Source organism: Psittacula echo, assembly GCF_963264785.1.
Source record: "Psittacula echo genome assembly, chromosome: Z".
NCBI classification, from domain to species: domain Eukaryota; kingdom Metazoa; phylum Chordata; class Aves; order Psittaciformes; family Psittacidae; genus Psittacula; species Psittacula echo.
Window position 1 is genome coordinate 97,287,799 of NC_137742.1, and position 288,358 is coordinate 97,576,156.

The 288,358-nt window shown below is 37.4% G+C and overlaps 1 protein-coding gene across 1 annotated transcript; it reads left to right on the forward strand.

Moving 5' to 3' along the window:
• Positions 1-72,179: 72,179 nt before the first annotated feature.
• Positions 72,180-206,492, forward strand: CDH8 (cadherin 8; the record flags this gene model as incomplete). The annotated part of the gene is made up of 11 exons (XM_080636559.1): positions 72,180-73,122; positions 113,201-113,495; positions 130,495-130,614; positions 145,882-146,049; positions 149,885-150,072; positions 152,882-153,135; positions 158,115-158,251; positions 174,115-174,236; positions 180,929-181,046; positions 204,677-204,928; positions 205,999-206,492. Exons 1-11 carry the CDS (start codon positions 72,871-72,873, stop codon positions 206,490-206,492), a joined length of 2,400 nt encoding a protein of 799 aa, XP_080492685.1. The 5' UTR covers positions 72,180-72,870.
• Positions 206,493-288,358: the final 81,866 nt, after the last annotated feature.

Genomic DNA, 288,358 nt, shown 5'->3' on the forward strand with positions numbered 1-288,358 from the left:
GGTACGAGATCTGCAACAGGCAGATACCATGAGCTGAAGGGACAGGGATGTGACAGGGAAGGAGTGCTGAGCATGGAGGAGTGCAGATTGCTTCTCAGATTCATTGTTAGAGAACCATGGGCTGCAGGGAAGAAGGCATCTTGGTCATACAACATAGTGGTTAAGTGTCTTCTGTTCTCCATTCATAACAGTGTCAGTATTTTCAGAAAACAGTCCTAGGATCCAGGACTAATCCCCAGGTATTGCTTGTGCTGTCTAGGCAACAGGAAGCTTTTTTAATATGCAAAACACCCAATCTTTACCATCCCCCCCCAAAACAACTGTGGGGAGAGGGGATGCGTAGCTACTTCCATTGCAAGACGGTGTATAAGAAAAGGGGGTGGGTGGGTGTATTATTGCAGATTTTTTCAATTGCTTAAGTTCTATGTCCCACTTTAACTATTAATGATCTCTATGCAAATGCTCGATATGGTACTGTAATTCCTAAGATGCAAATGGTAGCCTAAAGGAACAGATTTCATAAAATACTGAGAAATTGTTCTGCATTATATTCAGAGGAATACTATGTAATGGAAGCAGTACTTTAGAAATCATGTGCTTTCATCTCAAGATGGAGAAATGTTAAGAGATCTCTGTTGTCTAAAATATTTAATGCTTGAGAATTCCATATGTATTCTTCTGGATCTTGTCATAAATATTGTGTCTAATCTGCCATAGAAATGTTGCAACTTGAACTGTAGTAAATGAATAGTATTGTCTGAATTCTGTAAATAGATTGGATTAAAAAAATGGTTAGATTATGGCTTTGTCTGAAGTTGAGAAAAAGGACAGCTTCTTATTGAGATAGCTGTTTTAACTGCATAGTCCTTTGGAGATAAAGCATCAATAACTTTCTCCTAATCTTAGTTGAGCTTAATCAAACACCTTACTTATCAGACTTAGCTGCTCTCAGGTAAAAGCCTCCTTATCTTGCATTCACAGGATTTTATAGAAACTTAGTTAACATCAAAAAGCACAGATTTTGAGCATGACAAAGTCACCTCTACTCTGCAGAATATAAGCAATCACAATGTTCACATCCACAAAAAGTAGTGAAATCTGAAATTTTGTGAGGTTCCAGACACAATTGGTAGAATTTTTTTATTAATCATGATAATGGCTGAGAGTTTTGTTCTTTGGGGCTTAACATGAATGTTTCTGAGCCAAGTAGCACCAGGTTACATGTGCATACCAGACTGAATTATTTTTGCTTAAAAAAAACCCAAATTAATCCTAAAAGGTGGCAAAAGACTTGAATTTTCATTGTTTAAGGATTATTTTCATAATAACTCAATATACTAGTAGATGATACTGCAGGCCCTAAGTTCCCAAATAAAGCTATACATAGAAAGCTGACTGTTAATTTTGCTTCTTTAATGCATTGTATTTCTGAATTTTTACCTACTGTACATGCCAGCATATGAAGCAGAGGAGGGCTGCCTTAGTATCCAGTTCTGCTAATTTAGTTTAGAACAGTGTCACGTTTTTCTGTGAGTAAATAACCAGAGAAGATCCAGAGCAAGGATTTTGTTTGCTAAATGGTAAAGTGGATATGAAAGGACAGATGTAATCCAGAAAGGGAATTGACTTGGCACTGATGTAACGTAATAAGGATGATATGAAAGTCTAAGGAAAATGTTTCATTTCAAAAGATAAAAAGCATTATGAAGATTTCAAAGACCTAGAGTGCTACTGGACTGTATTTGGTGAAAGAAGACTGTGAAACATTAAGCATTTGAAATGTTTTGTTCATATGGGCATTCATTTGAAATTGTTGTTGATTTTTATTATGCAGTTCATGTTAATGGATATTTGACTGTAAGGTTGATTATTAATGAAGGATGAATAAAATCTATGCTTAATGTTATGCCATAGCATGTCACCTTGAAACTTTCATTGTAAAAATTCAGTAGGGCCAGACTTGATAAGTATTTCAATTTAAAGCCATAAGATGCACGAAGTAACACTGGTGACAGGCCCCAAGACAACTTAATAAGAATTCATGCTACCATTAGAGTGAGTGACTGAACTGTTGCACCCTTTCATGAACTTTTATTATAAAAAAAAGGCAACCACCAAAACCAAAACTAACAAAACAACAACAAAACCAAACCACCAACCAAAGAAAGAAATAAACCAACCCCAAACAGGATCTTAGGATGAATTTTTTCAGAACTGAAGAAGACTACTTTATTCCCTTTCCACCCTTTCCACAATCCCAAACCACAGACCTCAGTAGCTCTTGTCAGTAACCCAGCACTCAGTATTGCTTTCAAAAGCGTTCATGTGAAATGGGACCCCAAGAGACTCTAGAGTGGGAATCCAGCCATGTCTAGGATTGCAAGTGGTGTAGATTGATGGAAGCAGAGCTGTAGAACAAAATAGTTGTTTTTAGGGAACCTGTCATCTACCATATGTGTTTTTATGGTTTTTTCATTAGCTGTCATGTGCTCTAGGGAAATAAATATACATTTCCAGTTGGAATGCCACACTGCCACACTGTGGTTATTTGGAATATAGATCATATGCAAGAAACTTATCTGTGGACCCTCTAAAACCATAGTACAGATCTTTGGTCCTTGTTAATCTCTTACTCAGATGAGACAGATTTGTCCTGTGCTTATGTATGATACCTATGCAAAGTATCAGCATGTCTCCTTTCTTTTTCTTTTATGTTTCACTGAATCCAGCACTTCATGAAAATTTCATATTCTGGTAACTTGCTCAGAGGTAAGCAGAGGGGAGGATTATGAGAACCAACATAAATTCAGTAGTCTTCATTTGTTGTTTTCAGTTTTTTCCAAAGCAAACTGAATTTCCATATCCAGTTGCTGTAGTCAGACTTCAGGTATAACCTGTATATTTAAGATAATCTAATATTCATTAAAAACATTGCTCATTTTTTAATATTAATTTAGAAGTTCATTCTTATAAAAATATTTTCTTATAAAAACTTTTATCTTATAAAAATATAGGGCCTTTGATGGATTCCCTATGAGGATACCTGTGGAACTGCTCCTCTTCAGAAGTCCCTTTCTGATCCCGTTTGTCTTTCCACTCAATGTGCTTGTGAAATTAAAACCCTCAACATAACCAAAGAAACAAGCCAGGGGGAAGACAAACCACTGTTTTAAAGCTGCTGCTTTAAGTATCTGTGGCCCAAGCCAGAGATTATTCAGCCTGTGCCTGTTAAACAGAACATGAGCGACAGTGTTGTCTCAAGGGAATGCTCCAGCATGGTTCCTTGAGCATCGCCCTGTCTCTGACATAGCTTCATGTTGTGGTCAGCCCCATTCTAGCTTGGTGTGGTGGGATCAGCCATGATCAACCACATTGAGTGTGGTGTCCTTTGATCCAGGGCTGTGGTTTTGCCGTATGAGGATGTTTTTCAGTACATGGTTAGTAAATGAGAAAACCTGATCACATCTGATCCAAAATAAAACAAAAGGAGCAGACTTTCCAAACATACCCTTTAGTGAGGGTACTGTAACTAGTTTTTTACCTTTTTGAATCTGGGAGCAGTTCTCTCACATGTCCAAACTGCTGGTTTATCCCATCAGCAAGAAAAGTAACACTCAAGCAGTCCTCAGTCTATTCAGTTCCTCAATCTATTCTGTACCTCAAACCTGGTTTCTTAAGTTGCGACTCAGAAGCCAGGGAAAGCAAGTGCAGATCATTACGTTGTTGCATTATTTAGTTCTGTCTTACTAGCTAGCGATGCTACTCACACAAATTTCAAATATTTTGAATGCTGGCAATTTGCAGATGCCTAAAGGCATAGAGAATAAAAGAAATGTAATCAGGGATATACAGTGGCTATAACAGAGATAGAAAGAGAATTAGTTCTTATTCACTCCTCTACTTTAAAGCATTAGAATAGATTCTTTAATGATGTCAGGTCCCAATATTTCTATAGGAATTTAGGACATCAATTTAAATGCTAAAACTCATTGGAAATTTAAATATTTTTTTAACAAACAGAGGAATTTTCCCTTGTGACATGGGATACTACTGGAATCTTCAGAATTGTGACATATGACCCAAAGACAGGTTAAAAAACTTGAGTGCAACTAAGATTATAGAAATCTTCTCATAGTTATAATTACAGTTCAGTGTTGTCTTTTCCATTCCTCACTACCAGCAGCACATATGTGACTTGGCATTTGAACTGCATGCATTGTTCACATTATCACATTAATAAGGTCAGTGCAGCTGAGGTAGAATGAACTATTTCACAGCTTTTTCCCTTCTCTGCTCCAGCATGTGTCTTAACAAAGGCTCCACAGGTCACTCTGTTGGTTTCTCTGAGCTTTCTTCCACCAGATGGTTAGGTTGCAAGTGTGAGGTCTCAGATTCTTCTTCTTTTTTTTTAGTTCCTTTGGTATCTCTTTAATTCTGAAGAGTTTGTTAAATCTGAGTGCAGCATGTATAATTTTCTCATTAAATCAATGGACAAGGTCATTATATGTTAAAAGGAGGAAATAACTACTTCACACATTTTATCTTCACAAAATGTAAGCTGAGCAATTCTGTATTGACCTCTCAATATCATTCAAAATTAAATTCCATATACACTTTGCTAATATCTTACATTCTGATGCTGCTATGATGTTAGAACAGCTTTTAGACAAAAATATAAACTGTTTCCTTCTAACTGGTTGATTGCATTTGCTTGTCACTGTCTTTTTTTCTGTTTGTTTGCCTATATTTAATTTTTAATTTAATGCAGATACGTTTTCACTATATTGGTCATAGAAACATCAGGTGGTTTCTAATTGCAATGAAAACTGCTATGAACTTTGCATATACTACTATCTCCAGAAATACAGGCCTTGATATGCTTAGGAGTAACAAGTGGAAGGACACACATTGTTAAATACTATAGAAAAGAAATTAATATAGATTTGTAGTCATGAAATGAATTGGTCTCTCTCAGTGGCAGGAAATTATTTCTGCAGGGTGTAATTCAGAACACAAAAGAACATTGCCACAAACGAGCTGTAAAGATATAGAACAGTAACAGATAAGCCCCTAGAGTACACATATTTACGAGAGGAAAATTGGAGTGATTTGAGAATGAAGAAATGGAATAATAACTCTAAGGGCTGCAGTGTTCACATCTGTGAATACATTTAATTGCTTTATTGCAATGCTTAAATGTGGTGCGTGACAAATAAAAATCTGTAAGATGCTTTCTTATTAGGGTTTCACCAGAAGCCTTAAGATGGAGGCATTTATTTTCACTAGTAGCAATGTTCTGTGTGAGCTAATAATTTATAAAAATGCATGGATGCTATGCAAAGGCAGTCAGGCACTTTGAGGAAAGCTTTCTCTTGCTCTGTTTTCAGAACCTAGCACACCTGGATTTTATTATTTACTGTGGTATTGGGAAACAGCAGAGCACAGATAAATATCCACTGGATGGGGCAGAGATGACTGTTACTTAAAACTTTGTGCCTAAAAATGTAACACTGAGGCCAGAATCTCAGTTTTGACTGAGACCTCATCTGATGACGATGAAGTTAGAGGTGGGTCTGAAGGTGTTTCATCTTAATGCAGATTGTCTTTGAAAGTTTCAAACAAAAGATTTGTGCAGGAGGAGAGCAAAACTTTGCCAAGATTGAGGACAAATATTAAACAGCAATAGCAGGACACTCAGAAGCCAAGGGGTCTCTTCTGACATGTGGGAGTGCCCTGCTCAGTCAGTTCTGCTCTATTAAAGATTAATATCCTGACCTTCTTATTTTACTAGTCTAGGATTTCTCCATGTCTTTCTGGTTTTGACCAGAGACCTTTTCCAGTGTGTTGCAGAAGTTGGTCTATTCTCAGTCTTTTGTCTATTGTGACTAAAAATAATTCAGTTGAACTAGTCAAGAATTTGGCTGTTTCAAATATAGACAGATGGGCTGACTTGCCAAACTAGAAAGAGCATAATGAAATGGTTTCAGTTTGAAGTTGAGTTCATCCCTTTGCTTTTAAGATAAGAAATTCCTGAACTGAGAAAGCAGATACAACTTCCACTTTAAGAAAGGACATGAAGGAAAGGTCAAAACAATTTAGAAGAGATTTGTCTCTTCAAATAAAGCAAGTAGTTATGTTGTTTTAAAAAAGAAAATGAAATCTTCATTGTGGAGGATTTATTCATGTAAAACAGATTAAAATATGCATTCATAATATGTAAATATAGAGTCAATTAACATTAAGCTTTTTTTTACAGTAGAAGTGATTGTAACCTGCCAGTGTCCTCTGGGACGACTTTGAAACTGAAATGCTGCTTCTCTATAGTCCCAGTTAACAAAAATCAATAAACAGTAAACATAGAGCAGTCTGTTGCCAAGTGAGCAATGTCTGAATAGGACAGTTTAATTTTCAACAGATGTGCAGAATTCACCAGGAACAGACAGGCTCAGGAGTCCACAAAACCTGCATGTGTTCCAAGGCCAATTCCAGTAGGCAACAGAAAGAATAAAATTCAGAAAGAGGATTAAAATCTATGTTTAGAGTGACTGCTCTCTGGTTTGCCTCAAATTTAGTCAGTTACACTTGTATGAAGTCAATATGAAGAAGTTATAAGACCAGAGTCACTTATTTCCACTTTCAGTTTGATCTTTTCTTTGATCCTTGAAAGGTTCCATCAAAACAGGATAGTTTGAATCTGTCAGGAGGCCTGTTGGTAAAGAAGGTCATGGAGTGTCAATTTAGGAAAAGTGACATCTTTTCCTGCAAGTGACTCTGCTAGGAGTCTGAGAAAGGGGTGGGGAGGCAAGAGGCCAAGTTCTTACTAGCTTTTGCCATTGATGCAAATCTCTGTGAAACTGATGTTGTCAGGAATACTCAAGTCATAATAAGAAGATAATGTTATTGATACATAAGACTATACAAGTAGATGTTTAAATTTTTACCCCTTGAACAGTTGGAGTAATTTTGATAACTAAATATTTGATAACTAAATTATACCATGTAATACAGACATATAAGGGGCCATGTTTTGCTTCCATTTCTAGAATTCAGCCTTTTTTAAGTCTCCTTATATGAAAACATATAACAGAGTTCTGACAATTTTTACATGAGGTCTGCTTATATACAATGTTCTGTTTATAATCTCTAATTTTAATTTTTTATACGATCCTTAACCTTTAATTGTGTTAATCCAAGTTGCAAGTAGTTTGCGTGTTTCTGATGGTGCAGAAGTTAGCTCAGCTAAGTACAAAACTCCTTAAATAAAGTAGATTGAGGGCTTTGTGCATTTACTATGTTCAGCATTTGAAAGCAGTTTCTGCTGAAAGTCTGTCTACTTAAAATTCAAGCACTCTGCAACTAAGGAACTCCAAAAAGAGGTAATGAACCGTAAATTATTGCCGTTAGATATTTAATACTCAATCAGTATGTGCTCTCTCATGCATATCCCAGTGGCATTGCATTTATTCTGACAGTGTGGTACTGGTTCAATTACTTTGCTCATTTACAATAAAAGATTAATGAAAAGAGGTATATTTTAGTTCACAGATTAATTGCATCCCTTACTTTCCCTACTCTAGAAATATTCAACCCATAATCCTGATAGCTTTTCTGTCAACAAGTACATGGAAAATTAATAGACTTTCTTCTGCTGGAATCCTCAGTAGGCTTGCAGATACAAACATCCAGGGAAAAGCTGACTGAGACTTGGCTTTCTGGTATGGAGGAATTAATTTACCTTCTCTCCCTTGCTCTTTCTCCTTCCTTCACTCTCTAATCCACTCTGGTGATGCTTTAAATTAGCCAGAATAAAACCACTTGTGCAGTAAGAGTTTGAAACCAGCACATTCTTTGTCTTACGTAGTCTAACTAATACATGTTGTATATTTCCCTGTTGATGTGTGGCCAAAGGCAGCTAATCATTGTGATGGTGGATGGACATCTCAAGCACTTTCTAGGGTGTTACTGCCTTATAAAATTTAACAGCCTTTATAGTTGCAGATACTTGCTCAAGTTACTAATAAAACTTATTTTTGATCTTGTTATGAATGTAGTTGATACTTGTTTAACATTGCAAAGGTTCTCCAATAGTTTAAGACTGAATAACCTCTTGGGCATGTTTTTTTTTTTTGAGTTTTCACTCCACTATGTGAAGATGATGGGAAAATCAACAAAAAAGGCAACATTTGGTTTAGGCACCAGAACAGATGTATGCTTAACTATGTATAGTACACGCACTATACCAAACTTGTTTGCCTTTCCATGGTTATATAGTAAAGGCTGTTAGAACCAGCTTTGAAAATGCTTCCTGAATATCCTGGTCTAAATCTATTGTAAAATATACAACAACTAGGTTAAATTCTGTAACCAGCTCAAGCTCAAAATGTGTTTGTATGTATTATGATCCTTTTTAATCTGTACTATTTTACATCGTATTTAAGGCTCATCATTAATTCAGGGTGAACCCTTCTCACTTACAGTAAAATTAAAGCTGAACTGGTTTATGATTGGGTGGTACAATTTATGGGGTAGTTTAGGCTAAGGTGAATCAAGAAGCATGACTTCAGGGAGTCATAAGTCCTCTGTGGTCATTACACAGCCACATTGTCTCCTGGGGGCTGAACAAAGAAATGGGTAAAATTTTCAGACGTGGATTGTTGGTATCTTAATGAGGACTTTGCAGGCCTGTTTAGTCCATCTGGAGCAGGGCCTGTGCCTCTTTATTCAAGACTTTGTCTTGCTACCATTGGACAGTATAAGGAATTCTGAGCTCTTAGCTGGAAAAAGAGAGCATAAATCCAAAAACATATGTACAAGTTATGAAGAACTAAGATTATCATGGCTTGACTTCATGAACGAAGATTTGGGAAGGGCTTTACTCACGCTTACTACAAGCGCACTGATGACTAAAAAGGCCAATGTGGGATAGGCAAATCTGGTTGCAAAAAGTACAGTGAAAGGTCTCTTTGGGTGGTACAGGCAGGGCACAATTCTTTCTACGTTTTTCTTTTCTCCTCGAGACTAATTCTGTGTGTGCTCTCAAAGGAGACTAACATTTTACAATATTGCTTAATGCACTGTGCTCTGACTGTATGAAGCTGCTGTTCATGTTCCTCATCTTATCAGGCATGGACAATCCTGAAAATTACTTTACTGGGGAAAGAAAATGTTCTTTGACTGCTTTTTAGAATAAACTGGAATTACTCCTTCTTTCATTTTAATGAGAGCTGAATGGCTGGTAGCTACCTCTGATTTAGAAAACTGCAGCAAAACACTACTGTTGCATAGAATTATTTTCTGTGTGAAAATTGTATTTTAAAACTAAATGATTTAGGTTATTTCACTTCTGTCTATCACTACTTTTTCTTTGAATACTGGATGATTCTGTATTTAATTTCTGATCTTTCTACTAGCTGATTTTTTAATTTAATAATACAATAATATACGTTAGAGTTCCCTGTAATTACTTGGAAGATATGACTTCTTTTTGTGTAAGTTATATGTCTATAATTAAAAGAAGATCTGGCATACATATCTCCACTTAATAATACTCATGATAATAAAAAATGTGTAGATTTTAATAAGAAACAACTTTTTCAATTTGCTTTTATTGAATTCTGTATAAATTGACACAAAACCATTTCCCTTCTATTGCACAGTATTTTTTAAGGAGAAAATCTGACAGACAGCTTTTACTTCTGCATAGTAAACCCTGATTTGAGCACTTTTGCAGAATGCCACTCAGAGCTGCACCCTGCCATTGGGTTTCTCTACAGAACATGGTGCTGCATCCTAAAACAGAAACTGTGGTTTTGCCCAATTCAAAACTTATAATGCTGAAGAATCACTTGTTGCTTAATCCTTATAGACACCAGGGCTGCTCAGGTAGCTCAAATTCTGACTTTCAGCCTTTTGTACATAGGTGGAATTTTAGATGTTTGCTCTCAGTGTTGCACTCTCCACAGCCTGAGATCAGCTGGTAGCCTGAGAGTAAGATGAAAGCAGATGGGTTTAAATCTCCTGTGGCAGAGAGAAGACCTGAGGTAAGGATTTAGCTACTGATTCCAGCGTGACACTGCAAGAAGAGAGCAAGACTATAAAGTGATTATAGCAGCTTCTTTTTTTCTATGGCACTGCTCATTTTCTTGACCGATCCTTTGGAAATATCTTTTTGCCTTTGAGGCTGTAGGACAGTCTGAGATGAATGTGCTGATGAAGGTCTTTTTTGAGGGCTTCTACAGTATGAATTGGTGATCATATTACCCATACCAATATCTTTCAGGGATACTACAGTTCATTTGGCTGTTATTGCTCTTTCCATACTTATTTTGGGAAGTGATATGACTGCAGTGCTTAGAGCACATATTAATCTTGAAAGTAACTGTTAACACTTGCACTTTTTGTTTTTCTGCTGGGTCTTTCTCAGTCTGATTGCCTAGCTTGTAGTTAATATTCTACATGAATATTTGTACCTCTATGTTGTGTTTCATACATAGAAGGATTTGGTGGTATACAATTTGAAAATGGAATTATTCTTTAAGCAGTGCTCTTGCAGAGACACCCCTAAAAATAAAATGCACCAATTCATCAATGGTCTTGCATATTCATACAGAATTCAGTCTTATTGCACCCTACATTCTGAACCAAATAATTCAGTGTGATATCAAAAGATGAGAGCAAAGGAAACTTGAGGGGAAAAATGGTATATTCTAAAATTTGATTTGACAGTCTTGTTTCATTTCCTCTGCACTCTCTCTTCTGCCCTCCATCAGAGACCACATCTTAAATCCTAATAATTTAACTCTTTGAGACTCTTCTAAGATCTGCTGTAAAACTACATTCTTTCTTCATCTTCAGTCTTAACTAGCTCATAATCTAAAATTTTGGATGGATAATTTTCCACAGCACTCACTGAAAAATAAATCAAAGCATCTGTCTCCTTAGCAGTTGATTTTCTTTCTGTTGTATTCAGGGCAGGACCAACAGAAGGAGGAAAGAGCATTGATCTCCTTTCTTCCACTTGGCTGAGTAAGAGGTCTGGTGATGTTTGGTTCTAGGACCTAATTAAAAAGTTCAAGGAAATCAAAAGTCAGTTTATTTCAGAAAGCTTTGAATATGGCTTGTAGTGGATAATTAGACATCTATTTTTTGTGTATGTATGTAAATACTAAAACCAGGAAGATGTCTGTATGGGATCAGCTTCTTTAGTTAAAAGTTTGCTTATACAGATATTGATTTTTAGCTTGGCAAAAAACACAAGCAAAAACAAGGCAAAGAGCCAAATTATGATGAAACTTGGGGAGAAAAATAATTACAGCAGAGCACTTCACATCAAACAAGTGAAAAGTAATGTGGCATAAGAAACATGGACTGACATGTTGAATTCTTTTAATGATCTGGAATGCTGACTCGGACTATAAAGGCTTCCTAACTTTTTTCTTTTGGAGGGAAAAGGAAATAACCCAATTACTAAAAAACAAAATAAAATATTTCATGCAATTCTGCTCATCCTTTAAGAAAGTAAGATGAGATTAACTTTAGTGATTTTACTTCATAACTAAATTTTATTTAAGCTTAGTATTTTAAGTAACTTTATTAATACAGAAAATCATTTAATTATTAAAACAGAAAACAATCCCTGAATTAATAGTTATGAAGGGTGTTTCTAAGTGTATTCTCAGAACTGTTGTCCTTTAACAATGTCTTTTTTACCCTAGAGCCAAACGGGGAGAGTAGGAAAGGAAGAGACACTTGAATGTATCTACATCAAGTATACTCTGATACTGTCCTAAGTTATAGAATCATAGAATAGTTAGGGTTGGAAAGGACCTTAAGATCATCTAGATCCAATCCTCCTTCCATGGGCAGAGACACCTCACAATAAACCATGTCACCCAAGGCTCTGTCCAACCTGGCCTTGAACACCGCCAGGGATGGAGCATTCACAGCCTCCCTGGGAAACCTATTCCAGTGCCTCACCACCCCAACAGTAAAGAATTTCTTCCTTATATCCAACCTAAACTTCCCCTGTTTAAGTTTGAACCTGTTACCCCTTGTGCTGTCACTACAGTCCCTGATGAAGAGTCCGTCTCCAGCATTCTTGTAGGCCCCCTTCAGATACTGGAAGGCTTCTATGAGGTCTCCACTCAGCCCTCTTCTCCAGGCTGAACAGCCCCGACTTTCTCAGCCTGTCATCATATGGGAGGTGCTGCAGTCCCCTGATCATCCTCGTGGCCCTCCTCTGGACTTGCTCCAACAGTTCCATGTCCTTTTTATGTTGAGGACACCAAAACTGCACACAATACTCTAAGTGAGGTCTCAGGAGAGCAGAGGAGAGGGGCAGGATCACCTCCTTCGACCTGCTGGTCATGCTCCTCTTGATGCAGCCCAGGATACAGTTGGCTTTCTGGGCTGCGAGCACACACTGAAACTGGCTCATGTTCATTTTCTCATTGACCAACACCTCCAAGTCCTTCTCCGCAGGGCTGCTCTGAATCTCTTCTTTGCCCAACCTGTAGCCGTGCCTGGGATTGCTCCGACCCAGCTGTAGGACTTTGCACTTGGCATGGTTAAACTTCATAAGGTTGGCATCAGCCCACCTCACAAGCGTGTCGAGGTCCCTCTGGATGGCATCCCTTCCCTCCAGCGTATCAACAGAACCACACAGCTTGGTGTCATCGGCAAACTTGCTGAGGGCGCACTCAATCCCACTGTCCATGTCACCGACAAAGATGTTGAAGAAGACCGGTCCCAACACCGATCCCTGGGGGACACCACTCATTACTGATCTCCAGCCAGACATCAAGCCATTGACCACAACTCTTTGTGTGCGGCCATCCAGCCAGTTCTTTATCCACCGAGTGGTCCATCTATCAAATTGATGTTTCTCCAATTTAGAGACCTCCCTACCCTGATACTGCTTAACTTCATTACAATAAAAAGACTGTATAAAGGGTTTTTACGATGGAGGGAACTGGATCCTTGGGAAATTCAGTTGGCCTCTACATACTATGGCTCAAGAGGGAAGAGCAGTCATAGTTTGAGTTTTAAAGTTTAAAATTACTTAAGCATTATAAATCATAAAGGGGCAAGGGAAAGGACTAAAAGCTTAAAATGATGTAGCTTGGGTATCTTGCTCCAAAATCATACTGCAGTGCTTCCATGGTTGAGACCTCAGATTTCTCAAAATTGCTCTTATACGGACTTTATCTACTTCTTTATCCACTTCTAGGTTTATTTTTTTTTTTTTTTTTTGGAGGAGGAGGATTGTGTGGTTTTTTTTTTTTTTTTGCTACTGGATTTTATCCTCCAAAAGCAGTGAAGGATGGTAAGTGATTAGTATTGGGAAAATTCAAGGAAGCTTCATTAAGTTGATTCTCTTTTGTACATTTGCAAACAAAGCATCTGAATCTCCATATTTCCAGAGATTTTTATCATGTTCAATTCAATCTCTTTCTGAGGAAACAATGGAGTTTCTTTACATGCATCTTCTGCATCTAAAATGCTACTGGCAAAAAATATATACTGATAATCATGATATTCCACTGTATTTTGTGCATTATATTTTAATAGTAAAACTGTGGGAAAATATAATTCTAAAAAACTTACCAAAAAAAAATTAAGTTTTAGTAAACAATACTGGTATTGGTTGAGAGAGTTGGCTATATTGCTAAAACAAAGATCCCCAAACAAGTCTTACTGATAGCTGTCTTTAAAAAATTATAATCAGCTGAGAAAGGTGATAAGAGAGAAACCGTTTTTGCCTTTTATCACAAACTATTTTGTTTTTAAGTCTATTTGATTATGTGAACGTAGATAAACATCTTTTATTAGCTGAACTTTCTGAGATTAAACAACAGCTAACAATTATATTTATCCTGTTGGGATAGCTTGTTCTCTATAGCAGCAATTCTTTGCACACATATTTAATGTCATCTAAAAAGTTGTCATTAACTAGAGGGGAAAAATAGTTAACTAGGCCTACAAGTACAGATTAAGCATTCTTAAAGAACTAACTCACCTATTGCAGAAGAAGGGAGATGTAGGTAGTTTCTTCTTCCCTCATGATAAAGAGGACAGCATATTTTAAGGGAAAACAATACAGATGGTGACATGGTACTCCTAAGCCAGAAAAAGATCATAAGCCTTCAGAGTACTATTGAGACTCCAGTGGTTCCAAGATTTATGACTAATTTTATAAATAACATATATTCACTAAATTTATTAAACTTCTTGCTATTAGAAAAGTGAGAAACAAGTTGAAAGAAAACACTGCACAATCTGAATATTTTAACTTTCCCACGTAATGTCAATCATACTAAGGAAATGCATCTCTGTTGGAGTCTTGAGTTCTTGTTCCATCGTGCAGCAGCTGCAATTATTAGTATGCCATGCATCTGCCACAAAACCACCATAGGTTCAGGCTTGAATTAAAAAGTAAATTAATAATGAAAAGCAGAAAAGAGTGTGTAACTGAGCCATCTGAGGTAAGAGTGGCAAAAATTAGTTGCAGTCAAAATTGGTTGCAGTTAGCTAATATAGATGATTACTTTCATTAGTCAACTAGATTTAGAGCATGAACCTTCTACATGTTATTTAAAACAAACACCCTCAAAGATGAAAAAGGTATTCTGGTATTAATGCAGCTCTGCTGTTAACCTTTGAAAATACTTGTCTGTTAAAGGTGTGATAATACCTGGATCCTTTGGGTTCTAGAAGTTAAATATTAGACTTCAAAGTGAGACGTGCATGAATATATCCTTATCTGGGAAGGAAAAGGAGATTGATGGTAGTCAGACTCCACTTATGAAGCATGGGATAGATCAGTCTCAAGTAGAAAAGAGAAGGTGAGGTGATGATTTCAAGGGTAAGTAAGTAGCCATCATCACCCTATGAGGAGGTATTATATCAGTTTGTTTCTTGCAGAAGTAGAAAACATCAAAATATATGAAAATTCTAAAAGCAGTTACTTGTAGCATGCTTTACTATCACTCTTGAACTATGCCATGTCTCAGAGTCCAAATGCTCAGACTCAAATGCTTCTTTGGGGGCAATTTTCTCATGAATGTAGCTATCGATGTGATCAGTAGTTCAGCTGTAGTCAATAGTTTATTCTTGGAATAAAGTAAAGGAAAAAGTAGCTAGGGCAATCCTTTTATAAAGGTGTCTTACATGAGTCCCCTTGCAGTTAAGGCAAATGTTGCTGTTACAGAACTGACTTGAACAGAGCTTAATTTTAAAAAACAAAAAATAATAAATGAAACAGTTTACTGTAAACCCATAGGTCGTGGGGCATTTGTTAAAATATTGTTAAAACTGGTTCTGATGGGTGAACAGGAAGATAAGGTAAAATTCCTGGAGCTTCTATATTTCTTTTTTCTGTTCATTTTTTTGTCAGACCATAATTTAATATCCAGTTTTTAAATAAACTTCAAGTCTTCCCATTGGAGGCAGTCCTCCACGAACTTCTCCAGCATGAGAATTTCCCACAGGTTACCACTCTTGACTAATGGCTCTAGTGTGGGTCCCTTCCACAGAATGCAGTCCTTCAGAAAGCAGCCTGTTCCAGTGAGGGATTACCACATGGTCACAGCCTCCTTTGGGCATCCTCCTGCTCTGGGGTCCTCTTTGGGCTTCAGGTGAATATCTGCATCACCATGGGCCTCCATGGGCTGCAGCGGCATGGCCCGCCTCATCATGGACTGCAGCATGGGCTGCAGGGGAAGCTGTGCCGGTGCCTGAAGCAGCTTTTCCCTTCCTTCTGTGCTGACTTTAGTGTCTGCAGAGCTGTTCCTATCATGTATTCTCACTCCTCTCTCCAGCTCAGGTTCCCCCATCCCTCACACCTCTCTCAAATGTGGTGTCCCAGAGGCACTACCACCACTGCAGATAGGCTGGTCTTGGCCAGCAGTGGGTCCATCTTAGAGTTGGATGACATCGACCCTATTGGACATAAAGGAAGCTTCTGGCAGCTTCTCACAGAAGCCAGCCCTGTAGCTCCCTGCTACCAAAACCTGGCCCTGCAAACCCAATACACTTGACAACTTTTACAGGTTTTTTAATAAAAAAAAAAAACAAGCAACATAACTTAAAGTAAAACCACATTCATTTGCTTTGTGGCTTTGAGCGATAGTTAACCGCTGAAGATTCAAGAAAATGGTCCTACTTTGAAGGATGAGAATAAAAGCATCCAGGAGGTGTAGTGGTTTCCTCTTAAAAAAAGGCAGGGGGGAATAAAGAGAAGAGCCTTGATTGAGGGGAGTTGGGTTGTAGTTGTAGAATGGGTGATGTGCTTTTGACAGAGGCATCAGTTGGACATAGCTGTCAGATTTGGACCTGGAGAAAAAAAAAAATTATGTGAAAGCTAATGGCATTATTGACAAGCTTGTCAACTGTATTTGGGATTAAGACTTGGTGTGAATACAACTGAAATGACCAGTTGGTGCATTTGCAACCCCTGAAGCTGTTGGGTTTATCCTCTTCCAAACTCTCCTAGTGATTTGTGTTCTCTGAATTGTTTTTCTTTGCAATCTTTATCTCTCTCTAGGGTTCTGTTCAGAACAGAAAATTAAAGAGTGGAAAAAAGAAACTGAACCATTTCACAAGAAATTTATTTCAGATATCAATTTAGGAGACTCATTATCCCAGCATGAGGAAAATACAGTAGAATCCTAAAAGCCAACACAATACAAATGCAGTGAGTATTCTCAGTGATTGAATTGACAATATCATAATTTTTCAGTTCAGATTGATAAAGATCTTAATTCATTTCACTATAATAGAATGTATTAAATAAATATTAACTGCTAATAAGTAACCTGCTACTGAAAAAGCAAGGAATATAGTACATGAGATTTGTTCAGTCTGGAAGAATTTATTAGGTTAATGGGTAATTTGGAATGGTATGACCAATGCAGGGCAGAAGTTTCAGTAGCAAAAAGGTTAAAAGTGCTTGTAAGAATTTTCCAAGCAAGTCAAGTTACAAAACGAAAACACATAGAGTGCTGAGTCAGTGGAGAGGGGCAGTTCTAGTTCTCAATCTATTTCTTTAAGACTGGAGCAAGCAAACTGAAAAGGCAGTTTCAGCATTGTCAGTGTTATTAACATTGTTTTCTTGATAGCAGCAGTTTTAATCTTTGCTGATGGATTCCTTCTTTCTTAAATGCAAAGCTGTCTTGTAAAGGGATTCAACTGAGCTGGTCAAAACCTGTAAAAAACAGTAATTTTGAACATTTTTTGATTTGATATAAAAATCAATAACACTTCAGACACTGCATTTTGATATGTGCTCATCTCTGTAGTCTTTCTCAGATTTTGACTCAGTAGGAGATATTTGTGCTGTGAGGGGCAATTCATGCAGTAAATTTTGGTGTCTGTCCTGGGTTCAGCAGTAGCAGTCATTTTTCCTCCTTCTTAGTAGCTGTTGCAGCACTGTGGTTTTGACTTTCAGCCTGGGAACAGGGCTGATAACACCGATGTTTAGACTGACCAAGGACTTTGTGAGTCTCATGCTCTGCCAGGGAGGAGGAGAAGGTGGGAGGAAGCAGGGACAGGACACCTGACCCAAACTAGCCAAAGAGGTATTCCATACCACAGCACGTCATGCCCAGGATGTAGAACTGGGGGCCCGGAAGGGCTGGATCATGGCAGGGTGGGGGTGAGGTACCTGTCGGTGAGTGGTTGTATTCTCTTGCTTGTTATTTCCTTTATCATTATTATATTGGTGGTAGCAGTAGTGATTTGTGTTATACCTTAGTTATTAAACTGTTCTTATCTCAACCAGTGGGAGCTGCATTCTTTTGATTCTCCTCCCCGTCCCTCCAGAAGCGGAGGGAAGAAAGGTGGGGGGGGAAGTGGACTTCGTGGTTCTGATTTACAGCCTGGGCTTAAACCACGACAGTGTCTTGAAATTAATTGCATTTTTCAACCAGTGTTGTCAGTCTAACCTTTGTTCTGCCCATTATTGCAGGAATAATAAATTTGATTTAGAAAGGTAAAGTGATAATTAGTGCATCAAATTATTCTTAGACAGCAATTTGAAATGTGTGTTTTATGTTCTAGCAATTATGAGATGATATGGATAATGCCATTGGCCTGACCAGTAGTACACTCACCAGAATGTTTTTCCTGCTGAGTTAACAGAATTAAACTTTGTCTGCTAACCCATGGTGAATTAACAGAACAAGTGATAAAAATACTCTTTGCTGTTACTGGAGTTCAGAGGATGTCTGCTACAAGAAAATCACGTTGCAATTGTTCAAATCCATCCAGTCTGGTAAGGGATACCTTCTTAATGAAACTGTAAAAGGAAGACACCTGGGAACTGTGCAGCACCCACACGTCATGAAAGCCATCATAGATGACCTTTCCAGCAGATCAAGGATAACTCTGGTTTGGGCTCTCTTTGGGTAATTCAGTGAAGTACATCTAGTTGCAATGTTGACTGTTAGTAAAAGGGAAATATTGATGAAAGTAGTCTCTCACTTGTCCAGATGTCCTAGAATCTGAGTATAATATAAGACTCACTAGTACCAGGCCAAGCAGGACAAACCTGCAGCTTGTGGCACAGTGTGCTGAATGTTACTGCAATAATAATATATAAAAGAGTTCCCACAAATAGCTTGTGCTATTTTTGAAAGCTACCTACAAAGGGTATTGTTTCTTGCATCAATGTAGAATTACAGTAGTTATTTGCAACAGGCTGTATTTCACTTGACACATTCACACTTGTAATAACAGACCACCCTTTGCCAGAGGGAGAGGGGACAACCAGTGTATGAGCTGGACATGGTAGAATTTAGGTAGAGTACAGCTTATAAAATTTAGAGGTGGAGGATAAATTTTTTGGACTTGCTTTCAGCAGCAGCATTTAATTGATAGGAAATACTCAACAGTTTGGCTATTTTCACAACCGAACTCAGCCTTGGTACCAGCTGTCTTCTGTGCGGCTGGTGTCTTTGCCTGCTTTTAAATTCACCCTTTTCTATTGGGGGTCTCTAGTCAGCAAAGAAAAATATCTTCATCTCTCAGTTCTACAGCTTCTCTGCCACAACTGCATATGCATGTGATTACTGCTGTAAACCCTTTCTTGTCACTTATCCTGACTAATAGCACAAACCCATGGATACGTACTGTTTCCTGAATGGTATCATCTACAACTAAAATTTCAGGCTTCTAGTGAACAAAGAGTGCTTGTTCACTCAGAGTTTACCATAGTGCTCTAAAGGCTGCATCCATGTAACTGTTTTCTTAAACTTTGGTTTTGACTGACATTTTTAGCCCATGAATGGCCTAGAGGGTATAGACTAGGTATGTGATCAACACAGAAAGCAAACTGTAGAAATGCAAGCTGATGTCATATAGAACTGACAAAGTAGACACAAAGTGTATGCCCTTACTTCATTCAATATGGAAAAGAACAGATTAGCTTAATCCTTTATCTAGATGAAAAATATGTTATAATTAGCAATGTTAGCTACTTGCCAGAGTCACTTTGAACCACTCAAAGACCTTGTAAACTTCTACTAAATGGAGCTGTTGAAATATGCTTGACCAGACTTCCTGTAATTGATTTGCATTTGTACTACCAATGCATTCAAGGAAAGTTATTGAGTCCTTCTGTGCCTCTTTATCCATTCATTAAAACGGTGTCCATAGAAAGTGTTTTCCAGTGCTAATTCTGCATTTTACGTGAATATATTTTTATAAAGTTATTAAAATGACTTTTTATGTGAATGTTATACTAGTTGAATTTAAAAAGTTTTCTACTTGAGAACAGCATGGTGAAGAAAACAAAAGTCTATGTTACAATGCACCAGACTTGATTTTTTTCTTTACAGTACAGTATGCATTAAGCACATGAAGAAGACTTATCCCAGATTAAGTGTTTTAGCAAGTGAGATGTGGTTCTGTATGTGACATAAATTTTAGAAAACTTACTGTTGTGTCAGTACTGTTGCAAAATTAAGCACATAATTTCAATTGAGTTTCCACGTAATGATGACTTCAACAGTAATTTACTAAGTTTAATTAAAATACCTCCTAGCTAATCTTTGGACATTATCCCTTTAATTATAAAAGGTGCCTGTTGCATTAATAGCCTCGGAGACTGTCTTATTTGCTTTAAAATGTAGGTGCATGTACAATTAAATTTTTGGCATGTTTCACTATGTTCTGGGTAGGATCAGTCACCATTATGCATTACGAGGCTTAGAGAGCTGTGATAATGAACTGAATTTGTGCTGAAAACCTCTACTTCAAGGGAGCATTAAAGCTCATTAATTTCATTAGCTGAATCTATCTTTTTCAACATAATTTTGAAGAAATCTTGCAACACCATGTAAGAGTACCATGGCACTGCAGAATGGACCAATTTGTTTAATAACTGTGACTTCACAGCAAATAAACATTTTCACATGATTAGTCTAATGGTATGCTAAGACAGGATTTTCTTTCAAAGTTTAGCATTTTCTCTTTTGCATATTTCTTAACTGCATTCAGTGGTGACACATTATATTACACATCATTAGGAACTAGTAGAGTCTCAAAAAATGACATTGCTTGGTACAGAACAAGTGAAGCTAGCAGTTATGCAGAAAAGGCTGAAGGCTTAAGCAAAGTAAATTGTAATCTAGGATGGGAGGACACATCAATTTGATGTCTCAAGAGGCTGGAGCTGACTGCTTCCAGCTCCCGTTCAACTTCCAGCTCAAATCTTGTCCTGCTCTTGAAACTCCTTCAAGCCGCAGCTGTTTCTTTACCACAATTGCAACTTGGGAAAAAGCCAATATTTGGGACTGCTTCTCTGGTTGTAATGTTAACCTAACAAATGTAAACCCTACAAGTAAACACAACTCTTTACTTTTAGAGAAGTCCCATATTTGCTTCTGTATTTAAGGAATAATTTAAATAAAGATTTGATCTTTAAAATGACCATAATTCTTCATAAAATGAGACTCATTCCCTAGCTTTTGTTAATCTGGAGTAAGAACCTCCTTTGCAGTCTGAGTTATGGGTTGGTTACTACTTGCTCATTCTGCCTGCTACGTCTCCTGTTTGGTACTGTCCTTTTGCAGAGATGTTCTTTTTTTTTTTTTTCCATCATCATTATTCTTTCTTAGTAGTCAGAAGATAAAATAAGGAATTCAGGGGAGCCTTGATGTTACAACTGTTTCTAAAACAAGATAAAAGTTTGGTTTGCAATTAGGAAAAACAAGTTTAAAGCATGATTCCAAACATAAAGAACTTTCCTTTCAAATAATGACAATATATTTTCTCACTTAAAAGTATAGGTGTTATTACTTCTGTCTCAAGAAAACAGCTGAAAAAGTTATGGTAGTGCAACTACAGCATACATTATTATTTTCCTTAGTGTTGATTGTTCCCAAGCTCTCATTCATTCTATGTGCAGCACAGCATCAGTTAGTGAAAGGGCAAAGATCTCAACACATGTAAGAAACAGTCAACACTGCGATCAGTGAGGAAAGACTTCATACAAAGCTCAAATGACAACTGCTGGTGTTTACTCAGAAGACTATTCTCATTTTTTTTTTTCCCCTTCCCTAATTGTTATCATGTGATATGAAGTGTTTTGTCTAAGTCTTGTCTCCTGGATGAGAAGGGAGCACATTTTACTGTCTTTTCATGTAACTGAATTGTTTAACAGTTTTTATTGAGGGTTCTTTTCATTGGATTTTTCTCTCTCTTATTCTCCCTAAAAGCTATAGCTGGTTGATTTGTCTGCTCTAAATCAGAACACAGCATCTTCCCCGATTTATGCAGTGAAAAGGAATCCTCAACCAGTAAGCAGTTGTTGTTAATTAGTATTGCAGTGCCTTAAAGAAGAGTTGTTGAGTCTTTTAATTTTGCAAAGTTGATTTTATTTTCATGTCCCTGCAGACTGCTTTCTCCATGAAGTTTAGTAATGTTAATGATAAAGTAATTTGCAATTACTGTGATACAACTCTGGTTAAGACAAGCTAAAAGGAGAATTCAGCTCACAACTAGTGATCCTCTTGTTATTTAGTAGTTGCTTTTATTAATGTGATTTAGTTGAAGGGTATCTATGTGATGCTTTGGCGTAGTAGTTCAGATGTTTACCTAAAATTAAATCACTCACCTGGATTTTCTGACACAGACAGTATTTCAGCGTAGTGAAATTGTGTGCTGGGTTCTCTGCTTCAGTTAACTTGATTTGTCCTTACTGGAGTTGGAAAATTTATTACTTCTGCTGCTTCCAAAGTGACTTTCAGGTCCTAGTATTTTCCAAGCAAATGCTCATCAAAGTCCTGATCAGTTTTGAATAGGAACTCAGCAGAAGAGAGATCATGTGCCAATTGACTCCCTGGTGGCTTTTTTAACTTTGTTTTTGCAGCAGCGTAATACTCCTTCCATTACAATGTTTCCAATTCCAGAATTTTTGTTATTAATAGGCTATACTTTGAGGGGAAAAAGGTGAAAATACAAGGCAGCATATACTATATTTGCATTTTTTTAATGTGCAAACCTGTTTCAAGCTGCAAAATTAAACGACAGGTTTTCAGAATCCTGTAGGTACTTGCAGAAGTAACATTGTCTGTACTTACTGTCATAGGAGACCACATAGAAGTCACTGAAGAAAGAAAATGGAGGTTTTGTCAGTCTTATTGTAAGGTGTTGCTAACATCCCTATCCATGATTATACTGTTTGTCAGACAATGCTGGCATTAAAATTGTAGTTACAAGGTATCCTGATAACTTGCTAGTTGCTCTCTCTCTAATGAAAGGTTATGTATTAGGTCCTACTTTTGATGTTTTCAGTATTATCTATTTAAACTATTAGCACATAAGTCAGTGATATTTGTATAAAAAGTGAAAGAGTTCATGCCATTTTAAGCAATTGTAGGTTTTTGTCTGTTCCTGATAAGACTGTTCTGTGATAGTCATCTTACTTTTAGTATTTCCAGAGGTTTTGGCTTTCCAAATATCAATCATGTAGCAGAAGTTCTTACATCAAACTTACATAGCTGAAGAGTCACTAGTTGTTTCAAACATGTAAGGGCCAATTTTATGAGCCAAGTTAAGCCGTGAAGGAGAACAACAGTGTGGTGTCAGCTTTGGCTTTGCTGTACTCTTATTGCTGATAGACCAGCTGGCCTTCCTGAGCTGGGGAGGAGGAGATGAAGTCTCTGAAAAGAGGCAGCAATGTAGTAAAAGAAAGATCAAAATGAGTTGTCATCATTCACCACGCTGTTCCAGGATTGAACTGTTACACTTTCAAGTATAAGGACTTGGGAAATGTTAAGTACATTGTAGTTCAACAGTAACTCAATTTTTAGAAATACTTATTTAAAAAAATAAATAAAAATAAAAATAGTAATACCAGCTGCTCAGAGGAAGCATCGTAATAATCCTTTGTTTTACTTGTAGTCTGAGAATTTAAAAGAACTGGTTTTTAAGAGCATTATTAGGTGAATATCATGCAATTTGGTGCTCTTCATTAAATGTTGTTAGATGTTAGGGCAGCTTATATTGATGATTATTTAGTTAATTAACCAAGACTTTCATTTTGGAGTAGATTGATGCTCAATAATCAGTAGCAAACATTGTGATTTGAAACCTGATGTTTTCTGTTAAGGTTCTGTACAGTTGTTTCTTCAAAACTAACAAATATAGAGAAAAGCAAAAAGCTGAACCAAGGTTAGTTCTCAGAGTACTAATAAGTACATATTTAAATAGCTTGTATGACTTTTCCTGTCAACATAACTTTACTACCGAATTGGATATCGAACCTATCACCACAGAGCTGCATAGCTGCCAGATGCTGGATCCTGTGCTACTCGGAACATGGTGCAGTCTGTACTGGAACAAGGAGTTCACAAGGCCTGTTTGTTGAAAAGCTATCCTTGGAGCCTTGGCAAAGGTTAAGATAAAGGCATTGTCTCATGTCTTTTTAAAAATAATTAAAAAAAAAGAGATATTTTCCTTTGACTTCCAATTATATATGGTTCTGAAGAAACTGCCTCGGTATTTTCATAACTTAGGAATATTTTACAGAGTACGTTTTAGAATGAGTCAGTGTTTGTGTTTTTTTTTCCTTCATAAACAATCCTGCTGTTGCCATAAAAAAAAAAAAAAAAAAAAAAGAAGGCAAATATGTGGGTGATTTTCTGGCAAAGAACGGCCATGTGCCCAGATCAGCAAGTGCCTACGTGGAGTTTGACATGAACCAAGGAACAACAAATGGTGAAGGAGGATGGGAGCGAGGCACTGGGAGTGAGAATCCCAGCAAGCTAAGAAGGAGCTGGAATTTACTGAGTTGCTAAATTGAGGACTGTTGGAAAACTTTGAAGGTCAGGTTCTCACACCTGTGCTTAAACAATTATATGTTAGTTGTTAAGGGCCTCACAGATATGTATCTAATCACAATGTGCCAAGTTAGTGAAAACAACTTTAAGAAATAGTATATAAAGAGTTAGTTTTCTAGAATAAATGGCTTTGTCTGATCACATTGATCTCCGACTGAGTCCATTTCCGCAACAAATGGCGCCTGAACAGGGACTTTTTCACATTGAAAACGAAGAACAGGGTGCCGCGGGGAAGTCAATCTGGCATGACCGGGATTCATCCGGCAGGACCGGAATGCTATGGAGCCTTTGAGCCCGGGAGGCAAAAGCCTCAGAACGCTACGGAGCCTTTGAGCCCGGGAGGCAGAAGCCTCGGAATGGAACGGAGCCTTTGAGCCCGAGAGACACTACAGTGGAATTCAGGTGAGCAGCCGAGTGTTTGGAAGAGGATTAAAATGGGTACTCAATTGAGTAAAAAAAAGGCAGCAATATTTAAGCTCTTCCAGCATATCCCCTTTACGAGAGGGATGGAGTATGATGACTCTATGTTAAAAAAGTTGTTGCTCTGGAGTACAGAGAAAAACTTAATCAAGGGGGTTGGCGAAGCCTTTGAGCTTGGGACTTGGGAAAAGATCGGGGCACGCCTGTGGGACGAAATTACCCTTGGGTCTAAAGAAGCAAAATCTCTAGCTACCCTGTGGCAGTTACTAAAAGAAACTATACCCACGATGAAGGTTGAGCAACAAGTATTAAAGTCAGCTTTTGCGGCTTTTTCTGACTCGCCGTCACAAAAACCATGGGGCACCTGCTGCTGTGAGTCCGACACCTGACACTGTACTTAAGGGGGAACTGCCTGCCGCTTCAAGCGCAAAACATCTGGTTCAAAAGCTTGTGCGCCCTAGAGTGCGAATGTTTGAGGATCCAGCGCATCCTCCCTATCCTGTGCCGACAACGCCTTCACCGGAGGCAGCAATAACTAATGATCGGGATTTTGAAAAGGATGATGGACCGCCAAAACGGCCAAACTAGAATACTTTTCGTGCCGCTACCGCCCCTGAGCCCAACCCCCAAATTCCCCCGCCTACCCCTCACGTCGGCCCGCCCGCCCCTCACGTCGACGACGGCCCGCCCGCTCCTCACGCTGCCATCACAGCCGCCGCAGCGCCTGACGGCCGCTTTTACACTGCCGCCGCCCCTCCACCGCCTGATGCAGAAGACTGGGAACATCCAGAGGAGGACACTGAGACTCCGAATTTATACCCACCTGTACCATGTACACCATCGTTAGAACTGCCCCAACCAGGGCCAAAAACTGACCAGGCCTGGGGGCAGTGGACTAAGCTTTTAGATGAAAAATCACAGGACCTACGAGAACAATTGAAGCGAATTGAAGCAAAGAGAGAGGGGCACGAATCAGAAAAGTTAAACAAGGTTAATCCTTTTGCTACGCCCTTGCCACCGCCTTTGAAGCCCCCTCTGCAAGCTAACCCTAGTGCCTTGAGATGGCGAGGTCTTATTCAAGACGCAGTCATAGACGGCACTGTTCTACCAATTGATATCCCTGCTGCATTTCCAGTCATTACAAATGTTCAGGGACAAACCCAATGGACTCCTATGGAGTGGAAAATCATAAAGGAACTTAAGGGAGCAATTTGTCAATATGGGTTGTCTTCTCCGTATACACAACAAACGTTAACTGCCTTGTTTTGTAGTATGGTCTTAACTCCCAATGATTGTCTTAAGGTAGCTTCAGTCCTGTTAACTCCTTCGCAGCTATTACATTTTAAAAGTGGATTTGAGGAGCTTGCTGAAAGAGCTGCTGATGATAATGTGGGTCGCAACCCTAACGATTCCTTACATGGTGTTACATATGAAATGCTAACAGGGAAGGGACAATTACCCTGATGCAGTACAGGCTCGTATGAGAACCGAGGTGTTACAGCAAGCGCAGCAATTGGCCTTAGCTGCTTTAAAAGCTGTGCCAGAAGCAGGAAAACCTAATCCCTCCTATACGTCGATAAAACAGGGAATTACTGAGCCATATATGCAATTTATTGATAGATTGATAGCAGCTATTGAAAAGAATATTGATTTGGCACCTAATGCTAAAGAATCTGTGCTTATGTCCTTGGCCATGGAAAATGCTAACCCAGCTTGTAAGTGTATTTTACAGGTTTTACCGAAATCTGCTGGCTTGCAGGAAATGATGGACACTTGTTCTAAGGTGAGCACGGCCGAGGAAAAGGCAGAATACATGGCTACTGCCTTTGCCGCTGCTGTCAAACCTCTGTTACAGCAAGGTCGAGGTGATCGAGGGGGTATGAAGGGCGTGAGATGTTTTAATTGTAGGCAAATGGGACATCATAGAAAACAATGTAGAGTAAAGAAAACTAAGTCAGCAGGTGGTGCTTCAGGTTTTACAGGTGATTGTACTAGATGCGACAAACATGGCCATAGGGCAACTGAATGTCACTCGAAGTATAAGAAAGATGGAACTCCATTGGGAAACTTGAATGTGAGCATGATACCACCCCACGCGATGACACAAAATCAGAGTGTTTGGACTGCGTCCCCTCTGCTACAGCAGGGAGTGCCGGAGTGGACATGGCAACAGCAATAGATTTTACCATAACTGATACCTCTCCAAACTGGCAAAAGTAGGTTTAGTGATTGCACCTGAAAAGGTATAGCATAATGCCCCATGGAGATACCTGGGGTGGATTATTTCTGGAACTGAAGTTAGGCCCCAGAAGATGAAGATTACTACGGAGATAAGAACCTTGTCAGACATGCAGAAATTGATAGGTGACATTCAGTGGATCTGTTCCTTATGTGGAATTACTAATGATTTGGTGGAACTAATGCCTCTTTTGAAGAGCAAACCACAGACAGAGGAAAAGAGAACTCTGTCAAAAATCCAGCATGAGGCCCTAGCCCATATTATGGCTAAAATATCTACTTCTTATGCTTCCCAATGGAACCCAGATTTATCTATAACTTTGTTTGTTGTAAACAATCAGTATTATCCGTTTAGTCTGTTGTCACAATGGAATCCGCAGAAAAAGAATCCCTTGTGTATATTGGAATGGATCTTCTTACCTTATCGGTTGCGCAAAACTGTTACTACACGATTGGAAGCCCTTGCCCTTTTAATTAAGCAAGGTCATGAACGTTGTCAAGAAATTCTAGGTAGTGATCCATCACAAATTTGCTTACCCCTTACCAACATATGGTTGGAGTGAGCACAGCAGTCCAGCACTGTTTTTCAAACTGTCTTAGTAGATTTTGTTGGCCAAGTTAGCATACATTTTCCGCCACATAACTTGTTTACCATGCTAAAAAACAACCAATATGAAGATGTTACCTTTTACTCCGACAGACCTGTTTCAGGTATAACTGTTTTTACAGATGCTAGCAGAAATAATCACATAGCCGGATACATTTTGAAAACAGAAGATGGTTGGAAGAAACAGAAAATACCTGGTCACTCTACAGATTTCTTACAAACGTTTGAACTAAGTGTTATTGTTGTGGTATTTCAGCGATGGCCTGATACTCTGCTTAACATTGTGATTCTTTGTATGTCATAGGAATTGTTCAACGTCTAGAGAGGGCAATTTTACAGGAGGTTATTAATTGCAGGTTATAGACTTTGTTGAAAACTCTGTTACATCTTGTAAATAATCATAACTGTAAATATTTCATTATGCATATTTGCAGTCACTTGGGCCTCCCAGGGAGCCTTAGTGATGGTACTGACAAAGCGGATAAATTAGTTGCTCCAGCTTGGGCAGGACCACTGGTAGATATTTCTCAAAAAGCCCGAGCATTTCATGCCTTCTTTCACCAATCAGCAAAAATGTTAGTTCGCCAGTTTGGCTTGTCCCTGACAGGCATTGTACAGTCTTGTCCTGATTGTCAGGGCCAGACAATAGGCATAGGCCTTGGAGTCAATCCTCGAGGTCTCCAGCCTCTCCAGCTTTGGCAGATGGATGTAACCCCTGTATCATCTTTTGAAAAAATCGAAGTATGTCCATGTTACTATCGACACCTTTTCGCACTTTGTTTGGGCTACCCCTCTGGCTGGCGAAACTGCACGCCACGTAATCATGCATTTGCATGGCTGTTTCACAGTTATGGGAGTACCTTTACAGCTTAAAACAGATAATGCACCTAACTATACTTCTTCAACACTGTCTAAATTTTTAAATAACTGGGGCATTGCTCATATCACTAGTATTCCTCATTCTCCTACATGTCAGGCTATTATTGAATGTACGCATCAGACCTTGAAACAATTGTTAGAAAAACAAAAAACGGGGGAAGAAGGGCTTACCCCGACAGCAAGAATACAGAAAGCTGTGTATGTTATGAACTTTTTGCGATTTGTAGGAGACTCTAGTGACCCTCCTGCTGTAATACATGGTCAAGCGTTAGGGTCAGGTTATGTGAATAAGACTCAGGGTATACTGGTCCAGTATAAGGATCTGGAAACTGGTACCTGGAAGGGTCCTGTGGAAGTAAAACTAACTGGTAGAGGATATAGGTGTGTAATCACAGACTCTGGTCCGTGGTGGGTACCGGCTCGATGGGTGAAACCTTGGAAGGAGCCAGTGTTACCAAAAGAAGCCAGAACACCCTCATTGCTGGCGAATGAATTGGCTGGATGACGAGACACGAGCCAGGTTTCACGCCTAGAATTTTTGAAGGACAGTTTAAGCTGCAGAGACGGGTATTGAAGCAGAAGAAACAGATACACATTATTCAATTTGAATGTTCAAAGCCCTTACTGGTGCCATACAAATGGCAGATTCCTCCTGAGCATTGGGAGGGGACTAAGCGAAGGTGTGCCAAGCGATCTGCTTAGAAGCATGAAGATAGACATAGTCATGAGAGTAAATAGATTATTCTTTCTTTCAATATTCATGCTTATGTTTCAGATAGCTAATACTGCTTAAGGCTAATGCTTATGTAGATCTTTTAGAAAAGGTAGTTAATTATACGCAAGTGAAAAACTGTTGGATGTGTGAAAATGTAGAGCAATTTAATGCACCATTATTAGGAATCCTTTTAAGTAATTGGACAAGTCTTAACCCTTGTAGGCTTTTGAACACGTTATATGAGTACCGTTGTGGACTGTGGACTTGGGACCCCCTATACAACTCGTTTGATAGTCTCTCTGTGATCCACATGTACTAGAAGATGGCAAATATAAGTATATCCATGTTTCTATCAACCCTTGGAGACTTTTATGGATATTGCTGACCACTTCTTCCGATGTAGGCTGGCCACCTGCATCGGAATGAGTGTGCATTTTGGTCAGTGTAAAAGCCTAAGGCTCATGCGATGTGGGGGAGGCAGAGCCTCTGCGGGGACACCTGCTAAAGTTGAGCCTGCCACCTCACACTGTGATGATGCTTCTTGGAGCTGATTTTTTGATTGTCTTCACAGGGTCCTTATGACATGTTCCGTATGAGGGACCGTATAGTGGGAATAATGATTGTCTGGTTTTTGTATTTCAAATATTGTAATTGTATGGAGTTTGATTGTGGGATCCCATGCATGTATGTGTGTGTGTGTTGAGGGCAGACAGTGTTCTGTGTATGGGTTCGTGTAAAAGTTTTTAATGGGTAGCAGATTAACGTTTTGGGCAAGAAAGGGTTAATGCAAAAGTGTGGTTGCTAGCAGGTATTTATGGCTGCTGCTAAGCAGGCAGGCAGCTGTAACTTCACATTCCTTTTCCATCAGAATGCCTTTGAATCACTTTAACCCAACTCCTTCTCAAGAGCTTATAGCCTGGGATAGGGGGTATGTTTGTGTCCTCCTACCTACAGGTCCATAGCAGCTGCCTGCAAAGTTTGCAAAGCCTTGCCATGAGCTGGACAGACAAGTGGAGGAACCCAATGCCTCAGCTATAGGAGCTGACAGTGAATACCCTGAGCAGAATGAGATAGAGGAAGAGAAAAATGAATGATTGCAGGACATCACTTGGGGGCAACTGAAAAGTAACAACTTGAATATGTGTGCTTGTAATGTAGCTATTATTAAAGGCTGTGGTTTTGTGTATAAAACCACCTGTATTTACTAGCCAGTTGCTAATGAGAAACTATACCTTGTATTGTGTGGATTTGTTACTTGTAAAAGATGTTAGAGCATGCAAATTTGCAGCAGCTGCTAGAAAATGCTAAGACAAAAGCTAGAAAGATTCTAATATGATGGTAGTGTTATAATGCAGGTAATGGAACAAATTAAGAGGGTGGGAGAACTCCACTGGTAAGAAAGTTCTTTGGCTGGTTTCTCACTGCCATCAGCATTTTCAATATGCTGTTGTAACCTGTAATAGTTACTCTGGTAATGTAAATCTGTGTATGCTTTGCCACAATACCAACTTGTTACTGGATGAAGCAGGTGAAACTCTGCATTGACAACGAGGTACAAGAACTGAGGTTGACCAAATGCCTGCTGCCACAGTCAAGGGCAAGACTGGGTTGGCCTCTGTGTTTGCCACCAAGAACCTTTAGCTCTGCTGTTGGCTGCAACCCAGCAGGCATGGAGCGATGGGGACACATGCCATGTCAGACCTTGATGTGAGGGGATGGCCTCCCCTGTTATCAAAGAGCCATCCAGGAGAAAAAGGGCAGACCCAGCAGCCTGTGATTGACCTATGTTGAAGAAATATGGAAGCATGCTAAGATCTTACACATGGTGTATGAGGATGGGCAAGCCTTTTGGCTGGACAATTTATTAGGTGAATGGGGACTGACAGGTTGGCTGGTTGCTTTAGTAAAAGGTGGACTAATGGTGTTTATTGTCATTTTAACGATTTTGATTTTGTTGCTGTGTATTTTTAATGTATCCAACGAATGATTATGAGTGCTACAAAGTGTGTTTGGCTTGTATTAAAAGAAAAAGGGGGAGATGTGGATGATTTTCTGGCAAAGAACGGCCATGTACCCAGATCAGCAAGTGCCTACGTGGAGTTTGACATGAACCAAGGAACAACAAATGATGAAGGAGGATGGGAGCGAGGCACTGGGAGTGAGAATCCCAGCAAGCTAAGAAGGAGCTGGAATTTACTGAGTTGCTAAATTGAGGACTGTTGGAAAACTTTGAAGGTCAGGTTCTCACACCTGTGCTTAAACAATTATATGTTAGTTGTTAAGGGCCTCACAGATATGTGTCTAATCACAATGTGCCAAGTTAGTGAAAACAACTTTAAGAAATAGTATATAAAGAGTTAGTTTTCTAGAATAAATGGCTTTGTCTGATCACATTGATCTCCGACTGAGTCCATTTCCACAACACAAATATTGTCACTGAAGGCTTTGTTAATAACAGATAGCATCAGTTGGATAGCACAGCATTGTGCTGTGTTCCTGAGCAGTATTTGTGGGATAAAGTCCTAAAGCAGAAAAAGCAAACACTGGATACTGGAGGGACATGCCATGGGAAGTGACATGGGGACACTGGATGCTTAAAATTAGGTAGGTTCTTAGGAGAGAGAAAACAAATAATAAGGCAACAAAACAGAAGCTGAGGGCACTTGATTAGGAAAAGTAGCGTGAGGAGATTTCAATGTTATCCTGAGCTCAGATATCACAGAACCACTTTGACAATATCGTGTTATGTTCTTTTTAATTAGCTATCTGACCTGATCACTTTATTTCTTCCAAAACTCCAGCAAAGCATCTAAAATTATTTGCACTCAACTATTCTGAGTTGTATAAATATTTGATGACATGAAGTCCTGTGAACATGGCTGTAATTACAAATTGTAATGCTAATTCTTGGTATCAATAATGCCTTTGGATTATTATAGCATTATATACTTCACTCCCAGAGAATAATAACAATATTAACACAGCACTGACACTTGGCAGAACTGCTTTGCCAGCCTATGTTCACTTGGCAATTGGAATTGCAAAGAAGCATAGAAAGCACACATTTCTGGCTGTAGTTCTGCTTCCAAGAGTGGCAGAAAGAATTTGGCACTTAATGATATGCAAAGTGTTGCTTCTATTTGATTGTAGTATACTATACATGCCTTGGAGTGTGACTTAAAGTAATTTGACAACTGGAATAACAGGCATTTGGGAAGAAATTAATTTCATATGAAGGCAAATCACAGACACTACACTTCTTCATAAAATTCTTGCCTTACCATGCTATATGAAGTTGGATATCAAGCTAGCAAGATGATGATGTAGTGAGCAAATCACTCAGTTCAGATTGGATGAGATCCACTTGACAAAATTGCATGATCAGTGAATTGTGAATGCTGCAGCTAGCCTGCTCTACAGACCCATGGCAAAGATCAGATGGTTGGGATTTTCTTACATTTCTCTGAGTATCAGTTTGGACTCTTGCATGCTGGTTCTGCACTACTCCATGGCCACCCATCACTGCCTGCTTCCTCTATTTTATTAACTTCAAGAAGGAGACTTATCAGTTCAACAGAAAAGTGAATTTGGTTTTAGAGTCCACTTGCTTCTCAGCTATTTTGCTGCTAGACTTGCAAAATTGAATAATTGTCAACAACTGTTGTCCATCCATACTGGAAACACAGCTGAAGCTGCTGGTGTGTTTAAGTAGTTCACAGTGAATCTGGAAAGATAAGAGGAAAAAAAAAAAAAAAAAAGTAGTAGCAGACTTTCTTACTTCTCTCAATTTATGTCATTCCTCACACCAGAGATGGATCTGGAGAGCTAAAGGTTTACATTTCAGCTTGCACCACTTCATACCTGAATGGAAGCTAGAGGCTGGGGTTTAGAACTGTCAGATTTTTTTTCCTTTCCAGTCTACCTCAAACTAGTCTGACTTATTTTTATGCCAGTAAAAAAATTAGGAGAAAATTGGAAGTGGTATGGTTTGTTGTAGGAGAGCTTGGATAGAGGTCACTGGCTTGAGAGACTTAAAGCACTGTCCTTAATGTTTTCATCAGTGTGGTTATTCTGTATTTAGGTGAATATATCTGTGTTTGGCTTTGACACTCTTAGCACTAATTAAGACAGAACCCCAAATTTCCCTTTACATAGCATATGTAAATCCCAGTTCTTCATCTTTCATATTCCAGAAGATTATTATAAGAGCTTTGAGATTTTTGAAGTATAACTCTGAGGTTGAAAATTATTTTAAGAATAGAAAATATTTGCACTTCTTTAGCAGCTTTCATCCAAGAAATTAAAGTGCTTTACCAGCCGTAATAAAGCAAGCCACATAACACAGTTGTGAAGTAAGAAAGAGATATAACTAATTCCCTTCTTGCTGTGAGAAAAATGATGTAGCAAAAATTGCAAAATCAAACCTTCTGAGGAAAGACAAACTAATTTTTTTCCACTACATATATTTTCAATCCTTTCTCTGTATTCATGTACCTTACTGTGTAGTTCTAAATGATTATATAGAATACCTTTCTGTGAGATGCATATACATCCTTACTGAATGCATAATAACCATATAAAATAGGGTAGAAATATTTGGAGAAATCAATATAACCCAGCCTTCAATCAGTGTACTTTACAATTCCTTGACATGTTATATCTTTAAAAGTGAACTATACAGTATAAATGTTGCATAATGACTTCTACATGTGGAGATAATTTTACCCTTGCACAGGAAAAAACTAATCAATTGTCAATTTAATATTCTCTTTAAACTGAATCTTAGGGAGTTACATCCTATTTCCGTGTCCCATAATAGCTACCATTTATCTCGCATTGCAGTGATTTTTATGTTAGGATTTCTTGCTTAAAAAAAAAATAAAAAAAAATAAAAAAACCCTCCAAAAACTTTTTAAATCAAGTAAGAAATGAAGAATTAAGACTGAGAGTCATACCTTCTTACCATTGCTGTGTTACTTTTCGGACTCGAACATGTCTGACAGTGCAATCTGACAAATGCAGTGGGAGATGGCTGTTACGTCCTATTCTGAATTTTGTGACAGTTGCCATTTTTGGTGAATATTAATTAAATGCTGTGTGACACCTCTCCCAAAACGTTAGAATTCAATGGCATAGTGAAATTCATTGTAGAACATGCCAATGCTCATTTGAGACCTGTTTATCATATCCCTTCAGTTAAATAAAAAAGAGTATTTAGGAAGTGTTTTAGGTGAAATTATAGGTTAGTGTTCTATTTATCCTTAAAATGCTGTTCTATTTCAGTTGTGGTGGCCAACAAATCTGATATTTTAGGGGTTTTTCCCCACTTTAGTTCTTAAAGTTCTTTGTGTATCAGTAAGTGATCCTTTTTCTGTATTTTAGCAACTAATCTCTGATCAAAGGAATATAAAAACCTAAACATCAAAGGTGCTTCTTAGGGGTTTACAAATCTTTGCTTTCTTCTGCATCACAGAACATGGGTGCCAGTTTTGAGGATACTGCATTTTATCTCTGGGAGTGGAGTGAAGGGGGAGAGTCTTCAGTCACTTAAACAGTATTAGATCTACTGGTAATTTTCATCTTTGTATATTATATTAGCTTTTCCATTTCTTCAGCAGAGCCATCTGGACGATAGGCTGCAATAAGGAGTTCACTGAATATAATTATAATAATTCAGACAAAAAAAAAAAAGTGTTATTTCACCAAAAATTAATGTTGTTAAAAATTCTAGTATGACTTTCAATTACCAAAAAAAAAAGCAGCAGAATTGACTAGACTAGAAGCATGTCAAAACAAGTGCAGCAGAGAAATCCATAAAAAGGGGAAACTAACAAAAAAGTCATATAAACATCAGGGGCTGAATGTTATCTTCCCTATTACCGGCAGTGACTGAACAAGTTAGTGTCCGTGGTTTTGTAACAAAATTTTGCAGGATATTTCTTTTTTTGTTTTGTTTGGTTTGGTTTGGTTTTGGTTTGTTGGGTTTTTTTTGTTTTTTTGTTAACTTAGTGTGTAGATGTTTTAGATGATTATGCGCATTACTGTTCCTTTATGGGAAAATCAGAACATAGAGAGGTACAAGTAATGTTTATCAAAATTGTAGGCATGGAGGAGCATGGCAACAGTGTGTGACTGTGTTTGTGCATGTCATTTGATGTGTGTGTGGAGAAAAAAGTAATGGGATCCTTAAGACTGATTATTATTATTCCTATTAATGAGAAAGCCAAGTGTTTGTCAGGAGAAAGCAGCCTCTTTCTTTGCTCACTTTCCACTGGACACAAGCCAGCATGTCTTTTTCCGCTCTGCTCCTGTTATTAACTATTGCTCGTCCTTGTAATAATTACTCTTCCTCTATCACCCTATCCACAGACTTCCATTTCTTCTCCTTCTTTCTTTCCAGCAAGAGATTCTTCCTAGTGTTGCAGATATTGGGGTTTTGGGGTTTTTTTTTTAACTTATTCTGAATTTGCCAACTTGGTCTTTTGAATTTTTGTTTCCTCCTGCTCTCTTACAATAATACTGTGTGACGGACCTCTTTGCAAAGACATAAGAAAGTGAAATTTACTCATGTTTTGGAGCAGTTTGGTGTCTGTGTGTTTCCAGCTAGGAAGTATATTGGTATTGACTCCACAAGTAATAATAAACTCCATTCAAGAGAACACTGGCTTAAACCAGAATTGTGACAAATCATGTGGAAGAACAAATAATAAAGGAGGCATAATGATCCATGGCTGGAAACAGGATCTGTAGCCAAAATATACTCAGTGGGGACATATGACAGACCACAGATTCCTTATATATTATATAAAGATTATATACCATGTTTCTGAATGAAATTGTAGATTGACCCAACTGTGCCAGGTACAAATTTTTAGGAGATCTGTGGAGTCTCTGTAAGTATCCAGTATAATGGCACAGAATTCATCATGAACAGCTATACCTTGAAAGTGATGTTAAAACCCCATTGATCTATATGGGAACTCAGCTGGATTAGCTCCAACTGCTTTTGAAAGTCCTACTGGTTTTCCCTATGCTTTGATTTATCCAGTCTATTCTAAAGTGCAATTTCAATCTCTAATGGATGTCATCGGCATTTTCAAATGAGGCACCTTTTGAAATGTGGGAATAGCTTTGAGAATAATTCCTGGTAAAGTAAATATTGAGTGTTAGCTTTTTGTTGTTCCTGTGCAGAAAAATACAGTTTTGCTTGGGGTCGATAAGAGATTGAAAAGTGTGGTTAATAATAAAAGCTGAAGTGGGAGTTACTTTAATGGGATGTCATGTGTAAGCCTATAAAATAAACAGTAATTATCACATTTGAGAAACTATTCTGTTAGAATTCATATTGCTCTTGACAGCTTCATCTGTACATCAAGCCTTTCTGGATTACGCACTTTCTTGTTCTTAATGAGCAAACAAATGAAACAGAAATTCTTACCCTGATAGAGGGTGTTGATTTCAACAAAACCCAAACAAAAATAGATAAAAGAGAGCCAGGATAACAGACTGCAGGATTATTTCTTGCTAATGCATTTTGCTGTTGCAAAACAAGAAGAAAAACAGAGCTATAGTTTTATTATTTATGCTTTTCCTCCACCTTCTATAGAGTACATTTTGAAGGAGATAGATTTTTATATATCACGTAGTCCAAATCAGGGTTTTTTAGCAGTAGTGAATTCAGAATAAAACTGCACATTATGTTCATGAATCCATAAACTTTGGTATATTAAAGTGGGAGGAGATAGTGAACATTCATGGTGGTTTTTATTCTTGTTTTCTCTCTATATCACACACACCATTTAAAGAAAATTCCAGCAGTATTTGTCCTTTGAGGGAAGTTGTTTGGGTTTTTTTTCATATAATTTAGTATATTATTAGAACTGGAGATTTTTTATTTTTTCTTTAATGCTCACAGCAAATATATCCAAGTAAGCTTGCAGTTTTTTTGAACTCCCCCCCACGAAAGGGCAGGACAATCTCAGTTTCCTGCATGGTCAGAATAACTGGTGAAGAGGAAGCAGCATCATTGCATTCCAAAATCTGTTTATCATCCTGTTTCAACACAAAATTATGTTAAATTAATGACAGAAACATGCTAGCAATTGTGAGGTTGGTACTGCCTTCAAGTGTTGCTAAGATGCTGTGTGTCACTCTAGTCGCAAGTGTGTGTGTGAGCCTCTGACAAGGCCTGGAGTCGCTTTGGCAGCACTTAGGTAACAGCAGAATTGCAAAAGACTACTTGCAATTCCCTGGCAATCTCATTACAGCCCGAAGCTTAGCTGCAGCAGAGATCGTTTTTGGATAAGGATGATGTTTGAGCTCCATTTCCAATGCAAACCGGGAAAGTGAGAGGCGTTTCATTTAAGCAGCCAGGGAAGACGCACCAGTAGGCTGGGCTATAGCACCATTCCAAGTGCAGTACCTCAGCTATTCGTTTTCCACCATGGTACTGGCTGTCAGCCTCCAATTTGAGAGAGTGAATTACAGTCAGATGTCCATGCACCTGGGAATATGGCACTGCGTGTTGATCATACTCCGGAGGGAGGGGACCAGGGCCAAGCAGTGCAGATGGTAGGGGGGGGTGTAAAAACCCCAGTTACATATTGCTGGTGCAGTATTTGAGCAATAGGTCTCTATGGGGAAGAGCCATATCTGAAGCTTGTATTCAACTGGATGGAAGCTAGGGAATTTATGTTCAGTTGTGCTTTGCTATTCAGTGAGCAATCAGTAGCTGACTGTCTTTAGTGCCTGAGCACCGGTAACTAGTCTGATTTTCCTGCTGGCCCTGCTGCAGATGTCCTGTGCTGGAATGTGGTCCCCAGATTCCCAGCTGTGCTTCACACTGTGAAGAGTTTTAACCTATTTGATGGTGCCTGTATAAAGCATTCTTTTTGTTGTTATGAAGGTCACCTTTGTGATGATGATGTGAAAGAAAAACATGGTAAAGCTAGTGCAGGATACACATAACGAATAAATAACTGGAGGAGACTGATGCAGTGCGGAAGCCTGGAAAGAGCAACAATGCAGGGCCAAAAAACCTTTCTAAATATATTAACAGATTTTTTTTTTCTTGTCACCCTCCTGATCATATTCCAAGCTTTTTAATTATATAGAGAGCTAAATACAAAGGCAGAAATGTTGAGAAAATACGGGGGACAACATTACTGTGTTTTTGAAAGGATAAAATTAGACAACAGAATGAATGCTAACCTGTTATACCTGATTTCTGCTGTCTTGAGTCAAAGTCCCACTCTGTTAGCCTTAGAAAATCTTCATGAATGCAGAATTCTCACCCAATTGTGGAGTGGGAGGAGCCTGTAGTTTATGTTCATTTTGTCCTAGTTCATTGTTGCACATAAGTCTGCATTTAGACAGCCTCTGCAAAACCTTCTGTAAAAATAGTTGAGATAAATCAGTGGTGGCAGAAGACAGCACAGTACTAAACCCACTAAACCCTAATAATTAAAAATATCTTGGCTAGTCTAAACCATATGTTATGCAGTCAAGCTTGTGCATTCTTTTTACAGGTTTTGTTCTGGCTCCAGTCTACAGCCAACTGGATCACAAAATGGGGAAACTGGTATCAGCAACAGCAAATATTGCATTAAAGGTTAGGATAGACTTACATTTGAGCCATGCAATTACATGGATGTATAAGAATTTGACTGTTAAAATATATGTGCTTAAAAAACAAACACATAACTCTTCCCCTGCCTTAAAGTATGGATTTGTTCTAACAGAGATAAATTGTTATCCTTAATGTACTGAATGCTCAATGGGTGATCTTCCTTCAAGACTCAAAATAACAACAAAAAAGAACAATTTTTGGTTCTCCCATGCCAGTGTTGTTCAGTGTCTTAGAACAGCCAGTTTCCTGCTGAGATCCACCTTCTGATAGAGAGATAGTGATAAGCCTAATTGCAGTGAGACGCTTACTTCAAAAATGTCTCTTTTGTTTCAGCTCTTCCCAAATCATGTAAACAACTTCACATGATATTTACCATCATTAACTCACTACATTTATTTTCAGTTACTGTATTGACTATTCTTTGCTTCAGTCTTTATAAAAAGCGATGATCATCCCGTATGTGGTGGTGCTATAGTTCTGTAGTAACTCTTACCAGAACTCAGAAACATACAGAAGTTAGCTTGCATTTAAAGTACAGGTGCTAGGTTTTGCCTTTAAAAATTAACATTCATAGATGTAAGTCTTATTTACCAATATCCTGCTGTGATGAGAATCACATTAATACACTACATAGCTTCAACTAAGCTAGATTTCCATTTTGTAATTATATTTTTTCCACTTGAGTTTTTCTGTCCCTTATTGAGAAAATGCTTTGTATTAAACAAAGAAGTTCAAAAAGCCACAAACTGATCTGGATTTGTGGTGAATAATTTCTAGTAATTTTTATGTATATTAATGTTAAATCATGTTCTTGGTTTCCATAAATGACCCAAATAACATGACAAACTTCCACATTTTAAACAGCCCTAGGTTGTGATAAGCAAAATAGATTGATATGAGATGAACAAATGAATACTGATGACACATAATATAAGCCTTGATCAAAAGTTGTGAACATGTCACGTGGTCTGCCAAAAATGGATTATTTTCTTAAAGTTTGAAATACAGCTGAGGTACATGCTGACCATTATTCAAAGCCTTTAATTTATAACGTTGATGCTGTAAAGCAACTGATAATCCTAGGTTTTAATTTCCCACAGAATTGGACATAATTGTAGAATGTTTTATATAATATCCAACCCCTCCAACCCCTCAGATCAGAGAACAGAACTTATATTCCTCTCAGCCTAAATTGTCTAATCTGATATAGATTGATAATAATCCATTACGTAAAACTGGAATCTTCTTAGACCTGTGGTATTTGGTTGAATCCTTGATGTTCATACTTTCAAAAACTCTATATGCGCTTTCATGTCCTACCATTGTTTAAAAATGATACTAGTCTGCATAATTTTACTCTGACTTCATCATACTTATGCTCTTTATTCACTCTATTGTGATATCTCTCTGGTGGGTTGTACAGAAATCAGACTTGTTGATGCTACCATCTTTTTCTGCCAGTATATAGTAAAACATAGTACATAGAATAAATATGACTGTCATCTAATACAGATAACTGTTTAGCTAAGCATATTTTTGGTATAACTTTTTACGTTTGTGTACTTCTGTTTTCTGTTGCAAGGAATAATAATAAAGTACCAGTGGGTAAAATCTCTCCTGCAAAAAAGACTTTGTGTCTTCCATCATATCCTCACACCAACAAAGCTTGATTTCATCAGGCAAAAGCTTTCCAGCAACCAGGCAATCTTGCAAAACCATACAGTGTTCAACAGGACTCACTGAACCACAGCAAGTATCCAACTTCCCAGCTGTCGACTGAGTAACTGCCCTTTGATCTGTTGTGTTCTGCAGACAGCTACCCATGAGGCGGCTTGGATCTGAGGTCAGGGATCTTGCTCCGTGTTAGATTATTGTGGAGATGAAATCCTAATGAAATCATTAAGTCACTGGCAAAGGACCAATTAGACATCATAAGAAGACAACTGGCAAAGGGTTCTTCCTGGCCAAAGGAAGAGGTGAGGTCCCCAAGGCATGCCTCTACAGGCCCGTAAGGGTGCCTGAGCAGCTGAATGAAATTTATATTCTTTGGGACTTCACAATATGTTAATTTTACTCAGCTGCACATACGTTTCCAGAAACAACGAATTTCCAAAGCTATTTTTTTTTTATTATTATCTTATTGTAAAAAATATCTCTGGAAAAACATTTTAAACTTGACTCTGCCTTATCTCAAAGCAGCTTGTGCTTTCTGCTGGTTTACAGAAAATTTTTCATTTCCTTCCTGAGTTGCTTGTTTTGGGGGTTGTTTTTTCTTAACACTTTAAACATAGAAAACATGCTAAGGATAATTAACAAAAAGTGTCATCATAATAGTGCCATTGCCTTTATATTACTTGAATCAAACCAAGTATTCTAGAAAGTAGAATGTTTTTCTATTTAATATTTATTTTAGTTGGATTAACAGTATACAAGAAACTAACTTCATGGAGTAAGAAAGAAGAGGTTATGTCTATTTGTAAGTAAAAGCTAATGTTTTGCATTTTAACAGGGAAGGAAATGAACAGTGGCACTAAAAACACATCTGCCAGAGCAGAGCCTAGTGGCAAAAGCTACCTCTTGTTAGTGTAATGACAGCATCCAGATGTCACACAGTTAGGGGCATTTGCTAAAATCTTTTTGAAGTAGGAACACCTGTGACCGTCAAAAGTGATAAATATTAGATAATAAAATGCATTCCTGGTAGGTGTACTATGTACCCGACATAGCCACTGATAGAGTAATCAAATTCCTTTCACCTTCCTTCAAAACACTTGCTTCTCTTTGTTTATTCCTATCTATACAGTATTTCTCCCTTGGCTGAATCTTTGAGGGCCTCTTCATTTACTTCTTTCTTTTTGCAGCTATTTTCGTATATAATGTACACTATTGCATGGTTTCCCATTTACTTTCCTGGTTTTCTTATTTTTAGACTGATACTCTTCAGGTCTGAAAATTTAATGTCTGGAACTTTAAATTTAGTTAACCACAGGGAATTAAGGATGCATCCTTCTGTACAATTGCACTTCTGCTTGGGGTCTGCTGGGTGTTGCCTCCTTAAAATTAAGGAAATTGCATGCAATTAACATGTTGCCATGAGCTATGTTTAAGCATAAACATTTGAAATAGCATTATGTGGTCTTTGTTTTCCTCACTTTCAGTGAATCTGGAGTTTTAGGGTTTTGAGGAAACAATCCATGGCATGTTTGAGTTCTTCATTCGTTTGAACTCAGAATATTGAAAAGTGGTGGAGGGGAGAAGGAAGGGGGAAATTCTAACCAAAACCAAATAGAATTGAAATTCATTTGTTTGTTTTGCAATGGATCATAAAATCCTGACCTCTTGTTATCCTTCCTTCTGGAAAGTTGACTGATGCTATTCCTAGCTTGAATATGGTTTGCTTCCTCTGTACAATTTTGAAGCTGCTGGCAACTCCTTTGGCTCCCAAAACAACAAAGAGGGTAGAAAACATTATCTTATCGCCATGGAATATGAATGTTGCCTTCTGTAACTGCACTGCTTTCAAACCTACCTTTGTGCATTTTCAATTCCAAAGGCTATTAAGATACCCTCTGAGTACCTGTGTTTAAATGGAAATGGATGCAATTCTGCATTTTAGGGGGATGTAAATGATTACACTTTTAGGTGTTGAATAAAAATGAAATTACAGTCCTTGCTGTATCAGGATCCACTGTTTCTATTTGATGCATCAATAGTGACCTCTGGGGCTGCTGTTCTGCTTCTCAAGGGGATTTTGTCTCTGCAATTTTGGCTGGACTCCAGCTTTGGATGACAATTTCAAGGTTGCAGTTTGTTTTTTTTTTTTTTTTTTTTTTTTTTTATCCAGAGACAGGGGAGATCAATCCTAATCTATAGAGAGGCTGGATTTTAAATGCCAGACTGCCAGAGGCTTGACCCTCAGAAGTGCTGAGCACTTTATGCTTGTAGGCTACCATGTGGCATTCTGCACCTTACAGAGTCAGATGTACCATTTCTATTCTCTACTTCGTGCTGAGAAGTGAATTATTCTCTTACTTTTCCTTCTTACCAGAGGATTTTCTTCCAATTTATATTGATGTCATTGAACTCTAGCTTTCCAATTAAAGTGGATAGTGGCATTCATCAAATTCTCTTCATTGTCGAAGGTAATATTTGCAATTTACTGATTGTTTTTCTTTCTTCCTTAGATTTTTTCTGCTAGTATTTTCTGTTCTTGCAATCTGCGATCCTTTGTTTTCCATGTGAGGTCAGAAATACTAGAAACCAGGCTACCTGAATGACTGGCTCAGAGCATCGTTTTTTAGGAACTAACCTTTGGTCTTTGATAGACCTGAATAATAGAAGGCACTATCTCATTTAGTGTTGTCAACAATAGCAAAGAGAAACATAGGAAGACTGTTTAAATTCTTTGTACTTCACATTCATCCTGAACATGGTTTCTTAATGGTCAATTAAGCAGAAGTATCCTCCACCTCCCTGATGCTCAGTGACCTTTAACAGCACCAGAAGGAAGCTCAGTACTGGTGCGGTAGGTAGATGTCAGCAGACTGCAGAACTTGAGTGGGAATATCCAAGCACAGCACTTCTCTGGGATGACTGAAATCCTATTTTTGGAGAAGATAACATCATAACTTTCTAATTTTCCTTTCTATCTTTTTCTTCATAACAAATTGACAAGCCTAGAGACTGAAGTTGTCTATTCATAGAATAGGTTCTGCGTGGGCAGCAACACTGATTGATTCTCATGTTGTCCTGCTGGTGTTTCTCGAACCTGACCTCAAGCAGCTGCTTCTGAGACTGAGTTCAGCCAGCAGTGCAGTCCTTTTTCTCTCTGAAATGAGTGATGCTCAGTGCTAGTGTAAAAATGGTTCTGCATTGTAAACTATTCTCTACTATAAACTGCACTGATCACTAACCAGCTGAGTTGTCGCTTTCTGTTCTGAACAGCCATCCTACTCCAGCCAATTCTTTTCTTCTGCCTCCAACCTTTTGTGCTCTTAATCACAGCTTACACTTCAGATGGCATAATTAAAATCTTAAAGCAGAGTATGAGTCTTCTCTTAAGCAAAATTATTTCAAGTATTAGTATTATGGTAAAACAGATAAGAAAATGTGGAACTGGTTTGCAAGTTATTTAAGGTATGCTTGCTACAGACAGCAGATTATAACACAGGTTAAGAAAAAGATGTGCCACAAATTAATCTTTTAAATTTACCTTTTTCAAATAATTTCCCTAAATCTTTTTTTCAGTGTTGACGTTAGTATCATCTCCATGGGTTATATATGAAAGATAACATTTTCTGATAATGAAGAACCATAGAATTAAAGAATGGTTTGGGTTGGAAAGGACTTTAAGATTATCTAGTTCTATACCCTCTGCCATGGGCAGGGACACCTCACACTAGACCATGTTGCCCAAGGCTCTGTCCAACCTGGCCTTGAACACTGCCAGGGATAGAGCATTTACCACTTCTTTGGGCAACCTGTGCCAGTGCCTCACCACCCTCACAGTAAAGAACTGTTCATTTCCTCACTCGCTAACAGTCCCCCACTCTTCCTCACGGCTGCTCTGAATCACTTCTCCACCCAACCTGCAGCTGTGCCTGGAATTGCCCTGATCCAGGTGTAGAACCTTGCACTTGGCTTGGTTGAACTTCATAAGGCTGGCACTAGCCCACCTCACAAGCGTGTCAAGGTCCCTTTGGATCCTACCCCTTGCCTCCAGCGTATCAACAGAACCACACAGCTTGGTGTCATTGGCAAACTTGCTGAGGGCGCACTCAATCCCACTGTCCATGTCACCGACAAAGATGTTGAACAAGATCGGTCCCAACACCGATCCTTGAGGGAGACCACTTGTTACTGGTCTCCAACTGGATACTGAGCAACTCTCTGCATGTGGCCATCCAGACAATTATCCATCAGGTGGTCCACCCATGAAATTGATGTCTCTCCAGTTTAAAGACAAGTATGTCATGTGGGACAGTGCTGAAGACTTTGCGCAAGTCCAGGTAGATGACATAAACTGCTTTGCCCCTATCCATCAGTTCTGTAGCCCCATCATAGACCAAATTGGTCAGGCAGGATTTCCACTTAGTGGCTGTCACCAGCCACCTCATTGTTTTCATGTATCTTAGCATGCTTTCCAGGAGAATCTGCTTCAAGATGTTGCCAGGCACAGAGGTGAGACTGACTGGTCTGTAATTCCCTCGGTCATCCATTTTCCCCTTCTTGAAAATGGGGGTTATATTTCTCTTTTTCCAGTCATCAGGAACTTCACCTAACTGCCATGATTTTTCAAATATGATAGACAGTAGCTTAGCAACTTCATTCATCTTTCACACAATTGACAAACCTCCTGGATTGCTTGTGCTGGGCTGTACCCTCCCTCCAACAGATACTAGGGTAGTTGAAGTCCCCCATAATGGCAAGGGCCTGCGAGTCAAACAATTACCAGAAATGCTACTTCTGAGCATTTATAAAATAATTTTGGGGGCCTTGCAGCAAGTATGCAAGAGAACGTGCACAAAGAGAATGATTCTGCTGTCCCTGCTCTTGCTTGTGTGGAATCCCATTCATCAACTCTGAAAATGAATAGCAATAAAGAATATCCAGAACCAAGACAGGATAATATCTAAACATTTCCTGCAGGAATAAAGAAATTTTAAAGGGTATTACTATCTCAACTTTAATGATATGATACTTTATATTAATTTAAAATCCTCAAATTCAAAATATTCATGTGGCCTTTGCTCTCAGCCTACACAAACTTGCTAAGACAGTACCTTTCTAGGCTAGAAAGAGCCATCAGTCAGTGGTGCACAATACATATCAAAGACATCACAGTTCTAAAAGCACCATTACTACCAGTACAGAATAGAGTGCACTTCAGCTTTTGATACCTCAGCTGAAAGAAATCCACACAGCAAATTGCATTTTGCCTAGCTAAGAAAGAAGAAGGGATGCAGGCACTCCTAAGATTTCTCAAGGATGAGCACAATTTACATTTGTTCTGATGGTGTTACTTGAGTTTATATTTGCTTATGGATCACTCCAGTTATTCCTTTAGGAAATAAAGCATTATACTGTCAGTCTTCAAAAATATGTATTGTTAACATTAGCTTTGCTTTGCATTAAACACTTAAATTATATATGAGACAGCTAAGGGTAAGGGTGTGCAGTGAACTGTGCCGTGGAGACTAGAAGTCTGTCTGAAGGCACTTTAAAGAGAGCTTTGTGTGATGACCATACACCTGTCCAAACATATCTGGGCTGAGCTATAAAGCAGATGATAGCTGTCTTGTTCTCATTGACACCAGTCTTTTCAGAAGAGATCTTATAATGTATTGAGCATTCATAAACCTGTATAGCCTAAGCAGTCTGTATAAGCACATGTGCACACTGATCCCTACATGCGCACACATGGTAGGTACATCACTTACAAGGTTAGCACTTTCAAGGAAGCAGCACTTGGGGCATGCTGCTGAGAACTATCTGCTGAAAAGGGAAGACAAAACTACAATGGGATGGTATCTTTAGTCTGAAGGTTCCAGCATTTCTGCTTCTGCTGGCAGTATCTTCGCATCTTTTGTCAAGATAATGGCAGTGGAGCCTTTTAGACCATACCTGCTACTGTATATCACTGAAACCCACACCCAGGTGACATTATAGTGGTGAGTCAGCTGATAAGCAGTTGCCAGGGAATTTTCATCATTCAGTTAACTATGCCAATTTGTACATGTGCCTAGGAAGACTGCTTTAGCTTATGCTGTAATAGTGGTCCAAATGGACCGTAGTATACATTTTATTCCTTATTTGTTCCACAGATTAAGCTTTTCATTTGTAAGCAAAAGCGTCACTTTTCACTTTCCTGAACATTGTCAGTTATAAATGGATGCCTTATTTGTGGAAACTGTAAGGCAAAGTAAAACATAACACTAGTGGAAGCTCACATGTTATTTCTGCTGCCTCCCAAGCCTCAGTTAAATGAAGTGGTAGGATATGACACTGCTGGGAAACTTTCCCTTTTTTGTTTATATATAACTATTTCAAATAATGTCATACATTATTTCCAGGAGATTGCTTATTAGGCAGGTGCTGAAGTGAAAGCTCAGTACTTGTTTGCTTTGTAGCATTGTTTTACTTGTGACTGAAAAGAATACTGTAACAATGGGACTGGCAGCGAAACATAATGGAACATGTGTTTACCCCCGTTTATACTTGCAGCATCACACGTGTTAATTAGTAGACTATATCTCCAGCGCACTCTTACCTGCAGTATGTAAATAAATGTTACCTGGTTTTAGATGAGTCGTCCAATGTGAACAAGCAAACCAGACTTAGTTCAATCTTTTTGATAATTCTGAAGAATACTGTTTCACTAAGATTTTATTCATATGATTCTTTAATATTCTGCACAGTATTTGCACTGCATAATGGCAGTACTCCTGCCAGGAACCCTATGCATCTGTCTACCAGCAAATAACATTTCTGTAATTACAATATGGGTGATGACGGATAGATGAGTGGGAAATGATGAGGGATAGTGGGAAGACAATCATAGTAACAAAACATACAATCTATAGAAGAAAAGTCAAAAGAATATTACAAATATAAACAAGAACTTGCAAGGATTAAATCATAAGTATTACTATGGTAAACAGAAGGAATAGTTTAACGGGAAAAAGCAGAAGAGCTATACAGATAGGGTCTCACACTTGTGTGCTTGTAAATGAAGAGAATTTCTACTAAAGCATCATTAAATTGTAGCCTCTGATAAATATGAAATGCTGATGAGTTAGATTTGATTTGTTAGTGTTTACCACTTGATTTTAATCAGCGTTTCTGTGAGTGCATGTAATGCAGTTTTTCAATGGAAAGCTGAGACGTGCACGCTACCCAGGTTTGTGGTTTATATGTACAGCCAAGGCAGAAAGAACAACTGGAGTGTACTGGAGAGATGCAAGTGATATTTTGAAGTGCCATAACTATAGGGAGACATTAACAGCTTTGGAGGTGTGCTGAAGAGACAATTTTTTTTTTTTTTCCTGGCAGAACTATAACCTTGTTGTGTGTTGTGGCATTTGGTGTGGTTCACAGTCTTGTTGCTGTAACTCTTACCTGGATTTCACTTTGTTGAATAATAGTAAAAGCCTAGAAAGAATAAGCTTAGATAGATCAATGTGAGGAAAAGAATTTGTGACACTGACACAGGGATGATGGTGTGGATTGTATTCCTTGGAAGGCTTATACCATCCAATTCTTTACAGGCAAACTGATGTGTTCTCTTGTTTGCAAGGTGTTGACTTCCCTGAGGATTTCATGATAGTTTCCAGCTGTTGATTTTGCATCTCTGTTCTGTCACTGATGGCAAGGGAGGACTAATCAGTGCAAGCTAGAAGCTGATCCTTGAACACACTGTGATCTGTACCATTTTTGATAGGGTTAGATGTGAAACAGAATGCTAGAAACATGGTGATAAGCTTTATTTGTGCTAGCTTAACTTAGTTCATTAGCACAGATAGAGCCTAGGTAGTCCTAGAAAGAGAAAGAATAAGTGAAGAAAAATGTTTAGCAAAGATCCAGCCCCTCACCAGTCCATCCAGGCAGGGAGTTGAGGCTTGTAGAAATGCAGGCTATTCTGTCCTGAAAGCTGACCTTGAGTTGAAGAGGTAACATATGGCTCCCTTCTCACTTCTTCTACAATTGCATGGCCATCAAAAAAAATAAAAAAAGCTCTGCTGGGTTTTTGTTCATATCTTAAAGGCATTTTACTAAAGTAATAGATTAAAAAGAAATATGTTAAATAAAAACATTTATTAGAGGACATAATTTAAAATATTTAATGATATAATTAAGTCTTATTAATGTAATGGTCTTTATTTTTCAGCTTAAAAATTCACAAGGTTAATTTCCCTTTCATCTTTATTATGTAATGTTTGCCACAATTATTTGTTATATATTCATATAAATATTTGATGAATATTAGATATTTCAATTTAAAGAAAAAATGGGTCATCTTTTACCACAGCATTACTCCAGTGTTAAGATGGAATTTGTAAAATTAGCACAGTAGTGAACCAGTCCTTACTATTCTCTCAGTTATGCCATAATTGGCTTATTTGGCACGAGTAACTCACGGTGAGCTCTGCCTTTTGCTATTGTCTCTTTACTTCAGAGAGCTTTCAGAGAAGCTGAGGATCAACAAGTAACAGAACTATTAGCCACATCATTTTCATGTTGTTTCCTGTGGGCGTCATTATGTCCAGTATCTCAGTCTCAGATACTTACTTGATTTTACTACTGTTTGAAAATAAATGCCACCTATCAAAGTTCTTGAATGTAGAATACGTATTTCAGGAGGTATTTACTGGATTCACTAAATTACTGGCATTAAAACTAGGTTTTTTTCAGTAAAATTATTATTCTTCTACATACTCTGGGTTTTTTAGCTACTTATTGAAAAAGTACTTCAGCATTAAGTCCTGGGGATTTAAATGATTTATGTTCTCCTTCATTAGCAATGTTTGTTACAAATGCACCAGAAGCACATTTTAAGGGAAATGGATGTTTTATTTTACCTCAGCATTACCTCTTCTTTAATTATTATTATTTATTATTTTTAGTCAAGATCAGTCTGCCAAACTACGATGTCAGCAGTTGCTGAAAAAAATCACTTTATGGGCAATATCTTGACTTACCTTCTTAATTAAATAAAGAAGCAAACCAGAAATCTCTGGAGAAAAGTACTTTGAAATAAGCATAAACTCCTAATCTGTCACTGCATTCAAAGTGGAAAAGCAAATATGATTTGGACTAGCAGCCCAAATTTCAGCTTCTGTTGCTATTAGATTTGGGTTATGGGGTATGCAAAACTATCTTTTTGGGGGTTTCTTCAGGTGGTATACGCTGAAACCTTAGTCTTTCTTTGTGCTACTTTTCCTTCTGCTTCTATTAGTAACCACAGCTCCCTTCAGCACCTTTTAGCTCATTTACCTGCTATCACTGTCACTTCCATGTGCTATGAAGACCTGGTATAAGCTTACAAGAATTCTTGTTCAGAACAGAAGTAACAGAATGCTGTCGATTTTTAAGTTACCCCTTTTATGGCAAGGAAATATCCTTGCCAGTGAATGGCTTTTTCCTTTATGTTATACTAGTGCCCGTAGCAGGTATATTTTGCTACTGCTATAATAGTATTTCACCCATATCACTGCACTGTAATGATGACAGCTGAACACTGTCCAGATAAGTTTACTCAAATATGATGGGGATGAACAGAGTCTGTTTTCCCAAAGGGGCTATTCATCAGGGACTGTAGTGACAGGACAAGGGGTAATGAGTTCAAACTTAAACAGGGGAAGTTTAGTTTGGATATAAGAAAGAAATTCTTTACTGAGAGGGTGGTGAGGCACTGGAATGGGTTGCCCAGGGAGGTTGTGAATGCTCCATCCTTGGCGGTGTTCAAGGCCAGGTTGGATGAGGCCTTGGGTGACATGGTTTAGTGTGGGGTGTCCCTGCCTGTGGCAGGGGGGCTGGAACTAGATGATCTCAAGGTCCTTTCCAACTCTAACTATTCTATGATTCTATGATTATATGATTCTATGCTAACACGTACATTAGACCTGTACTTCAATGTATGAGAGAGTTTTTTCTGGTATTGTTTTTGCAGTAAATCTAGTTGTCGCCATCACATTGCCTAGGTTCAGTGTGGCTATTTAGATAGATGAAAATAGGCCATTAAGTGTCAGAAAACTGTGTATTGGTGTATTGTGATGTTTGGCTTTCTATTCTATAAGCTTTACATGAATGCCAAAACTGTGTTAGAAAACAATGTTCTCCATGGACTGTGTGAGGAATTAAGTTACAAAAAATAATGTTCAAAAGAGCCAACACACTAAGCAGGGAAAAGTCTAAGATAGCAAACGGGAAACAACTGTGTTGGCTTCTCTCACCGCTTCGCTTGGAAACCACAACCCCACAACCACAGCCCTAGCTCAGATATAGCGATGATGACTCTTCCCACTTAGAAGAAGTTCTACTATTTTTACAACTCATAAAAAATTAAAGTTTATCACCCTGTAGCATATCCCTAGTATATGTAAGCATTTTATCTCTCCTGAGATCCACTCATCCCTCTTAGCTCTGGTAGAAGTCCATAATAATATCTTTTTATTTAGAGTATGCTTAAGCTTGCTATCATTATGGAATTTAATGGTAAATCCTGTTTAAAAGTGAGTACTTGTCTCTGAAATCAGGCAACAGTGAAGTGAGGATGCGAAAAACTCTTCAGTGGTTCCCCCAAAAACTAACTCATTTGGTAGTGGGTAACTCAAATGTTAACTCTGCTTTTTAAATATAAGGAAGCATTTGCTGATATTTCTAATTTTTTGTTCTCAGAGCTGCACTTGGTAATTTTACCTGTCCAGACTATTATTCTCCAATATCCTCTCTCTTCCTGTCCTTGCTTTCTTCTTTATCTGTTTTCAGGCAGCCTTCTTCTGCCCTGCTGATGTGGTAGTTAAACAGCTATGACTGCTTGGCTGCACACATTGCCTCCTGCAGCCAAAAAGCAGCATTGTACAGAACTTCCTATCACTGACAGACATGACACAACTTGTCCAGCCAAGTAACGTTAGAATTCTGACCAAGGACATCAGCGTAATGGAAGGACAGATTAATCTTCCTGTTAAGGACAGATGAGAACACACAGAACTTGTTACATCTATGCCTCAGTAATTTTTTTACTTTTGTTAATATGGCATTACTTATTTTCTAAAATGGTAATAAAAAGCACTTTTATTATGGCCTTATTCAATCACTTGCTGACAAAGATGGCATATGGATGCCTGTATCAGAGTACTTCCATTTTTCAGAAACTGGTGTGTATTTTTAGAGGGTGTTTATATTTGCCTTGAATAGCTAAAAATCACTTTCAACGCTAGAATTATCAGCAGAGTCCAGCACTTTGAAAAATAATTTAAAAGAACCCAAAACAATCTACAACAAAACTCTAGAAGGGTAATAAGAGGTTTTGTTGTTAGATCTTGGTCTAGGGTCGTGTTTTGCTGATGAATATGTTAATTTCCTCTTGCAGACAGACAAAACTGTTGTTTTGATTCTGATAACACTGCAAACTGTATCTCAACAACATTTGCAGAATGTTTGGAAGAATTATTGGGCTTTATTCAACTAATACCTCTGAGAATAAAAACTTGACAACAAAGCGGGTGATTTGATTTTACATTGAGAAGATTATTTTTATCCTCACAATTAATGCGTGAACGTTGAACTTCTCTTTCCTCTCAGAAAAGCAATGTTACACATTACTTTGGGATTTAGAAGTGTGGCTGTTAGGAAAAAGGAAAAAAAAATATTTTAACCTGCTTAATTACTGCACACTAGAGGGCACTTGAGGTAGAGCAAACAATATTTGCACAGCTACTGAAACCGATCTGGTTACCTATATTCACAAGGCATACTGAAAACTGGAAGCAAAAGATTAACTTTTCAAATTGTATCCAGAACATTAATGTACAAAATAAAGGTTGATTGCCTTGCTTGATATAATGTTCTTTTGTCTATATCTTAATGTTTGAGGTACAAAAGAAATATTTGGTGATTTTTCTAATAGTCAACCTAACAGCAACTAATCAAAACCGCAAACAGTACCCAAGGAATAATAAAACCTGAAAATGTGTCATTTTTTTTATGCATTCAGTAATGTCATTGGTGCATATAGTACACAAATTAGCAGTTGGGGTTTTTATATTTTAAAATCTCTGGAGAGGGAAGTGGGCTTAAAACCAGTTATGCTTTATTTTACTAAATAGAGTAATTCGGGGACAGGGAAAGTATTTGCTAAGGGCCCGAAAGCCCATTGCTGCTGTTCAGTTAAACCTTTGTTTCTGTTCGACAGTGCATGAGCTGGAAAGGGAATTTGCATGATTATAAGAATGTGTTTAAAGTAGAAGTAACTTAGTCAAAATCAATGCATTTATTTCTTCCCATGTACCCAGTAACAAAGGGAAAGACTTTGATTAGATGTCTCTCATAGAAGGCCAGACTGGAAAGCAAATATTTTTAGATGATTAAGAATCTTTTTTGTCACTTATGGATGCTATTGCTTTATGGTCTGTTCTCTCTTCAGTGGGGTTTTCAAGCTTTCTGTTCCAGTGTTGGAGACTGATTTTTAACTGATTTTGAATATGTAGTAAAAAACCAACCAACCAAAAACAACCAGAAAAACCAAACAAACAAACAAACCCCCCCCCCCCAAAACCTCATATAGACATACAAAAAAACCTACCCACAAAAAAAAAAAAAAACTAAGGAAAAAAAAAACAAACAAAAACAACCTACCCCAAACCAGATACCTTTATCTCATGGCACATTTGTATCACTTCCTCTGTTTTAATATATAGTATCAGTTGTAAGCACTATATAATGGAACTTTTTCAAGTTACAGATATCTTCACTGACTTCCCAAACACAGGGGATCATTATTTTTCATGATAACCAACTTGTGATAACTGTACACAAGCAGGTTTTAAAGGTTGCAAGATGGTGATGAGGGCCTATGTTCTAAAGGTAATTATGTCTCTCCATTGGCATAGTGAACTGACTGATAGAAGCACATTTTTATTCAGAAATGTTCAGGACTTGTCTTAAGTCTTTTGTTTCTTTCTTTATGGAATGTTGAATTCTAGCCTGTCAAATTAAATTGAATTCTGGAATAATTCCTCACATAACTTCAGAAAAAAGTGCAAACTAGGGACAGCATTTGGATATTGCCTGAGAAAACAGCACTGAATTTTTTTAAAGCGTTAGTAGAATTACAGTAGGTTACACTACTGTTCTGCAAACTTGCTTTAGTAACTTTCAGATGAGTTATTTTATATTATTATTACTTTGAAGTAGCATGTTAGTGGTAGTTTTTGTAAGGAGAAGTAGCTTGCAGTAAAGTCATTTATCTTGATCAAGTAATTCACATTGGACTCATTAACCTCAGATAATTTTGGATCAGGCTCTGTATTGTTTATTAAAAACTGATACTGATACTTTGAGGGAAATATCTCATTACTAAGAGATCTGATGGAATAAAACTTGAATATGAGGAATTAACACAGTGGTTTCCTTTCCAGGTTTGCATCCTTTCATTCTCCTCCCCACCCCTTTCAAATTCTTGACTTGTGCATTGTTATTTAAATGAGATGATGATGAACATTTACATTACCAGCAGCACATGTGAAGCAGTGTTGTGATTGAGTTGCCCCGAAAGAGCTCATTTCAAGTCACTTGTATTGAATATTTTTGAGCAGGAAGGTCTAAATTCTGTCTTCAGAAAACAGTTTACTGCACTGCTTTGCAATGCTGAGGAAGAAAGAAATTACATGATAATCAACAAGTGTTTTCACAAAAATATAAAAGGGTGAAAAGATACTTGAATTCTATTATGCCACATTTGTAGATGATAGACAGGTATTTCCTATGTATATGAATGAGAACTCACATTGGGGTTTTAATTCTTCTCACTCATAAAAGTAAAGTAATCTGGAAAAAAATACCTCAAGTTCTCTTCCAAGCGGAAGTTAATTTTCCACCTTTATCAGTCATAACCAGTCAACACCCAAAAAAGCCAACAAACAAAATCCTACAAAAGGAAATCCAACTAGCCCAAATAAAACCAAACCAGAAACTAAAAATCCCTACAACAAAAAGATGAAAACCCCACAACAAACCCCAAGCAAACCCCCCCAAAAAACACACAAAACCCAATCCTCATTCACCACAAAGCAAGCCATTTTGTGAAGCCTCTTTTTTTTTTTTTTTTTCTTTCCTGATACAAGGATTTAATTATTAAAAATTTAATTCTAGTTTGATCCAGGATGCACTCTGCCACCCACATTTTGCAGATTTTTTTTTTTTGATTCTTTACAGTTATGTTACTAAAAATCTGTATCCCATTTCAATTGGAGTCAGAGCTGCTTTTTGCTTAAAAAAAAGAGATTACCATTTAGGAGAATACAGGAAGTATCTTCCTCATAATATGTATTTAAGAGGAAACAATTTTTTGGCCAGCATATACTCATCAGGGCCGTGTGTGTATATATATATATATGTTTCACAATGATAACACTAAATCATTTAATCTGGATAGGATGCAGGAAGTTGTAAATGTTCCTTTGCTATTCCAAGATTATTTTAAAACTAAATATCCATACACTTCTTCCTGCCAAGACTTACACCATCGTCTGAAAAGTTTTCCAGCAGGGGAATCCATGGATGACATAATCCATTTTAACAAGACACCTGCCACCCTTTCCTACAATAACTTAAGGATGAAAGAGCCTAGCATTTGCCCCAGTAATTTCCAACTACAAGAAAGGCCACTTAGAACAAATGGTGAAAGTCAAAGGTTCTAAGCTGTACTACAAGGTACAACTTCCATTGTTAGCTTTCTTCCTGCACACAACTGCACTGACCATTTTAAGCATAAACACAAGGGATCTAACCCATTCTTATTAGAGAAATTTTGTTCTTGGTTGTTTCTATCAGTTATTTTTAATAGAAATGAAAAGAAGACTTGAACTACTCTTTCTGGAACCTTAAAGAAATATTTGAAAACCGTCGTTAATTACCAGGAGTAAAGTCAGGATGAACATCCTCATGTTTCCTTGTGACAGCATCTATGTTCTCAGTGTGTTGTTCAGCTGGTGGAAGGATGGAAGAGAAAAATACCCTTTGCCTGAGTGGAACCCCAGGTGAAGGGAAGCCACATTTCTGATGTTATATATTGCTCTGCAAAGTGTTTTGTATTTCCCTCAAGGCTCTCTGCCTGCTTCAGGTAAGTATTGTGTATTTTATATCCATCCTTCTCCAAGGAATCATCCCATGCTCACGGCTTGGAAAGTAAACGTTTGGGCTGTGGGAAGCAAAAGAAAGAGGTATTTCTTCATTGCCATATGTTGAATTCTGGGTGTATTTTGCTACATTCTGATGAGTTTGAGACTTTTCAGAATGACTATTTGTGCAAGAAACTGCATTTAGTTAAAGAGAAGCATATAAGAGCTCAAAATGCATGTGTCTCATTCACTGTCTTATGTGCATGCACGTACACATAATAGCTGCAAAATAACAATCACAAAACTAAATTAGATAGTATTGTTACTACATGGAAGAATATTAGGGTCCACTTTCTGTAATCCTAGATAGATCTTCAGCAATCTAGTCATCATATTTTTTGCTTAAGGTTAAAAGATTTTCAGATTATATAAATGAGTTTCAGATGGCTGGTCATTTAAGAATAAAGTTAAGAAACAAACCTGATTTAATAATACAGAACCACATTGACTGCTCATCTTAAACATAGTATAATACTGGTCAAGGGAAGTTGGAGAACGAGGATGGGTCTGAGTGCACTTAACCTTCCAGCTATACTAGTTCAGTGTTGAATCAGTTCTCCATTTTAAGAGTCAGTTTGTACCTGACCATGTCTATACCTTGTGCTCCTGGCACAATACGAACCCCTTCTCTGTTGGTAAACATTAAACTTGGGGGGAAAATATAGGTGGCAGTAACAGAGCTAAAAGTATGTAATCATTAAATACAATACATTTAATATGCTAATAGATAATGCGTGCAGCACAAAAAGGAAGAGAGCTTACAAACGCAGCTGCTAAGGAAGATGGGCCAAGGGATGGTTTGACCTCTAGCACGGTGCTGGCTGCTGGCACTGCCGTCAGCCCTGCCTGTGCCATAACTGCGCAAGGGATGAGCAGCCCTCGGCTCTTTAAAGTCAAAGGCAGTGGAGGATACTCAACGCCCCGGGTCCCTTAGCCCCTTCCCGGTACTTCCCAAGCTGGGGTTGTGCAGGATGTCCGTCGCAAAAAAGATCTGGAAACGGGGCGCTGGTCAACAACTTACTGTACCACGGGTGCCCTTCAGCCATCTCTTGCTGCGTGGAGGTCTTGGCTCTGCTCTGCGTTTAGGCTGGTTCAGGCTCCTGGTTACAATTTCATTGCCACCCGTGGCTTTAAACCAGTACCGGCGAAAATTTAGATGCCTGCGTTTCTGTGCGGTTGGTTTGGAAAAGGGTTTCTAAGGGATGTCCGCGGAGCGTCCGGGCGCCGCTCCCGCAGCGCCTATCGCGGACACGAGCAGCCGCCTCCTGGCCCTCCGCAGCCCTCCCAGGGTCCTGCCTCCTCCCGGAGCCGTGTCCCCGGATCCTGACCCGCGGTTCCCGTCTCCCTGCGCCCTCGGCCTCCGCTTCGCGGCAGGCATCGCCTCAGAGGGCCGGGGCGGGGGGGGGGAGCTCCTCCTTTCCCCCTCCCTCAGCCCCCCAACTGCTCTGGGCACGTCCCGGCCCCGGCGGTACTTCCCCGCTGGCCCCCGCGCACAGAGCCCATCCCTTCCGCGCTCTCTTCCCTCCTGTCCTGAGGGGACACCCCGGCGCGGAGCGGCGCCGCGGCCTGCGGAAAAGTTGTGTGCTCGGCGGGGGGAAGGCGGGGTGTCGGGGCGAGGAGGAGAGGGAGGAGAGGGAGGGGGGAAGAACCGCCACCCAAAACTGCTTGCATGAATTTGCGAGCGCTAGACCTGCCTCCGAGATCAGCCCAATAAGAGCTGTCAGGGGAGGCTCCCCGCTCACTTTTCCACATCGCTTCACAGTTACATTTGGCAGGCAGACGCGCCGGAGCGCTCAGACCCCGGAATTAGTGGATCTATTTGGAATATCCCCGCTCTCCTGGAGTCGTGCTGCTGGCGCTGGCGTGTGCAAGGGTAGAAATTAACAACTGCACTTCAGCGTGCAGGCACAGAAAGCGGAGAAGCTCCGTGAGCAGCATCTCCTCCAGCACCAGCTGCTTCGGAGAGCTTGCAAAGAAAACCTGGAGAATCCTGCGTGTTCACGGGGACTGGCTAATGTGTTTTTACCTCGCCCTTCCCATCCGTGCATGAAGTGGCTGTCAGCGAGCGGTTCCCTCGGTCCTTAAGAGAGTGAGTATTCGTTTTATGGATATTATTTATGTCTCGCTGGCAGAGGGCTGTCTCTCTGTAGATTTCTTTTTGACTTTGTGTTCTCGCAAGGTGCACTGTGCGAGTGCCTTCCTCGTTAATAGGTATGGCATTAAGCTGAACTGTAGTGGCTTATTAAGTGAGACGTTTGGAATTCCTGATAATGGAAATGTCATGGGATGCTAGTTAGGTTTTCTTATTTATTTATTCCTGTGGGAGGAGGAGTGGTGGCGGTGAGGCTGTTTCGCCTGTTTTGTTTTTTGGGGGTGTCATGTTTGTGGTTTTTTTCCTTCTTCCCCTCACCTCTTCTTAAAGGATCAGAGGGACTTTGGACCACAGAGGATTGCTTCCAAGGCTGGAGAACCCATTTTTCTCCTTGTTTTCTTATTTAGTACAATAAGTCTCAGGGCTATTTCACTGTGCTGAATAGACGCAGGGCTGCATTCATGCATTGAAATAGATTGCAGTTTTCGTGCTGAGAATAAAAATCACCCACCAGCCAGATATGTAAATGAAGGAGGAGGAGGCTGGAAGAACCATGAGGGGGGAAAATGCCCCTCATTTATCACCACTTTCCCTCTCCTTAAAGCCTTACATCCCAGAGGTAAATAAATAAATACGAATGGTGTGATAGCTTCCTTTCCTACTTTCATAGAGGAAAGCATCCCAGAAATACTGCTTTTCCTCTTGAAAGCTGAGATGGGAATGAATCTTTAGCTGTAACTAGACAGGAGTCATCTCTGTCTCACAAGTTTTTTCCCTTCCCTTTCTTTGGTTGACTAAACAGATAATGCACCCAGCTGAAACTTTAGAGAGGGAGAAAGCCCCTTAGCTCCAATCACTCGTTAGGTGCATTGCTGCCGAGGATCCCAGGGAAGAAATGCAGGAGTCTGTCAACCCCTAAAGCTGGCTGTTCCACTAAACACTTCATCTTCTGTTTGAGGAAAGCAGAGAAGTAACGCATCCTTACATTCTGCTTGTCTACAGTATCTGCTGCGTAGCAGCATCCCAATTGGGAGCCGCGAGCTGTCAGACAGCATCCCTGCTAGACAGTATCAGACCTGTGCACGGTGCTTGGCTGTGGAGCCTGAGAGGCAGTGCAAAGCTTCAGCACAGAAAGCCTGTGGCAGTTTCTATGTGGATATTATACAAGAGATTAATTCAATTCCTGATTTAGACCCTGCCTACCACCATGAAGGTGACACTACTTAACATAGGCAGAAATTCCTTTGAGGTTCATTGCTGTTCAGTCATGTCTTGAATCTGTCTCATTTCCAACAGTTTGCATTTAGTACCAGACTAAATAGAGTGGAATCAATCCAACCTGGCACATAACGGTGTTACACAAACCTGCTCATGTTGCCAATAGGTATCAAACTCTATACCCTTGCTTCTCCCTCCTTCTTCCTGTCTTTCAGAGAGGCACAAACACACTCTGTTTTGTGCAAATGAATCTATCTTTCCTTCCTCTGAAAGTAAGAATAAATACTTGTACAACTTTCATACAGGCGAGCAGTTCTAAACAGCCAACTTGATCACATAAACGTCTCACCACTTGTGTCTGTGTATCACAGCCAGGTGTTTTTTTGAGGGTGCTGGTTGTAAGAAATCAAATAACATTAGCTGTTTATTGTTTCAAATCTATCACGTTAGTGCTAAATAGAAGGGAAGCTAACAGCTGCTCACTTCAGTTTCAATTAAAGAATGGAGCTGATAACTACCAAAGCTAGAGATAAAGAATCCTCTTAACTTCATTCATCCTTTTTTGGAAATTCTTCAAGAGTTTCTGTGCAATAAGGATAAAGAGAGATATGCAGTACTTTTGTATTAGTGATATTCCTCGTCTGTGTTCAATACCAGACTGTTACAGACAAGGAGAGATTTCACAATAGGCTTCTAAGTAAATACTAGTAAATAATAAATACGTTCAGAAGACTGAAGAATTACCCTAGCATATATGTTACCTGACGTAAAATGATATAGCATCTAAAGGAATTATTTTGCATACCTGTGAAATTATCAAATTTCACACCCATAAAATGTGATAACATCAAAACTCAAAAGCTCTCTGTAGTGTCACCTCCCAGCTCAATTGTATCAATGTTTGTGACAGAAAACCCTGGGAAGGAAAGTGATGATTCTATGATCTTCTGGTCTCATGATCTTCTGGTCTCAGTTTTTCATCCATTCAGGCTTATTGTTCTACCTTGTTGCATTCAGAATGAGCAGGGCTTTCTGCTAGCTTCCTCCTAGGCTTGTTATCTATTAACTTTTCCTGCTTTTTGGAAAACTTGCCTCCTGACTCTAAAGAGCTTTGATTTCCATGCTTGGTTCTAAGTTGAGAACCTGAAACCTTGAGTGTCCTCAGAGACTGAAATATTTCATGTAAGTTATATAGGTGAGCAATTTGTTAAGTTAGCAGGCTGCTAGCCAAGAAACTAACTTTGGACATTTTCTTCAATATTGAAAAATCAAGAAGAAGTATGTGTGCCTGCTTAACAAATGCAGCTGGTTTTAATAAATATTGCTGTATTGGACATCTTACTCCTTTTACACCTTTTATTAAAATAAGTTTTCATCTTTGAGATGAGATAGAATCCTCCTTAGACAATGTCACTCAGTGCTTTTTCAGTATACTTCACTCATTCTTCTCAGGTCCTGCTACAAAACTGTGTTGTAAAGGGGAAAGTGGTCTCACAATCAGATTTAAATTCATTTTCTTTGTCATTTGTAATCTTCAGAATTTTTCCAATAATGTTGCACCTTTACCAAATAAACTAATTTGTTCCTGGACACTAATTTTCATCACCGTTAACGTATGCTACATCATCTTCTCTAGAAAAAATGCACCTGTATTTCCTTCTTCAGAATATATAACTGCTATGAGTAAGAGTGCACCATCAGCCATGGATATAAATTTAGGTCTATTACCCCTGGAATTACTTCCAGATTTTTCTTTATTTCGTCTCTCAGCTGCAGATTTCATCTTTTAAAATCTCCAGTTTGGAAGTCTTAAGTGCCCTACAGACTTTAGCTGGGACTTTTTCAGCCACTTATTGGATGTAGGTGCCTGGAAGCCACTCACTTGACCCTTGATACATACAGATTATTTAATTTTAAAAACTTGAGAGACCTTAAAGGGGAGAAAATACTGACCTCAGAGTTTATGAACAAGAAGGAAACATCAACGCGTCCTTTCGGGTCTTGGTGCTGCGTATCTCTAAGAGGTGATTATGCATACTCTGTGAAAGAAAGCAACTGCTCATGCTACGTACTATAAACAGGTATTTTCATAGCACATCCAACAACCATAAGGTACCATATCCCGTTAGCAGTATTCCTTTTTCATTATGTTTTCCATTTCAATATTATTAGAGCCTAACCTTTTGGATAAACTATTAGTACTGACAATTGCATGCTTGAAGTATGCACTATAGTGGTATCATAGCAGTCTTTCAACTATAAGCTTAAAATAATACAAACTAAATTCCTTCAGTGGGAAGGAAATGCTAGGCATTTTGAGCACATTTTAAGCATCATCACTACCATAAGATCACATCAATAGAATAAATTAGATGATGGAAACTAACATTTTTCTTAGTGTTGTTGCCATAGAAAAGATGTCTCACTTCATAGCTTTCGGAACTTAACTATTTGAGCAGTAGATAGACATAGAACAAAATAAAGTCCAGTTTGAGATTTCAAATGTGTATGTGTGTGTATATGCATATATATTTATTTTCTTTTTCCCCCACATCAGAAAGACCTCTTTTTTCTGGAGTCTGTTCAGCACGTTTCTCATTTTGTCAACCAAGTAAATAATGTCAACACAGTGGTATTTCAACTCTCTTAATAAAATTTTGTTCCCAAAAAGCATTGAGTACTGGTGGTGTCTTGAAATGATAAGTGCAAGATGAAAAGAACCAACAGTTCAGTTGCTAACAGAGTTGAAAACGTCTGACTCCAGGCTGGCTTCTATCTCTCTTGAGTCATAAAAGTAGCCTTTGTCTATGAGTTGCAATGATAATAACGATAGAATTGTTTTTCCATGGTGTTGATTATGATGTGTCTAGTGAAAATCATTTGAAATTGAGAATGATCAGCCCTTTGGCTTGGATTTGAAATTAGTAATGTCAACCAGTCCTAGATCTGACTAATTGAAACCCTCCATGGAAAGTGTCTTCTGTACCCTATGATCCCTGAGTCATGGGCAAGCTCAGAAAGGTATTTTTCAGTGTCTCTGGCTCAGGTTTTTGCAGCTGCATATGGGAATTCAAAACATGTTGAAAGCAGTCAGTCTTGGCAGACATTAGATCACAGTTTCAACTTTATAATTAGGTGTTCATGTGGTCAAAGTAGCTTATTCCTGGGAAGTGATGCTCAGTCTAATTTGAGGAACTCAGCTAACCATTTAAACCCATTTCCTTTGTAGTCACTGATCATCATAATCATACACATGCATGTATTTTATATTTTCATGGGGTTTTAATATATATATGAAAATCACTTCTCAAAGCCCTTGAATGCTTACGCAAATTGACTGTATGCATTCAGAGGTAGTGCAGTTAATTAGTTGAGTTCTGCAACTGAGCAACACTTTAGATGTGAACCTTTCATGGATTAAACATGACAGCTATGATTGCTTTTTAAGTAAGAGGTCATCAGAACTTAATGTTCCTGATGTTTAGATTGAATTTTGTATTCTGTTCTTTCTATTCTTTGACTTTATTGTTTGTGCATTTCAAAAAGTCAGACTAAAAAATAACAAATTAGTGAAAACACCCACCAAAACAACAACCGCAACCTGACAACGGCAAAAGAAATAAGTTGTTGGAGGACCCTCATACTTTTCAAACTAATTTAAGTTAATGGGAAAACTGCCATCCAATTCAATGATGCAAAATTAGAGACCTCCGCTATTAATTTCATATATTTCAGCAAAAACTATTCGAGTAGGTTTACTGCATCGGTACTGTGTGTAGTTAGAAAAGTCTAGTTATGTTCGTGTTTTTGCTTTTTAAAGATTTTCTCTGTACACACACATTTATGCATATGCCTGGAAAATTTACATATTGTATGCATATTGTATGTTTATATACGTGTATTTTGCTATATCATGATAACCAATCATAATTTTATATTCTTAGTTTAAAAAGAATACATGTCACTTTGGAGTTTTTCCTTAATTATTAGGTTTTGTTTAATTATGTAGAGAATAACCAATATTCTCTAAAGAAAACCAATGAAAATGAAAGCTCTGTTGTGTATATATGTATATATATATATAAAAAAGACTGAAAAAGAAGCCCAGAAAGCAAGATATTTGTGTTCTCCATTAATATTTAAACATTTTTTCAGCTAGTACAGGATAAGCACATTCCAGCTGCTGAAACTCTCATGATAAACGATGCCCTAGGCAGAGCATGGTTAACACCTAATTCTCAGTCACAGGCCAATCTGTTTGCCTTTTTATGAGCTCCCTTCCTGTTGTGCACAACTTGCCTTCATTTTCCCCCACCACTCCCCCTTCTGCTCTCCTTAAGAGTGATATAAGTCTTCAAATTATGTTATACACCCTCATAAAAATGAGCATTGATTTTGGAGATGACGTTGGCATAAGCTGAAGCTGTTAAATCTATATGTAATGCTGTTCTGTATTAGTCAACAGAAAATCACTTTAATCAGTGGACTGTAGAGGCTAAAAATTACTCAATTCATGTCTTACTATAGAATGAAAACAGTGCAGATGCAACTAGTTTTGTCATGTTTAAATTTCTGGACCACCTTGGTGGTTCAAATGGAATTTGACTTTGTTCCTTCTCTCTTTTGAGCCTGCCTCATGAGTTTCTCAGCACAATGGCGTGAGATGAAGCTATGTTTTGACACACATCAGTGGAGTATCAGACTCCAACAAACCCAAAACCAAATCTTTCTTTCTTTCCTAAATATAAGAGATTGAAAGGGAAGTTTGTAAATACCTTTTGGTTTATGGTAGATTTAAATAGCTATATTGTTGTTTTGATGCCTATTCTTTTGGTATCAGCCGTTGTGAAAAAGAAAACAAAAAACAACAAAACCCCAAACAAACAAACAAAAGTAATCCACAAAACCAACCCCAAATCCAGCCCTAAAATGTTGTAGATACTGATTTCACTGGAGAGGAAATGCAATCAAACAAGTCCTATTCCTTCAGTTGTGAACTATGGAGCACATACTGCCTCTTTGTCCTGTATCTGTACAGGTGTAGCAAACAGTTGGACTCATGACTGGAATTCCTGAGCATTACTACATAATGCAAGTAATAATAAAGTAGAAAAAATAGTTTGGAAGTGCTGACAACACACATGGTGGGTTTTTTTAAATGTATTCTGCTCCTATAAAGTAGTGAACACTTCTGGAAAGTCTGACAGCTTTTTATGTGAGCGTCAGCCTTAGCAGCTTTAAAGTTGACCCATGTTAATTTTACTATAGAAGAGTAATAAAAATATCTGCCACCAGAAAGTCTGTTGATTCCAATAGAAGTTAAATAACAAGTTGACATCACATGGCCAGGATACTCGTTAGATTTTTAGGAAAAAGGATTTACTGAAATAAAATATTTGCCAAAAAAGTATAAATAAGATTTAGGTAATCACTAACATAAAATAGACTTTGTAGAAAGGATAAAGTATCATGTTAAGTGATTACAGAATAATGGACAATTTGTAACAATCTGTTACTTTGGTTAAAGAAGATGTATTTCAATGTGATGTACATGTCATTTTCTCTTTATCCCAAAGCATTAGTCAAATTGTGTAATGACCTATATCCTGCAGCAGCCTCATCTCTACTAAAGAGCACCAGTCATGGTATTTTCTAGTTAAAGCAAAGAGTAAGGAAACTAAGGAAGAGGAATTTATCTTAGAAAAGCTTTTCTATCCCTTCCTTTGCACTGCTTCTGGAGCAGACCTCAAAAAATGAAGTAACCTGCTTTTGCTAATAATTATAATAGATAAACAAATCCCCTAATAAATTTAAAAGCCTAAATACTGAAGAAACTGTTGCATTTCTGTATCTGTATGTGTGTTTCTGCATGTGTGTGTTTCCTTAATGTAAGAGTATGCATTCATTCAGGTGTATCCCTCGTGCAAAGACTGACGAACACTGTGCTTAAAACAGTCCCTTCTCATTTGACACTGGCTTAAGAACTCAACCTAAAGAAGTGTTCAGATGTCTTTAACTATAATGAGCAGTGATGCATGACTAAGCTTAAAAAATAAAGTAGCATCTTTGCACACTGAATTGCTCTGTGTGTGTTTGTATAGGATAGGACATTTAAGACAAAAAGAAACAAGAAGATGCTGTCTGTTTGATACCATTGTTGCTGAAAGAAGTAATTCTTTAGATAACTGTCTTTGATCCTCCAAGCAGCCATGAGCAAATTGCCACACATAATATATCAAAATAAACTTGGACAATTGATTTTCAATTGGTTTTCACTAAATATTGGCAGGATCCTCTCCTACACATCTCAGACGGCAATTCTTCAGGTGTACCTCACGCTGTTGCTGAAGCAGAGTTAGCATAACATTTTCGATCTCATTTTTCTTCCTTTGAAATTTCAGGTGCTTGGCCAAAGGAAAGGATGTGTGGGTAATGGTCTCCTATGTTACAGTTAACTCCAGGTGACATAACAGTCCCTTCACCACTGTTAGTTGGTGAAGTTTAGAGCAGCTGTAACGCATAATTATGATTTGGGGCAATTCCTAGATCATGTGTGGCCCAGAGCCTGGTTGCTGGCTCACTGCTTTTTTCAGCCCTTCTCCACTATGCAGTGGTGTGTGCTGCTTGATTGTGGTCAGGATCACCAGGAGTTCCTGATGCAGACTGTTCTCAGAACAGCGCATCTGACTGCTGCCGGGCTGCAGCTGGGACACTGGGAGGTTTCCATCCTGAAAACCGGACAGCATCAATGAGCAGAGCTGTGTCAGATTGCTATGGTTTTATACTAGGAGTCCATACGTTTTATTTAAGTAGTTTCACTGTCCTTAATTGCGTGTTTGCTCCTCTTCCCCAGAAGTTATCCTCCACTCAGTTTTGTTGATTCAACTCTTTGTCTGATTGCTTTCTAAAGCACATAGTCAAACTTCATCTGCTCTTTGCAGGCACAGCTGTTTTCAAAACTTTCTGTTGTTGTCCTGTATTTTATGGGCTCTTTAGTTGTGCAATGATCTGGGTTATAAACTGGAAGGAAAAGACTTCTTGAAATGGGGTTTTGTTGCAATTTTGTCTTGCAGTGTTGCCTTGCAAATAGCATGACTGCAGGGGCAGTAAACTGCAATGAAGAAAGGAATGGGAGTGGAGAAAAATTATTGGAAATGCAGCTGGCATGTTGTGGGGGCGGCAGGGGGGGAAAGAACCTCTTACATTAAAATTGCTGTTGGTGGAAAATAACACGAGCAATGGGCTAACCCAGCTCTGTCAAAATGATTTGGTTTTAGAACACCTTACTATTAAAAGCGTTTAAGTTAACAAGATCATTTTGACAGAACTGGGTTAGGGAGTGAATACACATAGTTATGCTGGCAGATAAAAGAAGCAGTAAAGTCTAGCCAGGGCATGCAAGTGGTGCTTTGCAATGGGCATTGTAAGGATGATCTTAGCTACTGCCATAGCAGCATGTCTGGCCCTCTTCAGCTTGCAGTAAGGTGGAGAATTGTTTTTTAATTTTAATTTTTGGGAAGTCTGTAATCTTTACACAAAAGAATAATCCACTGAAGAATAATAGTTATTATTTGTAGCAAGAAGTACTCATTCCTTTGCAGCAGAAACACAAGAATGCTGCCCTATCCAAGGTGATTTAAAATGAAGTTCATGTGCAATATGGAGACGTACCGGAAACAGGATGAGTATGTAGCAAAGTTATGAGGGCAAGGGTGATGTGTTTTATTTGTTGGTTATGTTGTCTTGATAGGTCTATTCCGATGGACTTTGGTTTTGTTCTGCTTTAATGGCAAATTAAAATCCTTACCACAGTTCTTTCCTGGGTAAGAATTATTCTTAAAAGTGAGACTGAAGTGCTAAGGCCATATATTTTTACTATTGAAAACTTAAGGCTCTATTCTGCTGCCAAAAGAGGATCAATGAAGGAAAGATAATTGTGCTTTTCACAGTGAGAAGGCTTTGCATCATGTTGCTACTACTGATGGAAAAGGAGCCTATCTGAATCCTTGAGAAATGGAACTAGGAAGCATAAGTGGGAATATAGCCAATACCTGTAGTAGTAAAAGAGCTTATGGAACAGGGAAAACAGAAAACAAAAACAAAAAAAAAAAAAGAAAATAGAAAATAAAAAACAAACCAAAAAAAACAAAAGGGATAGAAATGACCAGAGGTTAAGAAAACAAAACAAAACAAAACAAAACAAAAAAACCCAAACAAAAAACCAAACAAACAAAAAAACCCACAACCGAAAAACAAAACCAACAGACAAAACAAAAACCAAGGAATTTTTTTGGATGTTAAGAAAGGAAATACTAAAAGATACCAAATGCCTATACCTGTGCACAGGCTGTCAAAATGTATCCCAAATTTGCAGAGCTATTGACAGGGGAAATACAATAACTGATCATGAACTGTGGGAAACCTGTGATAGTGTAAGGAGAAACTCATTGTTACTTAATTAATTTCAGATAAAGGAGAAGGAAAGTTTTGTCAAGGACATCTGATTAACCTTCCTATTTTATTCTCCTAACCTGTGTTAAAACTGTTACCCACAGCTCTATTTTTCAGGAATAAAGATCCCTATTTCTGGCAGAAATTAAATTAAATCCATTCATCTGGACACGAAAGCCAGCCTGGGTCAGGTGGAATTTCGGGGCTCTGAAGGAAGCATGTAAAATGCACAGCCTGTCTGCCTGCTGTCGCACAGCTCTAGTTGGAACTCTCTAGGTGATGAGCTAATGAACGCCTCTCATCAATTATTTGAGGGTGCTTGTATTGCAATGCAGATTTCCATATCTTGAATTAGCATCAAACATAGAAATTATGCATAAGGTATCTAAAACACTTTTACTAGAACTCCATTGCTTTGATATGTTGTTTACCTCCTCATAGCGGGGCACTCTGATATCAGTCTTCTGAATGTGTGCTGAAGGGGTCATTTAATAGACAAAATAGATCCTGAGAGTTCTACCAAAACCCCATGCTTTAGGCAAAGGTCACCAACTTTTGACTGGCATCTTTAATGTAACTTATTTAAATAAGCCAGTACTTTAAGGGTTCTTTTGTCATAAAACCAGTTGTTTAGGAACTGATAAAATCCACCCTTGTGAAATAATGAGGTCAAAGGGCTTAGGTGTTGCATAGCATCACTGAGAATGATAAGGTTATACAGAATGAAGTAAAGAAAAGACTTCGTTCTAATTCTTATGACAAACCTCCATGTCACTTGTGTGAAGAAACACTAGAGTGGCTTTAAAATCTTTTAAACTAAGATCATGGTGCAAATTAATGCACTAGCATTGTAATAAGGTGTTTTGTTTGACCAGATACTGTAGTTTGAAATCTAAAAATAAATTGTTTTTTTAAAAGTTTTTTATGATCTTATTTTGCTTCTTTTTCAATGAGACATTTACATATTAAACTGGCTTTATTAACTTTATTAATTTTTTTACAAATCTTCTGTATTCCAGTGTTGACATTTTAAAGCTACAAGATGATTCTAGAATAATTATAGTGAAATTAGTTACATGGGAGATGCTAACCATCATAAAGCTTTGTACTACTTATATTCAAAATGAAAACTGTCATAGTTAAGTATATCTACTATACCTATCTACTGACATACCTGGCTCTAACTTTATGCAGACAATAAACTCATACAAGTAACCTAGATAGAGTTTAGTTCCAAAAGAGGTTGCAGTGTGTCTTACATGAATTTCTGGTGTTGGTATGCTAATTATGAACTAGTGTTAGGTTATAAACTTCTACTTCACTGTAATCACTTTCCATGTTGTACTCGTATAAAATTTATGCACTCTATGCCCTAGAGTACGAGTAGTGATCTAAGATGCCCATTTCTGTTAATAGAATAATATTTTTCTAAAGCTATATCAGCACATACACCAAGTGGAAAAGAAACCACTCAGCTTTATCTATATTTCTGTATGGTTGTGCATGGAGAACCAAATTTATGAATATGAGAGAGTTATTTAAATCCCTGCTACCTGACTTTGTGTCACATTTTCTTTCATCTATTTGCTAAGTTAAAGAAATTCTTTATATTTTAACTATCACTTTCTTTTTTCAGGGATGAATGAAGAACTAAAGCTGTTTTGTAAGCTGTTTTGGTGCGTTAGAGTTATATCTATATTTGCATATATCATACACTATCCAGGGAAACCACTTGGAAGAACAAGGAAGTTTTCTTAAAGAAAACAATCCAGAGCCATTTGAACTCATGGAAATTTAAAGCAAAACATTATGCTTTTATAAACACCAACAGAATCTTTATGAAGGTGAAAATACACTCTCTAAGGACCGTGTGCTTGTCAACTTTGGTTGCTTAGTATAAGGAATTTCTGTCATCACTGGTATAATTTTGCTGTCATTCCATACTCACCATTTTGTAGATCCTAACATAAGAAGGGAAGGTGTTTCTGTGCCTCACCTGCTAGTGTTCCTTGATTGCTAGATCTCTCTTTACTTATGGCTTTTTAATATTGTTACAATAGCCTTCAGTATTCAGTAGACATATCAGTTTCTCCTACGCAGCTAATCCAGAAGATTATAATTTAACTGCCAGGCATTTCTTGATTTTCATAGTAGCCAACAGGAAAATTGCAGGACTAAGTATTTAATAATGCCTTCCATCAGCTCCCAACCACATGGGTGGTATTCTGCTCCCATGAATGGAGAAGAAAATTCATTTCCGAATTTGGTAAAAAAATTTGAGAATGGTACTATCTCCATATATTACACAGAGTAAATGCCACAATTCACTGGTAGAGTAGTGAATCCCAAATGAGATTCTTTCTCAAATGAATCTCAAAAGACTCCAGCAGGCTAGATTGAAATGTGGATAAAATTATCCAGCTCTACTGTTACACACTGATCATATTCCCCTGCAGTACACCATTACATGCAAAAGCTCCATCAGATTTTTTCTTTACCTTGCACTGCCTAACACCTGCCTAACTTCCTCTTGGTACTTAAGAATCTTGCAGTTTTGTGTGCATTGAGCTTGTGTAACTGTACTCTTCACTGGGCTATTTCGTTGATTTAGGTTTAATGACATGGTGTGTGCATAACTAATGTTTTCAGTGGGCTTTTGACTGCCTTAAGGTGTTTCTGAATAGGGAGCTACTGTGAGGATGGTCCAGTCACAGTGAATATTATGCATTAGTGCTATTAGATAGGACCTAAATTTGATTGGAGTAAGTGAAGAGTAACAAGCAGGAAGTCTGGGGGTGGAACTGAGGAGGGATGCCCTGAAATGAACTTATTGCTTGCAAAATCTTCAGAGTGGCAGTCTGAAAAACAAATATCCTGTTCTTTCTTCAAATAAAAAATGTTTCTGTGAGCATCGTATTGTTATATCTCATTTATTTAATCTCTTTCAGAAGGCAGCCTGTGTAGATTAATTAAGAATTGTTTTCAGAAAGCCTCTTGATTATGAAAAGAAGTGCTTTATTATTATTTGGTTCTGAGAATAAAAAGTAGTATACCAATTGTACTGGAAGAGTAAGAAAGTCAGTAATAGCCCACATGGGTTCTTTTTAAGGCTTTCTTGCACAAAGGTGTGATGTACTATTCTGTTTTTGGTTGGCTTCTATTTCTCTTTGTATATAAAAACTGAAAACTCAGCAACAGAAAAGGACTTTCAAGTTGGGTTTTCAGTTTATGCCCCCAGTTTTGAATTTAATCCTGGATACTGTTTGAAGATGATGTCTATTACTCTATTTTACAATGATTCTATTTTTCCTGTGTTTCAATTCTTGCTTCAGTGAAAAAATCAGAAGAATTTATCCTCTGGTAGACATATGCAACCACAAGCCCACTCAACATGTACACAAGGATCCCATACAAACACACTTAACTGATTTCACTGAAAGTTTGGCTGCTACTTTGTTTTTATACCTTCTACCACCAAATGTGCTACACAAAATCTATCTTTTTGATATGTGCCAGAAAGCAGCAGCAGCCTCTGTTTAATTCCCTAAACCAGAGAGTTTCAGAGAGTGACTTGACAGACCCGTCCCATCAAAAATTAGACTATTTGCTCCTCCTTTTCGCTTTTCTGTGATTGAGAGGAAGCCAAGAGATTGAAGGCCTCTCGCTTCCTTTGCATTTTCCCTCAGATTTCATTGCAAGAGCATACTGTATTCTTCCCATCTCAGCTGGCAATGAGGCCTATAAGCCACTGTTACTTCTGCAGTGGATATTCACCTCATTCTTGATGCATTGTCAAAGCACCGCACTATTAGCTTGCCATTCGTCCATGCTACTTGAGATACTGAGTTTTAGTTTGATAACAGCTCTTCTCTTCTTTTAACAAGACAAGTTTCTCACAGTTTAAGAATTTCATGCAACAGATTTCACGGTTGCTTTGGCAATTACTGAAGTTTAAAACAAAAAAGAACTTTTTACATTGTTCGCTTTTAAAATTGCAGCTGACTTTTACTGGTGTTGTTCATGTTTTCAGATATTTTCTGCCATGAGTGTAGATGAAACAACAACAAAAAACCCCACCCATTCCCTCCCCCAAAAAAAAACCCTAACCTACCCAAGATTTTCATGGACATGCATCACAACGAACTCATTTCACAGTGGAAAAAGAACAAGCTAAGACTCGGTAGTAAGCTTAAGAGTAGACATTTCTACCTATCTTGCATATAGTGGTTTCTCATGAGATTGGATGTGAATCAGTCAAAGAAAATGCATCAGGAACCTTTCTACGTAAGCCCAGCCTCATTAGAGTAGCTGTAATGCAGCCTTTCTCACTGGGCTTTGTCCTATCTATCTTTCTAAGTGATCCATGGCTGCATTTCAGGTTTGCCAATCGCTGTGGTATTAGCAAGCCCTACTACGTTAACTTGTTTGTCCATTTAAAGGAATATTTACTTTAAGATGAAACCTGATATGCCTTTCTAATATATGAAAGGGTGAGTGGGGAAGGAAAGACAAAATGCCTCCAAGTGCCCATCAAGGAAAATATCTGGGAAGTAGAATCTGTGTTTTCTCTGAGAGAGGAATGCTCAGAGTCCTGTAAGGCAGATGTGCATAAATAAGCTTACTTAGCTTCTGGTAGTGGTCTGTTTTGGGGAATCACAGTGGACTTCCCACTCCTGCTCCTCTGCTGGGCTGTGAAGGTTTTGCTGAGCTGTGTGCTGCTGCAGCGAGGTGATTACTAGTATGAGAATGTACTGCTGAAGCCGTGTCTGCTTACAGGAATTAATTAATTTTTGTTGTGGAGGAAAGGACAATAAGTCTGAATGCAAAACCATTATTGTGTTTAACTTTTATTATTTTACACACTAAGTGTTTATAGTTGACTACATAGAAAAATACAGGCAAGAAGACCAGGAGCCTCTTCAGAATCTAAGACAAACTGCAATTAAAATGTTTTCCTGAGTGTATGTAATCCTTCGTCTGGGTCTCCTTTCACTATTTCAGGCAAGGAAAGAGTTCACAGGATCACTTAGATTATTTTTTAACTAATTTAATATGCACTAACTTTATGTACTACAAATTTAAAACCTAATACTTTTTTTTTTTTTTGTGATGTAGAAGTAATTCTTTTCTGAGCTCTGGAGTCATTGATTTGACTTTTTTCTTTTTTTTTGTTTTTCTCTTCCAGAATTCTTTAATGACTGAAAAACTCAATGGGTCATGTTTTTATAATCTAAGCTATTTTTACGTTGACTGTGCTGTAAACACATGGAGGAGCTGTAAGTAAATGTTCTGTACTGCATGATGAATTGGATTGCTACAGTCTGGAAGAGAGCAAAATAATAATTTCATTTCTGTGGTGATTTGCGTAGCTTGTGGTACAATGCCAGAAAGACTAATGGAAATGCTTATGGATACATGGACTCCATTAATAATATTATGGATTACTGTCCTTCCTTCCATTTATATGGCTCCAATGAATCAGTCTCAAGTAATACCAAGTGGATCCAGTACAGGACTAAAAAGGCTAAATGAAGAACAAAGAGTTTTGAACCGTTCCAAGAGAGGCTGGGTTTGGAATCAAATGTTTGTGTTAGAAGAATTTTCTGGACCTGAACCAATACTAGTTGGCCGGGTAAGGCAAGATTTGGTTTGTTTTTTTTTCCTCTGAGTATGTAAATGTCTAGCATGTGAAGGTCTTCATCCATTTGCACTCCTCTAAAAATTAAAATCTGAGGTGCTCTGTCACTCTGAATTTTTTGTCTGCACATATCTGCACTTATATGCTTTAAATTTACCTCAGTTTAAGGATATGGTTTCCTGGTTGCAAACCTCCTATTTACAAAAAAAAAAAAAAAAAAAGAAAGCATATTCCATTTGTAAAATATACATAAGTATGTATACATCTTACTTTAATATCAATAGCCACCACTCTTCTCTGTCAGCTGAAGATTTTCACCAAAGCAGCTTGTCTTATTCATTCATTCAAAAAGGTTGTTACACCTATAGGTCATTTTCTGTCAGCAGCCTGATCAAACAGAGGTTATTTATGCTCTGAAAATTTAAAACAAAGCAAAAACAAAACCAAACAAACAAAAAGGGAAGTGTGGTATATACAGCAAATTACAAAGTACTAGTTTTTAGCGAGGTCCTGATATGCATACACATGAAATAACATTGTTGCCACAGATTTTGTAATGTTTTTCAAAGGTAGGAAGATAACACAAGGAAAATTATCATGTTTTTCTGTGTGTCCTTGCCTGTTGCCTTAAATCTGTGACCGATTCTGCATCTTAGGTTATTCTGCAGCTCAGTGTATTAACCCCAGTCAGTGAATCAGACTTGTACTTTAACTAAAGAGAGATTATGGGCCATCTGCAGTCATCAGGAATGACTTTATCTTTAAAATTGTTCTTAGAAAAGAATTATCTGTCTCTAAATGCATCTTTGGCCTATAGTGAGCAGTTATAAATACCTTTACTCTTTATCTCTAATGTTCAGTTCCCTTTGAATAACCAGGTACATTATTGTCATATTACCCAGCTACCGAAATAGAGTAAAAAAAAAAAATAATAAATCTAGAGAACAGAAATTCTGAGTATTGGTTAAATTCATGATAATTTTTGAAATGTTGTGGATAAATGAATGGTATGATATAGGGACTGTCAATATATGTCAATCTATTATTGAAGAGAATACTCATAAAGTGCATGCCTAAATTTTCCCTTGTGTAACCACTTTCCAGTAGAAACTTAGGGTCAGAAGAGGTAATGAGCTTTATCTCCAGTGACTTTTCAGTGCTGTCTTAATTTATATTTGTATCAGGAATTATATATGTGATCTTACTTGTTTGTCTGTTGTTAATAACACACTTCCATTGCAGAGAGACAGCGGCGATATGCTTATCTCAGACCTTAAAATGTTTTATCCAACCCATTCTTTTTAGAATATATTGGTCAAGCTTTTAAAATTATTTTGAGTTGCTTTTGAGTAGCTGGGAGAATCCTGAGTTTATTCTTTCTAGGACTTTGATTGTCAGGGTGTATCCAAGTCTTAATATTTCTGCAATATTAGCTTTTTTTGGTGGATATAATATCCTGAATTGTTCAAGTCATTATGAATAGAAGCAGGTGGGTTAAACTAAGCCAAACCAATAAAGACATTATCCTATCTTCTGCTGGCATTTTGAATAGAATTAGCTACTCTAAAATGCTGTGACAATCTATTTGTTGAGACTGCTGCATAATTTAAACACTGCATGATATGGATGGAAATGAGCAAAAAGTGAAATTTGCTCCCATAGGGAGAAATCCGTGGTTTATTCATTAAAATGACTTAAAGTATTCTTTTAATTCCTGGCTGTACTTTTTCACTCTCTACAGAAAAATAATCCTTATTTCTGACTTATTTTTCTTTCCTAAGGTTTACAAGTACTGTGCGTGCTTTCAAACTCTGCTGTAGTCAGTGGTAACAGAAGTATTCCACATTTTTCAGAGCTGCTCTTAATGATTCCTGACTGTAAAGCAGCAACTCCCTCAATTTTAGTTCTTGGCAGTCCTTTTCCCAAAAATTTAAAGGTGTATCAAATGTCACAAGTAAAATGTTTTCCTCCATGAAGTTGGGCTGTGGTTTGTCCTCTGTCACCATCATTGAATTCTTAGCCACTGCAATTTAAAAATAATTTTCTTCTCAGAACTCACGGTAGATTTGCTCTTACCTAGTTCCTCCTCAATTGTTTTTTGCTTATACTCTTCCTCCAACCTTTCAGTTTTGCCCTCCGCAGAGGATTTGCACACTTGGGCTATCTTCTTCATTCTATGATTTACTTTATGAACTGTTTTTCTGCCCTATGATTGTGGTTTTGGGTTTTTTTAATTTGTTTGGGGTATTTTTCCTTTTTTTGTCAGACTTTGAATGAAGAGCACTTTGTAAAATATGATGTAGTGAATTAACATAGGAACAATCTTGAATCAAATCTAATTATGTTGGTTTTGTTTGCCTTTTTGTCTCTTTCTACAGTATTGTAGAGTGTACGTGGTATTGTTCATAGTCACACATGATTTGTACAAATATGTAATCAGATGCTGTAGTAGTAAATTAAAAAATAAGTTTTTTTCACAAACAGATGTAATATACACATAAGCAGAATTTGATGTACGTGCTCAACCGTACATTTAAAGCCTACTGAAATTTCAGTTCTTAAGAACAGCTGAAATGTTTTTCATGTCAGTGGGTGGAAAGGCATGGGGTAGAAACACTAGATTCTAATGGAATTGAAATATGTGCCAGCAAAATAAAGCTAAAATTTGAGATTAATTATAATAAATACAAACAGAATACAAATCACTTTCTAATTAAAGCCTGAATATAGAGTCCATGCATTCATTCTGTTAGTTAAAAGGATCTCATACCAAAGTTATTGAAGTACAGAGAGTTTAGCAAGACAAGATTTACAGGAATACATAGCATCTTTTATCAGGCTGCTCAGTTTTTCCAGGAGAAACAGCTTCTAGGTATAAAGACCTTTCTTCTGAATTTTAAGTGTTGCGATAAAACTGCACACTCTACAGAGGTACTTACTCATTCCTGTTCTGCATGAATATGTATTAATAAATGCATTCCCAATGTATTTGCTCTAATAAATGAAAGAATCCGGAGTGAGACTAATAGGAAGATTTAATGTGACTGCTTTCTTAAAGCATGGCAGTTTTCTTCAATGACTTGAGTAAAAGGCAGGAGAGAATCCTTTGCTTTCGTTCTTGAACTTCTTACAGCGAGTTCCAACGATGTGCACTTTTAATGTCAAATCTTATTGAATTTGTGAGGAGCTTTACTGGAGTTCACACATCTGTAAAAAAGTCTATGAATACTCTTAGGGTGATTTCTGAATTTATAAGATTTATCTATAAAATGCTAGAAACATTCTAGCTTTTCTATTTTTTTTTTGTCTGTAATAATATTCAATTTATTTTGATACATGGTATTGTAATAAATTCCACATTGTTTTAGTCTGTACATGCGTATATGCAATTTGAGAAACCTATAAAGTAGCCTTTTTCATGTTCATGTGACATACTTCAAATGAGTTTGGTTTTGTTCACAGCAACATAATATGGAAAGATAGATTAACAAATACCTTTTCATACCTCGTTTCTTTTATTGTGTTTTTTTTTTCTTTTTCTTCATCCATAGGAAGACATACTTTGCAGAGCTACTGTGACTTTAGAAGACCACATATATTGCATATTGCTGCCAGCAGTTTCCAGATCTCTCAGTGGCTGACAACCTCATTCAACTGTAGAGTGATATGTCTTGTGACACTGCATGCTGTCCCTGTGGACTTGATTAGTTAGATAGAACTTTTACTTGATATACACTGCTGCATTTCCTCAGACTCTCCTGTATGCATTTACAGCACCATGGCAGATGTGCTGTGAAATCTGTGGTGTAGCAAATGCCACTGTTCTTTCACAGGAAACAGCCACCGAATTCACAATGAAATAGATAATAGAGTTAAAAGGCATTAAGAAAACAGGGTTTAGGTAGACAATTACAGCTTTTGGTTTATGGAATATCTGTGATTTTTAAATGGGATCAGACCTGGTTTAATGGAAGTTTTGAGGCAAAAACCTGGAATAGTTAACATCTTAACAGTTGTTTGTAAGCATCATGTATGGAGAGAACAAAATCACAGAATCACAGAATGGTTTGGGTTGGAAGGGAACGTAGAGATCATGTAGTTCCAACACCTTCCACTAGACCAGATTACTCCAAGCCCTGTTCAACCTGGCCTTGAACACTGCCAGGGATGGGGCAGCCACAGCTTCTCTGGGCAACTTTTGCCAGTGCCTCACCACTCTCACAGGGAAGAACTTTCTAATATCTAGTCTAAACCTTCCCTCGGTCAGTTTAAAGCAATTCTTCGTTGTCCTGTCACTACAGAGCCTTGTCAAAAGCCTGTCTCCAGCTTTCCCGTTGGCCCTTTTAGGTACTGAAAGTTGCTCTATGGTCTCCCTGGAGCCCATGAAGTTCTGCTCCTTCACACTTGAAGTTCTGCCAGGAATGGTGGATGACACACATGTGGGGCTGACATCCAGCTCCTCCATTAACCACCGTTCCCTCATGTCCCCCTCCTGCTTTCCCACTGATCCCCGCTCACATGGGGCTTGAAACAGTAGATGAAGATCTCACCAACCATGCAGACCAGCTCCTCCACATCCTCATTGAGCTCCGTCAGCCACCTTGCCCTGCAGTGGCCACCATCGGTGGGACCACCATCAGTTGGTCCCCATGGCCACCACTGGTAGGTGAAGGTGAAAAAAAGGTTTTTTGGGTTGGGGTTTTTGTTTTGTTTTCTTTTCTTTTTTGGGTTGTTTTTTATATTCCCTTACTTACTAATACATAAATCACCAACTAGGCCCAGGCATAGAACATCACTAATGGTCAGTCAGATTGGTGCTCTGGGGCAGTACTCCCCAGTTTCTCCCAAAACCTTTCCCAAGCTTTTTTTGAATTTACCTGTTTCCAGTCCTAAAATAATATGTTGCATATTTTGCATACAGTCTCCATGATGAAAGGTTTGAAAATGGGCATGCCAGGGAAGACCAGCACCTGTGTGAGAAGCAGAGCTGCTGTGCCACATCTATGGCATGTGGTAGGTAGCCAGGACAGGGAAGGAAACAAACCAAACTGAGTTACTGAGACTCAGAAAGAGCATGGCTGGCTCACCTCTTTAGTATAAGGGAGTCTCAGATAGCCATTTTTTATCTGTGATCGGGGAGTTTTTCTGCCTTGATTCTGACTTATGTGGTATGTGTCTTTTCACTCTGTTAAATGCAGTGGTTTTTTTGTATGGCTTGTAGGATGAGGGGTTAGGCAACTTTCGCTTTTTTAGAGCAATGGAGATTTTTTTTCCCTTGATGTATACAGCTTAGGTTCAAGCCTTTAGAGGAGAAATAGTTTTCCTGCAGGAGGAGCAGTAGAGAGGCCTCATGTTTTCACAGTTAAGTGCTTCAGGCTGCGCCACTGTAAAAACCAAACCTGGAAATGAAGATAGCACTTATAAATAGCTTCAAGCTGTATGTTCTACGTTATACATGCTTTATGCAATTTTTGATTTCCTTGCCAACATACATTTTGTCTTTTAACAAGGAAATGGTAAATTCTTACTTGTTTAAAAATTATAAATAGTTCTGTTGAAGTGCAAGTGATACATATATGCAAAGTAAACAAGGTTTTAATTAAACAAGTTCTTTCCGTATGTTTTCCTTTTTATTCCTGCATTAAGTTTGTGATTATCCTGGCTGCCTGAAAATACTGTTATTCTCAAGTGATAACAGAAATATATATAACTCAGTCTTTCATTACTTTGGGGATGAATTACACACTGTTTCTCTGAATGGAAGAAATCATCATGAAATATAGGTGTAATGCAGCACTAGCATAAGTTTCCTAGGGCTATGTTAATGACTTGACAAAGTTTTCACAGCTAGAACAAGAGAAATCAGACCACCGTATTATATAGATTATTCTCTTTTCCTTCTAATACACACTTGTATGTTCTGATATCTGTGATTTAAATACATGCCATAAAATATTCAATATCTAAAATGTTGCAAAGTCAACATTACTTTCTGAGCCCTAGATTTTTGTTGTTGTTTTGCAATCATAATTATACACTAATTTGCCTACTTATGTTTAATAAACTCCCAGAAGCTGAAATGTATCATTTATTTTGCTACTGTATTCTTTCTGGAAAATATTAATTCTCCCTGCCTTTTGTATGCTTCTAAGTGAGAAGAAATGACTGCATACTTCATAAAATGCTCCAGTTTATGTGGTCTAAATCAGCTTTGTAGGCAGGAATATAAGTAGCTCTGAGAAAAACTCTTAATTAAAAGTTGCTGAAAAGACAATAAACATAGTATACAATATTTTATAGAAGCCTGATAAAAGTAGTGGGTTTTAAACAAATAATCATGAGTCTTCACAAATTTCATGTGTTTCTTTTTAACTAAGTACAAGTTCCAACAAATTTATTCATGAATGTACAAATTTAAGCAAGGACAGTTTGACTGAAATGAACCAACAATGCTTAAATTTTCTAATATAGTGTATAAATAATTTTGTTGATTTCTCTAAGCGTTAGCAAATAGGATGTATTTTCAGACTCTAAAATCTTATTTCTACATCTTTCTGGGAGCATCATGGGGTGAGGTTTAGCGCTTTCCTGCTCCTTCATCTCCAGTCTGGGCGCATGACTTAAACACAGTTTAAGTAGAGTCAGAACTTGAAACACTTTTATGTCAGCTAATACAAGTGGGCTGGTAATAACCTCAAAGAGGCATTTTGTCAGATGCCTTCGCTTATTTCTGCCTCACACTACTAAAGCAAGAGAGTAAAAAAGGGGCATGTACCACTATGGGCCACCAGTGTTACTTTAGCATTGCACACTTAAATTTCCTTGTCATGTTCTTCCAAAGCCACAAAGGTTTCTAATCTTCTGGGAAAAAAAAAAATAAATAAAAAAAAAATAAAGGTGCTTATACTGAGATTTTTTTGTGTTTGTGAAGAGTTAGAAGCTTGTGTGCTGTTGTTCAATACACTGATCTAAACACTTTATCTTTCCCACAATAAATTGAAATGTTTTCCAACTATGCATGCAAAATGCTGAAGTGACAGTATGAAAAATTAAGTGGTGCCTTCCATATGATGTTCTGCAGATGCTCTATGATTGTTTCATCTTTCCAACATTGCTCTAGGAAATTATTTTCAATTTCTACCTGTAGGGCCCACCTCTGGTGCTGTCAGGATGCTTCCGTTCCAGTTGTCAATTTAACTACCAATTAGTGCCAATTGTGATGGTGGTTTTCGCTAAAAGTTTGTCCTTTCTGCACTTGACAAACATATTTCCCATAGGCCAGTGGAAAGCTCTCATAGAGTAGTAACTTCCCAAAAGCAACAGAGCATGATGCCTTTCAACCAGTAATGTCTAAGGCTGTATTTATTGTTTTCAGATCCTGATACAATATTCCTCAGTTTGCCAAAGATTTGTGAAATTAAAACCTTAAAAATAATTTGGCATTAAGATCAGAGGTGCTTTGGGGCTAATTCCTTTGGTGTCTGCAAGCTGCCAGTAAGAGCTCTGGAGCTGAAGTGAGTGATAGATACTGCATGAAGTGAATTACATCTGAGAAGGATTGGCTTTTTAGCTGGTGGACGGCTCTTTAGTTTTAGGATGTAATAAATACACATCCGCAGTAATTACAAGAAAAATTAGTTTGCATGTGGAAACAATGAGAAAGAGTTTGCATAAATTTTGTTTCTTGAAAGTTCTGTTTAAAAGTTGTTTACTGTTATTGTTGCTGCAATTAGTATTTTAGTGTTTAAAGGTAACTACGATTTGAAAGCAATGTGTGGGGCATATGGCATTGAAAAAAAATGTAGATAATTTTCCTAAAGGTATTTAAATTAATATTTATGTATCTGAGTAGCCTTTTGGTGATCCCCGAGGAACACCTGTGGTGATATAGAGTAATGCGTAACTTTTCTTTTTTCTGAGGACTCTTCATTAGTGTAAAGATTCCTCACCCATAATTTCTTTCAAAGCCTTTATTTTACAGCAGTAATGCCAGCAGCAGAGAAAAAGTAAGTGTAGCTCTCCCAAGAGACTATCATGAGTGCTGCTTCTGAATTAACTGGAGGAATCATTAAGAGCAACCTAAGAAATTCTTTTTCTTATTCCAGGGTCTGAGCTCAGTAACTGCTGTGCACCCAGCCCCTGATGAATAGGTTTGTGTTTCGGCTTAATATGCTGCATGTTGCTGCTAGATTGCACCTCAACGAGGAAGAGTGTAGCTAAATAAAAGAGGAGAGGATCACTGGAGGCAAGGAGACCAATTGTAGGTAGAACCAGCAAAAGATATTTCTTAGTAGTTCAGAGTGCTCTACTCACCCGCTGGTTTAAACCCAGACACCATATTATCTAATTTTCTTTTCGCATGCTGAAAGAACTGCTTACATTGAATAGGGGTATTGTAAACAAGTAAGAAAAGGTGGATTTTAGTATATGCAAAGCTGGTGATGGACATCCACGCAGGAAGCACACAGGGGATAGAGGAATTGAAACAAACTATAGCTCTTCTATCACATTATTTGCTAAGGTAACAATCTGCAAGCATCATAGAATCATAGAATAATTAAGATCATCTAGTTCCAGCCCCCCTGCCATGGGCAGAAACACCTCACATTAAACCATGTCACCCAAGGCTCCGTCTAACCTGGCCTTGAATGCCACCAGGGATGGAGCATTCACAACCTCCCTGGGCAACCCATTCCAGTGCCTCACCACCCCAACAGTAAAGAACTTCCTCCTTATATCCAATACAAGCTTCCCTGTTTAAGTTTTAACCCGTTACCCCTTGTCTTATCACTGCAGTCCCTAATGAATAGTCCCTCCCCAGCATCCCTATAGCTCCCTTCAGATACTGGAAGGCTGCTATGAGGTCTCCACGCAGCCTTCTCTTCTCCAGGATGAACAGCCCCAACTTTCTCAGCCTATCTTCATACGGGAGGTGTTCCCTGATCATCCTCGTGGCCTCCTCTGGACTTGTTCCAACAGTTCCATGTCCTTTTTATGTTGAGGACACCAGAATTGCACAAAATACTCCAAGTGAGGTCTCAGGAGAGCAGAGTAGAGGGGCAGGATCACCTCCTTCGACCTGCTGGTCATGCTCCTTTTGATGCAGCCCAGGATACAGTTGGCTTTCTGGGCTGCAAGCGCACACTGAAGCCAGCTCATGTTAAGTTTCTCATCAACCAACACCCCCAAGTCCTTCTCTGCAGGGTTGCTCTGAATCTCTTCTCTGCCCAACCTGTAGCTGTGCCTGGGATTGTTCCAACCCAGCTGTAGGACCTTGCACTTGGCATGGTTAAACTTCATAAGGTTGGTATTGGCTCACCTCACAAGCGTGTCGAGGTCCCTCTGGATGGCATCCCTTCTCTCCAGCATATCAACCAAACCACACAGCTTGGTGTCATCAGCAAACTTGCTGAGGGCGCACTCAATCCCACAGTCCATGTCACCAACTGAGATGTTGAAGAAGACCAGTCCCAACACCTATCCCTGAGGGACACCACTCATTACCGATCTCCAGCTGGACATTGAGCCATTGACCACAACTCTTTGTGTGCAGCCATCCAGCCATTTCTTTATCCACCAAGTGGTCCACCCATCAAATTGATGTCTCTCCAATTCAGAGACAAGGATGTTGTGTGGGACAGTGTCGAACGCTTTACACAAGTCCAGGTAGATGATGTCAACTGCTTTGCCCATGTTCATCAGTTCCATAGCCCATCATTGAAGGCCACCAAATTGGTCAGGCAGAATTTCCCTTTATTGAAGCCATGCTGGCTGTCACCAAGCACCTGGTTCCTTTTCATGTGCCTTAGCATGCCTTCCAGGAGAATCTGCTGCAAGATTTTGCCAGGCACAGAGGTGAGACTGACTGGTCTGTAATTCCCCGGGTCATCCATTTTCCCCTTCTTGAAAATGGGGGTTATATTTCCCTTTTTCCAGTCGTCGGGATCTTCACCTGACTGCCATGATTTTTCAAATATGAGGGAGGCCAAATATGAAGAGGCCAAAGTCTGCTCTCCTGAAGTCCAGGGTAGTGAGATTGTTGAATGCTCTTCTCACTGTCCTGAGGATCTTGAATTCGACCATCTCGTGATTGCTGCATCCAAGGCTGCCCTGGAGTGTTACACTTCCAACCAGCCCCTCCCTGTTGGTGAGCACGAGGTCAAGCACGGCACCTCTCCTTGTCGGCTCCTCTATTGCTTGCAGAAGGAAGTTGTCTTCCACACAATCAAGGAACCTCCTGGATTGCTTGTGCTGGGCCGTACCATCCCTCCAACAGATATCAGGGTTGTTGAAGTCCCCCATGAGAACAAGTGCCTGCAAGAGTGAGGCTGTTCCTGTCTGTCTATAGAGCGCTTCATCCACAGAATTCTCTTGATCAGGCGCTCTGTAACAGTTCCCCACAGTAATGTTCCCCCATAGCTGTTATCCCTTTAACCCTGACCCACAAACTCTCTGTTGACTGCTCACCTGTCCCCAGACAGAGTTCCGTACTCTCCAGCCTATCCCTAACATAAATAGCAACTCCCCCTCCCTGCCGGCCAGGCCTGCCTTTTCTAAAGAGCCTGTAACCTCCTATTCCAACACTCCAGTCGTAGGAGCCATCCCACCATATTTCTGTGATACTGGTTATATCATATCCTCATAAATGTGCACACATTTCTAATTCCTCTTGTTTGTTCCCCGTTCTAGAGGCATTTGTATGGAGGCATCTGAGCCAAGCTCCGAATGAAGCCAGCTCATTGGCTAGAGTGGCTGAAATATCTCTGCATTGCTCCAAGCATTTATTGTAGGTGCTGGCAACTGACTGGGTGTGTTGAGATGGAATGATGCCCTCCTCCCCCAACACATCTAGTTTAAAGCATCCCTGATCAGTCCGGCAAACGTCCTACCAAAACCGCTCTTCCCCTTCTTTGTCAGAGCAGCTCCACCAGCCTCCAGTAGTCCTGGCCTCCCAAATCGAGTCCCATGTTCTAAATACCCACACCCCTGTCTATGGCACCACTGTTCTAACCATTAATTAACCTGGCAAATCCGCCTAGCCTTTTTATGATCCTCTTCTTTATCCTGGAGAATTGATGAAAAGACAATCTGAGCTCCAGAGCCCCATCCCACCTCTTCCAGGCTCCTGTAGTCCTTCTTAATGTTCTCTGGTCAACTGCTGTCTATATCTAGCACCCACATGGATGACTGGAAGTGGGTAATAGTCCGTGGGACTTACTAGACCAGTCAGCCTCTCTGCAACATCCCTGATATGAGCCCCTGGTATGCAACACACCTCCGTTGAGACTGGGTCAGGGCAACAGATGAGTGCCTCTGTACCTTTCAAAGTAGAGTCCCCTACTACTATGACCCATCGCTTTTTCCTGGTGGCACCAGTAGTAATCCTCTTTACTGGTGCATCATCTGGTTGTTCATGTGGCAAAGTGTGTGTTTCAAAGATCATTAAGATCTATGACGTGTTGCATACCCAACCTAAGGAATTAGGCTATTAAAGTGAATGGAAAAAAAAAACCACCTTAATTTTTAATTAATTGTGGATGATCTGCGGCATAACTAATGCAACGTGATCATTTATATTAAAGCACCATGCATAAGACTCAGAATCTGATATTCCTTAACTCAAATAGCTTAATGAAAATGTATCATATTTTTACAGAACAAGTTTTCTAAATACAGTTTAGAAAACTGACATACTTGCTATTCCCTTTTAATTTTTTTTTTAAATGTCTGTTTTGCAAGCAACCTGTTCTCTAATTATTATGCCGTCTAAAGCATTTAATATATACCATTGTCACACTTTGTGATTCCTATTGTTGTCTTGTCATACACACAAGAAGATACAATGTCCAGGAGCAAAATATTTTTATTTCTTTCTTCATGCAAAATCATCTGAAACAAGACTTAATGCCAATGCAGGATTTAAAATTCGGTTGTTTATTTCTGATAATTAATGGGTCTTGTTTATTTTGTTGGATGTCCCACATACTTGTTTAAATATTTGGTTACATGAGGGCATGTGGTCCTCTAAATACACAAGGACTTTTTATTGATTTTTCATATGAATAAACAGAATTTACTTAAGTAATCTAAAGAATATACCAGGATTTTCCTTGGCATGAAAAGATTCACAGACCAAATTGAGATTTAAGCCATAGGGTTTTCTTAAGGGAATCTGAGTGTGGACTCTTATGTGAATTTTTAAAACATTGCACATACACTTAAAGCATACATGGAGGGCATTTTTATAAACTGGACTATAGCAAATGGGGAATGGTACAGCAAGTAAATGTGAAAGCTGTTAATGCTGCAATTTGTATTAGGAAGCCTTAGCTAAAATTTTTATATGTTTTTTCTTGAGTAGGAGAAAATTCCTGCCTCAAAGCTCTTTCTGTCTAAATGGGATATGCAGACTACAACTGAGAAAGAAAATAGAGATACAGAAAGATGGTGTGGGCAGAGAAGTAATTTTCAATTGCACAATTATGTCTCCAGCCCATGGCATTTCCAGGGGAAAACCTTTCTGATTCTCTGTTAATTTCTGTAGGCAGTGTTGTCTCCCACTAGCCAGCAATGGTATTGCAAAGCAAAAAGACCAAATACTATCGTGAAAGCTAAGAAATGATGTGATTGCTTGTCAAGTGCATGGGACATTCTCTAAGAGTTGTCTTGTGCAATTTATTAATATCTTAAATGTGATGTAATAAGATCTATGTACACTTAAATATGTTGAAAATAAGGCTTATTGACATGGTGGAGTTATCATACCTCAAAAATAAAGACAGAAAATGAAAAATACTTTAAATTGTTGGGCAGAATTAGGCTTCTCATGCTGTGTAGAAGGCAACTGCACTGATCATCTTATTAAGTAATCATTTTGTAGTTCTAAATTCTGTCACTTCAGAAGACCACCTGCTAGTTACTGCAAATTACCGATAAGCAAAGGAATGCTAGGAATTGAGCTCTATATATGCATAAATAAATATTTGGATTTTAAGGGATTTTTTTGTGAGTAAATATTTCTATCTAAATAAAATGCATTCTGCAGACATACAGTAATAGAAAATTCTCAATGGGACAAAGGCTTTTGGATAATAAAGCAAAATTTTGCTCTACTAGTCAGGCTGGAGGCCCGCTCTGAGACAATAAGTTCACTGCAGTACTTTGACAAAGTAACTGACCTCAGGAGTCTCTTTTCTTGATGACCTTCCTGCTGTAATAACCATGATACAGCCTTCAGGCACTCATGTCTTTCACTGTCCCTGTGAGAAACAATCAAATCAGATCTCTCAGGACCATTTGTTTGAGAATTCTCAGGGAGACCAATAATCCTGTATTAGTTAATCCTTAATTTATTCTTTTCTCAGCCACCTAATTGATAAATCTCTTGTCCTTATTATGTCCTGTGATATATGCTGTTACAGAGCCTGAATCTCTTGCTTTGTGAAGCTGTATGCTTTGCAATACTGCGATTAGTTGATAAAAATAATTTTGAGAGGTCCAGCCTTCCAGATACTTTGACTAGCTTCAGATTGAATAGGTCAACTTCATTCTAAATTTGGTAAGTAAGGTCACTAGGCATCAAGTCTGTCTTAATGTAAAGCCTTATATACAGTGTCTGGTGGAAACAGGGAGATGAAAGAAAAAGTAATGACTATACTGAGATAAAAGCTGTTCTGTGTGTGTTGTGCGTCTACACAGGTTGGTAGATATACCTAGGAGAATATTAAATGGATTCCTGTGAAGAAAAGGGGAGCACCATAATCAGTAGGGCGTGTGTTTCGTTAGTGAAGCTGTTGCTCTTTCTGGAATTAAGTGTAGGAGCATAAGAAAGCCGTAGCACTCAGCTTGCTCTCTGTCTGCATTGACCCTTGTAATGTTCGTGTTCTGTATCATTCTTTTAGAAATACTCTTAACCTTCTCTGTAGTGACTGTACCTTCACACTTGATGCTGCAGTATTGTGAGCTGAAACTGGGGAGGGAGGAATGCACCAAAGGTGATTTTCTGTGGCATATCAGGTTGTGCTTTGCATCAGGAAAATTGTTGTAGCTGCTCAAAACCCCCCTTTTTCTTTTTTTTTCTTATAATCTTCTCTATTGATCACACCTTTATTGAAATACTGTATGTCAAAGCTCAAATATTCTTTGGTAGGGCTTCTCAGAAATAAGTGAGTTATCATTTATTTTATGGAGAATCAAAGAGTGATAATAAGACATACTTTAATCTCTAAAAGTCAGAGTCTTTTGTCACTCTGTACACTGCCAATCTGACATTAGTCTGGATTCTTTCAAAAGTGCAGCTTGATCATTAGGAATACGTGAAATGAAATAATTTAAAAGAGGAAACCTTCATCCTATGTATTTCTAAATCTCTATTATTTTCAATTGGCGATATGAAAAAATTCTTGTTAAGCTTGTTTTGAGAGGCATGAAGTGGTTTGGGTGTTAAATAAAAGCTGATATGGTTTCATTTATAGGAATTAATCGTGGGCCATGTAAATAGGAAATGTATTTTTGTATATAATGTATCACAGCAAAATTGTGGAAAGGTTTGTCCTTGGTACTGTTCTGGCCTTATTACAAAGAGCAGGAAGAACAGTCAATAACCACTTATTAATGTTTTTCTCTCTCCTTTATTGTAGCTTTAGGTACATTAAGCTCTCAGTAATTATCTCATTCATAATCCTCTGTAACAAGTAATATTTTCTGCATCTTGTGAAGCATAATTGGAAAATATTTTCTTTGGATGTACACTATTTCTATTCCCTCTTTAATATAACTTTACCCCAGAGTATCTTGCCTAGGAAAAAATGAGCAAGCATAATTTTGTACAGGTAATCAAATCTCTCAAATGTTGGCACATTTTCCTTTATCTCCATGGGACCGAAAGCTAACCTTCAAATAGACCTAGGCATTAAAAGAGAGAATTTCAGCACACAATTAGAAATCAAATAAGCTTGTACAAGGCAACTTGAACAGAAGTGCTGTTCTGAGTTGTTAGTACTGTATTTTCCTGCAGGACATTCCATTTGATTAATACGGAACTGCAGGGGAATATATATATATTAGTCTAAGCATACGGATATGTGTCTTGATTTGTGTATATACAGGTACTTCTAGTGTTTAAATATGGGCTTATAGCAGGAGTTTACTGCCTTTCTAAATAATTATTTTTATTCCACTTAGGACTCAAACCCACATCTTGATATAGGTTTTATCTTATTACGTTGAGCAAAATAAATGTAGAGGATAGGAGGAAACAGAAAGAAATCAACATGTCTTTAGAATCAACTTGGTTGCAGTACACTATAGAACATTTAATTTATTACAGACCTTCTGACATAAAACATGCCAAAGTGGGAGACAACAAATGCCATACAGAATCTCAGACATAAAACTAAGGACTGGTTTCAGGCAGAGAAGACACTTTCAAGGCTAGGGTATGGTAGGCCTACAGTGAAACCTTTCTGACTCTATTTTCGTTGTGGAATTGAACATTCTTATTTCTATTTTCATTCATTTTGGTATCAAGGGCTCTTGTGAATACAGAACCCAGGGAAAGATTATAGTGAAAGATATGACTCTCCAGCTGAAAACAATTTAAAAGAATCCTGGTAGTGTGTAACCCAGGAAGATAGCTGCCATTTTGACAATGTTTATTTTAAAGGAGACACTGTTTCTCTCAGTGAATATACTTTTTGTGTTTTCCTGTTCTCATTTAAAAGTTTGGCTTGACATTAGTTGTATATTGAAATGCAATGGTAGGCTTATGTTGGTAATAAAAAATTTTATGGTGTGAATATGCTTATTCTCCAAGACCAAATTTTGAATTAAATTCCATTTTCAGTTAAGCATATGATTCCATATACGTACTATCACATGTAAAGACTGGTAATTGAGGTCTGAATTTGGGGTTTTTCTATTCTGGGGCCGAGATTTTTCTATTTTGCATTGCTATATACACTGAGTTCTTCCAGTTATAACACTTGAGTTCTAAGATAATTTACTAGTGAGTTGTTGTCTTAATTTTCTGTGAAAATGTTTTTAAAAATGGAAAAATAGAAATAGAAAAAGAACAATGCCCTCAGTACAGAAGTACAAAAGTTACATTTTTAACCTGAGTTAAAACAGCAGTGGAAATGAGATGTCTTGTCTGATAGTTTTGATAATATATTTTCTTTATTTGCCAATAGAAATCCTCAGGTCACCTGTCATGAGAAACTCGGATCATCTGAACATGAGGAAGAACTTCTTTATTGTGAGGGTAACTGAGCATTGGAATAGGTTGCCTGGAGAGGTTGTGGAGTCTTCTCTTGTAATATTCAAGAGCATAGGACATAGTTCTGAGCAGTGTGCTCTAGATGACCCTGCTTTAGCAGAGAGTTTGGACTATATGACCTCTGGTAGTCCCTTCCAGCCTCAACCCTTCTGGGATTCTTTCTCTGCTTAGAGAAAGTACCTCTCAGTATGGATCCTTTCCTGTGTTAGGCTCAGTCCTAACAGCTCAGGCCAGTATTCCTCCCTCAGAAGAGAAAGGGCCTTAATTCAGGAGGGTCCTGGTAGCCTGAGGTGAGTCTGTTCTTAAAGTTCTTCCTGTTGCACAAGAAAAATAAACACTAGTGGGGAAAATGAAGAACAGGCTTAAAGAGAAATGGTATAATCTAAGGGAAGGGAATAATGAGACGTGAAATCTACTGTTCAGTGTTCTGGTCTTGGAGGGGAGGGTTTTCAAATACCTGCCTAATTATATAAGTAAAATGTGAGATGAGGAAATTGTCAGTGTGTTTTCTGAAAGTTAGCTGCGTAATTCTAGAAATCAGGCCCTCTGTGAGAGGATGTGACTATTTTTACATACAAGTGACGTGGAAGGCTGAAATATGCAAACCGACAGCTGTCAGCTTTTCCACAAATCTGGAAAAAGTTGTTTCAGGGCTAGAGAGAGAGTTTAGATATGGTTGCCTAAAGGTGGCAGATTTCTAAGTCTGTTTGTGAATCAAAGCAGCCATCTGCTAATGTCCATATTAATGCTAGAAATTGGAACTGAAATGGACCTGGTAGCTAATTGACACAAGAGCTGCTTCTGTGTAGGGGAGATGACCTCTAACATTCGTTATTTCCTCACAGTGTTCTTTGAACTAAACTTCAGTCTATTTTCTGAATAGCTGCTTTCAATATTATTCAGTGTTTTCGTTGTTCTTGTGAAGAATATGTACTCTGAACATATCTGCAAATCAGGCAATGAAGGTAAAGGAATGCATATTGTGTGTTTTGTAAAGTCTTAGGGTTGGATAATGTGTTCAGTTTTAAAAATATGATTTAAAAATAATGAAATGTATTACCTTAGTAGTACAGGCACTGTAAAAGCCACAGCAGGAAAGTCAGAGGTGCGCCATGCTCACTTACTTGTGTCAGAACATATGCCATGCCATCTTTCTGAAGAGCTGCTTCATGAACTAGTGCAAGCTTATTGCATTATTTGCTGATAAAGAAATAGTCCTATACATCTTTCCAGTTGTATTATGCTTCCACAAACTTCACTTCAATATATTTGACATTTTTATTGTATTTGAATCTTTTTGTCTTGTGAAAGTGTCCTTTACACATTATATTCATTATTCATGAGGTCATCTTCAAAAGGTTCAAGAATTTAGTGGCAGTACTTCTACTCTAAGAATATGCAACCTTTTTTTCTCATACTTATTTTTCTCCCTCTCTATATTCTTTCACGATAAGGAAACTCAAGTTTGAGAGATGTAAAAAAAAGATAAAAATCCTTTACTATTTATTTCCAATTTGTCCCAAATACAGCACATCTGTGTTGATTTCATGTTCAATATTGTCATAAAGACCAATTAGGAAGTGGGAAAGAAAGGACTGGAGGAATAGCAAAATGAAAGATTTCAAAGGAATTAATTTTTATTTTTATTAAAATATATTTTCGCAAGTTTTTCCAGCTGTTCACTGTTACTTAAGATATTAGTCAAACTCACAAATTTATGAAACTTCTACTGCTGGAAATAGGAATTTCTGAAAATAAGATTTTTTCTAAAGTTAAAAGAATAGTATTAGAGATAAATATAGGCTATGTAGTTTTTTATTTATTTTGCTTGAAAAGGTCCATTGTTCTTGAAATACTCTGAGGTCAGTGGAGCATTAACACACACATTTTATCACAAAGTACTCTTACATAGCCATGTTTGTCCATAGCAAGGAATTTGCAGCTTCTCCATTTCACTTTGAATTCATATTAATTCATTACATTGAGCTCATGTGGCATACAAATGTGAAGCTCTTCACTGAAAAACTGTGAATATATACTCAGAAATAGGCAGTTGTATGTACTCTGAGATGAGAGAGTCACTCTTAGTATCTATATTGTCTTTTCAAGCAGCAATAGAAGAAACTCTGTAATAATAACTGAACACTTGTGACTAGCAAACACCTCCTGCAGTTCAGAACTGGAATATGAATGGACACCATGGGAGGCTGGCCCATTTCTGATGAAAACAGTTTTTAACAGCATGAATTTATGAATCTAGTCAGTGCAAATGAGAGTTTATTATGCTGAGAGTCTAAAAATGATGTTTCATTTATTAAATTAATACAAAAATTGTATTCAGATACTGCTGGAGATTTTTGTTAGACCTTCCTGAATTTCAGAGCTAAGGCTGGAACCATTGACTTGGATTATGGGAGGTAATAGTGAAAACAGGACAAGCTGCCAGACCTCGCCGTTCTTTGCTTGATTGAAATGAATGTGTTTGGAACAGCACCTGTCACAGTTTTCCAATCTGTGCACTAGAGAAAATTATGCTTGCCCATTTTGAAAATACTGGGTTTGTTTAATGAAAGCTTTTCATAATTATTTTGCCCTAGAAAAAAGCTTCTGCCCTTTTAAGACCCTTCTTCTGTAACATGGGTCAGCTACAACTAATTGCTGCAGGACTGGAAGCAGTGGCATCTGTTGTAGTAGAATCGGAAGTGACTTCAAATTTACACTAATAGTGTAGAAATAATAACATAAAATTCAGGCAAATTTGATACCTAGTCACACATAACTCTGAGGCTTATTGCCAGGTTTTGATATCTAGTCTGCCAGCAGTACTGTGGACTGCCCAGCTCATTCAAACCATATGCCTTGAGCAAACAATCAGCAAAGTGTGTTAAAAGCTCTGAAAAGTACCACATTAACCATACGTCAACCAGCTGCATGCACTGCCCTATTAATTTGGATAAAAGCTTACCACTTCAAAACTGATTTTTTTTTACTTTTGTTTTGAAAAATATGGCTGAAATATAATCTGTGCATCTGCAGGTTTATAGTGACAATTTTATACTATTGGCAAAATATAATTGAAATTCTGTTTAAACTTTTAAAGTTTCCCTAGAGACAGGAGAGTCCATTGCAAGTTTTTCTGTAGCTTAATAAGAAACAGTCATTCATAGAGCACCCCAAAGCACCTCTTCATACTCTTCAAAAAAGTCTTGGTCAGAGTAGTGTTCATTCTTGTACGATAAGCAATATAAAAAATGTATGCATTGTTTTTCCTTCTTTGGTTGGATTTGGCTGATGCTCACCCTGGTTGAGTCACTATCCTGCAGCTATTTGCAAAAGCAAGTGAAGAATTCACTGATAATAATAAACATGTAAGCTGTGTATATGTGTATGACTTTTTGCTTCCATGAAGTACTGCTTTGTCACTACACTTCTAAACATTTTTTCTTTTTTTCATGAATCCTGATTAAAATGGAATCTTTGGTATTTACATTTATGTAGCTATGGATCATTAGTATCTGCATATTAAAACAAAGGCTGAATATGAAAATAAGGAGATAGCACTGTCATTGTGACTGGTAGGAAATCATACTTTGTCAGCTATAATAATATTTCAAAGTCCAGAATAGTATTATTTAGATTCAATTTTGTAATGTTTAAAATGAAAGAGCAATGCATATTAATACAAATTTTAGCAGTATCTCTGAGCTACAATGGCATACTTTGCTGCAAGCAGTCTAAATAAAAAAGGTAGCAAGTTTATTGTGAATGAAACATGTTCACTGCTGCTTCTTACCCACATAGTCTTCTACTCTCATCCTCTGAAATACATTGTCAAGAGAAATCAGGGTTGTAACTGATAGCCCAGAATAGCAGAGCAGCCTACTGGGGTTAGTTGCCTGTTCTTCACAGTGCTTACTGCTAGACCAAAGTGAGGCATAATAAGGCAAGTAAATTTCATCTGCATTCTATCAGTCAAACTAATATGGTACCATTAGTTATATCACTTTGCAATGTTAGAAAAAAAATTTTTATATATTAGGATAGTAGAAAACCCAACTGATTTTTATTGTGTTATTTATTTGACTGGTGCAAGTTCTCGCAGCAAATACTAACAAATTGCGAAAACTGAGATCCACTGAGCAGTGCTCAAAGTATACACAACAGGTATAACATACCATTGTTCATTCTTTCTTTCATCACTTCACAGATCTCTAATGACTTTATAACATAGTTTATTGATTCAGCTTCAAGTTTCCTTTTACTTTAAATTCCAGATTGTTTCAGACAGAATATATCTTGAATTAGTGCAAGATCTAACGCAGATCACTGTTCTATACAGATAAAACTCTAAGTGCTAAAGTTCCTTCTCATTTGTGTAGCAGTCTTGGGTAGTTGCTGTCCTCCAAACTCTGGTCGCCAGTATTAACAATGTCAAACACAAAGTTTAAGCCAATGGCATAGTCTTAGAGCTTTACACTTGCTACTTGTGGTAGAAGTGGCTGAAAGTCAAAAGGCATTTTGCCAGTTCCTGACTGTGGCTATGAAGTCTTAGGACTTTGGATCTGCAGGACATAATAACTGATATAAATACGTGTTTATGAAGTTCACTTTTCAAAGGTGGGGATGTGGCTCCCTGCAGAAGTATTCCTCCAGTGTTAAACTGGTACTACAGTGGATGAGAGCCAACAGGCTCTAAACTTGTTTTAAAAACCTGACTCTGGAAAGCTTTTCAGAGAATACATCTGTATTTCTAATTTGCACCTTGAAGGATGAAACTGACTGGAGAGTTGGTGAGAATGAATAAATTGATTCACAGTGGGTTGACAACTCCCTGTGTCTCACTTTCTGTGAAACATCTGTGGGTGATGCCACCACAAAATTTGACTGCTGGCTTGCAAGCTGGTCTACTAGAAATACATGATTAAAAACCTGTTACTCAGATATATGCAACCGAATTCACAGCACTTTTTTCCAGATTACTTTGTGTAACTTTGAATGAGTGATAAGGGGACTGGAGCAGAGCAAAGAAAGACCTGTTTCTTCAAGAAATGTCATCTCTGCTCTGCTGACTCTCAGAAGTGGAAGTGGAATAATGCAGCAGAAAATCAAGCCTAGAATTGAAAATAATAATTTATTAAGACAGTATTTTTCTTTTTAAAAGTAATTTTCTTGTGATTTTTTTTATAATGCTTTAGAGAGAAAAATAAGGAAGATGACTAATAGGTTTTAGCAAATATTACAGGGTGAAATTTCTAGCAGCCAAATCATTAGATGCATTCATTTGTAAATATCAGTGATGGAGATGACAAGTTACATAGATCACAATTCTTCTCTTCTTGTCATGAGGAGTAGTAATTTATTATTATTTCAGTAATCACACAGCACAGCACAGAATTTAGATTCCCCCAAAAAAAGGTGCACAGTGTTTATGAATGTCCTAGCATTTTATTATAAGATTATGAACTCAGAACAAATCATCAATTTCCAAAGTACAGTGTGTGTATCCTGAACACAGCTGTTGCGTGAAATAGACAGACATACTTCTCAGGGCTCTTGCACAGACAGGTCTTAATTATAGATTACATATAATCTTAGATATAAATTAACTAAGGATTTTCTAAATTTGTTTCTATTATAGATAAAGTATGCTCACTTTCAAGCCACTTTAGTCTATGATGAAGGTGCCGAATATAGTCAGATATTGAGCACACTTCATAATTAGAACTAAACTCTTTGTCTTTCTTTTATCCAAAGAATTGTGCAATTTGTACAAAGATGAAATGAGACAAGAGATTCCTATGTTCTGGCAGCCTACACTTGGTGCTGAAGAAAGAATGAATTAAATATATGAAATTCCTAGCCACCATCTTTTTACAAAGGAAAATATAAAACTATGTAATTATACAATATGGGCATTTAAATTCATTCAGCCCTTGTAGAATCTGCCTGTGGCTTTTTTTTCCCCAAACAAACATTATTGCAGCTTTATTATAAGGAACAATTTGCTGTATCACAGCTGGCCATCAGTGAGGCATTGTAGACTTAATTCCATAGATGGCCTTCAGTGAGGCATTATCGGATTCATTCTTAGCTGAACAGTTCCAGGACACACGCTTAGTAAAACAATGAGGAGCAGTTTATGTGTATTTGTGTGTGAGCACACGCTGTAAGTTTATTTTTCAGGCCAAAGGGAAGGACTATTAACCACAAACTCTAGAGCCTCGGATTTTATAATTAGAAATCAATTGGGCAAAGCTTAGTTTTGTGTATATGACCTCTTCCAATGACTGTATCCCAGAGTGGTTTTCTCCTGAAATTATTTGCTTAACAATTTTAACATCTAATCTATTTGCAAAATCAGTTTGAAATACTAAATTACCTGTATGCCGCATAGAAAAAAGTTTAACCAACATGGAATTACCTGAGTACTTTTTTTTTTTTTTTTTTGTAATTTACATTTTAATCTTATTGTTTATTTGTTTTAATTAAAAACTTTGACAAACCATGTTGGCACTGAAGAATTTGCAGAATTACATTGACTTTGGTAAGGGCACAACAGGGCCAATTACGTTTGAAGTTCATATTGTCAATTTGTGTCCACAAGGAGGGTAAAATGCAGCTGGGCTATATTATGACAGACGGATTGCTAAAAGACATTTACTCAACTGATTCAACCAGTATGGTGGTGTGGATTCATTTCTGTCCTGATTGCCCTGGTATTTGGGAATCCTCAGGTGGCAAACTTGTAGCATTTCCTATTCCATTTGTTTCCTGGTATTATGCACACAGCTTTTTAGCTCTCTACGAGGAAAGTATCCAATCAATGTATTTAATTCCAATGACCTTCAACTTCGGGGGGGGGAATTGGTCCCAACAATCTGTTTTTTTCCCTGGAAAGTTAACTATAATTTGTAGTAGCCCACATTCCATATTTCTTCTGAGTTCCTAGTATAGAGGAGACTGAATGCAGGGTAATGCCACTGTTGCTGTTTTTCCTGTATGTACAGGGCCTGATCTTAGCCAAATGTAAAACAAGGTAATGTATAACACACAACAGCCTTCTCTTCTGGTTGAATTTATATTGGAAATTGAAAGCTCTTTCCATGTAAAAGGGGAAATTTCTAATTAATAACTCAGTAAAATTCTTTGCGATTTTTAAGTTCATAATAAAGAATTTATTATGGTGGTAACAACTTATATTCTGGTGGAGCAAGAACCAAGAAATAATACTACAGGTTTGGGGGTTTGGTTTTTTTTTTTGTTTTGTTTTGTTTTGTTTTGGGTTTTTTTTTGCATTAAGTCTCATTATCTGTGCAAGTTTATTATTTACTACCTCACAGTAATACTGTTTTAAAGTGTGCAAGAATATATGAGATTTGTGGCATAATAGGACTGAATTGAATTGGATCTAAATAATTGCAGATGTAGCTGGTTTCATCTTTATCAGCTTATCTAACATTGTGCACTTAAAGGCACCTGTCATTTCAAAGCACAGGCACTGCTTAATTGAACAGAGCTAAACTATGATTGCACTTCTTAGCCTTTCAAAAATAATGCTAACTTAATTCAAACTCCTGTACTACAGAACCTGAAGGAGTTCAGATATGCATCAAGTAAAAATTCCTTTCCATTTTTTATAATATAAGGAGACACCAAAAAAAAAAAAAAAAGAAAGAAAAATATATTAAGGCTCTTAAGTTTTAATTTATTTTCCTCAAATTTTTCTTTTTCATGTGAACAAATATAATTTGAGTTCTTCCCCCGTTCACTTACTTGAAATAAGTCACTAAAATATCAAGCAGAATTTAGCATCACAGAGCACCTTTGTCAATACAGGCATTTGGGGAGATTCTTAGAATGCTGGAGTAATTGTAACATTAGATTTCTCTTCAGCATAGGGATAGACAAAAATTTGCTACTACGTAGCATAATGAGAAATCTAAGTACACTTTTGCATTTGAAATTATGGGAGCATCTACTAGTGCAGCATAGATAAAAACAGCAGGTTTTTTACATTGGGTTTTGTTTTATTTCTATCTCCATTTTTGATAGTTTGTAAATAAGCTAGACATCATGGTGCATTCAGAAGAGAGTTGTATTCTTTCTTTTGACTGCGGTTTCTGGAAGAGTGAAAATATGAACTGCATCACAAATACATCATTTCAAAATAGCCTCAAAAATTAGGATTGGAGATAGCCAAAAGCCAGAACAAACTCAGCTTAATTCATTTGCTAGTAAAATATACTCAAAGCAATAACACAAAAAGCTATGCACAGGAACGATTGGGTTTGCATGGTGAAACTTGTGTTCCAAAATTTTTTGGCTAAGTTAGGATCTGTGAAATATGAGCAGGAAGAAATTATTAGGAAAAGACTGTTACTGGATAATGCAGCAGGATATTCCCTTATGCACAGTATCCCAAATAATGTGAAGAAAAGGCATGCAAGGAAAAGGGAAGAAAGCAAAACCTGGAAGATTAGTTTGAACATCTGAGATTTTGGAACTGTGGGATGAACTTATCACTTCTCTGTCTCTGAATACTGCCGGTTGTGCTAGTGGCAGGGGTTGATTGTGTCTGTCCATTTCAGAGGTAAATTTCTGCAGTGCCTTGCCTCCATGTTCCTCTGGACCATGACAGCATGTATGTGAGTAATAAAGCATGTTTACTGGGGTAAAACTACCTAATGCTGGGGAATTCTGTGACTGGGAATAAGGGAGCTTATTTAGGAGAACATAGGACGTGGATGTTTATCACTCTGTGATATAGTTCAATGACTTTCATTACAAAAAAAAAGTTTGAATAATTTAAAGGTCTTTCTACATCCTAAACAAGTTAAGAAGTACTCTCAGCAGGTTCTGTAAATGTGGATTTCACTCCAGTCTTAACTCATCCTGCTGTGATTGCTTATTCAAATCGTGCAGGCAGCTGCCAAGTCATAGATGTGATGTCCTTTATCACAGAAGCAGAATACATAAATTTGTTTGTTAACAGATACTAATCAGAGATATCTTGATCTGTATAATTCTAGAGCACAGTCTTAAGATCTGATTTTAGAGATATATTAATATGTACTGGATGAGTGATTACAATGGTTGCTTAGCTTCTGTTAATTTGAAGTCTTTAAAGCATTCAATAAAATGAGTGTTTGCTGTCCGCCCCTGAGTGAAATGCCAATTCTTGTTTAGAAGATTATAAAGTTAAGAAGAAAGTCCAATAATTGTCTCCAGCAGGCTCATTTGCATTATTTTTTCATAGTAATTACATGAACAATAGGGATTCTATACCTAAGAGCAAAATACATGTTGATCTGTATATGCTGAAATACAATCACAGCAAATATGTTTTAATTATGTTTGTGTTGGTGCAGAAGTAAAGGCAAGGCAGAAAGCTGTTCTAATATCTACAGAATGAGTATGAGTCATAGCATAAAAAACCACTAAAACATTAAAATAAAGCTGTTTGCAATAAGAAAAAAAAATTACAATAAACAAAGGGAATGAAATGGCTTTATTTTTGTTGGAAGTAAAGGTTTAATTGCAGGATTTGTGTAGGCAGCAGGAATGGTTTTGCTTTTAAAGCAAATAAAAGTTTAATTCTCTTAGAACTTCAGTGCTGTATCTGTGATGAGTAACAGATTTTCATTTCAGGTGCAGTTTTGAAACGCTGGGGAGAAAGGATACTTTTATGTCACTCCAAATATAAATTTTTGGAATATCAATAAATGTTTTGGGGTAGGCATAATATTTTTATTATATGAAAAAAAAAACCCTGATATGATAACAAATGAAATTAGTTTAAAAAGAAGCATTTTATTTGCATTTCAAACATATTAAAAAGTTAATTACTTTAAAAGAATGAAGTTAATGCATATATAGACACAAAAAGCTTTTGAATATAAAATGTAAAATGTAAAATGAAGCACTCTGGTCTAGAAACTTTCAGAAAAAAAAAATAGTACACTGGCCTTTTCCCAAACCTGTATTTGTTTCCTAAATAATTTTTCAATAATATGCAGGTGAGTGCTTGAAGTGAGTGTCACTAAAACATTATTCATTTACAAAAAATTATTGGTGAAAAAATATATGCAGCTGTGTGTACTGCTTAGTGATGTCAAGCAGCTGTCTCTAGGACCTTCAACTACTCTGTTCTGATTGTTGGGCCTCTCTGTTTCTGTGACTGCTTCCCCACCAGCAGAAAGGGAAGAAAAATTAATTTTTGCTTGGCAATGGTGTGGCTCATTCACTTACTGTGGTGATACGATTGTGGAGTAATGCGCATGATGTCCATGTATTAATGTTTAGATGAAGATAACATTACCTTGATTGCAGGAAGACAAATAAAAGATTATCTTGAGTTTGTGCAAAGCTCTGAGTGAATTGCTGATACTGAGGGTATGTGATAACTCTCAGCATTGCACCCTAGGGCTGAATGACGCGGCCAGTTTGATGATGACTCTCTTTGCTTGGGCTATCAATATAAAGTGTGACTTCTAGAAGAGAATCTGGCCAGAAGAGAGATTTAACCACAGGGAGGGAGAAGAAATGAGCTTGGCAGTAAGATTCTAGACAGAATAAATAAGGTTTGGGTGTATTCTTAACAAAGAAATACACTCACTATTGAATATAATGAGATCCAAATCAGGTATTACTTCTGAGTGGAAAGAAAAATAAACCCAACAACCAACCAACTAAACAAACTCGAAGGCTTTCTATTGATCTTGTCTTTTATATCCATTCATTTAGCTATGGTCTGCAGTCAAGGGAGCCATTGAAATTTATGTTATCTTTACAAACAACTTGTGGCCCACCTTCTAGGAATGTAATTTCTCTTATTCTCCTGGATTTTAACTAGCTGCTGTTCTAACTTTTCCTTGTGCATATTTCTTGGAAGAACTTCTTCCCATCAAGCAACACCCCATCTCATTTATGGTGAGGGACTGTTTCTCCAGTATTTCTCCACACAGGATTAAAAAATCACTTATTGCCAAATCTCTTGCAGACAAGAACATGAAAAGAAAAGAAAAAAACATTTACCAAATGTAAAACTCTCCAGGTAACCCTTGAAATGAATATTATCGAAGTGTACATAGATTACTGGGGGGTTTTCCTCTTTGCTTTAGGTATTTGGAAGGCTGTGGTTTGTTTGTCTTTTACAAAAAACAAACAAACAAACAAAAAAGCCCCAACCATCTTGTAATCAATAAACTGGCATCTGGACGTTAAATTTTCTCAGCTTCATTTTCAATGGTAACATTTAAATTGCCTAACATTCATGTAACTTTTTTCCTACATGTTTTTTAGGAGCCATATGCTTGGTAGTTACTTCCTTTTGTTTCTTCCCACTTTCCCATTTGTTTACTTTAGGTTTTTCTATTTCTTGGTTGTTTTCATCCTCCAAACTGGCTGATGTTTGGGTTTTGACTTTCACTACCACTATCGCATTGGAACTGTATCTCAGCAGATAGAAGAATGCTGAAATATGAGGATTAATTTTCTTGTGACAATATATCATACTTTAGATGGAGGCTTTTTACAGTCTTTTTGCATCTTCTCTATTATTCATCACCTAATCTGCATAACCTCATTCCTTTTTATTGGCAAAGGACAGATGTCAGACTTCTAATTATTTAACTCTTATACTGAAGTTCTTTTGTAAGCTATCAAGACTTGGTATGCTATATATTATACAATTTTGCTACTATCTTCTATTCTTTTTTACAAATATACATTATGTTCTGGTCTAGAGAATGGTTGGAATTCATGTAACGTTCATCTAAATTCTTACAATTGAACTGAGTAGAGACTGGCCATACTGGCAAACAGCATACAAAGGTTTGAAGTTACCTGCCAACTCCAAGAAGTCCATGGTATATGCAGATCAAGAAGCAGAACTCGATTGTGAAATGGTTATTTCTAGCAATACTTTTGCACACTACACTCTCTCTGAATGTGACTCGTATGTAAGAGACTGTTGATGACCTATTTGTAACAGCTGATAAACCTAAGAATTTTCCAGCTTTTCTGATTTCTTTCACAGACTTGAAACTGTTTGTGAAACCTGCATATCAATAATATATGAAAAAAAAACCAAACCAACAAACCATCAGAAAATATAGCTCACTCAGGGACTCTGCTTTTCTGATGAATTTCTATCATATTATAGGAAATGTGTCGCAGTCCCACAAAATTGCTGTGTTTTCTGTTAGCCAGGATAAGATTGCTTGGGGTTTGTTCTGGTTAGAAAGGCAGGATTATATTCAGCTAATTATTTTTTTTCTTAAAAATAATGTCTGAGCCTGCCCTACCACTGTCATTCTGTGTCGTACAGAAAAAGAGGAGACTGGAGAACCCATGGGGTTTTCCCCATTTAGCCACCTTGCTAACACTGATGCTGATCAGAAGCAGTTACGACACCAGACTGGAGAAAATTAGGCATTCTTATCCTGTGGGCTTTTGAGAAAAGCTGCCAATTGGTGGGGTTGGCATAGCTGAAATGGGGAGCTATGGTCCAGCTGATAAACACATTCAAACTCAGAAACTGAAGCTGGTCAGTAGTGAGATATTTAATATGGCTTTGATTTCCAGTATGGTGGAAAAAAAGATTGGGCTTAGTCATGTTGTGATTGTGGGTTTTGACCAAATTTGTCAAAAAGAGTTAACATCTGATAAGCTAAGATACTGTTAGGTTTTGTGTCAGAATATCTATAGCAGAACTGAGCAACAGTGCTTTTATCCTGCTAATATTTTGTTGAAGAACATCGTCCAGCAGATTATCTTTTCAGTTAACTTTGCCATCAATGTCCATTTACATACCCAGTGATCCCATCTCCATAGGCAAACAAAATATTCCATCTCCTGTATCCTGAGTAAATGTGAAAAGGCAGATTTACTGACTTGATGAATAATCTCAAATATTTTACTCCAGGGTCTTGCTATTTTCAACACTTTATTATCTCACAGTCAGACAATTGTTAATCTCATTATTTAGTTTCCATGGAAGTCTGCTACACCTGATCTGTTATTATCAGAAAAGTGTAAAAAAATGTAAGCTACTGGTAAATTGGACTATAAATTACGGAGTCATAATATGAATTAACAGCTAGATGTCAGTTGTGATTTTTTGTTTTCCTTTTTGGGGTGTGTCTTTGGTTCTATGTCTTTGCAGCTCTATGTATGTTGCAAAAAAGAGTTTTGTGCAGTGTCCCTTGAAATTTGAAACAGAGACTCCTGGGTCATACATCAGATCCTAAAACCATTTACATTAAAAAAATATTTTAAAAATAATCATCTTAGGACTAGAAATCTTTGGAGAATTCAGCCTCATTTTTTTCTGAGTTTGAGATGTACTGAATCCATAAGTGGTAATTGTAGAAATTAGCCAATGTCTTAGAAACTAATTTCTAAAATTATGTTTTCTGGGTTCGTTCTTCTTTGTCCCTTTTTCAGAAAAAGGCAAGAGGAAAAAGAGCCACTTGATATTTCACCATAAGCAGAGGACAATGAAGTAAGCTCAATGCAGGTTGCACCCTACAGTGTAACAAAGCTGTTGTGTCAACAAGGACCTCTATGTGTTATTGTAATACAAGTAATTAATAATCATTATTTATAGATGAGTACTGCAGAGCTCTGCAGTTGTCAGCTGCCCAGGTAGTCAGCCGTCATTTAGTTATCTCAGTAGACTTCTTTCAGATAAAGGGTAGGAATGTACATAAATACCTGGATTTTGTGTTGTTCTTGTATCTAGGCTATCATTTGGATCATTTAGAAACTGCAGTTCTCAATGTGGTACCTCTTTCTCATATTTTTAAAGTTGAGTTTTGTTTGTTTGTTTGCTTGCTTGCTTTTTTTCTGAGCCCTTCCAAATATGTACCTGAACTTGTTTTATTAAAGAAACTTCATCAGAGTCCTTGAGGGTCTTCAAAGATCTCCCTTATGCATATTTCCCTCCTTCGCTGTTCCTTTCATGGCCATTATGTTCCCTAGTGGGCAACCTAATTATCAGTTCTTTGAAAGAGGAAGAATACTTGTATCATTTGAAAAGAGGTCCTGACAAATCATAGTGTTTCTTTGCCTCCTACCTTCAGTCTAGTATGTATTGTGCATCTTCTCTGCTACTCACAGTCCTAAAAGATAGAATTCAGGATAGCTGGTCACAGAAGAATGTCCCATTAGAGAAATGCAAAGAACAGCTGAATGGGGAGAGGACCATATGGGGTTTTGGCTGTTCCGTGCTCACAGAGTGATAGGAGCACTACCAAGCTTGTGTGGGTAGAAAAAAATGACAATGATTCAACCATCATTAAATTAGTGCAGATGTCTCCTGCAGCCTCCCACAGTAGTCTTCACCGTGAACTCAGACGATTTGGATAAAGGTCTAGACTAAATCATTTCGAAGTCTGTATGGATTCTGGCTGTTTGGAGATTGACATATGTTACACACTTGCAGCTTTTGTGATACTGATTTGTATACAATTTGTCTGTAATCATGCTGAGACAGAGTTTCTCTTTTGATGGAACATTGACCCCATATTTTGGATGTTTGAAATCACAGGTATGTTAGGTGTTTACAGCAAATGACTCCAAACAGTGCCCACACCTATAATCACAGTACTGCTGGTTTACCCTCTTTGGAAACAGGTTATCTGATGTGCCAAAAAAGGTAATGATTTTCACTGAAATTCTAGTCTCCATATGTGCTGAGAGGGGGGGCTGCAGGACTCAATACAAGTAGCTGGAGAATCAAAGCTAATACATTACTAAGTATCAGACCCTGCTGGAGTGAGCACAGTTGCTTATTTCTGCATATTTAATATTGTCTCTGTGTAATGGTTTGTGTTCTCCTCTCCTCTGTCAATTCTTCCAGAAAAGCATTATCAAAGGCAGAAGCTATGATCTATCTCTAGTGGTCTAAAAAATATCTCAAATTTAATGGTGTTGCAAATTGATCGCATTACGAGAGACATAACCATTGCAAGTTGGTTTGTAAGAAATTCACAGGAATGCATGACTTAGTGGAAATGCATGGGAAATTACATTAGGAAGCTTTGAAAGCCACAAAAGTGATGTGGCAAATAATTTCTTGTGAAACTGCATGAAATCATAATAACTAGTTTCAACCAGGTTCTTCTGAATAACAATTCTGCACGAGTTATCCCTAATAAACATCTAACTGCAAAAAAATGGGGGAAAATAATAAAATTATTCTCATGGTGTATCTGTTTATTCTGATGTGTGACATTCTGATGTTACTATGTAACTGCAAATATAGTGACTCTGAAGAACTAATGTTTTGTTTGACATCTCATGAGGAATTACTTTGTATCGTTTCCTAGTTACAATTGTTTTCGCATTCCAAGTAACTTCAAAAATTTTTTTAGTAAGAAAAAATTTATACTGTACCCATGTGCACAGTTCACAGGTTAGTGTAAGTACACTTAAAGTAAATTACATTATCACATGTAAGCAGATAGTTTATAAGATAATCAACATGTAGGTACTCAGAATTTAATTTTGCAGTTCTCTATTTCACTCAGTTACCTTCTTAACAGTTTTCAATTTTAGCCCAAAGCTGGCTGCATAGCTGATGTTTATATTTCTGCTCTGTAGATGTGTTTGACAGCCAATTGCTAGAAAAGAGCTTTCTATTTGCACTGCCAGCTTTACACATTATGTGGTTTTAGATAGTAGTTACTGCTTTATGTTCAGACACTGAAGTATGCTAAGCAGTCATCTTCAGTTTGAAAAATTGCCCTAAGAAAAAGGTATTTTAATGCTTTAAGGTTTGTTTTATGAGATATTATTCAATAACAAAATGCATTCTGCATGGGTTTGAAATTCTTTTGTTAAGAAGTAAAACAGCTTAAATTTATAATCACTGGGATCCTCCTAATCATTATGAGCAAAGCATGATCAGAAGCCAGGGTGGTGAAAGCAGAGCCTTGAAGAATTGTAAGATCATGACAACTTAAATAAATAAATAGAAATATGCTGTCATCTTTGACCACACTGGTCTATTGTACTTTTTTCTGCCTTCACTGATCTAAGCTATAGCTTGTTTAATTTTGATAGATTTTTGTAAGCAACCTTCAAATTACTGCTGAGAGTATGTAGTGATTAACTTTTTTATTCCTATTCTGCAATCCTAACAGTATGTATTGTAAGATATTACTCTGACATTCACTGGAGAAAATAATCTGAAAAACACAAAGAGGTCTTAGTGCTCAAGTGCAATGTACTCTGTGCCTGAGAATGAAACTTGACAAGTTATAATAAGCTTTTAAAGAGGAAAGAAAAAAGTACAGCTCAACCAACATGGAAGAAAAGCTCAGAACACTCTGAATAAGGTGATGATAATTATTAAAGGAACAGAAGAGAAGGATGTCGTACATACATTTGAACTGCTGGCTAGCTCTTTCAATAGGAAATTCCCGTGGCTTATGTTTTTTTACAGACTTACCCATCTTCTGTTTGTATAGAGGAAGGAGCATCAAGACAGACTCTGCTGGCAGTTGAAACTGACAGCCAAAAGGGAACAGTCTTCTCAAGTCATGTTTGGAGACTTCACACAATCTTACAGGTAGTAGAAACTACAATGTAGTTTGTGTCCAAGGCTGACAAGATGGAGGAGGGAGCAAACGGCTTTACTATTATTTCACTGAGTTGGGAAAACACTGACAAGTGCAGGAGACACTGTTAATTATACTGCCTGAAGCACTGGAATTGTTAATATAAGTGCTTGAACCCAAACAGTAAGAGATGACAGACAGATACTTTTTCTTCCTAAAAAGATACAGAAGAGGGAATATGTTTTGCAGGACTAAAACTGCATGCAATTTTTGAGTCTCTCTATACCCAGCTTCCAGGTGTGCTGTGGTGAACCACAGTACAGTATAAAGGAAATAATGGAGAAGCAAATGAGATGGGAAAGAATTCCTCTTTGTCAGTATGACACAGTTTCATTGCATATTTCTAAGTATCAGAAACATTTAGGTTAAAAATTCAAGGCCTTTTCATGGGAGCGGTGTCTGCTGGAGCACGAGAAAGGAACAGCACTCTGGGTTCAGAAATAGTTACATGAACTACAAGCTAGGCACGAAGCCAACTACAAAAAGGTGCCAGCCATCTGAGGCCACTTGACACAGGACACTTGGGCATTAAATAGCTACGGAAAGCGGTGACTAAAGGTGGCAATCCAAGCTGTGGTGGGACACAGGTTGTATGTGGTGGGGTTGTTCTCAGGACAGAAGGGAAGACAGATGGTATTCCCAAATGGAAAAGGCCAAGGCCAGAACTAGGAAAACAGAAAGGTTTAGCTGTCATCTGGCTTAACATAAGGATTCAGAAGAAGCAAGGTATATAAGAAATATATAAAGAAAAAACAACCGAAGACCATGCTTTGGAATGAAGATAGCAGACAGTAGAAACATACTACCTTGTCTTTGTTTCCATCACAACCACTGAAGGTGAACTTGGGATTGCGGGTTTGGGGAAGACTGCATCTGAGGGAAACTTTACGTTGAGGGGCATGGTTTCCTCCCTCTTAGGGAGTTCTGCTGGAGGGGGGAACAGCTTCCTGGAAACTGTCAATAATTACAATAAAAAATAAATAAATAAATAAAAAATAAATAAATAAAACTAAAAAAATGACAATTCTAATTAAAAATTAATATTGTGGTTAACTGGAGATAAATGTGTACAGCTGTTTCTGAATGGTATGGGTAGTCTTATGGTCTGGATGATTTTTCTTAATGGGGCTCTTTGTGAGACTTTATGTGGGTTTCTCTCTCTCTCTGTTCCTCCCATCTGTAAGAACACGTATAGCTATGTTTTTTTCTCCAAAGGCATTGAGTGAAAATAAATATTAAAAAACATTAATTCAGCCTGGTGGGGCAGGTGATACGTGACACTTAAACAAAGGATCGGTGTTGCTTCAACCAGAAAGGTCTTAGAGCAGATTCAGTCACATTCCTGAGCTTTTCTTTTGCGTTGGTCATGATCAGTGAATTAAAGCAGATTGTTAGATCTAAATCTTGTCTCTGGATTTTAAACAACAGTTCACTCTGGTGTATTATAAGATGATACCAAAAGGTAGGCAACGAAAAGCAGTTTGTGCACAGTTGCAGTATGAATATAAACAGAGACAAAATTAGCAAATCAAATAGAATAAAAAAGCAGTAGCAAAGAATAAACAGAAACATAAAAGAAGCCATCTGGAATCAAAGATACTCAAATAACATGGTAGGAAACTGAGGCAGACAAAAGAAGAGATTACAGTCTTAAATGAAAGTGTTAGGGGTATCATTGCTTTAATTCTCTTTGAATATGGTTATGAAGCTGCAGCTGAGAAGTGTGAGCAGTAATGTCTTCTGACAGTTACTCCAAAGGCTTCAAGTTACATGATTCTCATAATTTAAATGAAACCTTTGTCATCCATGGACATGTCTGTTTCCTTTCTAAAAGTGTTCCAAGTACTGACATTATGTCAGGTAAATCAAGTCTGTGCCCCAATTATTATTCTGAATAATAATGCAGAATATTTGTTTTTCCTCTTCCCTATTGTGCAGCTATAATTTCCATTACTGAAGATGGGATCAGCCTATCCATGGAGAAAATGAAAGATTCCATTAAATTTAAATTACCTTCACTTTATTAATTCTGCATTGTGTTCGAATGAATCTATAATAGTTTAATTATGAATTATTTTAAAACTGTGGGTTGTCAATAAAAGTGCTCATTGTCTACCATGTGTCAGAGCACATCAACAATACACAAAAACCTTCTGTAACACCTAATGATGTTGATATTTTTAGAAAAAAAATCTCTGCAATATCACATACAGAAAGGAGCACACGATGAGTAAGATACGTTACAGTTTTGAAAGCACTGATATATATAAATGATTGGAAAGTCACCAAAATCCTTCCGTACTTTCACAGAATGATCTAAAGCTTCTTAGAATCCAGCAGTTTTGGAAAAGAGTCATGAAAGATGAAAATTCTGAAAATGAAATGGGGTCTGCCTCGTAAATGAGGAATTTTATTGCAAGGCATAGGTAGGCAAAAAATGGAAGAACCTGAAGCATCAGAATAGTGTTGATGTGTTATGCGTGTATCTGTGTAACATCAGGTGAAAATCAGTGATGCACAAGTTAATCCCTTAAAAAACATTTCAGAGTTATGAAGGAGAAGAATTATGTAAATTTTAAAATGAAGTTTTAAGGGCAGATTATGCCTTTTCCCTTGAAGCAAGTAAGGGGTAATTCCCTTGTAATTACATGAGGATGAATTAATTACTTTCTAATAAACTCAAATAAAAACTTGACTACATAATGCCACCTCCTCTTTTCTTAATTAAAAATGTCCAGGAGTATTTTCATAATATGCAGATTTCCTCTTCTTGTGAATTATTGATATATTTATGCTTTTTTGCTAATACGAGGAAACTGGGGTTACAAAACCTCCGTTCGGTGATGCATCACATACAGGCTGCTGTGTATGAAGTTGTGCATCAACACCATACCTGGAGAGAACTGGAACTGCCCCATCTTACTACAAAGGCCAGTCAAAACCTTTCTGCTAATTTGGGGTAGGGAATAGGTGCATTATGTATTTTCCTGATGGTGAACACATGGCTTCAACATGAAATCGATTGTGCTGAGCAAGCCGTTGTTTTAACTACATGGATTGGCCAGGTAGCTGACTGAGGGCAGGTTAGACAGTTTCCACAGAAGAGACTCATAAATCTCCAACCTAGCTTGGAGCTTCCAGCCTTTGTTCATACATTAAGTCCTTTGCTGCCACATACTTATGAACCACATACTTCTTAAGAAAATGTGGTTAAATATATTATAAGTATCTATGGAATAGGAGAATTTAATATCAGTAACATGCTTATGTATTTGCATTTGCATTTGTATTTAGCACTTTTACATACACAGAACATAGAGGCTCTTTGAATACGTTTCATCTCCGCAATTTCTCTTGCATTGATTGTAATTATGCATATTTGTAATGTATGTACGTGGGAGACTATAAATATATGTTATTTATTTAAGTAGCGTGTTGGCAATAGTTTCAGATATGCATGCATTATTAGTGAAAATAACGTTAGTTTTGTGGAAGTACACTGGGTACTGTGTGTGCTGTTACCATTAATACTTGCTTCATTGATTATCATCTGTATTGTAACATAGAATAGCAAAAAAAATTAATAATTATTAGAAACTGCAGTTTTCTGAGGGTTCATTTTGAATGAAGGTCATTTTTAGGGACAGGCCTGTGGTGAGGCTACATGGGAGACATTAATTGGGTATTAATATAAGGCATCTGCATCACCATTAAAGCCAAACCCTTTCATTGCCATAAATTCAGGCATTAATTGTGTTGCATCTGCTACTTTAAGGGAGAGAGATGTGTGAATTCATAGGCCAACACGCAAGAAAGTGATGGCGGAAGACTCTTTTACTTCCTTTGAAGTCTGATTAACTGAATCTCACATAAAGGAAGTGAGTTTGACTCACTCTAAACCTGATCAGGTTTTCCGGTAAACATGGTTTTCTATTTGTTTTGGGATGTTGTCTGGTAGTGGAACATAGCAGTGAGCTATAGATGTCTCCATTTTTAAATAGCAATTCTTGCTACATTTCTCAGTACTGCTCTGAAAAATAAGAGCTTGGCCTCCAAGCATAGGCTCAACAAGTAAAGCTACAGGTGTGGAAAGCAGTTTCACATTTACAACATTTGGGAGGCTTTTTCAGCAGAAACTGATATTCATTTATCATATTCATTATGCTTCTCTATCATTCACCTAGACCCTATATAATTATGTGTTTAATGATCTTTAACCTTCACATGAACACAGCTTGCTGAAGCTTGACAATTGCTGCAAATTATCATTCACATCTGCTAGAAGAGAGGAAATACTACTTGGAAAAAAATACTGTGCTTTCTGGCTTAGAATTTCCCTTCAGGTCTGTAATTTAACTTTGTAAGTAGATGATGATTTAATCCTAAATCCAAACAATGAAATTATTTTGAAAAAGTGGCTTTTTCATAAGTCATTTATTACAATATTTTGATAGTAAGGTGTAAGAATTTCAAAACCTGGAAGGATATTTTAATTGGTCGGCCTGAATGCTCACTATAGAAATCACGTGATTCTAGTAAATGCCATATTGTGGTTTGGGTGTTTTGTTTGGGTTTTTTTTATGTTTGGGGTTTTTTTTTTAATTTTTATTTTTAATTAAAAATGAAAAAACATTATGATCCACTAATCATACTCAGTTTCAACTTTAAGATTAGAAAATGCTTCTAGTTCTGCTACTTTTGTTTAATCTTTAGTCCTTCATTTTACAGTGTTTCAAATAGCAATACCTATTTCTTTTGATGCAAAAGACTTTAACTTAGTAGAGGAAACAATTAATTGTAGTTATAGATTTTTTTCATTATTATATATTATTATATATTATAGTTTTTCGGGTGAACAGAGATGATCCAAATTCCTTTGCTGAGTTGTGTGTGCCTAGACAGTGTTATGATATTATACCACACTATACCATTCAGCTGTGAATACTGACAAAATCTTCATATTCAATGTTAATAATGTATAGATTTTATTTAGGGATCGAACAGACACTTAAAGTATAAACAACCTGTTTAAAATGCAAACAGATCCTAGATTGGTTTTGACAGCTTTTGGGACCCTGAAAATAATTTTTTGTGTTCCTAATACCTACATTGAGTATAATCCTATTCATAAGGACAATAATCTTTAAGGCAAAAAAATTTGTGGTAACATATTAACATGTCTTATCAATTGGACAAAACTGTAGTGCCAACCAGCTGGAGAGTGCTGTTAACTTTAATTAACATAGCATAAATTACGCTGATTGTTCTCAAGTAAAAGCTGATGGAAACTACAAAAAGAAAAATAGAGGTTTTGAAAAAGGGCTCTGCAGTCACTTTATGTGTATGTTTGTGTAGGTTGTCTAGGGAGAGTGAACTGCATTGAGTCATTCATATTTACAGACAGTTGAAGTGCTTTTAAAAAGTTGTTAAAACAGTGGTGTGGCAATAGCTGGTGTGGTAATAATGTGTGGCCCAGCAAAACACAGGAGATGAAGTTACACCTCTTGTACTCAGTGGGAGTTCAGCTGTTACTGCAGAGGAGAGAATACAATGGTGGCCCAAGTTTTGTATGTATAATAAACCAGATCAAATGGAAAATCAGACCTAACTGCCGTTTGCTGCGCTCATTGCAACAATTCAAGATTCCTTTTTGGTAAGGTGCTGTTATTGAGTTTTCTAAGCTTTTATTCCTAACAGCTAATTTGAAGATATAACTGTATGTGACCACTTATCTTCTGAAGAACCTGCAGAGCCTACTTGTGGCATGATATAAAAATCTACTTGTAGCTCGGCTGTAGCCAGTGTTACAAGACTTTTTTTCCACACCTATTTTAATATCCTAATGCAGGTTCTTATATCAAATGACAATGTTGTCCGGCCCTAGCAACCACTGCTATCAATTGAAGAGCAAAACGCATAACCAGCAACAATTTTTGTTGAGCTGTCTGCAGAAAAATGAGCAAACAGGAATAAGTAGTAATAGTAGTTGCTGTAAGTCATGTTGCAGCTTGCTTAAGCAGGTTGATCTATTTCCTTCAGCCTATCTTTTGTGAGGCAGAAATATATAATAATAAATGCAAATTAAATTTTAATGACATATTATTCACTTCTAACTGTTCATATTGTTTGTTTGATGTAATAGTAAATAGAATTTAAAACATTATTACTGTATATTTATTGTCCAGTGTTTTTGAAAGTGTTGACACTAATACATATGGTTCAGCAATTGGTGTGCCTGTTCTTGCAAATGAGAAGTTTTTTAATATAATCTGATACTTAGTACTTGGCTCTGAGCCTATAAAAAAGTCCATAGTAGTCCTTTGTCTCCAGTGTTCTTCAGTTCAGGCTGTTAAGTAACAACAACAACAACAAAAAAAAAACAAAAACAAAAACAAAAACAAAAACAAACAAACAAAAAAAAAAAAAAAAACAAAAAAAAAAACAATCAGAGAAGAAATACCTACTTTTCCTGTCCTGTTTCAGATTATTATAATCCTATCTTGGTTTTTTGAAAGGCCAAGTTCAATCTAAATATATTTTTTTTCTAATGAGGCATTGAGGAGAAAGGAAAGATATGTCTAGGATTCTTCTTAGATTTCTGGAAACTTGCTTTAGCAATACTTTCAGGGGAAATACTTTCATAGTCATGATCTTAGAACTTTTTAAGTTCTGCTAACAGCTGAGTTATGATACAGTTCTAAATTTCGGTGAATGCTGTCTGTTACAGCATTTGCATAGCTGCCAGTGTTCAGCCATTTTCAATCACCTGAAAACAAGCTGAAAGCAATAAATAAAAATAAGAAACTAGATTGAAATATGTATTATTGTTAATCCTTCATTTACCCTTTGATCTAATAGGTTAAGGACATTTTGTGCTGTTCATTTTGGCTCATAATAGTTTTGAAGACATTTACATTTTAGAACAGCGATTTAAAATATATATAACAGCTGCTTTTTAAATAGAAAGTCTAATTATCCCTATGATTACATTCACTTTTGATTAGTATGCATACAAATTCCCACTCTCCTTGTGTATTCAAGCTGTGATCTGGATCACTTGTGCTAAGATAAAAATACAAAAGAATAGCTTGAGAAAATATATGGTTAGACCAGTACAAAAATATTTCAGAATATAATTTTTTTCTCTAAAATGCTTTGTTTTCCCTTTTAGTTACACACAGACCTGGATCCTGGCAGCAGCGAAATCAAGTATATTCTGTCAGGAGATGGAGCTGGAACAATCTTTGTGATCAATGACAAGACTGGAGACATTCATGCAATGAAAAGGCTTGACCGTGAGGAAAAAGCTGAATACACTCTAACAGCTCAAGCAGTCGACAGGGACACAAACCAACCTCTCGAGCCTCCCTCAGAATTCATTATTAAGGTTCAAGACATCAATGACAATGCCCCAGAGTTTGCTGATGGTCCATATCATGCCACGGTTCCAGAAATGTCTGTTGTAGGTATGTATGTCTAAACATTGACTAACTTTGTTTACTCACAGTTTAAACTATGCCAGAATGCCATTGAGTTGTTGATGAATAGTAAGATATTTATTATGTTGTTAGCATTAATTTGCATATTTTCAAATCTCTTCTTGGCCAAAGCTTTCATCTGCAGCACAATAGTAGAGTCCCTTAGTAGTAAGAAAATGACTAACAGATGTATTAATGTGTCTTTCTTTGTTCAACAACACTTTAATGGGCTAAATTTATATTCCTTTTATGATGCTGTATTGTTGTTGAGAAGGATTTATCAAGATTTGCTCCAACATGACACTCTAATCCTACTGATATTTTGTTGATGCTTAATTATGTGTTTATGTATTTTCATACACTGTTGTAACACTTGCTGTATGTTGACATTTTTTTTCTCTAAGTGCAACTGTAATCAGCCAAAAACATTGACATGAAAGATTCTGTGTCTGGGAATTGATGGTTAGACTCCAGAGTGGACTTAACCAATTAGCAATGAGATTTGCATAGAAGATGGAAGGGGAAAACAGAGAAAGCTGTGGGAAAAGATGGTGAAAAGGGAAATTAACTGGGTGAAAGCAGAGAAAAAGAAAGGAGTAAGAAATAATCTTCTTAATACATTTTACTTATACTTACTCATTTTGCTGGATTAGTGTGAATCTATTTCTTCATGGATTAATATAGTAGACTTTTTTTTTCCTACATAGTTTGTCTCTTTTTCTGAAATTGCAGATGTTTAAGTTTGTACTTAAGAGAGGTACACATTTATGCACTGAGGTCCTCAGTCCCTATTGACACATACATGTCAAGTGCAGGCATTCTTTAGCTGTCAACTAAAGCAAAGGGGAAGTAAACCCATCAAACCAAAAGACTCAATTTCAGGGTAATATAAGAATTCAATATAGTCAAAGACATCAAAATCTGGCCATGAAATGCAGAGTAAATTCTAATGTTTTCTAGTACTAAGTTGAGGATAATGTGCTTTTCAGCAAGTTGTCTGCGTCTGTTAAAGAAAGATAACTGAAGGAGTGCCAGGGCACTTTGTAAAATAAAGCAGCATCCTATCAAAAAGTTTCAAAACCATCATTCTGTTTTTCTAGTTAAAAACAGGAGGAATGGGAGGAGCCAGAACCATCGTCTCTCTCACATTAGGTAGAGTGAGCTATAACAAGTCATTTTCAAATGTAGGCACAGTGTGCTGGCTACACAGTGATAACCAAGGCTTCAATTTTTATCAACAATTCTCCAAGAGATTTTTGTATCTTGGTTGCATTGAATTGCTTGTGTCGAAACTGATATATGAGTTTTCAAGCCTGCATGTCAGTTCTTTTACCAAAACATAGGCTTAATTTGTGAAGTTTCTTCTAATTATACAGCAACAAAAGCATAATATGGACCTGCTTTCAGAAGATATTTCTGCTAAGCTGTAGGCAAGAAAATGGCTTAATTAAATAAAATAAATAAATTAAAAAAATGGGAATAGAAGGAGGAAGGAAAATTTAAGGCAATTAATCCTTCTATGAATTGGATTTGTCTGGTATTCTAGGAAAGAAAAAATGAGGATACTTGCAGACAAGAAAAGATGGTTTCTGATCACAGAAGCTATTACAAAAATAACTTATATCTGTATATGTGAACAATATTTGTAATCCCTAGTAGGAACATGGCCCCTATCCAAGGAGGATTCACTGCAAAGAAGATGAGGAATAAAACAAAACCAAAAACTTTGACAGGAAACTAGACCAGATGAATAAACATCTAGTTAATGAGTGAGGTTTAAAAGATCTCATAAGATCTTTTAATGAGAGCAGGGAAATAAAAGGTAAAACATTAATGAAAAAGGGAAAGTGAAACAATTGAGAAAAGTGTTAGGGTGAAAGAGGGGAAAAATGTAAAGAAAAATCATGCAAGATTAATTAAAATGTAAAACTTTATCTGGGAAAACTTTATAGTAGGAGATTGTGGAAGAAGTGACCAACATCTAGACGTAGATGTCAGTTTAAGGAATAATGAAACGGGCTGGCTTTCGGAGGATACTCTTTCACCTACTTTCCCTAGAGTGAGGGAAAAGGGTGAAGAGAAACAGTTGTTCACTGAACTGCCTCTGAAAAAACGTATTTCCACATTTTTGTGTATTCCTAAACTGCAGGAAAGAGTTTGGTCCAAAATGGGTTTATTCTAACACCACAAATACAGGTAAAAATTTATTACGGATCATCATGGAGGCCTATCATTTATTGCCTTTATTACTGAAACTATGCAAGTTTTGCACATTTATCGTTTGTGATCCTTGAACATTGCATGTTTGGGGGTTTTTATGTGACATTCCAGTATAGGTTGGGGAACGACCTGTTAGAGAGTAGTGTAGGGGAGAGGGACCTGGGGGTCCTAGTGGACAGCAGGATGACCATGAGCCAACACTGTGCCCTTGTGGCCAGGAAGGCCAATGGCATCCTGGGGTGTATTAGAAGGGGGGTGGTCAGTAGGTCGAGAGAGGTCCTCCTTCCCCTCTACTCTGCCCTGGTGAGACCGCATCTGGAATATTGTGTCCAGTTCTGGGCCCCTCAGTTCAAGAAGGACAGGGACCTGCTGGAGAGAGTCCAGCGCAGGGCGACAAAGATGATTAAGGGAGTGGAGCATCTCCCTTATGAGGAAAGGCTGAGGGAGCTGGGTCTCTATAGTTTGGAGAAGAGGAGACTGCGGGGGGACCTTATTAGTGTATATAAATATATAAAGGGGGAGTGTCATGAGGATGGAGCCAGGCTCTTCTCAATGGCAAACTATGATAAGACAAGGGGTAATGGGTATAAACTGGAACACAAGAGGTTCCACTTAAACTTGAGAAGAAACTTCTTCTCAGTGAGGGTGACAGAACACTGGAACAGGCTGCCCAGGGAGGTTGTGGAGTCTCCTTCTTTGGAGACATTCAAAACCCGCCTGGACACATTCCTGTGTAACCTTATCTAGGTGTTCCTGCTCTGGCAGGGGGATTGGACTAGATGATCTCTTGAGGTCCCTTCCAATCTCTAACATACTGTGATACTGTGATACATTCTTAGGGGTTCATGTTTTCAAGCTGTTTCTCTAAAGAAGCACAAACCTGCACACCTTTTGTTGGAAAACAAAGCCTAATTCTCATCTGCCGCTGCAAAATTTAGAGTATGTTTGCCATTGCATAACACAGATCATGAGTGAGCAGCATACACAGTCCAATCTGCAGCTTAATCCCTGATGGAACCAGATTTCAAGGCTGGAAGGTTGAAGATGAGAATGTAACCCCTTCAATAATGTTGCTGTTGCTATTTTCTTCTGCCTTTCTTTCTTAACCCACAGGTAGCACCATTGAGAGCTGTACTAAATGGTTGTCCATAGAGTATTTTATCTTACTTGAAATTTTGTTAAAATGACTTTCAACTTCTCTGCAATGTTTATGAGAAAACTGTCTCCTTTCAGAATTCAAGGATTTTCTTCTTTTTTTTCTTTTTTTTTTCCACACTGAATATTTCACTTCTATTATCCACTTACTTAATTTCCCTTAAAGAGATCTCCGCCCACTGCTAATTTCAGCCTTGACGTTTCTACAACACAGTCATTACTAGGCAGTGTTCTTATTCAAGATAAAGCAAAATTCTGTTAAACCCCTTTCCTCAAAATGCAATTCTGACTCCTGAAACAGAAGAGGAACTCACATGCTCTATATATAGTACTTATGTAATGAGGATGCAGTACAAGGCATTTTATTTTTGGACCTCTGTGTAAAGCAATGCATAAAATACAGATGAACACATTAACCTTTCATTGTTCTGTAATGTGATGTTGAGGTTCTAACACAATGCAGTTTTTCTGCTAGGTGCAATAAATACTGGTCTTCTGTTCCTTGGTAGAAGAGATGTATTATATGAACATCAGTGTTATTTTTGCATAGCTATCTATAACATGAATGCTACACTATGGTGGATGTGAAAACTGAATGTACATTCAAACTCTCTGTATGTGGTATGTATGAATGAGTGTGTGTGTGCCAGTATATGGAATTACCACACATACAAGGCCACAGTTGAGCCTGTTTGGGTTTTATGTTATGTATCAGTGATATCTAGAAAATCCTGCTTCCATAATAAAACAAAAGAAAGGGATTAGCATGACTTTCCTCCCACTGCTTGGTGCAAAGACGATTAGTATTGCACTGTGTTATCTCCTGTAGGAATGATGCTCACTTTTCAGCTGTCTTTACCGCACACACACCCACACGCATACTGAGTGCTGTGTATCGTCACTGTGTTGAATTATTTTGAAATCATTTATTTCTCTCTTTGAGGAACGAGAGGAGCACATTCTAGAAAAAGTTTTGAGAACTAAATAGAATTTTCCCTCATTTCATCCTTCTGTTCCTTTATTATTTTTTACATAATTCCTATATAATCTACCATAGTAAGCCCTGTTCCTTAACTCCAAAATGATGAATTTGCTTGTAAGAGCTAATAGTGTATATGGAGAATATATTCTTTGCTGAAACTGAGCACTCTACTCTTTTAATTCTGATACTAGTTTTCTTAAGGAGTTAAAGATCAAAAAGTGAAATCTGTGGAATCACTTCATTTTAACAGTGTTCCATTTCACAAATAGGAAATAATTCAATTTGCCTGTAAATCTTGCTTAATTACTTTTAGATTTAAAGGGACACACTGGGAATGAAACCCCGTTAAAACCTTTCAAAAAGAGATTCAGCTAAGCTTCTGGAAGGAAGCTTCTTTTTTTTTTCCTCCCATTTGTCTGTGGGCTCTGTATACATGCCTGCAGTGAAGATAGCGTATTATGTAAATGAATGAGCAATCTTAGAAGATCCACAAGGGTAATTGGAACTGGTCCTGTAGCTTATTTAAAGAAAAGAAAAGAAATCCAAAACCATCATGCAACCTCCCTCGAGTATGTTCTGTTTCTGTGTTACCTTCTCAGCTACACACAGATCCATGAATTCCCTGGAAGCATGCTGCAGAGGTGATAATGGGAGCAAAAGTGGATATTGTCTCCCTTAAGTTTCAGGATCTTTTTTTCAGAAGAGAATGAGGGGTGAAATTTCTTGATTCCTTTCTTAGTGAAGCCAAGAGTGTTTAGACAGCTAGTGACATGTTCAAAGACAGAAGATGACAGAAGTAGAGTGACAAATGTGTTGGTGAAATAAAAAAGGACACAGATGGAAAAAGAACAAAAGCCATAAGGGAAGAGAATTCTTTTATAGTTTGCCTGAATTAAGGTAAACAGACAAACTTTAATAATCTTGAAATATTAAGAATTCCCCTGAGGGTCATAAAAAAATCCATCTTAGAATACATACAGTGGAATTCAGTCTGCAGTTGCTCTAGAAATGCTTTTGGCTTTAGCACTTGAAAATATTAGTGATGTGAAAAAGTTTAGAATAATATTTTTGTCCTTAAATGCTTTCATGAAAATTATTTATCAGGGGGAAAAAGGTCTTTATTAGAAAATATTCAGGCTTTCATTTGAGTCAGAATATCAATTTCCAGTTTTGGCAGAAGCACATATACTTTGCAGTGTTTTCCAAAGCTTACCCTTGATTACACCATAGTAAATAAGAAACCATTCAATTCCTCCCAGAAGCAGAACAGAGTTATTCAGTATGGCCATGTATAGTAGAAGCACACTGCACAGAGTGTAGCTTTTATTTCTAGTTCTCTCAAAGGTATTAGTTCTTTTCCTGTTACAAATTGTTTGCAAAAGGACAAAATCTGCTTAATATGAAATGAACATGCAATGTCTGATATGAGTAGTAATAAAATAACTTGATAAATCATAAAGTTGCGATAAAAACCTGACCTGAAATGTTATCAAAATCAACCACACTGTCTTGCTGGGTCTTTTTTCCTATGTATTCATTGATTTTTAAGACACTGAGCATGACTGTTAAATCAATGATAGTTTGTCACGAAACTGTAGAGTAAAAGGACTATATTACTGGGGGTCAACTACAAATTAGCCCAAATGAAAGATGTAAGGAGAGTGCAAAAGCTAAGGAAAAACCTAGCAGATGTTGTAAAATATGGCAACAATGTAGCAGCTGTTAGAAAATGTGTATCTTCATGTTGTCTTGTTCCTCTACTTCTTCATCTTGTGCATAATCAAGTTCACTGTGGTACTGAACAGTGTTTTACGTGAGAGATTTATTTAGCGAATGTGCATTTGTTTAAAATCTCCTGTACATTCTGCATGACAGACACACAGTTCCAAAAGCAGTTGTAAGTAACCTTAAGTAATTCCTTAGAATATATTCAAAACCAAGACAGTCTTCTCCTTAAATTGACTTGTTATTGAGCCTTGAATAAACTTTTTTCTGACTGTGTGCTACTATTTTTGTACTTTCTATTTCTCATGAGGTCTGATTGAAAATGTCTTTATATATTGTTCTTAAGTGACCATTATGGGCTCTTGGACAACAGATAAAGTTATGATATTGCTCCTTAGAGGTTTATAATCTGACCTTGTGATTGCACAGACCTGTATTGTCCTATGTGTACTTAGCTAGTTCATTGACTTTACACAAAATTGTTAAAAACAGTGGCATTGCTTAAAACACTTTCTACCAGTGGTAGGAAGTAGTTGAATGTTCAGGTTCTGAAGACACTGCCTGATTCTTAGAAATAAACCCGAAATTATCTGTGCAAAGTGTAGAGGTATTAGAGTGCAGTGGTTTCTTAGACACAAACTGACATTTTTTCCCTCCATTAACTGTCACCAATTTGTCGCAAGTTTTCCATTTTTTGCACACATGCGTCCCCTTTGCACAAATGAAAACTCTGCAAATGGCACATAGCAAAGGTAAACTCCTCAGGAAAAAGCTGTTTGGACCAGACTTGAAGTCATAGTTCCTTACAGAGTTCATATAGAGGAATGCATCTTCCTATGATGGGAGGAGGACACACAGACAGGCATAGCTGTATGTTGATCATATGAGGGCAAAGCAGAGTAAATTTTGGCAGTCTTAGGTGCATGCTTCTCTAGTCCCATGTAATCTACAAGAATCTGTGCTACTATCATTTTTCCAGATGATTCTTGTCTTGTAGAAACAAACATCTTGTTCTTGTTGCAGGTATTCTGCTTCTGAAATTCTTTGTGGTTGCTTTCTCTTGTACATATCAAACAGATAATTTTATTTATGTTCTGTAACTACATGAAAATAAGTCTTTGACTCAGGTTTACAAAACATTATTTTTTGATTGCAAGTTTAAATCTATTCTTGGCAGGATTTTTCACAATTTTTCCAAATTTCTAATTAAAAAGGTGTTTCAAACAGTGATAAGGTGTTTATTTTGCAGGCTTTGAAAGCATGCTATTTCATTTTTCCAAACAGCTAGGCTTGTGACATGAGCCCATTTGCTGACCAGTTAATGATGCCTAAGTGGAAAACAGACAGATGAGAAGAAGTAGACCAGTAGAGTGACAGACTGAGTCTCTATGAAATGCCACAGGACTGGAACATACTTTGTCTTTTTTCAGTTCTAGGAAATGCAGACAAGTTCTCACCACAAGGTGGGAAGTTCTAGGTCAGAAAATTTCATTCAGTGTGTTAATATTGTCACAGAAATTTTTTACTAGTAGAACTTATATCACTCTGTTAACACAAAAGTTTAGCTTTAGAGCAGTGGGGACCAATACTCCTTAAAATCTATTAATTCATATGGCCTGTGTAAGACATCTCGTTGATGGACACACTTGACATTTGGGGAAATCAGATTCAGAAACAACTCAGAATACATTTTTTTTCTGGCACTGGTCATTCCGCACCCTGCCCTGAATTGGTAAGTCTGTCTTTGTTTAGTTGCTGAATCTACAGCACTTAATGTTTCTTCATGAATACAGATAAGCAGTTGCCTGTGGAGCTGATGTGAAAGCCATATTGACATGAATCAGCTGGTAGAGTACTGCTGGGCAGCTGATTCAACTGTACCCTTTCCCTGGGGCTCAAAAGGTCTCTGCTGCCATATGCTTGCTCCACAGTGGCCTGAGGGGGCAATATTTCAGAGTCTGTTTTTGCAGCCTTTATGGTTGCTGGCATTGTAGGCTTCACTTTACCAAACAAAACAAGCAGAGGATCAAAGCTGCAAGATTATGCCAGCCGTTTTCTGCTTTCACAACAGCAAGTTATAAATGAAAGAGTTTCTGCAATAAACAGCTAGGGCTACTTTATGATTTATGTATATTTTTATGCAATATACTTGAGCATAACCTGAAACTTCCATTGAAATCAACAAGCCCTACGGTACTGGGTTTTTTTCCTGCTTGGAAATATAGTCTACAGTGATCATCCAATTTTACTGTCTTTGCCTGGGGACCTCGCAAAGTGAATGCTGATGAAATAGTCAATTGATTAGAGACAAGCAGTCTTTCAAAAAGTCCTGAACAAAGGCACAGCTATTTCCCACATCTCTCACAAATATCAATTAATATTCTATAGTGAGGGTGATATTTGAAGGGAAAAAAAAAAAAAAAAAAAAAAAACAAACCAAAAAACCACAACAACAAAACAACAAAGCAAAAAAAACAAAAGCATTAAAAGAAAACATAATTCTTTAAGCCAAACATAAAATATATTTTACCCTTCTACTATTGCCTGTGATGTTGCAGACTGTATTCTAATCCTAACAGTCACCCAGGGGAATTTATAAAGGAATACCTGCAGGCTTTCTAATGGAACCATCTTATAAGTTGTAGCAAGAAAGAACTGCCAACCTTAAAACTGAAAAGTCAGTGTCCTTACTTATTAGATTCATGCAAGCTAAATCTAAGCAGTAGGTAACATCAGCATGGGTAATTGCCAAAGAGTTATCTGTATCACTAGCTGTGAATATATATTTCTGATGTAAAACATATTTTTTTCCAAAATATCATGTTAAAAAAGCAGCATCAGAGTTCTAAAACAATCAATGTATACACAAAAAATTGTAAAATATGCAACTTATTAGATTTCACAGTCACACTTTCTACAGTCCTCATTATACAGCTGTAAAATGCTGAAGGCTGCCAGCTTGCTCCATTGTCTGTGAGCTGTACAGAAGGCATTTTTCTCCTATGCATAGCAAGCACCTTTTGTACTTCTGCAGTTACACATTTGCATACAATATATTTTTTCCCATTTCTCTCACATAATAAAAAGTCCTTAAAATGATGCATGAGAAATCTAAAAACATTGTGTGTTACACATGGTAGGATATTCAGCTGTTCAGAGATTTTGACTAACACACATAATGCATGCTATTAACATTTTTTAAAGATTTCATTAGCTTTCTAAACTATCTACCCTAAAAATTGCATTAAAATATATGTAGCACTTGAAAGAAACAACTTGGATACCTCTTCTGCTTATGGACCTAATGACTCAGTATATCAGATGTATATGGTGGAAACAGGAAAGGGTTTCTTGCGTTTTCTTGCGTGGTACTAAATAATATTTTGTAGTGGTTATTTCCTACTGTTGATCAAGCTGCTTCTGTTGAATTCTTTCAGATCCCTTTATTAAGCCTGATTTTTCTGGTGTTAAAACTTTTGGTTTAGACTATCAAGCCTTTGGGGCAGCATCTGCCATTTCCTGTAGGTCTGTAGAATAACTGGATTCTGAAATTATTTTTGCTGTGCATTTCAGTGACATTATATGTGACTACTTACATAAAACAAACAGGTAACGCTTTGTTGCTCTAAGCTTTTAGTTGTATAAAACTGAGTATGAAATATATCAATTGTAGTTTATTTCAGAAAATATATACAATTGTCTATATAAGTGCACATAGCTGTTTGTATGTATACAGATATATATATATGGAAATTCATGTAAATGAAAACAAAAGTCTTGCAAGATCTGTACTTGTCCTGCATGTTGGTGAGTCAGCTTACATGCTTGAAGTTCCTGGACTGTAAGTATTGTAGACTGGTGGAACCTGTTTTTCAGTACATATACAGAAGGAAGTAGTCATACAATTGAAGTTCAGGCATTCATGCTAGCTGGCTGATTTAATTTGTATTCTTCTCTGGTCAACCAGGAAGGAAGGGTCTCATGAGAAGGACAAATCTGTCTTCCTCTCTTAGACAGAGCACAAAGCAAGTGCACCTAGGTACCGAACTTAGCCAGTTGAGCCTAAAACTGAGTTGTATAAATAACCCTCTTTTCATTCTTCCTTACCTTAATCATCATAAACAAGATCATGACAGCATCACAGTATTTCACTACTTAGAGTCAAATAAATTACAGCTGGGAAAGACAAATTACCCCATTAGTTAATCTTCCTGTCTTTCTAGGGTTTTCCCTTAGAATACATTATCTAGCATCCTGTGCAATAGAGCGAGCTCTTCAGGGAGGAGGATTCTGTTATTTCCCTTGGGGACCTATTCCTCCTTGTACAATTTCTCATTGTAGGGAAGCTTTTGTTGTTTTTCTCTTTGCAGAAGATTAAATGAAGTCTTGTATCTATGTATTTGTATGGCTCTCATCACCCACATATCAGTGTTACATCTGTAAAGTACACACATTTTTTTTCTCATTTCTCCCTCTGTGAGTGGCTGTACTCAGGTTTCTACTGTATATACAAAATACATGCTGACCTTCCTGTCTTTTTAGCATGGCAAGCATAAGTTGCCCATTTTTCCTTTAGTGAACCGTTCTGGCCCATATCTCTTAACATTTACCACTGCTTAGGATGTCATCTTCCACCTCCATTGTTTCTTCATCACTGAAAGGAGGCCACTGGACACTTAAAAGCCAAATACCTCCTATTTCCAAATACATACCTATTTCTCACATGCTTTTCTTTAAGTGCAGGAAGATTCCATGAAAAACTTATGCAAGATATCTGTTGTCTCTCTGTTCTCAAAGCAGTCCTTAAAACTTGTCTATGATGTCTATGTGCTGTAGGCACTGTCAAGTAGGTGTGCTAACCAAATGGCCACTAACCACTGTCTGTTGCCTGCATTGCTTCCCAGGATGATTTGCATTTTCTTGTCATCTGCATTTGCCCTTCCTGGTGCTCAGCTCTTGAAGTCCTTGCGGACTTGCGTTATAAGACCTGATCTACCTGCTGGTCTTTTAGAGAAATAAATTAGCTATTAATAATAATAAAAATACATTCGAGTACTGATGTAGAAGGTAGGAGCGAAATAAGGTATGATCTGCAAAAAAACCCTCAAAACACCCATGCAACATATCCACATATATATGTGTGTATATCTGCATAGACACCAAGCTATGCAATTTACAATACCAGTGATAATATTTTATGTGTGTATTTTGCATATGATAACAAGTTCTGAAGTGCATTACACAGATTTCTATTGCACATACATTTTCTTTATTTGGTTGGTGAAATCTCTAATTCACAGATCTTGTGTTTAGAAATGGTCTCATATAGAATAATACAGGGTAATAAGACTTAAAACTGTGTTTTTGTATTAAAAAAAAAGAACAATGAAAAACAAATAAGAATAAGTTTCTTCAGCTTTGAGGTAGCAATAATTTACATGTCAAGAAGTTATACAGGTTTTTATGAGATTATTGCAGTTTTATTCAATAAAAAATTGTTACCATGACAACTGTCATACTACCTGTGAGATTATAGCAAAGAAGGACAGAGAAGAAAAGACTTCATTTTGGAAAGAATGCTTATCTGACCTGCTGAATACAAGCAATGCTTTGCTTTGACCACTGCTGACTGCACAGCTACTATCAACCAAATTCAAAATCCAGCTAGAGATTTTGAAGCACAGTGATCCTCTTAGAAAAACAAAACAGTTAGTAAATAATGGTAGGTCTTTTTTTATGCAAATGTACCCTTAATGCCCTGTCACATTGGTAATCAGATCTTCTGAATGAAACAGAGATTTCAGCCTGTCAGGATTTGGGAAGAGTAGAAGACAGAGTGAAGGAGACCAAAAAGGGCATCAGAGAAGCAAAGAATGCTTCCTAGATGTTCGCGGAAAAATGAGAACACATAGTCCCGCTAGGTTGCATTATGATCACATTTTTTGTTTTTACCAGCCATTACAATATTTCAACAAAATGGTTGCTTCATTGAATATGGATTGATGTAAATTTCTAGCACCAACAAACTGTGCGTTACCTTTTCTAGAACATGCAAGTTGGTTTGGGGTTTTTTTTCCTGTATGAGCATTCCACTGCTACACCAAAAAAATTTGCTTTCCTACTCCCTGTGGCAGCATATATATTTTTCTTTCTGACTAATGTGCAGAATCTGTACCTTGACTTGCACATAAAAATACCAGCAAAACAACAGAAGTGCATTAGCTAAGCACACACATCTTATTTTTATGATGGCTTTTAATCTTATTTTACCAGCAAACAGAGGCTTTCTTACCTAACCATATAAAAATACTTCTATTGTTAATTACATTTCTGATTGCTAGCCTGTTGCAAAGAGAAACTATGAAACCTGACACTAACAGTAAAACAATCAGCAATGGTTAATGGCTAAATCACATTAGAAGTGTTCATTAATTAAAATCTGTTGAATCTCTTTGCACTCCGTATTTAATCACAGGGTTATTATCATTGCAAAAGTATACCTCAGAAAGAAATGCAGGAAGTTTTTCAATTGAACATCTTAAAATTTGCCTCATCTCTTTAAAAAATGGGTTTGTTTCATATAAGGTAATATTAGATGCATAAAGTAAAAAAGAAACAGTGACTATGTTGTTGGGTCAGATTATATAAACCTGCTATATTATTGTAATTAGGACAACAGTGACTTGGCCTATAATAGTGGCTTTCTTGTAAAAATGGCACCATTTCAAATTTATAGTCTCTAGCTAAATGAGTTTGTTGTAGCATTAACAAAGAAACAAATGCAAGCCAAATGCAGTCAAAATTAAACACAAACAGAAGCCACAGTTGTTTGTTTGCTGGGTAGAGCCCAGAACGTTGGTTTTCAAAGAGCATTTATTTAATAAATGCTCTTCCCTGCATTCTTACTGCTTTTTCAATGCAAAAATTTTATCTTTAAATCTTTAAGCACATTATGCATGTAAAAATATTTATGTGCATGTAGTTTATAACTGCAGTGTGTGTAGTGGAGTAAAATCCTACTTAAATATTGATAATCCAAAGCTCTAGACTGCAGCACAGAGAACTCTGCTGTGTTTGGGAGATTGCCTAAGTAACAGCCATGGTGGCTGTGAGTTTCTTTTTTCTGCATTGTTTTTCACCCTCGAGAATCTCTCAGTTCTCCAAATCTTTCATTCCTGATTAGTTGAAAAGGGTTCTGTCACTTGTCTAGGTGGGATAGGTTGCTACATCTTCTGGACACTTAGCATCCTGCAGTGGAACCAGAGCAGCACTGGTGCAGCAATATCATCTGCAGGTGCAGAGGGGACAGAGTTCACTTCTTTATATACTTCGTATTGCCAGTGTGAACATATTATTGAGGCACATTTCACCAAGAAGATTTGATTCAAGGCATAAAACCAGAAAAAATCCAAATTAAAGGTGATAGAATTTAAACTGTGCAAAGCTTGACTAGTTTCAATAGTGGAAGTGATGTCTGTAATTTTTATTTTGTGATTGCTTGCATCTTTCATAAACAATTTTCATCAATAAGATAGTTGGGAGCAAATTATGGAATTTGACAGACCTTCTCAGAACTGTGTTATGATGGTCAGAAATGAAGTGCTGAGTGGCAGAGACTGGAAGTGTAAGAAATTGATTTCTGGGAGCTGAGAGAGTATTTTATTTTTCCGTTCCCTTCATTACTTTTATTAGGTGAGATTACAGTCACACTTCAAGTGACCTGTAAGGGAAAGAAAAAGAAGGGTATGCCATTTCCCCCTTTTTTGTATATAAACAGGGAATTGGAATACTGACTACTACATATGTATTTTTAATGTATGTGTAAATTTCAGATAAACTTGGGTCTTCAAAAAGTGATATTTTTTATCACCAGAAAAAAGTCTTGAGAGCTGAGCATCAGGATTGGAAGCAATGTTAAACACTGTTTGACTCTTTTTATTAAGGTGTATTCAACTTTAATGTCTAACAAACACGTGGGCTAAATGATGCATTTATCAAAGAATCAGCATACCTATTTGAGTTTTGAAATCTTGAAATAAATATCTATAGAAGTCTTCAGTAATTCTCAAGTGAAATAAGAAAAGAATAGACATTATATATCAAATCTTTCTAAACAAGCAGTGTAATTATTTCTGAAGTCCTTTGAAATGAGATCCAGCTAGACAAATCAAACAAAATCTCACAAAAGTCAACAATTTCACTCCTTTATTTTCCTTTGTGTATAAGCTATATAATGGAAACAAAGTGGAACAGCCTAGATGAAATACTCTTACAAAAATTTTCACTAATCTGTGATAAGCCTTACCTTATTCCAGCCCTGTCCAGTTGTATGATGTCTGTGCAAACCTCTTCTGTCTTAAGAATATTGAAAAACAAAAGTGAAACCTAGTACTTCACCTGCTGTTTGAGGTGTACTAGTTGAAGAAACCACTGACCTCTGCACTCATATTTGGTATCACACATGGGGCAGCAGTTGTGAACTGCAGGAAATGCCCTACTGGGATGATGGGGCCAGAGCCTGAATTCTGCCAGAGGGGAGGTATGGCTTGGCTAGGACATTGCTTTGTCTAGGGACAGCAAAATAGAGAACTTGTAACTGGTGTATGAGTTACAGAAGGTGAGCCAACAAAACTTAAGTATGTGAGACAATTCTAGTAGCTACATCTCTTCATGCTTTATAGTTACTGTGGGCAAGCTACAAAGGGTCCTTTTGTACTTCTGTTCCTGCAGCAAACTCAAGCTTCCTGAATACTTCCTTGTCATTGTTCCCTATTTCAATTATTCTCTGTAGCCTACGCCATGGCCTCTGAGTGTGCCCCATGGTTGCTTCCCTGTTACTGTTTTTATTCTCTTATATGTGCAGGAGGTTACTCACAATATCATCTATAGGCTGAGGCTGTTGTACTTGCTACAAGGCTGGTGTCCTCATTTGTATCACCTACCCCCTTTATCACTTTCACTCAGAGCCACCAGGCATTGTCTGTTAGTGTCTGGGTACACAGCAAAATTTGTAATTGGTTAGAAAACAAACTTCTGATCTTAGTTCCTTACAAACTAACCATCAGGTTGAGGATAAAGTCAATATCCCATGCCTCGTGACAGGTTAAAGATTATTATATGAAATGTTAGGTATAAGACCACCTTTCAACATAAAAAAGAGTTAAGCTTCAAACCATACAATTTATGTGTTAGTAAGAACAGGCTCAGGAAGCATCTGTCAAAGATAGATGCAACATAATATTCTTCAGAATTGCATTCCTGTTCAACACAGTAACCATCAGCTGCAGGTTGTGTGGATTCTTCTGGACCCTGCTGAGCAGCAGGAGAGATGTTGGTGAGGCACTTCACTGCCAGATGGGGCCACGGTAGAGCTTGCGTGACAGCCAGTTGATCTGCTTTCCTTCATTGAGGTTCTTCCCCTGTAACAATGGATAGATTTATTCCAGTAGCCAAAAGAAATGACCAATACAAATCACACACAATTTTTTTTTTCTCTAGTGAGATGCATTTCTGCAACCCACGTTACCTTCCCTGGTAATTACCCCATTATTCCTATGCAGCAAACCTGCTACAACCTCAGACACTATAGAACTAACACTCCTTAAGTGAGGTATTATCCATTCCTCTAGACATCACAGATCCTGCTAGCACTATATCTTGCCCCGATGTTTGATGTGGCCAGGTGAGAAAGCATGAAATGGAAACTATTGGCTCATATGCAAATTATCTATAAAAATGTAAACATTCTTCTAAATAATTTGCATGTGCTATAACGCACAGAACTGCCCAAAGCCATGGCAGCAATGTGCCATACAAAGAAAGAAGAAAAGAAAGTGCAGTGCAAGGACATGCCATCACCTTCCACTTTAGTTTACTCTTCCTACCCTGAAGTGACCTGTAATTTGTATAGAGCAGCACACAGTGCTAGAAGGAAGAGAAGACTATTTTTATTGGCATATACAGAAAGGGAGAAGAGGAGTATTTTGGTGGGTGCTATGATTCTTTTCCTTTCTGAACATAAGAATATAATTCAGCCCTTAATCTCTCTTCTATGGTTGCTTTCTCTCCCTCAGTAGATACTGCTGTTATTGTTAATCTAATGAATGTCATCATTATATTTTTAAGGCATAAAAAAAAAAAAAAAAAGTCTTTGCAGCAAGCTTAATGTAACTGACTGAATTTCATTCAATTTTGTTTCTTTCAGGAATGGCAAGTGTTGTGTTGCCTAAGAAATAAAAAAAAGAGCAATTTCCTTAATTTTTTTTTCTCCCCCCCTTTTTTTCTTTTTTTAGTCAGACTATGGAATTTATAACTCTGGTTAGACAATGGCCTTCTTGGTGGCAGAGACTCATTTCAGACACAATAGCTGTTGTCCTAACTCTGTCACTGTGGCCACATCAAACCATTATTGTGGCTGCAAGCCAAGCGAAGAAATAAGACTCCTTTTTGTTATTGTTTTTCTATGTGGTCTGTGTAACTTGGCAGGGTTCTTTCAAATGTGATTTCACAAGTCTCAAATGCAACATATTATATTGTATTATTAACCTTGCGTTTCGTATCCCTTTGATATGATTCCGTTGCAAATGCTTGAAGTCTACACAGATCTATCAGATAGCTTTAAATGTATTCTACAGAGAAACGTTAAATAATACAGCTACTAAAAGGGTTTTTCGTTTACCTAGAAATTCAGTCTGCTGGCATATACCATATTGAAGGAAAATGTTTTGTTTGTGTTCCAGAATTAATGTTGTAGGTAGTTAGTGATCATTTGTGTGTGGGGGGGGTGTTTATTGTTGTCATGCAACTTACAAAGAAATAAATTTTTGTTTCAATTTATTTTTTGAATGTTACAGAACTTTCTAGTAAGAGTGTAAACATTAATTTTGTATATTCTTTTTTATTTAGGCACCTCTGTTACTAAAGTAACAGCTACAGATGCAGATGATCCAGTTTATGGAAATAGTGCCAAGCTGGTTTATAGCATTCTGGAAGGACAGCCGTACTTTTCTATAGAGCCACATACAGGTAGGTGTCTATGAATATAAATCCCTGGGTAATAAAATGGCCTCAAGTTATGCCAGATTGTTTAGATTTGATATTAGGAAAAAAAAAAAATTCATCACTGCAAGGGCTTTCAAACACTGGAAGAGGCTGCCCAGGAAAGCAGTGGATCCACAGTTGCTGGAGGTATTGAAAGATATGTGGATGTGGCACTTGGAGGTGTGGTTTAGTGGTAGACTTGGCAGTGCCAAGAACCTGATGATCCTAAAGGTCTTTTCCAATCTAAAAATTCTATGATTCTATTTACACCAGTGACTGCTTCTCACATGTTTCATATAATATACATAAACTGAGATGGTAAGTGAATGTCTGTCAGTAATCATAGAATCACAGAATCATAAAGTAGGGTTGGAAAGGACCTTAAGATCATCAAGTTCCAACCCTCCTTGCCATGGGCAGGGACACCTCACACTAAACCATGCCACCCAAGGCCTTATCCAACCTGGCCTTAAACACCGCCAGGGATGGAGCATTCACAACTTGCTTGGGCAACCCATTCCAGTGCCTCACCACCCTAACAGTAAAGAATTTCTTCCTTAAATCCAATCTAAACTTCCCCTGTTTAAGTTTGAACACATTACCCCTTGTCCTATCACTACAGTCCCTGATGAAGAGTCCATCCCCAGCATCTTTATAAGCCCCCTTCAGATGCTGGAAGGCTCCTATGAGGTCTCCACGCAGCCTTCTCTTCTCCATTAATTTTAATTTCCATTAAAAATTAGTTTCTTTCTTGATTGGATGGATTGGGGAAAAAACATGATACTGAGTGTTGGTATGAAGTTTTATTAGCTTGCAATTAGGATGACTTTATTTCTCTGTGGCTTTAAGGACTTGAAAGTAATCTGAAGGAACTGCCAATAAACCCATTCCCTCTTGTTTTCTATACATATGTCATATTTACAGCAAATTCACTTTGTTAAATTTGATAAGTGTTTATTAAAGTGATTTGATACTATTTCTTATATTCTTTCACCTGTTACTAGAACCTGGTTTTGATCACTGTGACCTCCTAAGGAGTAGAAAGCTGTAGCTCATTTTTAAACATTCACAAAAAAATCTGGATTTATATGACCACAAAGGATTAAATAAAAGTAAAAATTCCTTGTCCTCGTGCAAATTAGCAAAACTATGAAATAAATGCTACAAGAAATTATTAAAGGATGCTTTTGATAGATCAACTGTGTTACATCTTCTCACCAACATTAAACATAGTATTCATAGAATCTAAAAATTCTGGAAGTTTTTTAAGTTTTTCTGGTGAGATTGCATGGAAAAATTATTTCACATTCCTAGAAATGTCCTAACTTGCAAGGACTTCAGGTAAATAATATAGGTTGATAAATAATAGATTACTGGATGAATCCATTAAAGGATTTTCTTCTGGTTGAAGTACAGCTATCCTAAATGTGAATACAATCCCTGGAATGTGATTCACTATTTTATCTTAATCTCCATGTAAAGTAGAAATTTACAAAGAATAACTTTAGAACAGCATAATGGAAAAACAGTAGCTTGTTTCAAAAATAAGTATGTCAAGAAGCTGTTCTTAATGAGTTCATGCTAGCTGATTTGTCACAAGTGATTTGGAAATATAACTCTGAACAGACCCCTGACCATCAGGTATCAAAATATATGATTTGGTTTTCTTTAATATTACAAATTATTGAATGCAGTAATTACTTGAGTTAGCTGTCTTAATTAGAGGGGTTTAGCTGTAAGCTTTTTCTCAGTTTCTACTAGGGCAAGTTACTGCTTTGGTACGGGAACACACATAGCTTTCACAGAGGAGCTCAGAAATGTGTTCTTCACTTACACAGAAGATTTTTCAGTTCTTTTTCACAAAAGTAGCCTGAAAGAAATATTCTAAATATAAAAATATCTTTCATTTTACTCAGATCTATTATTTCTATTGCATGAAAACCTTATGATTAATCCACTGAAATAACTCTTCATCACCTAGGAAAGTGATTTCTATTATCATGAAAGCCAGAGAAAAATCCAAAGCTTTTTGGTGAATCTGAAAATCATGATTCTTCTCTTGTTTCACTAGAATCAAATTTCCCCCAAACCTTCCTTTCCAGTTACAAATATTCCTTTGAGTAACAGTTCAGTTACCGTGAAAATGACATTAGTTTCTAAAGGGAATTTAGTCACAAAGAATTCAGCTGTGGCTTTGCCACAGTCCCTGAGTAAGTGGCTTCATATTACAGAGCTGCTTCTGAATTAATAAGTGGTTTCTAGATTCCTCATTTTTATAGATTCTCATTTTTCTTCTGTAGAAGACATCTCTTATATTCTTCTCTAAACCATTGCAACTACATGAGTTTATGTACTGAGGCCACACTTTGTTTCTTTGCCGTACCTATGTAATGGCCTTCATCTGTAGAGTAACTACCATACTAATCTTACAGCTGCCCACCAAAGAGTTTGTTAAATTCGGAGAGTATGCAATTGTTCTGTGACTTTAGATGGACCTATCCAGCGCTTGCAATGCTTTAAAATTTGCAGAATTTCCTTTTGTGTCTGACATGCATCTTCATTCACTTAAAGAAATCTTAGCCATCCGTATTAAATGTTAAATTGTGTAGAGCCCTTCAGCATGTATTTGTTTAGGATATGTAAACAATAAATATATATAAAAGTCTAGTCATTAAGCAAGCCAGATGCAGGTAGTTATATAGAAAGTGAAGCCTTATATTGCACAGGGTGAAAAAGATTGCTGTAAAACCCAGCAGCCTTATAGTTGTGGTTTTTGTGAAGAAAAGTGTGTTCAGAAAATGTAAAGAACTATGCAGAATAATTTATTTTCCTTTTTTTCGTTTTTTTTCCTTATTTGTAATTTCTAGCACAAGAATTTTGTATGGAAGGTATGAGCAAGAGTTTATTACATACCAGAGAGAGTTTTATAGGTTGTTACAGGCAGTCTCAAAATGCCAATAGTATTATGATAAGATAGCTACAATTTTGCAGTAGCTTGTGACACTGTGTATTTCACCTTTTAAAGTCAGTGGTGCATAAAACAGGCACACTTGTTTAGCAGCTATATAATTTGCACAGTAGTGTTGATACCATGGACAGAGAGAGTGGAAGGTGCATTTTAACAAAAGAAAATGTCCAGAGGAAATAGAAAGTATGTATGATGTTTGACTGAGATTTTTTAGATTTATCAAACCTTAGCAGTGTGAGCCATCACAACTCTTAGTAAGCTGGATGCGAAAACACATTATCTTACACGTTTGTATGCAGCAATTTGGAACCTCATGTGGGAAGATGTTTCGATACTACTGTGACAGTGTGCAAATTAAAACAGAACAAACAGGTACAGTAGTGTCTTATCCAAAAGAATCAAACCTGAGAGTGATCCTCCAAGCATGGTAGATACTTCAGGGTTTGGGGCTTGTTTAAGCTTTATTGTTGGAGGGATGTGAATGTGTATATAGCTACATTTTCTCTGTGGTTACATTTCAATAGTATCCCAGCTAAGTTGAAAATCTTTCCAAATAATTTAAAACACAGTTGTTTCTGAACACAGGTATTGTGTCTAGAATCATGTCTTTCCCCAAATGGAATCTCTATTTTAAGAAATCGTAGAATCATAGAATAGTTAGGGTTGGAAAGGACCTTAAGATCATCCAGTTCCAACCCCCCCTGCCATGGGCAGGGACACCTCACACTAAACCATGCCACCCAAGGCTCTGTCCAACCTGGCCTTGAACACCGCCAGGGATGGAGCATTCACAACCTCCCTGGGCAACCCATTCCAGTGCCTCAACCACCCCAACAGTAAAGAATTTCTTCCTTATATCCAATCTAAACTTCCCCTGTTTAAGTTTGAACACATTACCCCTTGTCCTGTCACTACAGTCCCTGATGACAGTCCATCCCCAGCATCCTTGTAGGCCCCCTTCAGGTACTGGAAGGCTCCTATGAGGTCTCCACGCAGCCTTCTTTTCTCCAGGCTGAACAGCCCCAACTTTCTCAGTCTGTCTCCATACGGGAGGTGCTCCAGTCCCCCGATCATCCTCATGGCCTCCTCTGGACTTGTTCCAACAGTTCCATGTCCTTTTTATGTTGAGGACACCAGAACTGCACACAACACTCCAAGTGAGGTCTCAGGAGAGCAGAGTAGAGGGGCAGGATCACCTCCTTTGACCTGATGGTCATGCTCCTTTTGATGCAGCCCAGGATACAGTTGGCTTTCTGGGCTGCGAGCGCACACTGCAGCTGGCTCATGTTCATTTTCTCATCGACCAACACCCCCAAATCCTTCTCCACAGGGCTGCTCTGAATCTCTTCTTTGCCCAACCTGTAGCTGTGCCTGGGATTGCTCCGACCCAGGTGTAGGACCTTGTACTTGTCATGGTTAAACTTCATAAGGCTGGCATCAGCCCACCTCACAAGCGTGTCCCATGGACTTGTGTGCGTTTAGGTTTTTAAGATGGTCTCGGACTATTTTAATGTAATCCACTTCAGAATGAAAATATGTTCTGTCATTCATAGGAATGTATCAAATGCTATCAAAACTGTAGCTACTTACAGCTGATCTACTTACTGCTTTTCTAGATGACTGGCTTTTTATTGGCTTTGTTTATTAGAAATTAAAACTAGATTTAGATCTGTGCAGCTACCAGCATCAAGGCAGAAATAGATGCCTATAATTTCTTTTAATTTCCTGCCTGAGACTAAAGATTATCTGAACTTGCTGCTTTCTTTTAATGATATGCTGAGAGCTGATCATCAGAAATAATCCCAATCATGCCCTCTGATTCCTCTTCCTTCTGTAGTACTTTGAACAAAAAAAGGAGCAAAGGTGTAGGGTATGGCTTCATGCCTATCGTAGAAAGGGTTGCTGTACTTGAGGGCAAGTGTGAGGAAAACAGTTGCTTATTCTTCTGCTTTTTTTTTCCTACTAACTTGACACTAAATAGGTGTAGTCCTTACCTGAATCACAGTCTTGCTTGAAACACTGACATTACTTTCAACCTTGCTGAAACAATTCTATAACGTTGGGTGCACAGAAGTAACTACTGGTAAGTGACCTATAAAACAATAATTTTCCATTACCTTAGATGAAAAATGCATATACTTCTGCAGTTCTAGTGTGCAAGTTCTTCTGTATGAGTTATTAGACACATGAAAGAAGGTAATTCAGAAGTTATTTTTCATTCAGTGTTCTGAATATGGCACAGGGTAAATGCTTTTCTGATGTCTTGCTCTGAATATTTTTCACTTTTCATAGGTGAATTTTGTGGATAGAGAGTAAATATAAATAACACATTACAAAGATACATATTTGGATTTTCTATTAGAGGCTGAACTTACAATGTGATAACATCAGATTAGTAACAGAACTCATGGTGAACCCATATGTCATCCATAGATCATTATCATTACATCTAACTAACTGATGCCAGGTTTCCTGACTTGTATGTTTTATTTATATAGGTAACGTGTTGTATGTATTTTCTCATAATCCAAATAATGACAGTCAAAATGCTGGGGAAGGGTGTCCTTAATACTGCTAAAAGTAGCTAAAGTATCCTTCTCACTTTTAAGCTTTTCCCAGGATATTAAATCATGACTGTCAGCTTTAAAATAAGATTATCATAGTGGAATGTACTATCAAGTGACACTGTGTTCTATTATATAGGAATGGCAGAGAAAATAAATTTTCAGCTGTGTCTGACTTATTTACATTTCACATGGACTTAAATAATGTCACTTCTACACATACCTGAAATATGGTTACTGACAAAGGCAAACTACGCCCAGCGCCCTGTTGCAATGGCAAACACATTGTCTTATTCAAGCATAAGCACTTACTATATGTGAAGAAACAGATTTTAAACCCTACTATCTTGCATATGGTCATTTGGTACAAAGCCAAAGTTCAAGTTAGAAAAGCTGAGATGAATAGAAAGTCAGGAGACATAGAAAACTAAAGACTCTCCTAATAGATTGTGGATATTTTGTGAGAGTGAATAATTGATTTTTTTTCTATAGCTAGCTTTAGCTTTCAGGTGAAAGTGCACATGTTTTAATCAACAGAGTTTTTAATGATTTAGTATATGGGCCTCTCTGGACCACAGTTTTGAACCCTGTGGTCCTGAAATCAGAACATAAATGAGTAGTAGGCCTGGGAGGAATGAGAACAGCATTCAGCAAAAGTCAGGTTTTAATTTTTTATTTTAATTTGCAGTCTTTATTATCTTCTTCATCTAGGCCTTGAAATACAATCTAGCAGAATAAAAACAAGTAAGGTAGCCAGAAGACAAATGACGGCAACTTTTGAGTTTCAGACATGTTTGTGATGTTACAGACTACTTCTCCTATCTGGTTGTTTATGTCCTGTTCATTAGTATTAGTATGTATCAATGATAGCAGAAGCTGCCCTCAGAATATTGCATGTAGTACTGATGAGACCCATCATCATAAAAAAACTACTGAAATGCTGAAGAAAGTTCAAAGCAGGGTAGCTAAGGTGAGAAGAATATTACTTATAATGAAAGATTGATTGAACTTAATTTGTATAAACTGGATAAGAGGTGATTAAAGGAGGATATGAAATCACTGCACAAATATTTGAGAGGTGTTAATAAAAGAGAGGCACGAGGACTGTTTCTGTAATAACTCATGATAAAATGACAAGGCAGCATTTTCAGATGAGGGATATGGGAAAACAGTTTTGATACAGGAAGTAATCTGCAAGTGTAAGCGGAAAGTAATAAGCTGCTAGGAACAAAACTAACTCGTGATCAACAAAGCCTTTCTAAATAGTTCAGTTTCTAAATAGTTTAGATTTAAAGCCTCATGGGATTACTGTAAAGAACTTGTTTGATGGAGCTGTTGGAGCGAGCCCAGAGGAGGGCCATGAGGATAAGGGAGCTGGAGCAGAGCACCTCCCACATGAAGACAGGCTAAGAGTGTTGGGGCTGTTCAGCATGGAGAAGCTGCATGAAGACCTCATAGCAGCCTTCCAATATCTGAAGGGGGCCCACAGGGATGCTGGAGAGGGACTCTTCATTGGGGACTGTAGTGATAGGACAAGGGCTAATGGCTTTAAACCAAACAGGGGAAGTCTGGGTTAGATATAAGGAAGTTCTTTACTGTTGGGGTGGTGAGGCACTGGAACTGGTTGCCCAAAGACGTGGTGAATGCTCCATATCTCACAGTGTTCAAGGCTGGGTTGGACAGAGACCTGGGTGACACAGTCTAGTGTGAGGCATCCTTGTCATGGGCAGGGGAATTGGAGCTAGATAATCTTAAGGTCCTTTCCAGCCCTAACTGTTCTATGCCATTAGTCAGAGCCTGGATTGAACTGCTGCTTTCTAGCTCATTTTACAAGGTAGTGCTGCTGTGATATCATAGAATTAGAGTAGTTAGGGTTGGCATCCTTGCCAATTACTACAGATTTAAAGTTAACTAAACTTTCAACAAATAATTTTAAGAGGCATGAGCTGGCATGGGTGGATATTTTTGAAAGTAAAGTGTAGGAACTCCCCTTCCTAGAGCAGAAGGCAGATGTGTGCTGAGTATACAGAAGGAAGGTCCATGCAGCCCAGACAGCGAAATTCCTGAGGTAACAGGATTGGCTCCAGCACATGCAAGGATTTCTGGAGTTTATACCTGGTTGTTTCTATTTCAGTGCCTTCAGTTCTGTTTGACAGTATTTGGTGCACTTAAGCACAATGCTGAAAATAGAGTATATTTTCAAAGTACTAGAAATCTCTTCTTGTCATTGTGTACTAAGTGTGCTATGCAACCTTAGGAGTTTTGTTAAGGTGTCTGTATGGAAATTTCTTGGTTATTATTTTAAAAGTTGTCTTGATGACAGCCCATTAAGAGAGACAGTTGTACTGACAAACCATTAGTGCAGCAGACCTGAGGGTCAGTCTTACAGTCCTTGCTTTTTTACTTAGAAGTATAAAGGGCAACTGTTATGGATAAAGTATGTAGGATTGGGTCCTTCAGTAGCAACAAGAGCGGTCTTTTCAGATTAATAAAGAAAGTATAAAATCACTGCAGAGAGGTTTGAAAATAGTTATGATGGTCTGTACTTGGTAAAAACAAGTGGCTTGAGATCAAGACAGACTGACATTTAAAAAAAAAGGTGATTTCTGCTTCTAAGATTTATCTAGTAATACTAGTAACAAAAAAGCACACATTTCTTGCATTTCAGAGCAATACCTCTGTCATTTTGGAAAGCTAGAGAGATAGTTAGGACTTAATCGTTTTCCTCATGGTGAGTCAGAAAACAGGCTACATATCTAAATAATGTTGTGCTTGCTTCAAGAGATGGAATTAGAGGAATTTGAACTACACACCTCAAGTTGGAAAGCATCTGAAAATGAATCCAAGTCTACTTTCTGTAAAGTGTATACTATAATTATGCATATTAAAGGATCATTGCAAATAAAATCCTAACAGAACAAGGTCATAAATGCAGTGCAGAATGAATATTTACCACATTCATTCTCTGTTGGGGAGAGGGTGATCCTCTGGCTTATGTCAGTAAAGCTTGGTCCCAGGGAATGGCTGGTAAGCAGAGGTGAAAGCTATTTACCCATACAAGTTCATGTGAATTAAAAAGGCGGCATCATAATAGATGTTATCCGGACAAATCCTATAGATATGCTTCAAGAAGAATATAGATAGAGGCAGGAAGTGTTAATTTTTACACTAAGGCTAACTTGCAAGGTCTACTTAGAAGCAAAATCAGAAAACATAAGTATGGAAGTAGAATGGCTGAAAAAGAAAATACAATAGATTGTTGGTTACACAAGAAACAAGAATTAATAAAACTATATTAGACCATGTCACAGTTTAACAGAAAGGCAGGCAGTACCATCTTCCCCATTCAATTTTTAAAAATGCTCATGTTAATAAAATATGTACATCTTTGGCCTCCCTCTTACAAATACAAATATGGCACAGAATCACTCAACATAAAATGCTGTAACATAGTATTCAATTCCTCACTTCATGATTATTTTTACTCTGGTTGATGTCTTTGATCTGAAATTTTATCTACATTTGCGTGTAGTTCAGACAACTCCTTGAATTGATATTTTCATAAAAACTGCGGCCAACTTTGGTAGAGACTGAAAATATTTTTCTTGTCTTGCTAATGTAAAAATCCTAAGGCATTAGAACTAAATGAGAAATGTAAATATTTGATTATAATTTTCATTTTTATTTTCAAAATCATTATTTTTATGAAAGGCAAATTGAATTGAAAGTAGTTGATCAGTATTTGTGTATCCCATGATCTTTTTTTTTTAATTTTCAAGAAAGTTAGTTGTGCTCTATTAACTTTTTTTGGAATTACAGTATGGTTTTCCAATGATCTCCAAGTGAACCTTTTTTTATTGACTGCTAAAATGTCACTGAAGTCAGTGTGCTTCATGGGAATACAAAGAATGCATTTCAGGGCTCTCTGAAGAAATTATAAGATTGATTTTTCAGGAGTTTGGGTCCTAAATGACTGTTATATTTAATAAAAATCTCCACCAGGATTTTAGCACAGAAGGAAGATCAAAGCAATTACTTGGGTCTTCTAAAATGAAGAAAGGAAAGTTGACATAGCAGGAAGTCTTCATCAAAATGTGTGAGATGAATGAGATGCTTAAGAAAGGCTTTTCAAGGCCAGATTCTAATTTTGCATAGTGCTTCCTTGGTTTTGTTCCACATTCTCAATTATTATTATGGGTAGTTTTATGGTGTTACCATAAAAAGCTCCTTCATAAAATGGAGTGGAAAGCAAAAAGTGAAAAACAGATCCTTATTTCTATTGTTCCTTTTGCTTCTTTTCATCAGCTACAGCCTATGACACATTGCTGCTTTTCTCCTGATCTTTTTCAGTGTGAGACAGTGTATATTCTTCCAAATAGGTTTTTGAAAGTAGTCCACAGGGGTACATTTTAACCAATTCAAGTTGTGAGGCAGATTGTGCGAATTGCTCGGTGTGTACATTTAGGACCACTGTAAAAGTAAATCCCATTCTACAGCTGTTTTATTTGCTATTGAGCAGTGTGACACCAATAGCTGCTTAGGAAAAGCAACTCAGCCAAAAAAGAAAAAAAAAAGTAGTTACTTCCAGTACTACAATATTGGGTGTGTTTTCATTCTTTGAAGAAATAGATTGCTTCTTGATTTCTTTACCTTTCAACCCACTTCCGGATGTTTCCAGCTTTAGATTGAGGGTCTATAGCCAAATTATGATGCAGGTATCTGTTCAATGGTTGTACTACGTGTCTATCAAATATTTTCATAGGACTAAGGTTTGTGAAATATTTTAGAATAGAGAGAATATTTTTATGAACAGAGAGAAAGCTTTATGTTATACAATGTGGACGTAAGAGACCTCAAGTGAGAAGGCAGTTAAGTGCCGTTGTGTCAAAAAAGGATCAGGTTTAGCTTTTCTCATTCTTGAAAGACGTTTGTTTGATAGGTTCTTAAAAACTCTAAGTAATGGAAATACTACAAATTCTTCGAACAGCCTTCTGTCTGTACTTACCTTCTGTTTCAGAAAGTGTTCCCTTAATGTTTAACTGAAATCTCTCTTGCTGCAATTTAAACCCATTTTGTGGTTCATATTTTAGGCTCATCATTTCTTCTCTTATCCCCAGTGGAAAAGAAGAGTAGCTTCCAGTAGTTTTTGTGTATTTGAATGTAAAGTCTTTCCTCACGCTTCCCTAACTATACAAACCACTGTTTTTCAAAAATGGACACATCGTTCCAGGTGCAGCCTTACCAGTATAAGTGAACTGAAAGGATTTTTCTACAGTCCTTCCATATAACATATTAGCTAATATACCAGGAAATGTTTGAGCAGTTTTATTCAGCAAAGAACTGTTGACTCATATTCAGCTCATTTTTGACTCCACAGTTGTTTCTGCCTTGTGAGTCATCTGCTCTGTTGTAATTGTGCAGTTAATTGTTTCACCCACACAAAATACTTTTATTTGCCACATTCAGTCACATCCTGGATTTTTAGACCATCCAGTTAATAAAAATTGTTTTGAACTCTAATCCTGGTCTTCCAGTACTTGCAATGTCTCCCAGCTTTGTGTTATCTGAAAGACTTGGTAAGTTCTTCCTCTTTTCCATCATTCAGGAAATACTGAATGATGCTAGAAGCAGAACAAACCCTATGAACCACTTCATTCATCTGTCCACTTTGACAGTAAGCCATTGATAACTTTTCTGAGTACAATCTTCCAACAAGCGTCTACCTGCCTTACATTAGTTTGCAGTAATTCTCATCCGTCAATTCTAAACTAACTCTCCTGTTTGGCACATATCATTATCATCCATCATAGCATGCTGAAAGTGATTATGTTTTTATTCTCAATTTGTTTCTGGGTTGAAGTAGAGCAGCTTGAATGTTCAATGTGTTAACCTTCTGTGTGCTGGATGTGTATTAGTATTTGGTGAGCCTAAACTGTTTTCTAAAAATAGGTTGAAAGTTTCAGGACTTCCTGTGAACTCAGACTGAGAACTCGTGAATAAAACAAAAGAACAAATAAATATCCATGAAATTCTCTATTCTTAATGCTATCAGTCTGTCTTTGTCTCAATCACATTACTTAGGTGAGGATGGAGCCTTTTTTTATTTATTAATTTGCTTTATTAGAGAAACTGATGCTTCTTTTTTGCTAACCTCTGTTCTATGGATTCTGAATATGGAAATACTAGTGGTAACAATCAGCCTGTGTAATTTGAAAGTATTTGATCTTTAAAAGCCTTCATCTCCTCTTACAGTAATTAAAACAAGAAACTTCTTTTTGGGTTCTTATTGTGTTTGAAATTGAAACTTGACTGCTCAAATTTTTAGCTTCTGTCAAATGGTTTATGGGCTGAGAAAGTAGATATGAATACATATAAAATTATTGACAGAACAGATTGTGTTAGTGTTTTTATACAGAAAAACACCTCAATTTTTTATGTCTTAACAGTCAGAAACTGTATCTCTGACTTAGGCACTTTTAAAGGTATTTAATCTTCTTGATATCTTTCAAACCATAGACAACGGCTAAGAAACAAATTAAAATACATGTCTAGGAAAAGTCGTCACTTCATTGAAATAATTAATTTGTCTCAGAGAAAACTGCAGAATACAAAATGTGTCATCTTATTCAAGTCATCTGTAGGCTAGACTTAACTATGTAAATTAGGTTAAAAAAATAAACAAAGCAAACAAGAGAAACTCTGCCTAAAAATAATAATGGGGAAAAAAATTATAGTAAGCTTAATACAAACCTCATTGAAATACAGTTTAATTCATCATTGGATCAACTCTATTAGTGAAAAAAATTAATGTGGGCCAAATTCTGATACCCTGAGTTTGCATTGGCATCCTTTTTATGAGTCATTTTATCTATATTATTCACAGAATTATTCACAGAATGCATTATTATTATTCCTAAATAGTAAACCAATCAGTCCAAACCAGTCACAACTGTCGAATGCTTTCAGAAATAAATATTATTTACTCTCCTTACCAAACCTGCTATAGAGGGAATGGCCCTACTCTTTCACTGAACGTATTTTGCACCTATCACATATGATAAATGTTTATTATTACCTTCTGGGTTTTAGTGTTCCCCTGTTTTCATTCAAAAAAATTAACAGAAACATGTTTTTCAGTGTTCTGCAAAATAACTTATGTCCCCTCCTATAGACGGTATAGAGTAGTTAAATTACATGAATGCTGTGCTTCAAGGTTGCTTCATAAACTGTTGTGAAGAAAGCTTCATGCAGGGACTGCCCATCCATTTGCTTGGGAGCTGCTTTTAGGCTGAGGTTCTACTGCTGGCCCCTGGCTGTGCTGCGTCTGCACCCAGGCTCATGTCTCGGTTCTGATCCAGATCCAGGCCCTCCGGCTGGGTTTCATGCCCTGGCCTCATGCCTGCCTTGTGAGTGGGTGATTGTCAGACCGTGGCTCAGCTTGGCCACAGCCCCATCACTGTCCCTGGATCTGAATGGGACCCCAACTTGCCACTCTGCAGTGTGGCTCCTTGATCACTGCTCCTGCCTTCCACGTTCCCACACTCTGCTTCCAACTCACCTGTATCTGCCTTGCAGTTAGCCTTGTTTTTCCTAATACCACTTACTCCATTTTGGAATGAAAAATCACAGATTATACATCAAGTTCCTTGGGAACAACGAATTGTTACGACTTGGCAGTCACAGGCATAAGATAAAGGTTTAATTTTTATCCAGAATTGTATTTATAAAAAAAGTAAAAAAAATCCCAAAATATTATATGGAAATCATTTACAAAAATGTAGGTTACAAGACTGTTACTGTGTTACATATAGTGGTTTATGCAGCAAGCACACTGCATTTATTTGAATGACTTACTCTTAGCGCCCTTGCTCTTAGCTTGGTGCTGTACTCAGCCAAGACGAGATCTGATCAGATTCTTCGTATTACAATATTAAAGATAATCAGATTCTATAATTTACTAAAATGCATCTCTGTTAGTGGTAAAGACCAGGAACATTTATTTATTTGCCATATATACATGAATAGATAATCTCATCATTTCAGACAGAGTGCCATTTCCAGAAAGCTTATTTAATAGAAACTATGCCATGTGAAAGAAAAAGAGCTATCTGAAGTCTCCACTTATATGCTAGTCGCAACAGAGAAACCAAACCTAGCAGATTCACAGTAAGTATTGATTGACATCTAAACATTCCTGACAATACTTCAACAAAGAATAGGTTAAAAAAAAAAAAAACCAAAACAGCAGTGTGAAAGGTAATGAAATGTATGATCAGGCCCAGTAACAAGAATCTATGATCTAGGATGTGAACTTGGCCACTCTGTTCAACATAAAATCTTAACAAATATACAGTACAATATAGAATCCCTAACTTCTTTTTTCAATGGCTTGCAAAGACTCAGCAAGTTACTGTCAATGTCTGCCCATTAACCATGTCCTTCAGCTCTGTGAGCTCAGGCCCATGAAAAGAGAACACTCTTCTTTATGCCTCATAAGAACCCTCAAGCACTATGATCTAAAGGAACCACTGCAATGGTGGATTCGATTCCTCTTGGGCACTCTTACACTTCACTTAACCACTAAGATAATTCAGTAACTTGAACTGTGTGCTCTCTTTTCACAGACAAATGACTTTTTTATTATTTTTTTTAAATATAATTCAGAAACAGAATTTTAAAAAAAATGCTGTATTTCAGTTTAGCATTTAGAGATGTTTCTCCTAGGCTTAGTGGGACTTCTTCAGTTGCTTATTATCTTTTTATTATGGTAGACATTGATAGACTGTGATGAACACTATTTAAATTTACCTTTAAGCAATTAGTACTGAACTTCCTATATTGAATATTGGGACTATAATACCATGTTACAGGTGAAGAAGTTTTGGAAAGAAAAAAAAAGTTTCTTATTTCTTCTGTTAGATGTTTGTTAAACCTATAGGAGTTTGCACTGGATCTGGCCCCCTATTTAATTGGATTGTCCCTTGCAAATACCTTCCCGCTAGCCTACTGACATCTTGTATTTTAATAAAATACAGATCTTTTTACTTGTCTAGTTTTAAAAGCTCCTAACCTAATAAAGTAGGTGGTAGCAGCTTACTGAGATTATTGTCCAAAAATATGGGTCTCCTGGAGCAGGAACAGTAGAGTGACTGCAGGATTTTGCAATACTGGTGACAGTGCTGAAAGACATACTGGAAGACATGCTGTCATTCTCCAATAGAAGTTCAGGTGCTTGATTTAGGACTTAAAGGAGCAACTGTAGCCTGCATTATATTGAAAAGCTGATTAAATAATGGTTTGGGTTTTAAAATATTTGAAACAATCTCACAGAAATGGTTAACCGTGTTTACAGAGTATGTTTGCTGTGTGGTTTTCTTCTGTTTGTGAATTCTGTGGGGAAGCCATGGATTTTTATGGTAGGAGAGAAACCAAAAATTTTCTCAAGAAAAAAAAAATAAACATTAATATGTGTCACATGTATAATTAACTCTTGGGGTTTGGACCACAATTTCATTGCACTTTAATTAAATCAAGGTAGGTGACCTCTAATATACTTTTTTGGAAATCTCAAATTCCTCTTTATGCTTAGTATTACTAAGAGGCAACTTAATTGGACCTTTCATAGTTCAATTTTTATACCAATATTTACATACATCCATAAAAATATTGCAAAACTGAATGTAGTTCTGTACCTGATATTTTTTCCCCTCATTATTGTAGCTATCATTAAAACAGCTCTACCCAACATGGACAGAGAAGCCAAAGAAGAGTACTTTGTAGTCATCCAAGCAAAGGACATGGGAGGACATATGGGTGGACTGTCTGGAACTACAACAGTGACAATTACACTCACTGATGTCAATGACAATCCTCCAAAGTTTGCACAAAGTAAGTGCCATTGTGTATATGTGTTCTACATAAGAAAATAATACAGTGTTTCAGGTTTTTTTGTTTTTTTTTTTTGTTTTTTTTTTTTTTTTTTTTTTTTTTTTTTTTATCAAGCTCTTAATTTTATCATCATATTGCCTGGATTTGTAATGCAACTTTAAAACATGTAGCTGCTACTAGAGAAAGGTTAATAGTCCTCTGCCTTATTAAGAGCTTAGGAAAGAGGGATCAGTGCACAGAGCTCTCTGTCTTCCTTGTTACCTCTCTTACTTCCACACAAAAGGACTTGGGGGTCTTTTTTTCATTTATTTATTTGCTTTCAGTATAGTTATTTCTAAGTGCTAGTTTTAGTTGCTGTTATATATGTTTCCATTTCATGCAAACAAGTGAAACCACCAGTAAAAGACATATAAAACCGATAAAAAAAGAAATAAAGGTTTGACTAATTAGGTAATAGTGAAGAAAACAAAGAAAATAAGTCTGAGTGCAGAAAATTGATGATCTTTAATTCAAAATCCATATTTACTACTGTGGTTCCAATGTATATCTTGCTGGGCTAGGTTAAAATGTTTTGGCATGCTGCTGAGATTCTCTACAAGAAATAGGCTACAGCCTATTTCAAGGATGAAGGCAAAAAGGAAAAAAGAAGAGGGAAGAGCATAATGACTGGATCAATTTTATTTGGAACAGGTGCAATATAATGCACTATTAGAAACTTATCTTCTTATCCAGCTTCCAAAAAACTGAAGATGTAAGGTATTAAGAGTCTGTTCGGGGGCTGGAGAATGTTCATACCTAGACTTTTTATCATTTTTACTTTATTAGAAGCATGTTTTTCTGAGAAGGAATATATGCACAAAACATAAAATTAATTCTTTCCTGCATATGTATGACCCGAAGTCCACTATTGCCCTTTTCTGAAGACACAAAGAGTAAAATAGGTTTGTTCCCATAATCGGCATGTGATAAATACTCTCCTATAGTCTTGAAAATGTACGAACAGATAAAAAGAGAGGAAAAATATAAATAGGCAAAGGAAAAAGCTTATTTGCATAAGATATTTTTATTACCTCATCTGAGAGGTTTTTAGCAGATAAGCATGCTTTGCACAATAAATGGTTTTCTCTCATAAAATAAGTGCATAAATTTTTACTTCAGATCACATTGCATTACTTGCACTTGTGTAGTAGTGTTTTCCAACATATGATGGCAATTTCCCTAATAATGTAAACATTTTTAGAGGAGACTCCTGTTTGAACCATATCACCAAAATGCAGAGGGACATTTCTTTTATACTTGCAATGTACTGTAGCTCTAACTCAGTGATTATAAATCTACTTCTTCCAGCTTACCTGGCTTTTATATTTGTATCAGCACTTTTCTGTCTCAAAAAGCCTTTGCCTGCCAATATGAAAAAAGCTGATCCAAAAATCAGGAACATAACTGGTACTAATTGGTACATTTGCTGGAGGTCTCAGCAGGAAGCACAGGAGTGAAGGCATACAGAGAGGAAACTGTACTTTCCCGGTGCAGTTTATTCATGTTTGTTCTCTTGTAATCTGGATACAGTGACACATTGGGTAACAGGAGGAAGACAGCATCACAGATCCCTGAAATATATTTTCCCTATGGAAAATGTAGATCAGTTTTCTTTCAACAAGGAGTGAGTTGAAGTCTTTGAAGTTGTTATGGCTGGTACATTTGAGTGAAGAATTCATGCTACCATCTCTGAACAGCCACCCTGTTACAACTGACCATTAGGCAACTTCATTAGAAAAAAAACCCAAACAACTGCATGTACTGTAACTTTGTATTATTATGTATATATTGCATTTAATGAGGATGAACCACAGTAAAATTTTAGCTGAATGTTATTACAAATTCTGCCATTTAAAACAAAGTGTTCATAGCATGCTACTAGCATTACAGATTAGTCATGACTCTGGCCTTATACAAGAGCTGATCAAGTCTTGAACATTTTTTTACACTGTTGAAGCATGAGATGCATTTGCCTGGAAAGGAAAATAAAAAAGGATCAAACTTACAATAGAGCCTAACCAGAATAAAATAGAAATTCATAAGATGTAGTACATGCTGCTTTCACAATAAATTGTAATGAACTCAGAAAGCAGTGTGTTTTATCGCTTGATTGTTTCCAGGCAGGACAGAAATGTATATTTATGGTTTGATTTCAAAGAGTGTTAGCCTCCTGGGCTTTAGAAATGAAAAAGATGAACTTTCACTACTTCTGTGATCTCTTTGAAATAAATTTAGAGGCATTTTATAAGTCACAGAAGTTTTAACCTGGCAGTTTACCATAGGAATGTACTGAGAAGAACTCTGCACTGCTGTGAAAATAAGGGGTTTTCAGAGATGTTTAATGTTGATTTTTGGTCAACTCTGCACTATGACTTCTTGACAGGACAGTTTGTAATTCTTGAGAGCAATTTGTGTAAAGGAGTTGGCTGCATCATAATAGTTTTTTTGCAATATTTTGTAAACTATCTCAATAAATCTGAGAGAAAAATATCAACTTAAATGTGCAATTAACTGTGTCTGGAGATACAACCCACAAAATGTGGACAGCAATAGAAATTATGAACACGTAATGTAGTCTCCTGAGGCAGTTGATTGCTTTGGCTGGTCATTGTTTGTGGGCCATTATGAATATTCTTGAGGAATCTTGATGATCTCCCAATAATTTCTACCAGTATAGCGTAGAGACATTAAAGGAAAAATAAAATCACTTGGGGAGAAACTGTATGTACAGCTAATATATGTATTCTTGAAATCCTCACAGTTTACTTTTTATTTTCAACTGTTACTACTGCAGTCAGGCTACAAACAGTTGAAGCAACAACTCCAGAACATTTTATTTTTAGAAAGTTACAAGCTGTACATAACAGTAAAAACTGAACATTGTCTTAGAACTGTGAAGACAGAAAAGAACAAGTCCAGAACCCTTTGTCAAAACCTATTTTAATGGTGTCATCTGCTGCCCTTGAATTGCTTTTGACTATTTTAACTACTAAATAGTGCTGCAGTTGATTAAATCAGATATTAACTATATGAAATACCAAGAGGTAAAAAAAATAGGGTTTTCTTTTAATAATATGCTTACATAAAATAATATATTACAAGTTCTAAATAGTTTTTTGAGACTTCTTATGTCAGAAGGTTTGAAGCAAGTCTAAATATAAAGAAAAATACTGACAATTTGATTAGCACTTTCTAGTGGATTTTATTTTAACCCTACAACCAAATAGTAAACACAATAATGGTTGCTATGAAAAGTTATTGTTTCCTTTAAAGCAAATATTCAGACTTTCCTTGAATGTTTCTTAGTTTCTTACCACAAAAGGGAGGTGGAATGAGTTAAACAGACCAGACCAAATCAAATTAAAAGGGCCGAAAAAATTGTGAAAAACTGAGATTATATAAGACATCTTTAAAGTATAAGAATGATTTTCTACAGAGCAAAAACCAAAGTTTCATAGTTCTATTCTATGTCTGTACATAAAACCGTAACTTCTACTCAAATGTCTGTAGTAGAGAACATTGCATACTTTTAGTGTTGAAATTAGTTTAATATTTATGTTTGCCAACACTATGTATCCGTGCAAAGAAGAAGGATACTACTGTCATAAAAAGAGCAATCACATACAGTAAACAGGATATTCCCATATAAGGAACACATTTTGCTGCTTTCAGTAAATAACTTGGTTTGTATCAGTTGCGCATCTCAAGATGCATTGGGAAAGTATAAACAAATGAAGAGCATGGAAGAGATACTGGAATCAGGTGTAATATTTATTCTTTTTCTCTTATTTGTAAGGTCTGTATCACTTCTCAGTAATGGAAGATGTTGCTGTGGGTGAACCAGTAGGAAGGGTGAAAGCAAATGACCTGGATATTGGAGACAATGCTAAATCATCCTATGATATTATTGAAGGAGATGGAATGGATGTATTTGAAATTGCTACAGATGCCCAAACTCAGGACGGCATTATTAGAGTGAGAAAGGTAAATGATATCTTTGTATAAAAAAAAGTTTATTGTACAAACAAATACCCAGCCACACTTTACTCTGTGATAAGATGTTGGATTTTCAAGTATTCTTTTATCTATAGGTCAAGTGTCAAGCCAGTGAAGTGATGAAAAAGGGATGCATTAACCATGTCCTTCAAAATTGCCGTTTAGGTGACAACTGAGGGACTTCCATAGAAGTATTTTCAGAGCTCAGAATTTATTAATCTTACCTGAGCTTCCAGGTGGTCAAATTATGCAGGTTATGCTTCCTTGGTTCCAAAGGGGAAGAGTAGATTAATATCTTTGTTGATTAATAGCTTTGTTGGTGGTGTAAAATTCCATAAAATCTTGGCTGAGTATCTTTTCTCTATGATTTGATTTGCTGAATAGCTTGGTCAAATACTTTTCAGAGAAAAAAATAAGTCAGCGTTTTATTTTGGATTGCCTGATGTGTGAGAAGCTTAGTCTTCCACCTTTTTTCATGTTGAATTCTCTTTTCTCAATGAGGGTGATTCCAGTGAACCTTATCAAGGAAATCAATACTGTTTCACATGAAAAGTGCCAAATTTGGGCTCTAGAGAAGGCTACAATTCTGTTACCTTTTCTATGTTTGTACAGTTTTGATGTATGCAAGGTGATAGTTTTTTGCATGTACACAACAGAAGGAACTCATAATTATATACAGAAATATGAGGGGAGACAGCATATCTAGAACAAAACTTGGCTAGTAAAGTCAATGAAACATTTGCAGATTTAAATTTTCATTTAAGAGAGCCGATTCTCATGCTGTGTTCCAAGAAAGGATATGAATATAACTTATAGCACCTACATAGAAAGTTTTAAATATGTAGCATAGAGCATTCAAAATGAATCTTTGTTTCTTAAAAAAAAAAGAGACAAAAAACAACAAGCAAAACAACAACAAAAAAGGAAAAAACCCCAACAAGCCCAGAACATCAAAACATAACATTCCAGTGGAAAAAAAAATTAATGAGTACAGATAATTAATATTCAACTTGTACCTGTTATTAAAGAGGTCAGGAGGAGTGCCTGTCTAAAGTCTGCATTTTATGTTTCTCACTGAGTAGGTCAGTGCTGTAGACATATAATAAAGTGATGTATATTTATCTAAAATTAGTTCTGTTTTCCTAAAGAGAAAATTATGATATACATTCCTGATATTCTTTACTGTTATTTATTGAATTCTGTGGCCTTTTTTGTAAACTAAGGCAATTAGCCTTTTGCCCCAGTTCCCTTAGCTTCATTTCATAACTGAGTCTCTAGCATAATGTTGTTTCATATATTCTTTTTGACAGTAATAATAATTTTGGTTCTACTACAGTAGATGATGTATGGAGGGTACTGTTCACCAGCAGATTTTCTCCAGCAAAAATTCATGGGTTTTAGACAATGCAGAGTAAATTCTCAATATATTGGTCTGATTAAGCATGACTAATTGTATTGGGGTGCTGTCATTTCTGTAAAACATATGAAAGGCAATTCAAAAAATGATACAGGAGCTATGACTGGCAAATTGTGAACATGATGATTTATATAACACTGTTCATTACTACAAAAGCTTACTAATTTAAGAGCTACTAAAGAAGCAAGGTTTTCTCGTGTTTACTAGCATTTGTGAGAAAGAGCAAATCCCATTAGAACTTGATTCATACCTGAAAAAAAATTAATAAAATTTGAAAGTACACATATTGAAGGCTTTGACAGACTTCCTAATGTTTCCTGTTTGTGCTTTTTCTGGTATTTGCATTGCAGATTCAGAGTTTCTATGTCCTTTTCTTTTTATCCCTGGGACATTGTAATGCAAATCTTAATACCTTTCCAATGCTTGGCAATTTGCATCTTTGAATTTTGAATCATTGGGAGACACAAGAGAATTACATAGTGAATATACTGATGTGCTTCAAGACACAGACTTGAATCTCCTATAATGAGAAATCTTAACGTTCAAAAGTATCACAGATTTGATTTTTATTTGGTATTTCATTCCTTTAAACCCATTGTGTTTTATCTTTAATGTTTTAACACAGAACTGCAAAATAGTAAAAACAACGGTGACATGGCAGGTATATCATTAGAATAAAGTAATCGAATTCATTATTCTCTTTCTGGAAAAAAACACAAACCAACCACAAACAAACAAAGCCACCCGCAAACTAAAACAAAAGAAACAGGAATTGGTATAGTCTTAAGAAATTCCTGAGAGATGTCTACCTAATTTACCCCATAAACAGAAACATGCAATAAATGTGCAAACCTGACATGCAGTAATATTGAAGTATTTTCTTTTATGATCAGATCCACATTTTTCCGCATAATGCTTCTCATGTCCAACAAATAGTAAGTGCTAGTTCTTTGCATTTCTCTCATTGTTATAATAAAATATTTATTCTTTGTGGAGCTAGTATATTTTTTTTCTTATCTCCAAATAATAAAGCACTGATTGAGTGCATGATTAGCATGCAAGTTACGTCATCACCAACAAATTTGTAGTATTTATCTGATGTGTAATTGTAATGGCATGATTCATAAGAGAGAATATTTTGGTACATTTTTTTGTGAAAAGCGAGAAACCAGTCCTGTTTTCTCTGAGGCTGGTTAATAAACAGACATCAATATATGCCTAGAAAATTTACAGGTTGGATTTCTGGGAGTGGGAAGTGATTACATTAAAACTCACTGAATGTGCTTAAATGCACATAACTTTCATCCATCAGCATTATATTCACTTGTTCTTTCTCTGTGGCCATTAGTAAAAAACATTTATCTTTGTCATTCTTAACAGCCACTGGACTTTGAGACCAAAAGATCCTATACTCTGAAGGTAGAAGCAACCAACATTCATATTGATCCTCGCTTCATCAGTGGAGGACCATTCAAGGATACAGCAACAGTAAAAATTGTGGTAGAGGATGCTGATGAGCCACCAGTCTTTTCATCACCTACTTACTTACTGGAAGTGCATGAAAATGCTGCTATTAACTCTGTGATTGGTCAGGTGACTGCCCATGACCCTGACGTGTCCTCCAGTCCCATAAGGTAGTGTTACTTTAATGTTTTCTTTGAAAAAACTACCAGTAGAATACTGTGTGCTTTCCAGTACATTACATGACACTGTTCTCATTCCATTTTATTTCTATGAAAAGTCTTGTGTAGAATTCAGTTTATAATGTTAATCAGTTCAGACAATTTTCAAAATTACAAAAGTGCTCTTTGCCACACAAGTAGTCTTATGAAACACTGGGAAAACAATGAAAAGAAAAAATAGGGTGTAGGAGGTCAGATGGGGTTGAATCATCAGTGTATATCTTTGCAGTTATTTTAAATAATCTGCTAGTGTCTGCACTAACAGTGCAGAGCCTGTTCCATGTAGTTGTAAGATTGTCAAAACATGTTTTGTATTTCTTTGGCTAAACCCATTCCTGGTTTGAAGACAGAAAGTCAGAGATGATTATGCCCATATGACTTTGCACCTTTGATTTGCAATATTTTCTCTTTTTTCATAGAAACATAGAATTGTTAGGGTTGGAAAGGACCTTAAGATCATCAAGTTCCAGCCCTCCTGCCATGGCAGGGACACCTCACACTAAACCATACAACCCAAGGCTCTGTCCAGCATGGCCTTGAATACCCCCAGGGATGGAGCATTCACAAGTTCCTTGAGCAACCCATTCCAGTGCCTCACCACCCTAACAGTAAAGAATTTCTTCCTTATATCCAATCTAAACTTCCCCTGTTTAAGTTTGAACCGTTGCCGCTTGTCCTATCACTACAGTCCTTAATGCATAGTCCCTCCCCAGCATCGTTGTAGGCTGCCTTCAGATACTGGATGATCTAATTTGAAATTGGTTATTCCAGTTTCATCAGATCAGTGTTTTCTGTCTGATTTTGATAAGCACACGCCTTCTTCTGTATATGGTATGGTGCAAGTGTTCTCAAAACAAGTTTTGCTATGTGTAGCTGCTAAAAGTGTTATGAAAACAAACACAATGTCAAATTTGTAGTAAAGATATGTTTGGAGTAAGTCTAGGTACTAACAATCGTCATTGTACGTTAGTGCCATAAGGAATTTAAGCTACACAAACAGTCAGCATTGTGGAGATGATACTAATTGTTATAACCTGACACCATTTTCTAATTATTGTCATTTATATCAGGCTTGTCTGTTTCTCCAATGAATGTGAAGTATCGTTTCATATCAGTTACTAGGTTAGTCTAACTATATCATATCTTTCATAATTCAGCATTTTTAAAATAAGCAGCAAAATTTCTCTTTTATCTTTACTTGCTGTTGTGCAGTGGATGTTACATAAGGGCCTGCTTGTTTTTAAATCTGCTGGTGAAAGTGATTTACAAATTTGGCTGAAAATTGTAAACACAGTCAGTAGTTTGTGTCATTCTAGCCAAGCCATTTCAAAAGCATGCATCACTGACTCACATCTTACCACACCTAGGCCACATGCATCTCTCTTGAGAAATGGACCCAGAGAATTTAGCTAAGCAAGTTTGTAAAGCCTTAGTGTAATTTATTTAGTAAGGGTGGTACATTCTAGTGTACAGTATAATTAGGCTTGAAAGATCATTATGTTTTAGCATAAAAATCTATTGATGCCGGTAGTACTTATTTCATGTTTCTGTTATGTCATAACTGTGATCTATTTACCTGAAGTAAATTTTCTTGGATAAAGCATGATCCAAGTGCACAGAAAAAAAGCATGAATAATAATCTTTCTCCTTACATTGCATCGCCCTCCTATAAATCGCTGTCCTTCAGTGTCTTTCTCTGTAGAGAAATAAGCTTCACTGTGGCAGGTTTTCCCCATTCATATTGACAGAGATTTTATCTTTGGCAGCAGTTGATCATTTTCTTAATTCACAGCAGGTCTTAAAAAACTAGATACGATATTTTCTGCATCCCTAATGGTACAGCTGTTTATCTGTGACTAAGTAGCATGTCCGATTTGCCTGACATTAATAAACAGTGGTGATTTACCACTGATGAGATGTCAATACTGCGATTCAGATCTCAGCAGGTGCAGCAAAAAAAAAGATTTCTGCTCTTATTTACATTGGTGCAAATAAAGAATAGATCAAATTAAGTTGTAACAGCATGGCAATAGTGCAGGAGCAGGTCATCTGCTAAACCACTGTGGAGATGTTCCTATGTTCCTATAATCGCCATAGCAGACCCATACATGCCAAAACTTCCCAATAAGCTATGCTGGGCCTAGGGCAATTTCAAAAGATACTATTTCCCAAGATATTATTTTCTTTTGGTGAAGTGTATGTTTTATGTCTAGCTTATGGGTCTGATGATGCATTCCCATTAAAGAGAGTTACAGTACCATTATCATGAAAGCGGAACTGCAAATGTACTATTAGTTTTCCCAGGTTTATGTCACTGCAGGTTTTAATTTTTTATTTTTGTATCCAATATTTATCAAATTAAAATCAGGAGAGGTTTTACCTCTTATTTAGTCTTGTAAAACCACGTCTTACGTTAAAAATATTTCATTTTGAATGCTGCTTTTCTACTGTGAATAAATACTCTTGAGGTGAGGTGAGGTGAAATGCAATATAATAAACTCACAGATGTTACGGTCCCAGTTTTATAATTGAAATGCTGTACTGCAGGAAGACTGTGATTGAAAGTTTTTAAAAGGATTGATCCTTTGAGAAAAATTGTGTGTTATCACAATGGAATTTATGTCAAGCCCAGGTCAAGTAAACTTTAAAAGACATATAAGAATTTCATATTTTATTTCATTTGTGAACTGTAAAAAAAATCATAAATGTCTGATATCAGTTCTTTCTTCATAATTACAAAAGCATCAAGAATTAAAACAGTTTCAAGTGATGACATCTTTAATAAAAAGTTGACTCTGCTTTTCTTGTATTCTCTTGAGTCAAATCTTCAACCTGTGAAAGTCTGTAAGATATTTTTTTTACTAACTTCACTAGTATCAGAATTTTACTTCTAATACCTTAATTGGAACTAGGGAGATATGAAAATAAGGTGAACATATATTTTCAAATGCAATTGCCTGAAGTTAGGTACCTACAGCTTCATTCTTCCACACAAATGACCTAATTTTCAGAAATGCTGAGGACAGGACAATTCCCATTAAACCATTGAGAACTGAGTGTGTGGAGCTCACTAGAAACTCAGTTTACTTCAATGTCCAAATACAGATGAATGGGCCCAGCTTCAGGTACATGTATTCGGAATTTTACTTTGTATTTTTCTAGTGCTCTTCTTAACTAAACTTCTCATTTTTAAGTGAGTAAAACTAGATCTTCTCAGAATTTAAAAACAGAAAACTTCAGTCTAACAAATCCCAATTCCTAATTAAACAGGGGTTTTCACTCTTAAATCTGTTAGCTGTTAATTATCTTACAAGCATGATTATGCTAGCTTTGATCTTTAGTAATACAGTCTGTAAACATTTAAGCATTAAAATTTTGATAAATTTTCATAATTTAGAACTGATTTTTTTGAATGTGTATTGTATCTTACTGGATGCACTGCAGAAGCCATCTAATTGAAATGTATCTTTCATTCTAAATATGAAAATATCTGACACTGAAATAAAAAAAAAAAGATGAACACCATAATCTAAGCTTTGAAATCAGATCTTAATGCTATGTCCATCAAAATCAATTGTGTTGTGCTGGAATGAGTTTGAGTTCATCAGAATATGTTTATTGTAGCATATAAAGGAACTTCGGAATCGGAACTTTTTTTTGAAATTGCTTTTGATAAAGCATAAACCAGAATGGAATAACTGATTTTCAGATAACTGTGCCATTGTCACTGTAACAAAATATACTCTTGGTCTTTTATCAGTGAATATAACAGCATATTTGCAAAAAGTAGAAATGTAATGAGGAACTGACAGTCTGAGTTCCTTTTCTGACCACTATATAATGTGATCCAGTCTTATACGGTATCCTAAGCCACCCTATTATGCCTAGATATAGTGCAGAACAGACGTAAAAATTGTCACTGCATGCTGTTAGGTTCTGTAATACATAGACACAAAGGCTTAAAAGGCTTTTATATAAATCCACAATTAGGATTCAGCAAAACCCCTTGAAGTCAATTTTGTTGAACTGTATCAATACTTTATCACTAAACACTCTCATTTCGTACCTCTCCTGTCAAAAAATTGGAAAGCTTAATTTTGTGATTTAGTTTCTTTTTGCAAATAATGCATTAATAAAATAACTCTGTGAAAATGGACAAACATAAAAGCTTTCCTGAAGACCCTGTTCTAAGCATTAAATCATCATCCTGCTTAATGCACCATTGGAGCAATCTGCTGCAGCTCCTTCTTGTTGTCAAGCTGACTTTGTTGACGCTGCATAATTTACCTGGACATTCACATTTGCAAACTCCAACTGCCTGTCAGATGAAACTTGTTTTGTTAAAAATCAGTGATGTCAATCCATAAAACAATGAGTCCTTCAGGGTTTGAAATGTTTTATGGGAAAATGGTGATTCACTAACTGCGTTCTGCACATGGAGCTGCTTGAACCATAACCAAATAATATGCTTGGTGAATAGTTCATGCTTCATTAATCTGAAATTTATTGGTAAAATAATATTATTCAGCCCTTTTTGAAATAACCATGAAGCCCACCATTTTTGTGTGCTTAATACATTACTGTTGGAATTATCATCAGTAGCTGTGAAATACAATAGAAACTGTCTAATAAATGTGATGGATTATGTAATTAACTCTTGATCAGCACTGTTTTTCAAAGATGTTATCCAGTGAACCTGAGGGCATTTTATGACCTTCACACTGAGTATACAGCTAATTACTCCTTAGGCAACAATTATAAGTTTTTTTAGTCTCAGTTTGTCATTTTGTCTTATAAATTATTATGCTATTGAGCTTCTCAATGCATTTGGCTATAAAACTGCAGCTCTCGGAGGACTCTTTATATTGTCTTGTGATTGTGTGGATTACACCATCTTCATTAAGTAGATTATAGCAATGTCTATTTTGTAGGTTTTCCATTGATCGGCATACTGACCTTGAGAGACAGTTCAACATTAACGCAGAAGATGGGAAAATAACTCTGGCAACACCACTGGACAGAGAAACAAATACGTGGCACAACATAACTATTGTAGCTACTGAAACTAGTGAGTATTTGTATATACTGACTTCCAGTTCTGTTGGGTTTATAATGAATTTTAACAGCATGTGCAGTGGAAAATATATAATTCAGTAAAAAGTAAAAACCACTGGATTTTTAGGTTACAGGATTTTGGAAAGAAAACTTACTTTCTGCTGAAGTTTTTTTTTTTAGCTTTCAAAACTGATGGGTTTTTTTCAATGCCTATAGCAGTATAGATTTTGAAGAGATACATGAGCACATACGTACATGGTGTATCGGATAAACGTTAAAAAACATTTTAAAAATCCCCCAAACGAAGCCTTACATTTAGTTATATTAAATCAGAAAAAAATAAAGCTTTGCTATTGTAGAAGTAAATTGTATACTCAACCCAGAAGTTCTTAACACTGAGTGATATTATGTTTCAGCACCACAAATGATTAAGGGTATGAGTAATGTTGCATGAAACTAGTCCTATTTGATACATATGAATGCACTTGCTCCTATACAGCTATAAACAAGAACATGGATTGTTCAGATCCACAAAACTGTTGTGACTGACCTGCGAAACTGAGTCCTTGGGAGCCAGGAGTGTCACCCTCATCCTCAATTTTAATCATGAAGACTTTAATCAAGAACAATTCTTGATTAACTTGGATTGTAGGCGCTGCTGACAGGATCGCATATGACAATACAATTTCTTATTAATATTAGCACTCTATTTTAGGCTATACATTTGACATATTGAGGCAGAAGAACAGATTCAGAATGTAGGTCTGTCATCCTTTGTTATCGTCGTAACTGAAACACAAACTATGAAGATGTTTCTGCTGATGTATCTATTCTGCAATCCATGTATATGCATAATTCCCATATGTGCATACACACTTGACACATTGTTGAAAGAATATTTGTCTTCTGAGTCTGATGATCAGTGATGCTAATTCTTACATGTAGAAAATAGGGTGATGTTAATGCTTGCTTTCCCCCCAGAGTATCTTTTTCAAAAGATATAGTATTATGATACAGAACCCTTAATGCTCAGTTTCATAATGCTGTAGCTGTGACAATAATGAATGGGAGGATATAATTTGCTTATGGGGCCCATTTTTGTTGTGCAGTATTTTTCTGTGGTACTTGTTTTCAGACACAAACATGTTAGGAACCTGTGACAGGTAACTGAAATGGCATACAGAAACGAGAAAGGTCTGAGCATAAACTGGGCTCTCAGCTTATAACCCATATAAATGGTATTCCTATGACCTACTGTAACAATATGTGCATTTCATTGCCAGTAGTGCAGCAGTGCCAACCATGCCCTGTTAATTACCGTTAAATCTTGCAGGCAAACACTGCTTTGATAAATTAGCATGAATACCTTGTGCTTGCAGGAAAGCCAAGTCGACACAGGGAATCGAACTGCATAAAGAAAGTAAGCAAGCTCTGGTTTCATATGGCATATTTTTCCCAGATTAGTATCAAAACTGTAAATAATTTTGATGACCTTAAATGTGAAAGATAGAAAATTTCCATGCCAGTTTCTCTGCACATGAGGAATGTCAGATCATGAAACTTACCAATGGCATGGAAAGCAGAATTATTCATTTTTGATCCAAAGTTTCCAGACATTGGAATAGTAAGACCTAAAGTGAAGTAATTTTACATTTTTTCCTCCAAAAAAGTCAAAGCGAGAACAAAATAAAAAGAATATCTTTTCAAGAAACTCCTCCAATTCAGCTTTTAATCTCCCTTATACATGTCAGACCAAAGTTAACAGAAGGACACTTTACTAAGCTACATCAGAATAAAGTCTGCCTGTTGCATCTTCAGAATTTTAAAACATAATTATGTTCAAGAATTTTGCAAGAAATCAGCCTTGTCATTAGACTTCATGGGCGCCTCAGCGTCTCTCATTGCTGTAAAATTGCCTCTTATCAGACGGGCTATGAAAATAATAATGCCAATCTTGTTCTAAGCATTTGCATTCCTGCTGATGGCTTATTTTCGCATTCCTAATATAATTATTTGACATTTACATAAAACAAGAGCTTAATTTTGTAGACTACTATCTTTGCTTATTTAAGAGAAATTATTTTTAAACTCCTCAAGCAGAAACTAAATTTGTTCATAGAACTGTCAAGCAGGGTGTAATGGGCATTTTTAGATTTTTTTTCCAACATGGTAATAAGCAAAATCTCTGTTATAAAGTAACAGAAATCTGTTGGAGGCAGACACAAGCAGCAAAAGAAAATAGAAAGTGTGTCATTATACTTTCAGTGACAATAATATTAATGGATTGCTGATTTCTCCCATAAAAATAAATATGTCAGCATCATTTGTATGAGAGTATTTTCTCTTCCTAGGCTACCTGCTATCCAGGCTCAGTTCAAATCTCACCTCTATTCCTGCAGGGTAACAAGCAGACCATTTCACAGCCATTAAACTTGCTTACTAATCACAAGTCATGGTAGTGTTTGTTTTTTCTTGATTCCCACCATAGGAGATCCTAAATATACCTTGATGTATCATTGCTTTCATAGATAAAACCCAAGTTTTGCCAAAACACAAATCTCTTTTTCAGAACTTGGTGCTGGTAAGTTATCTGCAGCTAAATTTGTGCTTTAAACACCAGCAATTTTTGGCAGTTTTCTGCTGTCACCATGACAAAGTTATTCTTTTGTATCATCCCTTAGCTACTGGTGGAAATACTGAGGTGGGCTACATACTGGTTGCATGCCCCCTAGAGATAATTCTTCAAATACCAGTCTGAATCTCTTTTCGGTAACTAAAGATGAAACAATGCAAAGAGAGAGGAGTGAAAAAGACTGGACTGAACGTGATTAATGTGCTACAGGTGATAATTGAGTATTTCACATACAGTTTCAGTATTTCACATACAGTTACACATTTTGCAGTGGTATAGTCAAAAATCAGTAAAGAAGTTCCTTCTGCAGCTTTGATCCTCTCCACTAATACCCTTAAATTTGTTTACTCTTAAATGTTCCATTTGCTTTGCACAATTCTTTCTATTGTATGATCTCTCATACTGTCAGATCGATTAATGCTTCTTTGTTGTTTAATTTTTTCCTCTCTGGTCGTGTGGTCACTCCTCTATGTTAGAATCATAGAATCATAGAATAGTTAGTGTTGGAAAGGACCTTAAGATCATCAAGTTCCAACCCCCCTGCCATGGGCAGGGACACCTCACACTAAACCATACAACCCAAGGCTCTGTCCAACTTGGCCTTAAACACCGCCAGGGATGGAGCATTCACAACTTCCCTGGGCAACCCATTCCCGTGCCTCACCACCCTAACAGTAAAGAACTTCTTCCATATATCCAATTTAAACTTCCCCTGTTTAAGTTTGAACCCGTTACCCCTTGTCCTGTCACTACAGTCCCTGATGAATAGTCCCTCCCCAGCATACTTGTAGGCCCCCTTCAGATACTGGAAGGCTGCTCTGAGGTCTCCAAACAGCCTTCTCTTCTCCAGGCTGAACAGCTCCAACTTTCTCAGCCTATCTTTATACGGGAGGTGCTCCCGTCCTCTGATCATCCTCGTGGCTCTCCTCTGGACTTGTTCCAACAGTTCCATGTCCTTTTGATGTTGAGGACACCAGTACTCCAAGTGAGGTCTCAGGAGAGCAGAGCAGAATGTTGATGAACTCTGTCACATGGATTCTTAGAAGAGAATTTTACAAAGAACTTTGACATCTTTGAAAGATCACTCTGTAATACAGGCTTAGGATATGCAGAAGAAATACATGTGTTGATACTTAAAGCAAGAGGAATACTGAAAGATATTGCCCCCATGAATTTATTCTTAAATTTTCTTTCCACATTACTATACATCCAATTCACTCTGCAGAGTAAGTCAGGAGCACGAATATCTAGGTGATTACAGGCTAAAGGGAGCAGGCTCACTGGCAAAATGCACTTTCCCTGAGAATATACCTTTTGGTCTGTGGATATAAAGGGTGAACTTTGTTTTTTGTCACTGACTCTGGACTTTATATAGTGGAATGGTGAGATTTCTTATTGTTTTGTGATGTAATTGAGACTTATGTAAGCTTAAAATAGCATGCCAAATTTGGGAGGTTTATTTTAGTTAGATGCTTGAGAGAATAGGGGTGGATAGATTCTTGCTTTGTAAGTTGGGGCTGATGCTGCTGCTCGTATGTTTGGGCTCTCTGGAGCTATGCCCTGAACAGGAAAGGAATCTGGGGGCATATGCAAGTATTCTCTGAGAGCCTGAATTGCAGTGCAGTGAGAATGAATTATTAACTTACAGACGTTTCCTTCGGTGTGTCTTTTTTGTGTGTACAAAGGCTCATCACATCTTTGGCTCCTTAGTCCTTTTTTGAAATGGAATTTTCTGCTATTCAGTAAAGTCAAGACACTAATAGTCATATGTAATCCCATTCATCTGAACACATGAATCCATTTTATATTTTGTATAAGTTACAATTATAGCTATAACTACTGTTCCCATTGACATGCTTGTGTTGCATTAACTGGTTAGCAATTTTCCCAGGCAGTGAAGCAGGGCAGAGTTCAGGCTGGGCTAATATCCTTGATATTCTCTCAGTTTCTTGTACAGGTTTTGCAGGACTTGCTGAGTTATGTGTTGTCAATGCTGCTCAGCTACTAAAAGAAAATCATATAGCCATGATTTATTTATTAAACATTTTTGCTACGGTTTGCACAGGAATTCAGAATCACTGGTCATTCAAGCTATCAGATTGTGTTAAATGCACAAGGCATATAATAATTAAGCTCTATCTTCTTTCTGCCTCCAGCTCCATAGATTTCCATTTTTATCTTCTAGTGACTGTATCAGCCACATAGCAGATACTTCCCCAGCAACCTAACTGTGTGCCTCATTAATACTAAGGAACTGCCCTGGTTTTCAGTCATTGCTGGTTAATTGGTATAACAAAAGCAGTAATAAATGGAGAACTAATGCAGTTTTGAAACCAAAGCAAAGACTTATCTCAGAGAACCTATTTTAACTTAGGCAAGAAAGAAGTGTACTAGTAAGATAATTTAACTGCACAATATTCCTCCCATTTAAATATGAATATCCTGATATTTGCATACTTATCCCTCCTAAACTGAAGCTGAGATCTGTTTGAGATACAGGATTCTAGTGAATTCTTTGAAAACAAAAAGTATTCTATAATGCATTCACTATTAGCAATGCTTATCTGGAATTCTTTTTTTAAAAAGTGAGGTAATCATTTTCTCAAGAATATGTATATTACATAGCAAAAATTCATTGAATGATACCATAGATTTCAACAAGAAAAAACTTCTAAACATATTCTAGTTGTCAGCCTCTGAGATTTGTGAAAAATACACCAACAGAAACCACAGCTCATAAACTTTAAAGACAGCTAAATGATGATCTCTTTAAAGTCCCCAAGCTTTCTTTCACCTAACATAACACTGAGTGGGTTACTCAAGATTTATGTTTTCTTCACAGCCTTTTTTATGACCATGTTCAGCACTGATTCCTCAGACTGCTTTCAGGTTGAACTGCAGCTACTGTGAGTCTATTCAATCATAGACAGGTTCTTTTATAATTAGTAGAGACTCAAGCCTTCTCAGACATACTGGAAAATACAGAGAGGAAGCGTGCATCCATTTGTTCTGTTGTGTCTGGTTAGAAGAAGGCTTTTCTAAAACTTATCGTCTTCTGACACTCTGTGTATCATATGTGTACACATGCAACAGATCAGTCCACTGGGGAATTCCAAAGCTGGTGCCGGACTGCCTGGGAGAGTGTATTTCTCTTAGCCTAGAGCAATGCTTTTAGCCAAGTTTTAAATCTCTGAATAAAGTGTTTTAATGGAATTTCTGTTTTCCTTATTCTCCAGGCACTGCAGTCATGGAGCTATTATTTCCATGTTGATTGACTGCTTTATCAAATGATTCTCAGTATTCAGCTTCACTTGCCAAACAAAAAGCATACTAGTGGCTAGCTGATGTCCCTGCCTCAGTACTTGGCAGAGTACCAGAACTGCCACAAATAGTAGAAATTCTTGTGAATTATTAGTCAAAGCAGTAGATGAAACTTTAGACAAGATCTTGAAATGTAAATGGGGATTTGACCACAATAAATATTTTCCAGGCACAGAGCATAGGAATCTCAAGGACAAAGCTGTGAGATTTATCTGACAAAGGTAATTACCCATACCAACTGCATTCTTTAGAAATGAAGAAGTATGAGGCAATTCTATCACCTAATGGGAAAGGGCATAAAGCCAGAAAGACTCTTTATGGTTTACCAAGAATATAAATACAATAATTGAATCATCAACCAGCACATGCTCTACTAGAGTTATCTGTATTGTATATTCCTTTAAAATTTACAAGGACACTAATTAAACAGGAAGAGACATATAATTACTCTTCAGAATAAGCCTTCAGCTACAATATACTCTTTAATGCCATCAATACCTTTGCTCATGCTGTCATTTATTTAATTTTGTTTAGCCTTTTATTGTAAAAATTACTATAGACATTATTACCAATAATTCCAACACTTTAGGGAGTTACTTTCATACATCACATAATTACCTCTAATTTAGGGCTGAGTAAATTTCAGGAAGTCTTAGAAAGAAAAGGAAATAAGCCTTTATGAAGGTTTAAATCAGAAAAGCTCAGGAATATTAACGTTTTTTACTTGACCCTTTTTTCTCTGACTTAGTGGAACTCAAAGTAGATAATCCATCATTTTTTCACAGAAACACAGAATTCACTAAGGTAGGTTTTATTCATTTGTGCATAAATACAGGGTAACATAGAAATCCATAGATTCTAATGGGTCATGGAGCATTTGCTGCTGGTCAGTGGAGAACGGGTATATCATATAAAGCTAGTCTGCAGTTCTCAGCTGTGACAGTGCAGATATTTCACAAACTTTCCCATTAGCGTTTTCCACAGATCAAGAATAGCAGGAGGGGTGATCCTGAGGGATAATAGCCTGGGAGTGGCCATGTTATGAGAAATGAAACAATCTCTCTATAAAACAGTCTCAGTAGCTCAGGAGCAAGCATTAAAATTCAGGTTTGGGATGCTGAACAGACGTTAGCAACCTCTGATTTCAGAGGAAAGTATGTCAGGCAGCTGTGAATAAAGCATCTGAGTAATTCAGTGCAAAAAAAAGTCAGAGGAGGTAATAAAGATAATTATGGCAAGGAAAAGGAGAGAGATTTGCATGAACAGTTTAACTTCCTTTATTTCTGGTTTCAGGGGATTATAAACCAGGCCAGACATCTTAGTTCTAGACTTGCAAATGTTGATTTCACAAAACATACTGGAATTGCGAACAATGTTCAGAGTAAAAAAAACAGGATTAGGGTACTAGGTGGTGTTTTAGAAGGGAATAAGGCTTTCTGGGGCACAAAACAGATAGGGATTCATGTAAAGGAATATGAGGGCCGTTACTGAAAACGTACTTGACTAATTCATGTGAAGTACATTTGTAGTTACTTTGAGAAAACTGGAAGCATGCTTAAACTGACAATATACGTATTATATTAGCAAAATGAGTGCATTGTTAACTGAACAACTAACAACTGGCCATCTGCATTTTGCATACTTGAATTAGAATTTCTGAATAAAATATGGTTAATCTTAAAAATACTATGTAGTATTCATCTAGCTTGATGAGCTGAATTCATTTAATTTTAAGTGGAATGTGACTAAAATCTCCACTGTTTTTTCTGTAAGGCTGAAGCAAGGGAGTTGGTCAGAATAGAGGTTTGTAACTGGATGTTGTTTTAGTCAATCTTTTTTAAGCACATTTCTTTCTAGAATGAAGACCCTACTCAGGGTAGGAAGCTTTGACCTTCTAGCAAAGTTGCTGGATAGCAAAGTATGATAGTATTTTCTGGACGAAAAACAGAGGAGAGGATTTTTTAAGGGTACATACTGACGTGCTGGGGAGATTTTTTTGCTTATTGCTGAAGGTATGCTAGTGAGAATGGCTTGATGCTAAACTCCTCGAACCCTGATTCAAACCTGGCGTATCCAGCAGTATTTTATCTGCAAAGGAAACATAAGAGTAATTAAATGCTACTGTTATGAAAATAAGTCCCAGGAAGGGAATGACTTTTAAATACTTCTATAATAAATTCTTTTTTAATAAAAATTTTTATTAAAGCATTTTGATGTTTCATCTATCAGTAAGAGAGGGATTTCATTCGAGCTATTATTTTATTTTAATCATGATATCTTTTGAAAGAATTAAAATGTTCCAGACACCTTGTCCTCAATCAGTCTGCTTATTGTTATTATTATTGCTGCTAGTCATTATAGAATTTCATAGCTAATTATAATTGACAATAAGACCTTGCATATCTAAGTCAATATTTTATAACATTTTAATATGCATGATGTATTAGCATATTACCAAAATAATTGCTTTAAAGTGTGGGCCAGATTCCTGGCTGGTTTATGCTAGCATAACTCCCTTGATTAGGCTGGAATTGAGCAACACAGCAGCAAATCATGCCCTAGCACATTTGTTGTGACTTAAAACTTTTTTTCAATCACTTTTCTTCCTTCGTGTTCAATGGTTTATTTTTTAAACAAATCCTTTTATGTAACTTAATGCCATCATATTATTTTCTGGAATCTTTCTCTTATTGTTACATTTAGAAATAAATAAAGCATGTTATTTCCTCACAACAATGAAGGCATCACACTGCCTCAGAAAATCTGGAATCTGAATTAGGTTTGTGGTGCTGTCCTCTACAAGAAGTAAGAGCCAGCAGCATCTCACCACGCTGCTGTTATTGCTAGTGTCTATAATAAAGGTCACAGCAAGATGCAGCTCACTGTGATTTTCCGTGGGTCCTTCTGCCACAGCTCTTTTTCCTCCAATTGCTTGCTGCTCCAAGGAAGTGAAAAAAACTTTATTCAAAAGCTTATAGTAGTGTGAGTTTTGTTAAAATTATGGGTCTGTAGAATAATGCTTCCACAGGTTACAAATGTTGTTTTGCTATTGCATATTCTTGAAGTTAGGTGTAATATTCTTCTTTTTCTTTTTCATTTTTTTTTAAATTTGCATTGGTTTTTGAAAAAAAAATGTAACTGTGTAAGTTCCACCATTTCTAGCTTGCCTTTCTCTATAGTTTCTAAGGCCAGTGGCAATAGCTGCTAAAGCTTAAACCATATTTTTAATTTTTGTAATTGTAACAATTCACCACTGGAATACGTGGCATGGTTCATTTACTGAAGGTGACATAACTTCAAACTGCATCCTGACTTGCATCTTCATTAGAGACCAATAAGTCTCAATAACACTGTAATGTGTCAGAAATACAGGTTGTTTTCTGCCAGCATTTGTTTAAGTTTTATCTCTGGATAGATGTGGGTGGAAGGATGTTGGCACTGTACATTTTTTATTTTTTTCTTCCCTTAAGGGTTTATGTAGGATCTGCGAATAAACCAAAATTGTTTTCATTGTCATCCACCTGACATGGCTACAGCAGCTTCCAATGCAACCCACTCAAGCAGCTATACTAATAATTTATTTAGAGTTATGTATTTGTTTACTCATATTGATGTGTCACATATATCTTGATTATGTGTCACAATGAATATAAAGCTCGCTGTGGTCAAAATTAGATATGCAGAAGAACACTCCCTAGGGACATGCTGTTTACATCTGGAGCTTCTGACATGAGACAAGTACCTAACATTGCTATTCAAATATCGAAAAGCTGTCACAGAGTCTGATCAGGATGCCCCTCCAAAATCTTTTCAAGCCTCATCCCATCCATTTGTTCCCCTGCTTGAGTATCCCCCTTTATCTCTCCTAGTGCATACCCCATGCAGTCTAATCACTCTCTCATGCAGCATGTGGGTTACATGTAACAAGCACTTGTGTTATTGAGTACATCTAGTATCTACTATATCTTCTAGCACCCTCTTTTTGGAGTCCATGAAAAATAAATGAGAAGTGGTGACACTACAGTGGCTTTTCAAAACATAAGCACTGTGATTAAAGAGAACTTGCCATTCAAGGTGATTTATAATACACAGAAACCCTTGAGTTTCTGGGTTGCTCGAGTTTTGAGAGGGTGGCATGAGGGGTGCCTATGCTTTCCATTCCCTTCCAGCTCTAAGGTGGATATAAATTAATTTCAACATCTCTGCTTCCTCAAAGATAAAATTACAGCTTGCTGACCATGGCCCCTCATTCTCAGTCACATTGCAGCAGTAGATAACTTTTCCTCTCTTACCATGCATGGCTAAATTTAAACAGAACGGTGTCTTTTGATTTTCCCTTATAACTGGAGTTATGGTAGAAGAGACCCTCTTCACAGCTGTCACTGCATTTGAGGGGATGTTTTGCTTTTCCAACTTAGTTTTTCCTTTCCAAGTCCTTTGGATCTGTTTGTTCAGACAAGACAATATCATTCATACACACAAAATAAAATATGATGCTTCTATGAAAAAATTGCAGATATTTCCTAGTTTTGCAAACGTATCTTACAATTCACAGAGTATCGATTTGTTCAACTGCTGTATATCTGCACAGCTTAATGATAGGAAAATAACAAGGAGGTTGCATTTGAATGTCAAATTATAGCCTGCCCTTGGTTAAGGAAAACAAGGACTAACTGATTCCATCAATATGTATTGTATCTGTGCAAAAGGAATGTATTTTTTTAAAATACAGTTTGATTACACAGTTTTATAAATCTGAGTTGATACTTTGAGGTCAAAGTGCCCAGCTGAAGTCCCTGATTTGATTTAAATTATATTTACATTTTAATTCTTTATTTATTTAGAATGTAGTAAAGACATAACGTAATATTAAGAACAGGGACTAGGTTAGACTTCTAGGGTAGAAAAGAGCTGATTGACTTCAGTAGAAGCCACATCAGGCCTTGAAGTGAAAGGGCAAAGCGCATGCCAATATGGTCTGCTTGCATCACTTTGCTACGACAATGACAGGCAAAGACTCAGGGCAGGGTTAGGTGGAGTGTCACTGCTGAAACAAAATAATGAACAGTATCTGTTTGGTCCTTTGCTGGCATGTTTCATTTCTCTGCAATTTTTAGATAATTGATTCAAGATTTTTTAAAAAATTAAAGTGAGTGAAAATTTTGTCTGAATGGTGGCTGAAGAATACGGCTTTATTCAATTAACATTTCCTGGCACGGCTTGTGCATCTACCACAGACATTTTACTCTTTCAGTAATAACAGCAACCTGAATGTATAATTTCTCCTTTAGTCCTTTGGAAATCTCTTAACTACAAATTCAGCTTTGAAGTCAAGGTCTTGGAAATGTAGTCTGTCCTCAGCATCCCTTCCTCCTCATCCTCCTTTTCTGGATACATAGATGAAATGTGCTCCTTGCACTCTACCTCATTAGTGGATATGTATGGTTCTGTGTTTGTCCACACCTGTGAAAGCATGCTTTTTGCAAGAGTCTGGCATCTTTTTCATGGCAATGAGAGGTAGAAAAGTGGACAAAAATGAAGAAGGTGGAAATCCTTGGTCAAATTTGTGACAGTCTATCAGTGAGGAAATGAAAATAGAACGTAACATAGCTGTGTGCATGACTTGTTCATCTTTCATCTTTCTTCTGGAGACCATGGTAAAATAAATGGAGTGATCAACTGAAAGGAGGCAAAACTTTTCAACTGCATTACTATTTTTCTTCTGAAGAATGGCTTAAGGAACAAACCTGAGAAATATGTTTCACATCTTTTTCTTTCTTCCTCCCTCCCACGCACATGTTCACGCACAGACTCGCCACAATCTGTACTCCTCTAATACATTCCAGTGTGCTGAAATAGAGAAATGAAACGTTAATTTTGAAGCAGTGTTTGTTTCTTGTTGTACAGCAGCCTATCTGCTATGCACTGATCTGTTTATTTTACTTTATAGATATACCACACCTCTTCATACTTTCTCATCTTTTAAAAATACAAGGATTTCAGGCAGGATCTAAATCTTTATGTAGAGATTATTTTTTGCTATTTTGAATTTTATCCTAATTCAGAAATAGCTTATATTCTGTTATTTTTAGCAGAAATACTGCCAATGGCTGATGTTTTTTCCTGACAATTTCAGAGTCAGTTTCAGGCACTCAGTCTGTCTTGAATCGGATCATTACACAACACTTCAGATAAATGAACACAGTGTGCGTTGCAGTATGTGATTTCTATAATTAAACTTCAGCATAAATAAAATTTCAGTTTCACAATTGTATCTCTGTTTCTCAAGATTCTTGAAGTTAGATTTGCCAGCTTTATATGAAAAAAAAAAATATAAGCTGTGGTGCTATATAGGAAAAAGATTGCACAAAGGAAACAATAGCATAAACCCTAAGAAGAGAAATAAACTTGTCCTGCATGTAGATTTTTTTGTAGTAAAGGCATCAGATAAAACCTTGATGAAGTCAAGGGAACGGATCTGTTAAAATACAACTTAATAAGACTGAAGTATCAGGGATGTAAAGCAAGCACTGTTGTTTTTTTTTGCTTTTTTTTTTTTTTTACTCTGATTATCTCATCTACCTCATCATATTTTTATCAAACTCTGTAGCCTTTTTTAATCCTCAGTAAATTTTAATGGGTATATTATTCAAAGATGAATACCAGCAAGTTGTGTATTTCGTTTCAAGCATGTAATATTCCAATAGAATCTTGAGAACTGCAGAGAAAAGCAGAGCTTTTCAGGTGCTTGTAAGTCTTGTAAACCTTTCTATATGCATTTTTAAACTCATTTGGACTTTCCATTATTTTGGGTAAATTAAATTAATTGAATTTTTGAGCTTAAGCTATCAGTCCTACTATCTATCTGGTTAATGCAAGATGACTCAGTCTTCCTTAATCATACTGATTGGGTGGTTCATTGGGAAAAAACCCCAATAAACTGGAAAAAACAAAGCAACCATCCAAAAAAACAAAACCAACCCTGAAACCAAGATAGTAATTAAAACTCAGTTTTGTCAGTAGCTGAGAAAGAACTGACTCACCATTCATGCAAATGAGGAAAAGTTCTGAACATGAATATTAATCACTGTGAAGGCTGTGTATGCAAAACAGCTAGTCATGTGAATGTAACAGTTTGCGTACTCTGTAGAACAGGGTGGATCCACTTCAATTGCTTTCCACTTCGAATTCAAGAATATTGGACGTTGCTAACAGAGATGCATTTAAACTTGAGAGGGATGTCATCTGCATACATGTTTTACCATTGAGAAGTTTGCAGACATTAAAAGTATGAAAACACACAGACAAAACTATTTTGACAGTGTTTTCAGCCACAAATGAAATCTGGATTTGTTTAGTGAAAATAAATTAATTCGTTTGAATAGGTATGCTTAGGGTGCTTTTTATTTATGGGGAAAACACTTAGCATAAAGGGAAATTTCATTGCAGTGACAAAATAATGTTATGTATTCCATGTGGTGGGCAGTACAAGCAGTAGACAAAATTCCCTCTCCCTCTCTCTCTCAACAATAAATTTCATAATAGTCAGAAGAACCTTAAAGGAAGTGAATATCCCCTTGTTTGGAGCTTTCCAAACCAGTTGGGTCTCTTTTGTGTTTAGTAAATTATTTTTTTAAATGAATTCTCATCAAGTTTCTAATTATAATATCTTTAAATTTAATGTTTGTCTTTCTGATGAAAGATAAACATTTTGGGGGTAGTCAGAAGGGACATGAATAATTTCTTTAGAAGCTTATCTAATTAATTACATTTCTCTGTAATGTCTTTAAAATTTGAACTGCCATCATTTCATTAATTTAGATAAAAGTAAATCTTTAAATATGACACTAGTGCTGAGAATTCTGATAAGCTCAAGATTAATTGTCTCTATCAAGTTAAGAAAAAAAAGTGTTTAAAATGTTTGGGATTCATCACTTGCATATTAGCTTTTAAATACTTTTATTGATTTATATTTATAGATTTAAAATGCATTATTATTCCATGGCATTAGTGTTCACTCACCTGTTAATAAGTAAGATCAGAAGACAAAAAATGGACGTAAACCTTACCCTTACAATATTTTTGTGGTGATTTCTTATTCTTCTGGAACATGTTTCTTTCTGAACTAAAACTTTTGACTTCAAATGGAGTCATTTGGAGTCTCATGTCTTGTAATCTTACATGTGCTATACAGGTGTGATTTTAATATTTCAGGTTATGCAGCAAACATAAAGCCTTTGTTTATAGCACTAATAGATTTGGTGATAGCTTAGTTTTGTGTCTTTCAAAATAATTATTTTTATGCTATTTCAAATTAATGTTAATAGAGCAATTGAAATGTGCACATTTAGATTTACAGGTCAAGCCTCAAAAATTATGTCTGTCTTTAGGATACAAGTTTAAAAAAGGATACAAGAGATAGGATTTGATTAGGTCACAATAAAGTTAACTTTGATGGAAGCCACAAACAATACAATGTATATGGTAATTCTTCATTTAATCATCTCTACCAGTTGTAGGGCTGCTACCAGTTGCTACCTGCCTGCTAGTGGAGCCTCAGCTACTTCTACTTTGTAGATATTTATTATGAGAGGTACATTGAATCCCAGGCAATAAGAGCTTCTGTCCTACCCTCCCCTAAGCCAGTTCTGTATTGCCAGAGAAGAGAATCCCCACGAATTGATGAAAGGTTTGGACAGCTGCTAAGCTGTCACAAAACCAGTAAGTTGATATTCTAACTTATGGTAGTAGCTTTCTTTACTGCAGTAATAATTTAGGCAAAAGCATACAGTTCCATTAAAAGTCAGGCACAGGTTTTAATTTACACAGTGTGCAGTTCTTCAAATTGTTGATAATATAAGCAAGATAAAATACTATGGTTGTAAAGTAATACTCACTAAGAAAGGGATTTTGAAACTAGTACTGAATTACTTGTAGAAGTATACATGTGCTATAGAAGAGGTATTTAAACCCTACAGATCAGCTGGTTACCTCAGTTTAAACTGCATTCATGATTTTGCTCTTTGAGGAAAAATAATCTAATAGATTAGAAAGTATATAGTTTAATATATATTAATTAATATATATATTAATATTATTAATATATATAATATATAGTTTTAAATAGTTTAGAAATAGCCCCTTAAATTAGCTATACCGAACTGAAGAAAAGACACAAGGGACTGACTGTGAAATCTATGCAAAGTAGAATGCAGCTGTTGGTTTAGTTTTTCTTGATTAACAGCTTATTCTAATCTTCACAATGAGAAATGCTTCTATGCAAAACACTTCTATAGCAAAATATACAAAAAATATTCAAAATATAATTATATATTATTTCAGTGAAGAAAGAAGTTCACAGGTCACATTTTTGGTCAGTGGTAGATGAATCAAAGTGCTTTAATAGTCTGAAGTGCCTAGTTTTGCCTATGTCAATCTACAGTCTATCTTGCTCACAGTGGTGAGCAAGACCGTATTAATCCACATTAATCGTATTTGTAATGAAGAAATAATAGATGTGCAGTCAGAACAATTAATAGAGTAAAATGCTCTGTGCTCTGCCAAAGATAAACAAAGAAATAAATCTATGTTGTTTACAGCCGTCCCTTTTCCATGTATAATGGACTTTATCAATAAAACAATACAAACTTCATCAAAGAAAAATCTCACCAATTTAGTCCAAGAAAGATCATTGAGCTAATCTCCAACAAATGCTGTTTGCAATAGGGATCTATTTATTCTTTTCAACTGTAAAATACTGGCCATCCTTCTTTATCTCATGCTCCAACTCCACGATCCATTACAGATAAGACAATCCAATTAAGCAAGGAAGAAGACAGGAAGATATGGTTACTCTATAGGCATTTATGTATCAGTCCCAACATAAATATGCTTACCTTTTTTACTTTGATTTGTTCTTTAAGGAAACCACAGTCAAGTGTCTCGGGTGCCTGTTGCTATTAAAGTTCTTGATGTAAATGACAACGCTCCTGAGTTTGCATCAGAACACGAAGCCTTTTTATGTGAGAATGGGAAGCCCGGGCAAGTAAGTATCTCCATGTTTTTATGTTGGTACTTTGATGTGGGAGAAGGGAGTGCGGTTTCTCCCTGTCATCTTATCTCATCTTTATCCCCAGAATGCATGCCTAGGTGCTCATGCTAACAACTCTTAACGTTCATTTAAGATAAACCTATGATCATATTCTGTGGTACATATCTCTCTATATGGATTTACTTATTTTTTTAAAGTATAGATGGGTAAATTAAAGGTGGGTATGCTAGGAAAATATCCAGAAAAAACTTGAGTGTCTTTAAGCTCCCATTTTTACTACTGTGCTTGATAGAGCTCATTGCTTCATAGGTTCAGGGGTTTTAATAGGTAAAAGTATAATCCAACTTAAATTCCAGTTCAGTTATTGAACTATATTGCAGGTGGTCCCAGGTATGATTTAGAATAAACACTTAAAACAATAAAACCATTTCTCCTTGCCCATATGTCAGTTATAATTTCTGGTTAGTTCTTACTTTTCAATGACAACTAGGAAAAAAACCCAAGAAAGCAACCCAGAACTTGATGGAAAGTCAAGTAAACTGTAACTGAGTTTGAAGTATCTAAAGAGGGATGGGTCGTGAGAGAAATGGAGTTTAAGTTTTCATTGTATTTAACAAAAAAAAAAAAAAAAAGGAGGACTTAAGAGGTTATTTCCTTCTTGATTTAGTGGAATAAAAGTGTTGGCAAAAGAGTTTACACAGCACTTCGCAAGGTGAAATAAACATAGCAAGATATCCAAAGCAAGATTTAACCTGTGTAGCCTTTTTCAAAGAAAATGAAACAGATTTTGTAAAAGGCACCTATTTTGAAGGACAAATGTACAGAAATAAGGAAGAATATCTCACATGCCATGTAACTGACAAGATAAAGATTCAAGAAAATGTACAGACTTTTAGAAAGTGTAAATGAGATTTAACTGTTGTCCAGCTTGAGAAACATTGTGTGTTGCAGCAACTCACTGTTATTAAACTTTCTAATTTATTTCTAGATTGTGACATTTTATTTAAATAAACAGCAGTTGACAGCATGACACTAGACTTGTTACTTCAACTATTCCTGTGTCTCATGTGGGTGGTAGGCATTAAATTCACTATTCTCCAAAGAAGGTTACCTGACAATAGAGTTAGAAGTTATTTTCTTTTAGTAGTATTAAATGACAACCGATATAGCAGTATATGACAACCCACCTCTGCCAAGACTGGATTGTTGCAGAAGATGATTTCACTTCTAGCACCCCTTTTTTGTATATTAAAAAAGGTGTCAAAAATCTGTCATTTAAGAAATGAGAATTCTTTTCAACCACTGAAAAGCAGATTATTGAAATGTGCCCTTATGGCAGACAGTTATGCTACTGTTGGTATTTAAGTTTTTCTAGCTCAGAGTGGATATCTGTTAGCTCAGGGTGGAAATGTAACTACTTAACATTTGACTGAGCAGTTACATTTTCTGGGATATATTAATTTCTGATGGGTGTACTTTATCCAGGACTCAGTAAGCTTCTCTAAAGTCAGAAAGTTGTTACACAGTGTTTTCTGAATATATTTATCTAGATATTCGTATCAAACTTCAGCTGGTTTAAGAGATGCTGAAAATTGTTCACATTTCAGTTTGGAATAAAGCAATAAATGAGATGATTAAGAGTCAGCTGATAAAAGAGGCTTTTGTTTAAGCACTCACGTAAAACTTATATTAAACCATTATGTTCTTCATTTTGCCAACACCTCTTAAACTCTTGATCTGATGGCAGATGTCACTCTTGAGCATGAATCCTTGCGTGAACTTTACAGATGGTTATTAAATATTTGGCTGCCAGCATGAATGAGGTGCTAGTGATCCTGCAATTTATTCTGTGTTTTAGACAAATAGCATTATTGGAACCACTCAAGTAAAAAAAAAGTTACTCTTGAGTAACCACTCAAGAATAATTGCCAAGGTTATGTTCTAAATTTAAGTCATAATTCAAAAATTATCTGCTTCTGTAAAGATTTTTATATCTACCCTAAACTGGTTGTTTTTCCTTATGCTTATTATTTTATATTCAAATTTTGGAATAAGTCATATTAATAAGTCAAGATATAGAATTCAAAATATTAAATATGACTCAGCTATAAAATAGCCAATATGAGAAAGAGGCTACTCTTTTTCATAGTAGCAAAAGCTTCTTTCTCCAAAGTTTAAACTTGAATGTTAAATGTGTAGGAAAGGCACTATTGTATTAGGGTATTCCAATCTATTTACATTTGCAGCTCAACTTAAATCTAAGTTTAAATCGAATTTGTATTTCTGTAAGGGGGATCGCATTTGAACTTTTCAGAAAATCTTATTTGTATCCTCTAAGTATATTGAGCCATCTATCCCAGTTCACTTTTTAAGTGTTCTATTTTGGGTTCTGATATAATTGCAAGTGGCAATTGCAGCTGCTGCTGATGTGACAGAATGTATTAAAAGCTGTTGATGTATAACATCAACAGATGCATTTTTTTTTTTGCTTTGATCTACCTCCGACAGTAGAGGTGCAACAACTAGTCAGAGAGGAAAGGGAGAGGATGAGCAAAAATATTTGTCCATGCAAATACTTATGTGCAACTTTCACAGTTTTACACACAACAGAAAGTTGCCAGAAATGGGGGGGGTTGTCAGTTTTAGGAAAAAAAAGTATGGTATCTCTAAGGTAAACATAAACTAGCTCATACCTTTCCCTATTATTCCTTTTTTTTTTTTTTTTTCATAATTTCACTTGCTAAAACCAGAACAATCATGGGTTTGTTGGCTATAGCTCTACAGTTCATTGTTCTCCAGCCCAGCTAAATTATTTTCCTACGCTCCTAGAACAGAACATCTGTACTATTAAGAAAAGTGCTTCACTCCCTGTTCACCATTCCACACCCAGACTTTTCCAGGAAAGTGCTTTTTGCTTGAAACAACGCTACAAAACTTTCAAACACTTAAGTAGTGCAGACAGTGATATATCAGTGCTCAAGCCAGAGTTTAAACTAGAGCAATATAAAACTAAGTACAATGTTCCTCCAGTCTCTTGTAATTTGTCTCTATTTTATTCAGTTCTCTTAATAGAATTGGCTTTTCCTAATGGGAGAAATCTTCAGATAGATCTTTGTCTCTAAAGAGCCAAAGCTCATTCAAATGGCAAAACGCAGGTTCTAGCAGTAAAAGACTGGCTCTGGCTGAAAGGCAAAGTTAAAATTGTACTGCTGTGAGTACTTATTGTGTTGCGAGTCTGAAAAGTAATTCAGAAATAACCATGAAGACTAATGTGACTGCAACAGTTTTTCAGAGTTGGAAGAAAAGTTTTAAGTTGGGAACTGTTCCAAGTTAGCTTAACAAGTTGCATTGCAGTATCATGTATTAAAATCACACATAGATAGTTATGATACATTGATAAAAACTTCAGGCTTATATTTATCTTTCTGCATCATTCATTATGATTATACTGGTAATCTTCTACAAATATTATTCCAGGCATAGCTGCTTTGTAGAAATGTGAGGCAACATGCAGACTATAATGCCAAGTTGTCCTCAGGGATCATTTAACTACATTTCAATCCAGAGCTGCCTGTTAAGCAAAATATGCTTATTTACTATGTTGCTGCTAAATGTATGTACAGAATCAAATATATGCATGAATTTTTAATACAACATCAAAGTTGAAGTTTTACAAGGAAGAATTTCATAAATGTCAAGACTGAGGAACCGAAGGGTTCTTAACCTTCACTCTAGTGCTTATGGATGCATTGTGGAAAAAATTAGGTTTTGATTTCTTTATGATTAGTATTGACCGATTTTGTTATGTGGAACACCTTTGTTACACATGTTACTACAGGGAAAGAAAAAACTTCTTTAGTGATACGTACAGCAGGACAGCCCTGGAAGATTTTCTACCATGTGCTGAACCACAAATTAAGAGTTGAAGAATTACTTCAATAGTGTTTCATTACAAGATCACACAATACTGAGCAATAAAGTATGCTCATCAGCATACTAATAAAAATGCGGTAATGAGAATTACTGGACTTTTCTTACCCCTATGGAGTAAAACATACAGGAGCTCTGTATCACTGTATATATGTTATGCCATTTTTGTTTTTTTAAGAGCTTATTTTAATGCAAATGCACAAAGAAATAAGGTTGCTATGGGAACACTAACTCTTAATTCCTTGATGTGTGCATGTAACACAACAAATATAGCGTTCTGCTAAGCCTATCTTTTGCATATATTTTTCTGTGCATTTTAAGGCAAAGAATGATTTAGTAAACTATGAAGGGAATGGATGAAAAGAACTGAAGTATAAGAAAGCATTCTGTGGGCCATTAAAAGATATCTATAGTTCCTGGAGTGGGTAGAGGAAACGACAAAACATATAGCCAGCTTTTATTTCTTGAAAGTTTTCAACCTGGTCAAAATTCTAAGCTTATTTCATAAAACTTCTATGAGCTGAAAACCCATTTTATCAATGCTTTGGCTACTGCCTTTCAGGTATTTTAATTGAAAACCTGCAGACAGTGAACTTTTAAAGTCAACTCTCTTACATAATGCTGGAAAGAATAGCCAATAGAGATAAAATTGCATAACTATCTGATAAACTGCACCTATTACGTGTACTTGATGTTCCAGACTCTACTGTGCCATTCTCCTTTTCCCCTATTGCTTTCTGATTCTAGCAGTGTTCTAAAAATGGAATAACCACAAAGTACATCTTTCTAAAGATGCTTTCCATTCTAATTTGCACTTACCCATGACACAGAATTACTAGGACCTAGTCCAGCCTTGTGCCTGACATATGTGGATAGTGTAATACCTTACACCTCTGCAGGAGAAAGCTGAAAATGCTCCACATCTGTATATGGGCCCATCTCTGCAGTGGGACAAGCAATATCTGCTTATATATTTTTCAGCTGTATTTATTATTTCACATTCCAGATCTCTCTAAGATCTATTATGGAGCTATTAAATCAAACACCTACTTCTTTAAGCAAAAACTATCTTAGGTCTTTTTGTGTCCATCTCTTCTAATGCATGTCTCTGGAGAATCTATTTATGTGGTATTTAAACAATCTAAAACTTTTTCCAGTAGATTAATAAATCTGACCTATCCAGAATATGAGTGGGCAGGGAATTAATTCTTTGACATTCCTTCCTAAGTTGTCTTACAAATTTTATGTGCCTATATTGATACCTGCTAAGATATCTTTACATATGCATATATACATGCATAATTTCAAATATTTATGTTTTGATGTTGCTACTCATGGTTACCTAGAAAGATTTTATTCTTCCTTTAATGCTTGCAGAATATAGAAGAAAGAATGAGATATTGATTATTATTGTACATGTAACACATACAGGTTGATAGTCATTTCTCTTGCAGTAAAACCAGTATAAAATACTAGTTATTAGCATTTTGCTAGTGAAGCACTGAAAATTTAAAGTAGAAGTCTAAGAATTTTGGCAGTATCAGACCCTATTTCCATTTTTTACTCTATACTTCAAAAATTAAACTTGCAGTGATTCATAATCTGAATTTAATTGTCCAAAATATTATGGGTCAGTTGCTTTAAGCATTACAAAAATAACTATGTAAGACGCAAATGGTACTGAATTCAATGGACATGGGAAAGGTCAATAATTCTCATTAAATTTCTTATAAACCTCATCTAGCATCAGCTCACTACCACTGAAATTCAGCTCAGTGCTGGATCTGGCTCCATAGTTGGTTTTGTTTCTACTTCTGTGGAAAATACTTGGAATCAAAAGTAACTGAGCCAAATATTTAAAAAAAAAAACCCAAACAAAAACCTGCTGATTATTTTAAAATCATGTTTCTTCTTTTCATATTCCTGTGAAGCTTTGTATGAATTGAAGATGGTGAATTGCAGTTTCTTTCTGAGTAATGTTGGAGGTAAAAGAGATAAATGGAGGTAAAAACACAAATACTGTGGTTGGTCAGGTAAATCATATGGGGTGAAAGTTATTTGATTATTCAAAGTTATCCAGACTATTCAAGTACTCTATGCTCTTCTAACCCTAGTATCCTGCATTATTCTGGAAATCATTTGTTGATAATGACATTTTAAAACAAAAGATGCTTTAATACAGGAAGAAATTAGGTTTTATCAAAATTAAGGAAAAAGTCTGAAATATACACGTAGGTATTTTCCTTCTTTTTTAGGTTAGATTGTTTAGCATATAAAACTTCACATCAAAACTTCATTTTAAAAATGTATTATTTAATAAATTAAAAAATGGTGGCAGGGGAAAGGAGAAAGGATTAAAGATAGATTGTGCATTTTGTTCCTGTGAGCAGGATGGTTATATGAATGAAAGACTACCATAGGCATCGTAAGTGTTTCTGAAACAATTTTCTTTCTTCTTTATTGCTGAATAGTAATTTAGTACTTGCCAAATCAGCATCAGTTTTTACTGGCCTCTCTCACATGCCTGTCTTTCCTTATTCTCTGCCTCTTTGTTCTGGAACCTGTTTAAATGGGCCAGATAAAGTCCCTCTTCCCTAGACATTCAGTTGAAGGTCTGTAAAAGCCTTGCAAGATTATAAATTAGCATTGTTAATATGGCATATGGACAAATTAGAATGTGTCTGAAAGAATGGAATATGTTTTTTTTAATACTGTACATTTATGTGAATACTTAATGAGAGCATTTTCGGTTGAAGGTAATTCAGATTGTCAGTGCTGTCGACAAAGACGATCCCCAAAATGGGCATTATTTCCTGTACAGTCTTCTTCCTGAAATGGCCAACAATCCAAATTTCACCATCAAGAAAAATGAAGGTAAATACAAAACATACATAATGTGCATCTGAACAACTTCATTTTGAATTACTTTTTGACTTCCATTTCCTTTACCAGTTTGTCCCTGGGCAATTGTAGATAATCTGTTTAATGGTACCTTCATTATATCTCCTAAGCTATTTCCAATATCTTTACAGTAGATAAGAAGAAAGTAAAATGAATACTACATTTAGATCCAGAAGACAGCTCACTGGCTTCAATAAAATGAAAACATAAATTTCTTGCCTGTTTTATTTCTATTAATTTGAAATTCCAGAGATATGCTATTAGGTGAAAATCTGAAATTATGTTGATAAATAAATGTTGATCCTATGTTGACTGGATATAAATGGGAACATAAAATTAAGTATCTACTAAATCCCCCAAAGGAAACACCATTTAAGCCTATTTGTTGTGTGTATAAAGATTCCAAAGTGTTTCAGTTAGGCACTTTTTACTGGAAAGAGAAATATGATCAGCAAAGCCCAGAAGGACGCTCTGTGTCACTGTGCTTTAGAGCACTTCTGGAAGGGCAAAATGTCATTCTGTAGTACTATAGAAATGGAATTTCATGCGTGATGGAAAAAAGGACATATTTAATGTTGTTGAGCAATAAATTTATAGCAATCCTTTTGTTTGGCATGCATGTATGTGAAGGTCATGTGAGAAAGAGCTAGGAATGATCACAAGAATGCTATAAATAGTGATTTATGTATTTGTACTTGAATATTCAGCAAAGTTTTTCCATCTTGTCTTCTTCTTTTTCTTCTTTTTTTTTTTTTTTTTTTTTTTTTTTTTTTTTTTTATGTAACATTACCCTGTCAGGAATTTTAGTCAACTTCAGTCTCTTATTTCTCTTACTTGAAATTATGTTGAAGGCAATCCCTACTTAATCCATTACTAATAGGAGGATGTATCTGAGATATATGTGCATGAGTGTAAAAGTAATGCATGAAATTTCAAATAAAAAGAAAATGTCGTTTTCATTTTTTATTCTAGCTGTTCCAATCAAGAAGAATGATGGCACCATTTTGCTAAATTATACCATAAAAACCTAAATTCTTAAATCAGCTTAAATAGATAATGAAGTTTTCCTGTCATTGGATATGTTTTTCTTTTACAGCATTCACAAAGTGTGTCTCTACTTGTATTTGTACTTTCATGTAGGAAATAAGTCTCTCTGCACTTACAGGAGAAGATATAACAAACCTCTTCAAAATGCATTTGATAATCATCGATAGTGTAATACAAACTTAATTAAGCATCCTAAATGTGAGGTAGTTCGGGTTGCATAGTATGACAAAGTAAAAGAGGTATTATCACTTCTCTTCATGTTTAAATACTTACCTTGCATCACTAGTTAGTCCTCTCCTTCCAATCTGTTACCCATTTAAGACACCCTCGTCCTCCTAGTCACAGCTAATGGCAGAATTACTGCTGATGTGAGTGAGAGTGAAGAAACTTTATATAAGCACGGTTTGGAAAATTAAGTCCAGTTTTGTTACAACGTTGCCACTCAGTTTTACAGTTTTAATGCATTTGAATCAGATAAGTGTGTAAATCCTCCTAAAACAACCAATGGAAATCTCTTGAAATTAAAAATCCACTTGAAGAGACTTTCCTGATTTAATCTTTCAATATCCAAGAATGAAATTCCAGCTATGCATGCCATCTTTTTCTATCAGGATTGCTCAGCCAGGGATGCAGCCTATGGTTGGTGCTAGAATATGATCTCCCAATGGAAGCAAATACTCATGTCAAAGCCAAAATCAGGGTATAATTTGATTGAGATGAGGTTTCATGTCATTTAAACATCATAAAACTTTAGTAAGTCTTTATTTAGTTATGGCACTTAAACAACAGACTTGACCATGACTTTGTCTGGCATATGTCTGCTAGATAAGCATGAGTGATAATTCTTTTTGAAAAATCTCCAATATGCCTAAAAAACAGAACTCAGAAGTAAAATTTCTCCTTAGTTGTACTGTGAGTGTCTGGGCAGTCCAAATGCTAGCTTGATATGATTATTAGAGGCAATATAAGAAAATTCCTGTAACAAACCCTGCTCTCGTTTCTGGAGAACTGTGTTGCTGAGGGTCAGATCAGTGCACAGCCCATGTAGGCTTGGAACAGAAAAACATTTCCTCATGCTGGTGGGCAAAATTCTTGGCACTTTCATGACTGTGGCCTCAGGCTCAACTTTCTCCCATATTCTTGGCCTTGCCAAATTCTTCAAGGCAGGAGAGACTGACTTGATGGCTGATGAAGAAATGCTATCCTAACCAGTTGTGGATATTATAAATGGATTGCATTTTCTCAGGAAACCTAATCTAAAAACCCAATTTTTTTTTTTTTTTGTTTTGTTTTATTTTGTTAGAATTAGTAATTTTTTTCTTTACTTAACTGATTCTTCGTCTTGTGTTTCTCCAAAATTCTCTCAGGTGCAGAGATAAAAGTACCCCTCCTCAAGAGCTTCTGTGAAATGATACTAGCCTTCTGGAGTTTTCTTTTGTGTTTTGGGTAACATTGTGGCATTTGGCAGTTACTTCCTGCTTCATGAAGGAACTTTATCTGGCACTAGTATGCAAACAATGCAGTTTGGCATCTGCCATGGGAAGAACGCTATGGTGTTCTGTTTCTGTCCCTCATACTAAAAAAATATATGATGCACGTATTCTTGAATTTTCTCTTTCTGTATGGAACAAAAGCATAACCATTAATTAATTTAGTTTGTTGCCTGCAGGCTAATCCTATTGTTCAAACTTTCTACATTGCCCTAAAGCAAGTTCATATGATACTTCAGTAATTAGCTGTGCTGCCCAGATATACTACAAATGCTATGATGGGCTATGTTTTTATTGCCCAATATGTTTAACTGAGTGACACAGCAGTGTATCTTCATCAGAAACCACAAAAAACCCCTCCACTTCTCCTAGGACTGTAGTATGTATTATAGAAATTATTTAATTTCTATATAACTGTATATATAATATATAGTTTAATTATATATGTATATTTCTATATAACTATATATATATGATATATTCTGTGATCATAGCAGTATCTGTTCCTTGAAATGATACATCAGTATCCTTTATTTGTTTGGTCTGTTAAATTTGCATATTTACAACCTCTTCTGTAGACAAGATGCCCCAAACTGCAGAGGCTGTAGTGCCTTTCTGATGTAAATAATGCAAAAATGTGAATTTGAATGTCATCATATATCTCACTGAAAGTCAGTAGATCATCTCTTAGCAGTCTTTATTTCTCATATCTCCTGATCTGATCTTTCTGTTCTTTTCTGAACAACTGTCTGTTACTGAGTAATTTGCCTTAGGATTTGTGCCTTAGCTGAATGGGCAGCTACTGATAATCTGAAGTAAAGCAATCCTATTCTCCCAAGATGTTAATGCAAGGAATGCTTCTCATTTAGAGCCTTTACACCTTCACAACAGAAATAATAAAATTATGTAATAAAAATATAAGAAGTTAATGCAAAGTAAAAATCATGTTTTCTGTGTTATTCCTGGTGACTAAACCTATGACATGAGAAATCCTTGACTGCATAAACTCATATAGACTGACTGTCTGGTCACTTATTTTTCACATATCTTCGTGCTGGGTTCCTGCATGGGAGCAAAAATGGGAAAAAAAAGAAAATAAATGTTGTGTGCAGTGTGCCTGAAAACTTCAAACCAAAAAACCCTTAAAATTTCAGAAGAAAACATCTCATGTTTAGATGGGTGTTGATAAACTCTACCAATATATTTGTATATTCCTTAGCTGAATCAAATTAACCCTTCCAAAAAGCTGTAGGATTACAAGAAATGAAAAAAACCTGACAGGAATTTAGACTACTGATAAGGATTTTGTACTGTCATGGCATCGGCAAATTGAAATGAGACCTTTGAAAATGGAATTAGCATTTGTTGACAATCTTTTTTCAGGTGAGTTGTCTTCACAAAGCATTACCTAAATTCTAATGCCAGTACCTGGATTATCTCCTGCATCCCAAACAATATGCTTACAGCAATACCTGTTTTCAGCACTGAATTCCTAATGTTCTTATGGTTTCCTTAGCTGGTTCAAGTGCAAACAGAATTTTGTGATAAAAGCGTTTTTGCAGATGTAAACATTTTTTTATATGTTGCCAATGCAACTTTTACTTTCAAAAACTAGCAAATGCATCTTACCATAAAGAGACTTCAAGTTTTTCCCAAAGGATGTCTGCTATTCCATTTTTCTTATTCCAAATCCTATTTTCTAATGGAACAAAACGAGACTCAAATGTTCTAGAGTGCCTTTGCATGCAGTATTTCTTCTAGCAGAAGAAATGGTGCACCTCCACTGTATGAGTGGGATATTACTACTCTAACTAGGACTTTAGTAGAAGCAATCACAGGGTTGCTTGGAACATGGGCAGATCTTATCTTTGGGTTAAGGGAGCCATCTTAATAGCATGTGCTTGTATTCCTGCAGAAGTCCAATGGCCTTATAAATAATCAGCCTCCTCTTTCCCCAGAATACTCCATGTCTGCCTGGTGAGCTGAGCTCTAAATTTAGGCCAAACTGATTTTAGTGAGTGCATAGTAAACAGTGGGGTTGGGTTTTTCTTTTTAAATGGATATATACTTCAGTAATGGACTGTTCTGCTGGTTCTTTATAATGAACTTAATCTTTATTCTCAGCCATGCTTAGTTGACTATACCTATGATACCTATAATAGCTCCAAGAGTATTCAGGTTTAAATGTCCATTTCTTTTGTTCTTCCCATCTAGCAAGTTTAATCTATCACTTATATCCTCATTGTGCTGCTTGAAGGTGTAGGCAATGTGTCATGTATTTAAAAGGAAATAGTTTGGTATAATCATTTCAATCACTAACTGACTTGTATGCCTTTGTATACTGTTGCACATCTTATTTTAAAATATATTCTATTTATTATCACCCCTTTACCATTAATAACTATTTCTAAACTAGTTCAAAATAGCTGAAGAAGACAATTACATGTAACATCTCTTTTCAATACCCCAAATAATAAAAAGAAATTATCAGCACTTTTTTAAAAATACTTCTGTTTTACTGTGTTTTTAATGTAATAAAACCTAGATTTTTTTCCATATCTTTTTCCTGAAAATATTTTTAGCAGCATCTGTCAAATGCCTACCTGGAGGGTGAGTCTTTTTTTCCCACAAGAGTTTACTCTCGCGTTAAAAATGAGTTTCTTTCCCTGAACCAGCTTCTTTTGGCATTTCTCGGTAAGTCTTTCTGCCGTTGTCTCAGCTGCCAGTTAACTTCCTTCTGTGTTTTTGATTGACTTTTCTTTCCACATACACAGCGCAGAGAGCTAAAAGGTGGCACTACTATTTCATTGCCCTCCTTCCACTTTGCCCAATTTCAAAGTTAACCCACTGACCTCAGGTACAAATTGCCTTAGCAAGGACATCATTAAACCCGTCATTTCTTGATGGATGTACAATGATCATCTAGAGTAACAGCACCCATATGGTCCCTTGGATTTGAAGAGTAAATCCTCATATATTTTTGCAGTTTCATGCAATCTTTCAAGAGTGTTGGAAACTTTGTGGCTGACACCTGTGCCAGAGTGTGTTTCACAATGGCAGTTCTTGAGGGAAAGCACATGCTTATATATTTCTAATGTGTTTAATTATCATCCTCATTCCTTTTCTAGATCAATAATTAGGCTTTCAAAGTACAACTCTAAAACCTACCAAATCCCTTCCTTCTTAGTGGTTTTCTTGAAAAGCAAAATTAAGTGATTTGATCAGAGATGTGTCTTGCAACCTATAAGTAAATATTTCTCTACCATGTCTGTGAATATTAGTCATATGGAATAACATCTAGAAGACTGCATCTAAAATTGTAAAAGAATATGCTGCATAATCTAGGAAAGAGTGTTGATCAACTTCTTAAAAGGCATAGTTTTGTCATCAGAAATCACAGGGAATACTTGCATAGTGAGGTGCATTCACTGTGAAAGCAGTAGAGAGTTAAAAATAAATGGTTCCAATGTATTAAAAAACAGCAAAGACAAACTAACCTATGATCTGACACTTCTATGCCTGTATCTGCCATTCACAGGTATACGTCATGTTTCTCCAGGAGTGTTCATAATATGAAAAAACGTATTATAAATATCATACTATCAGTCTTTTTCTCAGCATGGCATTAAAACTGGAGATGTTTAAATAGTAAAGTTCAATATTTTTATAAACTGAGGATATCATAACAGCCTCACATTATTGATTTTTTAATGAATGATATAGTTAATAATAAAAATGTTAATATAAAAATCATTGAAATATTCCTTTTTTAGTGGCTGAAAGATTTTGTTCATGAAGTTCTCTTTTTATAATATAAGCAATGTTACAAATTGTAAGTTACAGAAGTTTAAGCAAGGAAGTGTAAAGATGCTTTCTGAGTAGAAAGGTCTAAGTTTTATCTAGACAAATCATCTGATAGTTAAGGCATTTAAGCTTCTATGAAACATTTTAGTTCTGTGAATTTAAACTATTCTGACATGAAATCATATTTTGGAAAACTCTTAATTGGTTTTTTGATGAATACTTACCTTTTTCACTTAAAACCAAAATGTGATTTACGCCTGAACTACCACATTCTATTTATGATCGCAAGTTATGCTAACACTGCTGGGTCAGAGCCCATTTCTACAAATAATGTCTCAAGTATATCTTGGTCTGTGTGCTGGAAAGCCTGTAACAATTATGATTTGTCTGTGTGGTGATAGAAGCACACTCTACTACCTCAACTCCCTCACTATTGGAGCAGGCAGGCAGGGATAGCATGGCCTGAAAAGGGAAAGGACAGATTCAAGGTCCCACTTGATTAATATGCAAAAAGTGGTATTCAGCCAGTGCAAATACTTTTCCTTAAGCAAGCAGTTGTGCATTAGCTGGTGTCAGGTCCCTGAAATAATTTGATTTTATAACAGGGGAAATGCAATTCCTTATTTATTACACTCAGGTTCCTTCATCCTTAGTCCTTAGACGATTGACCTGATTGAAACTGCTTTGGATTGGAAAATATGTTAGATCATTCTTCGTAGTAGAAAAAGTAATCAGTTTTCTCATTTACATATCTGACAATTCTAAGATGTAATGTCATCCTGTGAAGTAATAGGCTGTGTCTAAAGACTCAGAAACATGAGCCCTTTCTGCTAGCGATAAAGTGATAAGCAGAGGAGGTGGAAATCAGTACTAGAGATCTTTAGACTATTCTCAAATTCTAGAAGACTGGTAGAATTTAAAGTTAATGATAACATCACCAAGGGACTCCAATACATTCCAGTAGTGCTCCAGAGTTCTGTCTTTCCAGGCACTGAATGCATTTCCATTTCCACTGTACGATTTCACATTGCAGTTGAAGTAATACATTCAACTCCTTTCTACTATGCCATTTTACTGTCCTAGCAAGATTACACTTTTCCATGGTTACAGTAGTGTTAGTGCCATCTAGCCTGAGAATGCCAGTGAAAATATTCTCAGTATACGCCTTTCATGCCTGATAGCTTTTTGCTTTCTTTCCCTTTTCTTTCTTTACTATCATCACTATTGACCACGTTCTGTTATTCCCCAATGTTCTGTTTTTCCTTGATGTTGAATATCAAGTGCGATTTAAAACAGCTTCCCTGGCATAGAAGGATGTGATATTATTTTCTGAAGGGAAGGTTACATTAATGTAGATGGGAGACCAGCATTTTTCCACTCCAGTTCGTTGTGTGCCGCTTCCTTCACTGACACCTGCTTCTGCTGTCTTTCCCATCTTTCTTCTTGCATGCAGATCACTGCTCTTTCTGGACTCCCTTCTAATTAGAACTGCCAAATAGGTGAAGATTAAGTGCAGTTCCTCCACAAACATACTTTTAAGCCCTATCTGGATGTTCTACATCCTTACAATGGTTATGTGCTTTTCACCACTTCGATAGGCTAAAGAGATGAATACTTCTTGGTGCACATAGCTGTTGTAGCTGAAACTGAATGTCAGAAAAATAGAATCAGCTCTTCAAGGGCTAACTCCTCTACCAAGCTCCTCCACACTGACCATTCTGTCTATTCTGTCAATCTGAAACCTTACTCACTCCTCTCCTGTATTCGGGATACAGGGCTCCAGACAGATTCTCTCTCTCCTCCGCCCTAAGCCAGATGTGATCCATCAAGTCTTCATTCGACTGGACAGGCCAACCTGATGAATGAACCAGCAAGGAGGGGGCCATCTGGTAAGCTGATTGTCCTCTTTAGGCATCTTTAGGCTCTTCTTCAACTCTGCTGTGTTCCCCAGCACGTCTGTACTTTTTATAGTTTTGTAGCTGACAAAATGTTTCTCTGAGAGCACTCCTGTTCCAAATGCTTTTAACCTTTCAGTCCTGTTTTCGCTTAGCTCTGTGATGACAGCTTCTTTCCAAGCCTCACAAAAGTAGACTTTCAGACAACTGAGAGTTGCATATGCACACTGGAAAATTAGACTGATTTCCACAGCATCACATCCTTGCATAGAGTGCCTTTTGTTTTTCAATCACACGGATCAATCACAAATACATTGCTGTTTCAGGACACTTAAGTAAACATGACCCAGCCCAAAATGACATTAAATGTCAGTGATGAAATACAGGATAATACTGTATATATGCAGCATGCCGTTGTGCATACATGACAAAAGAGACTTTTATTTCACTCATTCTTAATTTATTATTTTTGCTGCTAGCAACATAATGTTGCCAAGGCATCAATTATGTTTAATTTTATAAATCAAACTAATTAAGAACCAGATGCAATCTAAGTGAAAAAGATCTGAGGTCAGTGTTGTGCACCATATGTGCGACAGTGCTTATTCACGATGAGGAGATGGATTGGACAGCTGTGAATTTTCCTGCTGTAGGAGCTTCATCATGCTCAGATAGTGTAGCATATTTATCTTTCTTTTTTCAGGTTATCTCTTTACTTTCATAATAAAACTAAAGAAAAATTAGCAACACTGCCAAGACTTTAAAAGACTAAGTAAGGGATAAAAGTTTTTAAAAAAAAACCCAGGAGAATAATTTGGTCAGCAGATGGTGGAATGGATGGATCTAACCCCTCCAGGTTTTCTGCAAGACATAGTTCCCATAGTGGAAGTGTTCATGGACAATGCCCTGAGTATATCTGATTTCTTGTCAATGGGTCTAATTCACTGAGTAGGAGGAATGATGTCCTAGAGCTGAAGGTTCTGGCAGGGCCTCTACCTCTTTACCATCTCAGTCTATTACCTGATAAAGACATATTGCATCTTAGGAAGTTCCCCTCTATTTTCATCTCATTGTTAGGTTTTGGTTTGAATATTTGGATTTTCTCTCTAGTTACCTCTTCAGTAATTACAGCACAAGAGTGGTTTTCTTCCCTTTTTTTGCAATTTATTGGTTGCTTTCATTATGGAAAGTTTCTTTGTCTTATCATGTTCTAAATACAGGCTTCTGAGGAGAAATACCAATTTATTAGATGATCTAATTATACTTTTGTCAATTAATGAGAAACTAGATAGGACTGCCATTTTAAAGTTTCAGTTGTAGCAAAGATTAGAACACCAACAGTCTTCTGCTAGTGGAAGAAACTCAGCAGGCTGAAAATGAAAATTATATAAGCAGGAATCATCACATATTAGCTGTTAATTTTTTTTTTGGTTAATAAAAATCTCCTTTTCTCATTATAACAGATATAAAATATACAGCCTATTTGCACATGGTTCCTCTATTGAAACAGAAGGTATAAATTTTTCACACTTAGCCTCAAGGCTTGTCTGATAAACTATTACACAACTGACATTATAATGTGAATTAAAAAGACAAAGACCATGTTCCAATTTGCATCTTGTTTTGAACCAGTTACCCAAGTGGCATACAGGAAAGAAAGTAATTGAGGAGGTGGCCATTACATTGATGATGATATGAACTCTACGTCTATACATTCTCCTGTGGTCACATTTATTCCATACCCTTTCATTTCCTCCTTACTACTTTTAAGGGCATGACTGTTCAAGAATGGGCTGCATTTCTCTGGCAAGAGCATATACAGCAGTGACACCCTGAAGGAAAAATGATTTTTTTATTCATTTTGACCACAGCTTCTCACATCAAGCTTTGAAGAATAGGAGACAAAGCTTGAATTCAGTTGGATGGGGTGTTTTGTACCACTTCTTAGTATATTTTCCCTACAAAATCAACTTCTGATTTTGTAATTTGCATGGGTGGTGGTTTTGTAAAATGAGTCACTTTGTTGTTCTTTACTTAATTCTATCTAATTAGGATCTATTCTATTTGGCAAGCATCCAGTAATTAGTCGTATATTTATGTAATTGTTAGTATTTAGTATTTGTATAATAAATATGCCTAGAAGGCAGTCCATTCAGAGGGCAGAAAAGAAAAAGTACATTATTTTACTGAATACAAAGATCTTGCTACTGAGCCAAGTGCAGAAAGTAAATGAAATGCATAAGTTGACCTGTCTAGTCCAGAGAGAGTTTGCATATCCTAAAATTATAGGATATGCATACTTGGTAATCAGTGCTGATTATAGAGGGAGTGAAGATGGGCCCCTGTTTTGAAGTGAGATAATAAGCCAGCTTGTTAGGCAGAGATAAATAGGAGAACTTCAAGAAAAGGACCAGATGTCTGCCTGATGGTGTTGAAGAGGGAGAGCTAGCAGGGAGCAGGGTCCTTGAAGGTAACATGGATGGACACGTAAGGAGGTTACAGTGAATCAGCAAAGCAGTGGTAGCTGTCAGCCCATATTAAGATAGCAAAGTCAGATCACCCCAGTTTGGCCTAAACTGTGGGCTCAAGTAACCAAACTTCATTTTTGCTGTAGGCTAAGGGCTATGTACATTCTCGAGCAGTAACTGTAACACTATACTAATTTTTGTTTACTGCATCTGATCCTATAATAAGAGGTAAGTCAGGAATAAAGTCTTATCAAGTGGAGGTTTGAAAGGAGTTAGGTATTGCAGTCATAAACCTTAAAAGAAGCTTCAATCATAATCACTGTATGTTGATGAAAGTACTCTGCTGTGTTCTACAAAACGATGGACTGTCTTGAACCTGATGACTGATTGTTTTATTCTCTTTACTTTTTAGAATGTAATAAATGACATAGTAGTTTTACATTGCTTTCAGAAAAACAGAACTTTTGGAGTTGGTTTGTGTTTTGCTAGGAAACTTTTGTTCAGTCTAACCTAAATTTAAAGCTAAAATCTAGGTTATAGGGAATAATAAGATAAAAATGTTTCATGTAACCTTTTTGAACTTATCAATTCCTAACCTTGCTTAACTCTGTCATGTCACTTCCTATAACATTTTCATCTATTATATGGCCCTTCTGTAAATTATACAGTATTCACCCTAATAGAGATTAAGAACTTGTGATCAAAGCATAGTCTACAGGAGTTTTGGTTAAGGAACTATTGAGTTCAGAATAGTTCAGAATACTTTTATATAGCTTGGTTACAGGTTTCCTGTATTATTTTGGACAAGTCATTTAATCACTGTGCCTGTCATTGTGCAATGCATACACTGCAGACATTCTTTTAAAACATTTATCTGACACTCATATATGACATAAATGGCATCTATTAGCAGCTCTCTATGGGTTGGTAAAGACTGATTTTCAAGAGTGCTTTATGGCGTCTCTTCATATTCTTCTGAAACTCCTAGTTAGAAAGCATGTTCAAGTTATTCTGCCTCTCAAGGAAGGAAATGGGGGAACCCAGTCTAATGACAGCTGTAGCTAAAGCGTTGTTGTACCTTTGATACAAGCCAGAATAGTAAATAAAAACAAAGGTAGTTCAGACTCTATTCTACACTGTACATCTCCTTCTCCATCAACTTTATCTATCCTCTAACATTAAAACTTCCCTCTCTGTACTTCAGTTTTTTATTTTTAAATGAGAAAAATATTTTTTGTAAAAAATCAACTTCATCTTACTTTGTGCTTGTCTTCTGCTAACATGCAAGAAAAAAAATATTTGCTAAAAACTTCAGAGTTCTAATGCTGTCTGCCTGTCAGAACTACTTGCTTCAAAACTTTGTATTAAGAACTTAGCTTTTTCTAGACTAAAATTCATTTTCTTAATCTTTTTTTTTCTTTAGTAACAAAACATATATCTTTGTCAAGGTTTCTGTTTTTGTTTTTTTGTTATTGTTGTTGTTTTGTTTGTTGGGTTTTTGTTTGTTTGTTTGTTTTAAGCATTTTTTTCATGATCATGGAGAGGTTTCGGCACATTAAGATGTATTCTTCTTTGCCAGTAGAATTGCCTGGTGTCTTGTAATACTTTTACTTGATCCTGCTTCATATTTTTATTGCAGCTTCCGCCTATGAACATCATTTGTACTTTGTCAGACTCTTCATGAATTAGAAGACAACAAGAAACAATTTTACCTTGATATGGAAGTTGTTCTCTTTTAGCATAGAGATGCATTATATATTTGTACCTTATAACTTCTCCACTTGATACGAAGAGGATGAATAAGATGTCTTTCATTTTGTCAAAAGCGTATTTCATTTGTGACTAACAAATGTTTTACTATTTGCAGAATCTCCCTCCTTGGAGATAATCAAAAGCTGCCTGAACAAGTTCGTGGGCTCTAGGTAGCTGTGCTTGAGCAGGGAAGTAGACCAGATGACCCCCAAAGGTCCTTTCCAATCTCAACCATTCTGTGATTCTATGAAAACTCTAGAACACCTTATCAACTGATGCTACAGTTCGCAGATATTTACCAATATAATCACTGACTTTGTCATATTACTTCAGCAGTGAGGCAGAATTCAAATGCTGACACCTTTCCCTGGCTCTTTCTTTTTTCCAAGCTTTGTGTTGTGTTATGCAATGTATATAGCAAAGTCAGGGTCTTGAAGTATGTCCCGGTCTTGAAATTTAAATGCATGTGCACATGTGTTCCTGTGGCTCTGATTTCATTCTCAGGAACCTGGGTAGGCTGCCTAATGTTTGCATGGTTTGCAGAAGTGTTCCCAAGAGAATCTGGAACATTTCATTTGAAAACGTTATACTATCTATTCCACTCTGTAGACAGGTAATTGGGCTTTTTCCACTTCCTGAAATTCCTTCTGTGGATGAATTTTGCTGTTCTGTGCATTTCAAATGAGCGTTAATCTTCGCCATAGGAGACATGTTCTCATTGAGAGGTGCAAATATAACAACACATTATGTGTATACTTTGGGTGTAAGACAGAGGTATAAATTACTGCCATTAATGGCCTAATGATAAAAAATTGTTATTGTTATACGTAATCTGCATATCTGAATGTCTTCAAAAAGTCATTATCATGCTGCCTGTGTGCCCAGGGGCATCTTATACCATAGCATTTCAGTCTTTCAAATTACAAAAAGCTAATATAACTCTCAATGACATTTACAAAAATGCATAATGGCACTACTTTCAGTTCTCTCACAGAAATTATTCTCAGTGAAGTTAAAGGGAATTCTGTGTATACTAGAAGTGCAGGATCTGGCACTTTTTTAAAATCAAAGCCACGTTTTCTTCTTACGTGGCACCAGCTCAAGAAAATGTTGAATAATTTTATTATTTTTATTTAATTTATTTTATGACTTAAAATACCTCAGCCAATGTAAATTGTTTTTAACTTTCAATGCTCTTTGGCAGATAGAACATATGCTAAATTTCTTCTTATAGTAAGTTGTTATGTCAGATTTATAAACCCCTGAAAACTGGCATTTTGTAGTGGAAGTGCTGACAAGACCTTTATAACACCAGCACAAATAAGCGGCTTTCCAATAAATGCTGACTGTTGTATTTATAGCCTGGTGGTTGCTTTCTGCCACTATATTTCAAGGTGAACATTATAAAACAAAAAGTAATAGCATAATAGAAATACATTGTTATGGCTTGAATTTGGTTCTGTAACTGTTATAACAAAACTTAAACATGGTTAATGTGTCCAATTCCAGATTCAGTTTTAAAGGACTGTTATATAGTCTACTGGTAAATTGTTTTAAATTCTTGCCATGTGAATGCTTATGTTCCATAGAGTATCGGAACAGAAATGACAATTATCATAGCATGGAAAAGTGGATGTAAATTTGCTTAGTGCAAAACTTTCTTTCAAGAACACATCACATTTAAAAACAGTATGTTCCTGCTTAAGTTTTATTTTTCTTACTATAGTATTCATAGTTTACATGATAGAAAGATTCAATTCAAACATCTGGGACTGTCTTCATAGACTCTGAGCTTTCCAGACCCTAGAAGTAAGTCCCTGAAATAAGAATTGAAGGATGTGTTTGAAGTGAAGGTGAAGAGCATAGGATGGAATTCTTAGAACTTTTCCATCACCTACCAAGCATACTATAAATTTAATTGAATCTGCTTGAGATTTAGCATGAGAGACGTAAGAGAACCCCAAATCAATGTAATGTGTAAAACTGTAAATCTCACAGTGACCTAAGGTGCTTAGTTACATATCTTTCATTTTTTTCCCCTCCTAGAGTGCACTTGTATGTATACATTCATAGAAAGAATAAGAGTAAGAATCCATTATCCCTAAAGAGAAATACAGATGTCAAAGCTTTGGAATATTCTGGGTGTTTATTTAACTTTGCAGCATTTTGTTGGAATCTGGTAGCATGGTAATGGAAAGTTCTTGATTCAAATGCAAAATATAGTCACTATTTTATCAAAGCAGTATAAAGCATAATATTACTTTCTGAAACTTTTTGGTTAAAATAACAAGATAATAGAATTATCTAGAATATGTAGATTTCAAAAATGATCCATCAGTCTATTCAAATTGCTGTGTTAATAATGTATTTTTAATGCTAAGCACATTTGACAGCCATTTCATCTCTCTTTCTAAACTAGAGCTTGGCAACCTGCATTAATTCTTACACTTTACAGATGTAACAATCAATGCACATGCCATGTAGTGATGTGATCCGAATAAAGTAAAGCATGTCAAAGCAATGTGATTATTAGTAAACAAGTTTGTGGATGGCTTATTGAATACAGAAGAGAAAAATGAGAGGCAAAAGCCAGTGCTGTTTTAGCATATCTTACATCTTCACTGGCCTGAATTTGCTTCAGATTATGGGAGTGTCAATCATAATGGCGTCAGAGGGTGCAGAAAAGATAAACGGGCGTAACAGCAGAGTGGATGAGATTAAAATCAGGTCTGTTGGGTACAGTTCAAACAACTGTGGAAACTGTGTAGCAGACCCAGAGGCCAGTTTCTTGGTTTGACTTGCCTGAAGCATCTGTAAATTAAAAATAGAGAGAGGTAATTAATATCCTAATTATTTCTCCATCCTGTTAACAATAAAACTAGTATTGTTTCAGACTCAGTGCATGCTTTACATCATCATTTTTTCAGCAGGGCTTTTCTGTCCTTCCTTGAGTGGGTTAAAAACCCAGGTACAAAATGTAAGAGTTGGTGCTGGATTGTAAGTGACCATATAGATATGTTTGATTACCGCTCTGCTGGACTAAAGGTCAAAGGAAAGTTTTAGAATACTTAAGAGACAATTATCTAAAGTTCAGACTTTTCCAAAGGAATAGAACTAGAAATTATACAGACTGTTATCTAAAGTTCACAATTTTCAAAGGAAAAAGGCAGGAGGAAATTCTTATTCCATACTTGGCAGTTAATTTGTCTGGGCTTTTTATTCCATCAAGAATTTATTTACTACAAGTTCTGCATCAGAGTAGTATTAACATGATTATTTCACTTTCCAAGAAATTTTAACATGTGAGAATGATGTATTCTTATGCATGATTAAATATTACTTTGCTCATGATTCAAAATTCCCAGCAGCACATTTTATTTCTGAAAAGAAATACATGACCTGGAAATGTGTTTGGTTTTATATTGATCAGTTAATTCAGCAGTTCAATTCAGGCATAAGCTATTATTATTTAGGCATATTGGCAAAGAAAGAAAAAATAATCATGATAAAAATATGTGACATTTTGCAATTCTTCTCTTCATAAGTACATTTTCTCCTATGAAATACTTTTTTCCCTGTGCTCTTACTGGTATTTTAAGGGATTCCAGAAAGTCCTGGTCTCTAGAAAGACTCATTCGAGTGTTTGCTAATGTGACATAAGAGCGTTTTGTGAATTGCCATTATATATGTCAGTATGGCATGTGACTTATTATGGTGCAGAAGAGACAGTTTGATCAGTCAGCTGAATTTTTATAGCATAGAAACTTTTTCTTTTGAACCTGATGTGTGCTATCAAATTTGATAGCAGTCATCAATCTGCTTTTTTGAAGACATCACAAATTTTTGACATTCACGAAAAGCAGGTCAGTTTGAAATACCTGTGGATGCTTTAGTGCCCATATGGTTTGACTATCATAAATCAGGCAAAATATACTATAAAAGTGGCCTCTTTTATTTTCAGATTATTTTATAAGCCGCCTACTTGAATAGAACAGTTATGCCTTTACCATACAGATTAGGCAAAGGGTCATCTTTCTTGCAAATTGCTCTTAACAGGATTTTGTTTGAGACAGTTATCAAGGACAAACTAGTATATGTGTAAAATACTGCACATGACATAGTTGTATATATATTAGCATATACACATTTATGAGTTCCCATGCAAATGGGAATAAAAATGACAGGTTAAGTTTATTTATGAAGCAAAATTATTATACTGATGAACAAATAGATTGTTTTTTCGTTTACTAATGATTGGCAGATTTATAACATGCAAACTCAAAATTGTTCCCTTTTAGTCATGTATTCCTTCAAAATGTCGCACAGCTTGTGGCAGAAACAAAAAAACCCACCCTTTGTTACATTAACACAGGTGTATCTCCTAAAGCATTTAATTCCATTCTCATTGAAGCAAGACACTGAGGCTTCCAACTTGGACTTAAGCACAGTCTGAACCATATAAATCCATTTTTCAGCTCAGAGCCCATCTATGAATAGTGTTCTTTTACAAGGTGAACACTGGTGGGAGTATGGTTTAAGTTACCACTTCTGTTTTGTGTACTAGCTCAGAAAGCAGAAAGGAGGTTATGAACATCCTTTCACACTGCTTTTCTGATTATGAGAATAAAAAAGAGATTTCAAACAGTTGAGTTGACAGAGAGATATCACATGTGGGACTCTGAATTGTTGTGCTGCATTGGTTGGTCTTGTTTTGACACTACCAATCTAAATATGTGTTATTTGTAAATTCTTTCATAGAAAGGTATGTATTATTGAGTAAATATGCAAAGAATAATGATTAAGGTATTGTTTATAGCTCAGGAGTGTATATAGAGTTGTTCATATCTTGGACAACTTTATTAGTCCCTAAAATAGGGATTGGAAACTTCCCTATAGTCCACTATTTCTCTGTTGTTAGGTTTGGATTTTGAAGAAAACAAAATATACCAGTATTAGTACAGATCTTTTGAAAATCTGTTTTCAATGCTGCAAGGCCTCCAGTATTGAATAGTAAGCATTACAGGAGACACGTACATGCATTCATAGTTATGCAAAGAGCTGAAATGCAATCTTAACATTCTCCAGAATGTTCTTTTGTAACGCATTTGCAGATGACTGCTTAATATTATATAGCTAACATTTCCCAGAATGTCATATGTTATGTTTTTCCTGCCTGTACTTTGGTTGTTTCGATTGAAATCTTGATGAGGATATCTTAATTCCTCAGTTATTTCAAGTTTTTATGTGAGAATAGATGCCATTTATGAACTGAGAAAGGAAATGAATAAGCTGTCCTTGTCTTTTCGTTATCAAAAAAAGCAGGGAGTATCACAATAAGGACATTCTTGCTGGTCTTCTATTTGTGCCAGACAACTTGGTGTTACACAGAATCTGTTTTAGATGAAGAACTGTACACGAAAAGGTGTCTTTAGTAAACATGAAGAAATATATATTTCTGTCATTCTAATGTTTCCAGCTGCAAAGCTTCTAATTAAAATTCTTTCTTCATGTAAGTAAATACATCCAGCATAGATAACAATTTCCACCACAAAGTCCTTAATACCATTAATGATTTGATCTTTCTGAGAACATTATAAAAAGGATAGAAAAAGAAAGACAGCAAAAGAGCTATGTAGGTTTAAGGTTACACAGCAGGGAAGTCCACTGATCTCAAAATATTAAAGACTGTGAGGGAATTAAAGAAACGCAATAAAGTGTGCAGAGAAAACGACACTTGGATGTAAACTGACTGCTTCTGGGTTTTACTTTTGTCGTTTCATTTTATTGTCTGAGTTAAAATTGCAGCATGCATTATTGTACAAAAGGGAAGATAAAGAAGTTTACCCCTGCCTGCTAATTTCACATCCAGATTGATGCTGATGCCATTAAATTCTTTCATGTACACTAGATCCAAAAGTTGCTTCGTATTATATTTACTATTTTTATTTTTTTTCCCAAAAATCTTCCATCCAAGAACCTCAAAAGAGATTAGGGGGTCTTGAGAACTGTTTGCAATCTGCAGGAAGCAGCTGGCCCTGTGATAAGCATGTCGTTGGTTGTGGTTATTCAAACTACTTTTGTCTAGAAATCACGTTGGACATCTTGTAAAAACCTTCTGCATTGTCCTACTTTGTTCCAGAAGTGAAGGAGATATTCTTATAACAGTCTCTTTCATAGTTTTTTCGCAGATCTGCTTGTAAACGTCAGAAACTGACAGTCATCCAGTGCTTTAAATGACTGATCTGCTTTTATGTTTTAAAAGGGTAAAAATGAGCTCCAGGTCTAAATTGTAATTATATATTCCTGGAGCTGTGTTTCTCTGACCCTACACTGATGCAAAAATCTGTGATGAGCTACAACAATTATTAAGATCACTTATCTGACACTATTCCTTAAGCCTGCAGGACACAATACAGCTGCTAGTCCTGTTAGTCCAGTTAGTACTGGACTACCATCAGCAGTTAAATGGCATTTAATAGGACTATGGCATTTCAGTGGACTTCTTCAATCCCTTCCCCACATAGAAGGGTCCGGAATTCAGGTAGGTTCATTTTGACCGAGAATGTCAAAGGACCTCTTGAATAGAATATACCTCACTGACTATATATATATATTTATATACATATATAAAAAAAACTTGCCTGTGGCAGGTTTCCTCACAGCTTTATGAGCAGAGAGGAGTTCTTTTTTTCTGCGTGTAATTTTCCTTGTTTTGCCAAAAGAAACATGAAAAAATAAATAACCTGAACAGCACTATAATGAAGGATCAGTGGGTTAATTGGAAAGATGAGTGAAAAGTGATTGTCCCCTCTCCTGCTGAGCACCTGCTGCCAAGTTAATTCATGCAGCAGTGCTGTAGGTTGTTCCTGGAGAAGATTCCTGCTGTTTTGTCAGCTATGGGGAAGGGGAAAGTCCACAGAGAGGAGAAAGAAAATCAGGTAACTTGAGTTTATTGCTAATCAGCTGCTAGGATTTATTTTCACGTCCTAGGAAACAACTAAAACATCAATGGGAGAGTCGTTGTTCTTCACTCAAGAGTCACATCTCCACCAAGGTATATTTATTTTAGGACACAGCAAAGAAAGGGAAGGACTTTGTTACTGAACAGAGTTCCCAGGGCAAAACTGAATACTTGCCATCCATTGGCAAAACAATTTGGTCATTTCATTTTGCTTTTGCTAATGACTGCTTCTGATTGATAGTTTCTTTCTGGGCACAACAAATTCAACTTTAGTCTAACACAGCAGTTTTTAGGGGAAAACAGAAAATAATATCTGTAAAAAAAAAAAGAAAGGTTGCTCTCTTCTCTCTTTGTCTTGCATCTCTTCTTACATAGTAATGACTGTTCTGCCATTATAACTTTGTTTACACTTAAATAGCTCAGGTAAATGTCCCAAATGTCTTGTGTATCTTTTACTTTATCTCATTTCTTTTGAACTTGAATAAATAACCGTTACTGGTACCAGGTACTTTCTTATACTCAGCATAGCTTCACTGGTTGGCAAAATGAGTGCCTTACTTCATCTCTCCTCCCTCCTTTTGTTTTTCCTGCCCTCTTCTATTTGTCTCTTTATAATACTCTTCCTTTTCTACTTTGTTTTACTCTCTGATTCTGGCTTACTAGAATTTTCTGAACCAGGCAGAGCAGCAGTGAGCGCATCAGAAAGGTGGAAGGATCTGAAGCTGTCCCCAACAAGAGCAGCTTCTTTTCTTTTTTTCAATTTCTTCCTAAAGCAGGTGCTTTATCTCTTGCATATCTGTAAAGGGCAGGGATGCTCAGGCTCAGCATATCAATCATTTCCTCCAGCTGGGACAGAGAGGGGCTCTACCAAGCTTACAGGAAGGAATAGGCTGTATCAATTCAGATTTCTAGAGCACAAGTCACTGTGTAATATAATTGTAAAAGTCTCTGGAGTTCTGAATAAATGACTACAGATGTGACACTTCTGAGTAGGATTTGTTTCAGAAAGAAAGAGATGGAAATTGAGCCCCACATAGGTTTTTTTCTCCTTTGAAAGGTTGAAGCAAAAGGATTAAGGATGCAATTTATGCTCAGATATTTTTAATTTTGCAGGAGAAAGTCAAATGATAACAAAAGGATAAATTTATTTTTCTTTATCTGAAAATGAGGGGGGACAGAGGTGCAGAGGAGGAAAAAAATGCTATCAGATAAAAAACTGTACATTCAGACATTCCAGTAGGTGTGGTGGTCACTTACTTTACCAAAGTTTACACCAATATTCAGGAAAACTTAGCTACAGTATAATTTTACTAACATAACCTTTCCTTTTGTTCCTTGCAGCTCAGCTAGAAAGCAAGTATGACACTGGAAGTGGTTTAACTTGTACACATATGTGCTTAAATCTCTGACATATTCAGCCAAGAAAGAGTGCAATTTTTGCTTAATTCTAAATGTGTGCTACTTGTTAACTTAAAACATACTTGACTTTTTCCACTGCATCACAGTAGCATATATGACACTGGGTGTTGTCAAGGAGTTTGGTCCTATTTGAGTTGTCAGAATTCTTAAGAACTTATACCTGAACTTTATCTTCAGTAAACACATCTGCTTCCTTTAATTTTAAAAAGGGCACAGGGAAGGACTAGACTATTTATTTAGCTCCAAGGTGCCATCAGTTTTGATGTGACTGTTTCCAACTTGAATAGATAAAAACTCCTGGAAAAAAATCATTAGGAATCCTTTTTGTTCTGCAAAGGTATTACAAAGTGACCATATTTATAGTGCTTTATAAAGTAGTTAATTTTAGGTTGATCTTCATGAGTTGCATACCCTAAATGCTATGAAAAGAATGCTGAAATGGTTACATAATCTGCAATATAAATTATAGTAAGAGCCTTTCTAGGCTGTGTAAGAGTGATAGCTAGGTGATTCCATCCTGGAGGGCAAAATTAAAGACCCCGAACTTCAGAAGGAGCCTACCTGAAGTTCAGTTTCTTAGTCACTGAATGGGAAAACAAGCTTGCTTGCTTTCTCTTGCATGACACAATTACCCTTGTAATTACAATTGCCCTTAAACACCAAATAGTCTTTCTTCACCTTCTGTTTTGTGGCAATAATGAATTAATTGTAGGAGTTATTTACTGATTGATATCTTGACATAGACTCAGGACATGATAAAGTTCAGTAATGCTTCATTCTGTAATCACTATATTCTATAACTACCTCTATTCCTTACTAATTTGCCTTTTTACTAAGAAAGACTTATAAAATACTGCATTTAAAATTGATTTATTTTTGGGTGTGAAAAACGTCTTTACAATATTTGCTTCATAAATATTTTCCCCTTCTTCCTGCTCTGCATCTTTTTCTGGCTTTTGTACTTCATAGAATGCCAGCTATTTTGAGCATACATATGTCTTATGTTGGGGCAGTGATAAATGCTGCACAAATACCATGGACTGTCAGTGATGTTCCTGGTGATCACAGTTAGTACAAATTAAATGTTTCTAAACTGTTTCATATTTTCAAGTGAGTGACCAGTACCAAGATCAAAGTAGATACAAAGCCTTCTTTGAGTCGCTCTGTGTGTCCGCATTTGAGGCCTTGGGTGGCATGGTTTAGTGTGGGGTGTCCCTGCCCCTGACAGGAGGGTTGGAACTAGATGATCTTAAGGTCCTTTCCAACCCTAACTATTCTATGATTCTATGCACATGTTATCAGGCACTTCAGGCTTTTTTGAGTTTAAATTCCAGAATAGGGTCTTTGTTGCATCTGTCATATGAACTCTGCCTGCCTTCCAAGTCTTCTCTCCCTTACGCCTGCCATATAATTCTCAGCAATTTCTTTACTTCCATGGAATAGCGTTTAGTGATTGATTCCATGTGCCCATTTTATTGCATAAAACACCAAGAGGCTTACTTTTTTTCATGATATCTTTGGAGAATTAACTTTGGTAGCGCAGAAGAGATATTAATGAAAGGAGTGACAATCTCCTTTTCCCAAATATGATGTGCAGCTTGATTTTTAAACTGTCATCGGATCCCTCAGTATCGCACACACGGGTTCCTATTCTGCATGCGTCAGAATCTTTGCATTAATTTGCAGTGTTATTTTTGATGAAAGAACACAAAAAACAAACTAGTACAAGTCAACATGCACTCCCTTAGCATATAAATAATAAAATTGAATTAATCTTTTTTTTTTTATTCCACAGAATAAAGCAGGTAAAAGCTAAAGTGAATATTTAAGTATGTAAATAAATTAAAATGTTTTGCATATTTGACATGCTCACTAATCATGATTTATACCTGAGCCTTGTGGCACACACAGGATCATTAACAGTTGACAGTAGTATGTTGTTAAATGCCTGGAATCTGTAATTCTTACAATTGTACACAATAGAATGTATATGATTAAGTAAAATCAACTTGTAATCATTATGATGGTGAACTGCAATCTGAGTGAGTGTAAGAGGTTCAACTGTGTAACTTTATGTCTGGATAGGAGGCCATATAGTCAGATGCCTCTATATGTTTGTAAAATTCAGTACCTGCATGCGTGTGCAGAGGTAAGAATGTCCTGTACTCATTTCCGCTCACTGCCTTCAGAGGGCACACGTTTGGTCTGGTTTAGTTTGTTGTATTTTCATCGAGGCCTGATAAATGTTAGTCACCAAAAATTAGGCCTACAACTTCTAACTCATTCAGCTTTTCATTTGTTTGTCTTTATATTGCTTATTATTAAAAAGAATATAGCAGGACAAAATATTGTGCAGTCTGTATTTATAATTGATGGAACATTTGTTTAAAATTATGAATATGTTTTATTAAGTTTGGGTTATGTTAACCTTTAATTTCTGTCTTTGTTGTACTGGTTGAGTTTTTATGACTTTGTGATTTGAAACAGTGATGAATCATGATGGGAGGACATCTATAAGGATGCATACAGTGCAGAAAGTGAGGGGTTACCACAGGACACAAGAAAACACATATGGTGCACTCATTCATCTGGGGCACGGGCAGCCAGACAGAAAGGGGAAGGATTTGTATGTCACATGCAGCTGGTATAATGAGTATAACAAAGTGCATTTGTGTTTGTGTATATGTTTTCTGAATTCATCAAGAAAAAGCCATGGGTTTATCAATTATTCTATGTGATGAAACGATGCAAATTTTCCATTTTACAGATAATACTCTCAGCATAATGGCAAAGCATAGTGGATTCAGCCGGCAGAAGCAAGAAATATATCTACTGCCAATCATAATCAGTGATAGTGGGAATCCTCCAATGAGCAGCACTAGTACTCTCACCATTCGAGTCTGTGGTTGCAGCAGTGATGGTATTGTCCAGTCGTGTAATGTTGAAGCATACGTACTTCCCATAGGACTAAGTATGGGAGCCCTAATTGCAATATTAGCATGCATCATTCTGCTGCTAGGTATGTATCCATTTCACAGCCTGGTGTTCAAAATGTTTCTGATTCCTGGGTGGCTGGAAATAAGCAAGGACAGCACATAGAAGGACATACAGTCTAATGTCAGGACTGCATCTCTACTGTGCTAAGAACGGAACAAAAGCCTATAAAGCAAAGTACCAATCTCAAGTAGTATTACACACAAGTTACATAATAAACAAGCATGGAATATGAATTTGAAAATCTAATTGGATACCTGATGGAAAATAGATTTGTTGTATATTCTAAGATGTGCATGAGTTTATTCTGGATTGCAGTGGTATAACAGACATTGCAGTTTTACAATATAAGAAACACTGTATATTTTAATAAAACATATAATATTTGTATACAACGTCAAGTGAGGGAGAGAACAGTGAAGGAAGAGACCTACTTCTGAGCTTTGCAGCTTCACATTGTAGCTGAGATTTACATCAGTAACTGAGATTTCAGCATAAAACTGCAAAACCAACAGTGTAACCAATTCAGAAATTTTTATGCATCTCTCCATGATTCTGAAACTGATGTATCTAAGCTCTTTCTTTCTCCCTTACTGTCATATTCTCTTTTCAGTTAAATAATGTGAGTCTGTTTCAACGTGTAAAAAAAAGGCACTGATTTCCTGCTGTCATCAGGGCTATGTTTTCAGAAAAACACCCTCTGATTTTGGAAAACTCCATCCATAAAGTAGATCATTATAGACTATGTTCAGTGAATGATGATAGCTTTACTTCACCTAGGTTTGTAACTTTTCCAAAGAGAGAAGTTGTTGCTTAAATTCGAGGCTCAAAAATGGAAGTATGTGAAATCTCACCTCTTACATAAAATTGAGCTTCAGATGTAAGCTTGCAAGAGAAAACTAGAGAACTAACCAGAGCTTCTGGTAAAATTTTCATCACTCAAATAGGGATGATGTTATAGGTTTTTCAGCTTTTCAATACCTTTATGACTCTTATTTTCACAAAAAGCAACCTATCACCTTCCATAACTGTGCTTAACATGTAGTGCTTTGATTGGATTTTTTCCCTAACCAGACTGTGATGCTCTTTTTGCAGTCATTGTAGTGCTGTTTGTAACACTAAGAAGACATAAGAATGAGCCTCTAATCATTAAAGATGATGAAGATGTGAGGGAAAATATTATTCGCTATGATGATGAAGGAGGTGGAGAAGAAGATACAGAGGCTTTTGACATTGCGACTTTGCAAAATCCGGATGGAATTAATGGATTTTTGCCTCGTAAGGATATTAAGCCTGATCTTCAGTTTATGCCCAGGCAGGGTCTTGCACCTGTTCCTAATGGTGTTGATGTGGATGAATTTATTAATGTAAGGCTTCATGAAGCCGATAATGATCCCACAGCTCCACCATATGACTCTATCCAGATTTATGGCTATGAAGGAAGAGGGTCAGCGGCTGGTTCTCTTAGCTCATTGGAGTCCTCTACATCAGACTCAGATCAGAATTTTGACTACCTCAGTGAATGGGGTCCTCGCTTTAAAAGACTTGGAGAACTTTACTCAGTTGGAGAAAGTGACAAAGAAACTTGACAGGGGATAGCAAACTTCTTCACTGTTGACTTAATGATCATGTAATATTCTAGAGCCACTGCTGTTAGTTAAAACTAATGTGGCTTTTTGTTTTAGAGGCAAGTTTAGCGCAAATCATCTATAAAATCAACTACATTGTAATGTTGAACCAAAAAAAAAAGTATATGTTAGGAGGTTAAGTCTTGTGGAGTGTGAAGTAAAGTACGTGGAGTGTCTATAAGTCTTTGGATATTTGATATTCACTTGACCACTCTAAATATGGGGATTTTGATCTTTGATTATCTTCAGTGAATTGAAAAGAACAAAAAGCAATCGGTGCTTTCTTAGAAAATTGACTTGCAGGGATTTTGCTGTTGAACAGTAGCTCCTGCCAGTATGTGTAAAGCTAATGGTTTGTTTCTGCATTGCCAACAAAGATCCCACCACAGAAATGTTACAAGCAATATCTTGGTTTTCATAGCAATGCTGAATAGAAACAGCATTGTAAATTCCTACTGGCTTCTACTGTGCAGTGACCATACATTGTACATACAGTATCTTTGGCCATGTAACCACAGACTAAATATCATCTTTAAATATTGTGTCAAGCCTTAAAATATTCACATGTTCTTAATCCATTCCAGTGATGGGTAATTAATCCTACTAATGTGCAGAGATTGAAAGGCAGGGCTACAAAACCTTGCTGTAAAAAAGGATCTTTTTATAGAAGAAGGTTCAGTTCTGTGTTTCGTCTTCTGAAAGTAAAAAAAAAAAAAAAAAACAACTGTTAAAGGGGATGTACTTATATGAAAGAATTGCTGATTTTATTGCAAAAGATTGAATTTATTTGTTTAATCTTTGAAATAAATATTTTATTGATGTCCATTGCTGCTTTTATTTATTAAGCCTGGTAATCTATAGAGTAAGATTATGAAGAAAACTAAATTATATCTGTTAGATCTTTTTCTATATATAATGAATGTTTAATACATGTACATTTTGAAAAGAAAAATTACAAATGGTTGCCAGATAAAGCAGTTACCTATCCATTTGCAGTAGCTGAATTTTAAGAGAATGCTAGCAGAAATAAAACTTTCCCACAGAAAACTTTTGACAGTTTTATATCTTCATCATAAATCTAGTTCCTGGTGTTTTTAATACAAGCACAAACAGCTGGAAGTAAACTGGTTCATGTGAATATTTAAACTATAGACTTTTAGAAATCCACACATAACACAGTACAGTAAAAAACATGCTTATAATTCTCCACTGTATTAGAGCAGGAACCAGTGTGTACATAATTTTACTGCTTATGTTATTAGCATTTCTTTTCTATAATATTCATAGTGATGCACCAGGGCTCTTACACACAGAAAAAGAACACTAGAAGCTGCAAGCATACTCAATTTGTAATGCAAACTTGCCATTTAGAAGTAGCAATTGTATAATAAAACTACATATTACATGCAAATCATTTTAATTTTCTACTTTGTTTTGAAGCTATATTATTGTTTGTTTATTTACTCCATGTATTGTATCCAGAGAAACTCCTGTATTGTTTCCTACTTTGTGAAATATATTTTTATAAATACTTTTCTTGTTATTGCTTTTTTTCCAGTTTTACCTGGACACTGCAGAAAGGAATCTGCCTGAATAACCTCATAACCTCATAGTTTTTTGAGGAACATAGTTCCTTCAGCATCATTTATTTGTTAATTTAATACAATCAAAATAAAAAAGGATAATATTTGAAACAATTTTTGACAGTGTTTGCAGAATTTGATATGCAGCAGCCTGTGACCACAGGAGTAATGTGTGTCTAATTCACTGTGCCAAGTTGAAAAATAACTTCACACTTTTTTTGTTACAGTATTGCTAGGAAAAACAATCTCTTCTCCTTAGGCTCCTCAGTAATATTTGTTCTGCAAGCAAAAATGTCTTAATGCATTTTTCTAAATTTTGCCTGTATTTCAAAATGGAAACATTTACTCTGCTTTAGCTGTGGCATGGCTGGCTTTAATGTCTGTAGTTTGTGGACAACTAATATGCTAACAGCATTTCTATTTGTATTATAAAGATTTTATTGAAATTAATGAAGTATCCAATTCATTTAAGTTACATTGCATTAAAAAAAAAAAAAGCCTCTGAACAACTTTATCTAGCAATTTTGGTAATACTATAAATGACACAGTGAAGTCATCTAAAGATAGAAAAGAAGCAGTCATGAAGATTTCAATGAAATCAAACATGTTTATGTAACAGATTGTGATAACAACCAAACAGATTCTTAATCACCACTTGCACAAAGTGCTAGGGTGTTCTGAATTGCCATGCCAAATCTAATAGTAGTGTAAATGGAAAAGTCTGATTCAAAACTTAGACTAACCCAATTTTTAGCCTACATCCCAATCCTAGGAGCAAAGAAAGAAAAGCACTGTGAGATATGGATCACATTATTGTCTATAGTCACAAAGTGTTTAGGGCAAGCACCTCTGACTATGAGTTATAGTATATACTGTAGAGTTTTGCAAAGCTCTTTTGTAGGAAAACTCACAAAAGGATAACCTTCTGATTGCCTTTTTGATTGAAAGTTCCATCTGAGACCACGACAGCACATTCAGTAATAAGATTTCCAGGAAAAAAAATCCCATCACTGGCACTGTAGGAGAGGCAAAGCATGACAGAAATCTCATCATTGTCAGTCAAAAAGAGATGGTAGCTACTACTGCTGAGCATAGCTGTAAATCGTGCATTTATACAGGCTTTAAACATGAATATCTACAATGCAAAGGGGAGAAAAGAAAGAATGAATTTGTGATGAATGAATAGCGACGAGCTATTTCTTGAAGTCATTGCTGCTCCACCAAAGGGAAATGATTCATTCTGCAAACTAATTCCATGTGATTTGAATATAAATTTTATACTAATGCATCTTAGAGGGTTAAATGTTGATCATTAAGTTTCCTAGTACTTCTTTTTTTTGACAAGGAAATTAATTCAGTATAAAATTGTTTTGGATAACAGTATTTAGGAGGATTAGAACCACATTGTTCTACATTACACATCCGGACTTAGCTATATTAGCGACATTCTTTTAAAGCATGTAAAATGGTAATTCATCTTTTTCAACAACATTTAATTAGCAATTGACTCGTAAGTGACAATGAAAATGCATTAAATTAGAAATATTAATACTGATAAATATTAGGATTAAATTCTCAAAATCTTTTACAAGTGCCAATCACCTTACAGGCCCATTGATTTTGGCTTGCCTTCACCTAGATAGGTCTTACACTCATTTGCCAGAACTGCTAAGGTAAATCATCCCACACATAAAAGATGGAAGTTGAAGTTTTTGGCCTGAACATTGTACAGACACAAAACTCAGCTCAGGCATTTAAGTATGCAAGTATTGTGAACTGAGTGTGTATACATGGTTACTAAATATAACTTAGACAACTAAAGGTGTTCAACATGTTCTCTTCCTTACAGTAACTGAAAGCATATGTTACTTGTGTGCTATGACCTTGAAATCAAGTAATAGAAAGCTCATTTAGACTCAATCCATTTTTTACCTGGTATCGTTCATCTATGATGAACATGATGAATTTGATATGGCTATGAAATATACAGGAGAGAAAATGGCTGAAGATTTTCATTTAAATCAGCAGCTGCTGATCACAGGAGAAACATTCAACACTATGGCAACTCCAAATGCCATCAACTGTCTTGCAGCACAGCAGTAACAATTCTCAGTCTGGAGAGCAGACAGAATGTCTGCAGTATGTTAGAATCAACTTTGTTTGTACAGCTCTGATAGAGATGGAACTGCTGATTTTAATATACAGAGAAAAATATATCAACTATACTATATCCATGCAGTTGCATGTCCTTACATATGTGTGTGACAATTTTAAACAACTTGCATGGTCATAGAATTCAGAAATGGATAAATGGGCTTACAAAGCTTCTGCAAGGTCTGTCCAGCTGGAGGAAACCTTGGCAGCAGTCTGTTTCTGTATCTCATTTTCCTGGGATATAATTTTAGCCTTAATTGAACTATTTGGCTATTTTTCTCTTTTTTCCTGCCCCTCTATACACCAGTTCAGCTACCCTGAGCCTTAATACTATGAGCATAATGTTAGGAAGTAAGTTCATTGATACCTAAGACAGCTCTGTGTCAGCTGGTGCATTCAGTGACTGGAAACAAGAAGGTAGGCCAGGATAGTTAAATTCACCAAGTTCTATTCCTTGTCTCTTATTGTCCTATTTGTTTTTTAAAACAAATAAAAATCCCACACAACAAAACAAAAACCCAACAAACTGCTGTATACATGTGGCTTACTTTTCAGATGTTATCAGAAGATTGTATTTTTACTTAAATGAGTTTAAGTAAGTGTTGCATAAAAAAAGTAAAATGCATGACTAGAAGCAATACAAAACCCTATCACAGGAAGATTTACAGTGAATAATCTCGGTTACTTCTACCAAAGGTCTGTTTTATGTTTTAAATTATGTTGAAAAATCTAAAGCTAATGATGATCTAAAGCTAATTTTTACCAGGAATATCAGAGACAACAAAAAAGGCTTCTATAGATATGTTGCTAACAAAAGACAGACTAGGGATAATGTGGGCCCTCTCAGGTAGGAAATGGGAGAACTGGCTACCTTGGATTTGGAGAAGGCTGAGATTCTCAGTGACTTCTTTGCCTCAATCTTTACTGGCAAGTGCTCTGATCATCCTGCTCAAGACTTGGAAAGCAGATGCAGGGACTGTGAGAGTGAAGACCTTAGGCCCACTGTAGGATAGGATCAGCTTTGAGATCATCTTAAGACCCTAAAGGTACACAAGTCCATGGGACCTGATGAAATCCATCCGCGGGTCCTAAAGGAGCTGGCAAATGAAGTTGCTAAGCTGCTGTCCATCATATTCAAAAATCATGACAGTCAGGTGAAGTTCCCAATGACTGAAAAAAGGGAGATAACACCCCGATTTGCAAGAAGGGGAAAATGGAAGACCAGTCAGTAGGAAACTACAGCCCAGTCAGTCTCTCCTTTGTGCCTGGCAAAATCATGGAGCAGATTCTCCTGGAAGTCATGCTAAAGCACATGAAAAACAACAAGATGCTTGGTGACAGCCAACATAGCTTCACAAAAGGCAAATCCTGTCTAACCAATTTGGTGGCATTCTATTATGGGGCTACATAACTGATGGATAGGGGCAAAGCAGTAGATGTCGTCTACCTGGACTTGTGCAAAGTGTTTGACACTGTCCTGCATGACATCCTTGTCTCTAAATTCTAAAGACATCAATTTGATGAGTGGACCACTCGGTGGATAAAGAACTGGCTGGATGGCTGCACACAAAGAGCTGTGGTCAACGGCTCAATGTCCAGCAGGAGACAGATAAGGATTGCTGTCCCTCAGGTATCGGTGCTGGGATCAGTCCCATTCAACATCTTGGTCGGTGACATGGACAGTGGGATTGAGTGTGCCCTCAGCAAGTTTGCCAATGACACCAAACTTCGGTTGATACACTGGAGGGAAGGGATGCCATCCAGAGGGACCTAAACACATTTGAGAGGTGGGCCAATACCAACTGCATGCAAAGTGCAAGGTCCTACATGTGGATCTGGGCAATCCAACAGATGATTCAGAGCAACTCGGTGGAGAAGGACTTGGGGGTGTTAGTCAATGAGAAAATTAACATGAGCCAGCAGTGTGTGCTCACAGCCCAGAAACCAACCGTATCCTGGGCTGCATCAAAAGGAGCATGACCAGCAGGTCGAAGGAGATAATCCTGCCCCTGTACTCCACTCTCGTGAGACCCCACTTGGAGTATTGTGTGCAGTTCTGGTGTCCTCAACATAACAAGAACATGGAGCTTTTGGAGCAAGTCCAGAGAAGGGCCACAAGGATGATCAGGGGACTGGAGCAGAGAAGCTGCGTGGAGACCTCTTAGCAGCCTTCCAAATCTGTGAGAGAGGGACTCTTCATCAGGGACTGTAGCGACAGGATAATACATAATGGGTTTAAACTTGAACAGGGGAAGTTCAGGTTAGTTATAGGGAAGAAGTTCTTTATTGTGAGGATGATGAGGCCCTGGCACAGGTTGCCCAAAGAAGTGATAAATGCTCCATCCCTGGTGGCGTTCAAGGCCAAGTTGCACAGAGCCTTGGGTGACATGATCTGGTGTGATGCATCCCTGCCCATGGCAGAGGAGTTGGAGCTAGATGATCTTAAGGTCCTTTCCAACCCAAACCATTGTATGATTCTGTGGTGCTTTTTAGTTAAGAGAAAGCATGTTCTGTAGCAACTCACATTCAGACATATTTCTGACCAAGAGAAGGGAAATGAGATTACTCAAAAAATTATTTTTCAAATCTGGCAAGTTTTTTGCAGTGGCAGGATGTCCTAGTAAATTAAAGCTTAGTAAAAGGAAAAGAAAAGTGGGACTATTCACTATTATTTCTTCTTTCAGAATGTATCAGGTGTCATTAGCAGCAGATAGTACTGCTGGAATGAGCAATTGAAGTTTTCTGTAGCCTATCGTTCAGATAAGTTGGACTTGTATTATTTCTACATTTGTACACTATTTGTGCAAGATAATATTCGGGATTTGCAGAAGGTGGAAACCAATTTAACTTGCTGTATAATTCACTGTGATAGGTTTTGTAATCACACTGCAAAATGAGTCTAGCTGCTGCATTATACTATACTGATACTGTCTTATGTGCTGCAGAACTAGTTCCTCTCCAAATAATGTCATAGTATTCTAAATGAGAAAATATAAAAGCCCTGACAATGCTTTTTGTGCAATTGCAACTAAGACATCTTCCAAAATGACTAATAAAAGCAAGCTGAAGCACAGAGTTTCTGGCAGAGCCTTGCAAATGTGCTCATTAGCATTGCAACACAACTAATCTTTTTTTTCCCTCCTCCTACCCCCACATTGCAAAAATTAAACCAGTGAAATGAACAAATGAAATTTGAGCCTTTCCTTCAGAGAGGATATGTAGTAACTTGCAAAATTCCCCTTCTTTTTCCAGTATTTCAGATGTTTGCTTGAATAAAGTCTATGTGATGATGTCAATCAGATAGAAGGGATGAGTTGGAGTTACCTCATTCATTACATGAATGGAGAAAGTACTTATGGCATGAAGGCAGTAGTACCCTCTCCTCAAAGTCTTCTCAAAATAAAAAATCTTGTTGATGTTCCTCTAGGGAGTTCTCATCACACCAGGGATATCCATGGAAAAAGCCTCCTCAATATGTATGAAATAGAACTGTTTTCTCTGCATGCCTTATGTACTACTTAAAGTTTGATACTGGCATCTCAAATTCTTATTTATCAAATGAACACAGGCCAGCTAATCCATGGCAGATACATATACACAGATTCACTCCATAGCACTTATGAACACATAGATTTGTTTCTTTGTTGGTGTGGAAAGGTTCTTATTTGTGAAGTTTGGAATAAAAAGTCAGTAAGACAGAAGCCAGGAAGCATTGATAATTGATGGTAAAAGGATGGATGATTGTGGAATGGGTCCTCTTTTTGTATCTTGGGTCTTTTTGTTGCCTGTCTAGACTCGAATTTTTTACCTTCAAAATATTTTTTAACAGCAAAAAAATACATATCCTGCTTTTCATAACAGCTAGTTTTTTGAATTATAAAACAGGAGGGTTTGGGGGGGGGGCAGGTCTTTTCATAATTTCTTTCTTTGTTAATGGAACTTGCACTGATGGCAACACTGACAGTTCACACTGCCAAATTTCACAAGCTGGCGGTTCTAACAATTAATATGAAAATAGAAGATGTGCCTTTTCTCTTTTTATTTTTAACTGAAATATGGTTTATATAATTGGAAGGAATGCAAAACCAGTTGAAACACCTTTAAAATAAACTCCAACACTGCCACAAATGTCATCACTTTTGGACTCATTTTGAAGCACACTGTATATTTGTAGTCACATGGAGTTGGTATGAGCTTTACATGCAAGTGAATACCTCGGTCTCTTTAGACTTTGAGGAATAATTTTCCTATATTTATCAAAAAAATATGTCATGTCTTAACCTATGGACAAGGAAAGAATAGGTTTTTATACTCAAAAAAACACACACACAAGTAGAATCCTGAACTGAATTCAAAGTCCTCATCCAGTGTCTCAGCTGTGAGATTCAGGCTATTTAACAGCTGATTAGAGGTAAGGAACAGATTATTTTGGCAATATAAATGACCTTCCTCTTTCACACAACCAAGAGGTCTTGTTGCAACTATCGGGCGTGTGGTTGTTTTGTAGGTTATCTGAGGCAGGGGGGTTATCCCAATCTCCTGCCAGGTAAATTACACAGCAAAGTGGTGAAGGCGGCCAAGAGCTTGTCAGCTACAGAAGGGTAGATGTAGCTTTTACAGGTCTTCCAGTCAGCACTGGCTTCCTTTCAATTTCTGCAGTTTCAGGTCTTAACTCTTTCAAGCTGCACCAACCCAGGATAACCTGTTATACGAAATAAAGGCAGGGTAATGTTAGGTAAAATGTCATTGCAACACAGAGCAGGAGATACAATTAATCCTTGCAGAAAAAGGTCAAGTATGAATCATCAAATGCTGTAGGTTTTTAACGGATATTTTCCAATCCTCTTATTTCACATGAAACAGCAGCCGTTTATTTGATTGTATATAATATTTCTTCCTTAAATAAAAGTTTCAGCTGATGATAAAGGGGATTTATTCAGACTGTCATAATGTCTGCTAGTTCTTTTTTACAATTTACAAAAACAAACAGGAATTTTTCAGCCCATGATTGTATAGAACCAGTCTAATACCTGACCAGAGCAGAAGATTGCATTACTCTCGTCTTTCTGTCACATGGTCATGAATGTTTTCGGCTTGTTTTTAATTAATTAATTAGCTAATTAATTAAATTTTGCATTGTGCCTGGTGTTCTCCACATGGCAGTTTGTTTGAAAGCTTTTGAGAGACTCTAGTAAGAACCCTTTCATTTCAGGCAGTGCTAACATCAGATAGAGAGGAAAAGAACGAGCCTAATAAATGCTTTTCTTGGTTTTCCATTTCTGAATACATTTTATCACTTAAAGATGCATGAAAGAGTTACGTGAGCGGGGTTTTTTACAACCCTAGTGTGACACAAACAGAACCTATTAATTTTGAGAATTTACTTCCCTTTATGTTATCATGATGGCCAAATGAACACAAAATGATGTGAAGAGTTTTGCTATCACAAATCAACTTCTATTTGAAAATAAAAAGGGAGACTTAAAAGAATAAAAGAAAATAACAAAGATATATTTTCCTAAATTTTCAGAATGATTCAGTCTAGGTTTAATTTTCCTTTTCATTTCTGACATCTGGATTCTAACAATCCCAAAAGGTATTTGCACTGAATCAATGTCTGCTAGCTATCTTTGCATGAGAAAGGGGGCTGGATTTAGCCCCAAGAAATGCTACATCAAATGTTTACATTGTGGAACAGAACTCATGAGATTTCAGCTAAGTTTGTTAAGAAAGTTACATTTTACACTGAGAGCCATATCTGCACTGCTGAAAGTTCTTGGGTTCCTCCTACATCTTTCAAGCCTGATTATAAGTACCAATATACATAACAACTCTCTTGCAAACTGGAATCAGTTGTTTCTCCACATTAAATATTGAGCAGTGGCTACAGCATTTTATTTCAGTAATATTTTCTGTATGCTTTGAGAGTATTTTGTGGAAGCAAATACATATGCTGTCAGTCATAGGAAAGTAATTTCTATTAAGAGAACACTCAGGACTTCTGCAAGTGGTGCTTTCACATGGATCATGAAGCTTGACGGCCTGACGTCAATGCAGCTTTCAATAAGGAATTATGGGAGCTCTACTCCTCAGAGAGAGCTTGGATATATTCCATTGTTGGCACACATAACAGGTAAAAAACGTAAGAACTTCAGAGTGAGCTGGAGATTTACAGGGTATAAGAAAAGTTGTTGGGAAAACACAGGTTGTGCTCCAGGTTTTATGGAACTTTATAAATGCTTCCTCATCCTAATTCTTTTGTTTTCATGTAAGAATAGAAAACAGTGGGCTGAATACAGCATTTCAGAGAGTGGACCCAGCCACACAAACTGGGTGGGAAGTAAGCAACGCTTTTGTTATATAGTAGCCTAAGGTAGAGGAGAAGGGTAGTAGGGCTCCATAGAGTGTAGTAAGTTATGACAGAGATTTCTATGAGTAAGGAATGCACTACTGAGCAAAGGGGTAATGAACTGCTTAGTCCTAGTAAGTACCAGGTTCACCATGTGTGAGCGCTTTAGACTGAGAAGGGCTACTTTGCCTCTGAAGTTTTGGCATTTGTTTCTGATTGCTTTTAGTTGGAAGGTGAAGAACATAGAGATCAGTGAGAAGCAAACCAAGGTACTATGTCAGATGTAGTGTAACACATTCTAATCTAACCTAATACCTGATCAAGTAAGTGTTAGCAACCATTTTTACATTTGTTCTAGGAACCTAAATATTTTTCCTTGAAACCTGAAATTCAAATTATGAATACTTGGAAGTCCTTATAGAATGTTGTTTATATCCATAGCACTTGATGTGTTATGTAAAACAGACAGACGAGTTTCTAGAAGTTGTGAAGGACTAATGATGGAAAAGAGGTAGAGCTGAAGAAAGAAAAAAAATTACTGCTGTGAATAATTCACCCACCTCAAAGGATAAAAGCTTCCCCTGTGCAGGGAATGAGAATGAGACCTATACACCACTTAATTAACACTTAAACCCACAAAATATGGCCCTCAGCACTGTTGCTATTTTCTCTGAGGATGCAAGCATAGAGAATAAGCTTCAGCCTTGCAGGCTATTGCCATTATGTTGGCAGTCTCATACATCACTGTAACTTTCATGCCTGTACCCAATGGCTTTACAATTCTGTAGTGCAGTGTAAGCTGAAAATGTTCAAAATTGTACCAGTCAGCTGATGAGAATTCAAATAATGTACAAGAGTTGAAAGTGAATGAGCAGCTAAAATATAAGGTGTCATTTATAATCAAATCATTGTGTCACAATCTGAGTCTGACTATAATTGTTTTTAGTATATATGCAGTAAACCTCAAATCAGATTGGGAATGTAGTGATTTCTGGGGTGAGTAGCAGAGCAGAAAGCAGTATAAATGAGAATCAAACCCCATAACTTCTTTCTCCCAAATACATTATAAATAAGAGGCAGAGTAAATGAGTGGATATGGGAGAGAATGACAAGGAAATTATAAAAATTTTTAAACAGATTTTGCAAACATGGGCATTTAACACCCAGACACTCAGTCTTTATAAAAAGGATTACTGGTCCAGCTCATACAGTTGTTAAGCATTTCCATTTTGGGGAGATGACTATTAGAAAACTTTTACATCTACTCAGGGTAGTTTCTTCACTGCTCTTATCTGCAACACAGGCAGCTTCATTTTTTCTTTTTATGAAAGCAATCATCATCAGAATCACATGACCTGAGCAAAAATATATGTCTGATCATCTCACTATGCCTTAAATAGAATTCCGTATTTCAGATTGCCTTTCACATAAAGGTGAAAGACAATCAAACATCTTACAGAATTTCTTTCTGATGTTGCAGTGTTTCATCTCTTTGATTTGATGATATTTATACAGCTCCTTCACCTATTGCACACCGAAGTAAAGATATGTGAGGTCATCTTCTTTTTCAAAAGAGGAACCATCCTTACTGATCAATTTCAGAGCAACAGCACTTTGGGTAAAGAAATTATTTTCTTCCAATTTGGTAGAATTTCACAGCAACAAAAGAGCATAGTAATATTTTTTTCTTTAAAGACCATTTTTCAGAACAGATGGATTACCCCATCACTACTAATTCATACATGTATTAGAAACAGACCTATAATGATCCTGATGATGTCAGTGTTGATGATAAAAAAACCCTAGATAACTCAAAGTTTTTCTTGAAGTCACAGGTTCAAGACTGAATTTGTTTGCATCCTTCAGTGTGATACACACATTGTGGACAGTACTGACTGAGCTGGGAATGAGCATCCACACTGCACAGCTGTCCAGCAGGCAGTGAATATCACAGAAGCATGATGCTGCTAGACTGCATTCTCATATTTTCCATAGGATCATTGAAAAAAATCAGTTTGGAGGAGGCCTCCTGAGACCTGCTCCCCTCATGATACAAGTTCTAAACAAGTCCAAAATCTGTAGCGCCTTCCTTCACCCTGTGAGTCTTTCCATGTAAATAAGTGTATAAAGAAAGACTGTATTTAAAGGGGGGATAATAAGACTCAGATGCATTCCTGGGACTGTGTATTTGATGTAGCCTAAATGAGTTCAGGTTTATCAGAAAGTGTTATTCTGTTACATCAGGGGACCAGGGTATGACTTCTTTGCCCTCTCTCACAGTAATACGGAACATATTACTAAGTGTGAGTAAAGAAAGGCACTGGAACCAAAACCACAAAGCGCAAAGTTTAGAAATAAAATATCTAGTTCCCTGAAAGATTAATTCCTTGAGCTAAGAAAAAATGACATTGAGATCTTGTTTTTGTAAAAATATGCAGTAAGATTAAAGAAGTTATAGGAAACTATAAAAACTTGAATTTTTGAGTAAGAATTGTCATTGTAATACATAGATCAATAAAGGGGATTTATATAGTTTCTGAGCAGATACTTCAGAACAATGGTCAATTTCTCATTACCCTTTACTCTCCTGTCTTATTTTTATGTGCAATTCTCTCAAAAACATTCCTGACTTATTTCTGTGTGCTTTGCTGATGATGTTCTTGTGCAATGTGCTGCATACCATACTTTTTATTTAATATGGGGTGGCCAGAAACAAAAAAACTGAACGCTCTTGCCAGCTGTCCTCTCCTGTACTCAGTTTTCTGACAACAAGATAGATCTAATTTGCTAAGGTGAATACTAACCAGTTGTTTTTTTCTTAATTATAACCCCTTTTGGTATGGTATAAGTAAATGTTTATTTAAGGGATGTTTGAGTTCTGGATAATACATGATTTTTAATCATAACTTCATTTAAATGGGCATGTTACATGCCAAGATGTTGTCCTTTGTAGGAACTGGTATTGTGTTTATGGATGTCTGTCTAAAAAGTACAGAAGGCAAACTTAGTTTAAATTATAGAGTCTCTGAAGAAAATATCAAAATGTGACATTCAAGCTAGGTAATTTTTGAAGTCTATCTCATCAAATAAAGAAAGAATATGGACAATTTGCTCTTATATTGCTTGAGGTTAGTGGAAAGGTAGAAAAGAAGGAAAAAAAGCACAAATGATCCTGGAATGGTGAGAGATGAAATCATAATGGAAGTTAAAAAAAAAAGTTGCTATTATTCACCAGAGGTTCCTCCAGCATTAGCCTGATTATTTTTCTCCATAGTGGAGCAGAGAAAGAACACACTAATAGCTTAATTAATAGCTAGACTTTAGAGACTCTAGGATTTCAAGACAATGCAAGATCTTTTTTGAGAGAGATTGAGTCCATCAAGTGTCTAAGAGAACTGAAAGGGATGTGTGGGGAGTGAAGGCAATAAGATTTGCATGAAGAACAGTTTGGGCATTAGCTCTGAGGCCTTGGTGCTTTGACAAGCCCTGGGGAGAGTTGGGGCATGTAAGGCCAGAGGATGTGGGGGTTGTGAGAGGGTCTGTAGCACTGTGATTGGACTATTTACCTGGAGAGTTTTACAGGAGCCAATGAGATTGAATGTTGTATGTATGTGCAGGTTGGGAAAGTACCGAACAAGGGGATAAAAATGGCTTGGTGGTAATAAACGAGGATTTGAGTCTCTGCATCAGCTTGAGTCTGTGTCATGAAACGCCACAGGAATGTGTTATACTTCTGTCACTTTTATTGTACATTGTCAGCTTCCATTACTGGAGTAGCTGAGAACCTAGCTTTTTTTAACTGTTACCCGTGCAACACCTCTATGTTGTAACAATGCGCTATTAACCACTTTCCACAAATTAAAGAACTGAAACTATATAAAGTTCAAGGACTTGTGTGCGGCTACACAAAAAATGCCATATAACAGGAACCTTGCCTTAAAACTTGTGCATGTCCTATGAGACCAGGATAGCCGCCTTTGCTATTTGTATTAAAGCAGACTATACAATAGCTTAGCTAAGTTAACAGAATATATTCTAACTGAAGAAAGTGTAATAGAAGATACCAGATTTCATGTTTCTGTCATTTGATTACAGTCTCTTTTAACGTAGTTGTGATGTTGTTCAGCTTCTACTGAACAAGAACCTTCCACTGAGTTTTGTTACTGTGACCAACTGACTAAGAAATGTTTTTCTCAATACTGAACTGCCTAATTCCTTAGTAATATTTTTAAATAGACCAATCTAGAATTTCTTACTTGTTTCAAAATTCTGAAACAATTTTTGGTCTGTTGTTCTGGGTTCTGCAGTAGCAGTCATTTTTCTCCTTTTTAGTAGCTGGTGCAGCGCTGTGTTTTTTACTTTCGGCCTGGGAATAATACTGATAAAGCTGATGTTTTTAGTTGCTGGTCAGAATGTTTAGTGTGACCAAGGACTTTCTGAGCCTCATGCTCTGCCAGGGAGGAGGGGAAGCCGGGAGGAATCTGGGACAGGACACCTGACCCAAACTAGCCAAAGAGGCATTCCATACCACAGCACATCATGCCCAGGGATGTAACTGGGAGTTACCCGGAAGGGCTGACTCTCTGCTCAGTCCGGCTCATTTCGGTAGGTGGTATCGTATTCTCTTCCCTTGTTATTTCCTTTATCATTATTATTATTGGTGGTAGCAGTAGTGATTTGTGTTATACCTTAGTTACTGGACTGTTTTTATCTCAACCCGTGGGAGTTACATTCTTTCGATTCTCCTCTCCATCCCTCTGGGAGGTGGGGGGGAGTAGAAACTGCGTGGCTGACTTGCCGACAGGGCTTAAACCACAACATCTGTAAATTAATGATTTGCATGTCTGCACTCCTGTGAGGTACTTAAGAGTGGAATGGAAGTACTATGTGAGAAAGATATTTCTGAGTAGTCCAAATGGGGATGGGTATTTTTGGGAGACAAAAAAATTACTCCAGACTGCTTTTTATACCAAGGGGATGCTTTGGATAATCATTTAAAAGCTTTTGAAAAGAACCTTCAAAAATTTCAGAATCATCCCTCCCTCATGAAAGGCCTTTTCTGCATCACATAAGTGAATGAAATGAAGGTTGCTCTGCTTAAAATTATTTCTAACTTTACTTTGAATTTGGCTTTTATTCACCCTACAGCAATCTCAGCGGAGACCGAGTGGCACAGGCTGCTGTTCCCATGCTCAGAAATTTTACATTTCAATGATATGTTTGTATTTCTAGATCTAAGCAGATAGAGATAAGTAGTGATTTGAGCATGCCCTGAATCCAGAATATGCTGTCCACAAGATAGAGAATAATAATGTACTTATTATGGATTAGCTGTTTGTGTTTCTGAGGGAGTTGGGACTAGAGGAGAGTATTCTAAACATCAGTGATGTTTAGCTTAGACCTGCACAGCATGCACTGTGAGTGCAGTGTTTCCTTGGGTAGTTTGGCCCTGCTGAGTGTATGCTCTGAAGTCGACTGGCATACACAGAAAGTGCTACTCTTCTGAATGAGTGGCTTTGACATGTGGAGATCTTGGACAAATAGCCATTGTTGCCTGTTCTCAGCTTGGTTGCAAGGAGGAAATACAGGGGCCTTATCTTGGGCAAAAAATGGAAGGGTGCATCTTGTGAAAGGGAATAACACCTTATCTGTAAACCTGGAAGAAAGCATGCAGATTTCTCATTCCAATCCTTGGAATGCAAGGATTTATTTGACAAGTCTGCTACTCTTCCCTTTTATTACAACATAATGTGTTAGGCTGTCAACTAAATAATCAGGGTAGCTGTCTAGACATATAAGGCTTTTTGTAACAGTTATGATCCAGAAGGCTTTAGGTAATGACATTCCATAAACTGTCCATCCCGATTCCTACTAGATGAGAGTCTTCAGTAATTTCAATGAAGCTGTAATCCAAAGACAGCTAAAAACAGTGAAAAGAAGTTATATCACTGGGCTTGCCTAATATCCTGCTTCTCAATCTCTACTAGAGTAATGATGTCCACATATGTACAATGAATCCTGGTCACATCTATGTAACAATCCCGTTTAGCAATTTTGCTTTCATCTTGTTTGATATTTTATTTATCCCATATGATAAGAGGTCCTAGGCATTTTTTCCTTCAGTGTTTTAAGGAAAAACAGTAGGCCTGAAGATAATGTCTGCAAATGACTTCTGTTTTGCTTTTTATGATGATTATGGATAAAAGGATGAGATAACAGTAGATCCATAAAACAGCAACATACTTTAAAGGTATGACATTTCCTCTCACATTTATGCATTATAAGTTATCCAAATATTTCCTTCTCCCTGTTCTCCATGCTTTGGAAATAACAAGTTATCAGTCACCTGGAACTGTGCTGATGTTTCCATGGCAGTTAAATAATTAGGTTTGTTCACCAGTCTTCGATTAGTCCAATAAAATCCTTTGTGCAGCTCTTTCAGATTGAGTATTACCCTGCATTGCCAGCCTATGAATAAAGTGAAATTATTCAAGCTACAAACACTAATTTTTTCATTGACAAACAATATTAAAGGCTTTAAATGGCTTTATTGTGCTCTTCTAGGTTTCTCACTATTCTGTTCTGATCTAGAAATCCAAGCTGTGACCTGAGAATGATCATGCATTCCCCATCAGAGAATAAGCAGTCAACAATTTGTATTGTAGAAAGCACTAACAGCTGGATAGCTTTTGCTCCCAAATTACCACAGCCAATATGATTTAGGTGGTATACGTATTTCCTTCAGAAGAAAGCAAAGAGCAGCTCTGTGAACAGTTGCAGTATTTACACAGCTATTTTGCACATCAGCATCTAAAATTGCCCCTTCTACTGAAGGGCAAAGCAGCATCTGTAACTGACAGGAATGGAGTGACTACAATACAATAAACTTAACGTAATAGGTGGGGTTTTTACCTGGGCTCAATGTCCCTACAAAGCTGGATCTGACTTGTACTTGCACAAGGAAATCATATTCCTACAGTTGTGATGTGAGTGAAATTTCTATTGCACTTCCATTTATATACTTCTATCTACAAGTACCGCCGTATGAAACTGCTGAGGTGCAATGTTTGCTAGGAAGGAGCTGATATGATTAAGACACCTTGGACAGAGAAATTAAAGGTGAGTTAGTTTCCATTTTGGAGGATAAAGAGAAACTCTGGTGACTTGGAACTATCATGTAAATTTGGGGGACTGCAAAGAATTATAAAGCAAATATGTCATAGTAATCTATTGTTCTTTCTCATAGCACCTTGCAATCTCTCATGTCTATGAACAATCAGCTCTACACAATAAATTGTTAATTCTAGGCTCTCGAGCAACATCAAACGATTAATTCTTGTAATGCAAAGATTTCAATAGCTCTTTGTTGAAGATATTTAAGTATTGCTTGCAGACACTTTGTTGTATCATAAGTTTCTGCCATAAATTTGATGCATAGAAGTTTGTGGTTTCCAAGAGAGTAAAACCAAACATATTATGTGTAAACAAACATACTAGCATAAACAAAGAGCCTATACTAGCATAATACAACTAATTCATGTTCATCAGTCCAAGCAATTAAATGGCTAGCAAATGAAAAACGGCATGTATACGGTATTTTCTTTCTAAAACATAAGTCCACAAAACCATGTTTCTGTGTTTCTGCAGCACTGAAAGTATCAACTGTGACTAATTCTAAGGAAATAAGAAATTATTTAATTCCTTTTCCAGCAGTTTTATGCTCCAAAATACAAGTTTCATGCCACTTAAACCTCTTCTACTCCTCACCATCGTCTTTTATTTATTTATTTATTTAAGCGATTGAATAAGAAAGTTTTAAATTTATTAAGGAGAAACAAAAAGATGGAGGAGCAGCACTTCACCTCTTGTATCAGCAAAGGAATCATGTATAAAAGCTAGATGTATCAAATGGTAATGTGATATGTTGCTTGGATAATGGGGCCTGTCATTTAGCTTTTTTGTGTGAACAGCATGACATTTTTCTTGTACCAATGTTGGCTGTGGAAAGCCTTGTTTATGCAAAGACAAATCGCAGTTTTTGGACTGTGGCTTTTTCTTTTTTATTTCCGATGATTGAGAAGGGGAGTACAAATTTAGCGTTTTTAGCAGAAAACACCAAAGAATACTCCAGTGCTAGCAGGAGCCACCAGAGAGAGATCTCTAATGCCCTAAACAGAAGGACAACGAGTGATCTCGGCTGAGGATGACACGAGGAAGCTAGGAAGAAAACTGACAGCAGGGTCTGGGAACTACATTTAATGCAATAGTCTTCTGCTATTCAAGGCATCTCTACAGACTTTCTAAACAAAACACTAATGTGGAGAACATAGCAGTGGAAATTATGAGCCCTGCTGCTGATCAATAGACAAAAAATGGGTAATCTCTAAACACTGTATTTGTATACAGGGATCTGGCATATTCTGAAGTATCAGTAGTTGGAATTACTATTGCAGTGCTTTATCACTTTTTTGGGGGCTGGGTGTTTGATGCATAACATTTAACTTATTCTTTTGGGATTTAAAAAATCTCAATTTAAGAAATCCTAAAACATACATTTTTTCTGATGTCTTGGAAAACATTCCCATTTCATTAAACTGACAAATAGTATCAGATAAACGATGTTTACATCATTTTTCCTTGAAAGCTTTGTTACAGTAGAAAATTCTGTTTCAATCTGTGTTAACTAGGATGGTACATGTCTGTGCTGTAGCTAGAAAGAACACAGATCTTATGGGAGAGTACAACCAGGTGATGCTATAGTAAAGGCCTTGATATACACACTGAAAACTAATTCTTGAATATTATGTTGATGGGTCATTAAGCAGATGATGACTCATTCTTGCTGATACTGCTTGTCTGTCACTGCAGGATTCCAAAGTAGAAAGAAACTTAGAGATATTTGAATATTTCATTATTTTTTAATTAGAAACTCAAGAGTATAAGCAGGTCTTTTCTGAAAACTGTTGTAGTCGTCACTCTTCTGTGTAGCAAGCAATATTTGCTGCTTCATCCTATCAGTTAATTTGACCTCTCAACTTCTCCTTTAAGAATATAGGGGAAAGTATGATGGAATGCAAGGATCTCATAAAGAGATAAGCTGTAACTATACTGAAAGATAACTAGTGCTTAGTAGAATACAAATATGGTCATCCCTTTTTATTTAGGGGAAACAGATGCTCAATCCAAATCATTGTCATGGAGACCTTGGAATTCCTGAATACCCAGTTGCTGAACCTTTAAAGATGTAAATGGCACACGCAGAGCACATAGCTCTTGTTAAGTTTTGAATATGCATAAATATAAAAATGAGGTATCATCTACCTAGATACAGCCTATAATTTTCTTTGTATTGATTTGTGAAGTATTAGTACCAATTTTAATCTGTTAGTATATGTTACATTTGGTATGATCTAAATGGCAGAGATAGCCCTTTTAAAGAAACTTGAATTTTCAGATGTATACCCAGAAGCTGGAATACTGCACAAAATTATCTTGTGCAAAATCAGTGTACTTTGGCCAAGTGGTTTATTATTTTGAGTTTTTATATAACTAATGTTTTGATAAAAATAATGTATGTATACTAATATTGTTTCTTGTGGAGATGCTTTCCTTAGTAGATACTAGAGGTTTATGAAGGTATTGAGATACCTGTCAATACATTTCATGAATCTGAGGTATTATTAGCGAGCTATTCATGTGTGTCTTAATCAGATAACTGGTTACATAATCACCATAATTATCCCAAATTAATGTGTTGAAAATTATAATGTATTGCATACTTCATTTACATTATTTAGTTTTACCAGATTAACTCTGTAGAGTCATCCATCTTCTCTCCTGTATTTGTTAAATATTTCACTTTTGGGTATACTGTTAGACATTAACCAGTAATTCATGACTCAAGATGCACATCAACACAAAAAGCCCAAAATATTTTTTGACAGCTCCTGTTGCTAGTCTAAGATAAAGAGGGATTGTGGTCTTGCCTCAAGAGGTAACTTCGTTAGTATTCTTATTTGATTCTTCACAACCCCAATTGTTGAGTTGTGTGCAGTTGAAATCACACAAGCAATGCTGGAGCTGATGTACAGCTGGTAGAAGCTTAAAAATGTTTATTTTGGAGCTCTTTTTCATGAGGCATACTCAGAATGCAGAAGAAAGAGTGAAATATGAGTACACCTACTATGGTAGATACTGAGAAAGTGCAAGGTAAAATAGCAGCCTTACACTTAATTCTGGGCTTTTTTTCAGACTCCTGGGTCCATAGAATGGGTTAAACAGGTTTAAGGATTTTTACTGTATTAATTATTTTAAAGTTAGGACTGATGTCCATATTATTTGTCCTCTAGTGCATTAACTTTAAATTTTCACTAAGATTCTTCTATCCATTCAATATTAAAGATGCAGGCAGTAACAAAAATTTCTGATATAAAACAAGCAAAACCTTAATAAAACCTGCTTACCCCACTAACCTCACTTTGAGATTAGTCCTCACTTTGAGATTAGTCTTGGATTTGAATTTGGTTTTAATGAAAAAGAAAATTGAATCTTCAGGTTCAGAACATGCTCACTTTGATGCTGAACTTGTTCACTAGATATTTTTCAGTGTATTCATTTCTTCCTAGAGTCCATTTGAGTGCTACATATTCATTAGCTGACTGCCTTGGTAGCATTTCAGTCCAAGCTAACAATTTTTTTTGCTCAAAGATAAAACAATAGCATAGTCCTTGCAGTAATGCAATATTTTTGTTTAATTTCTCATCACATTATGCTTGAATGTCAGCTTCCAGTTAGATGAAATGAAAATTATATCCTTAAGCAAACAATGGGGGATTCTGCCAGTATGACCTTTAGGGTCAATTGGCTCATTAGCAGTCAGCTTTTTAGAACTGCATGTTATTTATAGAAGAGGGATTTACAAGCTGTTAAACTAAACAACAAATTAAATTGTCCGTGAGCCATCGTCATCGATAGAGAAATTCCTTGTGGGTATCAAGCTGCTGGTTTTTCAATGGGAAGTTTTGGAAAAATTTAATACACTTTATCTTTTGCCAGCATAACCTTTATAAAGAACAGTCCCTTTTTTATTATGCTGGAAAACTGTGCCGTCAGTGTAAACAGCTCCAGATGCACAGTGAAATTCAACAGTCACAATCCACAAGCCTCATTTTAATGAATGCTCACAGGCATTTCTCTCGTCTGCTAATTGTTTTCAATCAAATTTAAAATACCACAAATAGAGAGTAGCTCAGTAGTGCATTTACATTCTCCATTAACTAACTTTTTTTAATTAAATATATTTAAAAAGTAATAATCTGAGAAGATAGTTTTAGGAAATGTTTCCGTCTCTGCATTTTGAATATAGTGGTATTGTTTGAAATAACCTGTCAGCCTGAGCATGGTGTGATGTAATAAAGAAATACATTGTGACATTTTATGTCAAATGCTCTTAGAGAATAGGTAGTCCAGATTTCTATCATGCCTAATGATGTTATTTTGCACTGACAAACTTAAGTGCACAACCACTTTAGTTACTGTCACAGGGACTCTTCATTTTACATATTTTGCTGTCTCTGCCTTAATCTTTTCAGGTATTTTGCTCTTAAGTATAGTATTTTCATACAAAGTCTATGAATTGTTCTGATTGGAATCAAATTGCTTATTTCTGTCAGAAGTCTAAGTCATTGCTCCTTTGCATGTTTCAACTTACCTCACTTTTGTGCATTCTTCTTTAACAGTGTTCTTATGAAAGAAACACGGTCCAGCCCTAATTTATCATTTTCCCTTGTTTTGATACCTTTTTTTTTGCCAAGGAACATTTGTATCATGACAACTCCAAAGAAAAGCTGTACTTACTGTGCTTGCTCTGGCCTCACTTTGTACTGCATATGGATATGAAGAGTAATACAAAGCTGCTTTCAGGACTTCTAAACCCTTATTCAACTGTTTCTAGAAAAGAAACAGAATCCAGATTCAAGTGCTTAAAAAAAAAAAAAAAAAAAACAAACAAAAAAACCAAACCCCAAACAACCACCAAACAAAAACCCCACAAACTTTTTAATGCTTTAATGTTTAGCCTATATTCCTAGATATTGCTTGGTAGGGTAGGGGAGAACCAGCCCTTATGCTGTTAGTTCAACTGAAACAATGTTTACTTTTCATAAGAACTAAATACAGTTAATTTGTGAAATCTGCATTAAACTATTGTGTCATAGTCCAATCATGTCAGCAAACCTTTGATAACTTACTTCCTCTATGACCTTAATCAATGCCAGACTAACTTCACAAATCTAATCAAATCTAACAATCTTTGAGAAGTCTGATGAGCGTAACTAATAGCACCAACATCAGGCCTACATACTGACCTTAAGCTTAAATTCATGGTAAACGTACAAAAAATGCCCTGCAGGACATACAATATATAAAACTATCCTGCCCATCTACTCTGCTCTCGTGAGATCTCACTGGGAGTATTGTGTGCAGTTCTGGTGTCCTCAACATAAAAAGGACATGGAACTGTTGGAACAAGTCCAGAGGAGGCCACGAGGATGATCAGGGGACTGCAGCACCTGCTGTATGGAGACAGGCTGAGAAAGCTGGGTCTGTTCAGCCTGGAGAAGACAAGGCTGCGTGGAGACCTCAGAGCAGCCTTCCAGTATCTGAAGGGGGCCTACAGGGATGCTGGGGAGGGACTCTTCATCAGGGACTGTAGTGATAGGACAAGGGGTAATGGGTTCAAACTTAAACAGGAGAAGTTTAGATTGGATATGAGGAAGAAATTCTTTACTGAGAGGGTGGTGAGGCACTGGAATGGATTGCCCAGGGAGGTTGTGAATGCTCCATTGCTGACGGTGTTCAAGGCCAGGTTGGATAAGGCCTTGGGTGGCATGGTTTAGTGTGGGGTGTCCCTGCCCATGGCGGAGGGGGTGGAACTAGATGATCTTAAGGTCCTTTCCAACCCTAACTATTCTATGATGCTATGACTCTACTTCATCACACAGCATGAATATAAGTCCACTTCTTTGCAGAGAGGGTTTTTGACAGGTTAGTGTTTCTACAAAGGTTGTAACTTTTTGTCTGAGCTTCCATGAAATAGTGGATTTAAGTTTAGACTGGCAAGAAGTCAAGGATGACATGGAGTTTTCACCACAAGAAGAGCATCGTCTGTACCTGCCTTCTGGTATATTTAGTGTGGACTTGACCATCACACGAATTACCATGTTCCTAATTGTAAGATCGGGACAGTTCCTCATGGAATGGATAGGAGGGCTAGTTCTTTAATACACTGTCATGCAAGGTCCAGGAGATAACATAGGGCCCCTAAGACCTCCAGAAGAGAAATACCATTCTACCATGGACTGAACATGAGCTGTGGAGAGCTGCTGGCAAGTTTCACCCTGGTAGAAAGATTATGCAAGGACCTGTGTCCTGTAGTGAGGGATTTAATTCCAGATAGCTCTCAAATGGATTAAATTAAACAAGATGTTGTTTGCTTAAAACTCACAATTAGCTTTTAATTTTCTTGTTTACCCTCATATGTCAGAAGAACATCGTCTAAGAAGTACTGCGGTGAGAGTTCACGTTAAAGAAGAAGCTACATTTAATGACAGTTGAGGACTTTTGGAAAACAATTCAATAGAAAATAGCAAAATATGAATTACTATTTAAATCTGTGACAATATTTTAAGATTATTTAATCCATATTCTAGGATGATAATATTTTGTACACAATGCTAAGCTTCAGAAAGTACACCTATATGAAAGACTTCTGCTAGATATACAGGGCATAAGCTACTGACATCACACTGTCCCAGGTGATTAATTCAAGTCACTCACAATTGCTTGAGTGGCATCTAGTTTTCACTTCTGTTATGACTGTCAAGCCAATGGTACTGTGAGCTGGTATATATTTTGTTGCATGCGTCATCAGCAGAATTGCAGCTGGGTCTTACTGTAGAACTTTTATTAGAAAGATGTTGTATGAAACAGAAGGAACACAGCTTGACTTTCAGATTCCAGACTGAGTTTGCTGCTCTAGCAGTTGGAGAAGTGGGAGAAAGGCTTTTGACATGCAAATTTTGTATAATTTTGGTACAAAGGCAAATGATGGATGATAAATACCATATCCCATTATATGCACTTTACACTTTGCAGACAGAACCATGCTTTGATATGTACAACCAGGAGAAAAGGAGTCAAAGGGGGCCTATGATAGGGACATAAATGTCTACAAATAATTGAGCAGCAAGAATCCCTGTTGTGTTATTGACAGTGGCTGAAAATGGCATAATAAGGAGCAATAGCATGAAATTACAGCATAAAAGGCAACATTTAAATAAGACATTAAGGAAAAAAATCCTTAACAATGAGAAAAGTTAGGCAACGGAAGTACCTGTTTATAGAGATCTTTAAATATCATTATGAGGTGTTCCAAAGTGTGATTCCACTTGACAAGTAGTTATAAAAATTGCAGTTCCTTTAACCAGTGTATCTGCTTGTTCAGTCACATTTACTGATTTTTAGTGACAACAACTTGTTTTTATACAATGCAGGCCTTTCTGTGGGCATTGACAAGCAACAAAGGGAAAAAATAAGGTGCACCTTACGGGGTTTCAGTCATAATCAGGAAAATTGGTGTTCTTCAGCGTAAGATGACAGTGTCTTTTGGATTCCTGAAAGAGCTTGATTTTAGGACTAATGTTGAAGTGATGGAAGTAAGCATGTCACTTCCAAGTACAAAATTCAGTATATAACTTTTTAAAAGTGGGGCGTAGTCATACTGAGAGTTGGTGTAAGAATGTGAGAGAATGGAGGTCTACTGAGAGAAATAATATTTTTAATTAAACCACTGGTTGTGCTATTGAGCCCTTTTTACAATCCAGCATGGTAGTAGCCTTTAGTTCTCAGTCTCATTATGCAAGTCACAATGAAAATTGGAATGAATTCCAAAGTTTGGAGAAGCATGAACATGCTGAAATATATAAAAAATGGTGAAAGTTAACATCAGTTCATTTATGCGAGAAACAATGAAGTTTATATTCAAGGTTTCTTTTGTGTGATGAACCGTGATAATATGTTTTTTAACGAAAACATCCTATTGCATTGGGAACAACTCAGCTGTATCACTAAATTTTCATATTTGGTTTTTTGGTTTTAGTGCTATTTTGGTTTTGTAGTTTGGTCTTTGTTTGCCGTAGACACAGTTTTTTTCACATTTGGGGTCTGTAAGGGCAAATTAAAGATAGTTGGCAAGCTCTCTTACTTTTGGCTATAAGATGGAAGTGATCTGTAAGGCCTTCTTCTGGTAAATGTGCATCTCAACATGCAAATGTTAAGCAAATTCTTATACCAGGCACATACTAAAGAATTACATGTGACTTTCCACATTAATAAGTGTCACAGCATGAGGTAAAGAATAATCTAGTATTTAGAAATAATCTAGTATTATAGAAATAATCTAGTATAATACAGTATTCTTCTATGAAGTAGGAAGATACCTTCCAGAATTAGGTGGTTCACTCTACTGCTTATTAATTAGGATATATTATTCATTGTATCAAAATCCACAGGAAAGCACTGGTGGATAAATATAAATTTTTATATTTATTTCTTGCTCTTTATTGTTTCATTTTTTTGTAAGAAAATTTCCTTTTACTTTTTAGAAATTCACAGTAATTTAGTGTTTGGAGTCTGCTAAGACTCCTGTCCATCCCTAATTTGTGCTAGCTTCTATTATAAGCAGTCAATACTTGATGCTTACTCATGAACCACAAGAAATCCATTATGTGTGGCATGCTACAGCCTTTAATGTGATAGTATATTGTATGTGTTTAGCTTAGATTATTTTATTATTTAGCTTAGTTTATTTTAAGGTAGATCAATATCACCTGCTGAATTTGGTACTGCTTCCAAGACATTCACTAGCATTGTGGCTAAGAAAATGAACACCCCATAACAATGTATATTCCTTTTTATCACCGAAGATAATGCCAGTTTAACCAGCTTATGTACACTTTAAGAAATTGAATGTTAAAAGCATTTTAAAAGGATTCAAGGACTGAATTGCTGAAATTCTGAAATGATGCTTGAAGGCCAATTTATCAACTATATATTAAGCTTGTTTCTTAATTTTCCTTTAAGGTCATTATTTTGCATTTATTCCTTAGTTCCAAGGATGAACTCCCATAGCTTGCCACTTTTAGATTACATACAAGCTCAATATTTCAGTTCCCTGTGAAAAATCTCTTGGTAAATGGAATATTATGGGGATCCATGCCTGTTCCATCTTGAGGGGTCTTTACAGAATATACTTGTTGCTCAAGAAGAAGGGTCTGGCTGCTAGTCTAGAAAACTCCACCTGTACACAGAGACTTGTTTTTTTCCCCTTTTCAAGCATTGCTACCAGTAATAAAGAGTCCATTTGCTGAACTAAGCCCCCAGTGGCACTTCTGTAACCCCTATTGCACAGCTGTAACTGACTGGAACCTACCTAACTATTCTATGATTCTATGAAACCATATTAATGATGTACTGGCAGCAGTATACCGTTCGGTTAACTCTAAACTGCGTCGGCTTTGCAGGAGTAACAGGAATAAACTTTTGTTACTAATTAGATACGACTGGATACATACATAGATCAGATTTGCTGAGAAAGAAGGTGCCATTTTATCTTGTCACTTTCCAGAGCAGAACAACGCTTTAAATAAGACCTGACAGAACACTGCTCTTTCTGGGGTCTGACTGGACAACTTGATACATTACTGTGTAACATCACCATTTGTTTGCAGCTCTTCAGCCAGCTTCCAGACAAGCTTGCTTGTTTTCAGGTCATTTTGAATTCCTTTTGGAAGATTGTGTAAGATATTCTGTCCAATAGTTTATTACTATAGAGATCTTGAGTCAGATAGTTGTTTTAGAAGCTTTTTTTTCCCCCTATATTTTTCTGTATTTCTCTAACAGGGAGCACCCCTGAAACCAATTTACAAAACCTTCAGAGTTCTTCCAATAGAGACAATACTCATGCTGCAGACAGGAACTGTGGAAGTCCCATTGCCTTGTCCAGTTCTTATCTTTCCCTGTCTTACACCTTCTATAAATACCAGTTTATCTACTTATTTGTGACAGTGCTATTTAATAATTTTATCAAAAAGAATTAAAAATGAGGACAGTGAAATGCATTGTGGAGAACTTAGTATCTTTTTAAACCTGACCAGTTTCTAGATGGAAGTAAGAGCTGGTGTGTAGTCTTCTGGGGTTCAGACCTCAATTCTGTTTCTTTGCCCGGAACTCTTTGGCAAGACTTTTCTTTTAATGCCTCAGTCTTCTTTTCCTGAAAATAAGAGTAACGAAACTGACTTTTGCAAAGTTTTGGTGTTGGGCTTTCTTTTCAGTGCTTCAGTGGCTCATTGTTCCATTAGATAACAATATTTCCTTCATTACTGGAAAAAAAAAAATAATAGGTTGGATAATTTTTAGCTTTCTGTTTTTCTAAAAATGTAATGTCATAACTCTTCCATTTCCATGTTTTCTACTTCCTGTTATTTCTGAGAGAATGAGTCAGAAAAATGGAAACATAGCTGCAGTGAATAATTTAGAAGTGGTCTGAGAATAGCTAACCATTACTTCTGGTGATGCTGCCTGTGATGGTTACACAATGATAAGATTATCAAAAGAATTGTGAGAGACAGAAAACTGGAAAGGATGCATTAAGTCACAAGATTATGCCTTACGTTAGTTTTAGTAATGGCTTACCTGGCTACCTTTAAAAAGTTTGAGAAAATAGATTTCCAGTGTTTCTTCAAAATTATCCGTTTACCTTCTGCTTTCACTAAAGTATATTTTAGTATTATTATTTCACCCTCTTATTTGTAGAGGCTGTTCTTGCTGCTAAAGACTGTATGGGTTAAAATAGACAGTGAACACTCCCCTTCCCCTTCAAACAAGTAATGAAAAAAACCCCATACTTCATATTTGCTGCATAACAAAAATGCATGACACCACCTGTTTTCGTAAGAATGACATCATTTCATAGAAAGCAGTGAACTTACTGAATAAATTTCTTTAATTCTTTACTTTCTCATCTATTCTGTCTTTTGCTCCATCTGTCGTACCAGTGGGGGGAGTAGAATGCACAGCCCAGAGACAAGAGCTGTTGTCCAGCCAAACAAATTCTGAATTTCTGTGAAGGTAGGGAGGTACCATGTTTGTCCCAGATACTCTTTATGCAGCAAAAGGATAGAATAAATTACTTCAGCAAATCTTGTAGCCCTGATTCAGTAAATGTTTGAATGTTTGATACTGAACCTGAACAAATGACAGAATCCCATTTACTCCTTAATACTTGGTTTAAAAGGCTAACACCACAAAAAGCAATTAAAACTTAATTTATTCTAATTTGGTCTTTCTCTAATTTCAATGTTTGGTAAAAATTAACTTCAGCTTTGCCAAAACCAAGCATGTGCTGAAGAACTGTAAAGATCAATTTTACCAGGATGGGAGAATAACCACTTTCAAGACTGAAACTTCAGAATGTAACTAACATCTCAAAACTACACTTTCCTGTTTGCTTTTCTCCTGTTAACACAGTTTTCATAAGAGATTTTAATCCTTAGCTCAGACAGAGAAAAGGTCTGGAGTTAGAGATATAAATGGCTTAGGGATATATACAAGCAGTGGGAATTTTTTTCTGTGTTGCCTGCCAAAACAGAACAGTGGATATTTCCCATTTGGCTTCACTTTAATTAGCTGATTCTGTTGTAACTACACAATTACCTATCTATTAGTATTGCTTAAGCCCTGCTAATTTTCAGGAAAAGTCTACGTTTGAAACCGAGCCCCTTTTTAAGGCACTGCACTAAGTCCTTTTCTACGGCTCTAAACTATTGAACTACAGGGATATAAACATGAAATAACAGGCCAAAGTGAACCCTCAGAACTGTGCATTTGTGGAATGTGAGAAACTGCATTTCATGTTTGTCTGAAGGCTGACTTAACTCAGAGTAGCTGTCTACCTCCTGGTCCTCTGTGTAATGAGTAACAGCCAAGACGTGGCCCGGCCATTTCCTCATTCTTGAGCTGCCCATTGCCTGATTAAATCCTACCTTGTAATATCTTCTGCATGGCTGTATTTGATAAATATAATTCATTTCACTTGGGGGTTGAAATTCCTCTAGTTTCATAAATTACATGTTTCCATCCAAAGCTGTACTGATCTTTTCATCGCCACTGCAGTTGTTCTGATAGGAAAAGCAGCTGGGCAGCCTTTCTGCTTCCTTTCTTCAGTCTATTGAGCTTACATCTAATGGACAAATATAAAACTGGAGCCAACACCTTGGAAATCCCTCCAAGTTTCACTTAGAGGCCAAGTAGTTACAATTCCCTCAAGTGATATGTACTTTAACCCTAACAACTGCTGATTTTCCTCTAGCTTCTCCATTTATTCTTCTTTAAGCTTTTTTTACTCATGGATTCAAGTAATAGTTCTAAGTCTTCAAGGGAATTGGTCACTTGTTGCTGCAGCTGGATCATTCAGCAGGATGAAATCTACTTCAGGGAACAATAGAATCACCTGTCATTAAAGTTTGCTGACATTGTTCTCTACAAGAAACTACTTTCATTTGGTTTTGACTTCAGCAAGTTTCAATTACGTAAGTTAAAAGGTTTCCAGCCTGGATGTTCCTTTTTGATCTGGGGGATGACAGAAGAGTGGGAAATGAAACAGGACAAAAGGTGCATCACATAGCTCCCAAAGTGGGCTCTTGCTTTTGCCTGTGTTGAGCGACAAAAGGCAATCATTTCCTCTGGAAATATTACCTTTTTTATACGTGGACTGGACATTTTCTCCTTCTTGTTTAGGAGATACTATTGGAATCTTACCATTTGTATGAGCTTAAAAGCTCTTTGCGTGGAAAATGCCATCCAAAAAAGCCAGAGGAGAAAAAGCAGGACCCATGGCATCTGAGCACCAGCACATTCCTCTAGCACAGCTCTGGCGTGTGACAAAGGCTGTCCCTGCTCCATATGCCACTTTCTCTGCAGAGCAGCACCGTGGAGCTGGGGGTTACATCCCTCCATCCCCCAAATGCATGCAGCCCCTTCCTCCCTTCCTCTACCTCGCCACCGTGGCCGCGGAGGGAGGCATCAGCACACGTTCGCTTAGCGGCACATCCTGCGGCCTACCCTCACGAGCTGTACCAGCAGTGCCGCTACCGCTAACGCAAGAGCAGCCCTGAAGCCTCGAGCTCAAGAGGGGTAGGAAGCAGAAGACTCGAAGGTCTGAATGACCCAATCAAAAACAGCCGCGCTCCCCAGCCTGAGCGTGATTGGCTGAAAGCTGCTGGTGTGGCACGCAGCTGTGTGGTGAGGTTTACCTAGTAACCAGAACGTTCTGGAAGTCCTGGCGGACACGGAGGGAACAGCGGTGGGGGTTGGTGGTGTGTGGGAGGTGAATACTTCGGGTCCTCAGGGGCCATCGGCAGGCAGGTCTTCTAGCCTTGGTGTAGTTCCTGTGGTTGGTTTGCCTTTGTTTTCTTTCTGTCCTGAATCCTGGCCCATTTCTCTGCCTCAGTAACTGTGGAGCTGAAGGAGGCTCACCCCTCTGGGTAAGTAGTGCAGTGGGGAGATGGCTGCTACAGACTTTACCTGGATAAAATAAGAGGTGACAGTTGCTGTTCTCACAGTTTTAATTTTCCTTGGTGTGACCATACCCTGATGTTTATCTGTTGCTTCCTTGTTTAAAGTGAAGGCGATTGATGTGAAGGGCCTGAGCTGCAGCGACACCTGTGTCAGAGCGGTCGCTGATCCCTGTGGATGTTACATAATGGTGAAAGGGGCAAGAAACCGATGGGGTTTGCTCATTTACAAAGGAGAAAACCCTCAAAGTTTACTATTTCCTTTTTAAGGTTGCAAAATAAAGCGCTTAATAATGGAGAGTGTTTATGCTTTAACTCCCAAGTGCCTAATTGTGATTGGGAGTTAAATGCTAACAATTTGATTTTCTGGAGAAATGAGGTTTAGCTCTTTGATCTCCTTGGTTCTAATGATGTGTTTGAGTGCCTGAGAGAGACGTTTTCTAAAGGTGATTTTTACATTTCACTAGACTAAAGGAAATTAAACTCAGGTTATGCATAAATTCAGATTCACAAAATTAAGGTACATGGGTCTACCTTAATTTCTGTGCTTTTCCTAACTGGTGTTTGACTGTTAACTTCTAAAAATATTTAAACAAATTTTCTGTATAAGCTAAGATCCAAAATGTATGGGTTTGTACGTAACTATAAACCATATTTGAAGGGTTCAATGGCTGCAATCCCTATTGCACAGCATGTTAGATAGCATAGGGCTATTTGGCAGCTCTCTGCTGGTCTTCCAAGTCTGCTTCTACTGAATTCATGTTCATGTTTCTGTGCCCATGGCAGGGGGGCTGGAACTAGATGATCTTAAGGTCCTTTCCAACCCTAACTATTCTATGATTCTATGGATAGGTTTAATGTAGAGTGAAGGAGAGCTCTCTGAATAACTTGGAGGTACCTGTGCTTCTTCTGGTGGGCTGTGCTCAGTCTTGAGCTACCAGAACGTGTGAATTGGCCATGATTCTGATAAATTCCTTTAAGTGTAAACAAGCTTTTACACATTGAGATGCTCTTTCCAGACAATTTTTTAATTAAAATTCTGCCCATACCAAACATTTCCGTAGCTGATTCCACAAAGCATTTAGCCTGTTGTCCTCATTTGAGATTATGACAGTTTCACCATTTTCAATGGCTCATTTTCAGTGGTGTGCTGTCGGTTTAATTTAAAGCAGGGTAAACTGATAAAACCATAGATTGAGGGGTCATAGAAAAAAAAAATAGTAGTTCAGTATTGAAATAGGTTTTCATAACTCCCTTCAGTCTCTGTTTTCTACTCTTCTCTGCATTCTTGTTGCTTCTAAAAGGTAACATATGGTTTCTGTTAGAGCTTAGTGTTACAGCTGATAATTTAAGGAATGTAGAGTTTGTCCAAAACTGACCACATAGAGTCATAGAGGTTCAGAGCATTCACAAGTGGAGAAAAATTAGCCTATCCAGTTCATTGAGGATGTTAATTTAAATAACGACAGGCTGGTGGAACTAAGACATTTGCACTTTTCCTTCTGGTTAGTGAACGTTTGCAGAGTAATTATATTGTTAGTGCATGTCATGTCTGTTTTTTATTTTGAAACATTTTCAAATGTAGTCTAAAATACTTGTGCTTTAGCTGGCAGGAGTAGGGAAGAATATAGTTTGGTTTCATATCCACAGCAACTCTTCTAAGAAAAAAAAAAAAAGAATTTAGTACTTTTTAACCTCTTTTAAAAAAGATACAGAGACATAAAACTGTTTGTTTTCTATTAAAAATATTTTCTGAATATTAAAACATTGAGGTAGTGCTTCCTGTTTGAAGTGGAGTAAAAAGTAAAATTATTATAGAAGATTAAATACTTTAAAGCAGGATCTTTCTTATTTCAATTCAACAGCATTAAATATTTGAGTGCTGTGTAACTCCCAGTGTATTTCTTTTTTATGCTAGGGAAGTGAGGCCTATCCCTTTTTAGAGAATCAGTTGTGAATTTTGGTTGTGAATCCTGTTGTTGTTCTTATAAAATCCCTCCCCAGGGACACATGTCCAGGTATTAACTGCTCTCTGTATACCTTCTTCATGTTTAACAGGTGAAACTTAGGTAGAGGCCCTGCCCTAGCATTGTTTTATGGAAGGAATGGAATGCTTTTTTTTTTTTTTTTCCCTTCTTTTTTTTTTTTTTGACTTGTTCCCTAAAGGGATGTGGGGAATTATTATGTATTAGAAAAATAGATAGATCAATGGCTGCGTTATATACAAGCGCCAGAACAAGGCTGTTTCACATGTGGGCTCAAGAACATGAAATACTGAATTAATCTATTAATTAATTAATAGTAATGCTTTTCAAGTAAGATTAGATTTTTGTGGCATTTAGAAACAACAGTAGACGGAATGGACAATGTTAGTTGTGTTTATATTATTACTAGGTGTCTCTTTCAGTGGTAGTATGTGAATTGGAAATGGCAAGGAGCTACGTGAGGGTATGTACTTCAGCAGCGTCCTTAGGCTAAAGCTACTCTTAAGGGTTTTGCTTGTGAGCTGTCTTCAGGTTGACCTCAGAGGTTTAATTTTTGTCAGCCTTGCCGCATTTTCTGGGAAAAGTGAATCTAAACACATTGTTCACACTTGTACTGCTCTGTAAGTGGAAAAATGCAGATGACATCAGCTTAGGACCTGCTGAAGTGAATGGCTCTATTCTAAAGAGTAACCTTTTATGCGCTGTGCTACTTTTTTCTAGAGGGAAGAGATGTAGATTCAAACAGGTGATGCAGAATGTGTGCATTGAGAAAATGACAGAGAATGACTGGGGTGAGCTCATACAGTTTAGAGGATTCGTTTTTACATGGGATTTTCTTGTATGTTCAGAAATGTTCCCAGCTTCTGTGAACCTGAGAAGGAATGCAAGTGATATGCTGCAAAGCTTTACTACTTGGGTAATTTTAAATGTTTAAGATGGATGAAATTTTTTTATATGTTCTGAAGAAATATTAATGAAACGTGTTTGGGGGAGCTCATTCCTTGCTTTTTCTTTGTGTTTTCCTATTTCTTTTGTGTTCTCCCCAACAAAATTTTTCTAAGATGTTGTAAGCAACAGAACAATTTTTTTAAAGCTGTAAGAAAAAGTACTTAAAAAAGAAAGATTGCGACAGAAATATTTGGGGTCTGTATAATTTTTCTTTTGCTTTGTTTTAGACTATGTTCTTATGAAGTGACTGCTGATCGAAAGCTCCTGGGGGAGAGGAGAGATTGTCTGCTGAGGGAGCTGCTGAGCTGGCACTATCAAGAAATGGAAGTGTTGAGAGGCTGCAGGGTGTGGTAGGAATGGTGCCACTGGAGTTTGCCATGCAAGAGAGGGAGGTGCAGCCAGCCAGTCCAAAGACAGCTGAGTTGGAACTGCCTGTGGACCCAGAGGGTAATGGTCGAAACTTGCTGCAGTTGAGGAAGTTGTTGAATGAGCATTACCGATCAGGAAGTGGGAACCTGCTCAGAGGGATACAGAAGGTAAGGAAATACTAATTTATTAGCTAGAATCTGCTACAATTGATGTTGCTTTACAGTTTTATGAAACCGATCTTGAAGCTTCACTGTCCTTTTCTATTGAGTCAGTGGTTTTAGTATCCAGATTGCTGTTTTTAGTTTCTAGGCTTATCTCTGAAAAGTATCTGAGAGAGACAAGTGTTTGAGACTGTAAGGTATCAAGGATGGTGGCATCAAAATTTATGCACTTGTTCAATTTTTGACACCTGAGAATTGTAGACTAGAATTTACACACAGTTTAAATTAAATTTTACAACAGATCTAGCCATACTAAATTCTGTTTACACGTTACGTAAGGGAAGGCTGTGTGAACTATACTTCATATCTGTAATTGGTTGTGTGATGCATTTGAATCATTAGGTTTAAAGACCCAATCTTGAATGTTCTTCATGAATACCTGTGTTTGGTGTAGGGGGAAGGGAGGAGAACTCTGTTTTATAAACCTTTGAAGTTCTGAAATGCAAAATGTTTTCTGTAGGTCAATTGATTATTGACATCAGATATTCCCATTTCTCAGATGGTGAATTGAAACAAGGCCTGCTTGGTGAGAACAAAGGCTGTTCTATTACAGTGGATGATTAGACTTGCAAACCTAATTATCCCCTCTGGGACTCCGCACAGGCTTAATACAGCTTGGATTATGGAGGCAGGTTCTTACTTTCAACTTTGTTCAATAGATTTCTGACAGGTCTGGTCTTACAGATGATGGAATTTCAGTACAGCAATTAGAGAGCTTTCTGCAAAGGAATTGCCAGAATTTTAGGGGATTGGAATTGAAAAACTGTTTCACATTGAGGTTTGGGTTTTTTCCCTCTATTATTTTATTCAAGGGGAAAATAATAGATGGTTTGTTTTTTTTTTTTAAAGTAGAGCTGTCTTTCAGGTCCAGTGAATGAGAACCAGTTGATGCACTGGCTATCTATCATCTCTATATGCTTTATGTTTGTAAAATGAAATTGTTATTAATAAGTGGTAACCACAGTCACTGGGCAATTTTTTTGCTGCATCTAGTTTTATTTCGGTGAGCTGATGAATGGTCTAGGAGGTAAGGTAATTTCGGGTGGTCACAGTCCCCATGGCGTTTAGCAGGGTGCCTGACCTTCAGACAAATTCATGCCTACTTAGTGTATCCCCGAAGCTGTCAGTGAAGATGTAACAGGTTGTAGGTAGGCTCTGGAGCATTAGTGATAAAGTCAATCGATCCAACTTAAGGTGTTTGCATTAGCTGATTGTTATTGAAGCTTCTAAAGTGTGAAAGCATATTTAATTTCCCAGAGGAGGATAATAAAAAGAGAATTTTATTGAAATCTAAACCCTAAGCCTCAAACTTACTCCTGGAGTATTAGCAGCTACATATCAAAACACATCCATACTTTTCTTTTAATATACTCAGCATTTATGTTACTGCGTTCTTGTGATGAAGGTAAGTATACTTGCAAACACCAGCACTGGAAGAGTTGTTAGGGTATGTCTTGCAGAATTATGAAATACTTCAATACAAGTACCCTTATACTGTATCTTTTCTTGTGAGTTCTTCTAGGTAGATTTTCTTGTTTCCTTTTGTCCCTTAAGAAGGGGTTTATAATCTGTCAGTCTGTCATGTTTTCTGTGGAACTTAAATGACTGTCATGTATTTGAGACTACCATCCTGGGGAGGGATGAGGAGAGAGGGGGAGGAGAAAAGAAAAAATTGGGCTGTAGATTAAGAAGTGATTGATTGGGAGGAAGAGGGAAGTGAGTGTTTGGGGGTTTTGGTGGGTTTTTTGTTTGGTTTTTTTTTTTTTTTTTCAAACCTTTATACAGTATGAGACTAGGCTTAAATATTTTCTCCTAAATTTGTGATGTTCACACTCTAATTATCTACATATTTTCTACACTGAAAGATGAAGAAAGTTCCACAGCTTTGCAAACAGCTCTTAGGCAGGCAGGCAGACACAAAGTTTTGTTGCCTGAAAATAAATTATTCAGGTGATAATTTAATGAACAGTAAAAATGCACTGTACATCACTGATTAAAAAAATTAAACAAGTTGAAGTGTCATACATTAGTAATGCTGCTGCTTATTTAAGATCATTTTTACTGTAGTTTGGCAGAGTCAGGCATCCAGTGAATAGCAGAGTAACTCTGGAAGCTATGAACACATAGTGTAGACCAAAATACTGTCACTCATGTATGCTGTACTCCGTATTGTAGTATATTGAAATATATGTGCTAGTAGATAAAGAAATGCCCTACCAAAATAGTACATAGTTCTTAGTACACTGCTCTTGGTATCTTACTAATAGGTACAGACTATTGGCATGATAGGGTTGTCCTAAGTGAATGGCTTGGGAAAGGATTTTATTTGCAAAAGCATGTAGAAGAAGGAATTTTGGGATCCTTAGGAGTTACCTGGCATCTGGAAAAAAACCCAGCTCAGCTAACCATTACTTTTCTTTCATGAACAGATGACCTCTTCTGTGTATCATCTATTCTTGATTGGTCTTAATTTACATCAAAAGATGTCTTGAGAATCCTTACTTTTCATAGCTGTCTCATGTAACTTATCTTCAGGACAAAAAAAAAATCTCTGACGTTTGTGTCTATCCCATAGAATCGTAGAATCATAGAATAGTTAGGGTTGGAAAAGACCTTAGGATCATCAAGTTCCAACCACCCTGCCATGGGCACGGGCACCTCATGCTAAACCATGTCACCCAAGGCTTTGTCCAAGCTGGCCTTAAGCACCACCAGGGATGGAGCATTCACAACCTCCTTGAGCAGCCCATTCCAGTGCCTCACCACCGACAGTAAAGAACTCCTTCCTTATATCCAATCTAAACTTCCCCTGTTTGAGTTTGAACCCCTTACCCCGTGTCCTACCACTACAGTCCCTAATGAATCGTCCCTCCCCAGCATCCTTGTAGGCCCCCTTCAGGTACTGGAAGGCTGCTAGGAGGTCTCAACGCAACCTTCTTTTCTCCAGGCTGAACAGCTTCGACTTTCTCAGCCTATCTTCATACAGGAGGTGCTGCAGTCCCCTGATCATCCTTGTGGCCCTCCTCTGGACTTGTTCCAACAGTTCCATGTCCTTTTTATGTTGAGGACGTATCTCTTCCTGGCCAAGTCATGATTCTTTTCCAGCTCTAGCTAATGTAAAGTGTTGCAGAAAAACAGACTTTGCTCAGTTTTGCATACTTTACGTTAGCACGGAAGGAAGGAGTTTTAATGGGTGTGTGGAAGAGTCTTTTTTATGGTCCATGTTTCCTTCATTGGTTGGTTGGGGTTTTTTTTTTGTGTGTTTTGTTTTGGTTTTACCTAGCATACTAGTTTTACTAATATTTTTGTCTTAAATATAAGAATCACAGTTTTAAACTTATATCTTAGTTGTTCTGAATCCCTCTCCACACGTGTTCAGGTAGGGGTAAAATGCAGCTACTGAGTTTCTTTTGTAATGTTAACAAACTGATGATTTCTTCTCAGGCATTTCTGAAAGTACTAAGCCATTGTCTCCATTCATAGGAAAAAGAAAATTCTCCTGAAATAGAAAATGAACAAAAGTACACTTTTAATAAATTCAGGTGGATTTTTTTCTTGAGAGCCTTCACAGCTTTGTTACCATTAGTCCCTTAGAAGAAGATCTTAGTAGTGTAGGAAGGCATGGAAAAATGTGGTACCTTTACCACAGTCACAGGCCGTGGTCGTCGTGGGGGATTTTAACTTCCCTGATGTTTGCTGGAAGGACTACTCAGCAACCCAGCCACAGTCCAGGAGGTTCCTCCAGTGGATGGATGATAACTTCCTCATGCAAATGGTGGATGAGCCAACCAGGAGAGGAGCACTGATGGATCTCATCCTCCCTAACAAGGAGGGTCTGCTCAAAGCAGTAAAGGTTGAGGGCTGCCTTAGTTGCAGAGACCACGAGACGGTGGAATTCAGGATCTTGTGTGGTAGGACCAGTAGAATAGCAAGTAGAATTACAACCCTGGACTTTAGCAGAGCAAACTTTGGCCTTTTCAAGCAATTGCTAGGGGAAACCCCATGGGCAAGGCTGCTTGAAGGTAAAGGGGCCCAAGATAGTTGTTGACATTCAAGAATTGCTTATTCCAAGCTCATGATCAGTGCATCCTGACACGTAGGAAGTCAAGGAAGAGGAACAGGAGACCTGCGTGGCTAAATAGGGAACTGCTGGGTATGCTCAAGTGGAAGAGGAGAGTTTACAGGTCATGGAAGGAGGGGCTGGCCACTCGGGAGGAATATAAGGCTGCTGCTAGAGGATGTAGGAAGGCAGCTAGGATGGCTAGGGCCTCCTTAGAATTAAATCTGGCGAGAGGGGTCAAGGACAGCAGAAAGAGCTTTTTCAAATACATAGCTGATAAAACTAACACCAGAGGCAAGGTAGGCCCACTGGTGAACGGGATGGGTGCCCTGGTGACAGAAGATACAGAGATGGCAGAGTTATTGAATGCCTCCTTTGTCTCTGTCTACTCTGCCAGAGGCAGTCCTGAAGAGCCCTGTACTCCTGAGACCTCAGATGAAGTCAGGTCAATGGAGCAGTTTCCTTAGTCGATGAGGAATGGGTTAGAGACCAGCTGAGCAATCTGGACATCCATAAATCCATGGGTCCAGATGGGATGCACCCGCGGGTGCTGAGGGAACTGGCAGAAGTCATTGCTAGACCACTCTCCATCATCTTTACCAAGTCTTGGGAAACGGGAGAGATGCCTGAGGACTGGAGGAAAGCAAATGTCACTCCAGTCTTCAAAAAGGGCAAGAAGGAGGACCCAGGTAACTATAGACCGGTCAGACTCACCTCCATCCATGGGAAAGTGATGGAACACCTTATCCTTGGTGCCATCTTAAGGCATATGAAGGATAAGAGGGTCATTAGGGGCAGTCAACATGGCTTTACCAAGGGGAAGTCGTGCTTGACCAACCTCATAGCCTTTTATGAGGAAATAACACGGTGGCTGGATGATGGCAGAGCGGTGGATGTGGTCTATCTTGACTTCAGCAAAGCATTTGACACAGTCTCCCACAGCATCCTCATAGCCAAACTGAAGAAGTGTGGTCTGGACGATCAGGTAGAGAGGTGGACTGTGAACTAGCTGAAAGACAGAAGCCAGACAGTTGTAATCTATGGGGCGGAGTCTAGTTAGAGGCCTGTATCTAGTGGAGTGCCTCAAGGGTCAGTACTGGGACCACCATTATTTAATATATTCATCAACGATTTAGATGAGGGAACTGAGTGTACTATCAGCAAGTTTGCTGATGACACTAAGGTGGGAGGAGTGGCTGACACGCCAGAAGGTTGTGGTGCCATCCAGCGAGACCTGGACAGGCTGGAGAGTTGGGCAGGGAATAACTTGATGAAATATAACAAGGGGAAGTGTAGAGTCCTGCATCTGGGCAGGAACAACCCCAGGTTCCAATACAGGTTGGGGAACGACCTGTTAGAGAGTAGTGTAGGGGAGAGGGACCTGGGGGTCCTAGTGGATGGCAGGATGACCATGAGCCAACACTGTACCCTTGTGGCCAAGAAAGCCAATGGCATCCTGGGGTGTATTAGAAGGGGGGTGGTCAGTAGGTCGAGAGAGGTTCTCCTTCCCCTCTACTCTGCCCTGGTGAGACCACATCTGGAATATTGTGTCCAGGTCTGGGCCCCTCAGTTCAAGAAGGACAGGGACCTGCTGGAGAGAGTCCAGCACAGGGCAACTAAGATGATTAAGGGAGTGGAGCATCTCTCTTATGAGGAAAGGCTGAGGGAGCTGGGTCTCTATAGTTTGGAGAAGAGGAGACTGAGGGGTGACCTTATTAGTGTATATAAATATATAAAGGGAGAGTGTCACGAGGATGGAGCCAGGCTCTTCTCAGTGGCAAACAATGATAGGACAAGGGGTAATGGGTACAAACTGGAACATAAGAGGTTCCACTTAAACTTGAGAAGAAACTTCTCAGTGAGAGTGACGGAACACTGGAACAGGCTGCCCAGGGGGGTTGTGGAGTCTCCTTCTCTGGAGACATTCAAAACCCGCCTGGACACATTCCTGTGTAACCTCATCTAGGTGTTCCTGCTTCGGCAGGGGGATTGGACTAGATGATCTTTTGAGGTCTCTTCCAATCTCTAGCATACTGTGATACTGTGTGATGTAGTATTTTCTCTATACCAGGTCAGCTGTTTCCTAGCATACTTGTTAGGACACAAGAATACTTTCAAATAAAAATTAAAAAATGCTAAGGGTGAGGGAAACGTTGACATCCAAAATAGTTGCAGCCCTGTTTCGAATACAGGTAAGCGTACATTTACATTTTGAAAGCAGCATGCAGGATTTTTCTTGTATGCTTCCACTCTTAGGTAGAAGTTAATGGGAGTCCAACAGCTAGATTACCATGCGTCTTTTGATGTATGTTTGGTTTGTTGCGTTTATTTGGAGAGTTGTTTTCTGTAGCCTTTCTGTGACTTTATCATACAATTTTATGGGAGGGGGAATTGAACAGATTAAAACTTGCCAGAGTTTTGGCAGATTTAGAATTCTGCTTCAGGCCTGACACTTGTTGAGTTATAAGCATTTGCAGTGCTTTAGCAGTGTGAAAACTTTCACTCTTCTGATTCTCTCCCCGTCCCGACATGGGGGGAGCAAGTGAGCAGCTGTGTGGGGCTTACTTGCTATCTGGGGTTAAATCACAATGTTTTCTTACACTGTGTGAGAGATTGCAATAGTGTCTAGTTATTCGGAGCCTGGAGAAAAACGTTTGGTACTCTTCTGTTAAGAGTAAGCTGTTTCAAATAATTTCTGAAGGCCTTATATGATGGAACTTTGGTGTGATAGTAAGGAAGTGGAGAAGACAAAGGCTTGTAATAACTTTTATTGAAGCAGGTGTTAGAGTTGGAAAAGCTAGATGAGTTTTAAAGCCCTTCTCACCATCTGAAATAGCAATGGTGGGTTTCAAAGGTAAATATATACAAGTGGAGAGCTATTGTTGAGTTTGACAGAGCTTCACAGAAAATTTTTCATATGTAGTATGCAGTTAAGTGAGATCCCTTTTGTATGGTAGCCTTGATACTCAGATACGCAGCAAGACTTGACTCTGGAGCTTACGTGGTCTATACTTGTTTCATCAGAAGAAACAAAAAAAGGTTTAATTGTTTTGATCTGGAGCAAGAAAATGTAAGCTGGGATGTTTTTCAGACTCTTCCAGTTAATAGTCATGTTGCACAAATTCTCAAGAGGAAAAATAGCATAACTGAGTCTGTAAGTACAAGCATTGAGTATGCTTCTGAAGAACTGCTTAATGTTTTGAAATCATTTTGTGTTTTTGTTACTGGAAAGGTATTAGACTAGTTTTCTTGCTTGAGGTCAATATGTTTATACTGGTTACAGATTTTTTATTTTTTTTTTAATATACATATAGTTGCTATATTTGCTAACTTTCAAATCAGGTCATAATTATAATTTTGGTTTCTTAATTTATCAGTTTAGTGCTCCTTAAGGAATGACAGAACTTAAAAATAAATTACTTTCTTCACTTATAAAATCAAATTCTAACTTGCTTAGTCATAGGATACTTCTTCTGACATGCAGAGGTAGTGGAAGTCTGTCATAAAAAGAGGGATCCAAGGGAAAATACAAAACCAATAGTAATTTGCTGTCCAGGTACATAAAAACCAATATTGTCTTGCCCTTCTGTGCGTTGGATTCTTACTCTGTTGAGCACACAGTACTGTGAGGCCAAACTCATGCTTGGCAGGCATTTGTGTTTTAAGAGAACACTAAGAAGACTTCCTCGAATAGTTCATTGAAGCGAGGTCAGAATTGCAGCATTCATCTTTACTATACTGTGGCTTACTTGAAAAAATCTGTACTTTTTCCCTGCATAGCATCAGGTATCTGGCTCTGATTCAGACAGCCTTTGACCTAAGTCCTGTGTCTCCTCCTACTGCTGTCTGATGTTTGGCTTTGGAAACACCTAGTCAGTTGCAATACTAGGCTAACTTCCAGTGTATCTGGTAAGAATCATCTTTTCTGTCTGTCAGATGAAGATGTGGAGACTTTGGGGAAAATGTTCAGCAGTGTGCTTTTTGATGGGCCTGCTTTTCTGTGCTAGCTGAGGTTTTCTGTATTCTTTTTAGTGAAGAGAATTTGATGAAATTCTCAAATCATTAGTGTGGCAGCTGAAATCTTGATTCTGGGATTTTACTAAACTAGGTTGATAATCTGTTTCCATATAGGAAGCAGTTCGGCTTTTCAGCCTAGTGAATTTCCATGTAGGTAGACTTGCCAGTCTTGCCAGTTTTTTAACCTTTGTAGTTATTTGGACATTTTGCCAGAGGCATTCAAAAGCTTGCAATGTTCAGCTTCTGTTGGAGGTACTTTATCCCCAGTTACAGACTCTTTGTGTCTTTGAGATCTGCTTGGTTACTTCCTTACTTTGTTGCATGTAAAATATTTCCCAGGTGATGTACTGCCTGATTTCAGTGTTTGAGAGCCAAACTGGAACCTACTTGTTTGAGAGGTGGCTTTCTCTTAGGATGTTAGCAATGTTTTCTAAATAATTGTAGTAGTGTCCTGGGTTCAGCAGTAGCAGTCAGTTTTTCTCCTTCTTAGGAGCTGGTGCAGCACTGTGTTTTTGACTTTTGGCCTGGGAAGAGCTGATAACAACTGATGTTTAGACTGACCAAGGACTTTGTGAGTCTCATGCTCTGCCAGGGAGGAGGAGGGGCCGGGAGGAAGCAGGGACAGGACGCCTGACCCAAACTAGCCAAAGAGGTATTCCATACCACAGCACGTCATGCCCGGGGATGTAACTGGGAGCTACCCGGAAGGGCACGTCCTCTTTTCGGTCAGGCTCTTTTCCGGCGAGCGGTATCCTATTTTCTTTCCTTGTTATTTCCCTTATCATTATTATTATTGGTGGTAGCAGTAGTGATTTGTGTTATACCTGAGTCACTGGACTGTTCTTATCTCAACCTGTGGGAGTTACATTCTTTCGATTCTCCTCCCCATCCCTCTGAGGAGTGGGGGGGAGGGAAGTAGGCTGCGTGGTTCTAATTTACAGCCGGGGCTTAAACCACGACAAGTAGTTAAACTGCAAGGATTATAATTAAGTAGAAATGCCATTATATAGCACAGAATCTAACACACAGGCAGAGCTCCATTTCAAAGAGGAGCAGAGAGCATGAAATGCACAGCTATTTAATTCAGTCGGAAAAGTTTACAGCTCTCCCATTTTAAAATACAGAACAAAACTGAATTGTTGAAATGGTAATACACAATACTTCTTAAAGCCAGAGGTTTCTAACCTTCTAAATGTTCTTCAGAAGCAATCAGATGGAAAGTACACATTTTCACAAAAGCAGTTTCTTCCACAAAGCAAGTAAGCTTTATAAAGCTGCTAAGCCTTATAAAATCTGTTATTACTTGTATCCTTTATACTCTAGGTGTTTTAGCTTTTAAAGTGATATTATCAGTTTAATTAAAATCTTATCAAAGTCTACCTCTCACACAGAATCAATTCAGAAATTCAAAACACAAACATCTTACTGTGTAAATTAGAGTCTAGAAATCATACTAAGCTTCAGGTATGTTAATTATTAAAAAAAAAATCCCTATGCATTTACTGAAATAGATAATCAGAGCATCGTGTTGATAAAACTGCAAATGCCTTTGACCTCTGAGGGAGTGGAAGCAAGTAATCCCTTTGGTGCAACTGAGCTTTGATTTTTATACTTAAACATCTCTAGTAACCAAAGTCTTTTTTCATAAAAGGTGATATTAATTATGTGCTGACATGATGGAAAAGTCGTTGAAGCCTACAGAAGCACTCATCAGCAGTTAAAAGATTTTGAATCAGGTTCTCTCTAAGGCCTGAGCTCCTGTAACTCTACATCTTGTAAAAAACCATACTTTTTGTCTGAGGATTATCCTTCTGTTTGGAGTTAAGTGTCAGAAATAACAGGCATTTGTTCCTCTGAAGACAATGGATGAAAACTAAGGGTTGCTTGTGTCTATACTACTTCTGTTCCTTTATTAAGGAACTCAGCTATGACTGAATTTTAAATATAACAGTTCTTACTGTGTTTTTTAATTTCTTCAAAGAACTTACGTTTTGTTTGTGTGTGTCATATGTTCTGATGCATTAGGCTGGATCTTTCTCCAGGTCATATTCTGTATCTTCGTGTCCTGGGTTCAGCAGTAGCAGTCAGTTTTTCTCCTTCTTAGGAGCTGGTGCAGCACTGTGTTTTTGACTTTTGGCCTGGGAACACTGCTAATAACAACTGATGTTTAGACTGACCAAGGACTTTGTGAGTCTCATGCTCTGCCAGGGAGGAGGAGAAGCCGGGAGGAAGCAGGGACAGGACACCTGACCCAAACTAGCCAAAGAGGTATTCCATACCACCGCACGTCATGCCGGGGGATGTAAGTGGGAGCTACCCGGAAGGGCACGTCCTCTTCTCTGTCGGGCTCTTTTCCAGCGGGCTGTATCGCATTCTCTTCCCTTGTTATTTCTCTTATCATTATTATTATTGGTGGTAGCAGTAGTGATTTGTGTTATACCTTAGTTACTGGACTGTTTTTATCTCAACCCATGGGAGTTACATTCTTTTGATTCTCCTCCCCATCCCTCTGGGTGGTGGGGGGAGAAGTAGACTGCGTGGTTCTAATTTACAGCCAGGGCTTAAACCACAACACTTCAAAAGAGTTAGGCAGGTATTTTATTAATAACTGATCAGTAACTCTAGAACTGATCTGTTAGACTGTTTTCCAGAACTGTCTGTATAGGATAAGAATGTTACTGTTGTGTGGTGCTGCCAAGTTGCAGTGGATATTAGCGTGAAAAGTGCAACTGTACTGTGAATTCTGGAATTCTAAATAAGGGACTGCTACTAAGTATCTGAAAATATCTGCTAGGGTCGTTATGGCACTAGGTAGAATCTTACAGAATGCTGAAACCCAGTGGGAAAAATATTTTTGTATTTAACTTGTTATACATGCAAAATCATTTTTAACTTTTAATGAGGTTATTAATAGTGGTTTTGATGTGCATACATGTTTATTTATGTAAGTGCACTTCTAAAGGACTGAAGTTTGTTTTTTTGTTTTTGTTTTTCTTTTTTTTTTTAAGTTTTGCTTCAGATTATTGTATACAAGAATCCTGATAATTATTATTGTCACTTACCATGATGGAGTACCTAGGCAGTGTCAACAAGCATATATTAAGATCTCTTTCTCTCTTTCTTACATATCTTCAAATTTTAGAATAAATAGGACTGAGTGATTTTTTTCTTTTAATTGCTAAAGCTTACTCAAGATGTTACGGGTTTTGTGGTTTGTTTTTTTTTGTTTGTTTGTTTTTGGTTTTTTTTGTTTGTTTTTAGCTCGAGTATTTTAAAAGCACAGTGGAAATAATGTGTGTATTTAATGCTTAGAGAGCAAACAACTGTCTGCATATAGATGTTATATGTATGTGATTCTTCAGAAACAAATCTTATATTTGTGTAAGTTTCCATAGGTTCAATGACTTAACCAACAGATTTGTCCCAGCTGAAGTCATATCTGTGTTTGGTTTGTTTTTTTGTTTTTTTGTTTTTTTTTTCATTTATATGCTTTTGGGTTTTGTAGGACCTTTTTTTTTTTTTTTTCCTTTGCTTGGGAAATTAGTAGGTGAAACTGTGCTTACCCAGTTTAATTTAAGAATGGAGTACCTAGAATATTCTGCATAGAAATGTATGGAATCACTGATTTATTTTACAAGTTGAATTACTGTGAAGGATTATGGATATTGGGTTTTTTGAAATTTAAAAGTTATCGATTTCTTAACAACCTGTTAACAATTATAATAGGAGGAGGAAACAGTACAGTGGGTTCATGCAGTATTAATGGACTAATGGATACTTCATGCACCTGCTTGCTTTAAAAATATTTCAGTTTTTAGTGAATTAGAGTATATCCTATCACAGGGTAGCTTAAAAGTTTGCTGCAATTTTGAACAATTATACTATAGTGAGGGAAATTTGTAGTATTTTTAAAATTATTCTTTACCAACAATCTACTAGTTCACTTTCAAAATCCTTTGTATTTAGGCAAATCCTATATGACTTTTTGATTAAATATTTCTGTTAATACCAACTTTTGATAAGGGACGTGAACTGTGCCTCTCTAGAATCCTCTGGGGTCCATAGTTACTGCTAGAAATGTTTTGTGAACCTAGAAACATGTTTCACAGTTGAATGGTTCGGGTTTCAGCTGTATACCCAGACAAATGGATAGTGGAGCTGAATTTCTTGGGGGTTTTGCAATGTTTGCATGCACAGCTCAGACTTCAGTAGCAAGCTGGTAGAATAGAATAAGAATGTTCTTGAAGAACTTGTAGGCAGGGCACAAAATTCTATGGTATAAGAAAGCAATGCTGACTATTCCAGCCTAATCATCTTCTAATTTTATTTGAGAACAGAGGTAGAACTGTTTTTCTTCTGGCAGTCTTTGGAAATCCTATGAACTCAGACAGAAGCCATCGATAGCAGAGGCACAGAATGCCTCTAAAATTACGTTGTCCTCACATGTGCATACTCAGTACTTCTACACAAACATAGTCCCCTTGCTAACCTAATTTTAACAAGATACATTATTCTGAACAATTTTGATGCTGCTGATGAAAATCACAACACTTTCAGATTTGTAACACAGGATTGTCCCTAGCTGGTACCCTCGTATTTACTTCAGTTGTTATTTTGCTGTTATGGAAATGTGCTTTCTTTTGCTATATGTTGTTTTAAAATAAGCACTTTGACTCGTGTTGAATGGATGGTGAAGGAAGGATTTCCCTAATGGTTCAGCAAGACCACTTAATAAATAATTGTCGTGGTTTAAGCCCAAGCTGTAAATCAGAACCACGCAGTCTACTGCCCCCCCCACCTTTCTTCCCTCCGCTCCTGGAGGGACGGGGAGGAGAATCAAAAGAATGCAGCTCCCACGGGTTGAGATAAGAACAGTTTAATAACTAAGGTATAACACAAATCACCACTGCCGCCACCAACAATAACAACGACAAGAGAAATAACAAGGGAAGAGAATACAATACCGCCCGCCGGAAAAGACAGCCCGACCGACCAGGGGACGTGCCCTTCCGGGTAGCTCCCAGTTCCATCCCGTGGCATGACGTGCTGTGGTATGGAATACCTCCTTGGCCAGTCTGGGTCAGGTGTCCTGTCCCCGCTTCCTCCCGGCCCCTCCTCCTCCCTGGCAGAGCATGAGACTCACAAAATCCTTGGTCAGTCTAAACATCGGTGTTATCAGGTTTTTGTTCCCAAGCCAAAAGTCAAAAACACAGCGCTGCAACAGCTACTAAGAAGGAGAAAAAAAAAAAAACTGACTGCCACTGCTGAACCCAGGACAGTATCCACCCCTTATTCCATACCATTCACGTCATGCTCAGATCCCACATTTTCCATATACCCTCACTCTCATCTCGGTGCACTGTTATCTTAGTGCACGGACCAATTCCTATAAAGCTACTGAGTCCGTTCGGTTCATGATGTTGGGCTCCATCTCTTGGAACAGTCTTTCAGGGCAGAAGAAGCTGTATGCAGTGTTGGATCGTTGCCTGCTGATGCTGATCATTCCTTTACTGTAGAACTCATCCGGTTCTATCAAAGTTCATTCTCTGTTGGGATGATGGTCGGAGGGAAGTCAGAGCCAGTCGCTGGTGCCCTGCAGACTTCTAGTTGATGGACTATAGCAGGCAACAGCGTACAATTGAGTTCATTGTCTGTTTTCCCCTAAAATCAAATCCCCTTGAGGTACGCATCGGACTTCCCCATCTTCCCGCATTACCCACCAAGTATATCCAGGTCCCTGAGCAAAAGCAATCCCACGAGTGGGTTTGCCTTTACCTGAAGCAGGAAGAACCCAGACTGTCTTCCCCAGCAAATTCTTCATGTGCACCACAGGAACTTTGTCCCCCTCTACAATATGTAAAAGTTCTGACTGTGCTGGGCCAGCCCTGTTGGCAGATCCTCTGGTGTTGACCAACCAGGTGGCCTTTGGTAAGTGTGTATCCCAATGCTTGAAAGTTCCCCCACCCATTGCTCTCAGTGTAGTTTTTAACAGCCCATTGTACCGTTCGATTTTCCCAGAGGCTGGTGCATGGTAGGGGATGTGATATACCCACTCAATGCCATGCTCTTTGGCCCAAGTGTCTATAAGGTTATTCCGGAAATGAGTCCCATTGTCTGATTCAATTCTTTCTGGGGTGCCATGTCGCCACAAAATCTGGTTCTCAAGGCCCAGGATAGTGTTCCAGGCAGTGGCATGGGGCACAGCGTATGTTTCCAGCCATCCGGTGGTTGCTTCCACCATGGTAAGCACATGGCGCTTGCCTTGGCGGGTTGGTGGGAGTGTGATATAATCAATTTGCCAGGCCTCCCCATATTTATACTTCAGCCATCGTCCTCCATACCAAAGAGGCTTTAACCGTTTGGCTTGTTTAATTGCAGCACGTTTCACATTCGTGAATAACCCGGGCAATAGTGTCCATTGTTAAGTCCACCCCTCGATCACGGGCCCATCTGTATGTTGCATCTCTGCCCTGATGACCTGAAGTGTCATGGGCCCACCGGGCCAAAAATAATTCACCTTTATGTTGCCAATCTAAGTCCATCTGAGCCACTTCAATCTTAGCAGCTTTGTCCACTTGTTGGTTGTTCTGGTGTTCCTCAGTGGCCCGACTCTTGGGTACATGGGCCTCTACATGGCGTACCTTCACCACCAGGTTCTGCACCCGGGCAGCGCTATCTTGCCACAGTGCAGCAGCCCAGATGGGTTTACTTCTGCGTTGCCAGTTGCTCTGCTTCCATTGCTGCAACCACCCCCACAGGGCATTTGCCACCATCCATGAGTCAGTATAGAGATAAAGTACTGGCCACTTTTCTCGTTCAGCAATGTCCAGGGCCAGCTGGATGGCTTTCACCTCGGCAAACTGACTCGATTCACCCTCTCCTTCAGCAGTTTCTGCAACTTGTCATTGAGGACCCCATACGGCTGCGTTCCATCTCCGATGTTTTCCCACAATACGGCAGGACCCATCAGTAAACAAGGCATACTGCTTTTCACTTTCTGATAGTTTATTATATGGTGGGGCCTCTTCAGCACGCATCACCTCCTCCTCTGGTGACATTCCAAAATCTTTGCCCTCTGGCCAGTCCATGATGACTTCTAGAATGCCTGGACGACTGGGATTTCCTATTCGAGCTCGTTGTGTAATTAGTGCAGCCCATTTACTCCATGTCGCATCGGTTGCATGATGTGTAGAGGAGACCCTGCCTTTGAACATCCAGCCCAGAACCGGCAACCTGGGTGCCAGGAGGAGCTGTGCTTCAGTGCCAATCACCTCCGAAGCAGCTCGAACCCCTTCATAGGCTGCCAGTATCTCTTTCTCAGTTGGGGTATAGCTGGCCTCAGATCCTTTGTATCCCCGACTCCAAAAGCCGAGGGGTCGACCTCGAGTCTCCCCTGGAGCTTTCTGCCAGAGGCTCCAGGTAGGACCATTCTCCCCAGCTTACCGGTGCACAGTGTACCCTGATGCCGTCAAGCTGTCAAGGGGTGGAACCCATCTATATCTCTGGAGTGAAAGGAGGATCCCAAGAGTTGACTGTACTGGAGGCTGAGATCAGCCTGACTGGAAGGAAATGGCAAAAGCACCCCATTGTGACTGGTCCAGAGGCTCCATGCATCCTCGGCATAGATTACCTCAGGAGAGGGTACTTCAAAGACCCAAAAGGGTACTGATGGGCTTTTGGTATTGCTGCTTTGGAGACTGAGGAAAATGAAGAGCTGTCCACCTTGCCTGGTCTCTCAGAGGATCCCTCTGTCGTGGGGTTGCTGAAGGTCGAAGAACAACAAGTGCCAATCGCAACCACAACAGTGCACCGGCGGCAGTATCGCACCAACCGAGACTCCCTGATTCCCATCCATAAACTGATCCGTAGTCTGGAGAGTCAGGGAGTGATCAGCAGGACCCGCTCACCCTTTAATAGCCCCATATGGCCAGTGCGAAAGTCTAATGGAGAGTGGAGACTAACAGTAGACTATCGTGGCCTGAATGAAGTCACACCACCATTGAGTGCTGCCGTACCGGACATGCTAGAACTTCAGTATGAACTGGAGACAAAGGCAGCCAAGTGGTATGCCACGATTGATATTGCCAATGCATTCTTCTCAATTCCTTTGGCAGCAGAATGCAGGCCACAGTTTGCTTTTACTTGGAGGGGCGTCCAGTACACTTGGAACCGACTGCCCCAGGGGTGGAAACACAGCCCTACCATCTGCCATGGGCTAATCCAGAATGCACTGGAACAGGGGCAAGCTCCAGAACACCTGCAGTACATTGATGACATTATTGTGTGGGGTGATACAGTGGAAGAAGTCTTTGAGAAAGGGAGGAAAATAATCCAAATCCTGCTGAAAGCTGGTTTTGCCATAAAACGGAGTAAGGTCAAGGGACCTGCACAGGAGATTCAATTTTTGGCAATAAAATGGCAAGATGGACGTCGCCAGATCCCTACAGATGTGATCAACAAAATAATAGCAATGTCTCCACCAACTAATAAGAAAGAAACACAAGCTTTCTTGGGTGCTGTGGGGTTCTGGAGAATGCACATCCCGAATTACAGTTCGATTGTAAGCCCTCTCTATCATGTAACCCGGAAGAAGAACGATTTTAAATGGGGCCCTGAGCAACAACAAGCCTTTGAGCAAATTAAACGTGAGATAGTTCATGCAGTAGCCCTTGGACCAGTCCGGAATGGGCCAGATGTAAAAAATGTACTGTACTCCGCCACTGCTGAACCCAGGACAATAATTTATCATGATCAAGTGCCAGCTTTATCTGAAACTCGACAGGTCTTTCTTTTTATGATTCAGTAGTGTCTGTGATGATGTGCTGTACACGCTGGCCATCAGAGTTATAAATCTGTTCTGGTGTTACCCAACTACTGCTATACTAATCCACTACTTTTTATACATCATTTATATATCTGCTGATATTCATGAAGTATGTGTTAGTAAATGTATGAATAAGTATTTTAAGGCTCATTAATACTTTGAATACAGAAATCACAGAATCATAGAACAGTTAGGGTTGGAAAAGACCTTAAGATCATCAGGTTCCAACCCCCCTGCCATGGGCAGGGGCATCTCATGCTAAACCATGTCACCCAAGGCTGTGTCCAGCCTGGCCTTGAACACCGCCAAGGATGGAGCATTCGCAACTTTCTTGGACAACCCATTCTAGTGCCCCACCACCTTCACAGTGAAGAACTTCTTCCTTAGATCTAATCTAAACTTCCCCTGTGTAAGTTTGAACCTGTGTTACCCCTTGTCCTACCAGTACAGTCCCTAATGAATAGTCCCTCCCCAGCATCCTTGTAAGCCCCCTTCAGGTACTGGAAGGCTGCTAGGAGGTCTCCACGCAGCCTTCTCTTCTCCAGGATGAACAGACCCAAATGTCTCAGCCTGTCTTCATACGGAAGGTGCTCCAGTTCCCTGATCATCCTCGTGGCCCTCCTCTGGACTTGTTCCAACAGCTCCATGTCCTTTTTATGTTGAGGACACCAGAACTGCACACAATACTCCAAGTGAGTTCTCAGGAGAGCAGAGTAAAGGGGCAGGATCACCTCCTTCGACCTGCTGGTCACGCTCCTCTTGATGCAGCCCAGGATACGGTTGGCTTTCTGGGCTGCGAGCACGCACTGCTGGTTCATGTTCATTTTCACATTGACGAGCACCCCCAAGTCCTTCTCTGCAGGGCTGCTCTGAATCTCTTCTCTGGCCAACCTGTAGCTATGCCTGGTGTTACCCTGATCTGTGTAACTTTCTTCTTTGAATTTGTAACAGACATCTTGTTTTATGGTAACATGGAAGTGATTTTGTTTATTGATCGACATTATCAGGCAGTCAGGCAGACACTCTAGCAGGTAGAATTACCTTTTTGTGTTGATGTCTGCCAGAAGCTAACAGTGAAAGTGATGTCCTTTCTGCTAGTGAGAGCTAGCAGAAATATGCAGGAAGGTAATGGGTTTTAATGCTGCAAACCTTAATGGTGTGAGATCAATATTACTGCTACTACAGGTGAAATGCTCCTATGTATGTTATTAAGACCTTCTTCAAAATTGAATTACTTGAAGTACCGTTAAAGCATTCAGTATTTATATTCACAATAAAATACTAATGGACCTGTATTTGCAGTAATAATATCCATATTTTTTCTTCTAGTTTAGAAATAGAAAACTTATTTTAAGAATACAGAGATGAACACAACAATATGAGACAAATCTGTTGGGTTCTTGCTGCTAGGTAATGTTTGAGATTTAGGGAAATTTAAGTTAGCTGATACAGGAGCTTGACAATTTTACAAGGATTATATATATACCTGTGTGTATATATTTGTCTGATGGAAAGAGAATGAGCAAAATAATCCTGGTTTGTTCTATTAGCAGTATGTTCATAATTTTGATACTAATGGTATATGTCCCTGGTGAGGCCAGGGATAAGAAATTTTATTTCTTATCTCAAGAAGCTTAACCTCGCTCATAGTATCTTCTGTGTAAATATTTGTTTGGAGTTGTGGTTTAGACACATTGTGGAAGAACAGTTTTGCCTTTCTGATGGTTTCCCAAGGCATTTAGGGGAAGGTCCATAACTTGTGTCAGTAAAAGTAACAATCATTTTAGCTTCTTGGATGTTTATTGGTTAAACAGGTTTGAAAAAAAAATAATAAAAAAGATGAGGTTACGTCAAGTGTTCTAATTGCAAATAAACACAATATTTGTAAATAGAACTGTCTTCAGCTCGGATTAAGCTGAAATACATTGCAAATCTGTAAATATTAATTGCGATAAAACTCTACTTCATTTATTTGTTATTCAGTATCCTTGAGTCTTTTCACTTACAGTATACAGTATGCTGAACAACTTTGGCAGTAAATTATAATGAGAGTTGCATGTCATGATTGCAGCTATATTGCATGTTTTCCTTCTCTGTATCTTTGAAATTCTCTGAGCCGTATGAAGCTTTTTTTTTTCTCAGTAGCATGCGATAGATATTCAGCTTTAGCATGCTCAGACTAACACATGGAAAGTGAAATATTGTGGCATAATCATACAGTCTATTTTCTACTCCTGGACAGATGGGCAAAATCTTTATTCCATAGAGATTTAGTTTTGTGACTCGATCACTTGTCACAGTAAATATATTCAGTGTTCTATAACATTGGCACAGTCTAACATGAACAGTTATCAATGCAGAAAAGTAATCCTCCTTGGAATTTTTCAAACACTTGCTTTATTGCAGTGGTATGTTCAAACACAGGAACAAATGTGACTTTTATATGGAATGGCAGGGGCAAAAATAAGGCTTATAAAAAAACATGTCTAAATATTGTCATAAGGTGAGAAGCACATGGAGTTCATCCTGCTCAAACCCATGTTTGGCATAGATCTACCACATCATCTGCCAGTTATTTTTCTTTCTCTCTTTCCTTTTTTTTTTTTTTTTTTTTTTTCCCCTCCTCATTTTCTACGCTTCCTTTTTCAGCTCACTGACGGTTGGAAAACATAAAACAGCTACTCATTTTCTCAGGAGAAAAGGAAATAAATTTTCCTATGCCTGTTTATATGCATGCGCCCATATATATGTGTGTGTGTGTGTATAAAACCGTGTGTGCATATATTGCTGTGTATTAAAAATGCTTTTTCCATGTATCACATAGTAGCAACTGAAAGAGTTGTAGTAACACTAGGAGACAGAAAAAAAAAAAAAAAAAAAAAAAGTTGTCGTGGTTTAAGCCCAGGCCGTAAATCAGAGCCACGAAGTCCACTTCCCCCCCCACCTTTCTTCCCTCTGCTTCTGGAGGCACGGGGAGGAGAATCAAAAGAATGCAACTCCCACGGGCTGAGATAAGAACAGTTTAATAACTAAGGTATAACACAAATCACTACTGCTACCACTAATAGTAATAACGATAAAGGAAATAACACGGAAGAGAATACAACCGCTCACCAACCGGTACCTCACCCCCACCCTGCCATGATCCAGCCCTTCTGGGAACTCTCCGTTCTACCTCCTGGGCATGACGTGCTGTGGTATGGAATACCTCTTTAGCTAGTTTGGGTCAGGTGTCCTGTCCCTGCTTCCTCCCACCTTCTCCTCCTCCCTGGCAGAGCATGAGACTCACAAAGTCCTTGGTCAGTCTAAACATCGGTGTTATCAGCCCTGTTCCCAGGCTGAAAGTCAAAAACACAGTGCTGCAACAGCTACTAAGAAGGAGGAAAAATGACTGCTACTGCTGAACCCAGGACAAAAGTACAAAAGGAAAATACAGTTTTGGGAAGCTGAGGCACAATGTGGAAAATATGGATTTTTAGTTTAATTTTTTTTGTTTTCATGGTAATGTTTACATGCATAAAAGAAAGTAACTTGTAAATAATTTTCTAGTTTAAAGCATGATGTTTATAAGATAGTTCATTGATAAGTTAATTCCTGGAGTATTCAGGCATGAGATGAATCATGTGGGAAAATCTTGTTGAATTTAATCCAATGTCCCCATTTGTCTTTTCCCTAAATATTGAACTACAGTGTAGACCTATGTTTTTATTATTAGTAAGTTCAAATCACTGTACTACAGTAGGAACTTGTTCTTTATTACCTGTTGGTGTTTTGTTACATGGGGTTATTGTTTGGTTTTGTTTGTTTTTGTTGGTTTGGGTTTTCATCATTACTTATTTATTTATTTGTTTGGTTTGTATCAGGTTTGGTAGGTTGTGGGTTGGTTTGTTTTCTTTTTTCTTCTTTTTTTGTGTGGTTGGGGTTTTTTTGTTGTTGTTTTTGTGTGGGTTTTTTTTTTTTTTTTTTTTTTTTGCTGATGTTACGTTAAGTATGTATCGACTTTCAATATTGCCTAATAGCACATGAAGAAAGACTGTCAGCTCAAGCTCACTTGTCCACAGCAGTATGAATATTACAAAACCAGAGCATTGTCAGCATTTCTTTAGATGCAGGAGCCTTTGATCTCTAATAAGAAGAAATTGTGAACAGCATTGCTAGTTTGCATGCAGTCACATTCTTCTGGTCACCCTCTTGCAGGGTCTGCCACAGATGGAGTGATGCGCTTCACTTGTAAGAGAGAAGTGACAATATGTTTATTGATATAAAACAGCAATTTATATCAATAAATGTGACATTGGTTTAACAAGAAGCAGTGGCAAGATACACTTGACTGTTGACTCCATAAAGGCCAGGGTCAGACAGAACTCTCAGGGAGACCCTCCCTGTTGAATCATGAGGTTTAGAAAGGACCCCTTTGCATTCCAAACTCCCCCTCAGAGAAAAGCCTAGGTGCAGCTGGATCCAGACTTAGTCCCAGACTTGGTCATTACTTTATGACTAAAGGGTTATATATGCACAATCAGGCCTTTATAGCACTTAGCTAAGACTTCAAAGTTTAGCATGCTATCAATTATTAAGAATCTGTTGTGGCAAGAAATCTCTCAACCTTCAGGAGTAACCTTGCAAGTCATCCCGACTCAAGGAGTGATCCTGGTGTGCAGCTCACTGGCATGCAGGAGAGCTCAATGAGCCTTGGGCTGTCCACTATTTGTGGAGTGAGTTAGTTGACTCAGTCATACTTGCATACCAGCTGTATTTTGGGTTGACACGTGCTCAGCTAGCCCTTAGCTGCTGAGCAAGGTTTATGGTGCATAGCTATTGTGGTGATACCTGTCTTCCCAGAGTCCAGCTTAAGCCAGATGCAGCCATTGTCACTGCCACTGGTGGCTAATGCTTAAGCAGGAAATGGAGATGCGGGTTGTAGGGGCAACACACGACCACAGAGTCACTATCTTTTTTTAAGAGAAGTTGAGAAACTACGAATAAAACCAAGTTGTCAGAAAGTGCCAGTCATCTGATGGACATGTGGATATACTTGCAATTATAATGTGCCTAAATCTGTGGCTTAAGTCTAAGAGGTGTATGATAAAGTTTCTGATAAAAAGGGCTTAATGTTGAGTGCAGGATAATGTGATGCTGTGATGTAAACGGAAGAGACTGCTACAGGATAGTGTAATTTCTGAGTTAAGAAAAATTTCAGGGCATTATTACAAAGTATATACAGCTAGATTCCACTGGGGTTGCGTCTGAGCAGGTTAACAGTGGCATTTGTGTTAATTTGAACAAGCAAACTGGGATTACAGTGTAGAAAAATGTTGGAAATGTATCTTCAATAGACACTTTGTAGTATGGCTTCTTTTCATATTTTGGGTGTAAAAAAATGAGCGTTACTTCGAGGTGGTAATTCACTGTGTAGCTTTAGATTGGGTCCTTATAACTAAGATGAGTAAGAGCAGTGAATCTATCCACCTGAGGAGCAATTTGACTCTCCTTTTAGCTTCATTTGTCTCAAGCTCAGAATCTGAAAGTTTCTACAAGGGTAGTCAGGCAAAGAGTCCTGAGCAATGCAGGGTATTCATCAGTCTGGCTCTGTTTACAGCAACTGTTGTTGCTTATGCATACACACAAACACATAATAGCAATGTATTTTTGGGGTTTTTATGTTCAGTTAGTGAAAATATTTTTGTGCTATCAGAGTTAATACCATACATACAGACATATTATTGTTCCTGTTTTGCAAAGAACAGAATTGAGAACAAACACAATAAACATTAGAATCTTAAATAACAATTAGGTATCTAAGTTTAGGTAGGCATGATAGGTGATTTGCTGGTTAGAAAACCTACTGAATCTTATTAATTTCAGTGGAAGTTGTGTGCTTCAGGTGCAGCTTTGCAATACAGCTGGCTTGATTAGTACCCTAATTAGCTATCTGTCTTCAGTGTTTTGTGCCACCTTCTATGCTCATCTGACCTTGTGATGAGTCACGTGAAAGAGCTAAGATGATAAGGACTAAACTGATCAGAAATACAGTAAGTTGTTTTGCTGACTTATCTTGTGAACTCCTACACCATGAAGACAGAGGAGTATTGGTCCTGAGGAACAAGATGATGTGATAGCAGAGTCCAGCTAAGTGATGAAGAATAAGTTTGTGTTGTTTGGAATAGAGAAGTCATTGCCTTGGCTTTTGCCTGAAGCTATATCCTGATGTATGTTATCCATAGAGCAAAAAACATTAGAGCAGCAGCAACCTGAGAAACATGGTGCCAGTTTATTTCTGGAAAACTGCAGAAAACTAGTGCGGTGCCAGGAGAACTCAGTGTGAACCTTTGAACCCTAGGCTGATCAAGTGTATCTTTTAGTATGGCAATTTCATCCTGGTTCTCAATAATGCTGGTCTTTATATTTTTTCACTACTTTTTTGTATTGCCTATCGTCTGCCTGTCTTTGGGTGGGTTCTTTGAGTGGGTTCTTTGAGTGGATTTTGCTTCTTATTGCTATAAAACTACTTGTGAATGAAAATGTTGCATTCTGATAACAGGTTTTCAATGAAATGTGTTTTGTATATTATTTTTCTTTGACTTTTTTGCCAAGTAAGGGCTGTATTTAGCAAGTACTTGATTGCTTGTCTGTTGATTTTGTTGGAAGCTAAATGTCTTTTCTCTAACATCTACACTTTAAGCACAACTTGATATGAACATGTGAATAATATGGGCCAGTATCTCACTTGGCTAGTGGCACTTCATCTTTTATTTGAAGAAAGGTGTTTAATTTTCCTTGAATTCCTAACCGTGCAACAAAGGCAAATAGTGTTTGCCTTTGTTACAAGTCTGTTTAAGCTGCAAATTCCTGAATTCTGAAAATTACTATCATTGCCTTGTTTTTGTATAGCTACAACTTTCTTTCTGGAAGTGCTTTTCTGAGTGAGCTATAAAGGCATATTTGTGAAGTCACAGCCAGGGTCACTGGCTGATGATAGCCTTACAGTTAGTTTTTTCCATACACTTAAAGGTATTTTGTGTACACTTAAAAGTTTTAGAACCTGGGGTTTAATTCTGACAAATAGATGTAGCCAAAGTTTTCTTTCACTACCAAGGGTAAGATTGCTTTTAGTTCACCTCTCTCTGCTGATCCTAATACAGTTGTGGATAACAGAGTTCTGTCTCCTGGTTTTGTTTTGGAAAAAAATTTATGTTACGTGTGTCGATCATATATAAAGGACACTTAAAGAAAAAAAAAAAAAAAAGAAAAGAAAAGAGTGGTTATAAAGTTACAACTTATTCTTACTTGTATTTTAGTAGCAAAATGAGAGAGAGAAAGAAACATTTGTGTCAGCCATTTGAGGCAGCCTTCTGGGTGCTGTCTTTGTCGTTTTCAGGAAATCATTTGTGCATTTGGGAAATCTCCAGTACTGAAGTCAGACTTTGCCTGAAGTTAGAGGTTAATGTAATTTTGGTGGCTTGCATGGTCTGAAACTATATGCAGTGTCAAAAGTTGCAGTAAGTTTAGTTTAAAACCTGTTTGTTAGTATTGATTATTGGCTTTGTCATAAGGGTTTCACCAGTGCTATCACTGTGCTAACTTGAAATGAAAAAAAAAAAAAAAAGAAAGAATGCACCTCTATATGAAAAGGAGGTGAAAACAAGTGATTTCACTTTCAGAGAATTGAGTTAGAATGAGTTACAAATTTTGTAGTAGTCAACACAAAGCAATTCTGCAGTAACTTAATACTCTCCAGGAATAAGGGATCTCTCCAGTGCTCGGGATCTGATTATTCAAAAAATTGCTTGTTGTTAGAATAACGTATCAGTTTTAGTCCTTGAATTTTATGTAAAAATGCCCAATAAAAAAACAACACTGATTTTGGAAATACATTTGATACTCTCCTCAGAAGTTGCATTAGAATGATCTTGATAATTATGTACTAAATACGTGTTTTATGAGCATAATAGGCAATATTTGGATTTTTTTTAGGGATGTTACAACTTGTTTCATTGTGGGATCCATTTGAAATGTATAATGGTCAAGAAATAATAGGGTTAATGAAACCCATTGAGGTGAATATGAAGCATCTAATTAGTGTGTATTGCTGAATTCATATAATGAATTGATTTAGTGAAATTTCTGTTGAGATGTGCAAAAATAAAGTTCTCTGTAACAGGAGTTTTGAAACTGGTGTTCAAAAATTATTGATTGAATATTTTGTATTGAAACACAAAGATGAATATATAGAATTCATAAACTTGAACATGATTTTATCATTTAATGAAGGACATGATCTTTAGAGGCTTTCATACATAAATTTTCCCTAATTTCTTTGCAAGCATGAGGTCAGAATGGTGAAACACAGTATATAAAGTGGTAATTAAGCATAGAGTTCTGGGACAGAGAAGTACTTCTGAATTCTGCTACTCAACTGAGTACACTGGAACTCGGGTATCAGGGACTACTCAAGGTACGCAGCTGGATTCTTGAGGCCTTGATATACAGAGGCATAGGATTTTTCTATATCCGTATCTGAAAATTTGCATCACACAAATATAAATAGCCTGAACCTTTGGCTACCACCTCTCAGTCCCACAATTTCCTCCTGTTTTCAATATTTGAAAAGTGAAAAATAATGGACACACAAGCAAACAGTACTATAGCACCAAAGTAAAAGTTTGGCAACTCCTATTTATAATAACAAAATAGCATTTAGTTTGAATTTTGCACTCTTAATGTGGTATGTTCTCATAATTCCAGAATTCTGCATGGATCCAGTTGCTATTTAAAAAAAATAATTTATTTTAATATATTTACTTTAATTTCATGAAAGGTGGAACTCTTTTCAGTAATTGCCTAATGCATTTCCAATCCTTCTAGAATTTTTTGATAAAATGCAGTCCCAAAGAAGCTAGGAATTAGTAAGTATGTTATAAAATCTGTGAGTTAGCATAACAGGTTAGAAATCTTTCCTGTTGTTTAAAACCACAGTCCTTGATATTAAGAAACCAAGTAGGTGAATGGAGTATTCCTGGAGGTGAAGTGGATGACATCTAAAAAGCCATTGCATTTAATGTGTCAAATGAGAAATGGGGGGGGGGGGGGGAAGGCAAAGGAGAGAAAAAGAACAAAAACAAAACAGATAAGAATACTTTGACAGTAGTACCGGTCATGAGATGTATTCTTGGTTACTCTAATTGTATAACTGTAATAGCTGTCTAGAGTTCTACAAGAACTTAACGTTGGCAAATATGTATCAACAGTTACCTCTGTATTTTTTGTTGGCTAAAGCTTGATACTGGTTTTCATACTATTAATAGTAATAATCAACATTGTATCCCTTGTCTTTTATATTGCAATATTCCCCCATAGATCTTAAGGTGCTGTGATAATCCAAATTTCACAAAGAAGAGTAAGAAACAGAATTGGCTTGTGAAAGTCATTGGGGTGGTCTGTAGAACCTGAAATTATATTTTGGACTCTGAAGTCCCATATCTATGCCTTTTTGGTTGTTGTAGTCTCAGTGGTACTTTAATCATGGAAGGGTAGAAATATTGAGATTTTCAGGTTCTGGTTTCCACTCTAGCTATAAATAGTCTATCTTCTGTGTAGATAGCAGTTATTGTCATAACTGCAGTATGTTACAGTACAATTAAAAGCTCCCAAATTATGAACAAATACAGCCTATGAAAGTTAGAAACATTTGTAGTATATCCAGTGTTATTACCGTTTAGCTCAAGGATCTTAGAAAACTCAGTGCTCTAAATCTTCAGACTAAATGATTGTAATTTGATGGACAGAGTTTTGGAATCAGGTGTCTTACAAGAGAAGAGAATAACATAGAAAGACAAAAGTGTATTGAAATACTAGAGAATTAACAGGATTAGACATGAAGATTGAGAGTGTCCAAAGTGGAGGCAACATTTGTGTGCCTGAGAAGCTAGGACCTAACTAAGCGTTATCGTTGTATCTCTAAGACAGAGTAAGACAAAGTTTGGTATGGAAGGAATTTTTTCTATATGTTTTTTGTTTTAATTTGTTTGCTTATTTGTTGTTTGGTTTTGTTTTGATTTTTAACAAGGCTCTCAATACAGGATTATATATTTTGTGACACTGTTAATAATGCAGGGGCAGGCTCTGCCCTGTGGTCAGATGATGAGCATACATAACCCTGCATTTTTCACAGCCAGTTGCTGAGCTCCTTGGGGAAGGAAAGGGTGGTGGAAGTAACATCTTTGGTTGATCTACTTAGTTGTATGGTGAGATTGGCTATTTAGTTAAATATTTTATTGTGCATTACTTTTTTAATTAGAAGACTTTTATTATATTTTCATAGTATGCAGTTAGTTTCTAATGGGTTGCCATGATTAGGATAGAAGGATGCAGTATATAGTTAGAGACCAGTTTGTAATTACGTAATGATATACAGAAGCTCAGTTCTAGCTGCAGTGTGCATGGTAGCTCAAAGGCCGTATGTAACAGTTTGTGTTTTTAGCTTGCATGGATGATCTAGGCTGCAATTCTGAAATCAAGTCCCTGTGAATAGGTTCTAGTGCTGGTGTGAACCTTGATTAAAGCCAGTGGGGTTGATGCAAGGATCCTTACACATAAATCTGATTGCAGGCTAAATCTGAAACAGTTATTGTGTCCAGGCTTGTCCTTTTATCATATTTCTTACTCTTCTAAATTTACTCTTTTTCAAAATAAATAAGCAAGATAAAACCACTCAGTAATTAAAAAGAACAAAACCACTTCTTTTTTTTTTTTTTTTTTTTTTTTTTACAGGAATTTTAGTACTTGGAAAAAATAGATGTGAAAATTTATGTATGTGTGACTTCATATAGTGTGTTAATATGATTGAATAACATGACTTATTCTGGATTTCATGAGCAAATCCTTTGTTCAAAGAAAGAAGCATTAATGGAAACCCCAGAAAATGCATTCTGCTTTGGTGATTAAAAAGGTGGTGTTCTGATTTAGGAATTATGAGCCTTCTGATGCCAATTTGGCTTTTTTTTTTTTCCGTGTTCACTGTAAGTTTTCTGGGTCTCATTGGTGACCATTTGCTGATACACTTGCATAGGAATTATACTTTAGTTAAGACTAGAGAGTGATAATATGCTGCAGCTGCTTCTAGCTACGTGTTTCTTTCGCTGCAGCTGGGAACAACTGAATTTCTCAGTAAGCAGTGATTAGCATTTTGATCTTGACAAGCACTTTACTGTCTGAATACCAATGTCTGAATGTTTGTTTTTGCCAAGCAAGGCATAAACAGCTATTGCATATATAACTTGTAGTGAGTTTCTGCTTACTAGAAACATTGGATCAAATACTTGCACATTTGATTTTATTTTTTTTTTTTTTAATTATATTGGAAGTAATCTCCTCTAATTTGTAGTTGTAGAAAAAAAATGTAGTTTTGTGTGCCTAAGTATGCTAAGTCAACTAATTCCAGTATAAAAAGCTAGATGTCTGAAAGAGCATTTAATGTCAGGTGTTGTGATCTAATATGTTAGTGGTTCATGCCAGTGCTCCCAGCTACATGCAAATTAACAGTATTCAAGTGTAACCAGACAGCATTTATAGTCTACAGATTAGCATAGCCTGAGAAAAATCCAATTATCCTTTCCTTGGTTGTTTGCCTTCATTATATTTTTGTTTCAGGCTACCTTTTTGTAAAAAAAAAAAAAAAAAAAATAGAATTGGAGAACTTAAGCAGGGGAAGTTCAGGTTAAACATAAGGAAGAAGTTCTTTATTGTGAGGGTGGTGAGGCACTGGAACAGGTTGCCCAAAGAAGTGGTGAATGTTCCATCCCTGGCAGTGTTCAAGGTGAGATTGGACAGAGCCTTGGGAGACATAGTCTAGGGTGAGGTGTCCCTGGCCATGGCATGGGGGTTGGAACTAGATGATCTTAAGGTCCTTTCCAACCCAAACCATTCAGTGATTGTATGAAAATTTATAAATAGCAAATGATAATGTGAATTCCACGTAGAAGTGTGAGTTCTCTTGTTTCCTTTACTGAAAGGATGGACAATCTTGCAAATTAAGCCCAAGTATCAGTGACTGGGGGCATAGAATTTAAGCGTAGCAATGTCTTTATGCTTTGCTGCAAAATAAGCTTAAATTAAGACCATGTTATGCTCCTGGACCCGTTTTAGCTGTTTGCAAAAAGCCTCCTGCCTTCCAGTCAGGAACAGAGCATCTATAGAAAGCTATCTGCAGAGAACTGAGAAGTATTTTGTGGGGGGAATGGTAGCTACAAGTGCTTCTGCTTATGCCCTTATGTTCCTCCTCTATGTTCAGGAATTTTGCTGAAATGAATATTCTGCAGCATGACTACAGTGCATTACCAAAGCGTGCATTATACTCATTGACATGGCTGTATTGTCTATAAGAAAATATTGTGCAAATGATCATACCTAATTGTAGTTTCTCGCTAATCATGTGGTGAGGGACGGAAGCACTAGTTCGCTTCGAACTAGGGTGAAGACATAGAGCATTCACAGAATGCGGGTCAACAACGTTTATTGCACAGTTACAATTCCTTATATCTGTTGCCTAAGCACTTCCCCAGCGTCAGCTGGTTCCTGTCCCTCCTGGCAACTTCCCATCACAACATGTGATCTTCCGTGCGCCAATCCCTACATCTCCCTCACCTCAAGACTAGAAAACTCAGGGTTTTAACAGCTATTCCAGATAACAACTTATAACTCTAATTAACTAGGTAAGGAAGGTTCGTGTAACTAAGTATTCACACATGGTGCGTAACTTATAACTCTAATTAATCAAGTAAGAAAGGTTCGTGCAACTAAGTACTCACACATGGTGCGTAACTTATAACTCTAATTAACCAAGTAAGAAAGGTTTGTGCCACTAAGTATTCAAACATGGTGCATATTACATAATCAAACAAGAAAGAAAAAAGCATCCTAGTACTAATAAACACAGATCGTCAGCCTAAAGGGACTTAGACGTGGGTGTTTCCGGCCTGAGTGTTGTCGTATTCAACGGCCGGCTACAAAGCTCGTAAGGCACGTCGTGACTGGATCCGTGAGTGAAGTCATCTGGACACACAAGGGTCATGGATGTCATTTCGCTCCTCTTTCTAGAGGTTTGTTGTATCACTCTCTCCCAGATATAGACAAATGTCAATCACCACCTGTAAAACAGAGCTCAAATACAAACTTACAGACACAACTACAAATACGGTAATAATCATTTTGCCGGTACCCAGTGTAGCCCAGTCTCACCCTCTACACAAGCATAGCCCCGCCTGTGAACACATAGGGCAAATGGACCTATCTTACCCTTTTCTGGATCTTTTACCCATACCTGTGGATACGGGAGTTTGTCTAAAGGTGGGGCAAAGTGCGAGCTCATCGGGGATTGTTCACTTGATCCACGCGAGAATTGATTTAAACTAATCAGAGCAGAAAATAAAAGTCGACGCACATGGCTTGCAGGAGTTTCTCCGGGTACGGACTCCCCCGCCTCAAGACACATGAGGCGAGCTTTCAGAGTCCGGTGCGCGCGTTCGACAATAGCTTGGCCAGTGCTGTTATAAGGACAACCGATCTTATGCTCAATGCCCCACTGTCGTAAAAACGAAGCCACCAGTTGACTTGAATATGCTGGGCCATTGTCGGTCTTGATCTGGCTAGGGACTCCCAAAATCGCCATGACCTCACGTCAATGCAAAATGGCCGCCTTAGCGTCTTGCTTGCATTGTGCCGTAGCCAAGATAACACTGCTACAGGTATCAACTGTGACATGTAAATAATGCATAGGAGAAAAGGCAGGATATTCGGTAACATCTGTCTGCCAAATATCATTGCAAGCCACGGGGATTAACAACTGCTTCCCATAAGGGGGTGTGAACACAGGTCGGACATAGACAGATAACGTCCGCAGCCTGTGCTCGTGAAAGACCCGTAGCCCGCGCCAACGCTCGCTCACTAATGTGTAGCAAGGAGTGTAAACGTTTGACATGCTGAAAAGGGGTCTCTGTAAAAACTGGAGCGCAACAGTCAGGGACTGGCAGACCTTGTGCAACACGGTCTGCCCTATTATTACCCTCAGTTAGGAGTCCAGGAATGCGCGAATGACTATTACAGTGTATTGGACAAATTTCGGCAGTTTGCACGGATAAGGCCTGAAAAAGAACTTGCGCACACTCCGTCGTAGCCTCAATGGCCCACATTTTTTGCTTCAAAAGTTTCCAGACAGAAAGAGAATCTGTTGCAACATTAATGGGGTCTGCTGACCACTGTCATAGCACAGTAGTTACAGTATATGCTTCTAGAAATTGAACAGACTTTCCTGTGGCCTGGACCCGCCCGTCTTTCCACACGCCGTCCTCTTGCCACACATATGTGCCTTGTTGAGTACGGGAGGAGGCGTCTATGAAAATGGTAATTCCCATAACTGGATTCTCGACTATCCAGGAATGAGGTTGCAATGCTGTGGCTTGCACCACAGCATCCCAAGGAGTCATAGTTTGTGCAGCAAACTGACCTCGAAAACCTGCCAAAACAGCTTGTAGGTTTTCCAACAAAGGATAGTATAACTCCCACGTAGTCAAGGAACACAGGAGGAAACAGCAGGTGATTTCTTTTGCAAACAAATGTCGACAGACAGTGAGCACCTTTACCATCAATTGTGCTAATAAGTCCGGCCATAGTATAAGCGCTTTTTTCCCTTTCGAGACATACACCCACTGTAGTGGTGACCAGCCCTATGCTACTAAACCAATCCCTGCCCCTTTCGTAACCCAAAGGAAAGCCCGGATCTCATGCTGCGGTTGGAACCTACAGAGACTACACTGCTGTACACGTGTATCTGCGACAACCGTCGACAATGCTGTTCAGAAAGCTCTTGCTTGTCCGATATGGAAGTAGCCTCTTTCAATGACGGATAAAAGGGGATTAACTCCTCCTCAGGAATGGGGCAAAAGGCCCTCATCCATTGCAGCTGGCCCACCAACTTCTGCACCTCATGCACCGTGGAGGCAGTGTTAGTGACTGTACATAACTGTGAACGGACCTCACGAGTTCCAATCAAGGTGCCAAGATATTTAAAGGGGCTAACTCCCTGCAGTTTAGTGACACTAATGTGTAGCCCATGTTCTTCCAGATTTTTGTACAGCGTCGTCCCCGCACCTTGGAGCTGTTCTTCTGTTTCGGCGGCTAACAGAATGTCATCCATATAATATATTACCTGTACCGGTAACTTCCTCACTGGCTGTAATGCTCGATCTACCACCAGCTGGCAGATGGTTGGAGAGTTCTTCATGCCCTGTGGCAACACAGTCCACTGAAAGTGTTGTCGAGGCTGCTGATGATTTGTCGTTGGAAGTGAAAAGACGAAATACTTCCTGTCCTTTGGATGCAAGGGAATGCTGAAAAAACAATCCATAATATCATAAACACAAATGTGCCACCCATCAGGAATGGTAACAGGGGAGGGAAGGCCGGGTTGAAGGGAACCCATGTCTTCCAGACATGCATTAACCGCTCATAGATCATGTAGCAACCTCCAAGCACCTGTTTTTTTCTTAATTACAAAAACAGGGGTGTTCTAAGGGCTAACTGAAGGTTCTAGATGACCCAGTTTCAACTCTCAAGTCACTAATTCTAGCACCGCTGCTCCTTTCTCCTCAGACATGGGCCACTGCTCTATCCAAACCGGTTCCGTCCTCTTCCACTGTAGCTGCAGCGGCTGTATCACAGCAGTGGCCCGTGCTAAAAAGGAGTGACCAGATGACATCCCCATTGTCTCAAGGCGTCGTGGCCTAGTAAGGTTACAGGTAGTCCTACGGAGACATAAGGATTCACGTATACTTCCCGTTCCTGATCTGCTTTGGATCCCCCCTGTAAAATGACCTGAATAGGAGTGCGGCTTCTTTGGACTTTTTGCAAACCTCCCACCCCCTGTACCTCACTGCATGGTGACGTTCGTCAGCCTTCAGGCCATTGTTCTTGTGGCACCATGGTACAATCAGCTCCAAAGTCAAGCATAGCAATACATGTAAAAGAGCGAGGTTCCATATCCGGTAAGGTATGTTGAAAACAGACTAAACACTCCGGCCTAGTAGCTAAAGATAAAGACAATGCCATTAGTAGGGAGGATTCGCCCAGGGTAGGCTTTGAGGGTTGTTGTCGCTCATTGCGGAGAACCCCCCTGTCCCCTGCCCTGTCATACGAAGCGGAGTGTTGCCAGGGCTCACAACGCTCCACTTCCCGTTTCCCTGTGGCTGCCGTTGTTGCTGCTGCCACGGCCGCGGTTTCTGACAGTCGCACGCACGATGACCACTCCCCCCACACCGCCAGCAGGTCAAGCCAGAGTTGTCTTCTCCGCCATTTCCCTTATTTGGTAAAAGGGAGGGGCATTGGCGGATTTGATGGCTTGAACCTCCACACCCGTAGCAGCGGCTTGTTTTAGCATTTCCCACTTCTTTGTTCTCTGGATTACAAGCTGTCCTTAACACTGCGATCATGGGGGCCGCGTGCACCTCTCCCTGCTGAGTGGCCCACCACCGCAGTTCTTGCAGCGCTTGCTGTAATATCGGCCTTACAGAAGCTGTACAATTGTCTCTCAAACACTGCACCACCACTGCTTCCTTTGCAGCCTCAGGCAGTTTTGCGATCGTAACTGCACTGTGTACCCGATCTACAAAATCCGTGAAATTTTCTCCAACCTTCTGCCTCACATGCAGCCACAGCTGATGCTGACCTTCAGCTTGCTGCACCCTTCGAAACGCTTTAAGTGCCGTTCACCCCACTGCCACCCAGTGTGGCCCTCTCAGCCACCTTATCTGGTCCTGCGGAGTAGCAAATTGCCCCTCCCCCGTTAACATGTCTGCCGTGGTTCCCGCCAAAGGGCCACCCTGCCCCCCGTCGGTGGCTATCAGTGTAGCAGCTTCCTCCCGCCAAAGCTCTAAAAATAGCAACCATTTCAATATCGGGAGTACACCTCGGAAAAGCTGCCTGGCGTCATATGGAGACGTTGGAGTGGACAAAATGCACTCCACCAGGGTGGACATTTGTGGGGAACTGATCCCATGCTGCTGGACCACGCTAGCAAGATCTTTCAGGGTTTTAAGGTCATACGGCTGCCGCTCATACCTCCCCCACCCCCCACGGCCTCCTGTGGCTAAAACCGGAAAAGCCTCCAGTGAGGGGGCTTGCCATTCTACTCCGTTCAGCACACACTCCTTCGCAACTAGCCTCCAATTTGTTACACCTTTACCAGGCGGATAGACCTGAGGAAACTGCGAGCATGCTTGGTCTATTTGCCGCAAGGCTTCCTGTACTCCCTTTAGCAATTGAGGTAATCGGTCATCTTCTATCTTTCTTACTCTGTTCTGTGGTCGGTTCACTGCTTCCCTCTCTCCCTCTGAATCTGATTCCTGCTTTTGTTCACGCCACTCATTCCAGTTAGTTGCCCCCGGACCAACCCGCTGCGGTGGTTTTTCTCCCTCTTCGTCAGACCAGTGATACCTAGGACATCCCTGCGCCCGTTCTTTCTTCTTCGGGTACCAGATATCATCTGGATCCTGGGGTTTATGGGGGTTCTGTTCACTAGAGTCCTGAGGCAGCTGATCTTTCCCTTCTGCAATATGTTGCACAGCCTCTTGCATCTCCCTCCATGGGTTGGCGGGGGGTGATGGAGTGCCCCCCTCTCCCCCCTCCTCCACCAGTTTCCTTAATGAGCATACCAAACTTTCCTCCCCTACCGGAATCACAGGCGCTGCCTGAACCCCCTCATCGGGGATCTCCCCCATGGGTGGCCAATTCAATTCGCCGAGAAAGGAGGTGCCGGTTTGGCAACCTTCCGCCGCTGCCGCCGATCCGGCGGCATCAGTGTGTGGTGTACCATACAATGCTGCATGAGCCGCAAAAACAGCTTCATGTTCTTCACGACTCTTGGAGACAATATTTTCGATGGCACCCCACGTCTCCCCTATATCTCTTGCTTTCTTTTTCTCAGCCAAGACCGCTTCCAAAAGCTCTTGGCGGATTCGTCCCCATCGGGAGGTATCTAATATGTCCACAGGGGCCTCCACTGCCCCCCGGCCTTGCAACCATTGGATGCAGTGGCCCACCGGCCCGGAATGTATCACCTTCGGCAACCCATCTTGCTGCGCGAGTGCCTTCAGTACCTGTACGACGCGGCGCACATCCATCGCTATCACGTTGGGGTCACCACTTGTAGTTTCTCGCTACTTGTGTGGTGAGGGACGGAAGCACTAGTTCGCTTTGAACTAGGGCTGAGACATAGAGCATTCACAGAATGCGGGCCAACAACGTTTATTGCGCAGTTACAATTCCTTGTATCTGTTGCCTAAGCACCTCACCAGAGTCAGCTGGTTCCTGTCCCTCCTGGCAACTTCCCATCACATCACGTGATCTTCTGTGCACCAATCTCTACACCTAATTATGGAATATGGAGTATACCTACATTTGTTTAGATAATATTAAAACTATGTTCATGAGGTTGATACAGGTAGGTATAACCATGTCATATCTAGTTAGGGTGTTTAACGCATACAGGTTGCTTCTCTGAAACAGATTTGGTTCAAGTCTGGAGGGAGTTTGGATTGTAGCTCAGATCCAATTTATTGCAAAAGTTATACAAGTTTGGACTGGTAGGGCTGAAGATTTCAGACATGTGTTGCAGGTTACCAGATGCTGATGAGCCAAGCTGCCTCTTGAACCAATTTCTGACTGTGCTGAAGGATTTGAAATTGTCCAAATACAGTAGGAACAGTGTGTTTTGCACAGAAAATCATGGTGCTTCATAGAAGTCTCTCTCTAGCTGTCAACAAATGTAGCCTTTTGTTCAGGCACTTTGTTTTTTATTTGATTTTCATCTGTATCCGAGTCAATAGGAAAGAAAAATGTTTGGAAATCACTTAACAAGGAATGATATTAATAGCAGTCATTTGAAATGAATTAGCTTGCCATCTGTTCAAGACATGCCTCTGTACAGTGTCACCCGGCTTTACTGGATAATCAAGGAGGGCTAATTGTGGCTGAGCCCCCCATACTGTGAGACTAAGGATGAGAAGGAGTCATATTACAGTAGAAATAAGCTGAAAAAACCTCACTCACTGATACCTGTGAAGAATTTAAAAAATAGATAAGAGTGTTTATTAAAAAAGAAGAGGTCTTAGGCTTTAGAAAACTGTGTAAGGTATACAGAAGGTGGTTTTAAGATTGTATGAAGAAGGCTGATGTAGATTGCAGATAATGCACACTCATAGTTATCCATTCATTAATGGTTCATTAACACTGTGAAGATAAAAATATGTTGTCTATAAGAGAAGTTGAAGCAGATCAGAAGTACCACCAAAGGTTTCTTTGGACGGGACCATCAAAAGCAAGTATATTCCTCTTCACGTTCACACAAGCCTAATTCTTTTTCTTGAAGTGGGAAGACCTTCAGAAAGACTTAGACAGCAGTAGTGTTACCCTGTGGATACTTTGTAGAAATACACTGGAGCATAAATGTTTTTGGAGTCCTTGTGAAATGGTGCATTTTCATGGAAGTAGAATCAGGTATTGTGAAGAAATCTTTCACTGAATTTAAACTAAGGTGAATGAGAGAGAAGTACTTACAAAGTAGAAGTACCAGAAAATTCAATATTAACATGGTATTGAATTGCTGTCAAAGGCCCTTGTGACATTAAATGGACAGGGAATGCGTAATTTCATTGCAAAAACGTGAAGTTCAGATGTTCATTACTCTTTTGCAACTAGAGTTCTAAAGGTATGAAATGTATGTAGCCAGGAACTATTTGCACACCTCAGGTGCTTGGACTGTACAACAGCATTGTAGTTTGTGGGCAAGCTATGTCCTCTCCTTTCACATCATTCCTCTTTGAAAAGATGATGTGTCCATAATTTGTTCTTAGAATGGAATTTTGCATGCTGCCCTCCATATAGTGGACTTGCTTAAAAAAAAAAAAAAAAAATCAAAATACCTCCCAAGCCCCTCTTCCCCCATGCCCCAAAACCAACCTCAAAACCTACACCCAACCTAGTTTTTGTCATCATCCTTGTCCTAGCCCTATTCCAAAGTGATAAGAGTCTCCTTAGGTGAGGGTTCTGTTGTTCTGCTAGACTGCTAGTAAATTGTTGCCATCTGGTGAACAAGGGTCAGGTGCTTAAAAAGAGAATCTTTCTCAGCTGGTATTTCATTAATTAAGAGTTAAACTTGGCTAGAGATGTTAAGGATAATAGGAAGGGATTCTATAGGTACATAGCTAACAAAAGACAGACTAGGGACAATGTAGGCCCCCTCTGGAAGATATCAGGAGAACTGGCTACCCAGGATTTGGATTAGGCTGAGATTCTTAATGACTTCTTTGCCTCAATCTTCACTGGCAAAGGCTCTGACCGCACCACCCAAGTCTTGGAATGCGAATGCAGGGATTGTAAGAATGAAGACCCTAGGCCCACTGTAGGAGAGGATCTGGTTCAAGAGCATCTTAAAACCCTGAACTTACACAAGTCCATGGGACCTGACGAAATCCATCTGTGGGTCCTGAAGGAGCTGGTGAATGAAGTTGCTAAGCCACTGGCCATCATATTTGAAAATCATGGCAGTCAGGTGAAGTTGCTGACGACTGGAAGAAGGGAAATATAACCCCCATTTTCAAGAAGGGGAAAATGGATGACCCGGGGAATTACAGACCAGTCAGTCTCACCTCTGTGCCTGGCAAATTCTTGGAGCAGATTCTCCTGGAAGGCATGCTAAGGCACATGAAAAACAAGGAGGTGGTTGGTGACAGCCAGCATGGCTTCACTAAGGGGAAATCCTGCCTGACCAATTTGGTGGCCTTTTATGATGGAGCTACAGAACTGATGGACAGGGGCAGGGCAGTTGACGTCATCTACCTGGACTTTTGCAGGGTGGACCACTGGGTGGATAAAGAACTGTCTGGATGGCCACATGCAAAGAGTTGTGGTCAATGGCTCAATGTCCAGCTGGAGACTGGTAACGAGTGTTGCCCCTGAGAGATCAGTGTTGGGACCGGTCTTCTTCAACATCTTTGTCGGTGACATGGACAGTGGGATTGAGTGTGCGCTCAGCAGGTTTGCCGATGACACCAAGCTGTGTGGTTCGGTTGATACGCTGGAGGGAAAGGATGCCATCCAGAGAGACCCTGACACACTTGTGAGGTGAACTGATGCCAACCTGATGAAGCTTAACCATGACAAGTGCAAGGTTCTACACCTGGGTCGGAGCAATCCCAGGCACAGCTACAGGTTGGGCAGAGAAGAGATTCAGAGCAGCTCTGCAGAGAAGGCCTTGGGGGTGTTGGTTGATGAGAAAATGAACATGAGCTGGCTTCAGTGTGCGCCCGCAGCCCAGAAAGCCAACCGTATCCTGGGCTGCATCAAAAGAAGCGTGACCAGCAGGTCGAAGGAGGTCATCCTGCCCCTCTACTCTGTTCTCCTGAGACCTCACTTGGAGTATTGTGTGCAGTTCTGATGTCTTCAACATAAAAACGACATGGAACAAGTCCAGAGGAGGGCCACGAGGATGATCAGGGAACTGGAGCACCTGCTGTATGAAGATAGGCTGAGAAAGTTGGGGCTGTTCAGCCTGGAGAAGAGAAGGCTGCGTGGAGACCTCCTAGCAGCCTTCCAGTATCTGAAGGGGGGCTATAGGAATGCTTGGGAGGGACTCTTCATCAGGGACTGTAGTGGTAGGACAAGGGGTAACACGGGTTCAAACTTCAACAGGGGAAGTTTAGATTGGATATAAGGAAGAAGTTCTTTACTGTTAGGGTGGTGAGACACTGGAATGGGTTGCCCAGGGAAATTGTGAATGCTCCATCCTTGGTGGTGTTCAAGGCCAGGTTGGATGAGGCCTTGGGTGGCATGGTTTAGTGTGAGGTGTCCCTGCCCATGGTGGGGAGGTTGGAACTAGATGATCTTGAGGTCCTTTCCAACCCTAACTATTCTATGATTCTATGATTTCATGCACAAATTGAAGTACCTTGAACCTGCTGTTTTGGTCTTTATACACTAGTTAATAATTACAATTAATGCAAATGCAAATGGTGCTAATAAAGCTTCTCTTTGAGATGAGTATAAAACATTGGGATAATAGTTGATTGTAAGATTGAATCCTCAAGGAACAGGTGAGGCAAAGGTATGAATGCATGAAAGAGTAAATGAGCTGATACTCCAGAATAGTTGCCAAGAATATAAATGTAGGAAGTTTGAGGAATTAGTGTGGTGAGAGTCTTACTGGGGAAATGAAAAGACAGTGATTTTCTAGATTTTTGAATTGTTTGTGAAGAACTAGAATGTGATGAAATTCAGAAGGCAATCACGACCTTCAGGAATAACAGAGTACTGGGTGTTGATAATGTTCCAATTGGGACTCAATGAATTATTGGTCTAGATAGTTTGGGGCAAAAAGTCAAGGAACAGGTTGCCCTAGAAAGTTCTGAATGCTCCATCCGTGCAGTGTTCAAGGCCAGGTTGGACAGAGTCTTGGGTGACATGGTTTAGTGTGTGGTGTGCCTGCCCATGGCAGGGGGGTTGGAATTAGATGATCTTAAGGTCCTTTCCAACCCTGACTATTCTGTGATTCTATGAATAGTAACGGTCTTAATGAAGTGAAGGCAAGGTTTTGATTGTATGAAGAAGAGCTGTTTATTCTCTTGTATAGAAAGCAAGTGTCTGGAACTAATAAAGGCTGAGCATTGTGTTCAGCAGCCTTGATGGAGTCGCCCATGTGTCACTGCTGGACAGGAAGTCATCAGTCTGGTGGAAAGGTGTCAGCCTGTGTTGCTTGTTGGAATGTGGTGATTCTTGATCTTTCAGAATGGCTATCTTTCCACTCTTTTTGTTTTCCCTCTCAAGTATTTATACCTCTTCATGCCTGTGTTTTTCTCTTTCATTATAGACTACTACCGACTCAGAAGATTTTCTTGTTTGTTTCTACTTTCTAAAAATCTTTCGAATCTTTAGTTTATCTACTCTGTGTCAATTCAGCAGTAGTCTTTTGCTTTGAAGCTGAGCCAGGTTCATATAGCTGTGCTTTGCAGAATTTGGCTTTATGTTAGAGATGATTCTTATTAGACTGAATTCTGGATGACAGTCTGTCTACCTGCAAAACAAACACAATGATACATTTATTGTTTTGCTTCTCCTCCCCCCCCCCAAAGGATTTTCAACATAATAGAGGAGCTTTGAGATGTTTTGATGAAACATGATAGTTGAATTAAAAAACATGAAAGTAGGCTAACTACAGATAATATTAATTGCTTAAATCTATGAGAAATTCTGTATTAGTGCCTCTAAGTAGCACAGAGTTAATTTAATAGTTTCTATAAATTATTAAGGTTCAATAAATCATGCACCAAGTTAAGATCTTACTTGCTATTATATTTTCAGATACGAGTCAGCAGCTTTATAATTGTAGCCATCTGAATTTCAAATGTTAAATGTATTTTAACACTGCTCTAGAATGCATAAGAAATCATAAGTTACCTGTTTAAGAATGTACCTGTGTATATGTAATTTGATGTATGTAACATCTGTTAATGCACATCATGTTTATATTGTGCAATTTTGTAATGTAAAACATAACACAAACCTTATTTTTTTTCCATATTTCCACCTACAAAGTCACTGACTGATAGTTCCATTTCAAAGGCAGAGATCTACTTTTTTGAGAAACTTTAAACATAGCAGTACTGTTTTTCCTAGATGTGTACAAGGCCAGGCCTCACTTCCGGCACAGCTTTTCTTGGAACTATGCATCATTTTTAACTGATAGGTTTATTTGCTATTGGCTGAGGAGCATAATCAAGCATCTGGCCTCATTCTGAAAGGCCCATTTTTTGAAGAAATCAATCTGCCTGTAAAATCTGGTCTTTTTCTTCTGCCTTTCTTCAGTGACCTGTCAATAATGATAATCAGAATATATTTATGCATATTATTAAAGTGTTTGCATTTACATATGAAGTAATAAGTCTATAAAGTCTGTTGAATCATGTTTAAGGAATAGAAATTTAAGCCAATAACCCTTTTTTGATAGAGACATCCAGTTTAAGTGTTCACTGAAGATGTTAAACCTAAAGGTAGGTCATGTAATACTGTCTTTATATACGATTGTTTCTATTTTGAGATAAAGAATAATCTTAAATTCCTTTCATACTATTTTTTTTAAAGGACCATCTGAATTTGGAACTTTGTAATATTTGTGTAGGAGGGTTTTAGAGTTAATCTATTTTGAAACATTACTTCATGAAGTAACATGACCAAAAAAGATGACCCAGAAGACTAATTTGATGACAGGAAGAAAGCTGATTTGAGATACTTGAACAAATAAAGTGCCTGTTATTTAAAAAAAAAAAAAAAGAAAAATATGCTCTGGTGGTGGCTTTGTTATGAAGCCTTCCTCTGATGGATCTATAAAAATAAAACAGGGATCAAATGCTGTGCATAAAACTTGTATTCATGTTATATACAAAGTTTCATAAGTGCTTCAAAACAGGATACTGATTCAGAGCTGAGAAAGTTAGCAATATTAATAGTGTATTGAAAAGAATGCCAGAGGCCTGTTTTTTCAGACAAGTTATTTGGAAATATTTATAGCAACCAAGTGAGCAGGTGAAAGGTACAGTCATTAAAATGTATTTAGATATTCCACTTTTGAAAGTGTGGTTTGATATAGGGCAACACAATTAATTTTCCCAGAAAAAAAAGCAGAGAAAAGATGTTGCATTTACTGTTCAAAAGCATCACTGTGCACTAAAAAAAACTTATATGGCATTAAACGCACTGCTTGTGTCGAGCCACATAAATGCTTCTGCTAGTAATGAAGAACAGTCAGTTATGCTACCTATAATAAAACCAAGTTAGTCTCCACAAGCAGGAATTGACTTTATAAATCCATACGAAGTAGAATAGTGTTTCTCATGTTGTCAGGCAGTATTGTCATAAGACCGAGCAGGGAAAGGCAAACAGCAAGTCTCTCCAAATGAGCAAAACTTTGTGACCAACAGTAAATGGTAACACTGGGATACAGCCAGCTGTTAAAAAGACACTCTTTCAAACACTGAACTGCATTATTTATGTTGACACTAACTACCAGTGACAGCTTCAGAAATTGAAGATGCTAAGGCAAAACTACAGAGCTGTTTTTCTGTTCAGACGGTTTCAAGGAACAGTGAAGAAGAGTGATGCAGTGTAGAAGATAATTAGGAGAGCTAAGTAGTCTTGCTACAGAAAAGAGACAACTCATTCTTTTTTTCAAGCACTGAGATGATTTTAGGAGTACTATGAGTGAAAAGTTCAGGTCAAATTCTAATTAAAAACCCTGGGAAATGCAATAAAGAAAATGTGCAGTAAAACCTGTGAAATTCAAGATCTTGTTTTACAGAGCATATACTTAGGTTTTTGGACCAGCTAAGCACATCTTGTGAGGCCACTTGATCTCCTTGTTGATCTAAAAAAGATGAAGGGCCAAGACAGACCAAGACTGAAAGCCATTTTCTGGGAATTGCTCACAGCAGGGGAAAAAATTGGAAGGAATTGGGGAACATTGGGCTAGTAGAGTATGGAAGAGTTTATAAGGATATTAATAGTATTATGCACAGCATAGAGCCATGAAATATGACTTAAGATACCTACGTACTCCCCAGGTGTCACTAGACTGTTCTGTTGTGTGAATTAGGAAACTGGGGGACTCCAAAAATTTTGATTGTAATCACAATCTGAAGCAGTTATCAATATTGTTTCGAAAGGGAGAAGAATCACCTTTCCGCACTATGGCATCATGTCTGACTTCTGAAGAGAATATCAGCAACTTTGTCAGTAATTCAAGCATAGCACAGGTGCCTTTGAGTACCTCACTGTAACTAAATATTGACTGAAGGGAAGTGTTGACCTGTGGTATTTGCCTGTCATTTTTCAGTCTGGTGGGTGCTTAGGGATTGATTTATGATTTATCATCAACACAAATAATTGGGTATAAGATCAGAGAATGGAAGTTTTTCTTCCCTTCACAAGGTGTGTGCATAAACCTTTATTCTGTTTGAACAGTATGGCATTTACAAACTGACTTGTGATCAGTGTTAAGAACTGGGGATGGGCTACTTGGAAAAAGAGCTAAGGGCCTCTTTAAGCAGGTGAGAGTGATGTAGAGTTTAGTTAATGTCAAAGCATTTCAGAGCTTTGATAATATTTCATTTTCTAGTAGTATTGTTGCTGGGTTTTTTTTGGTTGGTGGGGTGGGTGTTTAGTTGATGTAGTTACATAAATTACTGAGCTCAAGGGATAGTGATACTACTATTTGTACTTACTAAAAGCAATATTTAGAAGGTTTATATTATAACCGTCTTCGATTCTATCACATTACTGACTTGCTATGGAAAATAAATTACTGTATCAGAATGAGTGAGGAGCCTTATTCTCCTCCTAGTTACACTTTTTTTTGTCTAAGATAAAAAGTTTTTTTGTTTATATGGATGGAAACTCATCTTGTAAAAAAAAAATCTCAGATCCTACAAAACCAACAAATTTGCCTATTTTTTGAAAACTTTCAGTAGACAATGGTAACAAATCTGTGGTAATAGTAATATGGTAAACAGTAAATATGGTGATATAGTAAGATGCTAATAAAGCCCACTGTTGAGAGTACAATGGAAAAGGTTAGAACAGCAAACAAAATACTCCTGTAAATATCACTCTGTGCCTGAGTGCTGCCATTGCAAAGTGTTGACATTCTTCTTCTAGGTATCAAATAACTATTCAATGAAATAAGAAACTAAGATCAGAGAACATTCTTTAAAAAAAAAGAAAAAGATATTTTTTAGTGGGTGGGAGAGAATGAAATAAGCCTTCTGTTGTGCTTGTGAAAGCTGTTTCTGGACAAGGCAGAGGCTGTCATCTATTGTCTTCATCTTGATGGTGTTTGAGTGAAATTTCTGCTGCTCTCAGGTTTGATGTTGGAATGACCAACTTGCATTGTCTTATTTTGGTCTGAATGGATACCTGTACTCATTCACTTTGCCTGCCTTGCATTGGTGTCTGTGATGAAGCTAAGGGCAAGCGTTACCTAGATCACAACACTGAGAGTGCCTGATGCCAAAGGTATTTTTAATATTTCATTGAATAGATGAGATAAGGGCATATGAGGAAATGTCTTTAGTTTAAATATGGCCACAGCTGACAGATTTGGTTCAATATCATATTTGTAGTGCTTTTTAAGCATGTAAAAGGTTCTAAGTGTTGTGTATTATTTGGTCTTTTCTCCTCTTATGCTTTTAGATTGCCGATTAGTCTTCCAAAGGAAGTAATATGTGATGTGTCATTTGAGAGGGTTAAAATCAGACTCTTTCCATATAAGAAAATGCAGCTTTGAGTTTTTATGAAGTCTTGGAAGGTGTTTCTGAAGGATGAAATCCAAAACTGACATCCAGGAGGCTTCTTCTGTTTGTTACTTCTTTAGTGGCTGGCTGAGAAAGATTCCTAGAAAGCTGTAGATTTTTTCATGGTTTTGTTCTCTTACTGTTATTTCTTTCACCTGTTCACTGTAAAATGTTTTAGCTATAGGCTGACTTGGCAGATGCTGGGAGTTCAGAGTTGGAAGCATTATGTTAATTTTAGCACTGATTTGTTTGACATTTAGCTGTATATAAAAGTAGGTTGGACATGGCAATAATTTAAATAATGATTTTAGGTGTTATAGAAAATCTCTATATCTTTTACTCATTTCTGTAGGAAAACAATGTGTCGATAGTCTGTCCAGCTTTTTGTTGTTAAGAGTTTCGAGAGAGGCCCTGGAGGCACAAGGAGATTTAAGGCGTTTCTGAATGAGGTTTAAGGCACTTCTCAATCTGATTGATATGACCCTTCAGATCACACTACTCTATGAAAATATCTCATCAATATCCAAGTATGTTTTAACTGGCTTTGTGATGTAGAACTCATACTCACTTCTCTTACTCTGCAAGTTGTGATGTGGAGAAACACGTTACTTAGAAACACACACGTCTGTGTCCCCAACCACCAGCTAGATGTGCGCTTACAGAAATATATTTTAAAAATTGCTGGTGGATTGCAACAGAAACGGTCGTATAATAAAAATGTAAATACCTGTTCATGAAAGTGCATTTGAGTAGACTGTATTTTTGCTGAGCAATCCAACCCAGTGCATTAAGGTCCAGCTGCTTAAATCTTACTGTGTGCCTGTTAAAACATACACATTACTTACAAGTTGAACAAACTATGCAGAATGCTTTTCTTTCTAAAACAGTTTGATTAAGCAATTCAATTATCTCCTGTATTTCTTAAATTTCTGCCTTGTATCAGTTCATGAATGTTTGATATGCAAGACATGCTTCATTGAAATAACTAATTGCAAATACTGTGATATATTGAACATACTTTACTGGACATTTAATAGAAAGATCTGTTCCAAACTAATTTGAACATAGATTGTGTTTGCTTTTTAGAAATTCCATCTAGTATAATAAATGTTCTGCTTTAATTGCATGTTAACCTTAGAAAAATTGTACCTCTGGGAAAGCCTCCCATTGGTAAGTATGGCATCTGAATTTAGTGATGGTACAGTTGCAGGTAACTCTTATGACAAAAAAAGGCATAATCTATATTTATGACTATGCGAGATCCAAAGACTTGTCTGTAAGCATTTGCGTAAGGCACCAATTCCTAACAAAGTTCCTTCTAGACTAAATTGTATGACAACATGTGTTATCCGTTTATGAATGGAGGAAGGTGACCTTAACTGTTTTTTAACCCTTTAGGGACCTAAAGAAGCCTGGTTATTTTGGGGGTTATTTTTGTTTTGTTTTGTTTTTTTAATTTTTTTTTTTTTTTGCTCTTCAGACTTCTTGACTGAAATGTTTAGATATACAGCCTGTGTTACAAATGGGGGAAAAAACCTCAAAACCATTCTAAATAAAAAGCACTCTAATATGCTTGAGGCTTGCATACAGTCTAACAAGGAAAATTCTAGAATCTTGTGGCCAGCATGTAGGACTCTGCTGCTGTCTGGTAGATGATTTTCCTAAGAAGGTAAAAGGTATGAACCAGCATCAGGAAATCAAAGAGGGTGCATGTTTAGAGACCAGTGGATCTAGCTCTGACTTTGAACTACAAAGAGAGCTTGTATTTTTTTTGCCTCTATAAAAAGTAGTGTCATTTTAAATTTGATGATGCTTTTATTCTGTACTTGCCCTTGAAGGTCTAGAAGGTCTCTGCTTTCTGTAATCCTACTCAATTCAGGATTTAAGTTGCTGGAAGATCATTCCTTTAAGTCTGGTCTTTGTGTTTGAAGAAAGTCCTCTTTTTTGCACCTGGATACAGAGATGCTCAAATACTGCTTTTTATTCAATTTAGTGGTGAAACTGCTGTTAATTACAGTAAGATACAAATTGTGCTGCTTGTGAAACTAACCATCTTTGTCAACAGTCTCATATTCTAACTCTTCTTCCTCCATGTAACTAATTTGTGATACTGCTAGCATGTACCTGCACAGCACTCTGATTCTGGAGCACATAGTGACTCTCCTAGAAGCAGATTTTCTTATAGTAAAACTGGAGAGAGAAACTATGTTCAATTCATATGGGGCTTTTGCTTTGTATTTTAGAGTTACATTGTGTCTCATACTTCAAAGTAATCTAAATGCAATGGAAGAGTACTGTTTGCTAATAAAATTTAGACAATCAATAAATCTTAAAATTTTGGTTTATGTGCTTCCAAAGTTTTCTGACAATTGAGGGCCTAGGTGTTGGGTAAACCCAGTCTGAAGTAGCATTTTGTTCAGCAGCTCCTGCCCATGCACATCCCAAAATCTACCGCTACAAGCTCTGTGACCCTCTAGGAGCAGAATCACAAGATTTTGTTTTTTGTTTACCTTTACGTGTCTTGAACTTTCAGATTTGTCAAAGATACTCCTTAAGAATTTCGCATGTGAAAATGCCTCTGAAATAGCACTATCTTCGTAAATGTTTCAAAACTTCACTTTTCTGATCTGCAGCTAAATTTGTCTCTACAGTCTTCGCTACACTTTATTGCTTGTAAAAGTGCAAGTGTTTCTCCTCTGGGACAGGTTCATACTAGGTATCTGATGTGCTTTGCTGTCAGAATTGGAAAATAAAACATAATAGGTTAAGAGTAGGTGAGTTATTTCATATGCCTTTCAGAGCTATAAATAACTTTTTTTTTTTTAATGTAGCTATTACTTTGTTATCTAAACATGAGATGCATTGCTTTCAGAAACCTTTTAAATTGGTACTGTAAACAACTCAGTACAGTTTTGAACTGTCCTGTGTCCGACAAAGTCATTGTACTTCTGGTTCTTTAGAAAACATTTTTGGTAGCGGTATTATGACTCATAAAGAATTCACCTTGAGAAAAAAATTAATATCAAGGATTTTAGAGGTGGATCTATTTAGAAAGAGTCGAAATTATAATTCCTGACTGTAAATAAAGGAGCAACTTAAAGGTATGTGTGCCACAGTTTTGACAATAATTGTGTTCTGGAATTTCACTGGTATTTCAGTATACGAATTTACTTCTTAATACTATAATACTTCAATTATATTTATTATGTTCAGCCTGTACTTCTACAGCTTAATTTTGAGGTAGTGGTGGCAAATGTCTGATAAATATTTATCAACTATGTGTAGTAAGTTTGTTACATAG